The sequence below is a fragment of the Musa acuminata genome, chromosome BXJ1-8 (genome assembly GCF_036884655.1).
Source record: "Musa acuminata AAA Group cultivar baxijiao chromosome BXJ1-8, Cavendish_Baxijiao_AAA, whole genome shotgun sequence".
In the NCBI taxonomy this organism is placed as follows: Eukaryota; Viridiplantae; Streptophyta; class Magnoliopsida; order Zingiberales; family Musaceae; genus Musa; species Musa acuminata.
In genome coordinates, this window is record NC_088334.1 from 41690074 (window position 1) to 41970945 (window position 280872).

Here is a 280872-nt window from a genome sequence, read left to right on the forward strand (position 1 = left end):
ATACCAAACAAACTATCAACATGTGTACGACATGAGGAGTATGCACGTTAAAAGATCTATCTTGATCGTACAAGAGCTTCTTCCTTAAAATAAAAACTCATACGAAATCACGTAAGAAACGTTAATTGCTCTGAATGAAAAACTCTCCTCAAAGCAAAGGCTCCCTGATCAAATCATGTTAAGTGCTCACTGGCTGCAGGCAGTGGCACCTCTCCAGCTGGCGGTGGCACCTCCAGCTACCACGGGTTGCCAGCGGTTGCATCGCTCCAGCAAGAGGTGCAACCGCCCGCAACTCTGCCTTTTTAACCCACGCTAGGGCCGGCGGTGGAACCGACCCCAACTCACTCCCATTCCCTCCTCTACTCTTCCAAGTCTCCTCCATTCTCATTTCACTCCTCTAAGCTTCCCAAATACCTTCGATTTCGGAGCAAAACATCAAGAATCCTTCCCTCTCTTGAAGATTTCACTAAGGTACTCTCTAAGAAGCCCTTAAATTCTGTTTTGTTCTTCATTTACTCTTGCTCATCATCATCCCTCTAAAACAGCAGTAGTTATGGGATCTAGAAGATCCTCAAGGGACAAGGGAAAGAGGAGATTAGTAGAAGAGTTTGATTTCACCCTTTTTGATTCAAAAAACCATGCTGAAAAATTTCCCTCTTTCGAACTTAGAAGTATCAATAAGGGAAAATACATAGATCTGAATGAACTAAGAGACTTAGAGATAATCCAATGGTTTGCAAACCTAGATCTACTTCCAATATTGCAAATTAAAGAACCCATCTATCCAAGACTAGTTAGATTGTTTTACAACAACATACAAATAGATGATGAAGAAAGAATGTCCACCTATCTCTTAGGACAACCCATTTCAATCACTGATAGATTCATCTGTGATATAATAGGCATTCCCATGAAAAGCATAGGACTTTACTTTAGAGGATCATGGGATGATGAAACTATTGGAACATCCTATGTTGAAGCGTTAGAAACAATCTTTAACAATCCCAACTTAGCATTTGTTCCTAAAAGTTGTGAACATCTACTACCTTTAATCACTAAGATTCTTCATCATATCCTGACTAGCATAATTCTTCCTAAACAATACCATCATGATGAAGTGAGTCAATTAGAATTGGGAACTATGTATTTGATTATGAAGGGCAATGACATCTGTCATGGTTATCTTATCCAACAAAACATGCTAGAATTATCTAAGAAAGACATGATGCTCCCATATGGTGGTATAATCACTAGAATAATGAAAGCTTACGACATTCTAATACCACCAGAAGAAGAAGTAATGAAAGTAGATAGATTTAGCATAATAAACAAAAATCTACTTCACCGACTAAGATGTAATTATAGAAACGGTAACTGGGTTAGAATGCCAAGAAGAACTGATCCCCCTCAACCTGAACCAAAACCGGAAACACCAGTATTTAGGGGTACCCAATCTCCTCCAATCTGTCCCTTTAAGGAAATACATCCAGTTGAGCAAACTCATACATCATCCGTCGAAGATATTGGGATTCGGATGGACCAATTCGAACAGAGACAAGAACGGATTGAACAACGACAAGATCAAATCCTATCTGAGCTGCAGCAAATTCATAATCAATTTGACTCCTTGTTTAGGCACTTTAATTTTCCACCTCATGAATGAACTTGTATGAACGGTTGTTGTTGTAAACTCCTTATGTTACTCACCATAATGTGCTTTGTCATGATCTCTGATATGTTGTATAAATCTATCGTGGTAAACTTATGTTTTGTGCCCTGTGATTGAATGGTTATCTCGGATTTTTATGGTATCATTTTTTTATTTTTTTTGGGTAAGTGATATGGAATGTTGTGCTAAAAGTTTTGAACAATTTGATTTCATAAGAAGAGAATTAGGAATGTTGATGTGTCCGAATAAATAAATTAGTCAAAATTATTTTTCGGACTTTATTGAATGATCAACTCACTTGATTACCATTACATAACATGTGTTGAAATGTTTTGTCTTCATGATAATATCTTGTCCGAATGCATCTCATTATTCGAATGTTATAAATCAGATTTTCTCATACACTTTCATGAAAAATAAGTTTCTGAAATAGATTTGATGAAGTGATTCCTGTGTATGTATTCCATCTTGCAATATCTTTGCGTATACAATGGATTATAACAAAAAGGGGAAGAAGTATTCAAAGCATATCTATGTAAAATTTCTCTATAAGCTTGCTAATATTATTTTCCTGGTATCACAATTACCATGCTTTTTGTTGATGACAAAGGGGGAGAAATATATGAATTGATAAACACTGCCATGATTATGCCTATGTCATACTTCCATCACCGAGAAATACTTGCTATAGTTTGCATTGATTATGCCATCCTTGCATCACCAAGAGATATATGAACATGTGCTATAGTTTGCATTATGCCTTGAGTTGATATCTTACCATGTGAAGAAAATGCAAAACTTGCTAGAATATTTGAAGTGTGTGCATCATGTAATAATGCTTCACAACTTTATATGATAATGTTCAACTGCATGATGAATAGTTACAAACACAATCATACAAACTTGATGATGTATGTCAAGCCTTGACATCATCCTTGAAGAGATACATCATGATGGGAGTATTGATAAGTTTAACTGATCTAACTTAACAATACGTCACTTGAATTCTTAGGTCTTGAATTCAAGGTTGACTTATCTCAACTATGGCATATAGACAGGGGGAGTTAAGGATAACTCCATTATCAATTGATTGTCATCATCAAAAAGGGGGAGATTGTTGAATCTCGGATTTTGATGATGAAGTCAATTGTCATTTATTGTCTAATCTATGTGTTGAGATAAGTGTGCAGGATTAACTACGATGAAAGTTAGACAAGCAGTAGGAGTTGCGCCGGAGTCAAGTTTATGATCACGTTGGGAGTTCGAGAGTTCGACGGAAGTTCGGACGGTCGTCGGAGGTTCTGCGGGAACAGATCCAAGAAGTCCAGAAGCTTGCCAAGCGAAGCTCGTCGGAACTTGCCAAGTGGATCGTCGCAAGTCCAAGAGTTTGCCGGAAGTCCGCAGGAGCATCACCGAGGGTTCATCGGATGATCGACGGAAGTTCGCCGGAAACTCGCCGGAAGAAGCGAGTGACGCACCGAAGCAAAGCTGCAGAAATTGTCTTAGATTTAATCGTAGTTAGCACGTTGATTAAGTTGAAAATGGGAGGTGATCTCATTAGCTTAATCTTGGGGCAATTGGGCCCCTGAAAAACTGAAATTGGGCCGAATGGAGCTACCCATTCGAACCCTGATTGCACCAGGCGGTGCAACCGCCCCAGCCAGGAGGTGGCACCGCCTAAGCTCGGTCTTCAAGCTCTGGCAGAGAGGTGCAACCGCCTCAGTCAGGAGGTGGCACCGCCTGGGGCTCAGTCTCTGAGCCAGACTCAGGCGGTGCAACCGCCTGGGCTCAGTCTTCGAGCTCTGCCAAGCGGTGCAACCGCCTGATCCCGGAATTCCGGGATTTGATCGTTTTGAGCTCCAAATTTGAACTGGGTTGGGACCTATAAATACCCTACCCATTCAGCACTGAAAAGATACAGACCTACATAGATCTATACCGAAATCTTGATCTTTTCTGTGATTCTTGAGCTCAAAATTATTGTAAAAGCCCAAAAGTTCTCCTCCCTCTGTTCTTCAAGTTTTGAGTTGTAAAGAGAGGAGAGAAAGGTTCTGTAAGGGTTGTCTCCTGAGCCCATCAAAAGGAGTGAAACTGTAAAAAGGCAGTTGGCCTTCGCCTATTGAAGGAAGGCCTCTAGTTGACGTCGATGACCTCGTCGGTGGAGGAAGCCAAAAGTGGAGTAGGTCAGGACTGACCGAACCACTCTAAATCTCTGGTTTGCTTTTATTTTGAGCACTTTTTCATTACTGCAAACCTCTTACATAGCTACTGCTCTCTGCGCTTTTACGAACAAGTTTCTAAGTTCTGATCTTTCCGAATCTGCATTCAGACGTAAATCGGTGTCTTCGTACGATCTTTACATTGCAGTTTACGTTTACGTTTTGATTCTGTTTATAACTGCAAACTGTCTTCTGCGCTTTTGCGAACGAGTTTCTAAGTTCAGATCTTTTCGAAACTACGTTTTAGACGTAAACTGCGGAAACTGCGTTTTAGACGCAAACTGCGTCTAGACGCAAAACTGCGTTTAGACGTAAACTGTGCAAACTGTGTTTAGACGTAAAACTATGTTTTAGACGTAAACTATTTTTAAACGTAAAACTATGTTTAGACGTAAAACTGCGTTTAGACGCAAACTACGTTTAGACGTAAAACTACGTTTTAGACGTAAACTGAGTTTAGAAGAAACTACGTTTAGACGTAAAACTGCGTTTAGACGTAAAACTACGTTTAGACGCAAACTACATTTAGACGCAAATTACGTTTAGACGTAAACTGTGTTTAGACGTAAACTGCGCTCAATCTTAAGTAATATTAGAATCGGCTTTTACATCAAAATCGTTTTTATCGAACGAACGCAGCTTTCGTTTTTAATCGCTGAAAGATTTCCGCTGCACTAATTCACCCCCCCCCCCCCTCTTAGTGCTCTCGATCCTAACACTTATAATGTACCAACAATAAATATATATTCCCTCTGATAATTTTTTATTAACAACCTCATAAGAGTGGCCAACATAGCCTCTATAATGTTCGAAAGCAAGCAAGGCCATGTTGGGAACATAAAAAATATGCACTAAAAGTATAAAACATATTTAAATGTACTTTGATGGTTGATAAATTTTCTTCAAATCTTATTTAGTTTGGTTGTTGCATTGCAAATATCCAAATGCGAAATTTTTAAAATATCCTATGATATTCTCTAAAAACATTAGATTATCATTATATAATAGAAATCACAATCCTCAATTTCTCTCCCATTTTCTTGATTTCTATTGTCGCTAACACCTCTCACTTGTCTTATATAAGAAATATTATTTATATATTTTTTAAATATTTTATTTTTTGATTGTATTTTATATTTTTCATATACATGGATGAGACATAAAATTTTGTAATATTACATAAATAAATAAATTTTATTTATTTAAACAAAAATATGTATTTATTTTTAATACATATGAAAAATATTAGAAGGATAAATTTTATTACATAATATTTAATGAACATTTAAAATATAATATTACCAAATAATATTTATGACAATGTATATTTAAGATATAATTTTAATCTATTATTTATCAAATACTCAAGACATTCCAATTACTATATATTAAATATATATTTCCAAACATAATCACAACACAATCAAACATGCATATCATAAACGAACGTACAGTAAAGAAAAACGAGAGAAGGACTTCTCTTAGAGATGTGTTAATTGAGTGGGAGAAGAAGAAAGAGAGAGCAGAGAAGCGATAAAAGAGAAAAACAAAACGAAGAAAACCAGGCTTCCTCCAATCTTCTCCAACTCCTCTTCTTAGTTCCAGAGAGAGAGAGAGGAGGAGGAAAGCCTCTCACCATTAGAGATGTGGAGTAGTACGTGTACTTAGGACTCGTTGTCCTCCATAAGGGATGGGTTGGGGGTCTTTATAGGCTATTCATCTATAGCTTATAAGTCCATCCATTCGTCAAGCTCAATTATATGTGTAGACAATACCCAGAAGTCAAACTTCACATTACGTATCCTGTCCACGTTAGTCCAAAGCTAGTCTTTCCTTAGCTGGGAGTCTTAATATATATATTTTATTAAGTACATGGAGGAGGAAACCTATCAAACTGGGCCCTTATTTATTTTATTCATGATAACATCCAACTTTGAGTACATGGAGGAGGAGACGGAGGGAGGACGACGACAGTAACAGTTCATTTCAGTTCATTTATTATGGAGTCCAAGTAGCAGCAAGACTCATTTATTGAAGCAGCAGTATCAGTCCAAGAGGTCTAGTTCGGTGCTAGATAAAGTCCGATGGCATCAATCATGGCGCCCGCACGTCCAAAGAAGCCAACGATCTTACCCGAGGCTACAGGAATGGAGAAAGGTTTTCCGCCACTGGAGCCGAAAGGTCCAAAGCTTTCCTTGTTGGTCGTCAGCGTCAGGTTCCTCACCAGAGTGATTTCCCACATCGTATCCACAGACCCCTCGACGCCCACAAGATACTCGTCCTCTTGCAGAGAAATCTAAACAACGAGACTTTCTGTTATTTAGGTGCAACCAATCGATGATGTTAATTCGGAGGAAGATGACGAGGTGGACGAACCGGGTGGGGATCGCCAAGGATGCTACCGAAGAGTTTGGTCTCCTTCTGACCATTACGGGTGAAGGTGATCAGAATGCCGGCGATGACCTCACTGGCGAAAATATCTATCTTGATGATGCGGTCGGCAGCCCCCATGTCCCATTCAGACCCTCCGTTGCCACCCCACGGCCCCACCTTGATCTCTCCCGCCTGCACGCAAGGACGACACCATCACGTTATATACCACCATGCATCAAAACCTTGGACAGCAGGAAATGGATAAAGAGAAAGAACCATTTGCATGCAGATATGGAAGTGTCTGTGGACAAGAAGAAGAAGAAGATGACGATGATGATGCACGCCCTTCCTCTGGGACCTATATTACATGGGTGGGACCATAACCATCTTCCTCAAATAAAACGTTAAACGTGTAGTACCTACGTAAACGTGAAACTCGTGATCGTTACATACACAACTGCAACAACACAGTGCATGCAAATAAACGCCATTACGTTATAAACCATGCATCGAACCTTACACAGTGCAACAACACAGACACAACTTGCACAGCAAGAATGTATAAAGAGAACGAACGACGTCACGGAGGCAAAGCCTCATCTCTCACCATTTGTAGACTCCTTTCTTTTGCACAGGAAGAAACTTAGAGAAGACGGTGGATGCTGCACGTCCTCCCTCTGGGAAGAGGATGGGGGTATTTATAGCCCTCCAAGGTTAACATGTGCCTATATAAACGTGAATCTCGTGATCGACCCACATCAGGTTCTGCAAGCGATGAAGTCAAAAGAAACAATTACAAGGGTTGAATTGGAGATGATGATCCCTCTCCATCTCATCCTTCGTAACACTCGGGTGTCGGCCAAGGATGGAAGCTGAGGTACGTAAACGTGAATCTCATGGCTATGATTGGATGGCTTGGCAAGCATCTACATCGCATATGTCCTTCCATGGCGGAAATGCTAAGCTGCACATTCTGCATGCAGAACCTTAAAGACTTGTGAGCGTCCGAAAGCAATAATTGTGTCTTTTGGTGCATGGCTCCCAATCTTGACTCAAAGGGCCTGAACGTAGCATATAATGCATACTCCCTTGTGCTCGTTCGGTGGACGGTACAGTTTTTAAGTGGTTTATTGGATTGGATGTCAGAATATACCTTCATATTTATATTATCAAAAGAATGTAATTTTTTCATTTCCAATCGTAGTCATTTAATTGTTTTTCTTCCTTCTTTCTTTCTGATTAAGATTAATTAATCTATAATCCTACCTACTTTTCTGATGAGTAAAAAATCATAGGATCTCGAAAACATGCATAAATATAATTTTTTAATTTAAATCGACTCTCTTGATGTAAATATAAGGCACATCACATGGTAATATTTTATTTTTTCCTTCTTTTCTTTTTTCTTGTTGTTTTTTATTTCCCCTTATAACGCAACAACAACAACCCACTGTTTTCTTATTCTGTATGTTTTTTCTCCTAGTTGATGTCTTCCTTTGATTTTTCCCATACAATGGGTCACATATCCTCCTTAGATTTTTTTTTTTTTACTTCCATTCTTTTGTCTCACCGTTTTTTATTTATCCATATAACGCAGCAACAACAACCCACCTTTTTTTTTCCTTCTTTCTTTGCACTTTTTTTTTTTTCTTCTGGTTGGTGTCTTTCTTAGGTTTTCCCCCACATATTGGGTTGCATATCCATTTTAGATTTTAATTGTTTTTCTCTATCATTCTTTCATTTTTTTTTCGCTTCTCCTTATAATGTACCAACAATAAATATATATTCCCTCTGATAATTTTAGATTTTATATTATCTTCATATATTACTTACAAAATATACATGGCTTTATCCTCTCAAATATATATCTAAAATAATTATAGTTTTTATTCATTTTAAAAAGATGATCGAGAATATTTTTAAGTCTATTATTAAAATAGTTTAATTTGATAGAGTAGGTAAGTATTAAGCTATAACAATTTATCGCACATCATGTGTTATATAATATCTCAAGTCATTGTCGCACATACTTCAACTAGTTGGCTTTGTCGAATGAAAGCACTGATAGATAATCGAAACTAATCTCATTTTCCGACCCTAAGCTTTCATGTCATCAACATTTTGGTCAATAGCATTTCAAATTACAATCTACCACATTAACTATATACTCACCCCAATCCTATAATACCAATCATAATTTTTAAACTATTTCATAACAACCCCAAACCTTCAAAACTTAAAATATTTAATTTTTTTATGTTATCCCTAATTGTGTCCCTATACTTCACACAAGTTAACACCAAAATTTAGGTCATGCATCTTCATTACGTGTAAGTGAATCTTTCAAATTAAGCAAAACTAAGATAGATCCTTTGCTAGATACGAAACATGTCTAATGACGAAGGGTTTCACCAATGAGCATGTGTTAGATTTTACGAAAACCTTAAGTCCAATTATTAAACCGATGATAATTTGACTCATCATTATCATATAAGGATTGCATACACGCTAATTAAATGTTAACATTACTTTTTTACAAATGTATTTAAGGATTACTTTCTGACTTAATCCACTCTCAATATTTAAACCATATATGTGAACTATGGAAAGCTATTTATGGACTTTGTCCCGTTCCAAAAAAAGCTTGTTATACCGTACTTGGCTCACTTTTGCTCTCAGCCAACTTTATCAAATCCAAATCCAATAGTTTTTTATTCATACAATAATAAAAGAGAATATACTATATATCCACTAGTTTATGTAGATGATATTATCATCACAGATAATAATTCCATTGATATCAAGTAATTCCTTAAGTAATTGATAGATCAATTTTGCATCAAGCACTTAGGAATCTTTAGTTATTTTTTCAATGTGAAAGCAACATTCATATCTTCTGAATTCTTTTAATTAAAAATAAAATACATTTGACATCTAGTATCACCTGATTATTTCATTTTCACTGCATGCCGTTTAGAACTTTTGACTGCATCTAATGATCGAATGCTTGTGGCAAACATTTGGATATGTGGTTCTGAGAAAGGCAAAAAAAGGTTCCACTGGCTTTTACATGATCACTTTTGGGAGGAGAATTATTTTACACGAAATGATGCAATGGCAGACAGAAACCCAACTCCAGAATATTTTGTACACCATCTCATTCATCTATAGAATTCAAAAGACAACCAAAAGAACTGTCGGCAAGAGAATATTAATCTAAATGATTGGGTGAGATGTGTTTCACTTTATCTATGACTGTCATATATAAAAAGCAAAGAAAATCTCATGATGCAGAAACATGACCTTTCTTATTTGTTTGAGTAAAAGGCTGTTGTTTTGTGAATGCCACAAGTTGTATTATAAACTCAAAACCCAATACATTCAGAAGAAAATTATCCTAAAATCAGCTATTTTTGAAGTCCTAAATATTGTGGAAAGTTATGGAGTGGATGTCATTCATAATGTTGCTCTGATTATTTCTTCTCCTGTTGATACTTGACACCATGTTTTGAATAGAAATTTCTTCAAGAGATGTGCGTAAGCTTTGATGGTAATGCTGTATGAAGACTCCAAGAACCTTGAGAAGGTCATCATTGTTGTCAAATCACATAATTGAGTGATCCATGGAATAAGAAAGTGGATATGTTCCACCCAAAAATAATTTGGTCTAAGGAAAGGATAAATATGTGTGCACATAATAATGTGTGGTGAGGAAGATGACTTGTGATTTGGGCATGCGTTTTTAAGCCAACTTGACTGGATAAGAGCTGAAATTGATGGTTGCTTAAGAGAGATGGCCAATTGAATTCCGAAGCCAAGAATTGCTTTCCCATCAGTTCATCCATAACAGGCCAAACTAAGGATTGTTTGTGGTAGGCCACTTCAGCTCATGAAATAGTGAACACTGAAAGAGAAGGGACTGTTTGATTTGTCCTTCAGAAAGCTGAAAAACAAACTGCAGGATTCTTTCAATTATGGAGGCTTTTCACTCGTCCTCAGTAAAGGATTGGAGTTCAGAAACTTAGTCTTATCCATACATTCTTTAGATTGTGTTTGATCCAAAAACTTCTTTCATTTTTGAATTATAAGAAAACGCAACTCTGCAGGATTCAACCAATCAAAAGAGCACTGTGTTTTTTGGTTCACTTTGATTTTTTTCATCTAACCTCTGGTACAGATAGAAATCTGTGTATTCTCTGAAAGAATGCCGAAGAAAGTTGAAACACAAGTTGAAGAAGATGAATATAAAGAAAAGATGTCTACGTGATCAAAACTATGCTGATCTAGAAACTATGAAGGGCTGCTATTTCTGATTAATAGGTCATAATCAACTTGGGACAGTTATGGGGAAGTTTGACTCAAAGAAAACCTTGTATCTATCCATTTATAGTCAATTTGAATATCTCAATCTGCAAAAGAACTAGATCCTTCTTCTCTCTTCCTATCCTTTCATAGGATCACCTAGATTGATGGTTTAAGAGAAGAGTATTATAATCTCTCAATTAAGATGCATAACCTTTATTATGAGAGTTCCTCACATCAACGTTATCTCCTAAAGAATCATAATTTATGTGGAATTCTTTTCTATTGACCAATATATGTCATCAGAATCTAATTAGTTATATTATATATATCTTATTAAATTATAAAGGACTACAAAATCTAACATATGTCTGCATGATCAAAATTATGCCGTTCTAGAAACTACCAAGGGCTACTATTTCTGATTAATAGGTCATAGTCAACTTGGGACAACTAAGGGCAAGTTTGAGATGTCAATCTTGTCAACCAATGTTCTACCAAATTCTTGTTCTTTGCTCGCTGTTGATGGTAGCAGTAGCTTGACTCGAGCTATGAAATTAAGGCTTCCAACATGAATGACATCTAGTTTGCCAAAGCTAACGGATACTTGCATGAACAACCACCATATGAAGAACTCATTGACAGAGGCTTTTTGTATGTAACATGATTTTATATATTCTTTTTATTGCCATAAAATATCTAAATTTTGGTTGAGAATTTTATGAGAAAAATAAGTTTGATATTCAAGTCAGGACTTCAACCCATTTCTAGATGTATGAAGCAGGATAGTATGATTATGACTTCCACTAGCAAGACCATTCTTTCAACTAAAGAGGAATTTAATTGAAAGTAGACTTCCCTAATACATGGATTTTGGCAAAGATTTTGGCAAAATCTTACTTATGTCCTAAAGGGTTTATAAAAAAGTTGTTAGTAATCTAACAACTTGAAAGATTTTGGCAAAGGATTATCGTAGATACAATCTTACTTATGTCCTAAAGGGTTTATAAAAAAGTAAATTGATTTATTCAGAAAATAAATTACAAACAAGTTCGAACATCTGACAATTATAAGTAATTTAACATATATTTGATGTATAGGAGAGAAAAGAAAAAGAGGAAAAACAAGAACTTTAGAGGGCAAAACAATGGTTGTAAGTCTATAAATGACTGCTCGCTGGTGCGTTCATAAGTCCTATAAACTTTATATGCGAACTTGTGAATCTACTCTTATCTTCCACATGTATCTTTGTTAGTACGAAGAGTAAATTATCCTGTGTTAATAGTCCACCATAAGTTTTTCGATGCCAACAAGGTGTTCATTATAATGGTTGATGTCAAGGTTAATATGCAAAAGCAATCAAGCTTGGAGTATTATTTTTTTCTTAATAAAGTTATAATTATGATAAAATTAGAGTTCTAATCATAAAAAATATTATGATAATAATTTTTGATTAACAACCTCGTAAGAGTGGCCAACATAGCCTCTATAGTGTTCGAAAGCAAGCAAGGCCATGTTGGGAACATAAAAAATATGCACTAAAAGTATAAAACATATCTTAAATGTACTTTGATGGTTGATAAATTTTCTTCAAATCTTATTTAGTTTGGTTGTTGCATTGCAAATATCCAAATGCGAAATTTTTAAAATATCCTATGATATTCTCTAAAAACATTAGATTATCATTATATAATAGAAATCACAATCCTCATTTTCTCTCCCATTTTCTTGACTTCTATTGTCGCTAACACCTCTCACTTGTCTTATATAAGAAATATTATTTATATATTTTTTAAATATTTTATTTTTTGATTGTATTTTATATTTTTTATATACATGGATGAGACATAAAATTTTGTAATATTACATAAATAAATAAATTTTATTTATTTAAACAAAAATATGTATTTATTTTTTAATACATATGAAAAATATTAGAAGGATAAATTTTATTACATAATATTTAATGAACTTTTAAAATATAATATTACCAAATAATATTTATGACAATGTATATTTAAGATATAATTTTAATCTATTATTTATCAAATACTCAAGACATTCCAATTACTATATATTAAATATATTTCCAAACATAATCACAACACAATCAAACATACATATCATAAACGAACGTACAGTAAAGAAAAACGAGAGAAGGAGTTCTCTTAGAGAGGTGTTAATTGAGTGGGAGAAGAAGAAAGAGAGAGCAGAGAAGCGATAAAAGAGAAAAAAAAAACGAAGAAAACCAGGCTTCCTCCAATCTTCTCCAACTCCTCTTCTTAGTTCCAGAGAGAGAGAGAGGAGGAGGAAAGCCTCTCACCATTAGAGATGTGGAGTAGTACGTGTACTTAGGACTCGTTGTGTCCTCCATAAGGGATGGGTTGGGGGTCTTTATAGGCTATTCATCTATAGCTTATAAGTCCATCCATTCGTCAAGCTCAATTATATGTGTCGACAATACCCAGAAGTCAAACTTCACATTATGCATCCTGTCCACGTTAGTCCAAAGCTAGTCTTTCCTTAGCTGGGAGTCTTAATATATATATTTTATTAAGTACATGGAGGAGGAGACGGAGGAGGAAACCTATCAAACTGGGCCCTTATTTATTTTATTCATGATAACATCCAACTTTGAGTACATGGAGGAGGAGACGGAGGGAGGACGACGACAGTAACAGTTCATTTCAGTTCATTTATTATTGAGTCCAAGTAGCAGCAAGACTCATTTATTGAAGCAGCAGTATCAGTCCAAGAGGTCTAGTTCGGTGCTAGATAAAGTCCGTGGCATCAATCATGGCGCCCGCACGTCCAAAGAAGCCAACGATCTTACCCGAGGCTACAGGAATGGAGAAAGGTTTTCCGCCACCGGAGCCGAAAGGTCCAAAGCTTTCCTTGTTGGTCGTCAGCGTCATGTTCCTCACCAGAGTGGTAAAAATTACGGGTAAACTAGAGATAATCCACTATAAGAATAATGAATATACAAATCTCAATCTCTTGCCCAAAACCCTAGGAACAATCACAAGAGAATAACTGGGATACAATGATCACGTCACTGCCCACAATATCTAAAACCTCCCAAGTAATCACAGCAAGAGCCTACTGTAGATTTGATCTAACCTGAGATGAGAACACTGCTAGATGATTGTGAACAGTCTATCTGCGTTGTCCTTGTCTTCTTCCCTTTCTTTCTCTTCCTTTTCTGCCTTGTTCTCCTTCTTCTCTTTAGAATCTCGTGGCTATATAGATCACCACGTTGCTTCCCTTTTTATAGCCTTTTTCTGTCTCTAAAACGCAGCCACCACACCCCCCTAATCTTAATTAGGATTAGGTTAAGAGGGGGTGTGGGCTGTGGGCTGATAAAGCCCACATGGGCTGAATATGAGCTATCAGCCCAACAACCTCCCCCTTCAGCCCATAAGAGAGGCTGTCCCATGACTCCTCGATGTGAAGTCATGCCGACCAACTGTCGGCATATCTCCTGTCTTTCTTTTGGTAATGTCTTCGTCAATATGTCTGCTCCGTTGTCATCTGTATGAATTTTCTGAAGCTGCAACTGCTTCTCTTCAAATACATTTCGAATCCAGTGGTATCTGACATCTATATGCTTTGACTTGGAATGAAACATTGGGTTCTTACACAAATGGATGGCACTCTGGCTGTCACAATGCACCACATAATTTTCCTGTTTCAGCCCCAATTCTTGTAAGAATTCTTTCATCCATAACATTTCTTTGCATACCACTATAGCAGCAATATATTCTGCTTCTGTGGTAGAGAGAGCAATACACCTTTATAACCTGGATTGCCATGACACAGCTCCCCCTGCAAAAGTAAGTACATAACCTGAAGTAGACTTCCTCGTATCTATATCTCTTGCCATATCTGCATCTGTGTAACCTGTTAACACAGGTGGTCCACCTCCAAAGCTTAAACAAACCTTAGAGCTCCCTCTGAGATATCTAAAAATCCACTTCACTACTGCCCAGTGCTCTTTGCCTGGATTTGCAAGAAATCTGCTAGTAACACCCACTGCATATGTGATGCCTGGCCTCGTACATACCATTGCATACATTAAACTTCCAACTGCTAAAGCATAAGGAACCTTTTGCATTTTCTCCTTCTCCTCATCACTTGACGGACTCTGTTCTGAGCACAACTTGAAGTGACCTGCAAGAGGAGAACCAACTGGCTTAGCATTGCTCATACTGAATCTTTCCAATACCTTCTCGATGTATTTCTCCTGTGACAACCAAATCTTCTTGTTTTTCCTGTCACGAGAAATCTGCATGCCTAGTATTTGCTTTGCTGGCCCCATGTCCTTCATTGCAAAAGACTCACTCAGTTCCTTCTTCAACCTATCAATTTTAGACATATCTTTCCCAAGAATAAGCATGTCATCGACATAAAGTAAGAGAATAATAAAATCCTCACCAAACCATTTGATGTATACACAATGATCTGAAGCCGTTCTTTTGTATCCATTTTCTGTCATAAATGAATCAAAGTTTCTATACCACTGTCTTGGAGCTTGCTTTAGCCCATACAAGCTCTTCTTCAACTTGCAGACAAAATTATCTTTACCTTTGACTTTGAAGCCTTCTGGTTGCTCCATATAAATTTCCTCCTCCAAATCACCATGAAGGAAAGCTGTCTTCACATCTAACTGCTCAACTTCCAAGTCCTGGCTAGCAGCAATACCAAGAGCAACACGAATAGAAGACATTTTAACAACAGGAGAAAATATCTCTTCAAAGTCAATACCTTTCTTTTGACCAAAGCCTTTCACAACCAATCTAACTTTGTACTTTGGTTGAGAACAATATTCTTGGGTCTTCAACCTAAAAACCCACTTGTTCTTCAAGGCCTTCATTCCATTTGGTAGCAGCACCAAATCATAAGTGTGGTTCTTCTGAAGAGCATCCATCTCTTCCTGTATAGCAATTAACCACTTCTCTTTCTGCTCACTCTCAATTGCTTCCTGGTAACTCTCTGGTTCACCTGCATCAGTAAGCATCACATACTCATCTGTAGAGTATCTTCTGGAAGGTTGACGTTGTCTAGAAGATCTTCTCAATTGAGGTTCTGCAGGAACTTGCTCTCCTATTTCTTCTTGCTCAACATGTCCTGCAGGTAAATCAACATCAGGCTCTACACTATTTTCCTGCACATCTCCCCCATCACCCTGATATACTGGAGGAATAACTGGGTCACAATCTGCTAATCCTTCTACAGAAGTCTTGGCTGGTGCCTTCTTCTTCAAATCCTCAAAGGTTTGATCCTCAAAGAAGACAACATCTCTGCTCCTGAATACATTCTGCTTTTCTGGATCCCAAAGCCTGTAACCAAACTGATCATGTGAGTAACCAAGAAAAATACATTCTTTAGATTTACTATCCAGCTTGGACCTCTTATTCTCTGGAACATGTGCAAATGCACGACAACCAAACACTCTCAAATGCCTGTAGGAAACATCTTTCCCTGACCATACATGCTCTGCAACATCACCATCTAGGGCTGTACATGGTGATAAGTTGATCACATCAACTGCAGTCCTCAAAGCCTCATCCCGAAACCTTTTGGGTAGCTTGGCCTGTGAAAGCATACATCTGATCTTTTCCATGATGGTGCGGTTCATCCTCTCTGCAATTGTATTATGCTGAGGTGTACCAGGAACTGTCATCTCATGTTGGATCCCATGTGACTTGCAATAGTCATTAAACAATCCCGTATACTCACCACCATTATCTGATCTTATGCATTTCAATTTCCTTTATGTCTCCCTTTCAACCCTAGCATCAAACTCTTTGAAGACATTAATAACCTGATCTTTGGTCTTCAAAGCATAAGCCCAAACTTTCCTGGAAAAATCATCTATAAAAGTGACAAAATAAAGTGCACTACTTATACCAAGAACATCAACAGATCCACCAGGAGTTTTTGTCCTCAAAGGACCACATACATCTGTATAAACACGGTCTAAGGCATGCATTTTTCTAGACAAAGCAGCACTAGCAAATGAAACTCTATGTTGTTTACCAGCCAAACAATCAATACAAGGGTTCAGATGTATACCTCTGAGAACTGGTAATACCTCTCTCTTGGAAAGAGCTTGCAGCCCCTTCTCGCTCATGTGTCCCAATCGCCTATGCCACAACTCCATACTGAAGTCTTTCTCTGTAGCATTTAACTGCTCACCATAAGCTTTAGCCTACAACCTGTACAAAGTATGACATTTCCTTCCATTAGCTATAACAAGAGAACCCTTACTGAGCTTCCATTGCCCTCTGTGAAATCTGCTTTCATACTCTTCATCATCTAGTCTTCCAACTGAAATTAAATTCAGCCTCAAGTCAACCACATGCCTCACATCCTTAAGTACCAACTTGTAGCCAAGGTTGGTCTTTAAATGGATATCACCCATGCCAATGATGTCTGCTGTGCCATAGTTGCCCATCTTGACAACACCAAAGTTTCCAGACCTGTATGTAGCAAAAAACTCCCTCCGTGGTGTAGCATGATAAGAAGTACCTGTGTCAATCACCCACTCAAGATCCTGACACACACAAGTAAAAATATCATCAGAAGGAGACAAAATCAAATAATCACCACCCTGCATTGTAGCTGTAGTATTATCCTTTGACTCTGTAGACTCCACTTCTTTTCCCTTTTTCCTATTCTTCTTAGGTTGCTTACATTGGTTCTTATAATGTCCTTTCTCACCACAGTTATAACAAACAATATCTTTTCTTGATCTTGACTTGCTCCTACCCATACGTGAACTGCTTCTAGACTTTGACCTTCCTCTGTTCTCTGAGATAAGTGCCTGTGAATCATTCTGAGATGTTGCTGAACTCTTTCTTCTCAACTCCTCATTCAACAAACTGCTTGTTACTTGACTCATAGTGACAATACCATTTGGCGCAGAATTACTAAGGGAAACCACCAGTGTCTCCCAACTTACTGGTAATGAACTAAGAAGTAACAATGCCTGCAACTCATCATCAAGAGACATTCTCATAGATGATAACTGGTTAGTAATACTATACATTTCATTCAAATGCTCAGCAATAATAGCACCCTCTCTATATTTTAGGTTCACAAGTTTTCTGATCAAAAAAGCTTTATTGCTAGCTGTTTTTCTTTTATAGAGACTTTCCAATTTTTTCCAAAGAGAATATGCAGAAATTTCAGTAGAAACATGGTGAAAGACACTATCATCAAGCCATTATCTAATAAACCTAATTGTTTTTCGATCTAACCTCTTCCACTCATCATCTGTCATAGTTGTAGGTTTTGCACTATCCCCTTGCAAAGGTCCATACAAATCTTTGCAATAAAAGAGATCTTCCATTCTTGGTTTCCATATCATCCAATTGTTTCCATTCAAACTAATCATGCGAGAAATATTACTGACCTCCATGTTCAAATACAAAAATTAAATCACCAAAACCCCGCTCTGATACCAGTTGATGGGGATATAAAGAGGAATAACCTTTGTATATGAACAAATACTAGAAGACCAAAATACGCAGCGGAATAAAATGGAAACACAATCAAACAGAACACCAAGATATACGTGGAAAACCCCTTCAATGTGAAGGGTAAAAACCACGGGGCAAACTAGAGATAATCCACTATGAGAATAATGAATATACAAATCTCAATCTCTTGCCCAAAACCCTAGCAACAACCACAAGAGAATAACTGGGATACAAGGATCACGTCACTGCCCACAATATCTAAAACCTCCTAAGTAATCACAGCAAGAGCCTACTGTAGATTTGATCTAACCTGATATGAGAACACTGCTAGATGATTGTGAACAGTCTATCTACGTTGTCCTTGTCTTCTTCCCTTTCTTTCTCTTCCTTTTCTGCCTTGTTCTCCTTCTTCTCTTTGGAATCTCGTGGCTATATAGATCACCACGTTGCTGCCCTTTTTATAGCCTTTTTCTGCCTCTAAAACGCAGCCACCACACCCCCCTAATCTTAATTAGGGTTAGGTTAAGAGGGGGTGTAGGCTGTGGGCTGATAAAACCCACATGGGTTGAATATGAGCTATCAGCCCAACATGGGCCCATAACCATCTTCCTCAAATAACACGTTAAACGTGTAGTACCTACGTAAACGTGAAACTAGTGATCGTTACATACACAAGTGCAACAACACAGTGCATGCAAATAAACGCCATTACGTTATAAACCATGCATCGAACCTTACACAGTGCAACAACACAGACACAACTTGCACAGCAAGAATGTATAAAGAGAACGAACGACGTCACGGAGGCAGAGCCTCCTCTCTCACCATTTGCAGACTCCTTTCTTTTGCACAGGAAGAAACTTCGAGAAGACGGTGGATGCTGCACGTCCTCCCTCTGGGAAGAGGATGGGGTATTTATAGCCCTCCAAGGTTAACATGTGCCTACATAAACGTGAATCTCGTGATCGACCCACATCAGGTTCTGCAAGCGATGAAGTCAAAAGAAACACTTACAAGGGCTGAATTGGAGATGATGATCCCTCTCCATCTCATCCATCGTAGCACTTGGGTATCGGCCAAGGATGGAAGGTGAGGTACGTAAACGTGAATCTCATGGCCATCTTAGCCACCTCACCTTGGATGTGTTGGCAAGCATCTAAATCGCATATGTCCTTCCACGGCGGAAATGCTAAGCAACACATTCTGCATGGAGAACCTTATAGACTTGTGAGCGTACGAATGCAATAATTGTGTCTTTTGGTGTATGGCTGCCAATCTTGACTCAAGGGCCTGAACGTAGCATATAATTAATGCATACTCCCTAGTGCTCGTTCGGTGGACGGTATAGCTTTTAAGTGGTTTATTGGAATGGATGTGAGAATATAGCTTCATAGTTTACATCATCATTATTTATATTATCAAAAGAATGTAATTTTTTCATTTCCAATCGTAATCATTTATTTTTTTTTTCTTCCTTCTTTCTTTCTGATTAAGATTAATTAATCTATAATCCTACCTACTTTTCTGATGAGTAAAAAATCATAGGATCTCGAAAACATGCATAAATATAATTTTTTAATTTAAATCGACTCTCTTGATGTAAATATAAGGCACATCACATGGTAATTTTTTATTTTTTCCTTCTTTTGGTTTTTCTTGTTGTTTTTTATTTCTCCTTATAATGCACCAACAGCAATCAAACCCCCTTTTTTTATTTATTTATTTCTCCCAATTGGTGCCTTCTTTTGATTTGTTTTTTCTTCCATTCTTTTCTTTCACCGTTTTTTATTTATCCATATAACACAGCAACAACAACCCACCTTTTTATTTTCTTATTTCTTTGATAGAGTAGGTAAATATTAAGCTATAACAAATTATCGCACATCATGTGTTATATAATATCTCGAGTCATCGTCGCACATATCACAACTAGTTGGCTTTGTCAAACGAAAGCACTGATAGATAATCGAAACTGATCTCATTTTCCGACACTAAGCCTTCATGTCATCAACATTTTGGTCAATAGCATTTCAAATTACAATCTACCACATTAACTATATACGCACCCCAATCCTAAAATACCAATCATAATTTTTAAACTATTTCATAACAACCCCAAACCTTCAAAAACTTAAAATATTTAATTTTTTATGTTATCCTTAATTGTGCCCCTATACTTCACACAAGTTAACATCAATATTTAGGTCATGCATCTTCATCACGTGTAAGTGGATCTTTTAAATTAAGCAAAACTCAGATAGATTCATTGATAGATACAAAGCATGTCTAATGAAAAGGGTTTCACCAATGAGCATGTGTTAATTTTACGAAAACCTTCGGTCCAATTATTAAACCGATGATAATTTGACTCATCATTATCACTTAAGGATTGCATACACACTAATTAAATGTTAACATTACTTTCTTACAAATGTATTTAAGGATCACTTCCTGACTTAATCCACTCTCAATATTTAAACCATATATGTAAACTATGGAAAGTTATTTATGGACTTTGCCGAGTTCCAAAAACTTGTTATACCATACTTGGCTCACTTTTGCAATCAGCAACTTTATCAAATCCAAATCCAAGAGCTTTTTATTCATACAATAATAAAACGGAATATACTATATATACACTAGTTTATGTAGACGATATTATCATCACAGATAATAATTCCATTGATATCAAGTAATTCCTTAAGTAATTGACAGATCAATTTTGCATCAAGCACTTATGAATCTTTAGTTATTTTTTCAGTGTGAAAGCAACATTCATATCTTCTGAATTTTTTTAATTAAAAATAAAATACCTTTGACATCTAGTATCACTTGATTATTTCATTTTCATTGCATGCCGTTTAGAACTTTTGATTGCATCTAATGATCGAATGGTTGTGGCAAACATTTGGATATGTGGTTCTGAGAAAGGCAAAAATAAAAAATAAAAAAGGTTCCACTGGCTTTTACATGATCACTTTTGGGAGGAGAATTATTTTACACGAAATGATACAATGGCAGATGGAAACCCAACTCCAGAATATTTTGTACACCATCTCATTCATCTATAGAATTCAAAAGACAACCAAACGAACTGTCGGCAAGAGAATATTAATCTAAATGATTGGGTGAGATGTGTTTCACTTTATCTATGACTGTCATATATAAAAAACAAAGAAAATCTCATGATGCAGAAACATGACCTTTCTTATTTGTTTGAGTAAAAGGCTGTTGTTTTGTGCATGCCACAAGTTGTATTATAAACTCAAAACCCAATACATTCAGAAGAAAATTATCCTAAAATCAGCTATTTTTTAAGTCCTAAATATTGTGGAAAGTTATGGAGTGGATGTCATTCATAATGTTGCTCTGATTATTTCTTCTCCTGTTGATACTTGACACCATGTTTTGAATAGAAATTTCTTCAAGAGATGTGCGTAAGCTTTGATGGTCATGCTGTATGAAGATTCCAAGAACCTTGAGAAGGTCATCATTGTTGTCAAATCACATAATTGAGTGATCCATGGAATAAGAAAGTGGATATGTTCCACCCAAAAATAATTTGGTCTAAGGAGAGGATAAATATGTGTGCACATAATAATGTGTGGTGAGGAAGATGACTTGTGATTTGGGCATGCGTTTTTAAGCCAACTTGACTGGATAAGAGCTGAAATTGATGGTTGCTTAAGAGAGATGACCAATTGAATTCCGAAGCCAACAATTGCTTTCCCATCAGTTCATCCATAACAGGCCAAACTAAGGATTGTTTGTGGTAGGCCACTCCAGCGCATGAAATAGTGAACACTTAAAGAGAAGGGACAGTTTGATTTGTCCTTCAGAAAGCTGAAAACAAACTGCAGGATTCTTTCAATTATGGCCGCTTTTCACTCGTCCTCAGTAAAGGATTGGAGTTCAGAAACGTTGTCTTATCCTCACATTCACTAGATTGTGTTTGATCCAAAACTTCTTTCATTTTTGAATTATAAGAAAACGCAACTCTGCAGGATTCAACTATTCAAAAGAGCACTGTGTTTTTTGGTTCACTTTGATTTTTTTCATCTAACCTCTGGTACAGATAGAAATCTGTGTATTCTCTGAAAGAATGCCGAAGAAAGTTGAAACACAAGTTGAAGAAGATGAATATAAAGAAAAGATGTCTACGTGATCAAAACTATGCTGATCTAGAAACTATGAAGGGCTGCTATTTCTGATTAATAGGTCATAATCAACTTGGGACAGTTATGGGGAAGTTTGACTCAAAGAAAACCTTGTATCTGTCTATTTATAGTCAACTTGAATATCTCAATCTGCAAAAGAACTAGATCCTTCTTCTCTCTTCCTATCCTTTCATAAGATCACCTAGATTGATGGTTTAAGAGAAGAGTATTATAATTTCTCAATTAAGATACATAACCTTTATTATGAGAGTTCCTCACATCAACGCTATCTCCTAAAGAATCATAATTTACGTGGAATTCTTTTCTATTGACCAATATATGTCATCAGAATCTAATTAGTTATATTATATATATCTTATTAAATTATAAAAGACTACAAAATCTAACATATGTCTGCATGATCAAAATTATGCCGATCTAGAAACTACCAAGGGCTACTATTTCTGATTAAAAGGTCATAGTCAACTTGGGACAACTAAGGGCAAGTTTGAGATGTCAATCTTGTCAACCAATGTTCTACCAAATTCTTGTTCTTTGCTCGTTGTTGATGGCAGCAGTAGCTTGACTCGAGCTATGAAATGAAGGCTTCCAACATGAATGACATCTAGTTTGCCAAAGCTAACGGATACTTGCATGAACAACCACCATATGAAGAACTCATTGACAGAGGCTTTTTGTATGTAACATGATTTTATATATCCTTTTTATTGCCATAAAATATCTAAATTTTGGTTGAGAATTTTATGAGAAAAATAAGTTTGATATTCAAGTCAAGACTTCAACCCATTTCTAGATGTATGAAGCAGGACAGTATGATTCTGACTTCCACTAGCAAAACCATTCTTTCAACTAAAGAGGAATTTAATTGAAAGTAGACTTCCCTAATACATGGATACTAGTAATCTAACTTGAAAGATTTTGGCAAAGGATTAGCGTAGATACAATCTAACTTATGTCCTAAAGGGTTTATAAAAAAGTAAATTGATTCATTCAGAAAATAAATTACAAACAAGTTCGAACATCTGACAATTATAAGTAATTTAGCATATATTTGATGTATAGGAGAGAAAAGAAAAAGAGGAAAAACAAGAACTTTAGAGGGCAAAACAATGGTTGTAAGTCTATAAATGACTGCTCGCTGGTGCGTTCATAGGTCTTATAAACTTTATATGCGAACTTGTGAATCTACTCTTATCTTCCACATGTATCTTTGTTAGTACGAAGAGTAAATTATCCTGTGTTGATAGTCCACCATAAGTTTTTTGATGCCAACAATGTGTTTATTATAATGGTTATGTCAAGGTTAATATGCAAAAGCAATCAAGCTTGGAGTATTATTTTTTTCTTAATAAAGTTATAATTATGATAAAATTAGAGTTCTAATCATGAAAAATATTATGATAATAATTTTTGATTAACAACCTCGTAAGAGTGGCCAACATAGCCTCTATAGTGTTCGAAAGCAAGCAAGGCCATGTTGGGAACATAAAAAATATGCACTAAAAGTATAAAACATATCTTAAATGTACTTTGATGGATGATAAATTTTCTTCAAATCATATTTAGTTTGGTTGTTGCATTGCAAATATCCAAATGCGAAATTTTTAAAATATCCTATGATATTCTCTAAAAACATTAGATTATCATTATATAATAGAAATCACAATCCTCATTTTCTCTCCCATTTTCTTGATTTCTATTGTCGCTAACACTTCTCACTTGTCTTATATAAGAAATATTATTTATATATTTTTTAAATATTTTATTTTTTGATTGTATTTTATATTTTTTATATACATGGATGAGACATAAAATTTTGTAATATTACATAAATAAATAAATTTTATTTATTTAAATAAAAATATGTATTTATTTTTTAATACATATGAAAAATATTAGAAGGATAAATTTTATTACATAATATTTAATGAACTTTTAAAATATAATATTACCAAATAATATTTATGACAATGTATATTTAAGATATATTTTTAATCTATTATTTATCAAATACTCAAGACATTCCAATTACTATATATTAAATATATATTTCCAAACATAATCACAACACAATCAAACATGCATATCATAAACGAACGTACAGTAAAGAAAAACGAGAGAAGGACTTCTCTTAGAGATGTGTTAATTGAGTGGGAAAAGAAGAAAGAGAGAGCAGAGAAGCGATAAAAGAGAAAAACAAAACGAAGAAAACCAGGCTTCCTCCAATCTTCTCCAACTCCTCTTCTTAGTTCCAGAGAGAGAGAGAGGAGGAGGAAAGCCTCTCACCATTAGAGATGTGGAGTAGTACGTGTACTTAGGACTCGTTGTGTCCTCCATAAGGGATGGGTTGGGGGTCTTTATAGGCTATTCATCTATAGCTTATAAGTCCATCCATTCGTCAAGCTCAATTATATGTGTCGACAATACCCAGAAGTCAAACTTCACATTACGCATCCTGTCCACGTTAGTCCAAAGCTAGTCTTTCCTTAGCTGGGAGTCTTAATATATATATTTTATTAAGTACATGGAGGAGGAAACCTATCAAACTGGGCCCTTATTTATTTTATTCATGATAACATCCAACTTTGAGTACATGGAGGAGGAGACGGAGGGAGGACGACGACAGTAACAGTTCATTTCAGTTCATTTATTATTGAGTCCAAGTAGCAGCAAGACTCATTTATTGAAGCAGCAGTATCACTCCAAGAGGTCTAGTTCGGTGCTAGATAAAGTCCGATGGCATCAATCATGGCGCCCGCACGTCCAAAGAAGCCAACGATCTTACCCGAGGCTACAGGAATGGAGAAAGGTTTTCCGCCACTGGAGCCGAAAGGTCCAAAGCTTTCCTTGTTGGTCGTCAGCGTCAGGTTCCTCACCAGAGTGATTTCCCACATCGTATCCACAGACCCCTCGACGCCCACAAGATACTCGTCCTCTTGCAGAGAAATCTGAACAACGAGACTTTCTGTTATTTAGGTGCAACCAATCGATGATGTTAATTCGGAGGAAGATGACGAGGTGGACGAACCGGGTGGGGATCGCCAAGGATGCTACCGAAGAGTTTGGTCTCCTTCTGACCATTACGGGTGAAGGTGATCAGAATGCCGGCGATGACCTCACTGGCGAAAATATCTATCTTGATGATGCGGTCGGCAGCCCCCATGTCCCATTCAGACCCTCCGTTGCCACCCCACGGCCCCACCTTGATCTCTCCCGCCTGCACGCAAGGACGACACCATCACGTTATATACCACCATGCATCAAAACCTTGGACAGCAGGAAATGGATAAAGAGAAAGAACCATTTGCATGCAGATATGGAAGTGTGTGTGGACAAGAAGAAGAAGAAGATGACGATGATGATGCACGCCCTTCCTCTGGGACCTATATTACATGGGTGGGCCCATAACCATCTTCCTCAAATAAAACGTTAAACGTGTAGTACCTACGTAAACGTGAAACTAGTGATCGTTACATACACAACTGCAACAAACACAGTGCATGCAAATAAACGCCATTACGTTATAAACCATGCATCGAACCTTACACAGTGCAACAACACAGACACAACTTGCACAGCAAGAATGTATAAAGAGAACGAACGACGTCACGGAGGCAGAGCCTCCTCTCTCACCATTTGTAGACTCCTTTCTTTTGCACAGGAAGAAACTTCGAGAAGACGGTGGATGCTGCACGTCCTCCCTCTGGGAAGAGGATGGGGTATTTATAGCCCTCCAAGGTTAACATGTGCCTATATAAACGTGAATCTCGTGATCGACCCACATCAGGTTCTGCAAGCGATGAAGTCAAAAGAAACACTTACAAGGGCTGAATTGGAGATGATGATCCCTCTCCATCTCATCATCGTAGCACTTGGGTATCGGCCAAGGATGGAAGGTGAGGTACGTAAACGTGAATCTCATGGCTAAGATTGGATGGCTTGGCAAGCATCTACATCGCATATGTCCTTCCATGGCGGAAATGCTAAGCTGCACATTCTGCATGCAGAACCTTAAAGACTTGTGAGCGTCCGAAAGCAATAATTGTGTCTTTTGGTGCATGGCCCCCAATCTTGACTCAAAGGGCCTGAACGTAGCATATAATGCATACTCCCTTGTGCTCGTTCGGTGGACGGTACAGTTTTTAAGTGGTTTATTGGATTGGATGTCAGAATATACCTTCATATTTATATTATCAAAAGAATGTAATTTTTTCATTTCCAATCGTAGTCATTTAATTGTTTTTATTCCTTCTTTCTTTCTTATTAAGATTAATTAATCTATAATCCTACCTACTTTTCTGATGAGTAAAAAATCATAGGATCTCGAAAACATGCATAAATATAATTTTTTAATTTAAATCGACTCTCTTGATGTAAATATAAGGCACATCACATGGTAATTTTTTATTTTTTCCTTCTTTTCTTTTTTCTTGTTGTTTTTTATTTCCCCTTATAACGCAACAACAACAACCCACTGTTTTCTTATTCTGTATGTTTTTTCTCCTAGTTGATGTCTTCCTTTGATTTTTCCCATACAATGGGTCACGTATCCTCTTTAGATTCTTTGTCTCTCACCGTTTTTTATTTCTCCATATAATGCAGCAACAACAACCCACCTTTTTTTTTTTTTGCTTTCTTTCTTTGCACTATTTTTTTTCTTCTGGTTGGTGTCTTTTTTTCGTTTTTCCCCCACATATTGGGTTGCATATCCATTTTAGATTTTAATTGTTTTTCGCTTTCATTCTTTTTTTCTTTTTCTTTTTTTTCGCTTCTTATAACGTACCAACAATAACCCACCTTTTTTATTTTTTTGCATTTTTTTTAATATCCTGATTGTTGTCTTTCTTTAGTTTTCCACCGCATAATTGGTTGCATATCATCTTTAGATTTTGATTTTTTTTTTCTGCTTCCATTCTTTTCTCTTACTCTTTTTTATTTCTCCTTATAACGCACCAACAACAACCCACCTTTTTTTTTCTCTTTTCTTTACAATTTTTTGCTCCTCGCTGGTATCTTCCTTCGGTTTTTTCCCACACAATGGGTTGTATATCCTCTTTAGATTTTGATATTTTTATTCTCTTCCATTCTTTTCTCTCATTATTTTTTATTTCTCCTTATAACGCACCAACAAAAACCCACCATTTTTTCCCTTTTTTGTACTTTCTTTTTCTCCTTATTTGTGTCTTCCTTTCCCCACATAGTGATAAGTTGAATTGTAACGATAAAAGCACATATTAAAATGGTGGAATACAATGTCTTATTTATACATATGAAAAAAAAAGATTTTCCTTAACTATTCAGTGAGATTTCCTCATGTTGAGTAAATCTTCTCTGTTATCATGCCCCCATAAGATTGAGCTCCGATCAAAGATGTCAATCTTTGACCAATGCAACGAAAATAGTTTATGGGCGAGAGGCTTCGTGAGTGAGTCTGCTAGTTGATCAGTCATATATATGTGAGAAACATATAGTCGATATCTAACAACTTGATCCTGCACGAAGTAGAAGTCGATTGTAATGTGTTTAATGTGTGAGTGGAACATTAGATTGACACATTGGTAGGTAGCTCCAATATTATCAAAGTATATTATATGAGAAAAGGTAAAGTTGATGTTAAATTTCTTGACCGATTTATGACACAATTGTGTTTCGTAGCAGCAGTGGTGACGGCACGGTATTCAACTTCAATTATAGATCATACGATTATCTTTGCTTATTTGAACTCCAACTAATTGAATTAGCTCCAAGGAAAATAATATATCTTAACGTGGATATTCTATCATCAAAGTTTCCTGCCCAATCAGCATCAACAAAGGCATAGAGATTAAGCGAGACGTGTTTACGGAGAAAGATGCCATGATTGAGGTCCCCTTAAGATATCGCAAAATTCGTTTGACCACAGACCAATATGTAGTAGATGAATGATGCATGAATTATGATAATTTATTAATTATAAATAAGATATCTAGATGGGTAAGAGCTAAGTTTGGGTTCCGCTTAATTCAAAAGACTCATTTATACCCAATGATATTTTGCGTGTGATGAAATGGTACTAGAGTCATTATAGAGTTATGAAGGAAAGCATCATATTCTTCATACATAACTTTACACCAGAGGAGATCTTTGAGCTTAAGTAATTGTGGTGGGTTCAGTAGCCTCAGGAGATGAGTTCGTTATAGCATGTAGGTCAAGGACTTGACTTGGTTTTAAAATACCACTTTTGGAGCGTGTTGCCATTAGATGTCTAGGGGCTATAAAAGTGGTAGGTTGTGTTGTCGGTATAGCCGGTGGTGAGCTACTGACACTGGTTGAGCTACTCTGAGATACTTCAATATCACGAGGTCTAGAAGAAGATGAAACCAATGGCCATGTTGCCAAGGGTATTGCTTCATCAATAGGGGAAACCTATGAAGCAGGGAGTAGAGGAATATTGGAGAGAGCGAGGAACTGTTGAACTAGAGGAGTGTATTGATCATGAGGATAAGGACTGGACGGTGTTGTGGGAGGTTCGTAGGATAGGATCAGAGAGATACTTCACTGATGTATGTTTGTTGAAGTAGCTTGCATGGTAGGATACTCATGATTTTGAAAAGGAAAAAGAGACTCCACAAAAATAATGTAACGTGATATAAAGACTTTTTGAGTTTGAGGTTCGTAGTATCGAAAAGCGTTATGTTCAAGAGAGTATCCTATAAAAATGCAAAGCTTAGATCGTAGTGTTAGCTTATGTGAGGCATAAGGATGTAGCCATTGATAACAAAAGATTTTGAGTTTTTGAATGTTTAGAAGCTTGTGAAATAGTTTTTCAAATAGTGACCAGTATTGGAGGACTAAAGTGAGCAAACGAATAATGAGATAGACTATAGTTTGAAATACTACTGACAAAAAAGTTGGTGGCATGAATGCTTGATGTAAAAATGTGAGACTAATTTTAACTATATGCCAATGCTTACATTGGGTAGAACCAAACTAACTAATTGGGGAGTATGGGGGGTGATTTAAGGTGTTGTATACCACAAGCTATGAGATAGGATGTGAGGGCTTGATATTCACCTCTTAGAATAAACTATTTTAATGGAAGATTGAAATAAATTCTTGACTAACTTTCTAAAATTCGTAAAGATTGTTGAAGCTTTAGATTTATGGTGACAATGATATAACCATGTGTACTTAGTGAAATAGTCTATAAAAATAACATAAAATCTAAACTTGTCAAAAGAAAGGGTTGGGGCAAGGCCCCAAACATCGGTATAAATCAAAAAAGTATTCTATGACTTTTATTGCTACGATAAGCATCACTATGAGTTATAATGCTACTTGTATTAAAGGTAGGAAGAGAATAACGAGAGAACAATTTTTGATGCATAAAGGATTAGGGGTGAACAAGACATTGATGTCATACATTAATTGGAGCTATAACTGAAAAGTGAACAGTGGGCTGGGTTATTTATGAAGTTGACGGCCACTAATAAATGTTGTTGTTGTGGAACCAATATGAGTAATGGGAATTCATTTACCATTGCTAATGATGATATCTTTATTTTCGTCATAATTGTTTTGGATAGATAAGTTCTGAAGATGTGATGAGAGGCGCTAGAGTCCACAATCCAATTTGATTGGCTAGTAGTTGGAATAGTCATGAGATTCGCCTGAGGCCACCAGGATTGAGCAAGGAGTCGGGGTCAAGACTGATAGATTTTTGCAAAGTGTCCAACTTTATCATATAACTAGCAAACGACTCTTTGTTAACTTATGAGGACAAGACGCCAGGTCTCATAATAGTTGAAGTTACCACCTTGATAGTTGTAATGTTGATGATGTGGATGAGGCGAGGTTTGTTGAAGACCCATAGGGTCAAGAGACAACTTAGCCAGATCTTTGTTGACTTTTTTATTGTATTGGTTGCTCTTTCTCTTAGATTTTTGACTGAATTGAGTTATGATGGTTGGTTCGTGCAACTTATCCTCATACTTTAAAAATATCTCATAGTCAGTTAGCTTATCACAGAGTTCTTCGAATGATATTGGTGAGTCGTATGCCCGAATTAATACAGTCAGTTCCTTGTACTTGTCTCCTAGACCATTCATGGTATGAACTAGGACTTTTTTTATCACTGAACGAATGACCTATCAAAGCTAAGTTATCAATGATAACTCTAATATATTGTAAATAATCAGTAATAGTAATTTCCTCTTATTTCATTTTTATTAAATTGGATAAAAGACCGAACATGCGAGTACGCGAGCAATTTGCCAAGCTGGATTGCAATTTGTGTCAAGCTTCTGCAATAACAGTTGTACACAAAGATATCAATGGAGTGACGAACCCAGAGACGAAGATTAGGGTCTCTAGAGATGAGATGATCTCAGCATAGCTATAGTTTATGGGCTGGATTTGGTACCAGACTAGGGTCTCTGGAGATGTTGATCATTGCTGGTGGACAACTAAGAGCCATTGATGTAGCCTAGTAAATTATAGCAAAATAGGAGATTAGAAAATTATGCACGTCAAGATGCATAGTTACCTCTATAATAACTGATATGATGTCCTGCATTAACAATAACTGATAGATAATTAAGATATTTTGAACCATTTTGAGGATATATATATATATATATATATATATATATATATATATATATATATATATATATATATATATATATATATATATATATATATATATATAGGAGCATGAGAGTTGTCAGCTGTAAATAGAGAGTCAGCAATCAAGGAGGAAGAAGGCGCCGACGCAGATTAGCATCACCTGAGGTAGAAGCAGGTCTCTCCTGGAGTTACGACACCTTGATGTGCTTTGGTGTGGGTGGTCACTGCATGCGACGAGGTGGCTGCAGGAGGTGCCATCATTGGCGAATGAGGTATCTTCGTCTTTGACCCTTTAGGAGGTCTAAGATCCTTAGAGCCGATATCTTTATCGAAGGAGCAGGTTTTGTTGCGGCAGGTTTTGAAGGAACTTCGCATTCCACGTCCTGTCCACATCAGTCCAAACTGATCTTAATGTGAATATTAATGCAAGTTCTTAACTGGGAGTCTTATATATATATAATATCATCATTAAAAATGTCCTTGCCTTGACTAAGCGTCTTGGGGAACCATTTTGAATTTCGAGCTTGTACCTTCTCAGCATCCATAATTTTGCATCAATACATACGATGATACTTTTTTTGTTGTATCATTATTTACACATTTATATTTTATCTTATGTGATATGTTACAAAAAAATATAACTAATACACATCATAGAGACTCGTATATGAGTATTAAGCAAATATTTATGGGTGAAATGACTTAAAAAATAATGAAAATAATAATATATTGGTTAACTTATAATGTATCATGATAAATTTAAGTGTTTTTTGGTTGAATTGATCTTCAATCTCATGCATGTTAATCATCCTAACCAACTGAAAACATATTATCGGTTTAAAAATTATCAACCAAGGAACTATATGTCTTAATATATTTAAGTTGGATTGAATTATTGTCAAATCTAATTATAAATATTAATCAATTTGACTTAAATTGTATCATTATTCAATTTTCTAACTTAGTATCAGATAGTTATTCTAAATGAGTGAAAATTTTAAAAAAAATATATGCAGCTGAATAGATAATATATTATCTTTAATTCATAATTTAATAAACTTACATCTTTGGATTGAATTAATGTTCAATCTTATATATATTACCTGATTAATTTGACTCATCATTAGGTTTTTATATTATAAATCAAGAGACAACTCTTTACGAGCTTCTATCATTCACAAAAGCCTCATGAGTTTTATCTCCAATATTGTTCAAGAAAGGAAGTAATTAATTCTCATTTAATTAAAAAAAATAAATAATGTTGCAATGATGCATCACGTCCATCATTTTTCGTGTGAACTCACATGCCAATGGTCATGCAAAAGTTTCGGGCACACTTTATCTTGTGCAAGGTTCCTTTTGCCAAGTAGGAGTAGGCCTCGTGCCTATCGATACCTCGTCGGTGTCATCTTTATCAATTCCTTTGCATCCTCTTATCTTTTTAGTGTTCCTCCCCACCCTTCAAGATACCTTTGCTCGGACACAAGCAAACCATGCCGACTCCTCCGATCTTAGCCAACTCTTCTTAGTTCCAAAAAGAGAGAAAGAAAAGAGGAGAGGAAAGCCTATCACCATTAGAGATATGAAATAGTACATGTCCTAACGAATTGTGGCACGTCATCCTCAAGAAAAGGATTGGGATATTTATAAGCTATTCATCTATAGCCTACATGCGTTGAATGGGCCCATCCATTCGCCAAATTCAAGTCCTTAGCTAGGAGTGTTAAAAAAACTATATATATATATATATATATGATCATTCTAAACATTTCAAACTGGACCTTCATTTATTTTATTCATGATAACCTCCAACTTTGACTACAAGGAGGCGACGCAGGGAGGACGACGACAGTAACAGTTCATTTCAGTTCATTTATTATGGAGTCCAAGTAGCAGCAAGACTCATTTATTGAAGCAGCAGTATCACTCCAAGAGGTCTAGTTCGGTGCTAGATAAAGTCCGATGGCATCAATCATGGCGCCCGCACGTCCAAAGAAGCCAACGATCTTACCCGAGGCTACGGGAATGGAGAAAGGTTTTCCGCCACTGGAGCCGAAAGGTCCATAGCTTTCCTTGTTGGTCCTCAGCGTCAGGTTCCTCACCAGAGTGATTTCGGACATCGTATCCACAGACCCCTCGACGCCCACAAGATACTCGTCCTCTTGCAGAGGAATCTGAACAATGATACTTTCTGTCATTGAGGTACAAACAATCGATGATGTTAATTAGGACGAAGATGACGAGGTGGACGAACCTCGTAGGTAGTGCCAAGGGGGCCACCGAAGTACTTGGTCTCCGTCTGACCATTACGGGTGAAGGTGATCGCGATGGCGTCGATGACCTCTATGGCGCGAATCTCGATGTTGATGATGCGGTCGGCAGCCCCCATGTCCCATTCAGACCCTCCGTTGCCACCCCACGGCCCCACCTTGATCTCTCCCGCCTGCACGCAAGGACGACACTATCACGTTATATACCACCATGCATCAAAACCTTGGACAACAGGAAATGGATAAAGAGAAAGAACCATTTGCATGCAGATATGGAAGTGTGTGTGGACAAGAAGAAGAAGAAGATGACGATGATGATGCACGCCCTTCCTCTGGGACCTATATTACATGGGTGGGCCCATAACCATCTTCCTCAAATAACACGTTAAACGTGTAGTACCTACGTAAACGTGAAACTAGTGATCGTTACATACACAAGTGCAACAACACAGTGCATGCAAATAAACGCCATTACGTTATAAACCATGCATCGAACCTTACACAGTGCAACAACACAGACACAACTTGCACAGCAAGAATGTATAAAGAGAACGAACGACGTCACGGAGGCAGAGCCTCCTCTCTCACCATTTGCAGACTCCTTTCTTTTGCACAGGAAGAAACTTCGAGAAGACGGTGGATGCTGCACGTCCTCCCTCTGGGAAGAGGATGGGGTATTTATAGCCCTCCAAGGTTAACATGTGCCTACATAAACGTGAATCTCGTGATCGACCCACATCAGGTTCTGCAAGCGATGAAGTCAAAAGAAACACTTACAAGGGCTGAATTGGAGATGATGATCCCTCTCCATCTCATCCATCGTAGCACTTGGGTATCGGCCAAGGATGGAAGGTGAGGTACGTAAACGTGAATCTCATGGCCATCTTAGCCACCTCACCTTGGATGTGTTGGCAAGCATCTAAATCGCATATGTCCTTCCACGGCGGAAATGCTAAGCAACACATTCTGCATGCAGAACCTTATAGACTTGTGAGCGTACGAATGCAATAATTGTGTCTTTTGGTGTATGGCTGCCAATCTTGACTCAAGGGCCTGAACGTAGCATATAATTAATGCATACTCCCTAGTGCTCGTTCGGTGGACGGTATAGCTTTTAAGTGGTTTATTGGAATGGATGTGAGAATATAGCTTCATAGTTTACATCATCATTATTTATATTATCAAAAGAATGTAATTTTTTCATTTCCAATCGTAATCATTTATTTTTTTTTTCTTCCTTCTTTCTTTCTGATTAAGATTAATTAATCTATAATCCTACCTACTTTTCTGATGAGTAAAAAATCATAGGATCTCGAAAACATGCATAAATATAATTTTTTAATTTAAATCGACTCTATTGATGTAAATATAAGGCACATCACATGGTAATTTTTTATTTTTTTCCTTCTTTTGGTTTTTCTTGTTGTTTTTTATTTCTCCTTATAATGCACCAACAGCAATCAAACCCCCTTTTTTTATTTATTTATTTCTCCCAATTGGTGCCTTCTTTTGATTTGTTTTTTCTTCCATTCTTTTCTTTCACTGTTTTTTATTTATCCATATAACACAGCAACAACAACCCACCTTTTTATTTTCTTATTTCTTTGATAGAGTAGGTAAATATTAAGCTATAACAAATTATCGCACATCATGTGTTATATAATATCTCGAGTCATCGTCGCACATATCACAACTAGTTGGCTTTGTCAAACGAAAGCACTGATAGATAATCGAAACTGATCTCATTTTCCGACGCTAAGCCTTCATGTCATCAACATTTTGGTCAATAGCATTTCAAATTACAATCTACCACATTAACTATATACGAAATGATACAATGGCAGATGGAAACCCAACTCCAGAATATTTTGTACACCATCTCATTCATCTATAGAATTCAAAAGACAACCAAAAGAACTGTCGGCAAGAGAATATTAATCTAAATGATTGGGTGAGATGTGTTTCACTTTATCTATGACTGTCATATATAAAAAACAAAGAAAATCTCATGATGCAGAAACATGACCTTTCTTATTTGTTTGAGTAAACGGCTGTTGTTTTGTGCATGCCACAAGTTGTATTATAAACTCAAAACCCAATACATTCAGAAGAAAATTATCCTAAAATCAGCTATTTTTGAAGTCCTAAATATTGTGGAAAGTTATGGAGTGGATGTCATTCATAATGTTGCTCTGATTATTTCTTCTCCTGTTGATACTTGACACCATGTTTTGAATAGAAATTTCTTCAAGAGATGTGCGTAAGCTTTGATGGTAATGCTGTATGAAGATTCCAAGAACCTTGAGAAGGTCATCATTGTTGTCAAATCACATAATTGAGTGATCCATGGAATAAGAAAGTGGATATGTTCCACCCAAAAATAATTTGGTCTAAGGAGAGGATAAATATGTGTGCACATAATAATGTGTGGTGAGGAAGATGACTTGTGATTTGGGCATGCGTTTTTAAGCCAACTTGACTGGGTAAGAGCTGAAATTGATGGTTGCTTAAGAGAGATGGCCAATTGAATTCCGAAGCCAAGAATTGCTTTCCCATCAGTTCATCCATAACAGGCCAAACTAAGGATTGTTTGTGGTAGGCCACTCCAGCGCATGAAATAGTGAACACTGAAAGAGAAGGGACTGTTTGATTTGTCCTTCAGAAAGCTGAAAAACAAACTGCAGGATTCTTTCAATTATGGAGGCTTTTCACTCGTCCTCAGTAAAGGATTGGAGTTCAGAAACTTAGTCTTATCCTTACATTCATTAGATTGTGTTTGATCCAAAACTTCTTTCATTTTTGAATTATAAGAAAACGCAACTCTGCAGGATTCAACTATTCAAAAGAGCACTGTTTTTTTTGGTTCACTTTGATTTTTTTCATCTAACCTCTGGTACAGATAGAAATCTGTGTATTCTCTGAAAGAATGCCGAAGAAAGTTGAAACACAAGTTGAAGAAGATGAATATAAAGAAAAGAAGATGTCTACGTGATCAAAACTATGCTGATCTAGAAACTATGAAGGGCTGCTATTTCTGATTAATAGGTCATAGTCAACTTGGGACAGTTATGGGGAAGTTTGACTCGAAGAAAACCTTGTATCTGTCTATTTATAGTCAACTTGAATATCTCAATCTGTAAAAGAACTAGATCCTTCTTCTCTCTTCCTATCCTTTCATAAGATCACCTAGATTGATGGTTTAAGAGAAGAGTATTATAATCTCTCAATTAAGATGCATAACCTTTATTATGAGAGTTCCTCACATCAACGTTATCTCCTAAAGAATCATAATTTATGTGGAATTCTTTTCTATTAACCAATATATGTCATCAGAATCTAATTAGTTATATTATATATATCTTATTAAATTATAAAGGATTACAAAATCTAACATATGTCTGCATGATCAAAATTATGCCGATCTAGAAACTACCAAGGGCTACTATTTCTGATTAATAGGTCATAGTCAACTTGGGACAACTAAGGGCAAGTTTGAGATGTCAATCTTGTCAACCAATGTTCTACCAAATTCTTGTTCTTTGCTCGCTGTTGATGGTAGCAGTAGCTTGACTCGAGCTATGAAATGAAGGCTTCCAACATGAATGACATCTAGTTTGCCAAAGCTAACGGATACTTGCATGAACAACCACCATATGAAGAACTCATTGACAGAGGCTTTTTGTATGTAACATGATTTTATATATTCTTTTTATTGCCATAAAATATCTAAATTTTGGTTGAGAATTTTATGAGAAAAATAAGTTTGATATTCAAGTCAGGACTTCAACCCATTTCTAGATGTATGAAGCAGGATAGTATGATTCTGACTTCCACTAGCAAGACCATTCTTTCAACTAAAGAGGAATTTAATTGAAAGTAGACTTCCCTAATACATGGATACTAGTAATCTAACTTGAAAGATTTTGGCAAAGGATTAGCCTAGATACAATCTTACTTATGTCCTAAAGGGTTTATAAAAAAGTAAATTGATTCATTCAGAAAATAAATTACAAACAAGTTCGAACATCTGACAATTATAAGTAATTTAGCATATATTTGATGTATAGGAGAGAAAAGAAAAAGAGGAAAAACAAGAACTTTAGAGGGCAAAACAATGGTTGTAAGTCTATAAATGACTGCTCGCTGGTGCGTTCATAAGTCTTATAAACTTTATATGCGAACTTGTGAATCTACTCTTATCTTCCATATGTATCTTTGTTAGTACGAAGAGTAAATTATCCTATGTTGATAGTCCACCATAAGTTTTTCGATGCCAACAAGGTGTTCATTATAATGGTTGATGTCAAGGTTAATATACAAAAACAATCAAGCTTGGAGTATTATTTTTTTCTTAATAAAGTTATAATTATGATTAAATTAGAGTTCTAATCATGAAAAATATTATGATAATAATTTTTTATTAACAACCTCGTAAGAGTGGCCAACATAGCCTCTATAGTGTTCGAAAGCAAGTAAGGCCATGTTGGGAACATAAAAAATATGCACTAAAAGTATAAAACATATCTTAAATGTACTTTGATGGTTGATAAATTTTCTTCAAATCTTATTTAGTTTGGTTGTTGCATTGCAAATATCCAAATGCGAAATTTTTAAAATATCCTATGATATTCTCTAAAAACATTAGATTATCATTATATAATAGAAATCACAATCCTCATTTTCTCTCCCATTTTCTTGATTTCTATTGTCGCTAACACCTCTCACTTGTCTTATATAAGAAATATTATTTATATATTTTTTAAATATTTTATTTTTTGATTGTATTTTATATTTTTTATATACATGGATGAGACATAAAATTTTGTAATATTACATAAATAAATAAATTTTATTTATTTAAACAAAAATATGTATTTATTTTTTAATACATATGAAAAATATTAGAAGGATAAATTTTATTACATAATATTTAATGAACTTTTAAAATATAATATTACCAAATAATATTTATGACAATGTATATTTAAGATATATTTTTAATCTATTATTTATCAAATACTCAAGACATTCCAATTACTATATATTAAATATATATTTCCAAACATAATCACAACACAATCAAACATGCATATCATAAACGAACGTACAGTAAAGAAAAACGAGAGAAGGACTTCTCTTAGAGATGTGTTAATTGAGTGGGAAAAGAAGAAAGAGAGAGCAGAGAAGCGATAAAAGAGAAAAACAAAACGAAGAAAACCAGGCTTCCTCCAATCTTCTCCAACTCCTCTTCTTAGTTCCAGAGAGAGAGAGAGGAGGAGGAAAGCCTCTCACCATTAGAGATGTGGAGTAGTACGTGTACTTAGGACTCGTTGTGTCCTCCATAAGGGATGGGTTGGGGGTCTTTATAGGCTATTCATCTATAGCTTATAAGTCCATCCATTCGTCAAGCTCAATTATATGTGTCGACAATACCCAGAAGTCAAACTTCACATTACGCATCCTGTCCACGTTAGTCCAAAGCTAGTCTTTCCTTAGCTGGGAGTCTTAATATATATATTTTATTAAGTACATGGAGGAGGAAACCTATCAAACTGGGCCCTTATTTATTTTATTCATGATAACATCCAACTTTGAGTACATGGAGGAGGAGACGGAGGGAGGACGACGACAGTAACAGTTCATTTCAGTTCATTTATTATTGAGTCCAAGTAGCAGCAAGACTCATTTATTGAAGCAGCAGTATCACTCCAAGAGGTCTAGTTCGGTGCTAGATAAAGTCCGATGGCATCAATCATGGCGCCCGCACGTCCAAAGAAGCCAACGATCTTACCCGAGGCTACAGGAATGGAGAAAGGTTTTCCGCCACTGGAGCCGAAAGGTCCAAAGCTTTCCTTGTTGGTCGTCAGCGTCAGGTTCCTCACCAGAGTGATTTCCCACATCGTATCCACAGACCCCTCGACGCCCACAAGATACTCGTCCTCTTGCAGAGAAATCTGAACAACGAGACTTTCTGTTATTTAGGTGCAACCAATCGATGATGTTAATTCGGAGGAAGATGACGAGGTGGACGAACCGGGTGGGGATCGCCAAGGATGCTACCGAAGAGTTTGGTCTCCTTCTGACCATTACGGGTGAAGGTGATCAGAATGCCGGCGATGACCTCACTGGCGAAAATATCTATCTTGATGATGCGGTCGGCAGCCCCCATGTCCCATTCAGACCCTCCGTTGCCACCCCACGGCCCCACCTTGATCTCTCCCGCCTGCACGCAAGGACGACACCATCACGTTATATACCACCATGCATCAAAACCTTGGACAGCAGGAAATGGATAAAGAGAAAGAACCATTTGCATGCAGATATGGAAGTGTGTGTGGACAAGAAGAAGAAGAAGATGACGATGATGATGCACGCCCTTCCTCTGGGACCTATATTACATGGGTGGGCCCATAACCATCTTCCTCAAATAAAACGTTAAACGTGTAGTACCTACGTAAACGTGAAACTAGTGATCGTTACATACACAACTGCAACAAACACAGTGCATGCAAATAAACGCCATTACGTTATAAACCATGCATCGAACCTTACACAGTGCAACAACACAGACACAACTTGCACAGCAAGAATGTATAAAGAGAACGAACGACGTCACGGAGGCAGAGCCTCCTCTCTCACCATTTGTAGACTCCTTTCTTTTGCACAGGAAGAAACTTCGAGAAGACGGTGGATGCTGCACGTCCTCCCTCTGGGAAGAGGATGGGGTATTTATAGCCCTCCAAGGTTAACATGTGCCTATATAAACGTGAATCTCGTGATCGACCCACATCAGGTTCTGCAAGCGATGAAGTCAAAAGAAACACTTACAAGGGCTGAATTGGAGATGATGATCCCTCTCCATCTCATCATCGTAGCACTTGGGTATCGGCCAAGGATGGAAGGTGAGGTACGTAAACGTGAATCTCATGGCTAAGATTGGATGGCTTGGCAAGCATCTACATCGCATATGTCCTTCCATGGCGGAAATGCTAAGCTGCACATTCTGCATGCAGAACCTTAAAGACTTGTGAGCGTCCGAAAGCAATAATTGTGTCTTTTGGTGCATGGCCCCCAATCTTGACTCAAAGGGCCTGAACGTAGCATATAATGCATACTCCCTTGTGCTCGTTCGGTGGACGGTACAGTTTTTAAGTGGTTTATTGGATTGGATGTCAGAATATACCTTCATATTTATATTATCAAAAGAATGTAATTTTTTCATTTCCAATCGTAGTCATTTAATTGTTTTTATTCCTTCTTTCTTTCTTATTAAGATTAATTAATCTATAATCCTACCTACTTTTCTGATGAGTAAAAAATCATAGGATCTCGAAAACATGCATAAATATAATTTTTTAATTTAAATCGACTCTCTTGATGTAAATATAAGGCACATCACATGGTAATTTTTTATTTTTTCCTTCTTTTCTTTTTTCTTGTTGTTTTTTATTTCCCCTTATAACGCAACAACAACAACCCACTGTTTTCTTATTCTGTATGTTTTTTCTCCTAGTTGATGTCTTCCTTTGATTTTTCCCATACAATGGGTCACGTATCCTCTTTAGATTCTTTGTCTCTCACCGTTTTTTATTTCTCCATATAATGCAGCAACAACAACCCACCTTTTTTTTTTTTTGCTTTCTTTCTTTGCACTATTTTTTTTCTTCTGGTTGGTGTCTTTTTTTCGTTTTTCCCCCACATATTGGGTTGCATATCCATTTTAGATTTTAATTGTTTTTCGCTTTCATTCTTTTTTTCTTTTTCTTTTTTTTCGCTTCTTATAACGTACCAACAATAACCCACCTTTTTTATTTTTTTGCATTTTTTTTAATATCCTGATTGTTGTCTTTCTTTAGTTTTCCACCGCATAATTGGTTGCATATCATCTTTAGATTTTGATTTTTTTTTTCTGCTTCCATTCTTTTCTCTTACTCTTTTTTATTTCTCCTTATAACGCACCAACAACAACCCACCTTTTTTTTTCTCTTTTCTTTACAATTTTTTGCTCCTCGCTGGTATCTTCCTTCGGTTTTTTCCCACACAATGGGTTGTATATCCTCTTTAGATTTTGATATTTTTATTCTCTTCCATTCTTTTCTCTCATTATTTTTTATTTCTCCTTATAACGCACCAACAAAAACCCACCATTTTTTCCCTTTTTTGTACTTTCTTTTTCTCCTTATTTGTGTCTTCCTTTCCCCCACATAGTGATAAGTTGAATTGTAACGATAAAAGCACATATTAAAATGGTGGAATACAATGTCTTATTTATACATATGAAAAAAAAAGATTTTCCTTAACTATTCAGTGAGATTTCCTCATGTTGAGTAAATCTTCTCTGTTATCATGCCCCCATAAGATTGAGCTCCGATCAAAGATGTCAATCTTTGACCAATGCAACGAAAATAGTTTATGGGCGAGAGGCTTCGTGAGTGAGTCTGCTAGTTGATCAGTCATATATATGTGAGAAACATATAGTCGATATCTAACAACTTGATCCTGCACGAAGTAGAAGTCGATTGTAATGTGTTTAATGTGTGAGTGGAACATTAGATTGACACATTGGTAGGTAGCTCCAATATTATCAAAGTATATTATATGAGAAAAGGTAAAGTTGATGTTAAATTTCTTGACCGATTTATGACACAATTGTGTTTCGTAGCAGCAGTGGTGACGGCACGGTATTCAACTTCAATTATAGATCATACGATTATCTTTGCTTATTTGAACTCCAACTAATTGAATTAGCTCCAAGGAAAATAATATATCTTAACGTGGATATTCTATCATCAAAGTTTCCTGCCCAATCAGCATCAACAAAGGCATAGAGATTAAGCGAGACGTGTTTGCGGAGAAAGATGCCATGATTGAGGTCCCCTTAAGATATCGCAAAATTCGTTTGACCACAGACCAATATGTAGTAGATGAATGATGCATGAATTATGATAATTTATTAATTATAAATAAGATATCTAGATGGGTAAGAGCTAAGTTTGGGTTCCGCTTAATTCAAAAGACTCATTTATACCCAATGATATTTTGCGTGTGATGAAATGGTACTAGAGTCATTATAGAGTTATGAAGGAAAGCATCATATTCTTCATACATAACTTTACACCAGAGGAGATCTTTGAGCTTAAGTAATTGTGGTGGGTTCAGTAGCCTCAGGAGATGAGTTCGTTATAGCATGTAGGTCAAGGACTTGACTTGGTTTTAAAATACCACTTTTGGAGCGTGTTGCCATTAGATGTCTAGGGGCTATAAAAGTGGTAGGTTGTGTTGTCGGTATAGCCGGTGGTGAGCTACTGACACTGGTTGAGCTACTCTGAGATACTTCAATATCACGAGGTCTAGAAGAAGATGAAACCAATGGCCATGTTGCCAAGGGTATTGCTTCATCAATAGGGGAAACCTATGAAGCAGGGAGTAGAGGAATATTGGAGAGAGCGAGGAACTATTGAACTAGAGGAGTGTATTGATCATGAGGATAAGGACTGGACGGTGTTGTGGGAGGTTCGTAGGATAGGATCAGAGAGATACTTCACTGATGTATGTTTGTTGAAGTAGCTTGCATGGTAGGATACTCATGATTTTGAAAAGGAAAAAGAGACTCCACAAAAATAATGTAACGTGATATAAAGACTTTTTGAGTTTGAGGTTCGTAGTATCGAAAAGCGTTATGTTCAAGAGAGTATCCTATAAAAATGCAAAGCTTAGATCGTAGTGTTAGCTTATGTGAGGCATAAGGATGTAGCCATTGATAACAAAAGATTTTGAGTTTTTGAATGTTTAGAAGCTTGTGAAATAGTTTTTCAAATAGTGACCAGTATTGGAGGACTAGAGTGAGCAAACGAATAATGAGATAGACTATAGTTTGAAATACTACTGACAAAAAAGTTGGTGGCATGAATGCTTGATGTAAAAATGTGAGACTAATTTTAACTATATGCCAATGCTTACATTGGGTAGAACCAAACTAACTAATTGGGGAGTATGGGGGGTGATTTAAGGTGTTGTATACCACAAGCTATGAGATAGGATGTGAGGGCTTGATATTCACCTCTTAGAATAAACTATTTTAATGGAAGATTGAAATAAATTCTTGACTAACTTTCTAAAATTCGTAAAGATTGTTGAAGCTTTAGATTTATGGTGACAATGATATAACCATGTGTACTTAGTGAAATAGTCTATAAAAATAACATAAAATCTAAACTTGTCAAAAGAAAGGGTTGGGGCAAGGCCCCAAACATCGGTATAAATCAAAAAAGTATTCTATGACTTTTATTGCTACGATAAGCATCACTATGAGTTATAATGCTACTTGTATTAAAGGTAGGAAGAGAATAATGAGAGAACAATTTTTGATGCATAAAGGATGAGGGGTGAACAAGACATTGATGTCATACATTAATTGGAGCTATAACTGAAAAGTGAACAGTGGGCTGGGTTATTTATGAAGTTGACGGCCACTCATAAATGTTGTTGTTGTGGAACCAATATGAGTAATGGGAATTCATTTACCATCGCTAATGATGATATCTTTATTTTCGTCATAATTGTTTTGGATAGATAAGTTCTGAAGATGTGATGAGAGGCGCTAGAGTCCACAATCCAATTTGATTGGCTAGTAGTTGGAATAGTCATGAGATTCGCCTGAGGCCACCAGGATTGAGCAAGGAGTCGGGGTCAAGACTGATAGATTTTTGCAAAGTGTCCAACTTTATCATATAACTAGCAAACGACTCTTTGTTAACTTATGAGGACAAGACGCCAGGTCTCATAATAGTTGAAGTTACCACCTTGATAGTTGTAATGTTGATGATGTGGATGAGGCGAGGTTTGTTGAAGACCCATAGGGTCAAGAGACAACTTAGCCAGATCTTTGTTGACTTTTTTATTGTATTGGTTGCTCTTTCTCTTAGATTTTTGACTGAATTGAGTTATGATGGTTGGTTCGTGCAACTTATCCTCATACTTTAAAAATATCTCATAGTCAGTTAGCTTATCACAGAGTTCTTCGAATGATATTGGTGAGTCGTATGCCCGAATTAATACAGTCAGTTCCTTGTACTTGTCTCCTAGACCATTCATGGTATGAACTAGGACTTTTTTTATCACTGAACGAATGACCTATCAAAGCTAAGTTATCAATGATAACTCTAATATATTGTAAATAATCAGTAATAGTAATTTCCTCTTATTTCATTTTTATTAAATTGGATAAAAGACCGAACATGCGAGTACGCGAGCAATTTGCCAAGCTGGATTGCAATTTGTGTCAAGCTTCTGCAATAACAGTTGTACACAAAGATATCAATGGAGTGACGAACCCAGAGACGAAGATTAGGGTCTCTAGAGATGAGATGATCTCAGCATAGCTATAGTTTATGGGCTGGATTTGGTACCAGACTAGAGTCTCTGGAGATGTTGATCATTGCTGGTGGACAACTAAGAGCCATTGATGTAGCCTAGTAAATTATAGCAAAATAGGAGATTAGAAAATTATGCACGTCAAGATGCATAGTTACCTCTATAATAACTGATATGATGTCCTGCATTAACAATAACTGATAAATAATTAAGATATTTTGAACCATTTTGAGGATATATATATATATATATATATATATATATATAGGAGCATGAGAGTTGTCAGCTGTAAATAGAGAGTCAGCAATCAAGGAGGAAGAAGGCGCCGACGCAGATTAGCATCACCTGAGGTAGAAGCAGGTCTCTCCTGGAGTTACGACACCTTGATGTGCTTTGGTGTGGGTGGTCACTGCATGCGACGAGGTGGCTGCAGGAGGTGCCATCATTGGCGAATGAGGTATCTTCGTCTTTGACCCTTTAGGAGGTCTAAGATCCTTAGAGCCGATATCTTTATCGAAGGAGCAGGTTTTGTTGCGGCAGGTTTTGAAGGAACTTCGCATTCCACGTCCTGTCCACATCAGTCCAAACTGATCTTAATGTGAATATTAATGCAAGTTCTTAACTGGGAGTCTTATATATATATAATATCATCATTAAAAATGTCCTTGCCTTGACTAAGCGTCTTGGGGAACCATTTTGAATTTCGAGCTTGTACCTTCTCAGCATCCATAATTTTGCATCAATACATACGATGATACTTTTTTTGTTGTATCATTATTTACACATTTATATTTTATCTTATGTGATATGTTACAAAAAAATATAACTAATACACATCATAGAGACTCGTATATGAGTATTAAGCAAATATTTATGGGTGAAATGACTTAAAAAATAATGAAAATAATAATATATTGGTTAACTTATAATGTATCATGATAAATTTAAGTGTTTTTTGGTTGAATTGATCTTCAATCTCATGCATGTTAATCATCCTAACCAACTGAAAACATATTATCGGTTTAAAAATTATCAACCAAGGAACTATATGTCTTAATATATTTAAGTTGGATTGAATTATTGTCAAATCTAATTATAAATATTAATCAATTTGACTTAAATTGTATCATTATTCAATTTTCTAACTTAGTATCAGATAGTTATTCTAAATGAGTGAAAATTTTAAAAAAAATATATGCAGCTGAATAGATAATATATTATCTTTAATTCATAATTTAATAAACTTACATCTTTGGATTGAATTAATGTTCAATCTTATATATATTACCTGATTAATTTGACTCATCATTAGGTTTTTATATTATAAATCAAGAGACAACTCTTTACGAGCTTCTATCATTCACAAAAGCCTCATGAGTTTTATCTCCAATATTGTTCAAGAAAGGAAGTAATTAATTCTCATTTAATTAAAAAAAATAAATAATGTTGCAATGATGCATCACGTCCATCATTTTTCGTGTGAACTCACATGCCAATGGTCATGCAAAAGTTTCGGGCACACTTTATCTTGTGCAAGGTTCCTTTTGCCAAGTAGGAGTAGGCCTCGTGCCTATCGATACCTCGTCGGTGTCATCTTTATCAATTCCTTTGCATCCTCTTATCTTTTTAGTGTTCCTCCCCACCCTTCAAGATACCTTTGCTCGGACACAAGCAAACCATGCCGACTCCTCCGATCTTAGCCAACTCTTCTTAGTTCCAAAAAGAGAGAAAGAAAAGAGGAGAGGAAAGCCTATCACCATTAGAGATATGAAATAGTACATGTCCTAACGAATTGTGGCACGTCATCCTCAAGAAAAGGATTGGGATATTTATAAGCTATTCATCTATAGCCTACATGCGTTGAATGGGCCCATCCATTCGCCAAATTCAAGTCCTTAGCTAGGAGTGTTAAAAAAACTATATATATATATATATATATGATCATTCTAAACATTTCAAACTGGACCTTCATTTATTTTATTCATGATAACCTCCAACTTTGACTACAAGGAGGCGACGCAGGGAGGACGACGACAGTAACAGTTCATTTCAGTTCATTTATTATGGAGTCCAAGTAGCAGCAAGACTCATTTATTGAAGCAGCAGTATCACTCCAAGAGGTCTAGTTCGGTGCTAGATAAAGTCCGATGGCATCAATCATGGCGCCCGCACGTCCAAAGAAGCCAACGATCTTACCCGAGGCTACGGGAATGGAGAAAGGTTTTCCGCCACTGGAGCCGAAAGGTCCATAGCTTTCCTTGTTGGTCCTCAGCGTCAGGTTCCTCACCAGAGTGATTTCGGACATCGTATCCACAGACCCCTCGACGCCCACAAGATACTCGTCCTCTTGCAGAGGAATCTGAACAATGATACTTTCTGTCATTGAGGTACAAACAATCGATGATGTTAATTAGGACGAAGATGACGAGGTGGACGAACCTCGTAGGTAGTGCCAAGGGGGCCACCGAAGTACTTGGTCTCCGTCTGACCATTACGGGTGAAGGTGATCGCGATGGCGTCGATGACCTCTATGGCGCGAATCTCGATGTTGATGATGCGGTCGGCAGCCCCCATGTCCCATTCAGACCCTCCGTTGCCACCCCACGGCCCCACCTTGATCTCTCCCGCCTGCACGCAAGGACGACACTATCACGTTATATACCACCATGCATCAAAACCTTGGACAACAGGAAATGGATAAAGAGAAAGAACCATTTGCATGCAGATATGGAAGTGTGTGTGGACAAGAAGAAGAAGAAGATGACGATGATGATGCACGCCCTTCCTCTGGGACCTATATTACATGGGTGGGCCCATAACCATCTTCCTCAAATAACACGTTAAACGTGTAGTACCTACGTAAACGTGAAACTAGTGATCGTTACATACACAAGTGCAACAACACAGTGCATGCAAATAAACGCCATTACGTTATAAACCATGCATCGAACCTTACACAGTGCAACAACACAGACACAACTTGCACAGCAAGAATGTATAAAGAGAACGAACGACGTCACGGAGGCAGAGCCTCCTCTCTCACCATTTGCAGACTCCTTTCTTTTGCACAGGAAGAAACTTCGAGAAGACGGTGGATGCTGCACGTCCTCCCTCTGGGAAGAGGATGGGGTATTTATAGCCCTCCAAGGTTAACATGTGCCTACATAAACGTGAATCTCGTGATCGACCCACATCAGGTTCTGCAAGCGATGAAGTCAAAAGAAACACTTACAAGGGCTGAATTGGAGATGATGATCCCTCTCCATCTCATCCATCGTAGCACTTGGGTATCGGCCAAGGATGGAAGGTGAGGTACGTAAACGTGAATCTCATGGCCATCTTAGCCACCTCACCTTGGATGTGTTGGCAAGCATCTAAATCGCATATGTCCTTCCACGGCGGAAATGCTAAGCAACACATTCTGCATGCAGAACCTTATAGACTTGTGAGCGTACGAATGCAATAATTGTGTCTTTTGGTGTATGGCTGCCAATCTTGACTCAAGGGCCTGAACGTAGCATATAATTAATGCATACTCCCTAGTGCTCGTTCGGTGGACGGTATAGCTTTTAAGTGGTTTATTGGAATGGATGTGAGAATATAGCTTCATAGTTTACATCATCATTATTTATATTATCAAAAGAATGTAATTTTTTCATTTCCAATCGTAATCATTTATTTTTTTTTTCTTCCTTCTTTCTTTCTGATTAAGATTAATTAATCTATAATCCTACCTACTTTTCTGATGAGTAAAAAATCATAGGATCTCGAAAACATGCATAAATATAATTTTTTAATTTAAATCGACTCTCTTGATGTAAATATAAGGCACATCACATGGTAATTTTTTATTTTTTTCCTTCTTTTGGTTTTTCTTGTTGTTTTTTATTTCTCCTTATAATGCACCAACAGCAATCAAACCCCCTTTTTTTATTTATTTATTTCTCCCAATTGGTGCCTTCTTTTGATTTGTTTTTTCTTCCATTCTTTTCTTTCACTGTTTTTTATTTATCCATATAACACAGCAACAACAACCCACCTTTTTATTTTCTTATTTCTTTGATAGAGTAGGTAAATATTAAGCTATAACAAATTATCGCACATCATGTGTTATATAATATCTCGAGTCATCGTCGCACATATCACAACTAGTTGGCTTTGTCAAACGAAAGCACTGATAGATAATCGAAACTGATCTCATTTTCCGACGCTAAGCCTTCATGTCATCAACATTTTGGTCAATAGCATTTCAAATTACAATCTACCACATTAACTATATACGAAATGATACAATGGCAGATGGAAACCCAACTCCAGAATATTTTGTACACCATCTCATTCATCTATAGAATTCAAAAGACAACCAAAAGAACTGTCGGCAAGAGAATATTAATCTAAATGATTGGGTGAGATGTGTTTCACTTTATCTATGACTGTCATATATAAAAAACAAAGAAAATCTCATGATGCAGAAACATGACCTTTCTTATTTGTTTGAGTAAACGGCTGTTGTTTTGTGCATGCCACAAGTTGTATTATAAACTCAAAACCCAATACATTCAGAAGAAAATTATCCTAAAATCAGCTATTTTTGAAGTCCTAAATATTGTGGAAAGTTATGGAGTGGATGTCATTCATAATGTTGCTCTGATTATTTCTTCTCCTGTTGATACTTGACACCATGTTTTGAATAGAAATTTCTTCAAGAGATGTGCGTAAGCTTTGATGGTAATGCTGTATGAAGATTCCAAGAACCTTGAGAAGGTCATCATTGTTGTCAAATCACATAATTGAGTGATCCATGGAATAAGAAAGTGGATATGTTCCACCCAAAAATAATTTGGTCTAAGGAGAGGATAAATATGTGTGCACATAATAATGTGTGGTGAGGAAGATGACTTGTGATTTGGGCATGCGTTTTTAAGCCAACTTGACTGGGTAAGAGCTGAAATTGATGGTTGCTTAAGAGAGATGGCCAATTGAATTCCGAAGCCAAGAATTGCTTTCCCATCAGTTCATCCATAACAGGCCAAACTAAGGATTGTTTGTGGTAGGCCACTCCAGCGCATGAAATAGTGAACACTGAAAGAGAAGGGACTGTTTGATTTGTCCTTCAGAAAGCTGAAAAACAAACTGCAGGATTCTTTCAATTATGGAGGCTTTTCACTCGTCCTCAGTAAAGGATTGGAGTTCAGAAACTTAGTCTTATCCTTACATTCATTAGATTGTGTTTGATCCAAAACTTCTTTCATTTTTGAATTATAAGAAAACGCAACTCTGCAGGATTCAACTATTCAAAAGAGCACTGTTTTTTTTGGTTCACTTTGATTTTTTTCATCTAACCTCTGGTACAGATAGAAATCTGTGTATTCTCTGAAAGAATGCCGAAGAAAGTTGAAACACAAGTTGAAGAAGATGAATATAAAGAAAAGAAGATGTCTACGTGATCAAAACTATGCTGATCTAGAAACTATGAAGGGCTGCTATTTCTGATTAATAGGTCATAGTCAACTTGGGACAGTTATGGGGAAGTTTGACTCGAAGAAAACCTTGTATCTGTCTATTTATAGTCAACTTGAATATCTCAATCTGTAAAAGAACTAGATCCTTCTTCTCTCTTCCTATCCTTTCATAAGATCACCTAGATTGATGGTTTAAGAGAAGAGTATTATAATCTCTCAATTAAGATGCATAACCTTTATTATAAGAGTTCCTCACATCAACGTTATCTCCTAAAGAATCATAATTTATGTGGAATTCTTTTCTATTGACCAATATATGTCATCAGAATTTAATTAGTTATATTATATATATCTTATTAAATTATAAAGGATTACAAAATCTAACATATGTCTGCATGATCAAAATTATGCCGATCTAGAAACTACCAAGGGCTACTATTTCTGATTAATAGGTCATAGTCAACTTGGGACAACTAAGGGCAAGTTTGAGATGTCAATCTTGTCAACCAATGTTCTACCAAATTCTTGTTCTTTGCTCGCTGTTGATGGTAGCAGTAGCTTGACTCGAGCTATGAAATGAAGGCTTCCAACATGAATGACATCTAGTTTGCCAAAGCTAACGGATACTTGCATGAACAACCACCATATGAAGAACTCATTGACAGAGGCTTTTTGTATGTAACATGATTTTATATATTCTTTTTATTGCCATAAAATATCTAAATTTTGGTTGAGAATTTTATGAGAAAAATAAGTTTGATATTCAAGTCAGGACTTCAACCCATTTCTAGATGTATGAAGCAGGATAGTATGATTCTGACTTCCACTAGCAAGACCATTCTTTCAACTAAAGAGGAATTTAATTGAAAGTAGACTTCCCTAATACATGGATACTAGTAATCTAACTTGAAAGATTTTGGCAAAGGATTAGCCTAGATACAATCTTACTTATGTCCTAAAGGGTTTATAAAAAAGTAAATTGATTCATTCAGAAAATAAATTACAAACAAGTTCGAACATCTGACAATTATAAGTAATTTAGCATATATTTGATGTATAGGAGAGAAAAGAAAAAGAGGAAAAACAAGAACTTTAGAGGGCAAAACAATGGTTGTAAGTCTATAAATGACTGCTCGCTGGTGCGTTCATAAGTCTTATAAACTTTATATGCGAACTTGTGAATCTACTCTTATCTTCCATATGTATCTTTGTTAGTACGAAGAGTAAATTATCCTATGTTGATAGTCCACCATAAGTTTTTCGATGCCAACAAGGTGTTCATTATAATGGTTGATGTCAAGGTTAATATACAAAAACAATCAAGCTTGGAGTATTATTTTTTTCTTAATAAAGTTATAATTATGATTAAATTAGAGTTCTAATCATGAAAAATATTATGATAATAATTTTTTATTAACAACCTCGTAAGAGTGGCCAACATAGCCTCTATAGTGTTCGAAAGCAAGTAAGGCCATGTTGGGAACATAAAAAATATGCACTAAAAGTATAAAACATATCTTAAATGTACTTTGATGGTTGATAAATTTTCTTCAAATCTTATTTAGTTTGGTTGTTGCATTGCAAATATCCAAATGCGAAATTTTTAAAATATCCTATGATATTCTCTAAAAACATTAGATTATCATTATATAATAGAAATCACAATCCTCATTTTCTCTCCCATTTTCTTGATTTCTATTGTCGCTAACACCTCTCACTTGTCTTATATAAGAAATATTATTTATATATTTTTTAAATATTTTATTTTTTGATTGTATTTTATATTTTTTATATACATGGATGAGACATAAAATTTTGTAATATTACATAAATAAATAAATTTTATTTATTTAAACAAAAATATGTATTTATTTTTTAATACATATGAAAAATATTAGAAGGATAAATTTTATTACATAATATTTAATGAACTTTTAAAATATAATATTACCAAATAATATTTATGACAATGTATATTTAAGATATAATTTTAATCTATTATTTATCAAATACTCAAGACATTCCAATTACTATATATTAAATATATATTTCCAAACATAATCACAACACAATCAAACATGCATATCATAAACGAACGTACAGTAAAGAAAAACGAGAGAAGGACTTCTCTTAGAGATGTGTTAATTGAGTGGGAGAAGAAGAAAGAGAGAGCAGAGAAGCGATAAAAGAGAAAAACAAAACGAAGAAAACCAGGCTTCCTCCAATCTTCTCCAACTCCTCTTCTTAGTTCCAGAGAGAGAGAAAGGAGGAGGAAAGCCTCTCACCATTAGAGATGTGGAGTAGTACGTGTACTTAGGACTCGTTGTGTCCTCCATAAGGGATGGGTTGGGGGTCTTTATAGGCTATTCATCTATAGCTTATAAGTCCATCCATTCGTCAAGCTCAATTATATACTTTTTTTAGAAATCTAGTTTAGGAAGAGAATGCAGGATTATTAAATTAAACATTTTGATTAGATAAGTGATTGATTTAAAAAAATTAGCTAAGATAAAAAAAAATCTTATTTTAATTGAAGTCAATATTAATATTGAGTTCAACCTCTATGAATATATGACATTGAAAAGAAGAAGGGAGGTGAGATGAATAGAGGCTGAGAGATTTCAGAGTATCAAAGATTTTAAATGTATGATAATTTTTTTAGTTTTAAGTGTCTCTTTTATATATATATATATATATATATATATATATATATATATATATATATATATATATGTATGTATGTATAAAATCATTCTTATCTATGATTTTGTGATGTCCATCATCTTTATGAGATAATTTAGTAGAAGCATGAGAGGCCTTGTGGAAATGAAGCTTATCAAAGTACGACAACCATGCAAACAATTGCACATGATCGATCCTTCATTTACTTTGGCCGGGAGGATTTTTGATGGGAATTAACTACCATAAGAGAACACATGAAATGGAAAGCTAATATAAGCATATGATCAGTCGAAACGTATCAAACTGCATCTTTATTTGTTTTATTCATGATCACAGCCACCCTAACGACGACGACGACGACAACGACGACGACGGTAACAATTCATGACGTCCAAGTAGCTAACAGCAAACCTCGATCATTTATTGAAGCACCCCAACGTAGAGTAGCTGCAGCAGCAGCAGCAGCACTCGAAGAGGTCTATTTAGGTGCGAGGTAAACTCCTATGGCATCAATCATGGTGCCCGCACGTCCAAAGAAGCCAATGATCTTACCCGAGGCTACAGGAACGGAGAAAGGCTTTCCGCCACTGGTGCCGAAAGGTCCATAGCTTCTTTTGTTGGTCCTCAGCGTCAGGTTCCTCACCAGAGTGATTCTCCCCAGCGTATCCACAGACCCCTCGACGCCCACAAGATACTCGTCCTCTTGCAGTGGAATCTGAACAACGAGACTTTCTGTCATCGAGGATGGTGTTAATTAGGAGGAAGATGACGAGGAGGACGAACCTCGTGGGGTGTGCCCCCGGAGCCACCGAAGTGCTTGGTCTCGATCAGGCCATAACGGGTGAAGGTGATCACGATGGCATCGATGTTGTCTCCGGCGCGAATCTTGATGTTGGTGATGCGGTAGGCAGCCCCCATGTCCCATGCAGACCCTCCGTTGCCACCCCACGCCCCCACCTTGATCTCTCCCGCCTGCACGCATGCACGACACTATCACGTTATGTACCACCATGCATCGAAACCTTACGACACAACTTGCAAAGCAGGAAATGGATAAAGAGAAAGAACCATTTGCAGATATGGATGTGTGTGTGCACAAGAAGAAGAGGAAGAAGATGATGCACGCCCCTCCTCTGGGAAGGGATGGGGGGTATTTATAGCTACTTCTTCACCTACGCCCCCGGGAAATACGTGCCCACTAAGGATTGCATGGGTGGGCCCATAACCATGTTCCTCGAATAAAACGTTAAACATGTACATACGTAAACGTGAAACTCGTGGTCGTGATATATATATATATACTTCGGGTTATGGGATATAGGTGGAAGTGAGAAGAAGAAGAAGATGATGATGAAGGATATTTATGGACCACAAAACATGTTTCGACACTTAATCAAAGGTGAATTCACTAAACATTGACTTGATGGGATTCCGCATGTGAGGCTGTTAATATAAAGATGCTCAGCTTTGATCAGCTCAAGGAAAATATATATCAAGGATTCTTCACTGACAGCTGAACTCAACCAGTCATCTTAAATGGATATATAGGTCTTCGGCTCAGCACAGCTTGAGCTAATTCTAAACCTAGAAACATGCTAAGTCTCATCTCTGTCACTATCAAACTTTACGAGTCCAATATGCTAAAAAATCACTTGCAAAAACAGTTGATATGAAAAATATTTTCCCAATCACAGTTCGACAAATGGCAATGGATGACAGCTTGAGGTCAAAGACTATATGAACATCAGTATGCATAAGAGATCCACGTCCTCGTGTATTTAATCCGTTATCATCTCTATCAAAATACATACATTGTGTCGAACCCTCTAAGACCCCATCGGTGGCTTATCCGATATAACCCAGTAGATACTTAAGTTATCATAAGGAGCGATGTGTCAACTATGTGACAAAGCTTCTAAAGTCAGAATGCACAGAGAGCTTATGAACTCTTGTGTGTGATGGAACACCCTTGATGAGGCTTTTTTATAGTATATTTTTGGTAATATTATACTCATAGATTAATATTTAAATTAGGAATGATTATGTGCATCTCTCGATCTCGATGGAGTCTTGCTGCACCAAATTCACGATACATGGAACAATCAAAACACGTTTGGTAATGTTTGGATGATAATGATATACCAATCATATGAGATTAAATATATCAATCATATTGCATCAACATGTTGATCATATAACATTGAGATATCAATCATATGAGTTTACGGGAATATCATTATTTACCTATCAAATATGGTAAACTCAAGAAAATAAATGAAAGCAAAAGTAAAAAATTGACCGTACTTCAAATTTTTAAGACTCGCACTTGCATTAGTCAATTTAATTAGAAAAAGTTACATTATAATGAAAAGTACGATATTAAGGAAATCATTCCAAAAAAATATGAAGGATATTCATTGAGAACTAAAGAAGGTAACTCGAGCGAAAGTTCAAGTAATAATAATGATGATGACATAATATTCCTTACAAGAATATTTAAAAATTTTATGAAAAAAATAAGATTAATTCTACAAAACGAGAATCTAAGAATAAAAATAAATTTACAAAGGATACAATAATTTGTTATGAATATAAAAGCCAGGGAACTTAAAAATTGAGTGTCCACAATTGAAGGAGAAGTTGCCAAAGAAAAAGAAAGAATTCAAAGTAACATGGGATGGGATGAATTAAGTGCATCAAAAGACGAAGAGCAAACCAACAAAGATGAAGTAGCAAACTATATATTGAAAGCTTCCATGAAATATATGACTCACTTAAAATTTTATTTTCTTATGATGAATTATTTAATACATTTCATGATTTATATGATGAACCTAAAATAATTGGTAAAAAATTTAAATTACTAAAAAAAGATCATGCATCTATTTTTGATGAATTTGATAAATTAAAAAATAAGTATGACAATTGTATGTTAATATATTGCACTAAATGTTAAGAGTCAGACTCATTCAATATATATATATATATATATATATATATATATATGATTACAACAAACATTATAAAATTTTAAAATTAAAAATAAATCATTAAACATGATTCTTGTTAAGAAATGTTCTGTACATAAAAAAGAAGGAATCAACTTTGTGAGTAATAACACTCAACAAAAGCCAACAAAATTCATAATAAGACTCACACTATATGTTTCCCCAAAATTTAAATTTAATTTTTGTGAAAGATTTGGTCACTATGCTTATACATGCTCTTTTAAAAAATATAGCTCTCATAAATTAGTTTGAGTACTTAAGGAACTATAAATGATTTAATGTCAAATAACAAGAAAGGTAGATTTAACCATGAAGGACCTAAAGTTAAACGAGTACCTAAAGCAAACCCCTCTTTTTTGTAAGTATGTCTCCAAACAAAAGCTAAGAGCAAAAAATAGTATCTTGATAGTGGATGCTCAAGACACATGACTGGAAATCCAACATATTTCTCAAAACTCACTAGCCAAGGTGGAGGATGTCACCTTCAGAGACAACAATAAAGGAAAAATTATTAGCAAAGAAAATATCAATAACAAATGAAATCTTTTGAATAAAGATATTATGTAATAGATAGCTTAAAACATAACTTATTAAGCATTAGTCAATTGTATGATAAGGAATATAAAATTAAATTTGAATCTAATGCTTGTATCATATAGATACCACATAAAGATAAATCTATGATTACTTTAAGGAGCGATCATATTTATCCTATTGATCTTGATAATTTTTATGATAAAATATTTTTTTATTTTAAACGATGATGCATGGTTTTGGCATAGGAGATTAGGTCATACAAGTATGAAATTGATCTCATAAATTATAACTAAAGAACTTGTAAGAGAAATGCCCAGAATTAAATTTGTTAAAGATAAAATTTATGATGTATGCCAACTGAAAAAGTACATAAAAAGTAGTTTCAAACATAAAAATCAAGTGAGTACCTCTAGATCATTATAATTAATTCATATGAATTTATTTGGATCTATTGACGTCACAAGACTAAGAGATATTAAATATGCTTTTGTGATTGTTGACGATTATGGTAGATATACTTAGATATACTTCTTGAAACATAAAAGTGATTATTTTAAATATTTTACCAAGTTTTGCAAATAAGTTCAAACTAAAAGAAGTTTTTTGAATTTTTCTTTTTGTAGTGAGTGATCAAGGTGATGAATTTAAAAATTATGAATTTTAAGAATTTTGTGATTCGAATAGGTAGAAGCACAATTTCTCTATTCAAAGAAATCCATAACAAAAAGGAGTTGTTGAGAGAAAGAATAGGAGTTGTTAAAAACATATTATCGATTTAAAAATTATCAATAAAAGAATTATATATCTTAATAAATTTAAATTGGATTGAATTATTATCAAATATAATATATTAATATTAATTAATTTGACTCAGACTTATTGTTATTTAATTTTCTAACATAGTATCAGATATTTATTCTAAATGAGTGAATTTTTTTAAAAAAAGATATGCAGCTGAATAGATAATATATTATCTTTAATTCGTAATTTAATAAACTTACATCTTTGGATTGAATTAATGCTCAATCTTATGTATATTACCTAATTAATTTGACTTTTTTTTATCATAAATCAAGAGACAACTCTTTACTAGCTTCTATCATTCACAAAAGCTTTATGAGTTTTATCTTTGATAATATTCAATAAAGAAAGTAATTAATTTGTATTTAATTCAAAAATAATAATATTACAATGATGCATCATGTCTATCATTTTTCGTTCGAACACACATGCCCATGGTCATTCAAAAGTTTCGAGCACTCTTTGGCTCATTTGATCTTCTTTTTTCCAAAAAGTCGAACAAGATTCCTTTTCCTAAGTAGGGGTGGGTCTTGTGCTTGTCGATACTGCACCCATGTCCTTTTTATCAATCTCTTTGCATCCTCCTGTTCTCTTTTCTATTCCTTCTCACCCCTAAGGATACCTTCGCTCGAACGTTGGCCTTTTTGTATCCCACGCATCCCCTTTCACTTCCCAAACATAGCCTTTGGTTCTACCAACATGTAAATGTCGACAAGTGTGAGTCTAGTTAGCTTCACTAGTAGCAAGACTACACATCATCGAAAAAGCTATTTGATGTTTGCGTCAAGGCATCCCAAGAGCCGATTTTGTATGTCAAGGGTCTCGCAGGTTTGGATACATCTGGGATGTCGACTCATAGGTTTGTTTATTTTGCTCGAAGAATATAGACCTGGTGACCATGCTCTTCTTGTTTACTCGTCGATGATCAGACCTGGGCCGCTCCCAAGGGTTGGAAGCTAATAAAGGAGGTGAGGGTGGGTGTAACCCTAGCTCTCCGCTCATTGTACTGGCTCTCTTCTCTCTCTTTCCTCTCTCATGTTGGCCGCCCTCCTAGACTTGTGCCTCGATCATCTCATGGAGTCAAGTCATATAAATAGGGGCAAATGGATGTGGCTAGATCTCACTCTAAATTTTTCTTAAATCGATCATAATTTTACATTAATAATATTATACTTTGGAGTCCGGTTAAAATCTGATTTTTGTTTTACGAGAAATTATTTTGGACCAATTAAATCTTGAGACTTAATCCGCTCCTAAATCCAAAAGAGTTTCAACCACCAAAGCAATAGTGACTTCATAGTCATATTGATAGTTATATAAAGTATTTTTCACCTCCAGAGATTAAGTGAAGGCACATGGTGCCATATCATGCTTCTCAAACTTAATCTTCCTTGATTGAGAATCTAATCACATACTTTCTTTCCGACCTTATTATAAATGAAGTCGTATGGTTTCTTTTCTATAATGGTCTTTTCCGAATGTCATGATTACATTTATGTTACAATTCTTTTAGAATTTCATAAGTACAAACACTTTGTCAAATAATTTATAAAATAAATTTTATCTTTTATAATAAAACCTTCCTCCGAAGAGAGGGGGAAGTGCTCGGATGAAAAATGACTAAAAGGTTATATTGCCTTGGAGAGACTGCATCCCCTATCATCAAAATAACAAAATAATAATGACTGTTAAATAATTTCATTTAAAAAAAAGGATTCTATTTATGTTTTACAATTTTTAAACATAAGAAATTAAATAGTTGAAATCATATATCTATTGAATATAGGATATTGCATCAATGCTAAAGACTCTTCCTAATATATATTTTTTTTTAAATCTAGTTTAGTAAGAGAATGTTGAATTATTAAATTAAACATTACGATTAGATAGGAGATGATTTAAAAGTTTTAGCTAAGATAAAAAAAATCTTATTTTAATTGAAGTCAATATTAATATTGAGTTCAACCTTTATGAATATATGACATTGAAAAGAAGAAGGGAGGTGAGATGAATAGAGGCTGAGAGATTTCGGAGTATCAAAGATTTTAAATGTTTGATAAAATATTTGGTTTTAAGTGTATCTTTTATATATATATATATATATATATATATATATATATATATATATATATATATATATATATATATATATATATATATATATATATATATATATATATATATATAACATTCTTATCTATGATTTGGTGATGTCCATCATCTTGTTGAGATATTCTAGTAGAAGCATGAGAGGCCTTGTGGAAATGAAGCTTATCAAAGTACGACAACCATGCAAACAATTGCACATGATCGATCCTTCATTTACTTTGGCCGGGAGGATTTTTGATGAGAATTAACTACCATAAGAGAACACATGAAATGGAAAGCTAATATAAGCATATGATCAGTCGAAACGTATCAAACTGCATCTTTATTTGTTTTATTCATGATCACAGCCACCCTAACGACGACGACGACGACAACGACGACGACGGTAACAATTCATGACGTCCAAGTAGCTAACAGCAAGCCTCGATCATTTATTGAAGCACCCCAACGTAGAGTAGCTGCAGCAGCAGCAGCACTCGAAGAGGTCTATTTAGGTGCGAGGTAAACTCCGATGGCATCAATCATGGTGCCCGCACGTCCAAAGAAGCCAATGATCTTACCCGAGGCTACAGGAACGGAGAAAGGTTTTCCGCCACCGGTGCCGAAAGGTCCATAGCTTTTCTTGTTGGTCCTCAGCGTCAGGTTCCTCACCAGAGTGATTGTCCCCAGCGTATCCACAGACCCCTCGACGCCCACAAGATACTCGTCCTCTTGCAGTGGAATCTGAACAACGAGACTTTCTGTCATCGAGGATGGTGTTAATTAGGAGGAAGATGACGAGGAGGACGAACCTCGTGGGGTGTGCCCCCGGAGCCACCGAAGTGCTTGGTCTCGATCAGGCCATAACGGGTGAAGGTGATCACGATGGCATCGATGTTGTCTCCGGCGCGAATCTTGATGTTGGTGATGCGGTAGGCAGCCCCCATGTCCCATGCAGACCCTCCGTTGCCACCCCACGCCCCCACCTTGATCTCTCCCGCCTGCACGCATGCACGACACTATCACGTTATGTACCACCATGCATCGAAACCTTACGACACAACTTGCAAAGCAGGAAATGGATAAAGAGAAAGAACCATTTGCAGATATGGATGTGTGTGTGCACAAGAAGAAGAGGAAGAAGATGATGCACGCCCCTCCTCTGGGAAGGGATGGGGGGTATTTATAGCTACTTCTTCACCTACGCCCCCGGGAAATACGTGCCCACTAAGTATTGCATGGGTGGGCCCATAACCATGTTCCTCAAATAAAACGTTAAACATGTACATACGTAAACGTGAAACTCGTGAAACATGTACATATATATATTATTATATACTTCGGGTCATGGGATATAGGTGGAAGTGAGAAGAAGAAGAAGATGATGATGAAGGATATTTATGGACCACAAAACATGTTTCGACACTTAATCAAAGGTGAATTCACTAAACATTGACTTGATGGGATTCCGCATGTGAGGCTGTTAATATAAAGATGCTCAGCTTTGATCAGCTCAAGGAAAATATATATCAAGGATTCTTCACTGACAGCTGAACTCAACCAGTCATCTTAAATGGATATATAGGTCTTCGGCTCAGCACAGCTTGAGCTAATTCTAAACCTAGAAACATGCTAAGTCTCATCTCTGTCACTATCAAACTTTACGAGTCCAATATGCTAAAAAATCACTTGCAAAAACAGTTGATATGAAAAATATTTTCCCAATCACAGTTCGACAAATGGCAATGGATGACAGCTTGAGGTCAAAGACTATATGAACATCAGTATGCATAAGAGATCCACGTCCTCGTGTATTTAATCCGTTATCATCTCTATCAAAATACATACATTGTGTCGAACCCTCTAAGACCCCATCGGTGGCTTATCCGATATAACCCAGTAGATACTTAAGTTATCATAAGGAGCGATGTGTCAACTATGTGACAAAGCTTCTAAAGTCAGAATGCACAGAGAGCTTATGAACTCTTGTGTGTGATGGAACACCCTTGATGAGGCTTTTTTATAGTATATTTTTGGTAATATTATACTCATAGATTAATATTTAAATTAGGAATGATTATGTGCATCTCTCGATCTCGATGGAGTCTTGCTGCACCAAATTCACGATACATGGAACAATCAAAACACGTTTGGTAATGTTTGGATGATAATGATATACCAATCATATGAGATTAAATATATCAATCATATTGCATCAACATGTTGATCATATAACATTGAGATATCAATCATATGAGTTTACGGGAATATCATTATTTACCTATCAAATATGGTAAACTCAAGAAAATAAATGAAAGCAAAAGTAAAAAATTGACCGTACTTCAAATTTTTAAGACTCGCACTTGCATTAGTCAATTTAATTAGAAAAAGTTACATTATAATGAAAAGTACGATATTAAGGAAATCATTCCAAAAAAATATGAAGGATATTCATTGAGAACTAAAGAAGGTAACTCGAGCGAAAGTTCAAGTAATAATAATGATGATGACATAATATTCCTTACAAGAATATTTAAAAATTTTATGAAAAAAATAAGATTAATTCTACAAAACGAGAATCTAAGAATAAAAATAAATTTACAAAGGATACAATAATTTGTTATGAATATAAAAGCCAGGGAACTTAAAAATTGAGTGTCCACAATTGAAGGAGAAGTTGCCAAAGAAAAAGAAAGAATTCAAAGTAACATGGGATGGGATGAATTAAGTGCATCAAAAGACGAAGAGCAAACCAACAAAGATGAAGTAGCAAACTATATATTGAAAGCTTCCATGAAATATATGACTCACTTAAAATTTTATTTTCTTATGATGAATTATTTAATACATTTCATGATTTATATGATGAACCTAAAATAATTGGTAAAAAATTTAAATTACTAAAAAAAGATCATGCATCTATTTTTGATGAATTTGATAAATTAAAAAATAAGTATGACAATTGTATGTTAATATATTGCACTAAATGTTAAGAGTCAGACTCATTCAATATATATATATATATATATATATATATATATATATATATATATATATATATATATATATATATATATATATATATATATATATATATATATATATATGATTACAACAAACATTATAAAATTTTAAAATTAAAAATAAATCATTAAACATGATTCTTGTTAAGAAATGTTCTGTACATAAAAAAGAAGGAATCAACTTTGTGAGTAATAACACTCAACAAAAGCCAACAAAATTCATAATAAGACTCACACTATATGTTTCCCCAAAATTTAAATTTAATTTTTGTGAAAGATTTGGTCACTATGCTTATACATGCTCTTTTAAAAAATATAGCTCTCATAAATTAGTTTGAGTACTTAAGGAACTATAAATGATTTAATGTCAAATAACAAGAAAGGTAGATTTAACCATGAAGGACCTAAAGTTAAACGAGTACCTAAAGCAAATCCCTCTTTTTTGTAAGTATGTCTCCAAACAAAAGCTAAGAGCAAAAAATAGTATCTTGATAGTGGATGCTCAAGACACATGACTGGAAATCCAACATATTTCTCAAAACTCACTAGCCAAGGTGGAGGATGTCACCTTCAGAGACAACAATAAAGGAAAAATTATTAGCAAAGAAAATATCAATAACAAATGAAATCTTTTGAATAAAGATATTATGTAATAGATAGCTTAAAACATAACTTATTAAGCATTAGTCAATTGTATGATAAGGAATATAAAATTAAATTTGAATCTAATGCTTGTATCATATAGATACCACATAAAGATAAATCCATGATTACTTTAAGGAGCGATCATATTTATCCTATTGATCTTGATAATTTTTATGATAAAATATTTTTTTATTTTAAACGATGATGCATGGTTTTGGCATAGGAGATTAGGTCATACAAGTATGAAATTGATCTCATAAATTATAACTAAAGAACTTGTAAGAGAAATGCCCAGAATTAAATTTGTTAAAGATAAAATTTATGATGTATGCCAACTGAAAAAGTACATAAAAAGTAGCTTCAAACATAAAAATCAAGTGAGTACCTCTAGATCATTATAATTAATTCATATGAATTTATTTGGATCTATTGACGTCACAAGACTAAGAGATATTAAATATGCTTTTGTGATTGTTGACGATTATGGTAGATATACTTAGATATACTTCTTGAAACATAAAAGTGATTATTTTAAATATTTTACCAAGTTTTGCAAATAAGTTCAAACTAAAAGAAGTTTTTTGAATTTTTCTTTTTGTAGTGAGTGATCAAGGTGATGAATTTAAAAATTATGAATTTTAAGAATTTTGTGATTCGAATAGGTAGAAGCACAATTTCTCTATTCAAAGAAATCCATAACAAAAAGGAGTTGTTGAGAGAAAGAATAGGAGTTGTTAAAAACATATTATCGATTTAAAAATTATCAATAAAAGAATTATATATCTTAATAAATTTAAATTGGATTGAATTATTATCAAATATAATATATTAATATTAATTAATTTGACTCAGACTTATTGTTATTTAATTTTCTAACATAGTATCAGATATTTATTCTAAATGAGTGAATTTTTTTTAAAAAAGATATGCAGCTGAATAGATAATATATTGTCTTTAATTCGTAATTTAATAAACTTACATCTTTGGATTGAATTAATGCTCAATCTTATGTATATTACCTAATTAATTTGACTTTTTTTTTATCATAAATCAAGAGACAACTCTTTACTAGCTTCTATCATTCACAAAAGCTTTATGAGTTTTATCTTTGATAATATTCAATAAAGAAAGTAATTAATTTGTATTTAATTCAAAAATAATAATATTACAATGATGCATCATGTCTATCATTTTTCGTTCGAACACACATGCGCATGGTCGTTCAAAAGTTTCGAGCACTCTTTGGCTCATTTGATCTTCTTTTTTCCAAAAAGTCGAACAAGATTCCTTTTCCTAAGTAGGGGTGGGTCTTGTGCTTGTCGATACTGCACCCATGTCCTTTTTATCAATCTCTTTGCATCCTCCTGTTCTCTTTTCTATTCCTTCTCACCCCTAAGGATACCTTCGCTCGAACGTTGGCCTTTTTGTATCCCACGCATCCCCTTTCACTTCCCAAACATAGCCTTTGGTTCTACCAACATGTAAATGTCGACAAGTGTGAGTCTAGTTAGCTTCACTAGTAGCAAGACTACACATCATCGAAAAAGCTATTTGATGTTTGCGTCAAGGCATCCCAAGAGCCGGTTTTGTATGTCAAGGGTCTCGCAGGTTTGGATATATCTGGGATGTCGACTCATAGGTTTTTTTTATTTTGCTCGAAGAATATAGACCTGGTGACCATGCTCTTCTTGTTTACTCGTCGATGATCAGACCTGGGCCGCTCCCAAGGGTTGGAAGCTAATAAAGGAGGTGAGGGTGGGTGTAACCCTAGCTCTCCGCTCATTGTACTGGCTCTCTTCTCTCTCTTTCCTCTCTCATGTTGGCCGCCCTCCTAGACTTGTGCCTCGATCATCTCATGGAGTCAAGTCATATAAATAGGGGCAAATGGATGTGGCTAGATCTCACTCTAAATTTTTCTTAAATCGATCATAATTTTACATTAATAATATTATACTTTGGAGTCCGGTTAAAATCTGATTTTTGTTTTACGAGAAATTATTTTGGACCAATTAAATCTTGAGACTTAATCCGCTCCTAAATCCAAAAGAGTTTCAACCACCAAAGCAATAGTGACTTCATAGTCATATTGATAGTTATATAAAGTATTTTTCACCTCCAGAGATTAAGTGAAGGCACATGGTGCCATATCATGCTTCTCAAACTTAATCTTCCTTGATTGAGAATCTAATCACATACTTTCTTTCCGACCTTATTATAAATGAAGTCGTATGGTTTCTTTTCTATAATGGTCTTTTCCGAATGTCATGATTACATTTATGTTACAATTCTTTTAGAATTTCATAAGTACAAACACTTTGTCAAATAATTTATAAAATAAATTTTATCTTTTATAATAAAACCTTCCTCCGAAGAGAGGGGGAAGTGCTCGGATGAAAAATGACTAAAAGGTTATATTGCCTTGGAGAGACTGCATCCCCTATCATCAAAATAACAAAATAATAATGACTGTTAAATAATTTCATTTAAAAAAAAGGATTCTATTTATGTTTTACAATTTTTAAACATAAGAAATTAAATAGTTGAAATCATATATCTATTGAATATAGGATATTGCATCAATGCTAAAGACTCTTCCTAATATATATTTTTTTTTAAATCTAGTTTAGTAAGAGAATGTTGAATTATTAAATTAAACATTACGATTAGATAGGAGATGATTTAAAAGTTTTAGCTAAGATAAAAAAAATCTTATTTTAATTGAAGTCAATATTAATATTGAGTTCAACCTTTATGAATATATGACATTGAAAAGAAGAAGGGAGGTGAGATGAATAGAGGCTGAGAGATTTCGGAGTATCAAAGATTTTAAATGTTTGATAAAATATTTGGTTTTAAGTGTATCTTTTATATATATATATATATATATATATATATATATATATATATATATATATATATATATATATATATATATATATATATATATATATATATATATATATATATATATATATATATATATATATATATATAACATTCTTATCTATGATTTGGTGATGTCCATCATCTTGTTGAGATATTCTAGTAGAAGCATGAGAGGCCTTGTGGAAATGAAGCTTATCAAAGTACGACAACCATGCAAACAATTGCACATGATCGATCCTTCATTTACTTTGGCCGGGAGGATTTTTGATGAGAATTAACTACCATAAGAGAACACATGAAATGGAAAGCTAATATAAGCATATGATCAGTCGAAACGTATCAAACTGCATCTTTATTTGTTTTATTCATGATCACAGCCACCCTAACGACGACGACGACGACAACGACGACGACGGTAACAATTCATGACGTCCAAGTAGCTAACAGCAAGCCTCGATCATTTATTGAAGCACCCCAACGTAGAGTAGCTGCAGCAGCAGCAGCACTCGAAGAGGTCTATTTAGGTGCGAGGTAAACTCCGATGGCATCAATCATGGTGCCCGCACGTCCAAAGAAGCCAATGATCTTACCCGAGGCTACAGGAACGGAGAAAGGTTTTCCGCCACCGGTGCCGAAAGGTCCATAGCTTTTCTTGTTGGTCCTCAGCGTCAGGTTCCTCACCAGAGTGATTGTCCCCAGCGTATCCACAGACCCCTCGACGCCCACAAGATACTCGTCCTCTTGCAGTGGAATCTGAACAACGAGACTTTCTGTCATCGAGGATGGTGTTAATTAGGAGGAAGATGACGAGGAGGACGAACCTCGTGGGGTGTGCCCCCGGAGCCACCGAAGTGCTTGGTCTCGATCAGGCCATAACGGGTGAAGGTGATCACGATGGCATCGATGTTGTCTCCGGCGCGAATCTTGATGTTGGTGATGCGGTAGGCAGCCCCCATGTCCCATGCAGACCCTCCGTTGCCACCCCACGCCCCCACCTTGATCTCTCCCGCCTGCACGCATGCACGACACTATCACGTTATGTACCACCATGCATCGAAACCTTACGACACAACTTGCAAAGCAGGAAATGGATAAAGAGAAAGAACCATTTGCAGATATGGATGTGTGTGTGCACAAGAAGAAGAGGAAGAAGATGATGCACGCCCCTCCTCTGGGAAGGGATGGGGGGTATTTATAGCTACTTCTTCACCTACGCCCCCGGGAAATACGTGCCCACTAAGTATTGCATGGGTGGGCCCATAACCATGTTCCTCAAATAAAACGTTAAACATGTACATACGTAAACGTGAAACTCGTGAAACATGTACATATATATATTATTATATACTTCGGGTCATGGGATATAGGTGGAAGTGAGAAGAAGAAGAAGATGATGATGAAGGATATTTATGGACCACAAAACATGTTTCGACACTTAATCAAAGGTGAATTCACTAAACATTGACTTGATGGGATTCCGCATGTGAGGCTGTTAATATAAAGATGCTCAGCTTTGATCAGCTCAAGGAAAATATATATCAAGGATTCTTCACTGACAGCTGAACTCAACCAGTCATCTTAAATGGATATATAGGTCTTCGGCTCAGCACAGCTTGAGCTAATTCTAAACCTAGAAACATGCTAAGTCTCATCTCTGTCACTATCAAACTTTACGAGTCCAATATGCTAAAAAATCACTTGCAAAAACAGTTGATATGAAAAATATTTTCCCAATCACAGTTCGACAAATGGCAATGGATGACAGCTTCCGGTCAAACTGAAGTGGGACAATATATATAGTGCATGGACATCTTCCGTCTTTGGAAAGATGCCACTGTCATAGCGCAGCCCGGAGTCGCAGTCCCCGTCAGCCGAGCATGCCTCTCCCAGCTAACAACAGAATCGATTGATCATTGAAACGATAAAATTACTCACATAAAGATATATATATATATATATATATATATATATATATATATATATATATATATATATATATATATACATATACATATATATATATATATATAGAGAGAGAGAGAGAGAGAGAGAGAGAGAGAGAATACCTTAGCCACGGAGGAGAGAAGAGGCGAGGCGAGGAGGACGAGGAGGAGGAAAGCGTGAAGCGTGGATGCGAACTTGTTGCTCATTTCTAGCTTCTTGTTTGCTTCTACCACCTCTGCGATGGGAAGAGGTTTAAATTTCGACTCACCGGCCGCCAAAGATATTTATAGCATGAGGACGACAGGTGAGAATGAGTCAAGATGGGTGTGACCTTTAAGTTTGACACGATTGGGTTTGACTCGATTACAATTGAAGTCCATCTTGCAAAGAGGGTTCAACATCTAAATATCATCAAGTCTGAATTATCGACCATGAATAGAGATTTGGAAGACTGTTATCAAGTTAGATGAGGGTTCATACGAGGCACAGGTCCTGAATATTACAATACTATTGAATAATAAAAACTATTTTCCAAAGAGACAATTGAATCCACGTTTATTAGTTTATATTGGTGGAATGCTGAATTTTGTCATGGATTTTAAATTTATGATGGTCAAATTCAAGTTGGCCGAGTTGTTTAGGTATCTAATATATTCAATTATTTTTCATTCTGAGTGTGAGCTATGTATGCTAATGGATTTGATAAATTTGCACCAATACTTACGATGATACTTTTTTTGTTGTGTCATTATTTACACATTTATATTTTATCTTATGTGATATGTTACATAAAAATATAACTAATACACATCATAGAGACTCCTATAGGAGTATTAAGCAAATATTTATGGGTGAAATGATTTGAAAAATAATTAAAATAATAATATATTGGTTAGCTTATAATGAATCATGATAAATTTAAGTTTTTTTTGGTTGAATTGATCTTCAATCTCATGCATGTTAATCATCCTAACCAACTGAAAACACATTATCGGTTTAAAAATTATCAACAAAAGAACTATATGTCTTAATAAATTTAAGTTGGATTGAATTATTGTCAAATCTAATTATAAATATTAATCAATTTGACTTAAACGTATCATTATTCAATTTTCTAACTTAGTATCAGATATTTATTCTAAATGAGTGAATTTTTTTTTAAAAAAAATATGCAGCTGAATAGATAATATATTGTCTTTAATTCATAATTTAATAAACTTACATCTTTGGATTGAATTAATGTTCAATCTGAAATATATTACCTGATTAATTTGACTTATCGATACATCGCCCGTGTCATCTCTATCAATCCTTTTGCATCCTCTTGTTTTTTCACTGTTCCTCCTCATCCCTCGTGATATCGGATGCTAACGAACCGTGCCGCCTCCTCCTATCTTTGTCAATTCTTTTTAATTCCAAAGAGAGAGAAAAGAGGGGAGAAAAGCCTCTCCCCATTAGAGATGTGGAATAGTACGTATACTTAGGACTTGTGACACATAATCTCTAGAGAAAAGTTGGGGGTATTGATAGGCTATTCATCTAGAGCCTACATGGGCTCATCCATTCATCAATTCTCAATTATACGTGGCATCCTGACAATATCGAGAAGTCAAATTTCACATTCCGTAGTCCACGTTAGTCCAAAGCTGGTCTTAATGTGAATATTAACGTAAGTCCTTAGTTGGGAGTCTTAAAATAATTATATATATATATATATATATATATATATATATATATATATATATATATATATATATATATATATATATATATATATATATATATAATCATTCGAAACATATCAAACTGGACCCTTATTTATTTTATTTATGAGAGCATCCATCTTACAAGGAGGAGACGGACGGAGGACGACGATAGTAACAGTTCATTTATTATGGAGTCCAAGTAGCAGCAAGACTCATTGAAGCAGTAGTGTCACTCCAAGAGGTCTATTTAGGTGCGAGGTAAACTCCGATGGCATCAATCATGGAGCCCGCACGTCCAAAGAAGCCAATGATCTTACCCGAGGCTACAGGAACGGAGAAAGACTTTCCGCCACTGGTGCCGAAAGGTCCATAGCTTTTCTTGTTGGTCCTCAGCGTCAGGTTCCTCACCAGAGTGATTCCCCACATCGTATCCACAGACCCCTCGACGCCCACAAGATACTCGTCGTCTTGCAGAGGAATCTGAACAACGAGACTTTCTGTCATCGAGGTACAACCAATCGACGGTGTTAATTAGGAGGAAGATGACGAGGAGGACGAACCTCGTAGAGTTTGCCCCCGGTGCCACCGAAGCTCTCGGTGACCCGAAGACCATTACGGGTGAAGGTGATCACGATGCCGTCGATGACTTCTCCGGCGCGAATCTTGATGTTGGTGATGTGGTAGGCAGCCCCCATATCCCATGCAGACCCTCCGTTGCCACCCCACTGCCCCACCTTGATCTCTCCCGCCTGCACGCATGCACGACACCATCACGTTATATACCACCATGCATCAAAACCTTGCACAGCTGGAAATGGATAAAGAGAAAGAACCATTTGCAGATATGGATGTGTGTGTGCACAAGAAGAAGAAGAAGACGATGATGATGCACGCCCCTCCTCTGGGAAGGGATGGGGGTATTTATAGCGGCTTCGTGGCCTACACCCCGGGGTGTACGTGTCCACAATTATGCCCATAACCATGTTCCTCGCATCTCGTGATCGTGGTACGTCGGGCTTTCTATATCTTTGGAAGTGAGGACAAAAAGAATAAAATAAGACAAGGGTATTTATGCCCACAAAATATATTCCCACACGTATTCAAAATAAATCCATTAAAAATTGACTCGACGGGATTCCGCATGTGAGAAATTTATGGCCATTAAACATGTCCCCACACTTGGTCAAAAATAAATCCATTAAACATTGTCTTGATGGGATGTCGCATTTGAGGTTGTTAATGTGAATATGTCAGCTTTAATCAGCTCAAGGAAAATATTTACAATGTATAGGACGCATCATTGATACTTCTTTGCTGCTCTTTCAGCTGCAGCTTCATTGGAACGGAAAGTTTTTGCCTTGGTGAACCTCCTTAATTAACAGGGAACATCAATTTGTCCTTAATTAACAATGAAATCTCCATTGTTAGATGCTTACTGTCAGAAGATTTGTTGTCCTGAGTGTTTTATTTGTCTGGTTGTCTATTTGTCAAGATCAAGCAATGACCAGAGAATGAATAGCTAAACTCAGCTTATAATGATCGTATTTGTCAAGGATTCTTCACTAACAGCTGAACTGACCCAGTCAACTTAAATGAATAGATAGGTTTTCAGCTCAGGACAGCTTGAGCTCAATCTAAACCTTGAACCGTGCTAAGTCTTATCTCATTCACCTTCAAAATTTAGGAGTCCAAAATGTTGAATCCACTATAGCAAAAACAGTTGATAAGGAAAATATTTACCCGATCACTGCTTGAAATGTGGCAACAAAGTCAGAAATATCAGGTTTAGATCTTAGACTTGATTTGAAAATTTGAAGGAGAAAATGGTTCATTACATGGTTGTCACAGAGAGAGAGAGAGAGAGAGCAACTTGTGTTTAGCCCCACGATGAGTGTTCAACTTAAAAGCCTTAAGTTTCCGCAAATGCTTATCCTTAAGTTTTAAGATTCCCTCTAACTTCTCTTTTTTGGAATTTATATTTCATATCTCTGCTCAACTAAAGGAAAACATTTAAAATGTATGGGACACGTCAATGGCAGTTCTTTGCCTGTGTCTATTTGCTGCTCTTCAGCTGCAGCATCACTGGAATGGAACTTTTTACCTCGATGAACCTCCTTAATTAACTGGGCACATCAATACAAATGAACCTCCTTACCCGAAGGCAATTCCTGTGTCATTGAGATGTTTCTGATTGCACCATCAATTACATTAAAAGCTACACATAATTAGACCACTTAAAAAGATATAGAGGTGATGTCTCCACTGTTACATGCTCACTATCAGATGATTCTTGTCCTGAGTGTTTTATTGGCCTGTGTCTATTTGTCAAGATCAAGCAATGACCAAAGAGTGAATAGCTAAACTCAGCGTCTAATGATCAAGCACTGATAACATATATCAAGGATTCTTCACCAACAGCTAAACTCAACCGGTCATCTCAAATGGATGTATAGGTTTTCAGCTCAGGATATACAGCTTGAGCTCAATCTAAACCTAGAAACATGCTGAGTGTTATCTCAATCACCATCAAACTTTACGAGTCCAAGATGCTGAAATCACTGTTTCCAAAACAGTCTTAGCCCAGGCTGCTGTTGGTGTGTAATTAAAATTCTGAAAGTCTGAACCAGGAAAGCTGACATATCAACTAAATTCTGAAAGGCCACACCCACGTAAAGGCATATGGCAATACAATCATTACACAATTCTGGGGTGTGGTTGCTACCAAAATAAGCATAAAAGGTAACAACAAGGGCAGCAGGCACATCTTGGCAACAGCAAAAAGGAGGAGAAAAAGATAAAAATGCAAGGAGAAAAAAAAGGGAAGAAAACAAAATTAACGCAAAGAGACTGTTTTCAATCATCTAACAGTGTTTTAATCTCAGGTTAAATCAAATCATAGTAGATTTTTACTGTGATTACTTGGAGAGAATTTAGATATTGTGTACAATGACATGATCCTCGTATCTCAGTTATTCTTTTGTGATTGTTACTAGGGTTTTAGACAAGAGATTGAGATTTGTATATTCATTATTCTTATAGTGGATTATCTCTAGTTTGCCCTATGGTTTTTTACCCTTCATATTGAAGGGGTTTTCCACGTAAATCTTGGTATTCTATTTGATTATGATTCCATTTAATTCTGCTGCATATTATGCTCTTCTAGTACTTGTTCATATACAAAAGTTATTTCACTTTATATCCCATCAATTGGTATCAAAGTAAGGTTTTGGTTATTTAATTTTGTATTTGAACATATATGCCAGTAGTGTTTCTCGCATGATTAGTTTAAATGGAAACAATTAGATGATATGGAAACCAAGAATGGAAGATCTCTTGTATTGCAAAGATTTGTATGGACCTTTGTATGGGGATAGTACAAAATCCACAACTATGACAAACGATGAGTGGAAGATGTTAGATTGAAAAACGGTTGGGTTTATTCAATAGTGGCTTGATGATAGTGTCTTTTACCATGTTTCTACTGAAAGTTCTACATATTCTTTTTGGAAAAAATTGGAATGTCTCTATGAAAGAAAAACAACTGGCAACAAAGCTTTTATTATTAGAAAACTTATGAATCTAAAATATAGAGAGGGTGCTTCTATTGCTGAGCATTTGAATGAAATACAGAGTATCACTGACCAGTTATCCTCTATGAAAATGTCTCTTGATGATGAGTTGCAGGTATTGTTACTTCTTAGTTCATTACTAGAAAGTTGGGAGACATTGGTGATTTCCCTCAGTAATTATGCATCAGATGGTGTTGTGACTATGAGTCAAGTAACAAACAGTTTGTTGAATAAGGAGTTGAGAAGAAAGAATTCAGTAACATCTCAAAATGATTCATAATAACTTATCTCGAAGGTCAAAGTCTAGAAGCAGTTCACACATAGGTAGGAGCAAGTCAAGATCAAGAAAAGATATTGTTTGCTATAACTATGGTGAGAAAGGACATTATAAGAACCAATGTAAGCAACCTAAGAAGAGCAAAAAAAAGGGAAAAGAAGTGGAGTCTATAGAGTCAAAAGATAATATCACAACTATAGTGCAGGGTGGTGATTATTTGATTTTGTCTCCTTCCGATGATATTTTTTCTTATATATCAGGATCTTGAGTGGGTGATTGATAGATGTGTTTCTTATCATGCTACACCACGGAGGGAGTTTTTTGCTACCTACAGGTCTAGAAATTTTGGTGTTATTAAGATGGGCAACCATGGCACAGTAGACATCATTGGCATGGGTGATATTCATTTAAAGACCAACCTTGGTTGCAAGTTGGTGCTTAAGGATGTGAGGCATGTGATTGACTTGAGGCTGAATTTAATTTCAGTTATAAGACTATATGATGAGACTATGATAGCAAATTTTACAGAGGGCAATGGGAGCTCAATAAGGGTTATCTTATTGTGGCTAGTGGAAAGAAATGTCATACCTTATATAGGTTGTAGGCCAAAGCTTGTGGTGAGTAGTTAAATTCTACAAAAAAAAAACTTCATGGAGTTGTGGCATAGGCGACTGGGACACATGAGCGAGAATGAGCTACAAGCTCTTTCCAAGATAGAGGTATTGTCATACCTCAAAGGTATATATTTGAACCCTTATATTGATTATTTGGCTAGTAAACAATACAAAGTTTCATTTTCTAGTCTTGTTTTGTCTAGAAAAATGCATGTCTTAGATCGTGTTTATATAAATGTATGTGGTCCTTTGAAGACAAAAACTCATGGTGGATTTGTTGATGTTCCTAGTATAAGTGGTGTACTTTATTTTATCACTTTTATAGATGATTTTTCCAAAAAAGTTTGAGCCCATGCTTTGAAGACTAAAGATTAAGTTATTGATGTCTTCAAAGAGTTTTATGCCAGAGTTGAAAGGGAGACAGAAAGGCAATTGAAATGCATAAGATCAGATAATGGTGGTGAGTATACAGGATTATTTAATTATTATTGTAGGTCACATGGTATCCAACATGAGATGACAGTTCCTAGTATACCTCAGCATAATGCTATTGTAGAGAGGATGAATCGCACCATTATAGATATATCAGATATATGCTTTCATAGGCCAAGCTACCTAAAAGGTTTTGAGATGAGGCTTTGGGGACTCCAGTTGATGTGATCAACTTATCACCATGTACAATCCTAGATGGTGATGTTGTAGAGCATGTATGGTCAGGGAAAGATGTTTTCTACAGGCATTTGAGAGTGTTTGGTTGTCGTGCATTTGCACATGTTCCAAACAATGAGAGGTCTAAGTTGGATGGTAAGACTAAATAATGTATTTTTCTTGGTTACTCACATGATCAGTTTGGTTACATGCTTTGGGATCTAGAAAAGCAGAAAGTATTTAGAAGTAGAGGTGTAGTCTTCTTTGAGGATCAAACCTTTGAGGATTTGAAGAAGAATGCACCAGCCAAGACTTCTACAGAAGGCACCAGCCAAGACTTCTGCAGAAGGCACCAGCCAAGACTTCTGCAGATTGTGACCCTGTGACCCAGTTACTCCTCCAGTATAACAGGGTGATGGGGGAAATATGCAGGAAGATGGTGTAGAGCCTGATGTTGATAAACCTGTAGGACATATTGAGCAAAAAGAAGTTGGAGAGCAACTTCCCACAGAACCTCAGTTGAGAAGATCTTCTAGATAACGTCAACCTTCCATAAGATACTTTACAAATTAGTATATGATGCTTACTGATACAGGTGAACCAGAGAGTTATCAAAAAGTAATTGAAAGTGAGCAGAAAGAGAAGTGGTTAATTGCTATGCAGGAAGAGATGGATGTTCTTCAGAAAAACCATACTTATGATTTGGTACTATTACCAAATGGAATTAAGGCCTTGAAAAACAAGTGGGTTTTTAGGTTGAAGACTCAAGAATATTGTTCTCAACCAAAGTACAAAGTTAAATTGGTTGTGAAAGGCTTTGGTCAAAAGAAATATATTGACTTTGAAGAGATTTTTTCTCCTATTGTTAAAATATCTTCTATTCATATTGCTCTTGGTATTGCTACTAGCTATGACTTAGAGGTTGAGTAGTTAGATGTGAAGACAACTTTCCTTCATGGTGATTTGGAGGAGGAAATTTATATGGAGCAACCAGAAGGCTTCAAAGTCAAAGGTAAAAAAAACTTTGTCTGTAAGTTGAAGAAGAGCTTGTCTGGGCTAAAGCAAGCTCCAAGACAGTGGTACAGAAAGTTTAATTCATTTATGACAAAAAATGGATACAAAAGAACGACTTCAGATCATTGTGTATACATCAAAAGTTTAGTGAGAATTTTATTATTCTCTTACTTTATGTTGATGAAATGCTTATTCTTAGGAAAGATATGTTTAAAATTGATAGGTTGAAGAAGGAACTAAGTGAGTCTTTTGCAATGAAGGACATGGGGCTAGCAAAACAAATATTGGGCATGCAGATTTCTCGTGAAAGAAAAACTAAGAAGATTTGATTGTCATAGGAGAAATACATCGTGAAGGTATTGGAAATGTTTAGTATGAGCAATGCAAAGCTAGTTAGTTCTCCTCTTGTAGGTCACTTCAAGTTGTGCTGAGAACAGAGTCCATCAAGTAATGAGAAGAAGGAGAAAATGCAAAAGGTTCCTTATGCTTCAGCAGTTGGAAGTTTAATGTATGCAATGATATGTATGAGGCCGAACATCGCATATGCAGTTGGTGTTACTAGTAGATTTCTTGCAAATCCAGAAAAAGAGCATTGGGCAGTAGTGAGGTGGATTTTTAGATATCTCAGAGGGAGTTCTAAGGTTTGTTTAAGCTTTAGAGGTGGACCACCTGTGTTGATAAGTTATACGGATGCATATATGGCAAGAGATATAGATACGAGGAAGTCCACATCAGATTATGTATTTACTTTTGTAGGGGGAGCTATGTCATGGCAATCCAGATTGCAAAGGTGTATTACTCTCTCCACCATAGAGGCAGAATATATTGATGCTACAGAGGTATGCAAAGAAATGTTATGGATGAAAGAATTCTTACAAGAATTGGGGCTGAAATAGAAAAACTATGTGGTGCATTGTGACAATCAAAGTGTCATCCATTTGTATAAGAACTCAATGTTTCATTCCAAGTTAAAGCATATAGATGTTAGATACTACTGGATTCAAAATATATTTGAAGAGAAGTAGTTACAGCTTTAGAAAATTCACACAGATGACAACGGAGCAAACATGTTGACAAAGACCTTACCACAAGAAAGACAAGAGATATGCCAACAGCTGGTCAGCATTACTTCACATTGAGGAGTCTTGTGATAGCCTCCCTTATGGACTGAAGGGAGAGGTTGTTGGGCTGACAGCCCACATTCAGCCCAAGGTGGGCTTTATCAGCTCATAGCTCACCCTCTCTTAACCTAATCATAATTCATATTAACGGGAGGTGTGGTGGCTATGAAAATAAGCATAAAAGAGCAACAAAGAGGCCAGCAGAGCACATCTTGAGAATAGCAAAAAGGAAGAGAAAAAGATAGAAATCCAAGAAGAAAGAAAGGGAAAAAAAATAAGGACAACACAGAGAGACTGTTCTCAATCATCTAACAGTATTTTCATCTTAGGTTAGATTAGATTCTTACTGTGATTACTTAGGGAAAATTTAGATATTGTGCACAGTGACGTGATCCTTGTATCCTAATTATTCTCTTGTGATTGTTGTTAGGATTTTAGGTAAGAGATTAAAATTTATATATTTATTATTTTTATAGTGAATTATCTCTAGTTTATCCAGTGATTTTTTACTCTTTATAATTTTTTACATATATCTTGATATTCTATTCGATTATGATTTTATTTAATTCTGTTGTAGGAGCTTCTAATACTTGTTCATATACAAAAAAAAAAAAAATATTTCAGTTTATATCCTCACATGTGTCGAGCATATGTAATCCAATGTATTGTATCATGGAAAATGGTTTGCATGCAACACTTCTACTGCATCAAGAAAGATATTCATGTTTCAGCTTCCGGTAAAAGGCTTGCCTGGCAACGACTCTCCACTGGAAAATGAACTTTCATGTGACTGTCAGAGGGTGGTTTTTACTTTTTGACGCATTTCATCTATTGCAGACACTGCCATTTGTATCTCAGTGGCCAGGGCATTACCCATACAAATATAGAATCATTATTGACTCGTATGCCATATATGTAGAGCCCTTGAAGACTTTTTATCTCATGCATCCTCTTGCTCCTCATGGGAAGCTGGAGATCAGATCAGCCACCATTTTTACTAGCAGTAAACGAAACATGCAGCCACCAGCAAGGAGAAATGTACAGAGGAAAAGTACAGAATGAGAGAGAATGGTTGAAGATGATGCTGCTATTACTCGGTGGCCAGGGCTAAGGACATGTCACTGTTTCCGGGAGATGTTGCTTTTCTACAAGCTGGGATATATAAGATGCCAATCCCATCTCATCCCATCACATCTGGCCAGCCCATAGGGAGCCCCAGCAACCCCTTCCTTTGTTTGGGGAATTGGGAGCATCTCCTTCACTTTTCTTCCCCCTCCCTCGTCTTTCACTTCCACCTAAATGTTTGATTGAGGGCAGCTCCGGTGGCCACCGCTTGCAGTGCATTTTGAAGCAGTACTGCACAAAACAGTGACTGCATCCAAAATCATTCAATCCACCCATCTTTCCATTTTGAAGGAAAGATTCAATGCAGGAAACAAGAACAGGCGGGGTTTGCAGTACACGTTCTTGGACCTGCGAAAGGCACACAGCCATGCACAAACATAACCCATGAACAGTGTCTGAATCCCAAATAATTCAATCCAGTGCAAGCCAATCCATCCACCTCCCCATCCCCAGCAGCAACGCAAGTGATGGTGGAATCAAATCAAGGCAAGAACACAACAAGGAGAAGATGACATGCATGCACTTGAATACCCATCCTCCGACCGGCCCGGTCCGACCGGTTCCGACAGTCCATGCGTGTGGTCCGAAGACTTCGCAGTTCGTAGGTTCCCTGTCGGCCCCCCACCCTCGCTTGCCTCGCACGTGACCGATGGAATCTATCTCCCCTCACCGCCCCTATCGTCACCTCTCATCTCTTTATTCACCGACCTGTGGTTATCACTCCTCCGGATTAAGCTTCATGCTTAAAGCAAAATAAAGGAGACGGTGAGTGGAACCTTTGACAGCAACTACACGGGAGGGAGAAGGCTTGAAGAAAGCCCCAAGCAAGCTGAAGAAGACACCACCCTGCCCTCTCATCTCTTCTTGCTTGACTCTTTCATGTATATATAACCTAAAAGAGGAGCAGTGAGGGTGTCTGGAAAGGAAGGGTGGGTTTGGGAGATGCAGCAGCACCTCATGCAGATGCAGCAGCCCATGATGGCAGCCTATGCTTCCCCAAATCAAGTCACCACTGATATCATTCAGCAGGTGCGCCGTTGATCCCCTCTTCCTCAACCGAGTTTTCCTTTTCTCCCACTCCGTCAGTTTCTCTGCCCCGGTTCTGTGATACAGTGGTTGTTGATCTTGTTCTTGTTGCTTATGGTTAATGTGAGCTTTTGTCACAGTTGATATTGGTGAATGTTCTTTTCTTTCTGGTGGTGCATTTGGTACAGGCCGCTGGTTTTGTTTCTTCGAGCTTAGGGTTCCTCGACGGTTTAGTGGAAAATGGGTATCTAGTCTTATCGGTTGCTTGGTTGAGCTCTTGCATTGTGATGCTCTTTAAAGAGTGTTTATTCTTTAACCTGCATGCGTTAATGTTTCACTGAGAAAATGGCATGTGGTAGTCTCGGATGCTTGATCGAGAATGTCTGTTTTGGTGCATCTTTGATGGAGTTCTTGGTGTTTTGAGAACTTCTTGTGGTGAAATTATCTCTTCCTCTGCCCGATGATTTTCTCTCCTTCTTTGTTGCTCGGCTAAGCATTCTTGTTCTGATGCATCTCAATCTTGAAGCTATTTCTAGGCTAGTAAATGGTGTTCTAATAATCTTTCGGCAGAGGAGTTTCTTCTATTTCCTGTTCCGGCTTCTTGGCATAGAGTTTGGATGGGTTGCTTGTGCTTTTCGGGTGACTTCTATGCAGGGTCCGTTGATGATTCATTGGTTGGTGGATTTTATCAAATATTTTTGGTCATTTAGAATTTCTAGCTGGTTGTTGCTATTTGTGGACAATGATGGTGGTTTTTTTCGTTAAGAGAGGCCTTGGATTGCTCTGTTAGAGAAGAATAATGTACAAATTTGTGTTAGATCTTTGTAAGTTGGCTTTGTAGTAGTTCTTTAGTGGGCAAATGGGTTTCATTCTTTGGTCCTACAACATATATTCTTGAGTTTTGGTGCTCTTGCCTGGTTGCCTTTTAGTCCCCTTTCAAACTAGAGGAAAAAGGACGACAGCCAGATGGTGGATCAGCTTAAATATCAGTTGACTAGTTTAAAGAAGATCTCATAAATATTGTTGATTGTCTTTTAGATCACCACTCTCTGCTCTATAGAATAAGTTGAAGAAATTATTTTGCCAATGTACTGCCATATATCTTGTTCTGTTAGTTATATTTCTTTATGGTAAGGAATTTTATTAATAGGGATGAGCCAGATGATGGCAATTAAGATGTATATAACATCCCATAGAATAATTTGACTTGTTGCCACACCATTATCACAAAGTTTTATCTTCCATGATTTATAATGGATATCAATATCCATATGTTCATTTATCATGGTCAAATGAATCAACCTACCACCCATACACATTGTTGAAATGTAATGCATAAATGCATGTATTACAAAATGCATGTCTTGAGCTTTACATAGCCATCAGGCAACAAATTATGGTGTATAATTATAGTAAAATGTAAGTAATTATATCGTATCGGCATATCTATCATGGATGTGTATATATGATGCTTGAAAAGTATAATGTAAGGCTGCATAAATGGACTTTCCCCAGATGTATCTTATTACATTGTATGTACAAACACATGCTTGTATGCATATACACAATGTTTTCTATACAATTGTAAACGATTGTTTAATTATCTGCAATGCATATATGTCCCTACCATAATTTAATTTATCTAACTCAAGCAACTTTTCTTATTATCGATGCTTAACAAGCCATGCTTATGACAGCTTTTGATTCTGGGGAGCTATGCCCCATCCTCTGTTCATGGCTCTGCTTCTGAGGGCAATTGTCAAATTATATCATATTTTGGTTGACTTTTGCAATGTTTGTCTTGGGAGTTCTTTCACTGATTATTAGTCTTTTTCATCAAGTTTTTTCTTAGTTGACAATTGCCCTCATGATAGCTCAATGACAAAAGAAGGCCTAGGACTGTACAGTTTGCTGTTGAATTTGTGGTATGAAATGCCATCTAAATCTTGATTTTCTATTTGCCTCTTTGTTCTGCAGTATTTGGATGAGAATAAGCAGTTGATTTTGGCTATTCTGGACAATCAAAATGCAGGGAAAGCTGACGAATGTGCTGAGTAAGTCCAAAACCTTGGTAATATGCAACAGAGATGTTCACTGCGATACATGTAAAATACAATCATATGATTCAGATCAATACTTACATCCCTTGGGTATGACATGGACAGAGGTGTGAATGCCACCGAAAATTATGAAACAGTCTTATATGGTTCTTGTGATGTTCCTTTTTATGCTTAGTTACTTTCTTTTCATGATGAATTAAATACTTCTAAAGTTCTATTAATTTATGGTTCATTTGCAGTAGCTACAAACAAAGGTGCATTTTGCTATTATTTTTCTTATTATTAAGATTACAGTGTCATACATTTATACAACAACAACAACAAAAAAAAGCTATCAAGTAGTAGTCATAATATGGAGCTCAAGGAGTATTATAAGGTCTTTTTACAAATTTCATTTTTTTCTCAATCGATAGACACTTTCTAGTATATATTTCTGGTGATGTCTTCATTTTATATGGTTTAATTTATTGTACGTCGAATCTTGGTCCTCTGTACTGATCTCGAATTCTCAATCTCATTTATTTTCTGAATGGGTGATCCTAATCCTCTTTATAAACTTTCTTTGTATTCATTTTATATAAAACTTGTTAAATTTTCATAACGTAAATCTATTCCTTATAGATTTGAGAAAAAAATTATTATGTGCACATATGTAAATCATATTCTGAGAACTGTTGTACTCCTTATTCTGCTACAGGAATCAAGCTAAGCTTCAAAGAAATCTCATGTATCTTGCTGCCATTGCAGACAGCCAACAACAAGTTCCTACCCTTGCTCAAGTACGCATCATCACCAACATGTTATTCCTAAATTCTTCTTTCCAGCCTGTGTTTTCATGAAAATGTTTTCATGAAAATAAGAAACATGGTAATCTTTGATCAGATTGGTGGTTTTATGTGAATTGTTTGATGTGTTAGGATCATCTCTTGGTTTTCCACAAGCAAGAGTCATGATTCTCTAGTGTACATTTTCTCAATTCTTAATTAATCAATTTGTTTATCCACTAAACTTGAGAGATAAAAATCCAAAATAATCCACCTCTAGGATCTGATATTCTCGGATTCACTTTTGATCCTCATATATTTCTTTGAAATTGACCAACTCAGTTGATAGTTGCCATTCAGAACAACGGAGTTGGTTGAATTGAATTTTTTTGATCCTGATACTTTGCTATTTGAACTTACATAAGCTATGCACTGAGTATATGTCAGCATAGGTTCAGCAATAGCAAGTTCCACATGTGTACTTATATGGTCTTAGTGGGCGGTGGCATAAGCAACCCTTGCTTTGCCACACTCAGTTGAACCATATCAATGTTCTCTTTGTTTTACCATTCCCAGATGATTTTTGTTCCTGGCCTTTTTGGTTTAAACTACAAAACCACATAATAGCAATTAATGGCATCAATTTTGATTTTATTTATTTCGCAAAACTGTTATTTGTTTCTAGAATAAGCCGTGTTGTATACACTGTATAACTTTGATGAACTCTTTTCGGTGTAAAAATGCAATAAATAGAGATTTTGTCAAAGAGAGGCCATTAAACTTCGCCGGAAAATTGATCACTTCCCTATATTTTTTTTTTCATCCCTGTTGGAACAAACAATCATGCATCATAAGATGCATGGAAGCACCAACTGAAAGAAAAAGTTATTGCATTAAGGCTTTTTTTTTTCAAAAAATAATGGAAATTATCTTTTTTTTTTGTGTGTGTTCAGTATCATGCATCACCTTTCGGTTCATATTAGTATACACAAAACAAAGTTAATTTGTGATTTGCTATGTATCTGAATGTGCAAAGCAAAACATGGTGAGAGGCTGCGTGAGGGAAGTCAAATATCAACTTTCCCCAATTACAGAGAGTTGTTAAGACAAAATATTGATTGGGTCTTGAAATGATAGGGGGTACCATTTCAAACAAGCCACAGGATCACCAAAATCTTTTGTCATGTAATTACCTCCTCCAAGTCCTTTTACCTTGTTCTTCCCCTTCTTTTCTCTGACATTGCTGCAAAGCCAAACATCAAATTTCTTTGTGTGAAGAGAATCAGTTATGAACATTAACAGTTGAGTTGATGGAAAGATTACTTGCAAGACCAGTGAGACAAAACAAGCACTACTAGGATACCATCCAGACGACATTTATTCAAAAGGGGGAAAAATAATCTATAAAGTAAAATAAGTTAGCAGTGGTTTAAAATTGAAAGTTGAAGCTCTAGCCTTATTCTATGTAATGTCTCCTTCACAAAGGTGAAATTTTTGAAGTTTTGCATCCCCTTCTTGTTTTGAGCTGCATGTCATAGGATATCAGGTTAAGATGATTAGAACTTGATTAGAACCATTCCATGAAGTTCCTAAGTTAGTTACATACCTCACCATGTTTATTTTCTGTCAACAGTTTCCTCCCAATACTGTTATGCAATCAGGCCCTCGTTATGTTCAATACCAGCAAGCCCAGCAGATGACTCCTCCTCAGTCGCTTCTGGCAGCTCGATCCTCCATGCTTTACGCACAGTCACCAATGTCTTCTCTGCAGCACCAAGCAGCACTGCACAGTCAGCTCGGAGTGAGCTCCGGAGGGAACACCGGCTTCAACATGCTTCATGGCGAGGCCAGCGTCGGAGGCAATACGGCACTAGCAGCTGGAGTATACTCCGACTTTGGTGGCCGCAGTACCAATTCAGCGAAGCAGGAAGCAGGGAATGCAGCCTCCGCCGAAGCCCGTGGAGGCAACTCGGGACGGCAAAATGGAGATGGCACGGAGCCTCCTTACTTGAAGGGCTCATCAGAGGAGGAAGGGAACTAGGAATCAGCTTGTGCCGATGTCAGTCAGCATCTTAAGCTAGGTAGAAGGTTGAAGATGACTGAAAACTTTCATGTTGGAACTCTTTTTTTTTTTTTTATCGTGTGGATGATTGTACCAGCCGGCATTGACTATGATGAGGTGTAGTATATTGTATCAGATCTTCCTGTTAGTCTCGTTAGACATATAATTAGTATGGTATGGAAGCTTTGTAGTTGTATGGTTGAATAGTTTGTATTGATTCTACTGAAGTGTTTGTGCTGGCCATGTCAAACCTTCTTGCTTGGATGGTAATCTGCAGTAGTGTGATGAATACTAGACTCGAATGATCCAACTTGAGATAAATTGATGAGCTGTTTCATTTGCTGCAATCTGGAAGCAGCAGTTTTCTTCACTTGTGTGCAGTATCTATGTTGATTTCTGCCACAGCACAATTCATTTGAAGATTTTAATTGACAGTCCCTTTTCACTATTTATAATTTTATTTTATATTCTTAAGATATTTCTCTGTAAATTTTCAACTCCTTCTGTGTTTCTTATCTTTCTTTTTCATTTTTTTTGTTATGTTTTTTAATCATAAGTGACCGAAAAAAAATAGATAATCAAATGAGATGATCTAAATATGGAAGAGAAATAACTTTTTTAGATCGATTTAACCTTTTTATAATTTAAGACTAAGTTTGGAAGATGATATTAATAATCGAGAGATTATATCTAATAAAATTATATTTTATTATTAAGTAATTCTATGAAGTAACAATAACAATCTTTTATCTCTTTATTTGCCTACGACAAATATGATATAAAACTGCATGCAATGCAATGTTTTTAAGAAAATAAAAATATAATCACATAATAATATAAAATATTCAAGTAATATCCCAAAATATCGTAAGATTTATTTTTCTATTTAATCATCTTCATAATAAAAAAAGAATTAAATATTAATTGAAAATACCATTTATATGGAAGTGGAATACATTTTCCAAATTGTGTAATTGGTGAATCAAATGGATCGAGAATAATCCGTGTATGATATCAGAATCATCTTAGGATGGAAGGAAAAAGGATGAACAAAAGAGAAAATAAAATAAAATAATTAATTAATTAATTAATTAATAAGAAGTAGGAGGGCAGCACAGCAAATGCAGGTGGAGCCCTAACCAAATCGGGAGGGCAACCATGTAATATTGCTGCAAATATCGAGCCGGTGGCTCTCCATGTTGACCTAAATGCCCCCTTCGTTAGTCGGCCCCGCAGCCATCTCTTTCCATCGCCACCCCTCCTCGCCTCTGCCCTTTTGCGCTCTCCCCCACCCGTGCCCTCCCCTTCTTCCCTTCTTCGCCCTCTGCATCCCTCTGCCCTTCCTTCGAATCCCTCCCCTTCCCTCCCGATTCCCGCCCTCCTCCAACGTTCGCCTCTCGTTCCTCCCCGAAAGGAGCCACTCTTCCCTTCTGCCTTGTGAACGAAATCTCGAACCCTAGCTGTTCGTCGTCTTCTTGACTCGTCTACTGCGTCTCGTACCCTTAAAGCTCGGATCTTGGCGGCGCTCTCCTGAGGCAGGCACCGTGGTTGAGGTATTCTTATTGGTCTTGAATCTTTGGCTCTGTTGCGGGAAACAAAGATTGGATTTTTATTCTTTTTATGGCTCTGGTTTTGGTTTCGATTCGAGCGCTTGTGACTCGGCCATAGGTTGTGATATTTCTTTGGTTTCTTTCTTGTTGTTGCAAACGAATGTTTGGAGGATAATAATTGTTTCAGTTCTCATCTGTTATCTTTGATGTCTACTATGTTTCTTCCAGGTATTTGGATTTTTAGAAGCTGTTGACAGATTTGAGAAATTTCTTCTCTCTTTCGCCAGATTTGGACTAGATGGCCGACCAAGATTTGGTTCTTGGAAACCCTGGCTTAGCCCTCGGCCAGAGCCATGACCTAGTTATCAGCGAGGACCACGGTTTAGGCCTTGGGCAGAGGCATGGGCTCGTTCTTGGGCACCCTCATGACCATGACCTCGGTTTAGGCCAAGCTCACAGTCATGATCTCATGCTCGGGCATTCACATGAGAGCCAACTGGTTTTGGGGCACCACCACCATCATCATGACCACGGCCATGATGACGGCGAGGAGCTGGCTTTAGGGCATAGCCATGACCCCGACCAAGACGCCCTCGCTGCACAAAATCATGACTTGGGTCTCTCGGACAACCATGAATTGACTCTTGCTGATACCCATGATCTTGGTGTCGACCATAACCTGGACCAGCTTTCCGTTGACCAGGAGCAGGATCTCGCCCTTGGATTGACACAAGAGATGTTGCAGGGTCAGCTAGTAGTCCCTCAGGTATTGCAGGCTCGTGCAGTGATCGTGAATCCAGACCACCAGCTCTCTGTAGGCCAGGAGTTTGCCGATGTCAAGAGCTGCCGCCGGGCTATACGTGATGCAGCCATCGCATGCCACTTTGAGATCCAAACTGTGAAGTCAGATAAGACACGCTTTACAGCAAAGTGTTCTGCTGAGGGTTGCCCATGGCGCATTCATGCAGCGAAGCTCCCTGGGGTACCAAATTTCACTATCAGGACCATCCATGAGACTCATACATGCAATGGAATCAACCATCTTGGGCATCAGCAGGCATCAGTTGAGTGGGTCGCCAACTCTGTCGAGGAAAGGCTCCGAGAGAATCCACACTACAAACCTAAGGAGATACTGGAAGAAATCCACCGCATGCACGGAATAACTTTGTCTTACAAGCAGGCCTGGAGAGGAAAGGAACGAATCATGGCTGCAGTTCGTGGGTCCTTTGAAGAAGGTTATCGCCTCTTACCACAGTACTGTGAACAAATTAAGAGGACGAACCCAGGAAGCATTGCATCTGTCTACAGAAATTATGATGATAATTGTTTTCAACGACTTTTCATTTCGTTCTATGCCTCAATATATGGTTTTGTAAATGCATGCCGACCATTGATCGGTCTCGATAAGACAGTCCTAAAGAGTAAATATCTGGGAACCTTACTGTTGGCTACTGGGTTTGATGGAGATGGTGCTCTATTTCCTCTAGCTTTTGGGGTTGTTGATGAGGCAAGCGATGAGAATTGGATATGGTTTTTGTCTGAACTGCATGCTTTGCTTGAGGCCAATACCGAGAACATGCCTAGGCTCACAATCTTGTCAGATAGGCAGAAGGGCATCGTAGATGGAGTGGACTTTAACTTCCCCACTGCCTTCCATGGGTTCTGCATGCACCACCTTAGCGAGAGTTTTCGCAAAGAGTTCAGCAATTCTGTGCTTGTCAATCTCCTCTGGGGAGCTGCCCATGCTCTCACGGCAATTGATTTTGAGGCCAAGATTTTGGAAATTGAAGAAATATCACCTGAGGCTGCCTTTTGGATTCGACGAATTCCACCACGTCTTTATGCAACGTCCTACTTTGAGGGAACACGATTTGGACACCTTACAGCAAATATTGTTGAATCACTTAATAATTGGATACTTGAAGCTTCTGCGCTTCCAATAATCCAGATGATGGAGTACATTAGGCGGCAGTTGATGACTTGGTTCAATGAGCGACGTGAGGCTAGCATGCAGTGGACAACGATCCTTGTGCCATCAGCTGAACAACGTGTCTCGGATGCAATAGAACGGGCACGGGGCTATCAAGTTGGACGAGCAAACGAAGCAGAGTTTGAAGTTGTCTCCTCCCATGAAGGCAGCGTTATTGTGGATATTCGCAACCGGTGCTGCTATTGTCGTGGTTGGCAGCTCGATGGGTTGCCTTGTGCTCATGGTGTGGCTGCACTACTGTCATGCCGACAGAATGTTCATAGGTACACCGAGAGCTTCTTCACCGTGGCAAATTATAGGAAGACCTATTCACAAACCATTCATCCGATCCCGGATAAGAGTCTTTGGAAAGAATCATCAGAATCAAATCAAAATGGTGAGAATCAGATTGCGATAGTTGTAAATCCACCCAAATCGCTGAGGCCTCCAGGAAGACCAAGAAAGAAGAGAGTGCGGCCAGAAGATCATGGTCGAGTTAAACGGATTGTGCACTGTAGCCGATGCAATCAAACAGGTCACTTCAGAACAACATGTGCAGCACCTGTGTAACAGTGGGCAGTCTGGTGGTCAGGGTCCTGTCGAAAATTAAGTAAACTTGGAGTAGAGCTTATGAAGAGTTTATTCGGTTTGCTTTTTTCCTCTGATCTCTAGGAAATGCTCTTGGTTACATAATCTTAACTCGATGACATCAAGGGCAAAGCTGATGTACAGTGTAACGTAATCTTTGACCATGTTGGTTGACTGGTTATTTATTTTCTGAATATTTTCAGGCTACAATATCTTTTAAAATTCTCTTCAGTCTGCTGCTTGGATCAATTTATAAACATCTTGGCATTCACTGATCTATCAGCATGTTAACCGTGCCGCTCTTTTGTTAATATTGAAGATATAATCTGTAAGTTGTTTTATATTTTTCTGATAGATGTACAGCTATGATCACTTTCTTTGGATTGCCCCACTTGATATCATAGCCACATTACAGTAATGCATTCGGCAATTTTACTTCAAACGTAGCATATCATTTTGCCGTCTCTGTCATCATGGCTTGTTTCATTTGCACTAATTTGTTGGACCTAATTGATGTTAATGTCATGCAAGAATGTCTCGATTTGCTGATGGAGTTAAGAGCAATGAAGTCGTCAAATTGAAGCGAACAAAAAAAAAATTGATCATTAATAATCAGATGATGAGACTGGCAAACAAAAAAATCTTTTCTCAGTTTGTCTGCCAGCATTGTGGTTAAAAAGTATTTCTATGTTTCCTTGAAATTTGGGATATCATTCGTGCATTATTGCTGGTTTAAGATGAGAATCAAACAGTGAGATTAGGTCGGAAGAAAAGTTGGTTCTTTTGTTCAAGCCATTATTGCACATGAGATGCAACAATCAACAGGACAATTGATGCTACAAACGCTAAAAGATCAAAACGGTTGTTGAAGGTGTCTGTCGATTACAAACTCCATGATCAAGAAATGTTTTACATAGAATTCATGGTTTTCACATAACAAAGTCAAATAAAATCCTTTCAGTACCGAGCAACTGTGAGGTTGATCCACTCGTATACAAATAAGATACAGAATTTACAGCATCAAACATGGCACCGTCGATGTCCAAAGTCCTCAAAAGCCACAGTCAATCAATAAACAAAAACATCAGCTCAGATCGATAGTACGAGGTCATTTTTGTGAGGTGAGACGTGAGAGGTAAGCTTCCAAGAGCATGTAAAAGCACACCTCACATCCCCACTCCAGCAAGAGGCTTGGACTTGAGCCCTTCTTTGCCTTTCATATTCTTGGAGCTGTTCTGCAACTTGTTTGTGGCTTCCATGTTGGTGCCCAAGCTATGACAATGAAACCGACCGCATACTCCATTGCAGTTATCTCCTTCAGGTGTGGTGGCTTCGCCATGGCTCTTTCTTCGAGTGAGCTTGGGTGATTTAGGGCGTGTAGGAGGTACCTTTTTTGAAAGAAAATTACCTCAATTATATAGAATTCAGTGCAAAAGAGTAGTAATAAACATTATCAAGAAAGCAATCAGCTATAAAGGAGTAACGATTAGAGAAGAAAAACTGGATAAAGTTAGTATCAGTATAATATAATGATGCAACAACATGAAAGATGCTTTATGTAATTAATACCATGCTAACTGGTTATCCCTTTGGAAAAAACAATCAAGTATAATATAATATAATATAATATAATATAATATAATATAGAGCAATAACCAAATTCAACCACATCCTTGATTTCTCTCTTGAAATTAAAACTTGTACTTCCTTTTATCTCATGTTTATTCTTGTTTTCAAAGAATTATCTATCATATAAAATTATTAGTACTATGCAATAAGATTTGTCGTACCGCAACATACCGCTTGGTATGGGGGGATATGTATCGGTCCAATAGAAGATTGACAAGAACGGTATATTGGTATGTCCCCATGTATCATGTTTCGGTATGCTTGGTATGGCTCGGTACATATTGTACTGGCAACTGCTCGATACACCGTATAGACCGATAAAGCAAACTATGCTATCCAATTTATTAAAACCAAATAGAGTAAGGACCAATGTAAAATATAACAATGCACACATTAAAGAAACAACAACATGAAGCATTGTGTGAATCAAGGTTTGCCATACCGGATCATACCGCCCGGTACGGGCGGTACGTACCGGTCCGACAGGCGAGCGGTACGCGGACCGCTCGGTACCGGTCCGCACTGTAACAGTAGCACTGTAGTACTGTAGCACTGCTATAGTGCTCGGTACACCATACCGTATCGGTACCGAGCCCGAGTCAAAACGCCGGTATGGTACGGTACGGTAGACCCTGGTGTGAACTATCTAATTATTGTAAATTAGATAAATAGCTTGGATAATTTTTTTACCACAGTTAAATCTGCAAATGAAATTATGCTTAAATGTTAATTTTAACATGTCAAAGCATCCCACTTTCAGCGTTAATAGCTCAAGATGTAAAATGAAAAAGACTCCTTGGTTCTTTCTGTACAGCTAGAAAGTTATACTTAGTAAGTAATGAAACAAATCCAAGTTGATTGCCAAAATATTTGCAGAACTCCAGCCACCAGCAAAATGAAAAGTATTATTTGAAGATCTTAACATTTAAGTAATATATGTGCTTTTATCATTTTTTAATTACTAAAAATATTTAAATACAAGTGAGTCCAAGCTTAAAGAACATACCTTCTTTAGTTCCACCTTAGGAGGAGGGCCCTCATGGTAGAAGCTAGGCATTGGGTTTGCCTTAAAAGTCAACCTCTTCCTAAATTCTTTCAGAGCTGCCTCTTGCTCTTCCTGGAAAACTTAGGAGAATTAAAACTCAACAGTCTTCAAGTCATGCATTTTCCATAAAAGAATGTTTATTAAACTTGTTCAGTTTGGAATTTATTCATAAGCATGCCCTGATAGAGAATCATCTTAACTTTACAACATTATGAAGCATATTCTGGTTCTAAGTCAAGAATTTGATTGTATACAACATTTCAATTTGATTTTTTTTTTTCTCAAACTTAGAAGTGTTCCACAACATATTTCCTTCTTTTCTCTGGTCCATTAGACCCCCACTTTTGTGAGGCCTCTTCAAGATGACTTGCCAGCATGATCTTGTGTACAACTGTCGACTTCGTAACTCCCAATTATTTATCATGTTTGCAATATGTGAGTAATATCTAATGTCTAATAAGCATTTTACAATCACCAAAATGATGCTGGATACTAATTACACAATGTTGTGAAAAATCAGCTGGCTCTCCTGCATCCAAAGATTAGAGCAAATTTTTTGTGCAATGCTGGAAAGAACAATCAAAGGAGACATCATGCGGTACTTGTGCTCATCTTGGAATGAGCATGACTAATATGCAGTCAATGAAATAAGGAGATAGAAGACAGTTAAAAAAGAAACCATGGTACTTACTCACTGCAAAGGAGTATGAATTTTAAGTCCTTTTCAATGTAAACAGTTGAAAGTCTATACAACATGGTGGGCATCCAAATAACATCAGTCTCCTACACATGGTTACCCTAGTAATAGTGTTATATTAAATAAAATTCAGCTTTGGCGTTTACTAGTTATTATGATCTGTTTTCACATGTCTAAGTTTTATGAAGCTTCCCTTTATGTTTGCAAGGTAACTAGTGAGATCTTAAGTTCTAACACATCCTGTAATAAACATACTCCACAGTGGACATAAGATAACTTCTCATGCACCATTACTGAGGAGATAAATAGACGCAAAAAGCATACCCTTATTCTAGCTTCAGATTGGTTTTTCTCTGCTTCCAGAGCCTGGTGTTTCTGTTCCAACTTAGAATAGAACTAAACAAAAGAGAGGATAAAGGGAGCTTAGATTCAGTGGATTAAGATGATAAACAATCGAATTGCATTTAGCAGCTAGAGATAGTACCTCCTTCCGCCTTTCTGCACGCTCATTACATCTGAAAGTAGGGGCAGTTGCCACAGTTGTCCGGCCTCTCATAGTCCTTACAGACAGTGCAGTGCTATGAAATATTTAAGAAACTAATACAGGTCTTTAAAAGATAGACGTTGTCAGAAATGAAACTAGAAAAAGGATACGAAGCAACAGAGTAAGAGTCCTCATTGTCTGGATGAATTGTGTTGTCAGGTTGCAAAGGCTTGCTAGTCATGGGAGGTAAGTTACTCTGGAATACGTTGCAAACAGTCACGATTAATTTCATGATCGACCAATCTTCAGGTTCTCAAAACAATTTAAAGAGAAAATAAAATGTTTTCAAGCATGTCACCACTTGTAAAAGTGATCACCACTTGTGGCCCTTCCATAATTTTTTAAAGGTATGCACTGTGCACCATGAAAAGTTATTTTCTTAAATAAAATTGAAACCAAGTTTTTTGGCTTTGACAAGATTAGATATCACTACTTATGGTCCTTCCATAGTCATTTAAATAGTATGCAATTTGCAACATGAAGTTAGGATGTTTGCTGACTGCATATCATCAGGTTTGTCTCCATTGCCAGTTACCTCAGAAATAAAAGCTCTATTTCCACCTGAAGCACGCTTTTCAGTTGCAAGAGAGAATGGTCGAGGAACAGTGTGGTGAGATTGTATATTTCCAGCATTAGCAGGCCTTGATGCTGCTGGCTTCTTCTGAACTAATGACTTCTGGGTCCTATGCCTCTTTTCTGCTGTATTCTGACCCAAACTTAAATTTCTAAGATGAAGCACTTTTTGTTCCTGATGAGAGTTCTCATCACCCTTTGTGTTGTTTATAGCTCTACCTGACTCAACAATTGCAAAAAGTTTGCTAGAAAGATCATTAGCTTGATCACATTTACTGTTGGGAGCACAAACAACTAAATCTGATTTTCCACCCGTAGCCACTTTTATGATTTCCTTACCCATCAATCTGCAACAAAGTGACTTAATAGATCAAATTCCTGCAGAAGACGGCAACATAAGAAAGAAAGGAATTAGTATATGTGCTGCCAATAAGCAATCATAAATAACATAGTTATCAATGTTTTAGTCACCATAGACTAGCCTCATCTTGCACAAATTAACCAATGACAAAGCTGACATGAACTTAGTAAAATGCTACCTATTTAAGGATTTGGACATTTGATGTGCAGCTATCTTAGCTACCTAGTGAACAGGGACTCCTTTATGATATTAAACAACAATAACAAGATCGTAAGTTCCAACTATTTGAAATTGGCTACATAAATTATTTTACTGTTAATAAAATTTATAAAAAATCATATGTTTAGTTAAGCTCAAAATACTTAAATCTTTATTTATAATTTCTATTAAAGTCTTTCTAGATCTTCTTTTATTTCTCTCTATACCACTAGCATTAATCATTTCACCTCTTTTGACTATTACATCTGAAGGTCTTCTAAACACATGCTCATACCATTTTAAATGATTTTCATCATATTATCCTCTATTAAAGCGATACCTAGTTATTCACAAATAAAAATATTTCTTTTCCTATCCTTGGTAGTAACTCCGAACATCTATCTTGACATTTTCATCTCGACAAGACAAACTTTTTGTATATGTGGTTCCTTAACTACCCAACACTTAGATCCATAAAGCTTTGGCCTCACAACTATCTTATAAAATTTTTTTTTTAATCTCAAAAGTATCCAATGATTATACAAGACTCCTAATGCCTTTCATCATTTTAATCATCCTATTTTTACTCTATGAATAATATCTTAATCGATTTCTCCATTTTATTGAATAATTTATCCAAGATATCTAAAGCTTTTACTTAAAGGGACTTCTTACACATACAACCTAACTATATTCTCCTGTTTATTCATAGAATCATTAAAATTACATTTTATATATTTGATTTTAGTCCTACTTAATCTAAAACTCTTAGTTTCTAAGGCTTACCTTAATAGCTCAAGTTAATAATTAATTCCATTTAGGCTCTCATCAACTAAAACAATAACATCAGCAAACAACATATACCATGGAGGTCTATCATGTACTTAACTAGTAAATTCATCCATTATCAATGTGAAGTAGGAACTGAATGCGGATCCTTAATGTAATCCTATACTAATAGGAAACTCACTAGACATGCTCCTTATAATTCTAACACTAGTAGCTACATCATATCTTTAATAACATCAATATAATTAGTGGATGCACCTTTATTTTCTTAAGCCCATCATAGTAAATCTCTAGGAACCCTATCATAGGAATCTCTAGGAACCATAGGCCTTCTATAAGTCAATAAAAACCATATGTAAATCTTTTTTTTTCTCCTTATATTTTTTCATTAATTGTCTGAATAAATAAATAACTTCTATGGTTGATCTTCTAGGCATAAAACTAAATTGATTTTCAGATAAATTTGTTTCAAACCTTATTCTATTTTAGATAACTCTTTTCCAAAGTCTCATAGTACAGTTCATGATTTTAATTCCTCTATAATTTGAATGTCATTCTTATTTTTATAAATTGGTATTAAAAAACTCTTTCTTCATGTTACAAGCATCCTTTCGAATCTCCATTCATGAGGTATTAAAAAGTTCTTTATGATATTAAACAACTAAGTCAAAAAGAAACTAGAATTCTAGAAAGGTAGAACCTAACAGCTAAAATAAAGACTTTCATGGGGGTGAATGAACATGTTGTAGTTGCTTGTCTTAACCAATTTACTTCTTAGGACTTTGTTCGAAGGGGAAAAGCAAATCCATCTTCAATTCAAAAAAATAATATTTAGTGCACAAATTTTTGTTCAGTATTTTGGTTTCCTGTAATCTAAAACAAAATCAGAAATCATATTCTCTTCACCCCATACGTATAGGAGGGAAGAAAAATAGACCTGTAACAGCAAATGAATACTAATACATCATCCTATACCACAAAGAAACAAAAAATGGTTTCAAACTTTAGACTGCTTGTATATTTTGCTGTATACAACCAGAAAATACAAATACCAAAACAATTCATCGCTGTCTCCACCAATGAAAAATAACACTCTTCAGACAGAAATAATCAATAATCCAAGAGACTTTATCAGATTATGGAAGCAAGATGTTAGTTTACACCAACCTGCAAACGCCACAAAAGATAAGATGACAGTCTAGGTTCAAATTCTTTCCCTGACAATTATCAGGAAAAACTGATGCGGGCAAGTCGATCCCAGGAGCAAAAACTTGAACAAAGAATTAAAGTTTAGATACGGATTCTGTAGGACGCAAATTTTGTGTGACATTTAAAAGATCTCAGGTCTGAAGCATTCAATGGAAGAATACAGTTTTGTCACGGCAACAAGCTAATGTCACCTTAAGAAGACGCCTTTCCCAAATCTTTCTTTTCTTCCGTGTCACTTTCCTGCCCTGTACTTTAGAAAAAGAATAGGTATTTCTTTTTCTACATTGGTTCTTTCATGGAAAAAACCAGACCAATCAGAGAATATGACAATTTGACAATCAATCGAGGTACTTTTGATGTTCGCCACTGAACTTCTTAAAGAGAAAACTTGGCAGCTATCAACAAGCAACTAGCATCAGCAATGGTGAACAACATTATCGGAAGTACTGACTCGGAGGGCAATAAAGTTAACGCAAACCAATTCAAACCGAGAGGAAGAGAAAAACGAGAGAGGAATCAGACGAAAGAAAGACATCTGCACTTACCTGCTTAGACCTAAAAAATCAATTTTTAATGAAGGCAGGATCAATAGAATATTAAAGCCGGAGAAGTGGAAGGAAAAGAAAACATTATCTTCAACTATGTAGAACACGAAGTCAAAAGATTGCATCAAAACCATGCGGCACCAACATTCCCCAACAAATCCTTGCGCACATTCTCAAAATGCCGATTCAGGAGGGATCAGAAAAGCTCTGATCGAGAAGAAATTAGCAAAAGATTCGTACACAGAAGAGACGATCCCAAACGTAAACCGATCGTCCCCTCGAGATCAAGCAGGAACCGAGATTGAACCGCTCGAGCATTCGATTCGGAACAAGAAACGTGTCAAGTATCTAAACAGGATAGAACGAAAGGGAAGGGATCAATGCCTTGAAGTCTCGCCTTCGTTTATTCCTCCCGGGATCCTTCTCTTCCCTCCTCTACCTCCTCGTCCGCCGCCGTCGCCGCCCTCGTCTCCTCTCGGTGACGACACCGAGCTCTGTTAAGCTAATTTATACGGACTCAATTTCTTGACGCCGTCAACTAACGGCAGGCAATCCATCTCTTGCGAGGTGTGCGTTCGAGTTCTTCGCAGGTAATGCGGGGCCTTCGTGTCATATTAGGTGGCAATGATCACCGGTGACGGGACACCAGAATAACCCGACGAAGGAACTAATCCGCTTAATAATGCTTTCTGTCCTTCTTCATTCGAACCCCATCAGCCACCTCCCATACGATTTCGCCCCGCTGTTCGTCTCCAATCACGGAGGGCGTTCCCGAGCGGGTAAACTATGGGTACAAATAAAAAGCTGTTTCGTGAACTTCGATTAAATAACGAAAATGCCACCGATTATATAACGGGAACCCTTATCGGAAATAACGGATGTTACATTATATCTTCCGTTACATAGTAACTTTAATCTGCTAAATTATTATGCCACTTCTTTTTTTATTTTGTTATAGTAATAGGGGTAGGTTAGTATGGTGAATAAACAAGGAAAAATAACAAATATCCTGAGAATTGTACTTTTACTATTACAATAAAAGTTGTTGACTTTGAGTTCCCTCAATTTTGACTTTGTCTTCACATTCCTTTGACCTTCAGGCAAGTATGAAAAAGACATTATTTTTAGATACTGTTATGTACAATAAACAAGTACATAGATCATCTAGCAAACACCCAAAAGCTATTATAAACATTTTTTTGGTGACATGCAAACAAGTTTATAGTATATATGTGATGATGAATTCAAATGGAATTCAGCAACAGTAGAAGTAAATAGCAAAATAGGACAAGAAAGGCTCTACAACACATTATGTGACCTAATGATAAGGATTAGCAGTGAATGTAACTTTCAAATGAGACTTGATTACAAAGACAAGAAGAAGAGATTAAGAGTAAGAAAGAATAACCAAGGATACCCAGGGGTTCTCGACCCGAAAAGTGACGCCATCTTAAACCTCGATGCGATCCACAACCTTACCTCCGGGAGCTGCGGGACCCGTCGATTGGGTGGCTTCTGGTCCCATCCCTGGGTCCGTGTCAGCGTTCTCATGTCGTCGCTAAGAGACCACCAGGGGTCCGCCATCGTGGTGGGCCACCACCTCAGGCTCATCTGTCGGGTGCATCTGTGGGTTTGCTTTGCCGGTATGCGTAGTGAAAGAAGGGACAGCAGTCCATCATCAACCTTGACAATTGCTTGCTCCTTAATCCTGCTTTTGATAAGAGAGTCACAACATAATCCTCTCTCTCTCTCTCTCTCTGATTTGCTACTTTTAGATTGGAGAGAGGTGTCGGTAGGGTGCAAGAGAATTGTCATGTACATGAGTAGCTGAGTTTGATTGGATGATGTCTTGTTAGGGTGAAGGAGAATTATCAGAGTGCACAATTTGAGGACTAATGCAGCTGTAAGGTTGTCTCTCTAGATTGGCATTGCTTGCATAATTGAGAGTCTTCAAGTAGAAATCATCGACACTATGAGGTCAAATAGGCATGCTTAGATTTACTCACCTTCTCAATGCTAGTTTGTGCCTGTCATGATCTAATAAAAGTCTATAGCAACATTATAATTTTTTTGGCTATCACAACTCTAATTATGCTACTATTAGGAGCATTGGTTAGGGAGAGAGGGATTAAGCATCCACTTGTCTGAAGTCTCCGTAAGCAAAAGTATAAGATCTGTGATAAGAATCAAACTTAGTTTATTCACCCTCTTTCTTCCAGAAGCTGTGTTAATGGTTTGTAGTCAGAAGAAGGCCAACTTTTGTCTCATTCACTATGGCTACACTGAGAACTCTCTCTTTTTCCTGCCCTTTTTTGACAGATTAGAGAAAAAAGAGATTGTTTGATTCTTCCTTGGCCTGTTTGATCTCATTTAGAGACTCTCATGATTCTTTTCTTTTCTTTTCTTTTCTTTTCTTGGTGGATAGAGAGATGGGATAAGGATTTGACAATAATCCAGCATCCTGAAGAACCTTGAAGAAACAAATTTGTGAGATCAACATCAGAATTCACACAGGTTTAATCGACTTCTCTTGAGAAAGCTATTGGAGGCTGGAAGGTATCTATATGGTTAAACTCTTGATGTCAGATAAGAGTAGGAGGGGAATGGGAGTTGGCAGACGGTGGTGGGGGAATACTGTCAGCACACCACCAAGTTTACTTGTCTCATCACATTGGAAAGTTAGCTTTCAGATGGTTCATGGAATTATCCATCTATATTTGCATCTTCCTCTAAAGCATCCATCAAACATCACTTCCCAGATCAAACTAGGATTTCCATGGTCTCCATCGAACTGAGTTGGTGGTGGTGGAAAAGCTTGTGGATTCCTCTACCTGGAGTTCTAGGAGCACTTTTAGCTGTTTCCATGTCTCCATATAGCTTCCAGTTAGTGTACTGATGCAATGAGTCACTAAACTTGTGCTTCTGTAGGTGTTTCAACTTGAACAGTCAAAACAACTGTTGAAGAAACATAAAGAGGCCAGCCATCGTTAACTGAAATGTAAAATGAAAGGTGTTGGTCTTTACAAGTTTGTACAACAAACCAGCACAACTCAGAAGCAGCAAAGACTGCAAGAAGAATCCAAGGGAAGCACCAGACTTGTGGTACTGATAGAGAGATGTGATGGAAGACATGGCATCCGAGAAGACAACACTGAAAGAATGAGGTTCATGGAAGTTTCACCAGCGCAGAGAAGCATCTCACTACAGAGACATGGTGGTACCACTTTGCATCACAAGTACCAGCATGACCCTTATCTTTGGCCACAAGAGTGGCCTGGTGGACAACATGCAGGCAAGCACTGGCATGAATGAATAATCCACCAAGCAGACAGAGTGGAAGAAAAATGAACTTGAGAAACATGAATTCTCACTGCTACCTTCCAAGACTGAATCTCCTCCACATTTTTATCTTGGTAAGTTTGATTTTAATTAAACATATACAGGCTTTTCCAAGATAAGAACGATGAGACACATGAGGGAAATTGCTTCTAACCAACAGCTACCCATTTCCTGAGCACTGTTACAGTAGCATTTACAAATGGCAATTGGGGGAAATCCACTTGTAATTTCCCCCTCCCCCGACTTATAAAAAGATGCTGGACATTTGAGAAACTCATGCTCAACCACGTGAAGAGACGACACAATCACCCAAAAAGAAGGGTGGTGCGCAAGATGATAAGCGGGTGCGTTTGTTAATGATGAAATATTCTAAGACCTCTATGTCTGGGAAGAGTGGGTAAGCAACCTGGCATGGTTGTGCTCGCCTTCGTAAGTGACGATGAGCATTGAGGGGTCTTCCAAGCACCTTTCGACGTGTTTTCGTGCAGGGCAGCCTCTCATACTGCTACATTTGTAGTATCCCCTGCATTATTTTAAATGTATTTATCCCCTTTTAGATAAAAATTCATTTGCAAAAGACAACAAAATGAAAGATATAGTGGTTTCAGACACTATAACATAAGTCCAAATTTAACAAAGGATTCAAAGTGTATGTATGCTTCATGAAAGATACATTTTTTCGCTCTTGTAGGTCACTACTTCAAATGTTTGGTATGAGAAAAACCAGAGCCGAGGATACGCATAACAATCTGTTATTGCCCAAAGACTGGCAAAAGAACAATTTCGACAAGAATATTGTGTGCACGATTTGCATTATAAGCACAAATGTGCCTACTTCTTAACTTAATGGTTCTTCTTGCAACTGATAACTAATGAAAAACATAACCAGTAAATTGACTTTAAAGAGAATATTTGAGATAATTTAAGCTCAATTTATAAGTTCTACTAAGGTAAAGTTGACAATCGGTGAAAAAAATGATTGTCATTGCATATTGAGTCATCTTAAGATATGCTGCACGAAGCAAATAAATTAAAACAGACTAATATATAGAACCCAGAAACAACTAAGTGCACAGTCACATCTATCCAGAAATTTGCAGCAACTCAAAGGAAATCAACAAACCATGTACACGAGTATTGGCATGATACCTAGGATGAGGAGAGCCCTTGATTGGCTTTTGCCCATACTTCCTCCATGAGTACTCGTCAGGAGGGATATCAGCCAGTTTATTGCTGATGGCAGGCACCTTAATGGATCTCTTCACTCTCAGTTTCCTACAGGTAATACAAGTAACTATTATTCGATTCAATGCAAAGAACATCAATTCCAGCACCTGAGTGAAGATAACATCCACGACCTCACCTCCTCTTCGAGCAATGACACCGGCCAGTTGTTGCACATTTGCCATTTCCATCCTCCCCTCTGCATACGCACCTCCTCTTGGGAGGAGGGTGCAGGTTAATTGGATCAGATGATGCTGGTCCACCGATCAGATGGAATGGCTTTCCATCCAAGCTGGCCATGCTTCCATCCATGCTTAGCGACGACACGAAGGACCTAGTTGTCGATGCGGATGGTGTGTGGCTAGAGCTCTCAAATTTGAGATTTATGGCACTATGACTCCTCCGAAACATGTCAGCCTCAAGCTTCATCTGCTGATGAAGCTGAAACCTTGGATCATTCTGCTGCTGCTGCCGCGGAAGGAACTGGTACTGACTTGACGATGAAGCTTGCAGCCCAAATTGGTTCTCGAGAAAGCTCCTCCGGTTGATTGGGAGGGGGTTTCCAGAACTTGAATCCAAAATTTGTATCTTGTTCTTTAAAATATTTCTTGGGGGTAGTTGAGGTGGGTTGGGACAATGGTCCATCTTGGATCCCAGTTGACTGTCTGAGAAGAGCTTACTGTTGGAGGGGGATCGGACTTTACTGGCAATTCTAACTCTTCCATGGCCAGCACTGTTACTAAGCAAAGACACCACTCTCTTGAATCTTGAAACAGCATCCCCTGTCCCTGCCAACAGGTTTCCAGATTGGACTTGATCTTGAGACTGGGAGAGAAGGCTCAGAACTCTGTGGCAGCTGTCCACCGCAGCTCTATTAGCTTTCTCCACCTCCTCCATCTTAAAACCAGCGCTCTAAATCACCCTCAAAGATCCCATATTATTAGCACCAGGCGCATCTGACAAATCACAACCGCACTTCATCAGGAAGATCTAAAGATTAACATCAAAGAAACAAAAATTCGATTTTGATGAGGTTTCACACTGGTTGTCTCACTAGAGAGCACCAGATATGATCGAAATCGAAATTATTGGAGGTGTTGGGTATGAAATTGAAGAGAAGACATGTTGTTTCCCAGCAAGTTTAGACTCCGAACCTAGTTCAGCAGGCAGATCCTCCAAAAACCAGTCTACCAAAAGATTCATCAAGATCACATTTTTTCCATCAAACTGGGCTCAAAACATCAGAAAAGAGTATCGTTCACAATGATTACACGTATTCCGACAAAACAAAGAATCAAATATTTAGCCGAAGAAACCAAATCCACGGCGGCAAAGGAAAGAAGGGGATGAGAGGCGGGATCAAGGAACTGACCTTGAACTTGAGGAAAGAGGGGGGAAGGGGGAGGGGGAGGGAAGAACCTGAGAGTGCTGGTGGTGTTGGCCTCCCGATGACGTCCGTGGGATTGGAAGGTGTGAGGAAAACAACAACCGACGGGTTGGAATTCTTTTTCCTCTCCCCTCCACCTCTCCTCATTATTACTTTAATACCCGAAGCCAGAGAGAACAGTAAGCACCGAGGACGCAGGACTCTAATGTTAAATTGAATATTACAGGGGGTTTATCATAAAATTTAAGCAAAGCCATTTTTCTGTTTTAGTCCCTGGAATTCTCAGTATTCCTAAATTCTACACCATCCTGTATCATCATGGGAGCCGTCACCCACTTCTTTACCCGTGCAACGATTGGCTAGAGTGCGGTGGAGCTCAAAAGCAATGGTCCTGCTTTCTGGGTAAGTGATTGATCGTCACATGTAACTTTGTTTTGTTTTCATTCCATAATATATTTTATTTATTTTCACAAGTAATTAAAAATAATCAATCTCAATGGATAGCAATATTAGATTTGTTTGTTTTTGTGCAACTCATTAACCGTTCTAATGAAAATATAATCAGTAAAAGAAACACTAGAATTAAATTATTGTGTAATTTTGACTTTTTAAGTAAAGTTTGGTAACTTTAGATCTCACCAAGACAAATATGAAATATAAATATTGGGATGATTTTTATGATCAATGATATTTTATTTTTTCTATTATTTATGTAACGAAATTTAGTATACTATATCTAGAAACAAAAAAAATCACTAAATACAAAAATTATTATTTTAAAGATCATCTTTTATGAAAAATTACTTATTTTAATTTTAATTTTTTTATTGAATCATTTGTTTGTTTGGGTAACAATATATAAGAATTAAAATATCTTTATTACATTAATGCAAATTAAAATATGAAATTGACTTAAAATGCATCTGAATTTTTTTTTTTTTTTGAAAAAAGTTTGGATCAACCTTAGTTTGTTTGGGTAAAAATAGACAAGAATATAAAATATCTCTAATGTATTTAGCAGCATATTGAGTTTCACATGATATTAATGTAAATCCAAAACTTAAATTAACTTGAGATGACTAAAAGATTAATTATGGTTACACACATTATACTCAAATCAAGAGGAATGCTCACTAAAATCACTAATTTTAGAGGGATATATATATATGCAAAAATATTGACAAAATAAAAAAGCACAATTTGCATGCAAGGTTATTTAATACCTTAAGAAAATGGATCCATGAACCAATCAATGTCTCCATTATTTGTACATTCGGTCTATCTTTCTGTCTTATGTGGGTGAGTAAGAACCAATCAAATTAGAAAGGAAAACTTAGGTTTCTATTCAAAGCCAGATTGAGATTGGTGGATAAACAATGATGCACTCGATAACGACTACACAATTCAATGATGATACATTGGTGGGAGCTTGTCTAAGCATCAACTTTAATTGGGTTAAACAGCCTCTAAATCTTGGTTTCAACAAAAGACTCCCAAAATTATATTAAAAAATTAAAAAATGATAGTAATTTTCTTCTTTCTTAATGATTGAAAACTTAATTTTATGATGCCATCATATTCCATTGTTATCCAGTTATAAAATCATAAGAAATATATGAGGATTATGTAATACAATCTTAACAACATGGTAAATTTGGATGATGAAAAGAATAAAGAAAAAGAAGAGAGAGATGAGCAAACTATTAATGTAGTTTATTAATGTAGTATTCATTCATTGGCCTTTGATTTGATCCATGAAATCGACTATTGATTATTAATATCAAGAGATAAGTGGGTGGAAATACTATGACCCTTCCATAATAAGAATATCAAATGTTCTTTTTAAATTGCTTATATTTCATCACCTTTTTTAATCATTTTATATTTTTAATAATATTATTAAAATAAAATTGATGATTTATTGAATTTTTTTAAAGATTTTCTTGGACAATATCTCTCTTTTTTCATTTGGTATCTCATTTTTTCTCTAATATTAGTTACCAACGTCTCTTTCTTCGAAATAAAGGTAGCGGGGTGATGATAGCCTCGATGAGGTGAAAGCAATAATATTTTCTTAAAGAGAATGAGGCTATTATGACGGACCTCGTGACAGTAAGATAACTTCGAAATAATCAATTATGCTTACTCAAAGAAAGATGTGACGATGATAAGGAGTACAATCACCATAATCAGGGAAGAAAGAGATATTGATGGCAACCATGGACATTTATGATATTAGAAAAAAAAATAAAAATGGAAGGCATCATATGAGAAAATTAAAAAAAAAACTCTAGCAAAATTTTTCAGTGAAATTTTCTTTCTCACATTTGGACACATAGATTTTTTAGAGGTGCGAATACTTAAATCTCAATCCTCCAAAATTTGTTTGAATCACATAATGCTTTTGCATAAAGTTGAAGGAGGAGTTCTCGATGTGAAAAAATGAAAGAGAGAGAAAAGAAAAGGAAAAGATTCTCTCTACCGCTTTCACAAGATTATGGAGCTTTTGAGATCATCGTGTCGGACGCCAATTTAAGCGGCACTTCCACATGGGTTTGACTTCGATGATCCCTCTTCTCCAAACGACGCCGTTTGTTTGGGTTGGAGAGGTCTAACATGGGTCAACTACTTCGAGGTTGGTTCTTGTTCTCTGATTAGATCCAATAGATTTAATCTTATTTATACGAAGACTCAAAAAGAAATTATAGGACTTATATAAAACATAATGACATTTCATATTAAGAGTAGATTTTCGAGGAGGAGAAATATGAAATCTTATGAAAATAATATATATAATATTAGATCATCCGAAAATAAAAAAAGAAAATATGTGTTTCGAGTTCAAACTCATGTTCGAATCGATAAATACCGATCATATTTACTGTATATCATCTAGAGGATATCAGGTATTGTAATCTATTTTTATGGCTCAGTTTAGAAGCCATAAATGAGACGAGTCAAAATTGTGATGATGATTCCCATGATCTGATCGAAAGTCAAAATTGTGGCTCTTTCTCAGTCAAAAGCCAAACATTTCGAGTTCAAGATCAGAGTTGAAAGGGCAGTGTTGAATCCCAAAACACGCATGAGAGACTTCTTTTCTAGAATAGTGAGAGGGAATAAGGTGTATGATTCAAACAACAAATTATTTGTCTTTGAGGAAACCCAAAGATAGAGTGCAATTGTCTTGACAAACTTTAAATCTATCACTAAGACAATGCAGTGCTCCTACTCCACTTCAGCCAAAGAAGCATTCATGGCTCCCTCCACTTCATCTCCTACCACCTTCACCACGCAAACAAACCAATCAATGTCTGTTCGTGATGATTGGATTACACAACCTTCGAGAAATGTTCTACCTTCGTTTCAGTAGCCACTTCCACCGACAAAACCCGGCCGGAGAAGCTGGCGCTGATGGTGGTGGCCTTCACTCCCATCTGCTTCAGGCGATGCAGAGCGGAGAACACTGAATCGAACGACGACGAACGACTCTCGGGTTGCACTTTGATCGCCGTTTCTTCTGCTTCCATCACGTTCCCAGATATCATCACCTCGAGCTCCTTGTTGCGTCTCCGTAGCTTCTCCCTCGCTTGCTGCAGCTCCTTCAGGTGCTCCCAAGCTGCTCGAACAACGGAGATCTTGTCACCCTGCAACACGCATCCTCTGATGACAGGTCCAGAATTAGGTTTACTGTATCTGGAACAAGATTGAGACCTTTGATCCGTGAGATAGCATGAAGCGGAGGTCAGCGAACCCCTGGCTCAGCCTCTCCCTTCTCCGTCTCTCCTTCATCAGATGCCGAAGCTCGCGGCTGTTCCCTGCCGTCTTCTCCTTACAGCTCTCCATCCTGACGCCCATGACGACGGTCTGCCAAAACCGGATCATTCTCCGGTGGATATTTGAAGCGCCGCCACCCATACTACCAGAACCCACCGACATGGCCGCACCATCGCACGCTTTGTATCGGACGAAGGCGGACTGCGGCGGTGGCACGGCCGGCGTCGACAGCACGAGCGGGCTACGGAGGCATTCCAGGAGGTCGAGGGTGTCGGCCAGCGGCGAGAAGGCCCAGCTGTGGATGTCGTGATGGTCGTCCTCGTGGAAGGGGAAGGCGTCCATGGTAGCTTTCCCGGCCTTTCTTCTGCTTCTCTTCCCGCGTAATTTAAGTTGCAGTTGGTAGTCGTTCACGTGTGTCGCGTAAAGGACTTGAGAAGTCAACGGAAGATATGGTTTGACAAATGGGGTCAACGTGTTCCCATTCCCACATGTAGATTCTTCGACCGAGTCGATCTTCGTTAGAATAGTAGTACGCGATAGCACAATTGGCATTGTGCATAACATATTCTTGCCGACTGGTGTGGACATTGGACATCGTTGCCTTCTTGAAACACAAACTTGTCAAAAATTAATTATAAATTTTTTTTTCTCCTTTATAATAAAAAATATATAATTTTAAATTTTTTTCTTATTTATTATAAGAAAAATAATTTTAAACTTTTTTTTGATAAAAAAATAATCATAAACTCTCTTATCTTCATTTATGATTTGGAAGAACATTATAAATTTATATTTCTTTCTTCAATGCATAAAAAACGTATCCTAAACAATAAAATAAAAGAAACTCACTCCTTTTGAACTACTAGAATATATATTTAGGATCTCGAATTACTAATTTGAGCAATAGAAAATGGTGTCTCGAGAGCTCAACACCTTATATTAATCTCGGAGTCATCTCGAATTCACCTCGGAGCCACTTTAGAGTCATCTCAAATCTATCTCGGATTCATCTCGAAGTCACTTTAGAGTCATCTCAGTTCTACCTCGGATCCACCTTGAATTCACCTCAGAGTCATTTTGGATCCACCTCGAAAGCACGATATTTTTACCCCGAAGATATCTCGGATATACCTACGCACACAAGTTTAGACCAACGATATTTTTCACTAACATTTACGATGTTAGATTATGTGGCACTATTTAATTAGGTAAGATATATTATAGATATGATTGGATTCTGATTATGGTTATTAGTCAATACAAAAGAAGTTCATATTATAGTAGGATTCCTTAAAGGATGCCCTTGATGGGAGAAACTCTCATAATAACTTATCCTAAACACTCTGCTCTTGTGTATAAATAGACAGAACCTCTAAGGGTTATAGAGATACATCTCAACACAATTGAGAGATTAAAGTTTTTCTCTCAATCTCCCTAATCCATCAATCTAAGTGGTCTTGTGAAAGGATAGGAATAGAGGAGAAAGAATATCTAATTTCCTTACAGATTGATATCTCAGAAGATGATAGAGCGCTTGTAGATCAGATAAAGTTTATTCTTCTAAATAACAATAAAAGGTATGCATCGTAATATTGCTAGATCTAATTTTATTTTATTTCAATCCTAGTATAAAAGTTTTTTCACGCATAATTAAGATTTTATTCAATGATCATGGTGCAACAATGATCATCATCTATCTTGCTATGTATGGCCAGCGAATTTGCTAGCAGAAGAGGCTACATTGGGTTACGTGCACATTGCAACGCAATAAGCGACAACCGTACGCGGGCATCACTGCACCCATGTGGTGACCATACGCAGGCATCACCGCACCCATGTGGCGATCGCGCGCGGGTAGCATTGTGCCCATGCGACGGCCGCACATGGGCAGAACCCGCATCCATGCGGCGGCCACACGAGGGTAGGCTACATCCATGCGACGGCCATGGGCACGTAGGAGTCGTGTCTAAGCGGCAACCGTGCACGGGCACAAGCCACACCCAGGAGGTGGCCGTGCGTGAGCAGTAGCCGTGCATTGACGGTGGTCGCGCACGGGTAGGAACCGCGATAGTGGCTGCACGTGGACAAAGGCAGCGTCGTGGCAGCGATGGCCACACATGGGCAACGGCAGCGTTGCGACGACGATGGCCATGCGCGGGCAGAGGCTGCGCACGCGTAGGCGACGATGACATAGGTAGTAGGGTTTTTGACATATTTATAGTTTTACTCTTATGAAATTGAGAATTCTAATTTATATTCTTAATTATAAAATTGATAAATATGATTTATTATAATTGTGGTTGAATTTGATCATGATTATATTTTGGTTATTTGATTGGATTTAATTTTTGATTAAAAAAATTATAAATTATGGTTTACTTTTATAGTTTTCTCATATAACTTATTGATTATATTTTAATATGTGATAAATAAAATCTAATTATTATTCTTGGATATTCATTTGGTTATTCACATGTATATATTTGAAATTGTAAAATAATGTTTATCTTTCACATGAAGGCATGATTTATATATTATCATGATTATCATATGAGTTTTTTCTTTTATTGATTAATGCTGAATAATTATTATGGTTATTATTCTATTATTAAACTACTTCAACATAAATCAAGATAAATAAATTTATGAATATTATTTGTAATTTATCTTCATAAGTTTTTATTTGATTGATGGTTGTTAAATTAGCTTGGGATGGTAGATTTATGAGATGTGAATTACAATAAAGGTCTTATTATTTATAGAGTATTTTAAATTATATTTTATATTTTTATATTGGTCCTACAACCACTAAAGTGACCTGGACCAATAATCTATAAAATATATTATAAAATTAGTCTTAAATAATATTAAATAAAATAATATTCACAATGGCAACATGAATTAAGATAAAGAAATTTGATAAATATTATTTATAATTTATCTTCCTAACTTTTATCTAACCGGTAGCTACCAAATTAGTTTAGGATGATAGGTTTATGGAATATGGATTACAATAAAGTTCTTGTCATTGATGGGATATTTTAGATCGTATTTTATTTTTTTGTATTGGTCCTGCAGCCACCAAAGTAATCTAGACCAATAATATATAAAATAAATTATGGAATTAATTCTAAATGATATAAAATAAAATAAAATTCACAATAGCACATATAACTAGGAGATTTAGATAATCCCAAAAGAGAATATATTTCAAATAGTTATGTGATAGGATATGATGATACTATTTTGGATATCCTTGTAGTTTAGGATTGTATACCCAAAGGTATCAATACTATTCCACAAGGATAATATCAGTTCTCCATAAATGATCTTGAGTAAACACTAGATATGTCAATATAGATGATATCAATAGTTCATCATATTTTGAAAACTTAAATCATTAATGTTATATTATTATAGTGATACTTCCTTCTTTATATTTTTATAAATATCCTTATACTTTTTAAAATAAATGTTTGAGCATATATAAGTTTGAGTGAGTGAGACATTGATTATATTAATTAAATAGAACATAAACTTAATTACTGAAAGTTCTGTGAAATAAATAATTAAGATGACTTATCAGGAAATGAATGAAAGACTCAATTTTATGATATTTAGACTTCAATATAGTTTACAACTAGCGCTTGAGAATATCTAGGAATCAATTTAAATTTTTTAATAAGTCATTATCTGATACCTTAAATAATAGTATTTGAAGAATTCAAGATTATATCCTCAATATAAATGATAAAGCTATAAGCTAAAGACTCATAATATTTTGAGTATTACTCAGGAAGTTGGAAACACTAAAATAAGGATGAAGTGTAAGTCATCTGAGTTTATAATTACTATATAAACTTATAAAAAAATATCTTCACAATAAAGTGTTACTTATGTAGTAAAGAAAGTTATGTGAAGAAAAAAAGAAAACTATAAGATTTGATTTGAAATAAAAAGGCATAAATAAACCTTCGTACAGTTCAAATCAAATATTATAGAAATTATTTTTCTAATACTTGATGGATTAATTTGATACTTCAACATATGTTACCAATAATAGATATTTATTAAAATAAAAAAATAAAGAGAGATAAAATTAAAAGAGAATGAGATATTCATCATTATAAAAAATCATCTTAAAGTGAAAACAATATTAGTTTGTATTTATCACCTATATCTAAAGATGATTCATTTGATAAATCTTGAGGATCCATGCTGTGTTCTAATAATTCTACGAATTTGGGTTCTTTATCTAGAATTGTTAGAATATTATTTCCCTTTTGGTGGTTGTAAACTTACTATGATTCAATAAAAATTAACCTTTGAATTCTATATAATAGTCTATACAGAATTAATATGAATATTAAGTTTACAATGGTCCTATAATTAAATATTAAAATAAAATATAGTTTTATAAACTCTTTGAGATTATGCTTATATACGTGGGTCACTCTATGCTTTCGTCTCGTTAAAGAGAGATATTTTATCACCATATAAATAACCTATTGAGATATGATTATATATATCTAATTTATGTAAAGTGTATGACTGTTCACACTCTTGAAGCATACATAAATGAAATCGAGAGACAATTAGATAAAAAAATCAAGATCATCATATCTCACAAGGGTGATTAATTTTATAGTATTTATGATGAACCAAATTATAATTCTAATTCTTTTGCTAGATTCTTAGAAAAATAAAGTATATGTGTTTAATATGATTTACCAGATGTGTTACGGCAGAATATAATTGCTAAAAGATATATTCGTACCTTTATAGATATGGTTAGAAGCATTATAGGTATTCTTTTGTACATAAATCATTGTGAGAAGAAGCTCCAATGATAACTATGTATTTCTTGAATGGTGTTCTTGGTAAGTAAATTGCATAACTTCTTTTAAGTTATGAAATGATAGGAAACCTAATTTAAGATATTTAAGTATTTGAAATTGTGAGATAAGGATTTTTAACTCACATAAAAGAAAATTATATTTAATAACTATTTTTGAATATTTTATAATCTATTCAAAAAAGTTTAAAGGGGTATATATCTTATTGCTCTAATTATAGTATGAGGACAATTAAATCTGGTAATGTAAGATTCTTATAAAATAGCAAATCAGTGAGTGTGAAAATCTTGAAATTTAATTTTGATATAGAGGAGATATAAGTTAATACTCCTTTATTATTCAAAAAATTATTATTACTCAAATCATTAAATGATTTAATAAAAGTGAATAACAAAATAATATTACTAAACTCTCACATTATATTGATTTTATTGTTAATGGTCTTGTAAAATAATCATAATTGAACCTTGGGAATATCTCAAAGGGAAACGAATAATGTAATTTATAATAGGAAAGGAATTTTGTCACTTGTGATTACTATGTGACATATCTATAAGAATTATAGGAATCATAATAGATCCCTTATTGTTTTTACATGAAAAGTAATGATTCTGAAAAGTAATATGATGCAATAAAAGAAGAGTTAAAATCAATAATCAGAATAGTATATGATAAATTTATCGAATTATCCAATAATTATAAAAGATTATTATATAAATATAGCTCAAAGGACAATGCCGAACGATATAATGGTTAGACTTGTGGTTAAAAATTTTACTTATAAAGAATATATCGATCATAACGAGATATTTAGTTTTTAATAAACTTGTTAAGAATCGTCATGACATTAGTGACTCCTTGTGAGTTTAAGTTATATTATAATGATATAAAAACTTTTTTTTTTTAAGGATCTAGCTTTATATGAGTTACTCTAAATGATTTACAAAGAAAATGAAAGAAATATAAAATTTGATATGCAAATTTAGGAATTCGTTTATGACCTTAAACGGGCTTCAAGATAATGATATATAAAGGTTCTTGATATTATTTTTTTAATTTAAGGAAAATACTATTGATCATTATTTATATCAGTGCAAGCAAGTTTATTATATTGGTTTTATATATAGATAATATTTTATCATACCAATAGTAATCTTGGTTTATTATACTAAATTAAGAAATTTGTCATTATGAGTTTTAAGATGGTTGATATGAATGAGACATCTTATATTATTAATATTGAGTAATTTAATGATAGACTTTAATGATTGTGAAGATTGTCTTAGAAAGGATATATCAACCGAGTCTTGAAAATATTTAATATACAATTTTGTTTAGTAAATTATAAAAGCAAAATTTTAGTTAATATCAATTACCAAGTCGTTGATTTAATATCAATTAAAATAAGATTTAATATCAATTAGAGGGGTAATTTATTATTATTAATAATAGAAGTTGATTTTGTGGCATGCTTTGAGGTCATTGATCAAACTTTTTTACTATAAAATTTTATCTTAAGATTTGATATAGATAAACTCAATTGTCAAGTCGTTAAAGATATTTTGTGATATTGCAGTAGTTTTCTTCTGTAAAAATGACAATTATTGTTTCTTTATGCATTACGGTATAAAGTACTTGATGGTTAGAGAAGATGAGTCCAGAAATATCTAATATCAATTAATTACTTAAGTTCCACTGTATTGATTACTGATCTATTCACTTAGGACTTAAAGTCTAAAGTATTTTGAATGAACATATTCTTATAATTGGGTTTGTAAGCAACTAATAAAGGATATGGTGATGTATGTTTGAGTGGATACTATAATTGATATTATTGCTTATGTACTTAAAGTTATTTGTTTCTACTATCATATTCATAATTTTGTATGTATGGTTGAATGTGATGATAGGATTGTCTTAACAAAATAAATTATAGAAGTTATTTTGGACTATACTAGGAAATATTAACAGTGTTGTGGTACATAAAATGAAGTGTGACACTATTAACATACAACCACTATGACTCGTATTGTTAGTCAAACTTCATATAGTATTATTATATTTATTAGATTTATTAGTCTATTTTTAAAAATTTACGCGGGTGTATATAGTTTTTCTAAAATTTCATAATTCAATTGGGTTAAATTATTTTTAAATAAATTTTATTTATTTATTTATTTATTTTAGGTCTTTTTGTATTCACACTATTAACATACAACCACTATGACTCGTATTGTTAGTCAAACTTCATATAGTATTATTATATTTATTAGATTTATTAGTCTATTTTTAAAAATTTACGCGGGTGTATATAGTTTTTCTAAAATTTCATAATTCAATTGGGTTAAATTATTTTTAAATAAATTTTATTTATTTATTTATTTATTTTAGGTCTTTTTGTATTTTACCAATTAATGGGCAATGTAGGAGAATGTTAGATTATGTGACTTTATTTAATTAGGTAAGATGTATTATAGATATGATTGGATTATGATTATGATTATTGACTAATAGAAAAGAAGTTAATATGATTCCTTAAGGGATGCCCTTGATGGTAGGAATCCTCATAATAACTTATCCTAGATCTTTTACTGTTGCTTATAAATAAATAGAACCTCTAAGGGCTACAAAGACGCATCTCAACGTAGTTGATAGATTAAGGTTTTTCACTCAATCTCCCTAATTCATTAATCTAGGTGGTCTTACGAAAGGATAGAAAGAGAGAAGAATAAATGTCTAGTTTTTCTTGTAGATTGATATCTCAGATCCAACGATGGGGCGTATGTCGATCTGATAAGGTTTATTTTTCTGAATAATATATATATATATATATATATATATTATAATATTATTAGATCTAATTTTATTTGATTTAAATTCTGACATAAAAGTTTTTTTGCATTACAGATAGCATGATTAAAATTTTTGCTAACATACGAAACTTAAAAGGCCATGTTATCCATTCCATTCAATATTAATTCTCTTATTCACATTCCACATAATCCAAAGTTTTTGTTTGTTTTTATGGATTTTGTGCGTGTGAAATTAATATAAAAATAAAAAATATTTTTTTTAAAATAAAAATAATAATAATAATATAACTTTAAGATTTGCATGGGTTCATGTGAAATAGTTATGAAAAAATTGATAATTTTAGAAAGTAATTGGTATCATTTGTAAACTAATGCCTTCAAATGATGTTATAATTATGCATGTAAATAAAAATGAGATAAATTTGAGCAGAAACACACTAAAAGGTGAAGGATATAGCAAACTATAATTGGATATAAATAGTTGTCGTCATCTCCACTGGAATGATCTTTTTAATTAAAAACAACCTTAAATAAATCTAGTCATCATCCTATCATGATCCAAATGGAATAGTTGATCGATTAATCGAGCTTGAATTATTAGTCTAAAATTTGGAGGCTAAGTTACTCTAATGTGATTCATGTGAGGCATAGTAATTCTAAGTTGTGATGTCGAAATAATTATTTTATTAGATTGAATCTATTTATTAGGACTAATGCAATAATATAATAGACTTATTAATTTTATTGAATCTGAACAATACGTCCAAAATTCTTATACTCAAGAAGATTAAGTGCTCAAAGTTTTTCTCATTTTGTGAGACTTAAATTAATGTATTATATATATATATATATATATATATATATATATATATATATATAATATTGTGCGCTCGCAATAGCTCAAAAACCATAGTGATGATGGATTATTAGTCCAATATGATGTGTAATCTTAAATTACGGCCCACTAAGCCCATTTAGGCCCATTGGTTTGTGTACGCAAACTCTAAGCTGTCATCCCCGATGGGAATTAGGGGAAAGATTTCCCGACTCCCCCCCCCCCCTCTTCCACATAAAGAAACCCTAGAAGGATACTAATCTCCCAATCTGATCCCAAATTGTCCGTCGACCGCACCTTCTCCTCGATTCTGGGCTTCCCGGTGATCTAATTCGAGCTACGTCGGGAGATGGCTCACGGCGGCTACGCCCGGCGTCGGCTCGAGGAGCGGAGGCCCCTGGGACGGCGGTCCAAGGGGTTGGGGCTGGACAAGAGGCGAAAGAAGTCCAAGAGCGTCTCCGTCAAGAACCAGATTCGGTCCACCGAGCGCTTGCTTCGTAAGGTGAAGCTCTTACTTGTTACTGGAGCAAAAAATGATCTTGTTTTGCTCGTTGTTGTGGGGCAATTTGTTTTGGCGGTATGAGTTATTGTGCTGCTATCGTGAGATGAAGATTCTGAGACAAAGGAACCGAGTTTAGTTATTTTGGATGGGATAAGAGGATTATAGATTACACGTTGTGCCCCTGCTTTTCTTCTACTAGAGGCATTTGCAGTCTTTGATTACTGTGAACATCAAGCTAAGATGTTACAAATACTGTTGTGATGATTTTGGAAGGGTTCCAGATGTCCTTAGTAACCTATTGTATCATATATTACATCAAACAAGTGTATAAAAGGTTTTATGGCCATGATCGAGTTTGACTTCCAGTATTTCATGTGCCTTCTGAATTTTTTGTTGTCACGACTTGGAAACGTGGTTTGATTTGGAACAATTCTAGCAGCGATTTTGTCCTAGGACAGCAGTATTGGGAAATTTTGTTTTTATTATAACCCAGTATACATTTCACCATAATATTAAATATGTTATTCGTAACCCTCTCTTAATCCTACATGGGTAGGAGTCCACTGGGCAGTGGCAGCCCCTATACAATGGTTATTAGGGGATGCCCATTATACTCTTTTTAAGCCTTTAAACCATGGTGTTGCAGCCTTTTTTCAATGTTTGATCATAGCAGTATGTGTAATTTGGCCACCGTGTTATGATGATTTGGTTCTGTTTTTGTTCTCATTTGAAGCCGGTAGCCACTTTTTGATTGATATGCATAGCCTCATTACTTTGTTCACTAAATTATCACAGAGTTGATATTAAACTACTTTTGCAATAAACAATATACCATTGAATCAATGAAAGAAAGAGATGAAGCCTTAATTAGAATACAAGTTAAATATTATAGGGTTGGTTCTTCTTTTGCATTGTCAATCTTTAAATAATAAGCATTATGTGATGTAGATTATGATCATTATTTCCATATATATACCCATGATAATTTACATTCGTTTCAGGTAATTTTTCTTTACAATTTCAGATTGTGCTCTTGAGGTAGTTTATTTGAAATAAAAGCCACAGTGTCTAGTTGCTACTGCTCATGTAGAAGAAGGTCCTTTACATGTCTGTGATACATCCTTCATGTTCTCTTGGGTGATGCTTCTAACTCACCGACTGTTTCTAGGACCTGCCTAATGAAGTCAGGCGGGCTCAGGAGCAGAAGCTGAACGAACTTAAAAAGCAGCAGGAACTTCAAACGCGCCTGGCATTAGAACATAAGATACGTTTGAGGGACAGAAAGATCAAATTTTTTGGTATGTTAATCTCGTTACGTGATTTCCTGCTTGCTGACTGTGATGTTTCCTATCTTCTCTGTTTATCTGACTATGATATTTAAATTAGAGAGAAGAAAGATAGAAAGGATGATAAGGAGGCTTGAGAAGCAACAACGTGCATCATCTGATCATGTCTCAGATGAAAGAATTTTGGATCAACTTTCTAAATTAAAAGAAGATCTAAATTATGTCCGGGTAAGTTATGGCTTCTTTGTTGATGTAACTCACTGAACTTTCATGTACTTGTTTCTGTTTGCTAGCTAGTTGTGGTATCGAACGGATTTAGAACATTAGTTGATAGGGTACGAATATCATTTATCTGTCCTTGTGAAGTTATGTATTTGTATTGAACAGTGTTATGAAGAGTTGCTTTATTTATCTCTGAGCGGAAAACATCTTGACAGATGACATAATATTAATTGTCTTTTCTAATGCAGTTCTTTCCAAAGACTGAAAAATATGTCTCATTGTTTGCCGGTGGAGATAATCCAGATACTGTTGATAAGAGAAATAAATTACGTGATCAGATTAAAGCCAATCTCATAGCAGCTGCTGCCAATGGAAAAGATTTAGAAGGTTCTGGTATTCTTACTATGTGGTTATTTAGTAGTTACCCACTTAGGTTGCAAAGCTGCACTTCTAGTTTTTCCAGATGCAAAAACGTACTTTCAGTTTCTGTTATGATATTGTAGAAAAAAAATTCAGAATTTTGTTATGCATCCATCGCTTGATGTTCTGCACCTATTTCATGCCCAAATTTTTGGTCTTGTTGACATAGCAGAAACAGCAAGCGATGATGATGCTTTAGATGTGAGTGAAGATGATTTCTTTTTGAGTGGAAGCTCAAGCGATGAAGCAGAGGCAGATGATGAATGGACAGATAAAAGTACTAGGTATGTATTCTGTATATGGAATAAACAGTTTCAAATTTATGTTTCCTGGTCATTAATATAGGGTAGGTAGTTCTGATTCTTCCTTTAAGTGCTGGTTCATTTGTCAAATTTAATTCATAGTCTTGTGTGCGATGGGAACATACTGATTGTTCTTGTGAAAAAGGTTCTCTTCCAAGTGTTATCTTGTTTCATTCTGCTAGATTTAATTGTATATCTTGTGTTCAACTCTCTGCCTCGTTTGGCTTTAGGTTGACACCAATGATAAACACAGGGCAGACAAGTGAAAATTTCCCCGTATTTTATGATTGTTCGGTGAAAATCTGGTTTAAGTGGGTTAAATAGCTGCATTTTTTGACAATTATCTTTTTACCTGTATCATGACATATAAAAGTGCTGTAGTATGCTGCATATGCTTGCAATGTCATTCTTTCTACACTTGCAAGCATATGAAAGAAACATAAAGTAGCTTCTTTAATACTCACTTTGGAGTTTGTGTTGATAAAACTCCTCTTCTATCTCTTCCCAGCTTTGCACTTAAAACTTGCTGATTGCTAGAATTTTCTGATATATGCTATTTTTTAAAAAAAACCCACCAATAATGTAAAGGACATTGTTAATTTTGAACTGCTGAATCAATCTATGGTAAGACTAACGATAAGTTCCTTTGCTACAAACCTAAATATACTGTAATATAAACTAAGTTTTGATATATTCTAGAGTGCTTTTGTGGTTTCAAGCTTGTTGAACATGCAAATTGGGAAATTGATTCTGATAGATAGTACATCAGGCTACAAGGTTACTAACACATGACCTGAACCGTTGTGTTTTTACATTTTATCGTGTTATCAAACAGCATAGCAATTTTAGATATGTCAATTTGTACACTGGTTCTTATGCGGTAGTTCATGACGTACATAACCAACACTTGATGTGGTACCTAGAGAATTATTTTACTTCATAAAAATTAATTCCTTCTGTCTATTTTTAACATCCAAAATCAAGAACATCTTAAATGTTGACTGTCTTGTTACTGACATGGGAGAGTTTTCTGCCATATTTGCAGGGAACCAGCTTCAAGTGCTTCTGGCAAAGCAACATCTGGCATGTCTAGTGATGAAAGAAATCAGGTTGTCTTTGCTGCTAGTGCGCTACAATCAGCTTCTCGTCTTTTTCCCTTCAAATATTTTAACTTGACATGGTCTCTGCAATCCATCCTTACAGAGACAGATGTCTGCACGAGTTCTCATGCCACCACCTCGTTCATTGCCACCAAGAAGAAGCCGACCCGTTGAAAACGTTGAGATATCTACATCTAGCAACGCATCAAATAGTGGTAGTGGCCCTTCCTCCAGAAACACAAGATTTGTAAATGAAGCGAGAGGTCATCACAGCAACCTGAGCTCAAACTCAGATGCTCATAAACCACGTCGAAAAAGGAGGCCGAAGAAGAAAAAGCAGGTTGGCATTTAGTGTCTGTGGATGTTAAGTTTTTGTGTGATTCATTAACTAGGAGTTTAATATTTGAAGACATTGCTTCATCCTAATATGACCGTGAAACCTTTTATTAGATCCAGTTATTTGCTGAAATAGCAACATCACTTATTCCCTAATTTGTATCGATGAAGAACTAAATGCAATCACTGCAATATCGCCGCATAAAATATCACAAACTTATCTAACCATCTCTTGTTGTGCTTTGATCAGTTCATATGTCATTTGTATTAACTGAATTGGACTTCTCAAATCATATTTTATGGTCATTCTTTGTAGTGGATAGAGTAGGCCTTTGGTCTTTGAGATGAGAAAACCTTTAGCAAAGTGCAATAGGATAATAGAAAACATCTCATTTGGTATAAAGTTGTTTGTTGGGTTGATAAAAAAATCTTCCTTCTATGTCAAAGTGTATTTTATTCCTAAGGTTCTAAATGAATATCCATGTCTTACAAATGTCTTTCTGGTGAAAATATCCAAGCCATCAGATAAGTTCTTATCACATTTATGGAATGTATGTTTTAACTGTTCAAGTTTTTGAATGGATCTTTTAACATTCAAGAAAATATAACTCTGCACAGTCCTTAGCTTGAAAAGTTCAATTGTCTTGGAGGACAGAAGAAGAATTTTGCATATGTATTTTGAGCATCCGAATTAATTTCCTTCACCTCCAGCGAGTTGGGATCATGTGCTACGTTTTCTTGCTTGTTTTACGCATTGTTATAGCTGCTAGTCCATGAATCACTTTCTACCTTTTAACAAAATCCTTAATTTGGTCTTTTTCTTTTTCAGGCATGATGTTACTGTCGTGAACAGTGATGGGGCTGATGTTCATGAGCTACAAGCAGTATACTGGAATTTAGTGGATCTACCACTTGTCATCAGAAAGAACATTGTGTCTCTTCATACTGTCTTGGTTTGCTATTTTTAAGTTGTGTTATACTCTGCGTGCTCTGCGTGCCCATATTATTAGGAATTGTTCCTCACGATTCTCTGTCACAATTGTTGCTTTATGGAGATGGTAAGCTGTAATGCCATATGGCCAACCTTTTTCTTTTTTTCTTTTGCGGGTAAGCAGAGATGGAAGAAAGAATATTCCTGTAATGTTGAATTTTGATTAAGCGAGTGTCGTTGAAATGAACATGAACTGCAAGCTTATATGGTTCACGCTACTGCTTTGGAGCATGAAGCAAATTCTTCAGCTTTGAGATCATTATGTTTTTCTTCTGTCTAATGCAGTATAGGATGAGAAGGAACTGATTGGATCTTTTCAGAGACCTGTGAACTTGGTGTTTTGATTTGTGCACGCTGTCGAATGTGATCTTTGTTTCCATTCTGCAAGTTGATCAGTATACAGCGACCAGCATAGTAGAATTCGGCTTCATGAATCTTCATGACCCATCTGGTTTGCTGCTGACTCGAAGGGAAGGAGTGCTATCTTAGTTTGCATGAATAGCAAGATGGTAGTAGTGTTCAAGATCGGATGCGTATGGCACAATTTACCATTGAAGTGCATTATTATTATGTGTGGATTGCACAAATCTAAACGGTTTGTCGGATCTGAGGTTAAATCTCGATTTAGAAAAATAATAGTTGTTTCTCATTTACATGGCCAAAAAAGGAGCAGTAAAATCAAATACGTCAGCATAGCTGTTGACCCGTGAATCCGACAAAATTGTTTCTGACTCGAGTGATTAAGAAGGGGCGTTGATTGGTGGTGGCGGCCCGCAAGGTAGCAGACATGGTCCTCCTTATGTTCCCTGTCCTGGCTGTTCATGTGGCAGTGACAGGTCCCTTTCCAAGGACGCACACCGGTGTATCATATTGTGGAATCCAACCACTGTTGCCGATAAGGCGGATCGAGTCAATCCTCCCACCATCCTTGTTCTTCGCATTCATGTTCCTGATGCGAGTTGTCGGGCATTTCTCCCTTTTCCTTCCACCCTTACAACTTGGCCTTCTTTTCTGCATCTTGTCAGCCACCAAACCTTCATCTTCCTCTTCCACTTTCGCTAACATTCGAGGAGGGAAGACAAATAATGGCTGCGATCTCTTTGGTGTTGTTGCCCGCTTGATTTTTGTTGTTTTTTCTACCTTTCTTTTCCTGGATTTATGAGAATGTTTTCATACTTCCGATCAAACCATAAAATAACTTGTGAATCTCTTTATACATTTCCAAGAGAACACAGAAGCATAAATTTAATTTCCTTTGTACAACATACCGATCTCTCTCTCTCTCTCTCTCGCACACACACACAGAGACACACAAATATATACACCGCTTGATCCGTCTCATCTTGGCGTCTTCGCTTTTCCCTTCTTCCATCCTTGAGGAACTTGGCTGTTCTCGTCACTGACTCGATCCCAGGCCTCTAATGGCTTCAACTCCTCTTATTATCCTCAGCTTTTTGCAAGAGGATGTGAACATCCTATAATCACACAAACATCAATATTAACATCTACTTATACTCATGAATCTTGAGATGAACAAGAGACTTGGATGCTTACTCCCATGGCACATCTCCAACCAGCATCAAGTCCCCATCTTTGTCTTCATAGGTGATGGCGTACTCGGATCCTTTGCAACCTTCGAAGCACTTGAACATGTCCTCCAACGCCTCTCTGAGTTCCTTGTACCCCTTGTACACCTCGAGATCGATCTTCCTCAAGTAAGGAGCGCCATCCATGCTCACCTTCACGTACAGTCCGGCGGCCTCCGCCGTCGCCTTCATCGCCTGGAAGCTGTTCTTCCTGTACGACCGGATCGGCGGCCACCCGACGACTTGTGCCCTGTCATAACAGCACAACACTGTCAGTAAATGATCTCAACCTGGTAAACACCATGACCTCCTTCCTTCCAAGCTTACTTGGTCGCTCGTGTGGACGTGGCTCGGCCGCCCTCCGAAGTCTCACGCCGGGCTGCCCTGTCCTCGTCGAGCGAGCGTTTGGTAGGCCTCGCGGTCGTCGTCGTCGTCGGCAGCGGCTTCTCCGGTGGGTGGCTACCAGGGAGACCGAGCCTCAGCTCTGTCGCCTTGAGGGCGTCCATGTCTGCATAGCCCACTCCACCGTCCATTTCCTTCTTCCTCTCTCTTTACTCTGATAAGTCAGAAGATCTTCTCTGCTCGACCGAGGAAGACCTTGTTTGCTCGAGGAAGGTGGCCGAGGAATCTCCGGTGAGAGAAAAAGGTGTTTGCTGTGGAGGTGGGTGGGTTGCTTTATAGCCTAAATGGGATGGGAAAGCAACAATTTTGAGACCGGGGGTGAAGCCATCCCAAAGCTCTTCTAATCTCACCGCATGAGACTGGACACGAGGACCCATTGATGTGTATTGCTCAGTTAAACGTATGAATACATGTATGTATACATACATGCTAATCTCTCTCTACAGCCACTACCCAAATCCATAACTTCTACTCTCGCATTTGACTCCCACCAATTCAATCTGTTTGCTCGAGTATACATATCATCCCACCGCCGGGCTGTTCTACACTTTGATGCATGCTTTTATCTGCTCTATCTTCGTAACCTTTTCTTCTTTCTAATTCTATCCGCAGATTGGAAAGGTCCGATAGACGCAACATCACATCACGCATGCATGTTGATGACTGGTACAATGGAGCGATCAGCAGCGTGTGCATGTTTAAGATGATGTAGAGATGAATGGTCTGCATAGTTCCTACGAGTAAGCTTTCTGCCACAAAGCAGAAATGCAATACCGATGCGGACATGTACGATCATGCCCAACAGATGATCGACACAGAATACAATTTGTCGTCATCCACACGAAGCGTAACTCGACGCAATCAATCCAATCCAGCTCATTTGAAAGAGAGATACAATGAAGCAAATTGGCCTTTTCTCGAGGCGGTGAAAGAGCCACTCACCATCTCATTCAACGCTTCTTGTGTCACATTTCTTTACGCCATAACTGCAGTTGAATGCCTCTCGCTTTCTCTCGCCGAACGTGTCCTCCAGCTGCTGTGATCATTTCAGCTGAGGTTCCACCACTCTGAAACGAGATAGGGATCAGGATCATACCGTCTGTCCACAGTTATGACAGGCGAGGCTTCATCTCTATCTCAATAGCTTCGATGCTTTGGACATTTCTACCACCACTGTATCGTGTACTTTCTAAGCCAAGAAGCATCCAAGAAGGAGAGGAACGTGTCACCATGCAGGCCACGAGAAGCAGCAATGGCCAGATGTAGAAGATGAAGCGAGGCAAGACCAGATGTGTACGGGGGAATGGGCTCTCGGAGCCACAGGGAGGGACATGGAGCATCATGTCAACATACACGTGTGCTGTCCTTTGGAGTCTTCTCCGTGTGATTGGTGGGGCTGTTGGGGCACCACACGAAGCTGTGGCCAGCGTCCCAATCCTTGTTTGGAGTAGAAGGGAAGTCCACCTGAAGGGGACACGCGAAGTCTCTTGCAGGAATTCAGTTGCTGCTGTCCATGACTTGTTTGCCCGGTGCAATAAACAACTGCTTCTTCTTCTTCTTCTTCTTCTTCTTCTTCTTCTTCTTCTTCTTTGATGTTTTACTGTGAGACTAAGGATGAAGTCTCGGATCCTTCGCGCTGCTTTCCTGATCTTGTACTTGTTTATTTGCTTGCAGCATTAAATGAAGAAGGTGTTGTTTTCTGGTGCATACATGGATGTCTTTCGGCAGCTGTAGTTCAAGGTACTGTCTGCTAAAGCATGCATTGCCTAACCCTAACAAAGGAAAGAGAGAGACACACGACTCTCTTCTGCATCAAACCTTTAAGTAGATTCAAGAGAAGAAGAAGAAGAAGAAGCATCGGAGTTGCGGCTTTAAATAAGAGGATGTGGCAACGAGACTGACATGCTGAAGACCTAATGAACTTTTGTTACAGAGAACCTATCGATTCATTGGCCATTGTAGTCACCGATCCCACACACAACTTTATGTGGAACAGCACCCACATGACACTGTCTGTAAATAAACAACCCTCCTCATGCAATGTAGTGCATAATTCCACGAACAAATACCGCACCCCTCCTCTTCAACATCCTGAATGTTTCCATCCTTCATTTTCAATGCAATCAAGTCCACTCATATATATTTATATATATATATAATTTGTATTCTCGAATTAGCTCAATATTTCCTCAAAAGACAAGCAGATCGATGAAGGCAAAGTGTTGGTGTTTAGTTAATAGAGTTTGACCTGTCTGGGGTGAGACACGGTTCACATGGATGCGGGTTCGAGGCAACCCGAGGGGACACATGGAATCTCCCAGCACATGCGCCCGGGGCTGACCCACCGCCGGCGGTTTGGGCCCCACCCGCGTCCGCCTACCGGTGGCCTGGACGCCATCCTGGCTGTCCGTTTGACGGCGCCGAACTGTGCCAGCCGTCCGATGCAGGCCGAAATCCGTGTGGGGCCCTCTGTCCAGCTACGCAGGCACGATAACGAGAGCCTCTTGTCAGGGATGCTTCTCATACTCCGTGTTGTACTACCCGACAGAACACTATATTTTCTATTGCAGCAATCCGTGGGCCCGAAGTTGAGGAAGGTATGTGACCCGGGTTTGGCGTTAGTGCGTAGGACAGTGTATTACTTTTGCTTTTGGCTCCCGACAAAGCCTGTAATTGGTGTTCACGTGTCGTAATCCCAATGGGTCGGACGAAGCGACCATGTCCATGTATACGCACTTGTAGCGAACAGGATCCTCCCCCTCCATCCATCTCCTCTCTCTCTCTCTCTCTCTCTCCCTCTCTCAATATATTGTTCTCTTGGCGGTAAGCGAAGAAGACGAAGAAGAAGAAGAAGAAGGTGATAGTGCCAGAGATAGTTGGAACATGGCGAGTGGGTTGGGGTTGGAGGAGACCGAGCTGCGGCTGGGGTTACCAGGTGGCGGCGGAGGAGGAGACGCCGAGGCCGTGAAGAATTCCGGCAAAAGAGGGTTCGCAGAGACCGTCGACCTAAAGCTTCAGCTTCAGACTCCGGTGGACGTGAAGGAAGCGGTGGCGGAGGCCGCGTCGGAGAAAGTGAAACGGTCGGTGAGCCAGAAAAGCCTCGTTTCCTGTGGCAGTGACCCCGAGAAGCCATCTGCTCCCAAGTATACCTCTCGATTCCCTTCTCTCTGTTGCATCCTTCAGGCTTTGTTTTGGTAGAGTTAAATGGTTTCATGATATCCTTCTCTGTGTTCATCTTCTTAGACAGTGAGGAACAATACTACACAGAATTTGCTTTTTCTAGATAGAGAAAAATATTGGTGTAGCTATTCTTCTATGACATTTGATTTCTATAAACTAGAAGAAAAGTAACAAAGAGTTCCATCTTCAAGAATTTTCTTTTATGAAGCAAACCGATCATGCACCTCTATGATCTCTGTCTCTTTCTTGATATATTTCATTTTCATACAAACAAGCACATGCTAGTGGTGTGTATGACTGTATATAATCTTCTTCTTCTTCTTCTTCAAATATGAGTTGCTTTTGATGCTCTTAAAGCATCCAATCTACCTTGTAAAACAAGAAGATAATCCAAGTTTCAGTCTGATCAAACGAGCATCTCACACAGATCCTTACAGAATAATATTCTCGTTATTTTTTCTTCTAGACGAAAGAAATCTTTTCCTTGATTTTTCTACAAGAAAACGCCATTAAAGAACAGAGGAATGTTGTCATCTACTTTATCTAACAAAGTTGGAACAAAAGCAGTGGAAGCTGCGGTGAGAGAGTATATACCGTATGCATGCACATGCGATGGATTCCTTTAATTCTCAGCTTTTTCCTGGCAGATCTGCCATGACTGGTTATTATAATCCACTGCGTTCAACATCAGGGCGCAGGTTGTGGGCTGGCCACCGGTTAGATCATTCAGGAAGAACATTCTTTCTGTCAACTCCGAGAAAGGAAGCAAAGAGGAGGGCGAGAAGTCCAGCATCTCGGCCGCCTTCGTGAAGGTTAGCATGGATGGCGCCCCGTACCTGCGCAAGGTGGACCTGAAGATGTACAGAAGCTACCAAGAGCTCTTCATGGCCTTGCAGAAGATGTTCATCTCCTTCACTGGCGGTGAGTTGAGCGACAACTGTAGGTGATACCTAATCTACATGCATGCATGTATCCATGTCAGGGAAGCATGATGTGCCAGACACACCATGTGAATGGCAGTACATATCGCACCCCACCTGCAACTGTTAATGCCAGAACAGTATTCATGCAAGCCAACATGGCAACATGCATGAACTTACAGTTCATCTGAATATATTATTCTCTGTTCCAAGTCTAGATTCATCTCCACTTCAGTTTCAATCGTAGTGAGACATCAGCATGTGCCCACTAAGAACACAGAGTAAGATGTTACGTCCAAATAAAAGGAAATAGTTTATATTATGAGTTACATCGACTTTTATCTTCTGTATTTGCAAGATAGAGAGATAGAGTTGATGCCTGCTGTTCAATATCTAGGAAACTATGGCTCTCAGGGATTGAGTGGGAGGGACTTCATGAACGAGAGCAAGGTGATGGATCTTCTGAATGGATCCGAGTATGTGCCGACCTACGAAGACAAAGATGGTGACTGGATGCTTGTTGGGGATGTTCCATGGGAGTAAGCTTCTCTAGCTAGTTATGATTGATATTGTCCCTTCATACTCTTCAAGCTATGCAAGTAAACTCGCATCACCAACTCCATTTCCAAAACAAATCCAGGATGTTTGTGGACTCATGCAAGCGTCTGAGGATAATGAAGGGATCAGAAGCCATCGGACTCGGTCAGTATCCTTCACATGCATGCATTTCCTTCGTCGAGAAACCCTATCCCTAAATTAGCTGTTTCTTCCTCGTTATCAAGAGAAGCAGATGCTTTTTCTAATGCTTCTCTCCTAATTTTACAGCACCAAAAGCCATGGAGAAATGCAAGAACAGAAGCTGAAGATAATACCCCCACAGCAGACATCTCTCTGGTCATCTACATGTGTATTGTGCTGCTTCCATATATGTATGTATGTTAGCTATATACTTTTGTTTGTATAATTTCTTGCTGGTGTATGGACAGAAAGCAATGTTACTTTAAGATTTCCGTCTAATAGTGTGTTTGATTCACTCTACAATATACTACTATTGTATGCAACTCGTGAATTTGCTCCTCGAGTTAAAGTAGGGACTAATGATGAGATTCTCATGGTTTGGTTTCCTCCTCATTAAATCCACAGCCACGTCCATGTGCATATATAATGGTGGAACAGCTCTCTAAGCATTGTTTTCTGCAGGCTTTACTGTTCTTTTAGAGCTCATTTATTGAGTAGTTGTTGGTGCTCATCATTAAGGTAATTAAAGAACACAGGGCTTTCGCTGCATGGAAGCTTCTGAAAGCAATCAAAATAGTGTCTCCAACGATTCATTGCTGTGGATTATTAGATCATTCAACCCCAAAGCTCTTGTGGAAGAATTCTTTACCTTTGTACTCAAGAACTCTTTGCCATGATGAGTTCTCGTGCCACAAGGTTAAGTTGTAGCTTATTATTGATGCGAAACTGATCATTCTCACTTGTTAGACACTAATCAGCATCCACATCTTGATAGTTGCTGGTCAACTACTTGCATTGCTGCTTCATTACAGATTATCGAGTCGTTGCGACCGTCGAAAACGATTAATCATATACTGATTACTCAACTTAAACCAACAGCTTCGACATCAATGATGAAGTGGCCCCTTTTGCGCTGGTCACAAAGAGAGTCATGCATGTTGGGTTGACCCCAGTCAACTTCTTGAAGCCATCAACATTGGTAGTGATCAAGAATCACTTTGGCCCCAAATCTTAATTGTTTTGCTTAAATGTGTAGTGGTTAGTCCACTTGAGCTGCCTCACTCTTGAGAGGATATATAATTGTATTCATGAACCAGCAAAAAGACTCGATTTAGGTTTAGATTTCTCTCTGTGTGCCAAAGACATTCTGTATCTAAAAAGGTGCAGACGTGCAAGAATTTTCCCCTCACTCATATTAGTCTTAAAAAATAAATAGTAATTTTTCTTTTGAGGGTATCCAATCATATTGAACAAGAAGAAGGTGGAGTTTTGTGGGAGGGAGAAAAAGAATTAAAAAATTAAATAAAAAAAATCAAACATCGATTATAAGATCTTAAGTTATTCCCATTTAGGTATAAATCTTCTTGTACACCATGATGAAGAATAAAATAAAGTATGACATATTATTAGATTATCTTTCCAAAGAATCTCTTATCATCTCCCAACTCGAGTCTCTAAAAGTTTATATTAAATCTAATATTTGACAAATTTAGTTAATTTTTTTCCGCAACCCGATTTTGATAATCGTATCGTGGACATCAGTATATAACACAAAGATTTGGGAAAGAAAAGAAAAAAGAAAAAACAGTGTGATTGTGAAAACATAATGCAACCAAATGAGAGAATTGACGGATGTACACGTACTAAAGTTGAGTCGGTGTAATTGCTTATGTGATGTGTAATTATTTATACATCTATTATATATATATATATATATATATATATATATATATATATATATATATATATATATATATATATATATAAAGAGATAAAATCAAATAAACTCCTCTGTCCATAATATAACACAAAGATTGGCGAAAGAAAGATTGATTGTGAAAACTTAATGCAACCAAATGAGAAAGTTTGACGGATGTACGTATAAGAAAGACGAGCCGATGCTCGGGGACATCAACTTGACTTCACGACGCCACACACGACTGACATGGATGGAGCAGCGTATATAGCCAAGTCCTTATTTATTGGAGCAGCGTATATAGCCAAGTCCTTATTTATTGGAGCAGCACCAGGAGCTGCCGCCCTAATCGCCAAGCTGCAGGTAGACCCCAATCTCATTAATCCAAGGACCTGCTAATTAAGCCTCTCGCCATGGTGGAGTTGATTTGGCTGGCTGTACGTTCTTTCACCGAGGCGGATGATGAGAATAATGGAGGTGAGACGAGGCGTCTTTATAGAACAACGTGAGCACTTGTACTTGAATCAGCTAATGAAGTAGCTCACCAATTTAATGAAGATTATATATATATATATATATATATATATATATATATATATATATATATATATAATGTATGAACCTCATCAATCTTAAAAGACTTCCTCCTCTTTTGGATATTTTATAAATATTTAAAATATGCATTAAGAGTTCAATGTATATTTTATAAATTGACGCTTAATAAATATTTTAAGATTGCATTGATTGATTGCTATTTTGTAAATGCTCAAATATTAATATTGCTTCTAGTATTAACATTTGAAATGTTAATATTAAAATTTTAAAATACCATTTGATATCATCTAAAATCATAATATCGTCAACATGATTTAGCGAGAAATCAACAGGACATATATATTTTATAAGTTAAAATTTTATTTTATTTATTTTTTAAAATAATATATATAATTATATTGTTTATTTATTATATATCTAATCCATATGATTTTTTTGTAAGATTATATATATGTATATATAATATACTTATTAATATAAAAAATGTGCTATTATTTTTAAATAAATATTAAATTTATTAGAATCCATACAATTCCTCCCTCACGTTTGATAATGAACACTAAAAGTAGTATTTTTGGGTTAATTATTCTTTATGACCAGACATATAAATCTCATGTTTATATGGCATTATCACTGCATCCTACTTTGCTATGACATCAGATTTCTGATACTATTGTGTTAAACTAACTTAAATCATATTTTAATGTACTCATAATAAAAAAAAAGAAGAGACAACAATATAATCCAATCAAAGCTTCCAAATTGGTCGATCCAAAGTTCTACGAATCCGACACTTAACTAAATCCCCAATTTTAACACCGATCCTAAATAGGCATAAACATTCCCCCTACCATCTCTACGCACACCACGAATCTTAAAGCAGGCCCGCTCCTCCCATGCCCCAACTGCGCCAGCTTTGGCCGCTTGACCCAATGCAGGATTTAGCTTTCCCCATGCACGCAAAAGCTGCTTAGTTCACCCACGAGGAAGGCCCCACATGCGGTGTGAGCCATGAAGCGTGAATCCTGACTTTAAAGGCACAGCTGGTCGGGCCTTCCTCTAACTCCACCGTTCTCGATCGAGAGCCCTTTCTGTCTCCTCGCCTTCAAAAGCCGCCGTCGCCACGGGCTCGCACACATCCGAAGCGGGCGGTGATGGCTGTAGCTCCCAACATTTCCTTCTCCCTTCTCCCAGCGCGGGTGTCTCGCGGCGCCTCCCTCGTTCGCCCCTCCTGTAAACCCATATCTTTGCGCAAATCCTTCTCGCCCATGGCTTCTCTCAGCGTTGCGCCGGCCCCGGGCATCTCCGAGACCCTGTCCCGGTTGAAGGAGCAAGGAAAGGTAACCGCCGTGAACTCCACTCCCGTTCTTGTACCGGTTCTAGTTCTGAGGTCTCGCGCTCATTGTTTTCTTGATCACTCGTGTGTTTCTCGTGCCACATTAGGCGGGTTTCGTTCGTTTATATTCTGCTTCTCAGTTTTGTGAAGCAAAGATTGAATCTTGGTGAACTTTCTTTGATTTGTTTTTGTTGGGTGTTGCGGCGCAAATCTAATTAGGGTCAAGAAATATTATGATTTCGTTACCCGGTTCTTGTCCTGTAGCCTCGGGCTCTCTGTTTCTTGATCGCTCGTATGTTCCTAGTGCCACATTTGGTGGGTTTGGTTCGTTTATATGTTTTTTCTCAGTTTAGTGAATTAGAGATTGAATCTTGACCGACTTAGACGTGTATTATGCTCGGAGTTCGAATATCCCTGTTTCTTTTCCTTCTTTTGCTTTCGCTGAGTGTTGCAGCGGAAGTCGAATTAGGGTCAAGATATATTATATTTACTTTTTTGATCGGCAGAAACGAGAATCTCGGGGAAACTTGGCCTTCAATTTGGAAACTAGAGTAGTTGGTGTTGGAGTAAAAGAAAAAGGATTTTGGAAAGAATCGAAATGCCCTCGTATTTGTTATTATTCAATCTGATGTTTACATGCTGCTTCCTCCTCATATTTTCCTATTTTTATTTCTTCTTTTTCCTGATTAACATTCTTCTCTGTTGCCTCCGTTTATATTTTGAGTACTCTCTTATTGAAGTTTATTATCTAGATTGTGAAATGCTGAAAATCATGCCCCTTTAAGCAGATTATTAAACAAACCCTTTAAAACCAATTGCCAATTTAAAAATATTGATAACACTATGCACAATACATCTCCTTCGGTCAAATTTTCAGCTTAAATATCGAGGCGTCACTTATTTCTTGTGTTTGAGTCTCCATGTAGATGATTTTGGAGTTGAGTTTAATTTGTATTTTTAATGTTGATCTTTTTCAAATCTTGTTGATGATCAATCTGTCTTCATTTGTTCTTTTCGTTTTTATAAATTTATATCATTTATAATTATTTATAGTTATTCATTTAATTTAGACACTGGAATCACTAGTCACTTATGTAAAGAGGGGAAACATGTGCACACAAAGCAAAATTTAAATATATTACATAGAAAACGTATGAGATACAAATAATTATTCAGTGATAAGGAGGACTTTAAATACATTATCGTATGTCATGACCTACACATCAGGTTGGTGTTGCATGTGCCTATACCCTTGTGGCATGGTTTATTCACTCATGTCCCGGCACATATTGATCAATCCGTATGATTATTCTGTTCTATATTTATATATGGACCAGAATGGTTATCAACAAATATAAGTTGTTAAGGTTCCTAGTGCTCTATCTGCATTAGAAAAATGTATCTCCGGCTAGTAGAACTATTATTTGTTACAGCTAGTTCTATTATTCATAAAACTATCATACAAGACATCTCTACCCTCTTCATTTGTCTTTAATAATATTTTATGATTTGTGTTTTATAGTTTGGATTTGTATGCTATTTAAATATTGTAATATATTTTTCTATTTGTCAGATGATGGCTAACTGATCTTCATGGATTTAGGTTGCATTGATACCCTTTATTACTGCTGGAGATCCTGATCTATCCACAACATCAAAAGCGTTGAAAATTCTTGATTCTTCTGGGTCAGACTTGATTGAACTGGGTATACCCTATTCTGATCCTTTGGCAGATGGGCCTGTCATCCAGGTACTAGTACCAGTTCACTCTTCGTCTATCTGATAGTTGAATATGTTGTGCTTACTTAAATTTTATGTATACCAGGCTGCTGCTACGCGTGCTCTAGCAAAGGGTACAAACTTCAATGGAGTCATTTCGATGTTAAGGGAGGTATGATCATCGAAACATTAAAATATGGTTAAACACAATTCTTGTGCCTTTTCATGTATGAATGTGTTCATGGATTGTTAAGTCAATAGTTAGTATTCATTAGTTCAAAAAGGAAATTTTACAATGCATTTTACTTGGCCAGTTCCTTGTGGGATCATGATGTTTATATTCTGCAGCTCATGATTGATCCTGAGACATCTTAAATGCCAAAAGGTCCTTCAACAGATTGACAAATAGTTTCTCTGGAAAAATTTCTTTTTAATACTAGACAATGGCGCATGCATATCATCTTGACTGTCTTGTTTAAGAAGCAAGCAAGAGAAACTTTTTCAGTAATGCTAAATGACTTTATTTATTTTACCTTTTTCTAACATATTCTGTGAATTCAGTTGTAGTATTTCAATTGTTTTAAGCATCTTCGTGCACCTTTTGAAACTTTCCAACTTTATATAAATTAGACAATTAGTTCTCATGCTATGTAATGCTCTTTATATTGTGTGAGCAGGTAGTCCCTCAACTATCTTGTCCAATTGCTATCTTTACGTACTACAATCCAATCCTGAAGCGCGGAATTGATAAGTTCATGTCTACAATAGAAGAAGTTGGTGTACGTGGTAATTATTTAACTATCTGTACAATTTGCTGAGTCCCATCTTCTACTAAAAATGCATCATGGTTCTCTTGCACATACTATTCTCTAACTTCTATTTAGTGTTTCCTTATCTGCAAATTTTAGTTGAATATACCTTTGCTAAATTAGCTTGTAGGCCCCTCTAAATGTTCTGTAAATGTAATTACTGTAGCTAACTAGTTTTGCACATCATTAACAGTTGTCATTTCTGCAGGGCTTGTCGTACCTGATGTTCCTTTGGAGGAGACTGAAAGCTTAAGGAAAGAAGCTGCTAAGCATAATATTGAGTTAGTATGTCCCTTTTGTATCGTATCTTTTTGCTTTGCCTTATTTTCATGCATGAGACTTTTTATTACAGTTTTGGGGTCCAAAGTAATTGGTGATGTTTCTTAAATCTGACTGTATGTACATGTAGGTAAATAAAGAGGAAGATTCTGTCATTAACATCTTCTGTAGGTAATGGGGAGTATTCTGCTACTAAGGAAAAAAGAAAGAGAAAATTAGTCTTTAGAACTGGAATCTGACAGACCAAAGAATCATGAAAAACAACCGTTGGTTACTGTTAGTCGTTAGACTGTTGAACACTATGTAACTTTGGCGCTAATGTTTACCTCACATCACAATCTACTGTTGCGCTTTGGATTGCAGATTTTCTGCTTTGCTATTGATTGAAGCCCATTAAATAAAATATTAGAACAGTTTATATTGGAGCTAAAATTTTTTTCGTTTTTGCTAAAAGGAGATTCTAGAATGGTGGTCTTCTAGACAAGAAACTGAATCTGAGAAACTTCAACTGCAAATCACGTGGTTGAATGTAGACCTCGACATCTGAGCTCTTTTTCTCTTTGCTTCTTTTATCTTCGAATAGCAATTTACATGTCTTCTTTGGTTAATCATTGTATACTTTCAATGTTGCGATAGGCAGCATTCTGAATGCTGCTGACCGAACCTATATTGGGGCCAGAGGTCTTGCATCATATGGTCTTTAAGGTGGGATCTGAGCTCATTGAAAATGAATTGTAGTCAAAAGATTGCAGATTGTGCATGTTTGAAGTATCTTTTTTTCCAAAAGGAAGAATTCTTATCGATTCTATCATGACCTCAAATTTGACTATTTATGTTTAGATTCTTTTAGCTGGCAGTGAAGCTTATAAGCCAATCGCCAAGGTCTTGCATAAATTTCTGCCATTGCATAATTGTGTAACTTAAAGAATGTTACATGCTTCTGTTGTTGCACAAACTTTTTGTAAACATCTTACTAGTTATTTCCCAAACTCCATTGTCCATTGACATTGCCAATTTTTATATGGATTCAATTCAACTGTTTGTACTGATTGATGATGTAGGAAATATTTGTTTTCCTTGTTCAATTTGCCAATTAGTGTAGGTAACATTTGATACTGATGATGTAAGGAACCTTTGTCTTGTTTAAGATTTCATAATGCTTTTCATTTTCAATTTGTTCTACTTTCTTATTTCACTATAGGTGCTGCTTACAACACCTACTACACCAACAGAAAGAATGAAAGAAATTGTTGAAGCTTCAGAAGGATTTGTATACCTGGTAAGCCTTTTGACTTACTTCAAGCTCTTCATGTCATCTGCAATATTGTCAAGGATATCAGGTTTCAGATTTACATAAACAAACCTAGCCAGTACTGCTACCACCATTAGCTAACTCCTCCATATGCTGTCTTCTAGTGCTCTGTTTTAGGTTTTTCCACTACCTACTTATATTCCCTGGATCTGTGAGATTATATTCTATGAATTCTATTATCTTCCTATTTTATTCCACATATCCTTGAGAATAATAAGAATGTTTTTCTAATAAATCTTTTGTTTCTATGTTTTTTATCTACAAACATCCTCTTCTATCTTCTGATTGTTCAGGTGCATCACTTGACTGTTTCTGAGCCCATACAAAGGAAGATTTACAGATTATCTTCATTTCTTAGCTTGTTTTAGTAGAAAGACACTATAACCACAATTGTTTCACTTTTATGTTTGGAAAAAAGTTAATAACTTCAGGTTACCAATCACAATACTTGTAAGGTTTATGCACTTAAAAACTTCAGGTCCCTATATACATTTTTGAGATTTCATATCTAAATTTACCTGAAATGGCCTGTCATCCATCCACATCACCACTGCCCCTCCATTGATGCTGCAGTTTAATCTTGGATAGACAGTGGAGTGATACTTCTAGGATTACTAAAGATGAACCTCTCTAGCTGCGTTCAACTGATTGGGATGACCCTTGGCAATGATCTTAAAGAGGACAAGGACTGTGCATGGTCATAGTTAAAGTGCTTGGCCTGGAACTTGAGAGATTAGTATTGACAACTAAGTCAGCTTTTTATCTTTTGTTCTATTCGTACATTGACCCTCCCCATACCTCGCATTGGCGGGAGCCTTGTGCAATGAGTGCACTAGTTTTTTCTATTTTTTATTTTGTTTCTTTTAGGTGCTAGAGATGTGTGGTTCTGATTTTCATTGAAGACAATTTCCACTAAGTTCAGATGCCTTGAGGTTGTGGTGCGGCTTCTTAATTTAGTAGGATTGGGCAAAGGCCGGGAGGACAAAGACATCATAGGAAGGAGACGAAGTAGGATGAGAGAAAGCTTTGATATAGAGTAAATCAGCCAAATAAATTTATGAGGCTAGTGACAGTTGGGGCTCTGGCTTCCTGTCTAGAAATACTTTGTTAAACTTTGTTAAATCAGCCAAATAAATTTATGAGGCTAGTAATAGTTGGGGTTCTGGCTTCCTGTCTGGAAATACTTTGTTAAACCTGTTCCTCTTGCACCTAATTCCTTTTTCATTTTCTCTTTTCCTTCGCTAAAACAAAAGATAATAATATTAATTTGATCTTTGAGTAATATAGGAAGAGTGAGACATGCATGCATGAAAGATGAGGTAGGATTAATACTTAATAGGTTGCCCAAACTTTTATTCTCTTATTTTCTTGCACCAAAGAAATGACAATTGGAAGTTTACAGTCAAATGATATTGATTATTTGTTAATTGGATGGCATATCCAGATAAATTTCTCTCATGATATATGTTGGCCTTGTGAACTCTTCATATTTTTTAAGCAGAATTTTGATCATTTCTGGCAATTGTTTAGGTAAATTTGTTTTTTTTTTTTTTTGTGTAACTGAACCGTCTAGTCGCGTTACATTGAAGTGCTTAAATGTTTACAACCTAGGAGCCTTTGTTGTCTATAAATTTGCTCAATTGCTTTGAGAACATTGTCAATGTTTAAAATTTTTTCTTTTATGAGACAAACCATAAGAAGAGAACTATATTGGTTCAGCTATTTTTATCTTTTTTTGTGTAATCTTGAGTTATGTGAACTGCAATCTTCGATATTTTAAGATTGTTGTTTGTTTGATCCATAATACTGTTACTACTGTTTGGTACCTGTGCATATCAGAATTAATTTTTCCTGAAAGAAATGTATGTTTTTGTACTTTAAGCTCTAGAATCTTTGTGTGATTTCATGTAGTTGTTTTCCTTAATCTAGATTTTATTTATTAATGTTTGTTTGAATCTTTCATGTAGGTGAGTTCTATTGGAGTTACTGGTGCCCGTGCATCCGTTAGTTCACGTGTGCGATCTCTCCTGCAAGAGATTAAAGATGTCTGCTGCCTTGCTTCTTGTCCTTTACTGCTGAATGCAATTAATCGAAATCATCATACAAGCTGTTATTCTTTTTTCTTCTCCTATTCATATGTGTCAAGTATCTCATCTTGGAATTTGGAGTCTACAAATTTGAGTAGCTAACTCAAAATATAGAAAAAGGAAGGGTTGAAAAGAACAGTAACTTTCCCTTGTTTGCAACTGAACTCAGTAGACTCAAACCATACTTAAAACCTCGTCAAATGCTTTGCAAGCATAAATTGGCATAAGTTGCGTATGGATAATAAATTTCAGATGTGCAAATATAACTTGGCATAAACTGCCACTGGATAATAGATAGACATGACCATGACAGAATATCAGTTGAGAACAACTGACAGCCGATAAAAATATCAACTGACAGCCAATGAATAATAGATAGACATAACCATGACAGCAATAGCAGTTGAGGACAACTAACAGCTGATAAAAATATGATAAAATTGGGTTCATAATCTATGGAGAGGAACACAGAGAAACTTAAGTGATGCAATTAAGGAGAGTTCTGTATTAACTGACCACCTAACGTGTATGTTGTTTTTTTTTGGACTTCATAGGGGGATGACTGCTAGATGTTGAGCTAATTTACTTGTGGTTCTTTCCCTTTTTTAAATTTCTTTGTTGAGAATAGTGGAGTAAGTGATCCACTGCCCAAAGAATTATATGGTTCCAATTCTTGAGTACCAAACTCTACAAGGATGCCAACCAAGAACCTCCCCAAGGTGAAGAGGGGTAACAACCACTATGCGAAGCCCTCTTGGTTTCTGTGATTGGGAGCTACATAAATTAATTTTGATGTTCAACAAGCTTATTAGGTGATTGCTTACATTTTGGTTCTACAAGTATATATTTTGTTCTATGATCTGACTAGGAATTTTGTTCCTAACTAAAAGTTTGTGAATCAAATTGCAACCGGAAAATATTACTAGGTTCTATTTTATCAAGCAAAAGCAGTTCACAGATCTTAATGGTTTAGTAACTGATGATGTTTGAATGTGTGTTTGGAAGAGTCCTGATCATGTTGAACTTTTAAAAATCAGTTAGACCTAAATGTACTGGCCATTATTTATCGGTTTGACCAAGTACCTGTATTGAAATGTATAGCTCGATACAGGTGTATATATCATTCATTTTCAAATTTTGTTTTATTCAATAACATAGGTACTAGGTAGTACAGGTCATTGGCACATAGCCTGGTATACTGATACTACCAATTAAAGGGCTACCAAAACTGGGATCAGAGTAGTATTGGTAATCTTGATCATGTTAACTATCATAATTTCTCAACATCACATGCTTAAACTTCCCTTTTGCATATTCACTTTGTAAAGCCATGGGTAATTTATGAGTGTTTGATGAGCAAGTAATTTTCCTGATAGCTATTCTATTGTCTGGAATGCTATGTATTTTGCACTTGCATCATTATGAACCATGTATTTTGCCTGATTGCTCCATAATGAATTGTTTACTAGTTAAAAAATAAACACATTCCTTTTTCTTTTGCTATTGTTTTGTGAAGGCTGTTTAGTTCAGGACCTTCAAATCAATATCATTTGTGTCACTTTAGTATTCATGTGTTCATGTTTGAGATATCTATGCTCTATGCTGAGAACATTTGCATCAGAACACAGCCTATAGATTAGAGTCCTTGTGTTGGCAAACCTATACACCTTGCTTTGCAGTAATTTTGTTATTAATTTTAGCTCTAATGTCTCTTCTTATTCAGTAGGCAGATCAAATATGGACATTGTCTTATTCTTCTGATATTTGTTCAAAGACGATCATGTGATCACCCAAACTTTTGGTCCAGCATCTTGGGCTGTGGTGCAGTCCAACCTATACATTTTAGGGAATTTGATAGAACAAAATAGTGGTTTGTTAAATACATGGATGTCTATTGAATTTTTCAACTGTGTATCCATTTTTCAAAATAAACAAAGTTGATTTAAGTATACTTGAGATCATTATATTTTAACTCTGTAGATTTCATCTTGAAATAAGTTGATGGTTTTCTTACGTAGAATAGTTTGATATCATAGTCCTAATATTGTCGTAATTACTTGACAATTTCTTTAGCCAACCTGCTACAACTTACTGCATTGTGGCTTATTTAGATGACAATGCTTCTGCATATTTGCAGTCTACGACTAAACCAGTTGCAGTTGGCTTTGGTATATCCCAACCAGAGCATGTGAAGCAGGTCAGTCGGTGGACAATGCTGTCATTCAATTCCTAACCATTTGGTGCTTGGATCACTCTTAAGCCTTGCTAGTTTGGTAATCTTATAGGTAGCTGGATGGGGAGCAGATGGTGTAATTGTTGGTAGTGCAATAGTTAAACTTTTAGGTGGTGCAAAATCCCCCGAGGAAGGACTGAACAAGTTGGAAGCATTCACTAGGTCTTTGAAGAGTGCACTCCTTTGAGAAATAACTAGGTCAACGCAAGGACAATGAACATGTTAAGTTCCTCTAGTCATATTTTCTTATTTTATTTGAGGACTTTTATCATGTAAAATTGGGCTGAATCAACTTGCTGAGAAGACGAATTAAATGGAAGTATTTCATAAGAAGTTGCCTTTTGCTTGGTATCTCCAAACTTTGTGTTTATAGAGAAGAATAAATTGGTGGCCAAGGCCATCCTGTAAGATGTTTAATATACCCTTGTATAAGATTTATCGAGTTTCCTTTGTTCTTGTTGGCTGTGTGGGGACAACTTTTGGTTTCTCTTTATTTGCCCCCCCATAAATATTTCTCAGAATGACAGTTTTCTTTGAGCATAGTTTGCATCTCGGAGTGGACACTTGTTGGTTTCTTTGCCATGGTGACCATATTTTTCAGCTCATAAGAGTATCTTATGAGAGAAGAAACATTGGCAAGTGCATCTTAAGAGTATCTATTTGTCTTTTTTGGATGAAGTTCTCTCTCTCTCTCTCTCTCTCTCTCTCTCTCTCTATATATATATATATATATATATATATATATATATACATATATATATATATATACATATATATATATATATATATATATATATATATACATATATATATATATATATATATATCTGATTTGTTGGGAGTTTATGCTATTGATAATCTGTGATTTACTTGGAGGAGATTGAAGATAAAAGAGAGGTGAAATCTGGCTGGGGCACATTTGTTTTTGCTTTTCTTTGGAGCATTAGGCTTGAAAGGAACAGCATAATATTTTTTTGAGGGTTTTGATTGTAGATATTGGTATGTGAAAGACAGCAGTGATGGCCACACCCCACCATGAGTACATGAAGCCATTTTCCAGGAAGTGCAATAGTAGGAGCAATATGCAGCTTTAGGGTGGAAACCAGGTGAAGCTTTCTTTGTTTCACTGTATTACTCACTGTCTCCATTGCAGGATTCTTTTCTTTGCCTCCTCAACGAGTCTTGTATTGATGAGGGCTTCAACAAAGAGGGTGCAGAAACCATAATGACCTCAACAGCTGTGCGGAAGACCAGAAGAATCGCAGAGTTTGGTAGGCTGTTGTTTTCCCGAAAGCTGTGTATTAACTTCCGCTATTATTACGACAGTTCTCTCTCTCTCTCTCTCTCTCTCCTCCTAGATTTACTTATGGTAAAAGCCTTCATCAACCAATCATGCTCCGTTCTTTTTCTTTTCTTGTTGATCTCGAGTTTGTAAATGTGTTGTGGTAAAGAACTGCAGCAATCACGCTCTCTCTCTCTCTCTCTCTCTCTCTCTCTCTTTGAAGACCTCAGTATTTATACTTGCATCAGTGTTTCTTAGTCCACGAATAGCAACCATCCAAGGTGTGCACATTATGCCTTTGATCTTTATATGGAGACTTGCAGATGAGGTTGATGTTAACACTAAACTAAGCGGAGATGTTCTCATGGCAAAGACTTCAACAATGATGCTCTTTTTTCTTGTGCTAATGCCGTTGTTTCTTTACCTCAAAGACATTAGACAGGTGATAAAGAGGACTCCGCACACAATATTAGTACATCACAAATGGAAGACACAGGAAGCGTAGCCATCGTGTGCAGGTAATGAAGAGTCTGCGTCTCCTGTCACAACGATCATCGAATCGAGACGGCACGAGGCTTCCATCGTTGAATCATTCATTTTGTGCCTTCCTTTATCATTGTTTCCCCTCGAGAGACCGCCACTGCCACCCAAGAACACATCGCCGAGTCCTGCTGAGAATGCCTCGATCCGTGCAATAAACTCTCGGCATTCATCGGGAACAATGAGTGCCAGGTTGCACGCTTCCCTGCATCTTTTGTCTTCCGCGGCAGAAATCTGCGAGAAGAAAGCAAAACGATGACCACCCTAACAAGTCTAGATCATGAGACATCATCCCATGGTGGATTCCACTTGGAAGATTAGTACTCTACAGAAGCAGCGTTCTCTTCTCAGCTCAAAACTTTAAGAGCAATAAAAATCCAATCTTGCCACAAAGAAAGGAAGGACTGATTCTCCTTCCATACTGTTAGAGGACCAGAGCAAGGCCGGTGACGACCTTAACCCCTGCGTGCGGCCTCGCAGGCGGCGGCCGCCATGGTGAGATGACCCCCTTGGTCCTGTCGTCTGCCACCTCTCCGGCGCCGCAATCCTCGGACACGCCAGAGAAGTTGACGGACGAGATCAAACAGGGGATGACCTCCCCTCCGCTCGCCGACTCCTCCTTGGCTTCCCTGTCGGCCGTCCGCCGGTAGGGGGAGAGCCACTTGGCCTTCATGTACTCGGGTCGCCTCCATGGCGGCACGTGAAGACCTTTCTTCTTCAGGCTCTGACGTGCCGCCTCCGAGGCGAAGGCGACGATCTGCTGCAGCCGGTCGGAGCGCCCGACGAACACCTGCGGCAGGTGCTGGAGGACCGCGCGGAATGACTTGGTGGGTCGCGCGACCTCGAATTCCGACCTGTAGTCCACGTCCACCAGGAATCGGTCGCCGCCGTCCATTACCACGTCGATGTACTCGTATTCCCCTGCACGCGCCAATAGTCCATACGTCAACGACGTTGGTCGATGAGAGACAGAGGTGAAGAAGGTCGACAATTGCGGAGATGTGCGAGGATACCGGCCGGAAAGGAGGGATCTTTATCCCACCGAGACTTGCAAATGGCGGCGTCATAGCCCAGGGATCGAAGCCCATCGGATACCATCCTTCGACACTCGCCCTTGTTCTTCGAGTTCTTCGCCTTCTCGAGGATCTTCGACGCATCTGCCAAGAGATTTCTCTCCACCACGCTCGCGCAGAGCACCAAACTCTGCTCAAACCGCGATATGCTTTTGAGTTTGAGCCCACAACGCCAAAAGATCGAGTTTCCAGGAGGAATAGTTAGCCCACCTTGACCGCCTCGGCCACGTCGCTGGGGGCAGCGGCGCAGCCCGGAGCATCGCCGTCGCGGGCATCGAAGTCGTCGTCGGAGCTGTAGTCGAAGTTGGCGTTGAAGCAGTTGCATCGACCCCGCGGCTGCTTCTCGTGGTATCCCCCCTCGATGAAACCGATGACCATCCTGTCCAAGCACACCGAACTGGGCTCGATGTCGCCTCCGTCCTCCCTCTCCTTTTCCCTCCTTTCCCCGAATCCGGCAGTCTTCTCCGCCGAGGAGCTCCTCAGGACACTCGGGAACTGCCGCTCAATGAGCCGCTTCAGCCGCGACTTGGCCGCAGGCTTCACCGGGTCGCTCCGCGGCAGGAAAGCCACCGCTCCGCTCGCGTGCACCGGTTGGATCTTCATCTGGAACGGCATTGCTTACGCGATCCCGATCAAAACCCCGCCTTTCCTCCTCGCACCGCTCGCTACCACTCCATTTCCTACGACCACCAAAACCCCAGCAGTAAACCGCAACACGGAACCCACAATCTACACAATAATACCCAAACTCGAGATCAACACAAATCAAGAAGCCCCCAAAAAACCAGTTTTTGCGCACGAAAACAGGGAACTCACCCAACATTCAACAGCACTCTGCAATATCTCCTCTCGTCGCCAAAGGATTCACGGATCGGAATACAGAAATGCTCATCCTTGACATCACCAGAGCAACAAGAACAGTCTCTCGAGGGCGATTCCGTCGATGGCCGGCTCCAGAGCGGCGCTTTCCTCTATTTATCCCGGCGAACGTGGTGGGAGGTGTCGGTGCGGGGAGGAGCGGGGCGGCCGGGTGATTTAAAAGGAGAGGATAAACCCCCTTTAGTTTGGTCGGCTACGTGGCAGGTTCCACGGAGCGGCCTTCGATGTCGTACTGAATGCTGACACGTGTACGACATGTCCGCACCCGCGCGTCGCGCAAGGTTGTCCTCATTCTCTTAAATATCCGATCTACCCCCCATTCTGCAATTAATCTACACATTTGCCTCCGAAGTATTTTTGACGGGTGAGGGGCATAAAGGGAAGAAAGAAATCTAGCGAGTGCTACGTTCTCTTCCCTCCGAGTTATTAGAAGATAACGCAAGCGTTATAAACCTCTATGACGATTAAAACGAACCGTTACACTTTCGTGACTCCGCGAGTCGTAAGCTCTTGTTTCGCTTTCAACGTCGAGAAATCATGAATGGTTTAGTGATAAGTTAAGGCTCGGTTTTTTCGTATCCTACAACAGATTTGGTGCAGCAAAAGAAGGAAGAAGGCAAGCGGGCATTAATTATTGTTGTCTTCTAACCATGGAAGTTTCATGTCATTTTCTAGCTTGAGAAGGTGACAATGAATCCATAGTTATGTCTGAGATGGAATTGTTTGGGTAGAACTCATTAATTGGATTTGTTAGCAAGCTTGTGGATTTACTCCTTTTTGTTGGCTCATCATTCATCCTTTGGCCAGTCTTTATCAAGGAATTAAATGTCATGTAGGATGATTGGCTTTGATGAGATGATCAATTTGTAATCCTTGTGGTTCAGTTTAAAAGCTTCAATTTATCGGTTGGGTAGGGCTCATAAATTGGATTTCATAAACAATTTGCTGATTTACTTTGGTTTGTTTGTCATCTTCAAGATATCGAATGATCTTTTCCGAGCATCAAAACTTGAAGGATTCTGTTCGTGTCCAGTCTGCTGTAAACAAAATAAATCACTTGTGCAGGCTATCAGATTGGCATCTCTCGAGGAGACAGACCTTAATCATCTCCCACAATGGTATTATTGTGAGCTTGACATCTCACTGAGAATTCTCCGTTCCTTGAGGCCCCCATGGAACACAGCAGAGTGCAGTGATCCCAGTTCCAAAGAGAACATGAGATGATGATGCTGGACCGACCCATCATAAAGTGGATGTGCATCACTGACATAACATTAAACAGTGGCTTACATCAAAACTGTTATATTTGCATGAAGAAACATGATAAGGATCTAATCATCCTGACTTAATCATCTGGATTCTATTAATCTTACATAACATTAATGATCTGAGATTAACTGAAAGGTGCAGCTCAAATATCTTAAAATCTGGGGAACATGTTTGCAGATAGATAGTTGTCGACATTTCTATTTAGTATTGTTTAACTTAAGATCCAGTTGTTCTGAAGCAGCTACAGAATTCAAGTATTTTTAGTTTCCCTGTGTCCATCAGTTTTAAGATAAAAAGGACTGCAGTGGAATTGACTTTATACTGGGTGAGTACTGCAACTTTAGGCCACTATGCTTTCTGTTCATTTAGCTTTCTGAAATTGCTTGATGCATCAGATTTTTGTCTAAGCTAGATTGGAGAAATAAGACCACTTGTTGTGAAAGTTGTGTTCTTGTTGATCCACCAAAACCCTGTTTCTGCACAAGGCCTGGCCCTCTGAGAAAAGAGCCTTGTTTCCTACAAGTTGCTATACCAACTTTCTTTTGCTCCTGTCACCTATATATCTCATAGCTCAAGGAAGATGACAAGCTAAGCCACCAGTTATAATTCTATTTTATTTTATCAAAGGGTTAGATAAAATAAAATATCAAATGATGAAAGAAAGATGGTAGGATAAGAAGTGAGCTGAGATGATTTGTCTGCTACTGGTGTAGTGTGATTTAAATATGCCTGCCTAAGACAGATATGTCCTTGTCTCATGATGTCAGAATTAGCAATTTTACATTGAGAGAGTTGTCCACTTCATCTCAGGTCCATGTCCTTAGTAGACAGAGTGCAGCAACTCAAGTTCTTGGACTCAACCCACACATTGACATGTAGAAGTTGCAAGGAGAATTAGTGGAATAACACCATCCGCAAAGGCTGGGAGATGATATTGGTTTCTGATGTGTGATATCTATCATCTGCAAGTTGAGCTATTGAGCTACCAAGTGGTTGCCTTGTGCCTTTTTGCACACCATAGTATTACTAAAGGTGTGATTGGCATGCATTAATCAAGAAGAATAAATAGTTCTTCCCTCAAAAAAAAAAAAAAAACAGATTAGCTTACATTGTATTTATATTGACAGGAGAAATATAAAAGATGCAGAATAAACAAGTAGGCTTCCTAAAATAATGATGTTCTACTGGAAATATACTTGGAATTCTTGTGGACAAGCAAATCCAAAGACAACATCATTAATATTGTAAGTTAGGATTTAATTTGACAGATTCAGGGAACTCTTGCTGGGTGTCATAATATGTTGGTAACCATATAAGTATGTCATAGGTTTCATGAACCAGAACACTTGATCTTGAGATAAATTGTGATAGTTCAAACCAAGAAACAATAATCAGGAACAAGTAGGCTGCAGAAAGATGATATTGTACTGTTCCAAGAAGATCTTGCTCAGTAGAACTAAAAATTTGTCAGATAGTTGAATAGAATCTGCAACTCATCAAAACATTGTGTTTACATGCCACACATTCATGTATGAAGACCTAAATCAGTATTAGATTTAGTCTTTGCTGGACCATGGTTAACATTGTTGATGCTTTAAGGTAATATTCTACCCAGGTTGAGTTACATAAAGTGTAGGTTTATGTCTCTTATTATTTGAGTAAATTTAGCAATGATATTTGCCAGCATAAAGTCTAATTTTAGTGATGAAACTGGTCAACCTTAAAACAGTTCATATTGTTATTACCTCTACCCTTAGCACATCCACCAAAAGATTTGTGTTTGTTGTTATAGATAACATGTACCTTAATGTTCCTTTCTTGAACTATCCCCATCTCCCTCTGTCATCAATTTCTTTAATGTTTTTAGGGTGACCCAAGAGATTATGAAAATCTATTAAATATGAAACATATATATATAATTCAATTAAGATTATGGATTATTGGAGCTTTAGATGTTAAGAAACAGAGACTACTATTCTTTTAATTTTATCTTCTAAATTGTGGACAAAACAGCTTTTCTGTGGAGCAAATAGCACCCTGTTTTCCCAGAATACGCCGCCCCGGCCCAAATCTAAGCGTCGCATTCCGTTCCCAACTGTCTTCGGTCAGCTTCGGATCGGTCTCTTTGATTTTGGTCGATCGATTTCGGGGTTTGGGCATACGGGAATGTGCCAAAGTTTCGATCTTTTTGCCTCCCTTGCTGGGATTCGAGCTGTCCCCCCTTGTTTCCTCGCCCGAAATCTTGGATTGAAGGTTGGTCCAGCGGAAAGTTGATGTTTTTATTTGATTTCGCGTGTTCTTGATCAAGAAAGTTGGTTCTTTTTTTGTGTTTACCCAGTTAAAGATCTCTTCTTGGATAACATATAGGCTTTGGTTGCATCCTTTTTTCGGTTTTGATGGACTTGTATTGGTTTATTGTGGTAGTTAGCATGCTAGCTCACACCCTCCTCGTTTTCTCATCCGTTTATTGTAGAGGTCTTGGTGAATGGTCTTTGGTCTCTTCAACTATTAGCTTCTTGTTGTGTCATTTTGTCATCTTGTTTGTTATTTCCTGCTCCTTCCAGGTTCATGGTTTCTGTTATTTGTGTTCAATGTATGTTACATCTTGCCAATAGGTTTCCTTTGTTTCAGAGGAATAATTTCTTACAAGATTTGGACTAATATACATTTGGTAGTCAGATCTGTTGCTTGTACAGTTTGATGTTGATACGGTTGTGAAAAAGGGACGAGCTGATACGTTATTTGGCGCTTCTTTTCAGGACTAAAGAGACTTCTGTGTCAGATCATCAGTGAGCATTGCATATCTTGCCTATTCTGCATCTGGAGATCTTTTTGGTGCTAAGGAGTTTGAGAGAACAATTGATTTTGTTGGTTTGCCACCATTTTATCGATCAGGCTGGGCCAAGCAGGGTTGAGTATATTGTATATCATCATGAAGTTCAAAGAAGGTGATAGAGTAGAGGTCTTGAGAAGAAAAGAGGAGCAGTATGATTCTTGGTTCCCTGCTAAAATTTCATTTGTGCACAGTTCAACATATACTGTTAGATACGAGCTATTCATGACTTCCGATAAGAAGTCTGTGGTGGAAATAGTACATGAGGTAGATGTTAGGCCTTGCCCATCGCTACCGAGTGGCAAAAAGTGGTGGACTGCTGGTGACATCACGGAGGTCCTTGATCTTTGCTCTTGGAGAGCTGGGAAGGTTGTGAAAGTCCTAAAAAATGACCGAGTTGTGATCAAACTCTTTGGCTCCATCCAGCTTAAAGAACACCCTGTGTCTGATCTAAGAGTTCCACAGGCGTGGCAAAACAACCGATGGATTATGATTGATCAGGTAAAAGATTGATGCATCAAGGATATCTTGTGTTTCTTTTCTACTCTCTTTTGTCCTAGTTTTCAGTTGATCTGTCATTTCTATAACGTTGGTCCCTTTGGTCTAACTTTGTTACTAGATATAATTTTACTATAATGTCTATAAAATACTAATGTTCAAATTACTGAAAGCTTCTTGATTCATCTGTTAATTGCTCTTTTGGTGTAAGCACATAATTAGAGCTCTAATCTGTGATCATGAGAAATTTATAGAATGTGTTACTGCTTGTTCTTTCTGTTTGAGCATCGTTCAAATAAATGATCTTCATCACAAGCTTAGCTAACTTGAGTTTTTCCATTCCTGATCATATTTCTAGTTTTCTGTTCCTATTCCCTCTCTCTCTCACACATATACATGATTTTGTCTTGCTTGCAATACTAATTCATAACATATTTCATTTTGTCAAAAAGGAAAAAAGTGTTTCTAGTACTGTCTATATCAATATTTCCATAAATTCAGCAGAGTGTTTGTCAAAGATCGTTACTTGAGAAATTTATGTTTCTGTTTCTTGCTTGTTCATTTTCACAACAATTTTACTTCAGCACTATATTTATACTTTCAACGTTTTTGACATCTTAGTATCCAGTGTATCAAATAAGTTCATAACGATGTGTAGAATATAAAGCACTCATTTGCTTTTCTTAACAGTTCTACATTAGTTACTCATGCTTGTACGGCAATAAGAAGGTAATAATGACACCATGCTTAATGGCTTTTTGCTGGAAGAAGTTTGATCAACACAAGACTGCCAAGTGTTCCTCAAGGGATCCATCTAGCATGAGCATTCTTGTTAACATTCATTGTTACATTCGGTTGCCTTATTAGTCCGTATTGGTGTACCGATCAACTATTGGTATTGTACATACCGAGTTGTACCGAGCCATACCGACACATGATACATGGGGGCATATCGAAGTACCACCCATACTGGTTCTCTATCGGACCAGTACATACCGACCATACTGGTCCTCTGTCGGACCTGTATATACCACCTATACTGGGCTGTATGCTATGATACGGCGAACCTTGATTGAAAGCTTGTCTATGGTATTAAAGGACTGTTGATTCACAAGCAACTCTGGCTTGCATAAGGGTTCCCTGATTCTATACAGACCATTATATTAAATAAGGGTTTACCCCTGCAAACAGATAAATTACCACTCCGGCTTCAATCATGGTCATACTAATCATTAGATGCCTCTATTTAATATTTTGTTCTAGTTAATACTTAAATCAATCTGTTGTTTTCTGTTGAGCATGGTGAGTGTGTTGCTGTGCTCTTTTACACAGTCTCATATAAATTGCATCACCTAAGTGAATTTAACAATTTCAATTGCTGCAATGTATTTGTGAAAAATGGTTTTAAAAAAGAATGAACTGGGAATACCTAGTCGTTTGTTTAGATCTTTCTTATTTTTTCAGATGATTTGCTCTTGGCATTATCTTATTATCTCATACTTCTCTGATTAATATTTCTATCTCATTCAGGGAAGTGGAGGGAAGCACTCTAGCTTCAATAATGCAAGAAAATTGGATTATGCAACAAGTCAAGGTATTGGGAAGCAAACTTCAATTGGATGTACATCAAAGCAAAAGCATGTTGTCTGCAGTTCTCCTATTAAAACTATGAAGCCAAAACTCAGATCCTACTGTGGCTTTTCGCCAGTTGATTTGGTTAAAGGAATGGACAGGAAAGGAAAATTCATCCAAAACAGATCTCATAAGTTAGCTAGAGAAGCACTACCTCGAAGGATGGACACTATTTCTTTTTCAAAAGATTTGGACAGTCAGAATTTCCTGCATAAGTCCAGTAAAGAAAGAGTAGGTGGGTCTCCTTGGATAAATGCTGATAAGTGGCATACAAATAATCATGTCCTGATTCCATCTTCAACACCTTTGCCAGTCTCTGAAGATAACAATGATTGCTCTGTTGCTAGTTGCAGTGGTAATGCTTATCCAGGGTATACATATCAAAGTCTCAGAAAACACTCCAAGGATACTGCATTTAATAGTTTGGTTGATGAGTGTCAAAGCAAAACTGGAGATGAATTGGCTGCTAATGTCCATGAATTAGAGCTACATGCATACCATTCTACTGTGGAAGCGTTTCATGCCTCTGGTCCTTTAAGTTGGGAGCAGGAGTCACTTCTAACAAATCTCCGTCTCTCTCTTAATATTTCTAATGAAGAGCATTTACATCACTTGAGGCATCTGTTATCTGCTTAAATTCTTTGTTCAGCATCATATAGTTGTTTGGCATATGTCTAACTCTCTTTGGGGATCATCTACAGAATGGGGTTTAGAAAAATTCAGTTTGCTGTTACGAGTGGAATGATTAAATTGGCGGATAAGCATGCTTAGAAGTTTCTGGAAAGTATTTCTGCTAGTTGCTTGTAACTACATGTATATATTTTGAAAGCATTAAGGGTTGCTTCTTGCAATAACTCTGAACTTTCTGATTCTAAATGGAATCGATACTGTCATAACTGTGAATCAAGAGCAATTTTTGTTTCTCATTCATTTTGTTTTTCCTCTGAAGTATATTTGGTTGAACCTGCTGATAGAATTCAAAGATGAATGGTAAAAAAAAAATGCCATAACTGGGTGAATCAATTGCATTTTGGAAACTATGGTTAATTGAAAAAAATATTTAATTTATAAGAATTAAATGCATGGATGCTCTTTTTCATCTCATATTCTGGAAGCACGTTTCATCAATTTATTTTTCTTCCTACAGTGACATGTTAATATGTGCGCATGCACATGTGTGCACGATGCGCATGCATATATGGCAAAGGATAAGACATGTTTCAGTTGATAGAATATGATGAATTTTAAGTTTCTGCTAGAACCATCACACTTTAGAAGAGTGTTTTCTCTACTAATCTGGCATGTTTGATACAAGCGGATGATTTGCAGAGTATGCTATGGCTGCCTAAGTAATTTTTTATGAAGTACTAAATTCTTACTTGATTGTTATACATGTTAGAGGGTGTACTTCCCTTTCCAATAAATTCAGTGCTAGAGGGAGTGTTATGAAACATTCATTTTGTTTCAACATAAAGACAGCTGTCATGTATCGGTCAGTTGATTAAAGTTATGCTAAAGTTAAGCCTTGGCACTAAGGATAGTTACTCCAATGCAACTCGGGGGTGTTGAGGGTTTGAATCACAAAAAATGTCTTTCTTCATGCAATTTCATGCAAGGGTAAGGTTGTGGTGGATACCATGGAATTATCATGATCTAGTCATCTAATTCTACTCAAGAAAACCCCTTTATTATTGTATTCATTTGGGCATTTTGTCCTGTGACAGAGTTGTCTGCTGGCCCAGAATTAATACAAAGAACGTTTCATCTGTATTTGAGCAAAAATTGACACTAAAAGGAAACTATATGGTCGATGAAGTGCCTAATAGGAAAAAAAAAGACAGTTTGGTGCATTATATTTATGAATCTAACAGTGAAATAATCAACTGGAGGTCCAATGTGTTATGTAGCTTCATTTATGAATTACCATGATTTCTGCTACAACTACCATGATTTCTCACAATTTCAAGAGAACCTCAGCTTGGGTGTGCAAAGAAAGACTGACACTACAACTGATGCTGATGCCTCCTGATCATCTGTAAGATCCATCCTGAAGTTTTCTTTTATCTTATAGATCAACTTTTATAAATAGCATACTGCCTTCTTTTTACACTTTTTAATTTAGCATTAAAGCATCAGTTTTTGTCTTCACAATTTTTTTCTTCTGCATTTTATTCATGCTGTTATTTTTCATTTAGGGACCTAAAGTCTGGCTATAAATTGTGAGTGGAAGCTGGGATTATAAAACTCTTGATTTATATACTTTATTTCAGATACTATTATTTAGAATCATATTTTTTTGGTGAAAATAAGTGCTTATTAACCCCTTAATTTTTGTTTTTTTGTGGAGAGTATAACCTCAAGAAATTGGAAAGTTGTGTTTGGCCTCCCAAAGTATCAAATTATTTAAATACCAATCAAAAACTAGATCCTTGAGAAGAGTCTTTCTGTTGTGACTACATTATTTGTAATTATAGTTTTCAAATACCTTAGCTCTTATGTAACAGTGAATGTTAGATCAAAGGGGAAGGAGCTACTAAATTAACTATTACCTCTGTGCAATATTATTTTATTACAATTTGCATAAGTTTAGTGATGACAATGGCTAACTATCATGATGAAGAATTCGATAGACGAATACATTTGGAAGGATGTTAACTCAATAGGATTTTCTGATATTTGATTGGCAACAAAGCATTTCTGACACCATTAAATCTAATTTTAACAATATGAAAAAATTATAATAATGAATCTAAATTTTAGGGAGTGTTAGAACAGTTTGGCATCTTGAGAGGAAAATTATTGGTTTTTTATGCAATTAAAAACCTCCAATGAAACCCTTTCACAATCTTGTCAAAAACAAAGCAAAAGTTGAACATTCCAGTACAATATTTCTCTCCAATCATTTAGCAGCTTCCCCTTATTGAAACCACAAACATCTCACAATCTTATTGCAACTCTTCCAGTTAATAGAATTTGGAAAAAGAAAAAAGCAAATAACCTTTATAGGCAAAACTATGTTGTAAAATAGAGCTCTTAATTTGTGCCTGTTGTGCAACACATGAAGTTGCTGAAGAAGGAAGATCTGTGCTTCTGCTTCCCTTTTCCCCTGGTTGGTGTAGCGATGAATTCCTCCGCTGAAGACTTCCACACCTCATACTTGTTCTTGTTTAAACTGAGGTCTTCCTTCTTTTCCAGTGGCTCCATAACATGTGCTTCTTTCATAAGGCTGTGAAGTGGTGTTTGCAGTTTCAGGGAATTACTTCTTTCCATTGCAGAAGGGTCATTGTCCTTTAGTCTTCCTTGTGATTGCAGTGGACTCTTATCAAATACATTGTTGTTGGATTGTAGCATCACATCTGCAGTTTCTGCAATATGTTGGCATCTTTCTGTGTTTTCATCGCAGTCATATTCTTGGGCTTTTCTACTGGATGAATTCATGTGATCTTTTACATCTTCTGTTGAAGGGAATACTGAAGCTTCCTTCAAATCTTGTTGCTTCAACAAAAAAGTTCCATCACTGGATTTTTCAAGTTTTTCACTTACATCATTGGCAGTCCATACATCAAACTTGTCTTGATTTGGTTCAAGGGTTAGTGCTGTCTTGCTTTGGAATTCTTCAACATCTGTGTCTGTATCAGATCCAGGTGCATGGAGACTGCATTCTTTTCCTACAGTCTTAGACTCTATCAAAGAAGCCATAATTTTCTCACCATCCTCTACTTTCAGCATCGCTTGAATTTGCATCTTGGTCACTGATGCATTTATCTCATCTTGATTTGGTTCAAGGGTGAATTCTCTATTGGTTTGACATGATTCAAGATTTGTGTCTGTATAAAATACAGATCCATGGAGATGACATTGTGGTTCTGCAGTCTTAGAATCAGAATCCAAAATCTTCTCATCCAGCATTGCTTGAGTTTCCATATTGCTCACTGATGCAGTTTGGAATGTTTTAAGGTCTCTGTCTGTATCTGATCCAGGTGCGAGACTGCATTCTTCTTCTTCAGTCTTTACTACGGAATCCAAAATCTTCCCATCATCTTCAACTTTTGGCACTGCTTGAGTTTTGATCTTGCTCACCAATACATTTAACTCAGTTTGGGAACTTTTCTTCATATCTAATTCAAAATTTTGCTCATAATTTTTATCTGCAATATCTGAGAGATCTGGATAGATATCAAGGCAATCACTCAGATCTTCTTGATTCAGTATTTCATATTCTTCTGCAGCTTTTTTCGGTTCAAACTCTTCAAAAAATTCAAACAACCTGTGATCTGGCTGAATAACATTAAATTTCAGATTAGATTGTTCTGACAGAAGTGAAGGTAGTGTTTCTCTAATATTTGGGAGCACTGAATTAATGTCAAGACATTCACCAAAATGAGAACTGGAACTAAGATCTTTTTGATTCATCATTTCAGATTCCTCTGCAACTTCTTTCTGCTTGAACTCTTCTGAGCATTCAGGTAACCTGTGATCTGGCTGAATAACATTGAATTTCAGATTGGATGGTTCTGCCAGAGGTGAATATTGTACCTTAGTTTCCACTAAATTTATCTCACATATGTCTGCCTTCTCATACATAGTTGCATTAAACACTTCTTCAATTTGATGGCAAATTTTTTCTTCTGTAGTTCCTTTTCCTGTGTTGCTTTCTTCCTTTTGCATCATATCTCCACTCACCTCATCAATCAGATTAGTTAGTTTTGAGTGAAGCCTTTCCCCAATGGTGTTATCATGGTCTTCCAAAGGATTGGTTTCACTGCTCAAGCCTTCACTAGAACTTGTCATCTCATTTATTTTTTTACTTGTTATAAATTTCTCATTTGTTTCCTTCACTATGTCTTTGCTCATTGTTGCAACAGGATCTAATAACAATGAAGGGTCAAATGGTCTTTTCCCAATGACTTCATTGTCCCTGACTAGTTTGTTTTCCTTGTTTTGCTCTTCATTTACATATTCCACATGTTGTTCTTGCTTTTTATCTAAGACTGGAGTTTCCATCAATTCTTTTCCCTTCACTATCTCCTCTTGCTCTGTGCATTTATCACAGTCCCTAGTGATCAAACTTGAATTGTTTTCCTGTTGGTTTTCCTCCACAGTCACAGTCATTTTTGCTTGGCTTGTGTGGATAGGTTCTTCAAAATATAAATCATATAAGCCAATTTTCTCTGTTTCATGTTTTCTTTGACTATGATTATTGGTCTTTGCTTGAGTATGAAAATTGCTGATCTGAATGTTGTCTGTCTTTACATCTTCTAGTATTCCTACTTCGCAGTCATTACTAATCACATTTAGGATTGTGTGGCATTCATGAGGTTCTGTTCTAGATAGTTCTTTGATTTCTTTTTGATCATTCTCTGTAAGCAAGCTTTTAATTTCAGTACCAACAGCATCCAGAAAAACAATATCGATTGATTCAGTTGACAAACTCTTATTCGATTGCAACACACATTCATGTATGTCACATGCAACAGAAATTTTCTTTCCAATCTCTTTCTCATTTTCATCAAATGCCTTATCACTGCCCATCAGAAAACTCTCTTCACTAGATTTATTATTCTCTAATGTTTGGTTGGTAGCTGATATTTCCATTTTATAATCTTTTTCATATGATCCTGAAGCATCCAGATTGCTAGCCATTTTTCCAATGATGCCTCTGGATAACTCATCACATTTTACACTTGATTGTTTCTCTTCACCATCATACTTTATCTCTACTGATGGAATTAAGTATGCTTCTTCATTTTTAGGCAATGTGTCTAAAACTGGTATCTTCTTCTCATCTTCCACTGTTAAGCAAATTCCAGCATTTAATATAACATTGATCTACTACTAGTCAATTAAATGCATGACATCAAGTTAGAATTGCAATCAGGTCGAAACAAAATTTCTAAAGTTATTTGCCTATTTGTGTTTCCATATAGAATATTATTAGCCTTGATTATCTTATATGCAACATCATCTATCTATTAGCTGATATGTTTTTGTCATGTAGGTAGTGGTATTTGTAGTTGATCATATAAGAAAGCACAAGATTTTAGTAGTTGAACAAGAAACAGATACTGACCATCTAATGTCTTCTGATGTAGATTGTCATCTGCTGGTGGTGGCTCGACATAAGCTGACCCTGTGTTATCATATGATATCTCAGATTCAGCTGACAAGATTTTTCTGTTCACATCATTTTGATGTTCTGCATCATTTGACACATTCAAAGCTGTGGAGAGTTTGTCGATAGTTGTATTCTCTTCTCTGTGCTGTTCAAAAACTGCTAAAAGACATCATAGCAAAACCTGAATTAGCTCATGTCAGAAAACAACCTGAGTGAACACCAGCGAGTATTGGATATCGAAGTTCAAAGAACTACTTTGAATGCAACCAAATCTCACTTTGCTTGTCATGATCAAGGGAACCATGTATGACATTCGATGTAGCAGGAGAATTTGAAGAATGGGTCATCATGTTGGCAGCATCTTCATCTTCATGTTCTGATGGCAAACACTAACTCATCAGGAGGAACAGAGAAGCAGACAGAAGTTGATACAATCAATAGAGGAAGCAAGGAGGGACCTCGAGCAGCAGTGACGATTTGGTTCCCCATCTCATTGCCCATTGTGACTACCAATTCAAATTCTGCAATTTCAAGAAGACTTGTGGTCAGAAGTACAATGTCTGGCACTGCCAAAGAGATCATGAGACTATAAGTAGAAAGACAGAAAAGACACTATACCATGATGATTCTGAGTCCTGCAGTGCACCGATGGGGATTTCCTGATGTTGAACCCAATCCATTGCTTAAACTACAAGTTCCTTATGGATCATCAACTTGCTTGCAATTGAATGATGGCACACATATATGGTGACTGATCTGCTCATAGCTGCAACAACTGTACATGTCCTTTTTCTTTTCAAAAAGAAAAAGCTTCTATCACATCAGATGTTGGCATTGCAAGGAGAAATAATTGGAATAGTCTGCTCACTGGACCCAGCTTGGTTAGATTTTCTTTGCCAGTCTGAAACTCGTTAGCATGCAATCAGACAGCAGCTAATTCTGGATCAACTTTCGGCTTCGGCAGATAATACGATCCCGAGAGACTGCATAATCAAGACTTATATATATGTTTGTCAAGTTGGCTTGGTGATGAAGTCACAGCCAGGTGCATTGGATTCTCTTAAGAGTCATTTCTTTCTTATTTTCAACCTAATTATTGTTGTTTCCTTTGGTGGAGCTCAACATGTTATAATGCAATAAAAAGACTCAGGTTGGGCCCCTTCTGTTCTCCCTTTCTCTTTCTCTCCCCTATACAAAGGGTTGCAGTGGTTTCCACCACTTCCACTTTGCCTAAAACACTAGATGCTGGAATGATTGCTACCACCTGTGCATCATTGAGTCATGCCTTGCTCAACTATAATGCCTATTTATTATGCTACAAGCAACAGGATGTCATGATTTCAAGTTGAACTCTGCATTGTTATTCTGCAAGAGTTGCAGATATTTTAGGTTCTACTGGACATGAATCACTTAGGAAGGTGGAGATGACACCTGTGGTTGACTACTTGTCCCTAGGCTTTGAACTTGGTTCTAGAAAAATTGATTGCAAACTGTAAGTTTCATATGTAGGCATTAGAAGATTACATGTTTTCACTGCCTCAAAGAATGATTGAACAATTGTTCATGGGATGCATGTGGCACTTGCAAATCAAGGTTCATTTGACCTGAAGCTTGCTCGAATTTATTAGCCGAATTCAGCACAAATCTAGATGTGTTTGCGACACTTCTTCGGCTCGAAAGATTGTGTGAAAACATACTGCAAAATTCATTCTTTTGTGTCATTTCTCTTCTCCATTATTTGTCTTCTGTGTTAATCTACTTGTGTTATGTTCTGTATTGTTCTAAATGCGTTTATGCTGATGCTTCTGGAGTGATAAGATTTCAGAGAACGAAACTTATCTGTGGAAGCAGTTTTCTGGAGGACAGAATCATTGTCATTACTTTAGTGGATGAAACATGCTTTTCCACCCCTCAATCACTGCTTTGTCTTCCCTCTGAAACATCATATCTTTGGATGAGAAAACAAAGGAGAGACTTTGTCAAAGCATGCTTTTTTTTCTTGTGGCAGTGACTGATGATAATTGATAGCAGCTTCCCATCGGCAAGTCCGGGAAGAAGAAAGGACTCTGAGCGAACTCTGGAACAGAAATGTCCCACTATAGAGACATGGATGTAGGAAGCAGTAGCCTCAATTAACAGCATTGCTGATGATGACACGGAGAGAGAGAGAGAGTGCAGATTGTGATGTGCATGAGGGAGACCAGCAACCACCAAACAACTGCTGGTCTATCGAACTTCTCGAAGTGAACAGAAGCTGTTGATGGCCGAGTTTGAGGCAGAACTCGCTTGAAGGAACATGATCTGGATTCATATGGTGAAGTCAGCAAAATTAGAACTTTGTGCAGCAAAAAAATCCTACTTCAGTCTTTATATGATGTCAGATTTTGATCCTGCAGACACATGCAAGTTTGAATGCGGGTAGATAATTTCGATCGAAGAAGAGACTCCATGTCTGTTTGGTGTGATACTCGTCTGTTTGAGCCAGATTTAGAATCCCACTTACCAATCGATCGATCAACATATTATAACAAGAGCTGTTTATCAAGACAAGAAATCCAATTTGGATGGAAGCCACCTTTCTAAATCATGTATTATGACATTACTGTTTCTGAGGTGACAAACTATGATCTCAGTCCACGCAACTGTTGATATTTTAGGGTTCGTGTACTTACTTTGTTCTACCTACCAACACTGTTTTCTACGGCTCAACTCACAGTCGCAGCAATCCGAGGATCACTTGTGATCGAGAGACATGGAAGCAGAAACACAAGCTCCAGAGGTGCCCAGGGTGAAGCTGGGATCCCAGGGATTAGAGGTCGGTCCCATTTCAACTCTACAGATTTGTTGATTTTGTTCTTGTGTTGTTTTGGTGTCGAATTGCTTGAAGTCAGCTTTATCGAATTTTCCGGTCTTGTCGACCATGTTTCGCTCGCTTCTAGGTGTCGAGATTGGGTCTCGGGTGCTTCCAGCTCACTGGACTCATCAACGCTCCGCTGAGCGACGAAGAAGCCATCGCCTTCATCAAGCAAGCCTTCGATCGCGGCATCACCTTCTTCGACACCGCCGACCGCTTCGGGCAGCACAAAAATGAGATCTTGATCGGAAAGGTTCGATCTTTCTCGCTGATTCTCCCTCTGATGAGGAACTTGGGTCTCAGAGGTGGAAAGTCTGGTCTTTTTGGAGGCATTGAAGCAATTGCCCAGAGAGGAGGTCCAAGGGGCGAGCAAATTTGGCATTGTGAAGCTCGAAGGTGGCGTTCTCAAGACCAATGGGAAGTGCGTGCTGCGAAGCGAGCCTCGATCGCCTGGTCGTGGAGTACAAAGATCTCTGCTATCAACACCGAGTGGATTTGACTGTCCGCATTGAGGACACCGTAAGAACAGACCTCTGCATAATATGCTTTCGTTTCTGTAGGTCTCAGGTATGTTGAACCTTGATCGACTCCTTGTTTCTGTGGCATGCAAGATGGGGGAGCTGAAGAAGTTAGTGGAGGAGGGGAAGGTGAAGTACATCGGGCCGTCGGAGGCCAGCCTCGACACGATCAGGCGTGCGCATGCTGTGCATCCCATCCCATCACTGCTCTGCAGATACGGTGGTGGTCTTTCTGGATCCGCGACATCAAAGACGAGATAGTACCACTTTGCAGGTGATTTCAAACGACGTTCTTTTCTCTTGCTCTTCAATTCGATGAGAATGACAAGAGGTTTGTAAGTGTTGATGTTTTCGTTCGCGAAAACGATAATTCCATGTTCGCACAATTGTATGATTCTATCCTTCATTCATGTGTGTTTTAATCTCTCTTACAACCCAAACTTTCAACCAAAAAAAGCTTTGATACATAGCCATGGCAAGCACTAGAGTTCTTTGTGCATGTAATTCTTCTCTTTTAGGATTATTTAGCCCTTCACGACTTAAGTTTGATTTAGTTTGAGAAAAGGAGCTCAACAATTATGCAGTTTCATTTTCGGTAACGTAGAATCAGGCAGATTTGGGCCTCTAAACAGGCCTATGTGTGTATAAGTTATTTCATGAAGAACACAACGCTAACTACAAGAAGCTTTACAGAACATTGTAGTTGTTACTAAGGATTATAATTTTGGTCCGTACTAATATATTGAGTCTTGCTCGATATGGTACATACCGAGACGTATCAATGGTACGTCGAGGTGTATCGATGGCATACCCAAAATCATTAAAAAAAACCTCCAAAAATATCTAAAAATAGAAAAAAGTTAAATTAGGATTTTTAAGTTCGAAATAAATATAAATTTAGTATAATTTTACAAAAAATAATATAAATTAGGAAAGAATAGTATCACATATCTTTTCGAACTTTGAGGAGTAGCTTTGTGGTACATTCCAGATCGTCCTCTCATTAATATTGAACTATCTATAAAAAATTATTTAAATTATTAGATTATTTTTTATATAATTTAAACTTTAAGATTCAAACGAATTAAGTAATCAATCGATTGATATGCTTGGTTTTACCACAAAAAAGAATGACAAGACGCAGCGGATCGGGGTCCTTGATCTTATATATTTGTATATTAATATGATATATTTGTCAGACTCACTCCTAAAATTGATTCCACGACATAGTATACTAATACACTATTATTCATTGGTGCATCAACATAGTGATGGTTGTAGTCTGATCATTATGAACCACATGTGTCCAAGACAGCTCCTGAGGCAATGATAAATCTGAGATATATAAGTGCGGAGCATAAAGAATGCCAGAACTTCTATCTTCATTATTGATCTGCTATTCTCTATCGTAAGATTGATTATCGTACTATTGCTTAGAAAAGTATGACCAACTATTATTGTGCTGTTGTTGGCAATAAGATTCTCCATAATATGATGGTTATGAATATGATGAGTTTCGCTCTATGTCGACGTTGTGTAAACTCTGTCGTATATGCTTAAAATCATAAACTAGCTTCCCCTTCCCCTTCCATGCATAACTTGACCAGTATCTCATTAAGCTCAATGATTTGAATGTTAGGTGACATGTGTAAAATATTACTTATCGGTTTATGCACGACCTTCAAATTGTGTAGATGGGACCATCGACTCCTCGGCGTCATCGTTATCATCGATCGAGGCACTACTGTCCACATCACTGCCATGACTTTGGACCAAGTGGGTTGTTGAATGCGATTGTGAAGTTGCCTCATTACCTGACTCAATTATTAAAGACATTGAATTGACCCAATATCAATCAAATTTTGATTAAATCATCATTAAAATCACTAATCATAGTATTAGAAAATGTAATTGAAATCTAATTAAACCTATTATACTATCACAAACATATGATCCAATCCTTAATATACATGAAATATAAATATTTGACCTATTAAGTGTTTAATTTTAAAAATTAATATTAAACATACTAATCACAATATTAAATATCTTAATTACTTCCTAATTAACACTATTTTATCATAAAAAATATATCAAATAATATATTAGACATTAAGTCATACATCACATAGAATAGGCTTAATCATCTTACAAATCAATAAAAATCTAGAAAGAGAATATATACCTCTTGATTAGAGTGTTTTTTCTCTTAATCCGTTCAAATTAGTTTCCTAAATTTGATCCAATCGATAAATAATAGTTTTGTTGAGTTTAGGAAAGTGAAAATATGATAATAAGATAGAGATGTGAGTGAAAAAAAGATTGAGAAAGTGAAATGAGTTGAAAGAGGGGGTAGGAAAGAGTTTAAAAACCCTTTTCTAAGTCTTAAATGGTCAGATTGACCGTTTGAAAAATGGCAATCTCAGCCCTTAATCAGTAATGGCCAAAATTCGATAGTTACCGACAGGTTGATAATGGTCAGATTTTGATCGTTATCACCCGATACAAATCCTGTATTGCCCAATACGGGATCAAGTGATTGATACCGTCTATTAGAGGGTGCTCCACATACTGATATCTTGTCGGACCGGTATGAATCGCCCGCACCGGGTGATACGTATCGGTACAGCAAATCCTGATTGTTACCCTCAAGGTGCCGGAGTCCAATCTCATTAACGGATTAGTGAACGGCATAATCCAAACAAAACAATTAATTATAGGGATCAATTAATTGATTCTCCTGACATTATGATCATTGTATATCAAATGGATTGTAGAGTGCCCAATCTAATGCAAATGATGCCTTTGACTGGCAGGGATCTTGGCATTGGAATAGTTGCATTTAGTCCTCTTGGTATGGGCTTTTTTGCTGGAAAGACTTATTATGCAGAAAGTTCTGCTAACAGTGTACTGGGATGATCTTATGTCTTTATATCAAACAATCTCTTTTGTCAAGAATGTCAACATATGTGGGTTTTCCTTTTTTTTTTTCAACTATGGTCAAGTTACTTTTTAATGTTTAAAATCAGATCATTCCAGTTTAGAGATGACATATATTTCTTGGCTCATTTGATGCTTGTTTTTCAGTCATTTCACCCTATAGGTTCTCCGAAGATAATTCGGAGAACACGATTCTGCATGTCCAAGGAGCAAATTTGGCTGCAAAGCATGGATGTAACCCTGCTCAGCCGGCACTAGCTTGGCTCCTCCACCAAGGGAATGATGTGTTTCCTATCCCAGGTACCCGAAAATTTTCGTTCTCCTAATGTGCCTTTCAGGAAATGCTATTTGCAACATTACAGAACCAATTATTCTTTTTACCCTCAAGAATTAATTCTCCATGAATGTTACAGCTGATAATTTTCTAGCACTTACATTGTTGTTGACAATTGCAGCGCCAGATACAGGACCTGCAAATGGTAGCCTTTCTACTAGTTTGGGAATCACCTTTTTTCCTTTATAATGCCAAACAATAAAGCCATTTCAAACAGTTCCAGTTCAAGTATGAGAATTTTACTCGCAAGAGAGAGTAGAATATTTGTTACTCATTCAGTAAGATTTCTGAAACATTTGCTTTTAATACAAGTTTGAACAAAATATGAAGAATACCCTTCCAAGGTTGAATAACCATATATTCCCAAGATTTCTAATTTGCTATTATGACACTTATGTAAGATCAAATCAATTGGTGAAGGATCAGGACAACATGTTTATTAGTACTTCTTCATCTATCAACTTTCACCTAGAAAAGATTTTATGACCCTCTACTGTCTGGAAACATTAACCATAAACAAGACATTTTTGCGAGGTTTTGCAGCTGCACTATATGTTCCTATTCTGCTTAATTCCTTCAATTGTGCTTCTCAAAGTAAGTCGTCTGCGCTCTTGCTTATTCATTACTTTTCGTGTTAAATTTGATTTTTGTTAAGGAGATATATTGAATCTACTTGTGCCATCATGTCACGACCTTAGCTGGTTTTGCCTAAGGCATGCGGCACCCTCGCGTGTCCGTCCGTAAAGGTCAGCCTCCCCGAAGCCTCCCATTGTCCCTTAGGACCAACAAAAGAGAGAACGGGTTAAAGAGAACGCCTCAATCGGGATCCACAAGCAAACATGTCCGAAAAACACTTCATAGACAATGCAAATTACAAACAGACTTTACAAGCTCTGAACAGTGGCACAACAATGGGTAAAATGGTCCATTACAGACCGAAAAGCTCTCACACGTGTCCACATGACACAACCTTTATTTACAAGCCTAAAGAGGCCACCAACCCAACTAACATGGGACTATTTAGCCTTCGGCCGCCCCTTTACCTGCTGTACAAGGCATGAACATGCCAAAAGACAACGGACAGACATAAGCATTACATCCAACATCTTGTTTAGAAGTTTGTCCGTTACATTCTCCCCCACTTATCCCTTCGACGTCCTCGTCGAAGCCTTTGTGAACACTGCAACTCTTCGCCTTTGCTGAGTCTTCAATCTTCCACTCTAGCTGCAATGCGCCTCCTGGCTCCTAGCTGCTCTCCGCTGCTGTTTTTGAGTAGTCGAACCTTTGATCTGCCATGCTGCTTCAACTCACCAATGACTCTGACTCTGGTGTGGGGTTGGCTGAGTTGTGTTGATCCTTGTTGATTCCTGTGGATCCACCAAATAAAGGAAAAGACCATCTTTACTGCGCTAGTCTCTCAAAATTTCCACATGCTGCTTGAACTGGGTGGATGCTTGTTGGAGCTTTAACGAGCATCGCCTCGCAAACTTCCGAAGTTTTTGGTCCTTCCTCCATAAAATCTGCTCATTGACTCTTCTTTCAGTTAGTTGTCCCATCCAAGTATGTTCGCATCACTTCCGCTTTCGATTGGCATTTCGTTGGGAAATGAGGCGGACAATCTACTCTCAGTAGCACTGATCACCGTTGGTGAGGATTTGACAACTATTGTCTTCCATTATCTTCGAAGGGTCTTTGAACTTGTGCAGCGCTCCTCTGCTGGATAGATAAGAGAATTGGGGTACTCAGTTTCGCCCATTCTCTTAAGAGTTGAGAAGGCAAAAGTTACTTGACTTCGCCCGCCTCCTCGAGGTTGTACTTCATGCATCGAGCTGGTTACTAGCCTTCGCCTGCTCTTTGCTCACACTTCTGAAGCACTTGAAGTGTTTGCACTCCTTGCGTTGAGTTAGTTACTGTGATTCACCTTCTCAATGCCATTGAACTTCTAGAATGCAGGAAGTTTTCACCCCAACTTGGAGTAATTCTCTGATAGATGAGGTCGCCTCTGGGATTGTACCGTCTTCTCCATCAACCCTGCCGCCTACTCCACTGAGTAGCAAAGGTACAGCACCGCGTACTGCCTGCTTCGTTCCTTGGTCGTGCACTCTTGCATGACCCGAAGTCCTTCACTTACGGCTATCTTGATGAGAAACTTGTTGACACCGGTCTTACGAAGTTTCTTGGCCTCTGCCCTTCAGCCTTGTCTCGGTACTTGGAGATTGCCTCTGCATGCTCCACCTCCTCGGCCCCTTTCACGACCAAGCGCTCTCCCTCCGTGAGAGCAAGGGATCAATGACTTGCACGGAAGTCCCGCCTCTGCGGTACCATGGCGCTGCCATGCCCATGGCCCTACTATCCGTCGCCTCGCCTCTGTATCCCTTTCCTTCACAATCAGTAGAGATGTCTCCATGGCACTCCTCTGAGTCCACCTCCATTCTAACTGATGCTTGATTTTGGGTAGCTAAGTCCCTCTGGACTCGTCGTCGCTTCCTCGCCCCTTTCGACCCCCTGCTTCAACACCATTGTGTTCTCCAAGCAGTCCGTTTGGTCGATGGAAAGACAGACTGCAACTCCCATGCATGGCCTCTGCCATCACGTTGTAGTGTTTGCACCGATTCTGTTCTCCTTAGCTTCCTTGGTAGTAACGTTCGCTTACTCGACCTTGTCCTCTGACTTGTCGGGCTCCCTTAAGCGAATATAAGCTCTGGAGAAGTCCAACTCTCCAGCTGCTTCGATCATACCTCTGCATGATCAAGTCCCTCCCATGGAACTCACTGGTACTTGCATTCGAACTTTTCCCTTGGTGGAACCCAGCCCCCATATGCTGATGACCAAGGTTTTCATCCGATGCAAAATTCGGTGCACGCCTGGAAGACCCGCCTCTGCGGTACCATGACCTTCACTCCTTGAATCCATAGCCCTTCCTGTCGTCGTGTTGTTCACCAAAGCGGAGCTCCCAGTAGCTCCCGATCATACCTCTATATGATCTCATCCCTCACGGGACAATGTCGTGTGTGTCGCATTGCCACGAACTGTTCCACCACGATCCGCTGCACCATGTCGCCTCCTGGTGACATCTCCATTGCATTTTGATCTTTGTGGAATAAACTCGAATTGTGAACCCTCCATGTGTGGCCTCTGCCAATACATCGCAGGGTCCCTTCCACTTTCGATTTTGTTCTCTCCTCTGGCAATCGACCTTCATCCACCCACTCCCGGGTCACACTTAGATGAAGCACCGCTCTAGGACAGTCCGTCGCCTAGTAGCTCTCGAAGTCCACCGACTTCATTGTAATCTGTGCACCATTGTCTGGATCCTGGGCCTCTACCCCTACCAGCACAATCTCCGCTACGCACTGCTTCCTTCATAGCAACTCAAATGGCAACACTGTGGCATATTCTTCAAGAGTATCCGCCTCTGCGTCCTCTCGCCCCGTGCTAAGGCCTTCTGAACCCAACTTTGCCTCCGCAAATTGAGTCACCTTAGTTTCTCCATCAAATGCTTCTCCGAGATAAGGTGCATGTGCCCGGAAGCTCCCTTCGTCTTTGGCACCATGCAAGATGAGTCCGCTCCGTCAGAATGAAGGACCCATGGAACAACATGATCCTACTCTTGCCTCTGCAAGAGTTCATGTCCTTGACCTCTGTCTAAGAAAAGCACTGTGCCTCTGCTCCATGTTCCAACTTCTATGCTGGCTCCCTTCATGCGGCTTGGGTACTTCGCCAAGTTACACCCAAGTTGCTCCGTTCCTCGTTTTTGCATTGAGTCGATGGTGGCCCTCGCGCCCACCATTCCACGGGTCAGCCCTCCCTTGAGTCCGATCTCCACATCGACTCCAAGTGTACCTTCATAAGTTGCTTTGGGTCGCTCCCCCACTTGATCTCGCAATGCATCCACCAATGCATTCTCTCGAGCAAGATCATGCGACAACTCCTCGTCGCTTGCTCAGTCCATCGAGCTTTGTGAAGTTGTTGTTTGTGAGGTACTCCTCCTCAACATGTGAAGTCCGTCTCACATGATTCTCCCTCTGGAGTGCCGAGACTTATCCCTCCTAGATAACTATCCCGTTGGAGCAACATCTCTCTTCGTTTCGGAGACCACCATCCCCTTGGACTACTCCGATCTGCTGAACAAACTGTGCATTGTTCTGCCTCTTGCAAACGCACTTGCTAGATTGCGCCTCCACGTCAATACAGCCACCGCCGCACCCCTCAAGGCCTAGCAACATGCTAAACTCGTTGCACACTTCAGCCTCCTCCGGACGTATCCTTTGCATGCCGAAGAGAAAGTTTCAATGCTCCATGGCGCCGAGTCTCGACCGCCTTGGGATGGCCACGAACATTCCATCGTCCGTATACAAGCCCATGCATGAGTACCAAATTCTTCGAGTTAGCAATTCCCCTCACCTCTGTGAGCTTTTACATAACTCTTTTGGTCGTTGAGCAACTCATTCCACCTTGGACGGTCTCATTCTTGCCAAGCGCCTCGCTTGCCTAGAGCACCATCAAGTATAGTTGTCAACGTTGAGCCGTAGCTCAAACTCAGCCATCCCAACCTTTGTGCGCTCCAAATTCTTCCAAGCTTGCCTGTTCTCGTGGTGCCTCTTGCGCGAAGGGTTGGCCATTCCTCTGAATGCCAATCTCAGATGCTCGCTCCTCTGAGCGACTCTTTTCCCTACATCTCCATGCCCGTTTTCCCTCAAACGGTCGCGTGTGTGCTGACTGCCCTCAACGCAGCCCCGCTAGGTCCCCCACGTTTGCATGTCAAGTGTTTCTATGAGTACTTGTCCCGCTCTGATACCATAATGTCACGACCTTAGCTGGTTTTGCCTAAGGCGTGCGGCACCCTCGCGCGTCAGTCCGCAAAGGTCAGCCTCCCCGAAGCCTCCCATTGTCCCTTAGGACCAACAAAAGAGAGAACGGGTTAAAGAGAACGCCTCAATCGGGATCCACAAGCAAACATGTCCGAAAAACACTTCATAGACAATGCAAATTACAAACAGACTTTACAAGCTCTGAACAGTGGCACAACAAAGGGTAAAATGGTCCATTACAGACTGAAAAGCTCTCGCACGTGTCCACATGACACAACCTTTATTTACAAGCCTAAAGAGGTCACCAACCCAACTAACATGAGACTATTTAGCCTTCGGCCGCCCCTCTACCTGCTGTACAAGGCATGAACATGCCAAAAGACAACGGACAGACATAAGCATTACATCCAACATCTTGTTTAGAAGTTTGTCCGTTACAATCAGTCGAAAAAGTATGAGAAATATTTTCTATATTCCCTTTTTTTTTTCGATAGTGGTTAGCTAATTCTACTAGTCTTAATCATAAACAGGACCACCAAGACAAAACAATTTGGAAGATAATATTGGCTGGCTAAAGGTGAAGCTTACAGAAGATGACAGATCGTCGCGGATGCACCTCCGAAACGCAACTAATCATCTTCTTATGTTCTAGTAATATGGCATTCATTGCCATCATCTTCTACCTCTTTATGACTTGAAAGAGAAACTTGTTTTGCTTACAGTAAGAACTTCAAAGATGTCTCTGTAAATTGTCATGTACCTCATGATTTAATATACATGCCAAAGATCTAGTGCATCATAGATTTGCTTTACATTTTTCTTTGCCTTTTTCTGTTTTTGTGTCTGAAGAATTATTCCATCAAGATTTACTAGATTAACATGTTCTCTGAATATAAAGATTTTGATTAAATGGCTTAGCTTTCATATTTGTAATATTTTGCTACTCTCATAAGTATTTTACAGTGAGACAAAAGAGTTATCAGAATTTATAAGAAAATGGTGTGATTGTAAGATGAAAGAGAAAGTCTATCAATCAAGCAGTAAAAACTTACTGGGTTTATAAGCTGCAGAGACTGCAGGCATCCTTCTCTCATAAGCAGTAAAAACTTACTGGGTTTATAAGCTGCAGAGACTGCAGGCATCCTTCTCTCATATTGTCCTTTCATAGTTTTCAATGTTGATCGACTTCTTCCTCAAATCTACTGTTTGACATGTGCAGAGTCAGAAATAGTTTTACTGCAGCCATGCAGCTGCTCAGCTGATCTTGAGATGCATCAAAGGAGTAGAGTGAATTCAAGACATATTCCATGGTTGAACACATCATGCATCTCCACAACCATACTTTGACTGAAACCTTCAGTATGTTGCATGCCTTGCTCATACACTGATACATCCATGAGCTACTGGTACTCTCTCTCTCTCTCTCTTTCTCTCTCTCGCTCGCTCGCTCTTACACAAGAGGTCCACCCTTGAGGTATTCAGTGAAAGCCAGTGCCACCAAGCCGAGCATGGCGAAGCGGCCGTTCCAGAGCTCTGCATCGGCTGTCATCACGCCACTAGACTTGGACTGCACGCTCACGCCCTTGAACAGGGGCACCAAGGAGGCAGCAGAAAGCAAGGCGGCGGTGCCCGCGAACCACGGCAGCCCGCCATTCGCGAGCTGAGCCACCAGGTCGTCGCCCCTCGTGAGCTCCACCGCGATGGCTGACACGAACCCGATCATCGCCAATCTTCCGTTGATCCTCTCCGGTGCCGGCCCACTGAACGCTAGGATATCCGAGAAGCTCGTGCTTTCCTGTATCATGAAATTGCTGGTGAAGAAACTGATGTCGAATTCTCTCAACTCTAATATGATTGCGTTCAGTATTCACCTTGCGCTTGGGTGTCGGTGGAGTAGTCTGCACTGGCTGCGGCGGCGGAGGCGAGACAGCTGCCGGGGGTTCCTGCGGGCGCTCCTGCTCATATCTCAAAATGTGAGCTTTGGTGTGAAGGAAGCTTATTGGTAATCTCCCACGCCCGTATGCTTACCTCAGATTGACACCTGACGCGAAAGACGCGGCCGACTTGCCTAGACGGCAGCAAGGCACGGGAAGGAAGACCGGTGCGAGTCGCAAAGTCAGCTATGTTGGAGTGCAGTGTGGCTGATGCGGCCATGGCTGGTATTTGCGAGCTTGGAGAGCGCAATGGAACTCTGCAAGACGTACGCTCGGAGATCTATGTCGACAGGTTTCATGGAAGGAGGTATATATAGGGCGAGGGAGTACTGAACCGAAGGGGTGGACGGAGAGAAGCCACGCGAGCTGCAAGAACTGGGCCATGGGGCGGGCGTAACGTGGAGCGCAGAACCTTCACATGTCCCAGGGCGGCGACGTGGACGGGGAGACCACCAGGGGAAGGTGGCGAAGCCTCCAGAGAGATGGAGACGAAGCGTTCGAGGTTTCGTCAGACGGAAGCAATGTCTGCTCGTGGGTGGTGGTGGTCGGTAGTGGGCACGATGCAGTAGGTGTGCTTTTGGCAGCGAGGCGAAGGGGACGTCGACGTGGGCTTTCTTCTTCCCATGAATCCGGAGAGAGCTTGTGACACCGACGCAAAGCAGAGTATGTGGAACTCGTTTTGACGGGTGTAATGATATGTTACATGTTACTTATTGTAACTCTCAGACAGCAGATAGGATCGATTTGATTATAATCACACCATCTCAGCACATAAAGGACATGAGGAATACTTTCGCTCTCCTTCAATGGTGGAGTTCAGCATAAACATGGTAGAATGAATTGATACACTGCCAAACAATTAGATGACATGTATAAGACATCCAGGAAGAACTTGGGTAGCCATGCACCATTGATGATCTTTACAGTTTCTATGATGGATCCCTATCAGACAGCAATCGGGAAACCAGTTCTTGTCATAGGACAAAATGATCATCCAAACATGAAATAGATGATGCCACTTCAACATACAGGAGTCGTGATCTTTAGCCAAAGACAGCGAGCTTGGATCACTGGATTCCAGTGACAAGAGGATGGTGGGGAAAATGTATTGCAAGAACTGTTCAAAATTTTGCCTACAAGCACAAGAAAGGAGAGTGCAAAAGTTCGAGGAATGCATGAAGTGCCAGCTAAAACAGGAGTAGAATGATAATAGCAAAACTTGTCGAACACCTTTCCAGGATATACCTTAAGCTGACAACTAAGGTTGATCTTCAATCACATAATCAGCTGAACAATGGAAATCTATAGGAGAATAACAGTACGCTGATCAAGTAGATCATAGACGCCAAAAATTCTTGTTAATAAATGGACAATCAGTAGTTCACAGATGTGAAACAAGCCCAGCTGATAGGTAACCATATCAATATAAACGAGGAAAAAGGAACCATCAGTTTCCAGTTAGCAGTGGTTAACTCAATCAAATACAAAAGGTCTAGATAAATACTGGTTTAACAAACTATTTAGGGCTGGTAGAAGTAAGAAAGCCTAGTTGATCAGCCAAGACATTTACATCTTCAGTATCTACCCCCTCGATACCGAAAGTACCTTTCTCATCACCAAGTCCTTCGTTTAACAACTCCTCCCAAAAGTTGTCATTCAGCTCCCCATCTGTGTTGTTTTCATGAGGCGCCAAGTGCTCCTCGCTATGGGACTGTCCTGCTAAGTTATCCGAGCTCAAAACTTCCTCGACATAGAAGTCCTGTATACCTTGAGCTTCAATTTTGACAGGCAAATATGTTTCCTGGTATCCGCTCGTTCCCACATCATCAGGCTCAGGAGCTGTGTCGATGGGTCTTCTTCTTTTCTTAGAAATGGCCTCTTCAAGCTCCTTCATTCTCTCCTTCTGGTCAAGCAACTGTTGTAATAAGCTGGGGTTCTGCATCAGCCGAGCTAGGAAAGCCATTGTCTGTTGTTGCCTCTGCTCTGTCAGTTGTAGCCTCTCTTCCATAGCTTTGAGATGGGCTCTTGTGTTCTGTTGCTCCTGCCTTAGTTTTACAACTTCCTGCATCAACAAATGTCTATCACGCTTTAACCGGTCTACTTTTCTTTCCAGGCCAAATTCCCCAACCTCGATGTATGCACTAAGAGACTGTTGTAATGGAGGATGATTGTGTGGCCTTCTCCTTTTTATGGTCTTAAGCAGATGTTTCTGCCCCCTGAGGAATCCCTCGTTAGCAAATTCCCATCTATCAGGATCCACCTTTCTAAAACCCTGCACAGATCCCCAACATTGGCAACAAAAACGTGACAAAAAAAAGAGCCCATTATTAAAAAATAAGCTAAAGCCAGCTGGATTAGGCTTTATAAACACAATGCTGACAATTATGAATTATTCCTATAACTGAACAGGCCAAGTACATGTATCTTTTCCACATATCAACTGATAAATGAAGATTAAAGAAAAACTGCTGAATGCAATAAAAATTCAGAAACAGATCAACCAAGTGAGAGGAGTAGAATATTCCAGCCTTTACCTCAAGCTGATTCACATATGAAGTAATTACAGTTGCAACAGCCATATCTTTCTTCTCTTTTCTTCTTTCATGTTCTTTCATCATCCTCTTCTATACTTTTTGATAAGACAAATAGAAAACAAATTATTCATTTACACTTATGGTTACCAACTAGAAATTTTTGGAAAGAAGGGTTAAAACTAATAATTAAAATTTCCTTCTACAAAGAAAAGAAAAAACGACGAAATATATGCATCTTTTTACCTCTCAATGTGATTGATACATCAAAGTCATATCAGTTGTGGAACCCCATATCTTTCCTTTGTTATCATCTTCTTGCTTCATCGACTTCTAAAGTTTTTGAACAAACAAATAGCAAACAAATTATTCCTTTCTGTTACTTTTTAACAAATCCTATCACATAAAGCTTCAGAAAAGAGGTCTCAATACCAACAAAATTTTGGTTGCTACCCTAGGATTCTATGCCTGATCATTTAAAATGTGTAAGCCTTCTGTGGATTTTGAATGGACAAAACATATAAAGATTATCATTACTCGCACATGTTTTCTGAACTTCATATGAACCAGTGACCTATCAAAGGAGAACTAGAATAGACCAACAATCAAAATTAGGGAAATTAACAATTATAAAAGAAAGTTTTTAAGTTCAATCAGTTCAAGCCATGTATTCTGATGTGTTATGACTACCCCAACCCCGCAGGGAGATATAAACAGCTCAAGCTCATGCCACTGAAAATTTAAGTACGGAAATTTTAGTCTGTCCAAACAGAATTAGCATTGGGAATTTTAGGTATTATACACATCATTCTAACATAAAGAACCTCGGGTGGCTGAGATGAAGGCAACCAGTAAGAGAAGAAATGACCAAAGAAACATGTATTTGTGATGAGAATGCCACAATTATCACAAGTCTGAACCTAATACAATCAGCTAGGCAAAACATATCAATCAAGCAAATCATATGCATAAAGAGATACAGACACGTGATGCAGCTCTTGTCGATCACCTATAAGAGCTGAGATTGTTGGTTTTGCATAAAACACACATCTCTTATGACCACTGGTTGCTATTAGTGTTAAATATGATTCTTGTTGCATTGAAGTCAGATGAGGTTCTGTTGCTGATAAAAAGAATTTGAAACTTAAATTTGCCTTTAATTTGCAAAGTTTTGTCATGAAGTTAATGATTTCCCGTTGATATTATCCTAATACAAGGGTAAAATGGTGCATGCTTTCTTTGAAAAGCAAAAGGTGATTTAAAATCTAAACACCTGAAGTTTAGATGATGCACTTCGAACGTAGATGCACTGATTCATTCCTTCAATTAAGGATTCCCTATTGGTGCTTAGTTCAGTTATCATGTTTAGTAAACTCCTCAGAAAATGATAACCAAATTTTAGTAGTAGCACTACCAATAGCCTTTAGGATAAATGACAACAACAATATACTTTCACATGTATTAAAATGGCAATGACAAAAGAAGCAAGAAAACTTATCTTGACGTCATCTAGTTTTGTTTGCAAGTTGATTTTTTTCTATTCATCTAAAAGAAAATTTTTAATTTTCTCTTTTACATTTTTGTTCTTCTCTTTCCTCTAAGCATATTTGTTCTGCTGTGCATACAATACCAGAGTTTTTTTTCCTTTTAACTTCTGAAAAAAAGGTGGCAAGGCCCCAACTGAACTTTACGAATGAGCATGCACTGTCTCTCTCTATTATTAACATACAATGCTTAATCACAGAAGAAGGAGAAAAGGCATTCCATTTAATCAACTTGTTCAACTACAATAACTTCCCTGTTTCAGTTAATCTTCATTTCAACGAAAATCTACTCTCTTTTCAACTCAATCAATAACAATGGAACAAAACAATAACTACTATGGAGGAAAAGATACATACTTGATGAAAAATCATCTATTCTTGCTGAATTAGCAACAGAAGTGACAGAGTACACAACATCAGAAGCATCCACTAACCCTTTCCAAGAAGGCTTAGGAAAAGGGTAACTGCATTGCAAGTACTTACATAGGTATTTAGCTGCCTGACGAAGCTGGAGAAGTTGTTGTGCTTGAAGTATTTGGGCAGCAACGTCATGGCGAAGGCATGCGGGTCCCAGACCACGAAGCTGTTGTTCGTCTGACTCCACGAGACCACCTGGTTCGTGCTCGGGTCATCCACCATGTCGTATGTCTTGGTTAGAAAAGGCGGTGGCCCGGCTTCATGGAGCCCCTCCAATGGTCTCGGAGGATCGACCACGATCTCATTGGAGCCAGAGGATGCCTCCGAGTAATCCTGGTATTCCTCTTTCACCGGATTCATGACGAAATTTGAGGCAAATAAAGTCAAACTTCCTACTCAAGATAAGGATTTCAATAGAACTCTCGAATTAGACAGGAAATCAACAGTTCTTAACCGACCCTCGGTGATAGAAAACAAAGTTGCAATTTTGATCTACGAAAAGGAGGAAGATTGAAGGATAAAGCGAGCGGAAACCAACACAAATATGTACAGAGGAAGATATTTTACATAAGACAGGACTACGCTCCACTAAATTAACGGAACCCTAATACTGAACAAAGGAACAACATCGACAACTATTACTACTTGAAAAGGGGATTACAAGAGAAATCCGAGGTCTCGATGCGAGGAGAGAGGAAAATAGTAGAACAATCAGATGGATAGCAACAGCAGTTGGTATTGACGGATGGAGCAGCAAAGATGCGATTTCTAGAGGATAAAAAGATGCGCTACTGATCAAACAACAGTCCGGTCTCTTCCGGGAACATCAACAACACAGGATTTCAAAGGCTTAGATCGCGAAAGCAAACAAAAGAAAGCATCTTTTGGAGCACAAAAACGAACCGATAGATGATACGATCGAAGCGAGAGAGAACTGCGAGGAAGAAAGAGTTAGAATCCAGGATGAACTGCTCTTTACTAGCGGATCCAAAATCCAGAAGGGCGAGATGTCTGTGGCGTCGGAGATGCTTGGAAACCGCGGAGGAGGAAGGCACGCAGCGAAGAGGGGGAAATCTAAAGCCGATGGTTTTGCCATGGAAGTTTCTAGATCGAGGGCGATGGCTTTGCGTCTCCTGAGTGAGTTTGGAAGGTTCTGAAAGGAAGTAATAGTAAAAGGAAAATAGATAATTAAATAAATAATGGATCATTTGTAATGAATAATTGTAGAACTTCCTTCTTTTTTCTTTTCTTTTTTTTTTTACTTTTTTTATGGGAAAGAGCCATTATTATTATTATTATTATTATTATTATTATTATTATTCCAAATTGCACTCACATTTTAGGGTAAAAGCCCTAATTACAATCACTTACACATATACTTGAGATTAGAAAAGCTTAGATACCTTCAAAAAAAAAAAAGATGAGATATACTGAAGTTCAAATTTATAAGAAAATTTAAGATTTAGTATAAAATTTTTAAGATTATAATAAGGTAAGATTTATATATATGTCAATGAATTTTATATTTATCCCTTTAATTTACACACATAGAATTTTTAAAGTTACATATATGTTAATAAGTTTAATCTTTATTAGTGATATGATCATTATTTTTTTATCAATCAATATAAAAAAAATTAATTAATATTTATTGGATATGATGATGAAGAAGAGCTTATTGGACATATGACACAAGTAGAATATTTAAACGATATATTCTCACGATAAATCAATTATTATAAAAATGATATTATATAAGGTATATTCTTATTTAAAACTAATGAGTATTTATGATCGTTTTATATTTATTGATGCGTACTAATTTGATCGTCAAAAGGCTTCATAATATAATTTCTTGACGTAATCCTTACCTTTTATGGGACAAGAGATATAAAAAATTTGACTCTCACATGAATAATTTAAAGAAATTAATATATATTTATAAAAAGTTTGACCAAGTGGACTCAAGAAACAAACCCCTTATAGTCATTAGATTCAAAGAGGTATATATTTTCTTTTATTTTTATTTATTCAATCTAAATATCTTTGATAAATGACCTTATAATTCACCTACAATGCTTTCATTTGCTGAACTTTTCGACTATTTTATAAGAAAATACTTAAGAATGATACTCTCACCTTCCTCTTACCACAATTATATGTTTCAGATAAATAATAAAAAAATTTAAGTTTTATAATTAATAAAAAGAATTCAGACTCTCTACAGCTTCAACGATTGATGCCCTAAGTCTTCAATGACATTATTGAATCCAACTCGGCCCAGGTTTGGGTCCGACCAATCCGGTTCGATTAGCTAATCCGGTTCGATTAACCATTCCGGTTCGGGTCGATTAGCGCCAGATCTGTGCAGATCATATGTTGGTTACGTCTACTTCGCCTCCATTCTCCTTTCTTGCGACAGAGGAAAAGAGGGGAAGACGACCCTAAGAAGCGGAAGCGGAAGCGAAGGCGAAGGAAGAGAGAGAGAGCAATTGAGAGAGAAGGATGGATGTGGTGAAAGCGCAGCAGATGGCCGGGCGGGCGGTGGAGAAGGTGATAGTGCACCCGCTGGTGCTATTGAGCATCGTGGACAACTACAACCGCGTCGCCCGCGACACCCGCAAGCGGGTCATCGGCGTCCTCCTCGGATCCTCCGCCAAGGGCACCGTCGACGTCACCAACTCCTACGCAGGTTAGCCCTAATCCTCATATTTTTATCCTGATCTAGGTTATATGTATGCGTAGCTTTATGTTCCTTAATCGCCCCTGGAAGAAGGTTATGGAATGCCAATTGGTCGCAAAAGGGAAGTATGGAAGATGCGCGTGGGGCCTTTCTGGAAATCAAGATCTTGTTACCCTTTTCTTATTCTTCACGATTTTTCAAGAATCACTGTGAATGGGAGGGTTTTGTGTATGTTGCAAGTTCCATTTTCTTTTAATTGCGGAAGAGAAGTATGAAGGATGGTTTTAAAGTCTAGTGGAAATCAAAATGGGGTTTTTCTTGTTATCTTCTGCTCATGTTTGAAGGGCCGTTAAGTGAGTTTAGGGCTGCTTTACAACTTTAATAAAATGTTCAAATTTATGAAGCTGATTAAGATTCAACGGGTACTTCAAGCCTGATATCCTTAATTTTAAACCCCTCTTATTTACGGGGGTTTGAAATACCAGGATTTTTTTTGGAAAAATTAGGTAGATATCCAAATTCCAAGTTTGGGAATTCTTCCAAACTCCAAGTAATAATTAAATTTTGTGTTTGGTTGAGGGGTTACAAGCTTGGGTTATATGCGTGGAGATTTATATGATCTAGGATCAGGAAATTTTTTGGGTACACTTGGAATATGGATCTTAGTTTTTGAGTTGCAGAATTTGGAAGTTGGGATTATAGAAAGTGGAATTTCGAGGGTGTCTATTTGCAATCCGTACAAAATTTATGTATCAAATGAGCTGTGAAATGTGAATGATGATGGGATTTGGGGGATAAAGTTTGGATAATTATATTTCTATAGTAGGTCTTGAGGGTGGAAGCTTTGATTGGAAATTCAAGGGCGCTGGCTACAATCCAATCCCAGGGTTTTTAGTGGGAAACTCATGGATGTCCATGTCAAATTGGACACATCATTCAAGCTGCATATTTTTAAGTTGCTATTACGTGGTCATGTTTCTTCTTTTGTGCTTCTTGTAGCTAATTGGGCTTCTTGGCCAATTTTTTCATCTTTACGCTTTTGTACTTGACATAACATGTTGTTTCTCAATCAGATTGTTCATTGTTCTGTTTTCAGTAGAAGTGTTCTTGAGTATTATTTATGCTACATATAAAATGAATGCTGGTCTACCAGTCACACTTGTTGTGATAGTTTTTCTACATATTGTGCTCACACCTTAATGCTGTTTGCAGTGCCTTTTGAAGAAGATGAAAAGGACCCAAGCATTTGGTTTTTGGATCATAATTACCATGAATCAATGTTCTCCATGTTTAAAAGAATAAATGGTACTGCTCGGTTCAAACTTTAAACCTCTATGTGTCTGTAAGGAGTTCAAATATTTTTATTCCATGTTTGAACCAAACATGTCATTTTGCAGCCAAGGAGCATGTTGTGGGTTGGTACAGCACAGGTCCAAAGCTACGGGAAAATGATTTGGACATTCATGCTTTGTTTAATGAGTAAGATTATTAGATGATTTTTTTTAACTTTTGAACGATGAGATTTTCTGGCATTTTATAGAAATGTTGTTGGTAATTCTCTGTGTATCTTACTAAATGGAGTTTCTATTTGTTTAATTGTAATTCTTACTTTTATATAATAGACTAATAGTAGCTACTTGCAACATCCCATATGCTATGTCAACATGAATTTGATATATTTTGTTCAATATTTTTTGGTTTATCCTGTCGAACAGGGTCCGTATGACATACAAGGCATTGTTATCAATTCTTTACATATTTGTGACTTTTGAGATAACCATCAGTGGGTATCACTTATGTGGTTTCAGCAAGAGGAAGCCGTGATCCAACTATTTGGGTTTGGCTGCATGACTCTTCTTCCCATTATCAGCAATATGGTTTTTCGTTGTTTTTGGAATACAATAATAGGTCTGTCAAAGTGACTGGGTTTGCCGTTTCTAGATTTTACTTTCACCTTCTTTTGGGTGTTTCACTCCTTTATCTGTTGTGGTTTAATAATATACTGAACTTTGTTGCAAAAGTTCAATTTTCTTTTTCTAGTGGTTGAGAAATTATGGTTACTTGGCCAACCATAATATGCTGCTATATAGTTTTGAGTACCTTGTGTTTCTTACTGCAGTTATGTTCCTAATCCTGTGTTGGTGATTATTGACGTCCAACCTAAGGAGCTTGGTATACCTACCAAAGCCTACTATGCTGTTGAAGAGGTCAAAGAGGTAAGGGAGACTGATCTAGTGAGTTTTCTAGTATGTATTTGTCCTTTTTATGCAGTGTATTGGTTACACAAGCTCTAGTTTGTTAATGTGCATTTGATTGCAGAATGCTACACAGAAAAGTCAGAAGGTGTTTGTGCATGTACCTTCAGAAATTGCTGCTCATGAAGTTGAGGAAATTGGTATGCAAGTACTAAGCTATTCTATTGAAAACTGCCTGATCCTTTTAGATACTTTTATTCTTTGACTAGTTGTTGAATAGCCTTTGAGTTGGCTGCTTCTTTTTCATGGTAAAGATGACCTAGCAATGTTTTCACCTTAAATACAATTACTACCGGAAACACCAATTCACTTAAGTGCTTCTATGTATGTAGGAGTGGAACACTTGCTGAGGGATGTCAAGGATACAACAATCAGCACTCTTGCAACAGAGGTTTTTGGCTTCTCTGTTCTGATTATCTTTTAGAGGATTGTACATTAGATGCAAGACTTGAAAGATTTGATATGATTTGTCATATACATGATTTCCAGATGATGGTTACAACTAGCTAGTTATGTTGTTTCATGTGCAGGTTACTGGCAAACTTGCAGCTTTGAAAGGGCTAGATGCAAGGTTACGTGAGATACGTGGTTATCTAGACCTTGTAATTGATGGGAAGTTACCCCTGAATCATGAGATTTTGTACCATTTGCAGGTACATATTTTTGCTATGATCTCTATTTTTTCTTTATGTTAATTTTTGTATGTTGCATATGTGTATATACAAATCTGTCTTTTTTGTGGCAGCATCAAATCAAGGACATATCCAGGATATTCTTCACCTTTGTTTAGTTAAATGTTTGTTTATTTCCACTATTATTTATTCCGTGTGAAATAATGGAATTGATCCTGCACCATTAGCAGCTGTTGTAACCAGATCTTTTTATCGGTTTAGGAGTTCCTTGGACTTTCTTGCATGGTAGGTCTTTTGTTGGTGGTTGGTGAAACAATAGCTACTGATAGCGACTTTCACTTAAAAATGATCCCCATGAGGTTATAGATAAATTAAAGTGAAAGAATTAACCCTATTAGTAGATGATTGAATTCAGCATAGTTTGGGTTTTTTTTTTTTTTAATTCCGACAAGATGCATATATTTGTTGCAAAGCTTCTAGTCTAGGCTTTCTGTAGCCAAGCCCGTGGGATGTTCTTAATGATAAACTTTGCTTTGGTAGTTTAGATTTGCTGGTCCAAATTAATCAGTCTAATCATTTTCTAATTTATCTTGGTCAAATTTAAGGACTGCAACTTCATATTAGAATATCTACATTTATCAAGTATGTTAAATGCTGTCTAAAATGTTGGGTCTTGTCAAGCATATTCTCTCTTGCATATATACATTCTGACTCTTGTTCGTAATTAGCTCCAACATCACCTGGGCATGTTGCTGTAGATTTTGGTAGGACTTTTTGTTGTATTGCTTTAGCTAAATTTGTCATGAGCAATATAAGACTTTCTACTGCATAGGACTTTTGAGTGTATCTATTTCTATTGGAGTATTTTGTCAGACTGATAGTCTACAAGGCTACAACCGCAGATTACATAACTATGGAAGCTACAAGCAGTGTGTATTTCATCATGATAACATAATTTATTATTTTCTATTTTGATTCTTGTGCATTTTTCCATTTTTGTTCCGATTTTATGTCAACAGATCGAAGCGTATCCTCGGTAGAAAAGTTTGGCATAGATTTATGAATTTTCTTGTATAACGATGTAGTGAATCTTAAATGAATTTATTTTGCAGGACATATTTAATCTACTTCCGAACCTTAACGTGAATGAATTGATCAAGGCTTTTGCAGGTAATGCTATTACTTGTTGCTTGCTGCCCGCCCCCCAGGTTTGAAACAAATCGTATGCAATTCACTGATTCTTTTTTGTCCCCTGCAGTGAAAACAAATGACATGATGCTAGTTATATATCTTTCTTCCCTCATCCGGAGTGTTATTGCACTTCACAACTTGATAAATAACAAAGTGAGTCAAGTTTTGCTTTTTTATGTGTATTCAATATATTATACTGATTATGAGCTTCTGGCTTGGATTTTGTATTATGTATTATATATACTAGAATATCAGAGTTTTTATTCTGGGATGATGTGATGGACGTCTTGATTGTTTAGTGTTTATGATTCTTTATTTGTACATAATCCATGGTTTGACAGATCGGTCTATTTGACCAATTCCTAACTTTGTCTCTTGCTGCAAATACATGTTTGTTAAGATGGATCGATGAGCTTCCTCGTATCTAATACATTTTACATTTTAGTTTTTGTACATGAAAAACATCCCATTTAACACATTTTGATGATGCTAGATGCTCAACAAGGAACATGAAAAAGCTGAAGATTCCAACTCCACGGCGATACCCAATGCAGCAGGAAGCTAAGGATCATATGTTCAAGGATATCGCTTTGGAAATAGAGCCAATGATCTTTATTTCACATGGTCCTATCGTGCAGAATTTCACGGCACATGCGTTTGGATGTATTTCCGTACTGAACTACAAAGAACTGACTGAAGATGCATATCAAAGTTTTCTCTTGTAATTTTTAATTTTCCGAGTTGGCTACGCTGAAAACAGGCTCAGTTTGGATTTAGAGGCCTCTTTAAGAACTTTCAATTTGTATCATTAGTTCATTACTTCAGCAACCCTTCCTTACCTGCTTAGGACTGGGAAGAGAGTACTCACAAGTTGGCTGTATCAATGAATTTGGATTTAGTTTTGCACCTTTCCCCTGAGATTGAATCATGCTGACAGATCTGACGATTGCCAGTGTCAAAAGTTGCACACTGCTCTTAGGTTACATTATTTATCAAACTGTTTTCAAGTACTCGCAAAAAAGAATTCAGAGCTAAAAACAAGGCAGTTGGTAAATCTGTACTGCTCCCGATCTCAATTGGGTTTCAACATCAAGTCTTGAATGGGATCAACTTGGTCCTGTTTATGCCTTGTACAATTTATCTAATATTTCATAGAATATGTAGGTCGACAGAAGAGTGACACCAACAAATACCCGCACAATTTATGACTTGCAAGTCTAGATCGTTTGCCCGAACAAAATGGAAGATTCTCCGAAAGACAACGTTACTTTACCTTGGATATTATATATATATATATATATATATATATATATATATATATATATAATAATAATAATAATAATAATAATAATAATAATAATAATAATAAATAATAATAATAATACTGCCTAACCCTCATATGCATAAAATAATTTTTAATAATAAAATACAAAAAATGGATAACGCACGAGATTGAGTTCCATGGTCACACAGTGTGATCCTCGTCAGCACCTACTCGTCACCTATCATCCCCGCAGTGTCGTGAACGACGAGATGGTCGGTGAGCCCGCGGAAATACGTACCGCAGATTCGCCTCAATCACCGCATCGTGGAGTTTGGACCGTCAGATTGTACCTCGAGGAATCGAGTCCGTTCAGAAGCCGCTTAATTATCGGCGTTCGAGGCAGTTTCGGACTCCGATCATCCCTTGTGGGTCCCGTGTGCGGCCTCCGCCTCTCGTCCATTCATCACTCGGGTCGGTGGGCGGCTTTCGCGGAAGCAGGTAACCTAAACCAAGTGTTTTCTTTTTCGAATACGTACATATTTATATGTGATTTCAATATATTTATCATCTAAATTTTAGTTGATGTATCAGGATTTAATTGGCATAATAATATGAAAGATGCAGTTTAATGCGTACGCATCAGTGACTTCTTTGTTGACGCCAAACACGAAGTCCTTCTACTCTTCCAACATTAAAAAAATATTTATATTTTTTGAGATTAAAGTGCGTGATGAATACTTTTTTAAAAGCCAAGAATATTGTCAACTCGCTGTAGTCATGAAACAGGAAACATCAAATTTAGCCTCTAGTGATTCGTCAGCTCCTCATAGGTTAACGCTAGCAACCATTCGAAGGGCGTTATACGATGTTGTGTGTTCTGGCAGCGGTTATCTGATGCATAGTTGCCCGCCCACTTAATCATGTCGACCAATGGACGTCTATTGGTGGTGTTCTTAAGAGACGATTTCGCCGCCTCGTTTACTTCTCCTTTCGAATTCGATTGACCCCTCTCTCTCTCTCTCTCTCTCTCTCGCGTTTGAATCAGAGTCCTCAGACCCTAGCACCAAAGATCGAGTGTTTTCTCGATCCCTCGTCGAAGCCCCAAGCTAGTTCGATCTTGCAGCGGGATCCGACAGGATGTGGCCGAAGTACGCCAAGGGCGTGGACTTGGAGTCCGGCGGACCGAGTGCGCTGTATCCGGGCATGATCGAGAGCCCGGATCTCCGTTGGGCGTTCATCAGGAAGATCTACATGATCCTCACCGTCCAGTTGGCGCTGACGGCGGCCGTGGCCGCCGTCGTCGTCTCTGTCAAATCCATCTCCCACTTCTTCGTCTCCTCCAGTGCCGGATTGGGCCTCTACATCTTTCTCATCATCCTGCCATTCATCCGTATCTTTATCTCCCCTTCCTTCGTTTCTATTCGTTGCTTGATTAGGCTTTGATTCTTTTCCGTTGTGTTTTCTTGTTCTTGGAATTTATGGTTCTATTTTTGGTTGGAAACTCTGCAGTTCTGTGTCCTTTGTACATCTACCGAGAGCGGCATCCTGTGAATCTTCTTCTCCTTGGATTGTTTACGTTGTCGATAAGCTTCGCCGTCGGGATGAGTTGCGCATTCACGAGTGGTAATATTCGAACTCTTAGTCTTCCTCTACTGGTGCAAGAAATCCCTAAACCTAGTTTAAATTATCAAAAGGCCCTTTTTGAAATCATTTTTACTTGATATTGGAGTAAAAGTTTTAGTTTGCTTTTACATTAGTGTTGAAAACTTTTTGAACTAAGTTACTCTATTGATGATCCTGATTAATAAAATTTTGGGAATTTGGAGTAATTATATTTTGATTCGTACTTGTAATTTTAATTCTTATGTTCTAAGTTGAAAATAGCTTTTCATGTCATTTTAGGTTTTCTGGTTGTCGATACCCTTCTATTTTACAAGGATATTTCTTGGGCAATATCGGTTTGGGTTTGTTATTAGATGGTTGAAAGATAATGTCATCAACCTTGAGATTATATTGGAAGTTTTAAGTTCTGAGGTTCCTGTTGTCCTATACCCTTGAGATAAGGATAAAAAATGCCGAATAGATTTGGAAGAATTGTTCTTTCTTATGTGGTAAGAATTATCTTGACTTTTCACTGTAGTGATATCTATATCAGCATTGGTTGGCGGAGAAATTAAGGAGAATTATCTTGCAAGTTGTACTCTTGTGGAACATTTTTCTAGAATCCAAATCACAGTTTAGGTATAAAATATTCCAATAGTGTCAACTATGATTTTCCAGTGGTGAGTTATTCTTGCTTTAAGAACAGTTCAAAGATGTTGTTCTCCGATAATGCTTTGTTTATAAGCCAAGCTTTGGAGGGACATACATACAACTTTTAAGTAGGAAGTGGCCACACTGGACTTAGTTGGAAAGAGACCCATTCTTTATAAATGATTCCGTTGTACTTATGCTTTCTTCTCTCCTAAGAATTTGAAGTCTTATTATTCATATATATATATTTGTGGCAAGGTTCGAAGTCTAGATCTGCTCTCTGTTTCAACAATTGGTTTGACCAATACAATATTGGCTTACCAAGTAGTATTCTAACCTACAATGCCCAGCTTTACCCCCCCAAAAAAAAATAATAATAATTAAATGTCTGGCAGTATTGATCTATATGATCTGGTACGTGTGCTTACTATTTAATATTCGTTCATACATATTAATCTGACCAATATTTAAAACCTTGGTTTGTGGAACCTTGTTTTTGATGGCGTTTCCTAGAAGCATCGATGGCCTATCAAGACATGCCACATCAATGTGCTTTGAGTTAAAAGCAATTGCTAATTTACAAAGAACATTAACAAGGATTTAATGATGTGTAAGCAAACATGAAAGGATGAGATTTAAGTCAGGAAGCCTCTGTCAAAAGAGGGTAGTGATTGTGATCCATCATGACATATGAGACACGCTTTAAAAAGAAAAGGTCATAAAACGAATGTACACCCTGACACCACCTTTGAAAATGGTCTGCATTTATATGATCGTGGGGGAAGTAATGATATTTATAACCAACAGATTCTTCCTGTTTGGTTCTTGTTTGGTCATTTTTATTTTCGTAGCTGCCCTATCTCTTTTTCTGTCGCCTGTCCAATTTCACTATTGATATTTCTAATTATCTAGTCTAGTCTTTCGCTCCTTATATGACACTTGAAACCTCATCAAGAACATGAAAGGATGACTTGATTTAGAGACTGAGATTCCTCAACTGCAAACAGGAAAAGTCATTTTGGAAGCCGCTATCCTCACTACGGTGGTGGTGGTCAGTCTCACTCTGTACACGTTCTGGGCTGCCCGGAGGGGCCATGACTTCAACTTCCTTGGCCCCTTCCTTTTTGCTGCTGTCTTGGTATTGCTGGTTTTTGGTCTCATACAGGTAATGGTTGCCATTCTATTCAGTTGCTTTTGCATTTTGTTAGAGTTCTCATTCTTCCACAACTCATCTGTGCACATCTTCATCTTGCAGATTCTATTTCCGCTTGGAAAAATTTCAGTCATGATATACGGTGGGCTAGGAGCAATAATCTTCTCTGGCTACATCATATACGACACTGACAACCTCATCAAGCGCTTTACCTACGATCAGTATGTCTGGGCAGCTGTTTCTCTTTACCTCGACGTCATCAATCTGTTCCTTTCATTGCTTACTTTGCTCAGGGCTGCTGATAGTTGAGAAACCACATGCTCCACCATTCAACAAAGTAAAATGTATCTGTTTGGCACATATCAATGAGCTTAGCGTACATATTATGTAAGGCACATGATGCACCATACTGTATGTTAATCGGCAACATGTGTTACTACTGCTTTTTCTTTGTTAGATCCAGCAGAACTAAGATAATGTGTCGTTAGAAAAAGTTATTTATACTTGTTGATGTGAGGTTTCTAAGAACATTTATTGGCACCTCAAAGTGATTGCTTCCGGAATCTGATTCCAGATTGTTTATGCTTATATGATCTGATTGAGAAGGCTGCTTGTGATTCTAAACCAAATTTCCAGAACATCCAGGATTCTATGCTTTTTTTTTTCCCTGAATGGTCTCTTGTCAGATTAACTTTATATCGTTAGATGAAAATATAAAATGAAGAGATTGTGTACATTAATCCATTTTCCCAAATACAATAAGAAAAAGTGTATCATTTTGTATTCTAATGCAATGAAGATCAAAATTTAGGGCAAAACTTTGGATTATGGCCACTGCATGATTTCGTAAGTTGGTACTAATCCTACAGTCTGTGCTTTGGAGGAGGTGTCAACTCGAAACATCTTTTCGTTTAAGATTAACAATTTAAATTTTTCTAAATATTTAATTTATGATTTTATTAATATTACCCATTTGACAAATACAAATAATTATTTGCAGCAAAATTCCGGTCAACGGACCGGGGTGGCGGTGAATACAGTACGTTCGTATCCCCTAAATCCATGCAGGAAGCCAACGCCTCTCATCCTCGCCACCTTCCGTTAACCTCCTCTTTTTCTGTCACTCTCCTTCTCTTTCTCTCTTCGCCTGCCTCTTGTCGCCTTCCTTCCTTCCTCCTCTCGGTCCAAACAATAGAATCGGCGAGATGAAGGATTGGAGGGGATGGGACGTCGAGGCAGGGGGCGCTGCCGCCGGCGGTGGGGCGTCGCTGTACCCCAACATGATGGAGAGCCCGCAGCTGCGGTGGGCGTTCATCCGCAAGGTCTACACCATCGTCGCCCTCCAGATCGTGATCACCATCGGCGTCGCGGCGGCCATCAACTTAATCGCTCCGGTCCGCGACTTCCTCCTCGACCGCTCGACCGCCTCGTTCGCGGCCGGCGTCGCCATTATGATCTTGCCGTTCTTGGGTACGTACGTCAAGTTTCAAGATCGATTGGATTCCTTCTCCTCCCCCATTCCGTGTTCGATGACGGCGCTTCTTCCTATTGCTCCTCTCTTGAAATGGAACAGTAATGCTTCCGATGATGTACTTCAGCGAGCGCCACCCCATCAACTTTGTCCTCCTCGTCCTCTTCACCGTCTGCATCGGCTTCGCTGTTGGATTGGCATGCACGACTCGAGGAGGTAATCAGCATCATCTTCCTCTATTGCCTACGTATACGTATACGAGAAGCCGTCATGCTCTTCTGATGTCAAATCATTGGTCTTCCAGCATGTTGGATTTTGGATATTGGCTATAATTTGGAAGACAAAATCTATGGTTTTCGATTATTCATTCAGTGCGAATGAAGCCATAAGAAAATATAATACAATTACAGAGAATTTATTGATCTACCTAAAGGTCCTAATAGCAACGACGTTGTTGTTCTTCATGCTGCTTCCGCTTGATATGCTTGTAACTCATGCACAGGCACGGCTATACTGGAAGCTGCAACCCTAACAGCTGCGGTGGTTGGGGGTCTCACTCTCTACACATTCTGGGCGGCCAAGAGAGGCCACGACTTCAGCTTCCTCGGTCCGTTCTTGTTTGCGGCTCTCCTTGCACTGACCATCTTCTCGCTCATCCAGGTTAGGAGTAGCGCAGTTCTCCATGTCGCCGACTTATTCTCGTTTCTCTATGTATACGGCTTGAGCCTACCTGAGCAGGTGTTGTTTCCGATGGGAACGATCACGACGAGGGTGTTCGGGTGCATTTCGGCGGTGGTCTTCGCCGGCTTCATCATCTACGACACCGACAACCTGATCAAGCGACACAGCTACGACCAGTACGTGTGTGCCGCCATCTCGCTCTACCTAGACATCATCAATCTCTTCTTGGCGTTGCTCAGCACCATGGAAGACTGATGCGAGTTTGTATCGGCCCACCCACCATCGGCGGACTTCGATTTGTGTGTTGGAGACAATAAGGTTGAACCCACCCTCGGATTGAGATGCCACCAGACCAGGCCGAGGAGTCGGTCGCCTGTGGTTAATTGAGGTCTTCAACTGTGTGTCTTCCTTGTTCTTGGACGTTTGTCTACATAGATAACGATATATATTTGGAGTAAGGATTAGTCTAACGTTGCTAAGAAATACAACAAAATTTGGACTACACGATCGAAAACCATTCAACTATAGATTATGATAGCCCTAATTAGTATAACCTTATTCTTACATTCCTCCTGCAGTTCTTGATGTGACTACGAATCTTGCATGCAGCAGCAACACAGATTAAATGCACCAAACCATTATAGGCATCAATCAAAATGCATCATAAGTTACTGGTTAGGTTTCTCGACTACTTGTACAACCTGAGTGTGAAGTATTGGTCTAAGAGGGATTTGAGCCTTTTTCCGTGTTCTTTAAATGTTTAGAGTATCATACGCTATCAAACCGATCGACAGGTTCGAAACTTCATCCAACAACTAATTTAGCCAACCAGTAAAGATTTTTTGTTATTGGCAACAAAATCTTACGAGAAGTTGAAGATCATAAATGACATACTCGTATAATCACCAGAAAGATCACATTGAAAACAACATGATCCTACTTGGAAATACTTGATCACAGCACAATAAAAAAAGGCAGAGAGCCAATGGAATTTAGAAATGAAGCCCATCTCTCAGAAATGATTCTCAACTCCACAAAAATAAGGTAATGTGTAACATTAAGAATCTCAAGTCATCTTGAACCAGTATCATAAACAGTACAAGCAGCATTCTAGAGAAGCTACGACGAAGACCTCATCTAATCTGTTAATGTTTCCTGCTGGTGGTAAAAAGGAAGTTTGCCGGTTGTTTACGATGTCATATAATTCAACCTCACATGATTGGTGGAACGCAGTAGTATCTTTTAGTGCTCTTCTATCTTTTTCAAATCTTTCATGTTTGTTGTGTCCACCCTACAAGCACACAAAATAAAAGGCAATACAGATTAATAATCTAAAATGGTTGGCATAGATCCCTAGATATACATGACTTAAATATACACATACAGTGTATGCATAGGCACATAGCTCACCTTTTATATATATGACAACAATGAGGATGGTTTTCTCTTCCCAGGATAACTAAGCAACAAAGATACATGTACCATTCGATAAGTATTCCTTGTTTCTAAAGGACCACTCTTCGTCCTTGCAACCTGAGATCACTATGAATAAAACAGTTTTGACAGGGTGTCCCATCTAATAGTTTGTATGACGTCACTAAGATAACGTCAACTAGATTTGACACTTAGACCATGTGAGTTAAACCCATTTGCTGGGTGTTTCAGATGATACAATCCACTAAATATGACGAAGAACCTCTAGGTTGGTCTTAAGATGATGTTTCAGGTACTGCTTGTGCAACCATCAAGTCTTGAACGAAGAATGATGCAAGAAATTAGTGATTTAAAAACGCTAGGTGTCAAAAGACGTCAAGGTCCAAAAATGCCAAGGCACTAGGCACTCAGCACTTTGTCCGAGCGAAACAAGATACTAAAATATAAAAATATATAATATAATTAATAAATATAATTATTTAAATTAAAAATATGATATTAAATTAAGAAAATCTTGCAAAATCACAATATTACATTAACAAAAAGTCTCAAAATTCAAAACAATAACAATAATTTCAAACAAATAAATATTAACAGTACTAAAATCAAAATAATATATTATTAATCTAATAAATAAAAATACTATTACTAGTATATAGTTAGCAATATACTGTTAATATACTATTAACAGTATATTATCAAACTGAGAAGAGTGTGAGTAAGAGGAAGATCGAGGCTACTAATTGAGAGCAACGATAGCAAGAGCGAGAGCAGTGAGCGACGACAGTGGCAGCGGTAGCAGCAGTGAGAGCAGCAACAATGGCAGTGATAGCAGCGACATCGGCGAGCGGCAACAGTGGCAACGACAATGGTAGTAGCGAGCAGCGACAGCAAAAGCGGTGACCGACGACAGTGGTAGCGACAGTAGTAGCAGTGAGCAGTGAGAGCGGCAAGCAGGGTTAGGGTTGGGAAGTCGTGAGAGGAAGGCTAATATCGGTGCTTTAGTTGGTTCGATTGAACCAACTAAAGCATCGAAGACCGAACCAAACCTAAAACGCAGGTTCGATCGCCTTGTTTAACCCGAGTGCTCATCTGAAGCGCCCGACACTTGGGCTCGGGCGAGCGTCCGGGTGGCACCTCTTTGAAGCGCGTCGCCTGGAAATGAAGCGAGATGCTCGGGCCTCACCTCGCCTCGCCTCACCCGAGCGCCTAAGCGAGCACTCGAGCACCTATTGAAGTCACTGCAAAAAATCTCGAAACATGTAAACCAATTAGTAACAAAATTATATAATTTTAACCTATTACTGAAAAACTAGATGGATTAATTAGTGGTGTCTATTCTTGTCAGTGGAAGTTTGCAGACAAACTGGAATGGTTATATCAATTTTAAGGGTGTGAATTTTTTGGAACACTAGAAGTATATATGGTCTACTAACAAGATTTGCACCAACTTTATTTTATATTTTTATTTTTGCAAAGGCTAAGAGGTGCAGACGGGATTAGGTCCTATGGAGCCTATGATGATTTGACAAAGTCTGGTAGCTAGCTAGCACCTTCCTGGATTTGCACCAAACTTGATAGAGCATATACATGCATATACATAAACCATGTACAACGCATGGGATGTTTATGTTTGGTATGGTTACTTTTATCTGTAATTAACAAAGTAACTAGGCCTCCTTGAGCTCTCCAGTTACCCCACGACATGGGTGCCCCATGGTTTTTGGGGTTTGCGCCGCTTTGGCACTAGATCCTATTCTTTATTTGGCCTCTAAGTGCTCTAGGAAACAATGGTGACCTTGAATAGTCAATATACACTCAGGTTTGCTGATTCAACCACAAAGCTCACTGAATATAGAATGAACACTCTGATAGCAAGAGATGAATTGAATCATATATACAACCTCTAAATGTAAGCCATGTGTTAGTGATGACTTGTTTAGTCATTCTTTCAATTTTGTTGTGGTACGACAGAGAATAACCCCATTTCGATAACACTGGGAATAGTTTCGATTTTAGTCTTTTAGATTGTTAAGAAAAATATTTACCGTGTGTGAAATTAAAAGATTAACTAAGGTACGTAATTACCTAACTACAACAGTTATGAATTCCTTATTGTTTATTGGTATGAGTCCTATTGCAGGTTCACAACATTATAAGTCAGATCATTTACTTATACAGGGCTGCTCGTAACAAAGTAAGATGTTACCTTGACCTTCTGTTCCAGATGTGACCTGGTTGCCAAAATGTTGACCTAGACTTTTATGGAGGATGATGGACAGGGCACCATTAGTGGTTTAATGATGCATGGTCAGAAGCAATATGTAAGTTATTTATTTTACGCCAATATTTCTACAGTATTGAGTAATTAGACATCTAAAAGAAGACCAAAATTAAGCCATCACAGGAAAGAATATTGTGCAAATTATGTATGTACTTACGTTGTTCCAAACAGAGCAATCTTCTGAACTTTTGTGACATCACCATCAGCTTGATTGTCCTCGATAAAAATCGTTAAGCTGGTAAAATATAACTTAAATGAGACAAGACAAGCATGTGCTTGTTTCTGCATCTACAGAAAATGTTATCAGCTAAAAGATATGCAAATAGCCTCAAAATATGTTTACCTGCGAACATTTTGAAACTTGACATACTTCAACGTAACAGGCACCTCCTGGAAATGAAACAAAGCAATAGCATAAATTATTTACCAACAAAATCATATCAGATTTACACATAAGAATAAATAAGGTAGAGAAAAAAGGATTTCAAGGACAAAACAGATGAACTATACCTTAAGATTATCAGGTGATAGATTAAGGGAGTCACTAGGTGGATAGTCATTAACATTACTGCAATTTACCAAAGCATCAAACGAACAGTGCAACTTAGAAATAATGGAACTTGCAATGTTGAAGGCATGGATATTTCTGAAGCTATATAGCATACCTGAAGCCCATGTGCTCTTTGTTTGCAAAGAGTTTTACTGTCTTGGGACCTGATAATACAAACTGGAGCTTCAGCAATTGACATTTTATTTTTTAATAATTAACGCAACAGAAGATACAAGAAACACAGATTCAAGAAGGAATTGGCACTTATGTGAGCCCATCCATTTGAGATCCTTGAGGAACTGAAATTCACTCTCTCGTGCCTCGTGTAATGTAGCACATGGATGTCACACAGGCATGGATGACATCTTTTACACATTTCTTTGAAATAAAATGAAGGAAGTACATTAATATGAAAACAGGAACATGTATAACTAGGAAACAATCATCATAATGTTTCCCTCTTGAGATGAACTTGTCCTAGAGAACATATGTAACATACCGGATCTTATACATCTCCTGAAAACTATGTCTTATACATCTCCTGAAAACTATGTCATTTAACTTACAGCTTAATTTGTAATGGAGTTCAATTAGCAGATGAAACACAAGTAGTAAGTGACACTCAGAACATATATTAGGATACCTCATGCTGGCTTAATTACAACTATCTCAAATTAAATTGAATGGTACGGGTCAGGCACAAAAATATTTCAGGGGCTCTCTTAGGGTGTAAACATCTACTAGTTTTGCACCCAAATCATATTCAGAAGAGTTCGGCTGCTCAGGGACCCTGAACAATGCAGCAGACCTTTGGGAATGTGGCAAAAAGCCCTCAACAAACCCAAGCTGAACAAGGCTCACATGGAACTTTTATGTTTGTGGCACTATATAAAATGGGACAAAGCAAGGTACCATTGGACTGATAAAATTTCAGATGAATATCTGAAGAGACAAAACGCTGAGCATGGATTAAAAGGCAGATCGATATGGTACCTGGTGCCTACAGTGTATTGAGTGTTAAACCACTACACACACACACACACACACACATGGAGGTGGAGAGGGACAAGGATATAATCGTGATTCTGTTACATAGGTTAGGGTGTATCCTAGGGTTGGCAAGTAGCAACATCAAGCAACTGAAGCCACATATATCAAAGTGCATCTTAACATCCAAAAGGAACAATTGTTCATCATCATAGCAAATAAGATGAAAAAATAGTGCAACATATCAAAACATATAATCAAGGTAGTGCTATATTCTGATAGAAATTACCAAAGAAACAATTAATAAAAGTTTATATTAGAATTTGGAAGAGGAAAAACTAAAAATGTCTCCTTTTACTTATAAAATGACACACGTCATTGATTTAATCTAATATTGAATATTTTAAAATATATTAGCCGTCGTTTATTTATTTAACAATCGATAGTATTTTACAACCGCTCGAACCATTTTTTATGGCCGTTTTATTGTGTATCCCAAAAATAGATACAGAATAAGATGGTAGATATGTTGAAGCTCATAATTTTGGAAACGAGGAATGAAAAATTTTGAACCATTTCTCAATCCATTTTATATTGATTTTGTTTATGACTTTTGCTACTTGGAACTGAAAGATACTTCATCAAATCTCTCCACGAACAGTTCAATCACCATCATTAATTACTAATTACTCTTCCTATCCATAAAATTATTGTATAGTTTCTACCCTATTGAAAAACAACAGACTAATTCTGCAAGACCAAAACAGACAAATCAAGACCACCTTCCTCCTCCGGGCCCGTGATTACAGCCGAGTGCAGCTTGATCACTTGGGTGAAAGGAACATAAATCAAAAGCTGCTCATCCGCATCGCTCTCCAGATGCAGACCATCATCATCCCTGTAACCCTAAGATGGACAGAGAAGCAAGACAATCAGAAAAGAAGATCCCATAGGAACCATAGAAACGGTATAGGACTCGAGTAGGAAGAGAGCTGCCACATATCGATGGATCACCTGCTTCAAGGCATTGGCGAGCGGGTGGCTCGTTGTCTGGTTGAGGCACTCGACGCCGCTCCAATCCACGAAATCGACGAGATCCACCTTGAGACAAAGAAAGGAAGAGGAAGCAGAAGAAGACGGATTTAGGGTGGCGATCGGGAGAGGAAACTAGGGCTCTTGATCGGGAGAGTTACCTGGCCTCTTGGGATCACGGAGGAGACGACCGAAGCCATTGCCAAGAACGCAGAGGAAGGTACCTCTCGGAGGCGAGAAAAAGAGAGACAGAGGGGGGTAGGTGATGCTCGAACGGCTTTAAAGGGTGTCGAAACAAGACAAATTAACGGGTCTAATACCCGAAACCCGATTAGCTACGAACCCTTTTTGAATTGTGGAAGGGGAATAACTCCCCGCCCTGTCTTAAATCTCATTCCTCTCTCTCTCTCTCTCTCTCTCTCTCATCCTATCGCCGAATAAGGGGGAAGAATTCACGGGCTCTTCATAATTAAAATAATTAAATTATTATAAAAATAATTAATAATATTAAATTTTATAAATGATAATAATAAATATTGATAAAGTTTAAGCGTCATAATAATATTTAAATATAAATATAGTCAAGTATAAACAAAATCAAATATATCCAAATATAATTATAACTAAATAAATATAAAATAATAATAAAAATAATTTTCTCTATTATAAATATATTTAAATATATCTATCTAAATAAATTTATAAATTGATAATTTTCTTCATTAATCCTATCTTTTCAATTTCTATGCTCACAATTGATTAATAATATTATTAACAATTAATTCACAGTCCATTCAACCAAATATATTTATATTTATGTTTTTATTATTAAATATATAATATAACATAATAATATAAACTAGACGGTGATGGATAGATCATGATTCCTCCGTCCCCATCAAATACTCGTATGGATAATAATAAATTATAATTGACACCTCTTAATATTGGATGATACAAGTCCTACGTCTTGGATCTCAAATTGTGGGCAACAGAAGCTTTACGGGTTTCATGTGGATTCCACATATCGAGAGTAAGCATCAATTGCATCATCGCCACTTCCTCCTCCAATCACTTGCTTCCTCACCCGATCTTCCACCATCGTCTGCCGCTGCCGCTGCCGCCTCACTGATGTAGCAGAAGGGAAACACAAGAAGATGGATTGTAATGTGCCCCAGTCCATAGCTTCACTGTGGGAATTCTGCATGGTTGTTTGGTGCGCTTGGCTATTAATGCTGTTTCGCTTTTGTCTCTTCGAATTCCTATTGATTTGATACAGTGGATGCACAGGTGGAATTGTCTGTCCACCTACAATGCCTACAGGTGATGAAGTTTAAGCAAAACCCTCCTGTTGAGTTTTGAGCATCTTTGGGCTTGAATTTGGAGTTAACTGAGCTCCCTATTGTGTTGCTCATCTCAAGCATGGACAGAGGGGTTGCAAGCACTGGTTTGGTTAGCATGTATGGGATGTTGCTGCAACAGGAGTTCATCATTTCTGGCCATGCCAAGTATGTCCTGTAGCTGCTGTTGATGTATCTGCATGTGAGAATTTTTGAAGCAGCTCTTAGGCCAAGGTACCTGAGCAAGCTTTTGTTCCTAAGATGTAAAGGATTTGAATTCCATGTAGGCTTTTGAGTGACTTGATTCCTCTTCTAAGTATCTCCAATTACTTTTTACCTTGTGCTCTCTCTCTCTCTCTCTCTCTCTCTCTCTCTCTCTCTCTCTCTCAAGTGTTTATATGATGAAGTCTGGTAATTCCTGGAAAGATCTTTAGTTTTACCCCAATAGTTCATGAGATAAGCCTAGACTTTGTCATGCTGTGTTCTCTCTGATGGATTCATTAGTAATATGAAGGCATTGCGGCCTTTCTGGGTGTGTTTTGACACAAAACAGATTAAAAAAATGGACCTTTAGTATGATTTACTACATGATATAGAATGTTTTAGTGTGCCAAAATATTTTTATATTCATTAGGGATTTGAATGGGACCAGATTGGATTAGATCTTGAATTGACTGTAATTTTTGACAAGATTACTTGTATAGTAGAGAAATCTCTTGCATTAATCTACCCCAGTCAACCCCATATTTTATCATGGGTATCATAGCAGATTGTGGATTCAACATTTCATTCATTGTTCAAGTCCCCTCTGTGCAAGAACCAATGTGTGATATATCCATCCTAAAGTGGTAACAAGTTGTAATCAAAGTCAATATTCTATCAGAAGATGCTTCACAAGACAGCAGAGTAACAGGAGTTGGAAATTTATAGTTGAGTTAAGCTTGAAACAATATGGGGGCAGGTGAAGATGACCAAAGAAAACAAGTGATGACTTATCTCATGTTCAATGTACCAACCTTGGTAGTTTGGATCTTGGATCCCAACACACCACCAACTCATTCATTGGTCAAGATTCTCTCAATTCTTAAGTGTGGCACTTTGTTAATGTCTAAACTGATAGTTAAGCTATTGCCCTCCTGCAATCTCTTGCTTTGGCATTTTTAATTCTCAAAGAAAAAAAAGCTGGAGAACTAATTTTAATGTTTCTCAAATGTATATAAAACCAAGTCGTTTAGTAAGACTCTTCATCAGTCTTTCTTCCCATTGGTAAGAAAGAGAATTATAATCTTAAACTTTATTATCTCCTTTCCTCTCCTTTGAGGTACAAAAATATATTCTAAAAAAAAAAAAAAAAAGGACTCTCTCCTTTCTTAAACTACTCGCACACATTTAGAGACATCAAATTATTAATTTGAGTATCGAAAGGATCGAGTTAGGAAACATCTCCTAACCTTGGTCCTCGTGCAAGTGTTACATTGGGAGTGCAATACTGAGAGCATAATACTTCTATCTGGAGAGCTTGACACCTCGACCTTGGAGCCACCTTAGAGCTATCTCGGAGCCACATTGGATTTATCTCGTATTCACCTTTAAGCCACCTTAGATCCATCTCGGAGTCACCTCGAATCTACCTTAGAGCTACCTCAGATATACTTTGGATAATTCTATACACATGGGTCTAGATCATGTTAGGTTGACTAAGACATCAACGATATTTTCCTCTAATAGTTTAGCATTAGAAGGTGGGCCTGATGTCAACAAACGTTTGCTCAAGGGGGGCAATTGTCATCCTTCCCATATATGGATACACTCACCTTAGCACAAATATCGATGAGGTATTAGTATTTGTTTAATGACTTAGGCCCCTCACCCCTAGGGATGAACTTGAGCCACTTGCTCGTTCCCGTCGTGGTGTTCCTGAACCTTGCTTAGTAGGTACAAACGCTGATAAACATGATGCAAGCTATTATTCTACTATTGCCCCAACTAACCCAATAAGAGACTCCAACAAGATCAAAATGGATAGTGAAGTGATACCATGCCCCAGTTTGTGGGTAAGTTATCTTTATTTGACTGGCAAGCCGCCCCGATGGTTGGCCAAGGACATTGGCGATGACGGCTTGCTCGACCACCATAGCTCCCAAGACTCCGAAGGTGACAGTGGTAGCCAGTCCATCACTCTTAGCCAGCTCTTCATCTCATAGCCCCCAAGCAAATGCCAACCAAGACTTTGGAGGTGATGGTGGTGGCAAGTCTATCACCCTCGACTAGCTCACAACCCCCAAGCTAATACCAACCAGGACTCCAGAGGCAACAACGACGGCAAGTCAATCACCCTCGTCTAGCTCTTCATCCTATAGCCTCCAAGCTAACACTAAATAAGACTTCGGAGGTGATGGCAGTGGCAAGTCCATCACCCTTGGCCAACTCTTCAAGCATGTCAATGACACTCATAGTGGTGACATCGTCGAGAGCGATGGCTATGCCTTTCTAAAGCACCACATCCTCGAGTTCGATGACTTTGCCCTTGGAGGTGACGCTGACGACCACTTGGCCTTTTGCCTACTTCTCCTTCATTCGTATCTCTACTAATATCTCGTACAGTGTGAAGAAGCACCATAAGCTATCACTCTTATGCAAAAATAGCCTTGCCATCGAACCCGCTATCGGTCTCGAGGTACTAGAGGCGATCTTTAGGATCGAGACACTGTTGAATTCTTTAGCAAGGTGGGGGAAGGGGAGATCTTCATGATGCTTAGGATGAACGGCTCTGGCAAGCCCACCCTAATCGATGCCCTCATGAATTGCATCATGCGGGAGAGCCTATAGGGTCCCATCACCCTCAATGGTGAGAAGTTCGATGGTCAGTTCCTCCAGGTGATCTTTGTTTACATCATGTAGGACAACCTTCTATATCCTATGCTCACTATGGAAGAGACTTTGATGTTTTCCATAGAATTTCAACTATCGCAGTTGCTATCTGTCTCGAAGAAGAAGAGCTAGGTACAAGCACTCATTGATCAACTTAACCTCTGATTTGCCACCAAGACCATCATTGGCGATAAGATCCATCGCGACATCTCTTGTGGAGAGCACCATTATGTGTCAATCAAAATTGATATCATCCATAGTGGGGGGAGGACCCAAAATCCACTATGGCGGAGGGAGAACTTAAAGCCTACCATGATTGGAGGACTTGAAAACTACTATGATGGTAAGAAAATTTGAAGCCCGCCATGGCAAGAAGACCCAAGATCTACTATGGCAAAGAAGGGACATGAATTTGCCATGGTAAAAGGAAGATTTGAAGCCTACCATGGCGGGAAGTGTCACGCCCCCCCCCCTGAATTATCACATTCAAGAAGTGTGATCCTGTCTAAAATCAATAATATTATAATTCATCATCAATTCAATCCAGGATCCAATCTAACAATTTGAGGATACTAAGAATCATTCAAAATTCAATATTCACAATTCATAAACATGTACGTTACATAAATCATAATCCACTTCACTCAGAGATTCACAAAATCCAAAGACAACTCAACTAAACATCAACCACAACACAAATCCATAAACATAGAAGTATATACAATCACAAAAAGATAATTATTTACCATGAGTTCTTATCCTTATACAACTTAAACTTATCATTCCATACACATGAGCGGTCCTTTAAACTTTTACAACACATAAGTATCAACAGATCCTTAACATTACATCAGAAGTAAAGTTTACTATACAACAAAAACCATCATCCAACAAAATTAGCTCAAAAATCTTTTAGCCTTTCACTGCTTTAACCCATGACAAGCTACCCTGAAAAAATTTATATAGCAACGGGGTGAGCATAAAGAGCTCAGCAAGCGTCTAACATATCCATGGCGATAGGAGAAGTTCAAGCAGGCTTAGTATCAAGTTACAAAAGTTGAAATACAAGTGTTTATTTGAAGTCATCTCATTTGATATAAAATCATAAAGGTTTACCTCGTTCAAAAACAGGCATTAGACATAATAATAGGAGAAAGGAAATTGGAGCATTTCATTGGCAAAAGAAGCATTTAGGCATGTATCAAATGGCACATGAAGCATTTAGGCGCATATCAAAGGCATAAGAGTGTTTGGGGGCATAATAATGACAAACGAAACACTTCAAAGTATAATAAGTGAACCGAATAATAAACACAAGCTGTATGTCATTTTTGATATAGCATGCATTCCATTTTTATCCAAAGCATAATATGAACTCATAAACAAAGCTTTGGATATCATATCAATAAACATAGAGGGCGCTGTGGGCCATATACATAATGTGATTCATCCATTTCTGTATAATCACCAAGCATAAGTCTCCCACGTCTGGGAGCTCCATCCACCCACGTCTGAGTGAAGTCAATGGGGCCGACAGAGCAATCGCGGGCTCTAACCATAACTCCCTTTACCATTTCTGGCAAAGGTTCACAATATCCCACAAGACACCAGAGTACAAAAGGGTAGTATGAACAATAACATTGACACATATCAGAAGCACATGCGGAACAACGAAGATATGCATGTGCCTTTATCAAACAAGGAAATGCAAACAAAGCATTACATAATAAATTTCAGTTATACAATAATTTCAGGATGAACAATACAAGAACTTCAAAGGACTAATATAAAGCTCAATTGAAGAAGAATTTAGCAGAAATCATATTTCCAATAAGATGAAAATTGAATAGGCAAAACCCAACAAAGTTTTCAATTCTGATAGAATTTGAATGGTACATTTCCTGAATTGTTTGAGTGGCCAAGCATGCTCAAAATCACTAAAAATAGATGTCATTGGAAAGCTGCATCAATCTATTTTTGGATGAACTCAGATTTATAATTTTTTGAGTTCTTAACAGGAAGTTACAACAAATAGAGTAAAGGAAGGTCAGAATTGATCATCTCTGTTTTGCAAAATTGATAGAGTCAATTTAAACAGATGTTTCAGAAGGCAAATGTACTTAAAAATTACTAAATTATATGTCAAAAGAAAGATATGCGAATCTAGTTTCAAAAGAACAAGTTTTGTATAATTCAGAATTTTCTCTAGAGAGTTATGAGCAATTTAGTAATAAAAGGTCAGATATTTCAGTTCCTATTTTGCAGAATCTTTAGGGTTAATTGAAACAGAAGTCTTAGTAGGCATTTAAACTCCAAATCATTCAATCTTAGTGTCAAAATAAAGATATTTGAGTCTACTTTCAAATGGATTAGGTTTGCCTAAATCAGAGTTTAGTGCTAAAAGTTAGATCCAAAACAATGTATAGAAGTAAGATTACCGAAAAAATTTCAGATTCATGGCTTTGTATCAAAAGGAAAGAACGGTTTGGTACTAAGCTGAAATCTTTTGAATTATGAAGAATTAAAAGGAAAACAGAGATTAGGAATTATGTAGGAAGAGGTTAGGACACTTGCCTTAAACAAATTTGATTCCCAAATGGGAGGAGTTGATGCAAAACCTCAATCAAATCTTCTTCTTCAATTCCTCTTCTTCTTCTTCTTCCCTTCTCTTCTCTTCTTAAACTCACGTTGGATGCAGCATCTGAAGGTTACATTTAGTTTCTTCTTTAATCTCTTATTTAATTACTTTTGGTTAATACAAGAGTTGCAAAGTTTCAAGGTGGCAAGCATGCATGAAAAGTGCTAGATGTCATCCTTAGAGCAAACTTAGATGGCACCATTAGGTTAGCTAATGACACATGTCCACTAATTTTTTTTTTAACTTAAATCTGAAACTTTTATAAATCATATTAAACTTCTATTATAATATTATTTAATATAAAAAAAATTATTAAATAATCCTCATATTTACAAATAAGCATTTACTAAATTTTCAAAAATGGGGGATATTACAGGAAGACCTGAGATCTTTTATGACAGAAAAGGTATATGAAATCCACTATGACGGAAAGAAGATTTAAAGCCCACAATAGTGGGAAGACCTGATATCCGCTATAGCAAAGAAGGGATATGAAATCCATCATAACGAAAAGAAGATTTGAAGCCCGCCATAGTAGAAATATATGAGATCAACTATGATAGAGAAGGGACATGAAATCTGCTATGGCGGAAAGAAAATTTGAAGCTCATCATAGTGGTATGATTCAAGATCCACTATAATGGAGAAAGGACATGAAATATGCTATGGCGGAAAGAAGATTTGAAGCCCGCCATAGTAGGAAGACTTGAGATCCGCTATGACAACGAAGGGATATGAAATCTGCCATAGCAAAAATAAGATTTGAAACCTATCATGGTAGGAAAATCTGAGATTCGCTACGACGGAGAACGAATTTGAAGAAAGAAGATTTGTAGCTTGCCATAGCTAGAAGATTTGAGATCTACTATAGCGGAGAAGGGACTTGAAATCTACTATGTTGAAATCTACTATGACAGAGAGAAGATTCGAAGCTAGCCATGACAAAAAAAAATTTGAAATATAATATGGTGGAGAAGAGAATTGAAATCTACCATAGTAGGGAGAAGATTTAAAGCCTACCATAGTGAGAATATTAGAGATCTACTATGGTGAATGTGCAAGGCCAAATGCACCCAAGATGTAGGAGTTAGAAAAACTCAACCTGCATTAAAATAAATTTGCTATGGTGGAAAGTAAGGCTAAATGAACCCAAGACATGTATTAAGAAAACCCTGTTGGGAAATCTTGGAGAATATCATATGCCCAATAAAAAATAAAAATAAAAACTAATTTATCAAAATAATCTTATTGAATCATCATGTGAAGATCGAAAATGTAAAACTCAAAACCGAAAATTGCATGAAAGATGTGAGATATTTTCACCTAAGAAAACTCATATATCCCATAAGATCACATATCCTAGTCTACGGATAAATGAGCTCTCGTAAACTCCTCTCTAATTGTGATCCACATGATGAGCGCAACAATAGAGGTCTAGCTGATAACCATTTTAATCCCAACTTCTATCTATAAAGAGCCTCATTTAACTAACACTAATGGATTATTCTTAGTGGATATTGGATCTCTATCCAATTACTCATGGCTTAATGCATATTAGATCCCCATCTAATAACCATTCTAAGCTCTATTGAGTCTCTCCTAAGGATCAATTAAAATAGGGATTTACTAGATATCCCATATCCAATTCTTTATTCGTCGCATTGTCCACTATATGTGTATGACTCTCTAGACCCAATACCGAGTTGGTCGTGAGTTACACTTGTCAGAACTCCTTTTGACTCTATGAATTATTATTTTCATAATAATTTACTCAACTTATTAACTATGAACATATTATGCCACCATGCCATAGCCCCTAAATGATACAATGAGATCTAATCCATTAGATATATCTACCATCAGTTACCATATATCTAGTCTCTCATCTATCTAATATCTTAAAAATCATATATCGGATATGGTGCTGTTAAGCCCATACAGAATCTATCTGAGTCTCACTCTAATTGGATTCTCCTAGAGAACTCCTCTCTCAATCTGAATCTCATAGTTATCGAATTCATCACGATCCGATTGACCTTGGTAAGGGATTTACCTGAGTGATCCTCTATTGACACCCAATTACATTCGTAAGGTTGGCTACTATTTTCAATGATCGTTTGTACTAAATCTGAAACTTCCAAACCTATAAGTCTAATATCAAAGAATGAAGTACTCAAACAAGGTATTATTAGTGTCTCAAGTCTAAGGACTAGATACATAACTGAGACTACAGAATCACTATCTAATGATGAGGTATTATTAACCATCTAGCATTCCATAAGTGGATCATTCGGTGACAGCTATCTCCATCATATAGACGGATATATAGCACATCGATTTGTCCAGTTATCTTGATGTTCTTCTCAAGTAATTTATGACTATGAATATTTAAGGTTTATATTTAAAGGTGAATTGATATCATTATAATGATTTTATCATGATCTAATTTCTATTGCACAGATCCAAGGACATCATAATATATATTTATCATATAATATAAAGTAAAATATATATAATAATAATAATAACCAAAAGAAATTGTGCAACGTATCACACATGCCATCCTTGACGTTAGTGGTTTGCACGGCACTTGTAACTAGCAAACTCAACCCTTCTCTCTCTTTTGATAAGGAAGATGATTCTAAACTCCCTTCTCCCTTTATGACAAGGAACTTCTCTCCCCTTATGATAAGAAAGATGATTCTAAACTTCATTCTCTTCTTTTATGATAAGGAAGAACATTACAAGCTTCCTTCCCCTCCATATAAAAATATAAAAATAAGAAGGATTCTCTCATTTCTTGAATTACTCAAGCCCATATTTAAAAACCTCATATTATTAACTTAAGTGTTGGAGGGATCGGGTCGGGAAATCTCCTTCAACCCTAGTTTTCGTGCAAGTGCCACCTTAGGAGCATCATAGTTCCATCTCAGGAGCATAATATTTTCACCTTGGGGAGCATAATACTTTCATCTCGAGAGCTTGACACCTCCACCTCGAAGTCACCTCGGAGATACTTCAAATAATCATACTCATATGAGTTTGGATTAGGTTGAGTTGACCAAGATAACAATAATAATTTTTCCCTAATAATTACTTTTTCTTGCTAATCATGCCCAAGCCACGTCAATGTTATTAGTTAGTATTGCAACTATTGAGCACTTCAGCATATAGATAAGAAAAAAGTCTTGATATGTTTTGAACCACAACTGGGATCATCTGCATCTGATTATGGATTTAAATCTCTGATATATGCTCTGATAACAAATTCGACTGGTAGATCAATCTGCATTATCTGGCATTATTAAAAAAAATAAGAAAAATGTATATAGAACTTCATTTGTATAGCTCTCCAAAATTAGTACTTGTCATATTCATCCTTATAAACTTAAAATTCGAAAACTTGTAAACATACCACTGTAGTCGATTTCCGTCATTTAACCATTAGCATGATGATAACATTGAACTCGAGAGGAAAGATGAAGAACCTATTTATTACATTTAGCACAGGTTAGTGCAAAAGCCAAACATAAAAACGTAGTCTACAACCTGAACCACTAAATCACTTCCTGTTCATCAAAGAATTACTGTCGTATTGCCTTCTGCAGTCTGCCATTATTGGGCAAATTGTGTTTCAGTAGCTCACCAGATCTTATAAGATTCATTTGTCATGCCTAGTTTTGATCTCAGAGGGTAGAACGCATCATTAGGCCAGTAGAGAAATCAGAAACCAGGCAATGCCAACAATCTAGTTTACTGGAGTCTGTGGGTTTTGCCTCCATCTGATCTAGTCATGAAATGAGAGCTTAGCTTCCTGACCTTTTAGACCAACTTTCACTTTTGAGATTATGCTTGATCATGATCATCCAGCAAGAGATTTTTCGGTGAATGATCGAACACGATCACCGAAGAGTATCGCATTCGGACCAATGCCTTGATCTTGAGAAGTTCTTGTTTGCTGATCACATGTCCATCAGAATTGAACCTGATGAGACAGCTGACAATTAGCAAGTTGGACCTTGAATCAGGCACCAATGAAACGAAGCTTTGAGGAGTTGAGGATTCCAAAGAAACAAGGAGAAGATGATCATAGAATAAAGTGATGCTTCTTTTTTGCTTTTGCTAAAGAGATGAGACCATGAAGCCTGATGTAATAGTGAAGACATAGATTGAAAATGACACTAGGCCTAAGGTAGACAGAGACTGTGAAAAGCCAACAGAAGGTTGAACCTAAAGGAAGAGTAAGCTCAAAGGACTGTGGCAAAAGGATTGCTTACAAACCCCCAAGTCTTTGGCCTTAATTGTCCCTTAGAGAGCAAGAAATTAAAACCTGAATGGCTCACTCACACCATCACATACCATCTTAAGCTTAGACGAAGGCAATAACCCACCGACCAAGCAAGGAAAGGGATCGACCACCAAATAGTATCAATCTTACAACAAGCGTACCAAACAAGATGACATGACAACAATACATGATCAAACAACACAATTATGTTGATCCAAGAAAGATTAGACTCTGGCTTATGATTTACTCTACTGGCTCTCAGCAGTGAAGATCCTGGTTATTGATGTGACAAATGAGCTTAGTTTTCTGTGCTCGATATTGTAAAACATCATTTATGGTGATGTAAAGAAGCTTTAGGATCCTACTTCCAAAATTTTGAATGAGTTCAGAGACTGCAACATCAACCAGTAAGATTTGTTTGGTGATCATAATTGATCGAAGCTTTCATGCATTGATAAAACAGCAGAGGACGTAATTAGATGGAGATCAAATTGAATGGCATCTGGAAGTGTGGATGATTCAACTTGAGACAGAGAATGGGTTCTCTTCAGCTGTCAAGAAGGTGTCTAAAGAACTATTATTTGGCACAAGTAATTTTCCTTGAAGATGAACCACATGCTTGATGAAGCTGAAGTTGCATATGGTGCTTGTCAAAATCATGAGCCAAACTATGCCTAAACTCGATAATGCCGGTGGCCTTTCTGAGGAGCAGCACCGAAAGGCAAGTATCAGTTCAGAAGATGTGAAATGTATTATTCAGGAATAAGTATTAGCAGTTCTTCTCGTTCAGTTTGTCGTAGGAAGTGACTAAGAAGATCATGAACAAGCAAAAGTTCCTCAAGTTAGAAGGCAATTCTGAATCGAGAGCATTAAAAGTTCTGCAAGAACAACAAGATGACAGTACCAACAACAGAATGGGTTGCAGCAAGTAGAATGCTGATCTTTGGTTAGCTCGCCGAAAAGTTGAGAGGTCTGGTTGCTTAATGCCATTAAAGAGCAAGATAACGTAGGATAATGGAATGCTCTACAATACCTTTGAAGAGATCAAAGGAATTTGCGGTAGTTGTTGATGAATGTAACATGTTTATCCTTGTTTGTTGTTGTAGGTCATATCACATTCTCTTTAAGCATTTGGCCAACTTTCTTCAGTATTTCAAGCTCAAACCAACATCGATGTGGATGCTTCCAATGGATCGCTCCCTCGTGAAGATTTTAAGAGAAAACCAGAGCATCAAATTGATCGCTGTCATGCCAACAGTCAAGACAACTGTAGTTTTGTTCATTGAGATGCCTCAGATAGATCATCAGTAATCCGAGCTCGGTAGACAGCTGAAGAATAGGCGAGAAGATAATATCGAGCTGCAAACATTGCTGTAGATCTTCGCTCAGTCCTGCAGATGGATTTTCCAAAATAATTCTTGCTAGAAGAACCAGGGTTGCACGAAGCACATAAGAGAAACTAGGATTGTGGGATTCAATAACAAGACAGCTTGTGAGAAAACCTTGGTTAGATCCACAAACAGAGTGCTTGCATTTGGCTCTTTAAGGCGTACATGGATTCAGCTCACATGTCGAAGGCTTCATCTCAATGCTTGCACTCATTGGCAACGGATACAAATCAACGGAATGGATTCTTCGACTCCTCTCCGATCATTGGAACAGGACTCGTTGCTCTTTGAAATTTTAGCAGATTCCAGCAGAGCCTATACTGACTGATATCGTCCACTATACATCACATTGCCCAAAGTCTTGAAAGTTTCACCACACTTATATGCATCCAATGTATTATTACTCTTAAGCTGTCTTCAAGCTTAGATAGGAACCAAGGCGTGTGTATTTGGTGAGAGCCACAAGTCGAGAACATCTAGCAGAGTAGAATTAGTCAGCAAACACAACATTGAATTGTAGCAATTTGAGTAACACCCACAATTCAATCTTCCCTTTCCTCTTCCACTTTGTTTTCCCACAGAAGCTGGACTTGGAAATCTTTCATTCCATGCCTGTAGGCAGTGTGCTGCGTCCTCACAAGAATGAACAAAGGCAAACTTTCTCTCACCAGAAGGGACCACTCCTCCAACATTGTACTCCCATCAATGGGACCAAACCCAAAAGAAAAGGATGGTCAATCTGCAAGTACTGTATCAGTGTATATATATCCACACCCCAACACACGCTGCAAGACATAGTCTCAACGCAAGCATCACAACTCGCAGAGAACATGGCCACCAGTACAAGCCTCCACAAGGCCTTGGTGTGCATCCTTCTACTCCTCTTCCTCCCCTTCCTCTCTCTATCAGAATACTATTTGCCCATCAACCCGAGGCTGGAGAAGGCCTACGTCGCCCTGCAAGCATGGAAGCAGGCCATCACCGCCGACCCCAAGAACCTGACTCTCGACTGGTGCGGCCCGCATGTGTGCAACTACACCGGCGTGTTCTGCGCGCCGGCCCCCGAAGACCGGCACGAGCTCACCGTCGCCGGCGTCGACCTTAACCACGGCAGGATCGCCGGCACGCTCCCCGAGGACCTCGGCCTCCTCTCCGACCTCGCGCTCCTCCACCTCAACTCCAATCGCTTCCACGGCGGCCTCCCGGAGGCGTTCGAGCGCCTCCAGCTCCTCTACGAGCTCGACGTGAGCAACAACCGGTTCCAGGGGCCGTTCCCCGCCGTGGTGCTCCACCTGCCGTCGCTCAAGTACCTCGACATCCGCTTCAACAGGTTCCGCGGCGAGGTCCCCCGCCGGGTCTTCGACCTCAGGCTCGACGCGCTGTTCCTCAACGACAACCAGTTCGCGTTCTCGCTGCCGGACAGCATCGGCAACTCCTCCCTCTCGGTGCTCGTGGTGGCCAACAACCGGATCAGTGGCTGCTTCCCGAGGAGCATCACCGACTTGGCCGACACCCTAAACGAGTTGATACTGCTGAACGCGAGCATCACGTCGTGCATCCCGGAGGACGTCGGGAAGCTGAAGAATCTGACGGTGTTCGACGTGAGCTTCAACAACCTCGTGGGGCCGCTGCCGGACAGCATCGGGGAGATGAGGAAGCTGGAGCAGCTGAACGTGGCGCACAACAACCTCTCCGGCGACATACCGGAGAGCATATGCGAGCTGCCGAGGCTGAAGAACTTCACGTACTCCTACAACTACTTCTGCGGGGAGCCGGAGCGGTGCTTGAAGGTCCGGAGTAGGGACGACCGGGAGAACTGCATACCAGAGCGGCCGCACCAGAGGTCGGAGGAGGAGTGCATCGCGTTCTCGTCCAAGCCGGTACACTGTGACGCCAACGGCTGCATGGCGCCACCTCCACCTCCACCGCCGGTGCATTATTAGAGTGGAATGGTGCATGAGATTGTGTTTACGATCGAGTTGTATTGGCATTGTCGTTGGCGTTGGTGGATAGATCGAAATAAGGGTGTCGGTACTGTTGCGGCTTCACGTTAGTCATCATCTTCTTCTTATTTCTGCTGCTTGCGGATTTACGAAGCTGTGGGTTGACTGTAATTTCTTGTGATTTCTGGCAAGAATAGTCTTGTACGACTTATTAACACATGCTTCCGAGTGTGATGATCACATAGACACAGTGATACAGAAGTAGAAAGATATGTGATTGAGATACAGAAAATGTCGAAGAGCATCATCCTGTTACAGAATTATACATGAGGGACGAAACTATCCGGCATTAACAGTACAAGCAATAAAACATTTTAACTTTACACCGTATCTTTTCCGAGACAGACTGCTGGAGTTTGCCAAGGTGTTTATTGACCGCATCGATCTCATGCATAGGCAGATATCATGGCAGGCAGTCAGCCCTTCAGAGTCACAATGACTGTAGATTCACGGATGCTTTAGATACGAAGTAGAAAACAGGAGTAAATAATGTGTTCGATATAATACCTCCACACATCAAATGACGGTAGATGAACCGAAAGAGCTGTTGGAATAGTTCACTGGATGTTCAGTTGATACATCGCTACCGAGTGGTGGGAAGGAGGGGATGGATCTCAGTATCAGTTTCCTGCAACCTTTACGGCTTGGCGGCGACAACCCAACTCCACCGTGTGGCGGTGAAACCCTCTTCTGGTTAGGGGAAGCAATCCTAATGCCCGTCGTGGTGGGTGATACAGTGGGTCTTAGAATAGCTGGAGTGTCATCCTCCACCACTGTGCTCACATTATTTTCCAACTTAGGTGAAGGGAGAACCATTTCGCACTTCCGAAGCATGTGAGAGCCATATAATGCAGGAGAACGTCCGATGGAGAGCTTAGTACTTGTTGTGCTGCTTGCAATTGAAGAAAATGGCAGTTCGACTGATAACCTGAAAAAGGAAAATAAATTTTCGCTAGCTATTTGTGTGGAGAACAAGATTGAAGTCTAAGCTATCAGAACAAGGACAGAATGTTTCACCTGCAGCTCTGGTAAGGTGTAATGGGTAAAATGTGTCCTGAAGAATGATGTTCGTCGATCTGGATGCTGGTGTTCTGTTGATCATCACCCAGACTTTCATTTTCCTTCTCACAAGCATTGGCTTCTTTCTCCGCTTGTTCAAGTTCTTCAAATCGTGGCAGAAAACCTGTCAAAGAACTTTCAGGCCAGAACAAACCAAACAAAACAATGAATTGCGCTTGAGAATACTTCAAATTTCGATTTAAATCTATTCACAGAATATCAAATGCACTGTTATATCATCATATATATATATAGGAACTGGCGAAGGAAGATAACTATAACAAAATATACAACAAAATCATAAAAGTTTTCTCCTAAACAACCTTGGCTCTCTGATGTGGAACCAAACGTGAGCAGGATAGGATACCCTGTTTCCTTTCTATGTTTGTAGGCCATGATATTCAAAATAATTAGAAATTTCACCTATTTATCAAAGAAGCAAACGAGTGGTCTTTCCTCTATGTAACTGCTATGTTGTTCATTTAGAAAAAAGGCAAATACCAATACTCACCATCTTTTCTTCCAAATAAATTTTTGCATCCTTCACATCTGCAGCCGATGGAGCATCCAACACCACCCTAAAAGAGAAAAAAAACCACAAGTATGTCCAAATCAGACAACATACTATTGTAGAAGCAACTGGTTGCTCGAGCCACAAAACCTGATAGCATTCACAGTATTTCTTCAGGCAATTTGATTTTTTGCAATTGCACCCTCTTTTATGACGTGCCGAAGCAGGAGTCTTTTTGTCATCATCCTAGAGGTGTTAAAGGGATGATCTTATGTAAACCAATAGTGGGAGACATGAAAAAGAAAAACAAAGGAAAAGTATCAGATTGGATTGTTACCCCCATTTCCAGACCAGATTCAGATGTTCGAATTACTTTTGGGGCAAACGCAAGTGGATTACGAGATTCTATCTGCCTGCGAGTAGCTAGGACTGTTTCCTCGTGGATGGGTTTGTTAAAACATCCTTGACAAGAACAGGGCTCAGAACAGTAAACTCCAGCAGCAAAACACTCGCAATAGCTACATAAGATGCCAACATTCAATTCAATGCTAGAACTTAGTATTACTCAGACTGCATATGCTTTGTAAGTGACAAGAAAAAATAACAGATTCAATTGGAAAATGGAAAACATAAAACTACAATAGATAGTCTTAATTTTGTGCTTGGAATAGAAGGCATATCAGATATTTTATCTTTCTTATAAAAGTAACAAATAATTTGGAAATACTTGTACAGTATATGAAAGCAAGATGAAAAATATAAAAGAACAAATCTTAACTGAAGTTCTTAATAATTTCATATCTATAACAAATTCAGATGAAATAAAAGAGCCTCACAGTTTCAAGCATTTCGACTTCTTACAGTTGCAACGCTTGCATCCGTCACTTTCGCCTCCATTTCCTGACTTGCGTCTAGAAATGAGGTTCCATTGTTATTGATAAAGTGAAAAAATAAAAGAGCGATAGCCAGGATCACATACAGCAGCATACCTTTTCTTCTTTGGACTGCCTTGACTTAATTCCTCACAGATATTAGGTGTGGCATCCTTTGGAGCATCATCGGAAACAATCTGAAGGTCAACTTCACTCCCACTGGGACAGAGATCCTTTTCGACAGCTGAGGACTTCCTCAGACTGTTCCTCCCAGCTGTTGTTGATGTCAAGGAACCAACAGAGCAAGGAATGCTGATTATTTGTTTCTCAGAAGCCAGAGTCTCCATATTAACCATTCTATCCTTTGATGTTGTTGCAAGGGCATTCAAATGTAATCCAATACCAGGCAAAGCATACAGTGATTCTCTAATCTCAGGTTTCAAATTCTTGGTGTCACAAACGCTCTTGCCTTTGAATGACAAAGAAGTCAATGGGTTGAGCTTGGAGTCACTATACAGATTCCTTTTAGAAACACTAGCCACTTCAAAAACCAAACAACGTCTGCGCATGCCACGTTGTTGGTGGCTGTCGACCTAACAAGAGAAATGGCAACAGTTACTGCACCTGCATATTGACGAAAACATACTCGATGCACTCAAGATAACCAAGTTCCATAATGAAGGCACAATGATCAGCTTCATACAGTGTGGTGTGGGGATGGGCAGGTCTTCAGCAGACTATGATACCCAAGCTTGGCTATAATCTAAACTCCTTTAGTTTAACTAACGCCTACCAGCATCCAGAGACCATCTCCCCTGCCTTTGCTGTAGGAGAGTGACATGTGTGTGTAGTATTTAATAGAATGACCCATTACCCTTTGAAAAAACATGAAGAAATCCACTCTAAATCCCCTCAACGACAATAGTGAGCAGGTCAACTAAATACAGAAATTTCAATTGTAAGTTCTTTTATTTTTCATTTACATGAAATGATGATTCAAAACTCCAAACAAACTAACAGGTGCAATGCATCTTAAAAGTCTTCTGCAGAGATATTAGATGACAACATGATACATATATTAACTTAAGAAAATCACACAATTTTAGTAGAGTTCAAATATACCTAAAGTGCTTTAGGCTCTTGCAATCAGTCAGAACCCCCATGAGAAGGAAAAAGAAACTACTTGGTGCTTAACCATTCAACAGGTTACTCCTCTAACAATAAAAGGGTAAAAAAAGTGTCTTAAAGGTTTATAGCCCATGACAACATAAGATCCACAAAAGCATGTAAACTTCAGTCCACGGTCCATGTAGGAAGAATGCATAAACAACAAGAAGAAAAGGGATGTGAAGATAAACTGAGATACAAAGAAGCAAGAGGAAATCAAACAAATAACAATGATAAAGAACTACCATGTTGCCAATCGGATGCAGTAACAAGTACATCACTCATTTTCTGAATTGGATAACTCAATATTACCTGATCATCGCACATATCTGACAACATTTTTGTAGCATGATCTGTTTCATCTTCCTTCTCAAAAACTTTGCTACAGTTCTGAGAAGGATCTTGGTTGACATTATGGACACAAGGGCCATGAGAGATATCAGGTTTTGTTTTCTGTAGATGATCAGCATTCTCTGTGCAGTTTGACAACAGAGAAACAATGGAATGCCCATCATTGTCCACAGCTTTCTCACTCACTCCTTTGTGGGCCTCTGATTCTGTGGATGAATCAAATATCAACAGACTTTGACCATCATCAGGGATTAAACTTTCCCAGACACACCCAACTCCTTTGTCTTTGTTCAGCTCAAGTGGAAGATTTTCTTGAACCCCATCCTCCATAGCAAACAAAACTTTTCGCCTTTCTACCCCATTTTGAACAAAGTGAAACTCCACTGGTGTATGTCCTACATCGAGCTTAAGATCCATTTTAATACCAAGGCATGGTTCCACATTATGGTCAGGACTACCTGAATAATATTGTGTAGACTGAGGAAAGGTACTAGGGAGGGCTGGGCATTCATCAGGAGGATCAACAGTAGCCTCATTAAGTGAACATGTCATAGTGCAATTTTCCTGTGAGCTGGAAGTGAATCCGGATGGCCTACCAGCATCAGAAACCTCTGGGCATAGGCTACTTTCACCAACATTGTCTGAAAAATTTTCTTGTTTGAAATAGTCTGTGAAAGGATGCCTGAGAACAGGGAAAAAAATCATCACGAAATGGGAATCAAATTGAAATAATAACCTTAAAATATAAGAAAAATGTTTATCACCTTGTCAAAAACCTAGTTTCCCTTGGAGGATTGTCATGTGGTGAACTAAATATGGAAGAAAGAGAAGCAAAGTTCAATGGTTGATGTGTATGTGCAATAGGTACTGAATCTATCGACTTGACAGGCTGGATAGGAGACAAATTATTGATGAAGTTATAGATTGGTGAATCCTGCAATACAAAATGAAATCACTAAGCAAAATAATGTGTCAAACCCACAACATGTCATAGATCATTGAAAATGCAGCATGAGAATATTGATGATACTTGCTAAACAAATTACAAGACACACTGAGTAAATAATGTGCAAAACCAACAACATGTCATAAATGCAGCATGAGAATGTCGATGGTACTTACCAATCAAATTACAAGATGCATACCTTACCAAGAAAAAGAAATAATAATATTGGTAACAAGACCAACCAGTATAAATGAACTTCAATCATCATACCTTACTACTAATCTGAGCAAATTGCTGGTCATGCAATGAAACATATTGGGCACCATGCAAGCAACAAGCTGGCACAGCCGCGTCTATAGAGAAAACAAATTCACCTATCTATATATCAAATGTGCAAATGTTTCGGCATCGACATGTTACATACATGACAGTAGTATATTCCGTGTCATTGACCTACAAGCACACTGATGTCATACAGCATCTGAGCTAGCAACAAGTTACACAGGTTGTTCTACCAGTCAGAGGCTACCAAGGATAAAATATTAAATCTTAGGTGGAACAATAAGTCAGAAAATTGCTTTTGAAAGGTGAATGGCATCGCAAAACTTAGGATTTTGCAGAAATCTAGTAAGATATTGGAAGTAATTCTTGGATTACATGGTGGAATCCTCAAAATTCTTTTAAAGTGTGATAAATGCACAATGAAGACAGCAAATCAGCATGATCACAAAAACATGTAAATCTTGTCACTTCAATCAGAGATTAATCTTTAGATGGAAAATTGACCATACGAAGACAGCAAAAACCAGAACACCGAACAAAATAAATTTAGTGGTGAGAAATAGAAAGAATCAATATATTCCTTCTATGGCACGCACCCAAAATAAATCAATTTTTTGAAAACTATGAACACAGATATTACTGTAATAAAATCAGATTTAGTAAAAATGTCACCAAGAAGAGAGATCCCAATCAAATTGTGATAATAAAAACATATAACAAATTTAAGAAATTTTTTTTATCAAAAACAATTAAGAAAACCTTACACTCGTAATGTGTCCAAACTACATGCGGATCAATTAAAACCAGCATTATCAGAAACACTCAACGTTATGATGACATCCAAGCAACAGTCAGTAAAAAATGTCACTGTGCATACAGAGATACCATCTTTAACAAAAAACCACTTGAAACGCATTTTTTCAAACAAATCACCTTAATCAAAAGACTAAACTTATAAAGCATCCAAAATACACTCAGAACATTGACCGGTCATTATCGTTCAAATCAGAGGAAGAACACAAAAGTTGATATAAACCAGCATTTTCTGTGAAGAACTCAAGAATCCAAGGCAGAACACAAGGAAAACATAACTAAAGCCAAACCTCCACTTGCATCAAAGCCACTCAAAATGAATCTTCCTTCAAAAATACAAGAAAAAAATTAGAGATAACCACCAAGTGGCAATTCAGTCAAAATGTCACCACATGAACCCGAGAACCCAAGCAAACTGTAGCAAGAAACTACCATGTCAAACACCTTCTTTTACTTGGATTATATCCAACGGAAGGCGCAGATCATCGAGCAACCCGAACTCTGTCCGGCGTCAACATTAGAGAAAAAGGACAACCATGACCGAAAGCCCACACTCTTTTCCGTCAAGAAACCAAGATTCGCAGGCGGACCAAACCGCAAAATTAACGAAGATCCATTCTTGCATCAGAGACACTCAACTCAATCCCGCTTCGGATCACAAGAAGCTACTAAGACTGACATAAGGGCGGTATTATGCCAGTTACAAGCCAAGATCCCAAGCAAATTTTGGAAAAATTAAGCGCATTTTTCAAGAAAGGATGTGAAAACAGTGGAAACCCACTGAGTGAAAGCGCATTTGGCAAAAATGCAGTCAAGAACCACTAAACCCCATCTCGTATCAAAGACACTCGACACGATCCTCCTTCTGGATCACGAGAAAACAGTGGAAAACACCAGAATCGCATTTCAGTCAAAATATCACCACGAAATCAAAGATCCCAAGCAAATTGTAGCCAAATTGACCATTTTTAACGCTTTTCTTACAAGAAAGAACACGGCAACGAAGAAATCAACAAGCAACCGTGCGGCCCGTGCCGTAAAATTAAAGGAAGAGCAGAAAGAGAAACCAAACAGACGACTTTTTCCCGTCGAGAACCAAGAATCGAAATCAGAACGCGAACGTAACCGAGAAAACCTCCATTCTTGCATCAAAGGCATTCCAACCCAATCCTCCCTCAGAACACAAGCAAAACAACCCTTATGCGTTCCAAGCAAAGAGATCCCAAGAAACAGAACAACATGGATCGATCAAAGTCGCGTCAGACACGAATCACCTCGAACTTGGAGAGCGGCGTCCCCGCGATCTTAGCCCGCTCGGGCGTGTCCATCTCGTCGCGACGCGCCTCAGCTCTGGTAGCTCACCCCAACATCTCCCTTTCTTCGTCTACCCCGCCTTACTCGGCTTTCTCTCCCATCAGTGCGCTCTAAGATTTCAAGAAGGGCCAATGGGCGGGAACCCCATTTTTCTCTTCTTTTGGGCCCTCCTCCTCCGTCTCCTCCTCCTCCTCCTCGATCCAATCTAAATGTATCCTCCTCTTCCACTCTCCCTCTCTCTCTCTCTCTCTCTCTCTCTCTCTCTCTCTACCAAATCGGCCGTCCCCACCATCACCACCACCACCACCCGCCCTATGTCGCCATCTACCTCCTCCTCGTAGACTTTTGGGGTGAAAAGGATATGGCCAATGGCCTCCACGTCGCGAGCGAGATAAGAAAAGGACGGCGACTCGCGGAGTTAATAGTGAGACAGAGTCGGTGGAGACCGCCACCTTTGTTTTTGGCGCTCTCCCTTGGGCTTCGGGGTTTACCGACACCCGCTTCAAGAAACCGACGGTAACTTCACCTCGGTCTTTCTTTAATCTCATTACATGTTAATATTCAGAGCATGGGATGTGCTTAGCCGAATCCGGTGTTCCGCGGTGAGCATACAATGGGGCCGGAGAGAGAATGGCGGGGGTTTCCGTTACGCTCTTCGTCGGGCGCGGACGCCGTTTTCCGTAGTGACGTGAAACCGTTCCCTGAAAACGGACCCGGCGACCGATATGGAGGTATCTTGTGGGACCCTGGCGATGGAGTTCGTTGTTAACGCAGAGGCCTCTTAGCGGGGACTTCAAGGAAGGTGTGATTTGATGGACTAAGCGGTGGTTACGGTACTTGTCAGTGATATACGGACACGAATCTTGGAGCATGCGGTTGGCAGCCTCCTTTTACAAGGAAAAAGAAAAGGTAAAGTCTGTGCACTTAGGGATTGGATGCTTAGTGACGAACACAAAACAGTCAATTAGATCAACCCTGCAAATGACAACTGGAACCCGTTGATAATAGGTCCAACAAAGAACTAAACTAGCATGATTAATAATTCATCATCAAAGTGATCACAGATGCATAAAGTTCACCGATATTTTATAATATTTAAAATGTAATTTGCACTAATTAATGTTTTAAACTAAAAATCTCCTCTTATCACGTGTAACTCACATGACAGATATCGGATCGCTGGACACCGCGCGCTTCTCCACATCACCGCTCCAAGTGGATCATTTGTCACTTACCTATACGCTACCTGCCTCATGATTTGATTTGGATTAACGACAACTTTAAACTGCGTCGTGTAGTTGGGCCCCACAGAATCTCCAATAGTAAGACAGGTAGGCGTCAGGGTACTCGTTTGGTATTTCATTGGAGAGTCACTGTGGGGTTTGATGGCAGTCCAACTGGGAACGGGGTAACAGAATAGGTACGTTAAAAGTTGTACGAAAAATATTGCTGTTTCCCTATTAAGATTGGAACAAATGGGGAAGGCGATGGCGGCGTCCCTCACTCCCCTCCTCTCCTTCCCCACTCCCCTCTTCTGCCTCCGTCTCACCCTTTCTGTGTTATAGAGATGCGATGGGGTTTGGGGGCGGCGACCCGGAGGCGCTGATGAGGGACTTCCTCCGCGAGCACGGAGGCTGCGCGGTGATCGACGGCGGGCTCGCGACGGAGCTCGAGGCCAACGGCGCGGATCTCAATGACCCTCTCTGGAGCGCCAAATGCCTCATTAGCTCCCCCCACCTCATCCGCAAGGTTACCAGTGGCCTTCCTTCTTCCCTCCCATTGCTTCGAGTAATGTAGTGTAGTAACCTTTCTGGGTATCGGTTTCTCTTGTTTTCATTCCACAGCTAAAATGAGAGCTTCCTTATGCAGTTGAATCAATCAAGTGGATAACTCTCTAGGTTAAATTAGATACTATGCTATAGCCGTGTGTTGTGAAGATATTAGAAGGAAAGAAAAAAGCCAAAAAACAGGTTTTTGATTGTTTTCATTGATGAATAATTATGTCATGCAGTTAAACTAGTGACTAGGTTGTGATCATCAGAAACTTCACCTATTCCAGTGTTGTGATAGCCAAGGAAAAGTTTGAATGAAGTTTAATTGGAGAATAAAAATCCTTGTCGAGTGAAGTAAAACAAAAATGGTTCTTTAGATGATGATATGTAAAATTACTTGCATACGATTATTAATAGTAAATGGGTACTAATGTTTGAGTAACGTGATGAGTTTACAGGATTCTTAATTCACATACATCCGTAAAACAAGTGGATTTGAGAAGCCTCAACCTGAGATAATAGGAACTTATAATTGGTTTATGTTAGGTATGAACACTCAGCCACGAGCTTAGTTGGTCCTTGGGGTTGCCAAACAACGTAGCATAATGAAGCTCTTTATCTGTTGACTGTGGCCATATTGTAAACATCAAGTAATTGTGATGTAGTGATCAAAGATACAAAACAAGTTAGTGGTCAAAGGCACATCAAATTTAGTTATCTGAAGAGAAACATTGAGTTTAATTTAAATTTAATAAGACTTTTAGTCTAGCTAATTTGATCCTGAAATGTTAGCTTCTGATTTTATGAGTATATCATGAAATATACCACAAATGGTGATAATGAAGGATTTCAATTTCACCTGCCTTGCCCCAACAATGTTAACAGATCATTAGATTCTTTATCCATGATCTGTATAGAGTTTGAGTTCGACGATCCGTCAACTTGATATCGCCTTTTGGATGAAAGATTTGGCAAATGAGAGAATTATCGCATAAAAACCAAGCATAACATCGAAAGAAAACAACCTCTATTTTTTGTAAAGTTAAAGTCATAATATGAGATTTGAAACAATGGAAAGAGAAGCATAAAAGAAAGTTTATGGGTGTTGAAAATGCAGGTTGTTTTTGGATAGCACGTCGGTGCTCTTGGCAGGTTGCGGTCATTGTCGCTCTTCGGTATCCTCTTCTCTTTTTTGTCAAAACCTCCTCCTGAGGTTTGGGCAACAGGCAGTAGGCGTTGAGGACTTCTCACAGCAGTTAAACGAAGCTTTGAGCTACTGGAACGTGAGGACAAAAGCTGTGGTTGGAAGAAGTTGGTTACTGCAGAAGTTGGTTGTAGTGGTGCAGAATTCTTCCCTCTCTTCTCCTCACCGCTCTAAGGATGCAAAACTAGGGATGACTGGCTCTTTGCTGAAGGCTTTTCTTGATCCCCTTTAGATGGGGGCACACCCCTTGTTTTTATAGGGAGAGGGGTGCCTCAAGTCCTTAAGGTTTAAGGAATTTCCTTGTGGATCGTAGCAACTAGGATTTCTCTTGTAGGGCTTTCCTTGTAGGGTGCACATAGCTATTACTTTTCTTGTAGGGCTGTTGCACCCCCATTGCTTGGTGGTTACCCCTACGTAGAAGAGGGCTGCCCTAATCCGAGTCTTATTTGGACTTAGATTGAGGTGAGAAAATTGTTGTTTCTTGGGCTTTGCTTGATCGAATAATGCTCAATAGTGTTGAGATCGTCCCTGATCACTGCTCCTCAACTGGGCGATTCACATCCCATTGAATCTTGCTTTGAAGTTGAAGAAATTTGGCTTTAGCAACTTTTTCGAATAACTATCTTGCTACACTTGGTTTCTGCCCTTTGTATCCAATTCGGAAGACAACTTTAATGCCTTGTCGAGTGGTAATGTACTTCTTAACAGCAGTGTCCTCTTCAAGGGGCTTCTCTTGGTCGGTCACCAAGTCTTCGACATGTGGCAAAGTCTTGCTTGGCTCATCGTCTAGCATTGAAGGCTTGAATGGCTTCAAGTTCTCAACGTTCACAACTGAGTATATCTCCATGTAGGGGCGGCAACTCGAATCGGCATGCATTGTCTCCAATCCACTTCAAGACTTTGAATAGTTTATATCGAATGGGCTTTAGTTTCTTTCCTTCTCCTTTGAGTTGTTCTTTCCTAGGGTGTACCCATACAAGGTCTCCTTCAAGGCATCGTCCTTTGACACGATGTCAATCACGTTATTCTTTTTATTTATATTGGCTTCGTTGAAGTTGCTTCTCAACCTCTTCATGAACCTTGTCGATATTCTCCAAAAATTTCTGGGCTTGTTGAGTTCCATTACTTTTGTCGAGGGTAACTGATTCCGAATTGATTATGAATTGCAAATCAGGACTTTAAAGTAAATAACCCAGGCATACCTTAAATGATGATTTGCTACTAGAACTATGCATTGCCCGATTGAAAGCAAATTGAAGGAACGGAAGACATTCGTTCCATGTATTCAGGTGTCGAAAGTTGTATCATCGAAGGAGATAAACCATGATGCGATTCATTACTTTGGTTTGGCCATCGATTTGTGGATGGAAGGTTGTGCTCTTATTCAATTTGGTGTCCATCATGTTCCAAAGTAAACTCCAAAAGCTGCTCAAGAAACTCCCGTCATAGTCAGACACAATGGAACTCGGAAGGCTAAAGTGTGTCCACATGTGTTGGAAGAATAATCAGGCTACTTTAGTGATTGTCTTCTTGCAAGGCATAATCACCAACATCTTTAAGAACCTATTGACCACCACAAATAGATAGTTGTGTCCCCGTCTCATTATAGGTAGACCTCCTAAGAAGTCTATAGATATGCTCTCTAGAAAGGTCATGATGAAATAGGCAACAGAGTGTACAAATCCAATTTTCGGTTTGCTGGTTTTAAAGTGCTATAAAGGACACATCCTTGCATGAACCGAGCCACGTCTTATTGCATCTAGGGCCAGTAAACATGCCGTTGTAGGTTTATCAAAGTCTTGTTCACATCGAAGTGTCCTATGACTTTCGACAAGTCTGCTTCTCGCATCTAATTCTTGCGACCAGCTTTCTTCGGTACATAAGGTTGAGCACCTTTGTAGAGCAGTCCTTCTTGGAGTGTTAATTATATGTTAGTTCTTGCTTTGACTTTCTCCATGATGTCTTTGAATTATGGATCTTCCATGTACATGTTTGCATAATCCTCATGAAAACTTGGTATGACCTACATATGCATAGACAAGCAAACACTTGTGATCGAGGGTCATGATAACATATCAGCTAGCTTGTTTTCTACTCTCTTTTTATTCTTGATCAACATGTTGAATTTTTGCATATATGACATCCACTTCATGCGTCGTGCTTGCTAAAATTTGGATTAAGTTTGAAGGTATTGAAGTGGTCGATGGTCGGTGTAGATGATCGTCTCCTTCCCTAGCAGATATATGCACCAATATTTAATCGCTTGATGTAGCACAAGCAATTCTTTACCATAAGTGTGATAATTCTTTTGAGATCCTTAGAACATCTAATAGTAGTACATCACGGGTCGGCCATCTTGCATCAAAATAGCCCTCATCTCGTATCCCGATGTGTCTGCTTCCAACTCGAATGGTTGCTGCAGATTTGGCACGGTTGGCACGGGCGCCGCATTGAGTTTTTAGGTATCTTCTTCTCGGATTCGAACTTGATGACATCCTAATTAAAGATCCAGCTCTGAGAAGACCATGACAGGTTGTAGTTAGTCTAGCAAGTTATTGATCCATGGCAACGGGTATCGGTTCTCCACAGTGATCTTGTTCAAGGCATGATAGTTGATGCACAAGGACCAACCTCCATCTTTCTTTGGCACCATCACTACTGGTGAGTTGCAAGGGGAACTACTTGGCTGAATGATGCCGCTCTTGATAAGCTCAGCAACTTATCTTTGGATTTCTTAGCTTTCCACGATTGAACTCTTGTACATGCTAAGATTTGGTAAAGGGGCATCGAAGATAAACTGGTTTTGTGCTCCACTACATGCCGTGGGGGAAGCTTGTTGCGTTCTTCAAGGAGCTTCGGGTACTTGCTGATGAGTTGCTGTAGAACTTCGTCTTCTATGGTTTTGTGAGCCGATGCCAGGGCTAATGTTTGTGTTGCTAGTATAATCGATCAAATGATTAATAGCACAAACTTTAAGCACATGTTCACTATCCTCGTTGCTTGGGCGACCATCATAAGGTTAATTGACTGTCCACTTCAATCCCTCTTAATGATGAACTTATTTTCCTCTTTCAAGAACATGTATTGTTGAGGCCGACAATAGAAGATAACTTCTTGATCCCATAAGTATGGACTCCTGAAGATGACTTGACATATGTCGAAGGGCACCATCTCGCATGTCACCTCATCAATGTACTTATTGGTGATTGCAAATTTGAATATGCACCAACGAATTATCATCATCTCAACGTCCTTGTGGATCCATCCCAGTGGATATAGCTTTGGATGAGGAGTGGTCTCGAGTCCAAGTCTTTGCACTAAGCTTGTCGAGATGAGATTCTTTTGGCTTATGGTGTCTATGATTGCATCGATGACCTTTTGTTTCATTTGGATCTTGAGAATGAATAATTCTTCTCGAACTTATAGGTTGGAGGTTGGATTCGAGTTTATAACCTTCGATTTAGCCATCAAGGATAAACTCAAATCCGGGTGTGAAATCGATGCTAATTCTGTTTTATCATCTCCTACGCTAGTGGTCGTCATACGCCGATTTTGATTGTTCTTCCATTTCTTCGGGAAGAGTTCGTGGTGAACCTTCTAGAACTTCTCCCGTGTATGACCTGCAATTTTACAGTTATCGCAAAACAAATTGTTTGTTTTGGAAGATGTGGTTTTACCACTCCTGGGGTTTTTTTTGGCTTTCGAGTGTTTCCCTTTTGCCTTCTTTTTATTCTTCTCAGTGCGGGTTTGATTCTTTTTCTCGATCGTCGATACCTTCATGCTCGTTATTATGATGTTGTTACTACCATCATGCTTACGGTTATAATGCCGTGAGTTTTGAAGAGGCTTAGTTCTATATTTATCTGGGCATGGAAGCCAACAATGTATTTCATCACCGTCGATTGGTTGTCAAGGGAAATTCCGAGTACCACCGCTTTTTGTCAGAACTCGATGGTGTATTCTTGCATAGAGTGGTCTCTTCCTTGGCATAGGTAGTGCCACTTCCTTCATCTTTCCTTGAGATACCTCATAGGGTAGAATTCTTCTCGTGTGAGCCTTTTGAATCATGTCGATGATATGTCTTCATTGTTGTTAGTTTGAAGAGAGGCTTTCCACCATGCAAGCATATGTCCGGTCAAGTTGAGTCATGCAAGTATCACCCTATCCTCACTGTTGTTGTCATATAGATCAAAATAAGTATCAAGTTGATCTATCCATAAGTCTAATACCTCAGCATTGATCGAGCTGTTGTAGGAGGGTCTGTCGATGCGAGCCTTGACCCGAAAGGGTCAAGTCCTTGCTGCGAAGTTTCACTCAAAAGCATCTTCTTTGCGGTTGCATGTCTCAGATGGAGACGATGCTCTCTCCTTTGCTGTGACGCTCTTTGCTCGGTCATCCTACACTGTAAGGTTGCTTTGGGCTTGCATCTAGTCCATGACAATCTACATCTACTAAGCTAATACTGTCATATGGGCAGTAAGGTCAGCCAAGGTTGTTAGGTTATCAGTCGCCATCTCATCGATGTTTCTTCCTCTGGGTGATCGTGGCGTGAACTTCAACTCCTGTAGTTCTTCGCGCAACACTTCATATTCATGTCTCGTGGTCACCATCCACAAGAACGTTGCTTTGATACCACTTGATCTGTTGGGGGTTCGGGTTTGACATTCTGTTGACTCGATATGACCTTTTATATGAAACTTTTGGTGGAAAAGAGAATTATCACAAAAAAACCAAGTGTGAAATCGAAAGCAAACAGCCTTTATTGTTTATAAAGTCAAAGTCCTAACTACAAGACTTGAAACAATAGAAATAGAAACGTGAAAGAAAGCTTATGGGCGCGTGAAAACACAAGTTGTTTTTGGACAACACGTCGGTGCTCTCAATAGGTTGCAATTGTTGCCGATCTTTAATCTCCTCCTCTCTTTGTTGCTGGAACCTCCTCTTGAAGTTTGGACAGCATGCAGTAGGCGTTGAGGATTTTTCATAGTAGCTAAATGAAGCTTTGGGCTACTGGAACGTGAGGAAAAAGGTTGTGGTTGGAAGAAGTTGGCTGCAGTAGTGCAGAATTCTTCCCTCTCTTCTCCTCACTGCTCTAAGGCTGCAAAACTAGGGCTAACTAGTTCTTTGTTAAAGGCTTTTCTTGATTTCCTTTAGATGGAGGCACACGCCTTGTTTTTATAGAGAGAGGGGTGCACTAAATCCTTAAGGTCTAAGGAAAATCCTTGTGGGGCACAACAACTAGGATTTCCCTTGTAGAGCTTTCCTTGTAGGGCGTGCACAGCTACAACTTTCCTTGTATGGCTGTCGCATCCCACTTGCTTGGTGGCTGTCCTTATTTGGATGAGGGCCGCCCTAATCAGGAGTTCTATTAGGACTTGGATTAAGGTGAGAGGGCTACTGTTTCTTGGGCTTAGGCTTTGCTTGACCGAACAAGGTAGAATAGTACTGAGATCGTCCCTGATCAATCCAACTATAGTTTGGTGGTAGCAATAAGAATGTGTATTATATGAGTTTATTATGGGAGTCGATGTGCTTGTGTCCACCTCTCACATCCAGAAATAAAGGCTTATCTTTTTGGTTTAGTGTATGAGAAAATTATAAAATTTCTTGTAGGTCGTCATTCATCATTATATGGGAACTAATCAATTCCTTTGGAAATTACTCCCTCCACATGTTGCTTCATCATTTTTCCTTTTTCTGAAGAAGCTAGAGTTCACTGCATCTGCACCCTGAAGCACCTTTTTCTTTTACCTTATTGGACAGGTCCATCTGGACTATCTTGAAGCTGGTGCAAATATTATAATCACTTCATCCTATCAGGTAACTTGCTTTTTGTTTTCTGATGATTCATCTTTTGGTGAACTCTTATCTATGCTGACTTCTGTTAGAGCAGGCTACCATTCAGGGTTTCGAATCAAGAGGCTTCTCTGCAGAAGAAAGTGAAGCCTTATTGCAGAAAAGTGCTGAAATTGCATGTGAAGCACGTGATATATTTTATAAAGGGTGCTCAAAAGGATTTGAAAATCATAATGAGACTAAGAAGCACACTGTCTTGGTGGCAGCTTCTATAGGAAGCTACGGAGCATATCTAGCAGATGGTTCTGAGTATAGGTTGGCCATCTGAGGACTTCATTACTAAATATTTTCCACTTATTGCTTCTTACTGATGAGTGATTGATATTGCTAGTGGGGAATATAGCAAAGAAATGACCCTGGAAAAGTTGAAGAATTTTCACAGGAGAAGAGTTGAAGTCCTTGCAGAATCTGGTGCTGATTTAATTGCTTTTGAAACAATTCCTAATAAATTGGAAGCTCAGGTGGTTCTATTTGATATGATTGCAATTGTTAAACTTGCAATCTCTTTCAGCAAGTTCATTGAAGAGTTATTTTTGCATTAGCTATGCACTTTGATTTGTTTATTTAACGTGTTTGTATAATTGTTGTTGTACCTTAAAACCCCAACATAAGTACTTTTCACATAGACCCCACCTGGGGGAAGTAGCTCATACAGAGGACGAAAGTACTAGTGGCACACAAGGCACTGTGGTGAGTCCGAGTACACAAACCACCAGGGTAGCTGGTTGGTGTATTTGAATTTATTTACTGCAAGAGAACCTTCTATCAATAATCCTTCGATCAATAATCCTTCACCAAAATCTCTCACTGAAATAAGATTGTACCTTTGATGATTATTCCCTTCGACCTGTTCTGCCCTGAGGCCTCTCTAGAGGTCTAACCCTAACTCCAGCAACTTTAGAATCACAGTTGAGCTATTCCCAGATCAGGTGTTGATCCACTTATGATCCCTCTACTCCTTTTGGAGAATTATATTTTTCCCAATCCATTCAAGTGCTTCATCCATCTTCATTTGATCCATTTGTTTCTGATGGATGGAAAAGAAGGTTTGTGTTGTGCAGAAGTGTCTGCGATTTGGCTAGTATTACCATGAATAATTTGGATAGGATGTTCTGCGGTGTTGAGTATGGTGTTAGAAATTTCTTGAATCACTTTATCTTTTTTGAATTGCCGAAATTTCCATTAGTTCAAACTGATAAGTTGATGTAAAATCTCGACAACATTATCATTTGAAGCACTATCTTTTACCACCGAAGCTATGAGGTCTGCAAGTATTTGGACATCTAGAGACCACTCCTGCCTAGATTGGTGCTTTTGCTTAAAGAAAATACCTTATTTTTGTTGTAAGTGAATAAGTATAAGTGTGGCTTTTAGCTCATCCTGGAATATCATCTGAAGCTTTTAGACTTGTCCAATATGTAATATTATGCCCTGATATGAATTTGATCATCCTCAATTTTTAACGGAGGATAAATGCCAGTTCAGTGTGCAGTTCAGTAAGCTTTTATGTGTCTGTCAGACTGAATGCCCACATTATAGAACCCATGAAAGTATGTCCAATTCTGGTGGCCCCAAGCTGTTTTTAAATAATATGCCTGTCATTAATAGAGAAATGATTTCACGGCAGAGCAATTAGTGGCAACTTCATCAACCGCTGCATTTGGTTGATGTATTTAAATTCCATCATATCTTCCTATCTGTAATTTAACAGGCATATGCTGAACTTCTTGAGGAAAATAATACAAGGACTCCAGCTTGGTTTTCTTTTAATTCAAAAGACGGCGTTAATGTGGTCAGCGGAGATTCATTGATTGAATGTGCCTCTATTGCTGATTCATGCAAGAAGGTTGTTGCCATTGGAATAAACTGCACCCCCCCAAGATTCATCCAGGGATTAATTCTCTCAATTAGGAAGGTACTACTGTATACTTGCCACTTAGAGAAAGCAAATGTATATATCTGGATTCCACTTTTTTATTATGAATAGTCATTCATAAATTATATTTGTTTCATATTCTTATTGCAAGCACCAAATTATGAAAACTGCTAGTGGCTTAACAACTAGGAACACCCTGAACCTCAAATCTTAGTGGCTTAACAACTTTTGTATACAAGATGATTTGTCCCAGTAGCAACTCAATTGAAGTCTCAGGTGCAACTTGTCCTTTCTTGGTAGGATTATTAGGTAGACTAAGTTATCATTGCCATGAAGCTGATGCTGTCAATTATTAATTACCAATCTCCATTCTGCTTTCTTTGCTTTGAACTGTATTGATAATTTTGGGGAAATCGCTCTCTTAATCTTTATTATAGTCCTAGCTTGCTAAGTGGCAGGTGACCATTCTAATCTTGTTGCTGTCATGTCATATTATCCTGTTCTATTTATTGTGCACAAAACGAGTACATATGTTCCACTTGTCACTGATAACCTCACATCTGCTAACTCAATTCTTGGAGGTTCCTGCTTGTGTAAACTATATTTTCAACCTCAATCCTGAAGCCTCTAGATTTAAAAGGATGCATCATAAAATAGTATTGGCCCTTTCCAGCTAATATGCTCTAATTATGTTGGGCGACAAATCTTTGTTTCTTGTACCATAAACACAAACAATGACAGAAAATTCTCAACTATATTTTGTAATCACCTCAATTTCCCCAGCAAAGTTGCATTCATCCAATTCTTTGGTGTTTGATTGCGGCCATGATATCTTTTGGATGGAATTTCTGCACAATGTGTGATGTGCATTTAACTTTGTAATAGTGTTGAATTATCATCGAATTTGCAGGTGACGAAGAAACCAATTCTGATATATCCAAACAGTGGAGAGAGATATGATGCTGAAAAGAAGGAATGGGTGGTAAGTTGACAATTAAAAACTTGATGCCAGCATTCTGATGTCTCATAAGAAGCAATTTTATAGATGGAAATATAATTTAGTGTTTTGCTAACTTCTTTGTTGCTTTTTAATTTTTTTTGTGGTGTCTATGTATCACTTGGACTAGGAATAATTTTTTTAGTTTATGATCATTTGGTGAATCATGACTATGCATTTCTTACCTATGTAAAGAGAAATCTATACTTTCAACGGAAATTCATTTGCTATTATAGACATATCTTGAATGTTTTTACTTCTCTTTATATACTCTGTTTTTAAGTTGAAAGATGTCAGGACTGAATCATGCTTTATTTGAAATGTATTCCAATGTTAATAGAGCATAGCGAAGACTAGCAGAAACTTAAGGTTTTGTACACTGAACTACTGGAGTGGCAGTCGGGGAAATTTCCATGGCCTAACGATCAGTTTCTCAAAATCTCATCTTTCAATGAATATCATGTTACTAATAGCCTATCCAAGTGATTATAGTTTGTCACTGTAATAGCATCCAAGTATTGGTAGGTACCTCAAGTGGTAGCATATGGCAATACCATGTCCTTATTCTTTTCAGTTTTGTTAAAGAAAGAACATGTGCTGGTGAAGATTGAGTCTGCTAATTGTGATCCTTAATCTATTGCAGACATCCACCGGTGTCACGGATGAGGACTTTGTCTCTTATGTAAGGGTATGGTGTGAAGCTGGAGCCTGCCTCATTGGCGGCTGTTGCAGGACTACTCCAAATACTATAAGAGGCATTTCAAAGGTTCTTCAGAAGTAATTCGTTTCTAGTGAGTCAAAACCATAAGACTTTTGTAGAACTCTATGGCAACGCATGTAAGATCTATCTATCCAATAGTGAGTGGTCTAATGCTGAGCTCTGCCTATAATCCTTTATTGATGTTAAAAGTTTTCTGATCGTGGATTTCTATCTGCATTTTGAAGAATTTTGTTGAACACTGGTTTGTGGGTGTTTTATATTGTTACAGTTATGATTTTTAGGTATTTTTCTGCGGTGAATCTGAATGAATTGCATAAATATTTGTGGGAGCTGAAACAGATGAATCGGAGGAAGACAGGATTTTCTTTGTAGAACGTTTGTCGTTCCCGTCAATCTGGCGGTAACAAGTGATGTCATTCTCAGCAAGGTGGATTGTGTTGGAGTTTCATATATAAGGTAAAAGTGGAGGGAATGGTGTAGTTTGGAAATTGGAATAAGGGATTTTTTTCTATAATCAAATTCAAGAATTATTTTCAGTTGCTTGAATTCTAGTGGATGATTGTATGAGTTCCTAAATGACTACTAAAGGATCTTTTTAGCTTTAATTTTTTTCTTTGGTATTTTTTTTCCACCCAGACCCACTTATGGAAAATCTACAGGAGCCTCGTGCGTCCGCATGGGACGGAGTCGGTGGGGCCAAAGCAAAAGGTGAAGATAATCACGGTGAGATGAAAAATGGTCACGATGGGGTGGAGATGATAGTTGACAATGGCCACGCTAAGAAGGTGATGGCAATGACGACAAGCATTTAGTGTATTAGAGAAAAATGGGACATCAAATACTCAAATAAAAAAAGCATTTAGTGTATTTAAAAAAAATCTTTAAAAAGGTTTTTTTATAGAAAAATCATCCCATTTTCTTTGTTTGAACCTTTAAATTTCATCCTAAACCAAGTGAGATCATATGCAGTCTAAACAGCATTTAACATGTCAGGGCCAAAATGTCAATTTCAGCCAAAGTCACTCAAAGTTGGCTTTTTATTATCTATACCTCATTTTTGAGTGACAATCCGTTTTTGAAACTTATTGCAGCTACTTGAAATTCATAAAGTAATTCTCTATATTTTTTCGTCCAAACTTGGGATTAGCTTCGATAGTATTTTCGTTGTGTTTGAACTGTCGGTATGAAATATTTAATCTCAAATGAACGATAATATCATTAAACTCCAATGATCCAAAATATTTAATTCTAAATTAGTGGTCCCAAATTAAGGAGTAATATATTAGAATTTTAAAGGTCACACATATATAATTAAATATGTTAAGCTATTATTTTGATTAGTTAAAATTAAAGTGATCCAATTAAAGTAAAGTTATTTAGCTAAGTGACATAATTATTATTATGAAAATTAATTGTGTGGATACCATCAGTCATATTTCTAACTTAATGACGAGATAAGTTAGGAATATGAAACTCTTGAGGCATAATTACATATTCATCAATTATGAATATAATCATAATTATAGATTCATCAATTATGACTATAAATAAGGTTATAGTCCCCGGTTGCAGTATTGAATGAAGCTTCTCTTCACCCGTCAAGGAGAAATCTAAAGTTATTAAAGGATACTTACAATTGAAAGATCAAATCATCAATAAATTTAGAAAATACTCTAATGGATTCATAAATTTAGAAAATACTTACAATTGAAAGTACACTTCTGTGTTAATATGTTTCTTAATTGTTGTAGGATTTTATGCATATTATAATGGATTTAATAAGTTTTATAGAAACATTCTTAATCCATTGTTTTGGATCTATTAAGTTTGTTTTTGGACCAAAATTTGGTTTTGATTCTATAAAACAATTGTTTGATCCATATTTGATATGTTAAAAACCCAATAGTGGTATCAGAGCCATCCTACAATGATTGATGAACATTTAAATTTATTTTTCATGTATTTTAATGATGTTTTTATTAATATTTTAAAGTGATTTGGTTCTATCATCGTCGGGAAAGATGATAGTTTTATGTAATCATGTTATTTTGAAGTGATTTGGTTCTATCATCATTGGAAAAGATAAAGGTTTTATGTAATCATATTATAGCATGCTTCACATTCTTTATGGTGTTATATCACTTTAATTTTGAAATGTCTTTTTCTCTTAGTGTCTTTTCCTATTCGTCAATATGTAAATTTATTTTTTTATACTACAAGACATAAATTTTCTAAATTCTTTTTGAATTTTATCTAATTAATATAAATTTAATTAATTAGATATTATTGAAATATTATGTTGGTTTAATTATATTGTTACAATATTATGTTGATTTAATAATATTGTTATAATATTATGTTGGTTTAAACATAATATTGGTTCTATAAAGTTGTTTGTTGATATAAATTGAATGATTTACATGCTTTAAATATTTGAAGCCAGTAAATTAAGATCAAGCTAATTTGACTAATATAGTTCAAATTTAATTAGTGATTGTTTAATATTAGATTGAGTAATTTAATATATGAAGTCGTGAAAGTGACCTCTCATATATAATATTTCTTATGAAAATATTAAATGTAGTGTGTATTTATATCTATGTGGTAATTACTCGGTCCAACTGACAGGATTTTTATAATATCTGTAATGGTAAACACGTGACAATTATAAAGTTATACATATAAATGATAAATCAATCCAAAGATAGGTTTCTCATTTAACATGTCTTATTATCAGTGTTTGATCGTTACAACAAGACTACCACTAGCAATTAATATTAAAGTCCAAAGACAAGATATTAATGTTGCACTTGGTATCTTGAGATGGATTAAATCATTATTTGAATTTACTTAAGTTTATGATAATAAATATGAGCATAATTTCTGGTTGTATGTTGTTCTCTTATTTATATTCTCTTGTAAAAATATCTGCTAACCTCAACTTAGTACCGGTTCTAAATGAAATCAACTTTAAGGGCAAGAAAAGAAAATACAAATATGGAAAGAACGAGGCTGATAAGGGTCCAATATAGAAGAAACAAAATAAGGATGATAATTATTTCTTCTGCAAGAAATCTAGGCATTTAAAGAAGGACTGTGCTAAATATCATGCTTGGTATGCTAAAAAGGGAACATTTCTTACTTTGGTTTGTTCAGAAGTCAATTTAACTTCAGTACCTAGAAACACTTGGTGGTTAGACTTTGGTGCAACAACTAACATCAGTGTATCGATGCAAGGTTGCTTAAGCTACCGAAGGCCTAATAATGTTGAAAGAAGCATTTATGCGGGGGATGGAAAATTGGTAGATGTGAAAGCTATAGGTACATTTAGATTGTTATTGTGTATTGAATATTATTTGGATTTGAAAGACACTTTTGTTGTACCGTCATTTAGACGAAACTTAATTTCTGTTTCTTATTTGGACAAATCTGGTTATTCTTGTTCATTTGGAAACAATCAGTTTACTTTGTCTTTAAATTCAAATATGATTGGAACTGGTTCACTTATGACATGTGACATTCTATATTTATTTGATACTATAGCATCCTATCATGAATCCTTGAATGCGAAATTACGATGTACTAAATATAAAATTAAAAATTCTAGTGTATTATGGCATAAACATTTGGGTCACATATCTAGAAATAGAGTTGAAAGACTTGTGTCAAAAGGGATTCTTGATCCCATTGACTTATTAGGTTTAGATGTTTGTGTTGAATGCATTAAAGGTAAACAAACCAAACCTAAGAGATCAGGTATATATAGAGCTACGAATATCTTAGAATTGATATATACAGATATTTGTGGACCATTTCCTACACCTTCATGGAATGGCCAACAATACTTCATATCATTCATAAATGATTACTCTAGATATGGATACCTATATGTAATACATGAAAAATCTCAATTTTTGGATGTGTTCAAAGTATTTAAAGCTGAAGTTGAAAATCAACTCAGCAAAAGGATAAAAAGCGTCAGATCTGACCGTGGAGGGGAATATTACGACAGAAATGATGGCTCAGGTGAACAACGTCCAGGACCATTTGCTTTATACCTAGAGGAGTGTGGAATTGTCCCTCAATATACAATGCCTGGGTCACCTAGCATGAATGGTGTAGCTGAAAGATGAAACCGCACACTTAAGGACACGGTAAGAAGTATGATTCCTCAATCAACTTTGCTAGAGTCACTCTGGGGAGAAGCAATAAAAACTGCAGCCTACATTCTTAATAGAGTACCAACTAAAGCAACTACAAAAACACCTTATGAGCTTTGGACTAGGAGAAAGCCTAGTCTAAGACACTTTTGTGTATGAGGTTATCCAGTTGAGGCAAGGCCTTACAGGCCTAATGAAAATAAATTGAAACCCCGAACAGTGAGTAATTACTTTATTGGTTGTTCTGAGCGATCTAAGAGGTATAAATTTTATGATCCCAAATCAAAAAATATTTTGAGATAGGTATTGCTACATTCTTTGAGGATATTGAGTTTGGGGGGAGAAATAAGATTAAAGACTTTACCTTTGAGAAAGAATTGATTCAGTCTGATCCGATTCACATAATTACAACTAATATGGTAAAATCTATACCTTAAAAGGATATAGTTATTTCAACTCCCATACAGTATGAGGAAATTATTCATGAGGAACAAACTCAACATCCCTAAGAATCTATGCTGCAAGAGCCAACACCTTTGCGACGATCCACTAGGGAAAGGAGAAGTGCCATTTCGGATGATTATATGGTATTTCTCCAGAAACATGAAGAAAGTAGTGGTATAATGAAAGATGATCCAATCAACTTCTGTCAGCCAGGGAGGATTCTAATTCGGATAAGTGGATTGAAGCAATGAATCAAGAGTATAAGTCCATGCAAGACAATAAAATTTGGGAACTTGTCCCATTACCAGATGTTGTGAAACCCATTGGTTGTAAATGAATTTTTAAAACCAAAAGGGATTAAGGTAATGTGGAGAGGTATAAAGCACGTCTTATGGCAAAAGGCTATACTTAAAAGGAAGGGATTGACTTTAAAGAGACATTCTCTCCGGTTTCAACAAAGGACTCTTTTAGGATAATTATGGCTCTAGCCATACATTTTGATTTAGAGCTTCATCAGATGGATGTTAAAACAACATTTCTCAATGGAAACATTGATGAAATAATTTATATGGTATAACTATAAAATTGTGTTAGGAGACCCAAAGAAAATGGTTTGTAAATTGATAAAATCTATTTATGGACTAAAACAAGCATCCCGTCGATGGTATCACAAATTTCATCAAGTAATTATCTCATTTGGTTTTGAGATGAACGGTGTTGATGATTGCATGTATCACAAATTCAGCAGGAGCAAATTCATTTTCCTGATATTGTATGTGAATGATATTCTGCTTGCCACAAATGATATAGGCTTATTGCATGAAACCAAAAGATTTCTATCTAGAAATTTTGAGATGAAAGATCTTGGTGACGCCTCTTTTGTATTAGGAATCTAGATACAACGAGATAGATCTCGGGGCATTCTAGGATTATCACAAAGGAGCTATATCGATAAAGTACTCAAAAGGTTTGACATGCAGGATTGCAAATCAAGAGATACCCCTGTCGCAAAGGGAGACAAGTTCAGTCTCAATCAGTGCCCTAAAGGATTTTATGCATATTATAATGGATTTAATAAGTTTTATGAAAATATTCTTAATCTATTGTTTTGGATCGATTAAGTTTATTTTTGGATCAAAATTCAGTTTTGATTCTATAAAACAATTGTTTTATCCATATGTTAAAGAACCCAACACTGTAGTCATCGGTAATCGCTGCAATCGTCTGTCTATTGAGAGCAATCTTTCAACATGACGATCACAAGACGGAAATAGCTTTCGTAAACCACCCATTTGCTTTCCTGCTCGTGTTTAGAAACCCAACTGCATGGACCCTACAAGGGTCTATGGCAGTAAAAGTTGATCATTAACGAGTAGCCCACGAGAAGCGTCGATTTAGTTTCGAGGGTCCTTGGCAGCGATAGAACTAGGTGGCCTACGACTCGGTGGCCGACGACCAAATCATACGCTCCACGTGAGCTCCCTTTCTTCCACGCCGAGCCATGCACATTGCACGCGGCCGAGCGTCCTGAGGCGAACCCGCTTCGTTCTCTCTCTCTCTCTCTCTCTCTCTCTCTCAACTCTATAAATATCCGCTTAGCCATTCACATTGCATCACACATCTCCCTCAAAGACCAGAAGCCAAAGCGAAATGGCCACCAGAAGAGTCGAAGCCTTCCTCTTCCCACTTCTCCTCCTGCTCCTCTCCTCCAGCTGCCTCTTGGCTTCATCCTCCAGATCTGATCCAGAGAAAAAGCGTTGCGCCATGGAGTGCAGAGGCATTCCGGAGCAGCAGCAGAGGAAGCTATGCGTGCACCGGTGCTTAGATGATTCCAGAGAGCAAGAATCTGGAAGAGAGCACAACCCTTACTACTTCGGCCGGCGGAGCTACCAGCAGTGGAGCAGAACGGAGCACGGCCGTTTGGAGGTGCTGGAGAGGTTTGCTCGGAGATCCGACCACTTGCTGGGCGTCGACAACTACCGCCTGGCGGTGTTGGAGGCGGAGCCGCAGACTTTTATCATGCCCTGCCATTGGGACGCCGAACAGGTGGTTTACGTAATGCAAGGTATACCAGTCGATGCATGCAAGTTTTGATCTAAGCCTAATGGTCTCTACGTACGTAATGTCATGGCCGTCACGTGCAGGGCGTGGGACGATAACACTGCTGCACGAGGAGAGGCGAGAGTCACACGATATCAAGAGAGGAGACATCATGAGGGTTCCGGCGGGGGTGATCGTGTATGCCATCAACAAAGCCAGTAATGAGAGGCTCCGAGTCGCCATGCTCCTCCACCCCATCTCGACTCCCGGGCAGATTGAGGTAGATAGGAATTAGTATACTCCTTTGGATTAGGTCCTCGGCGCAATGTGAAGGACTCATGGTTTCTTTGACGTAGGAGTACCATGGTGCAGCCGGGAGGAATCCACAGACCTTCTACACCAGTTTTAGCAACGAAGTACTGGAAGCTGCCTTCAATGTCGGTTCCGATCTGCTTCCATCTCCATTTTCTCAGCGACTCTTCCCCCTTTAGGACTTTAACCGTACTGTGTTTGATCTGTAGACTCCGTGGGATAAACTAGAGAGGGTGTTTAGGAGCCAGAGGAAGGGGGAATTCATAAAGATAACCGAGGATCAGATCAGAGCATTGAATGAATCCAAAACCGAGAGTTGGCCTTTTGGACTCTCAAATGAGCCATACAATCTGCTGGAGAACAGCCCTTCTCATTCGAATGAGCACGGTCAACTACACGAGGCCACAGGTAACGAGTGCGAGATGCTCCAGGATCTGAACGTGGACGTATCCATTGCTAACATCAGCGAGGTGATCTCACTCCTCTCTTTTTTTGCACTGTTATATGCACACTGTAAGAGTCGTTCTCATCATTCATCCTCTGCGGTTGTTATGTGTAGCGATCAATGATGGCTCCAAACTACGACACCCGGTCGACCAAGTTGGCCATGGTGGTGGAAGGAAGAGGCTACATCGAGATGGCTTGTCCCCACCGCTCCGCCGAGGGACGCACAACCCAGGAGGAGACGGGATCCCAAGGAGAGCAGCGCGTCCGCTATCGGACCGTGAGATCGCGAGTCTCCCGTGGGTCGGTGTTCGTGATCCCCGCAGGGCACCCGGCGGCAGTCGTGGCCGCTGCTAACGAAAACCTTCAGGTCCTCTGCTTCGGGACACGGTCGGAGAACAACCGGAGGTACTACCTCGCGGGGAGGAACAACGTGCTGAACAGACTCGACAGGGCGGCGAAGGCGATGGCCTTCGGCGTCCCGGCGGAGGAAGTGGAAGAGGTGCTCAATGCGCAGCCGGAGAGCGTGTTCATGCCCGGTCCGGAGCGCCGGCGGGAAGAAGAAGAGAAGTGGCGGCAGCTTATCTTCAAATATGCCGGGTTGTGAGTGAGCTGTTGAGCTTGTGGGTAGGGAATCCTGTTTAGGTGAACGAGGATTAGTGCGAAAAGGATAAATTGGGGCACGGACAAGTGCTTCTACAGTTCGAATAAAGAAGTCACATACTTTGCGTGCTCCAACATGTGTTTCTACATGTTGTTTTGGTGATCAAATCCGCTTCTACAGTTTCCGCTGCTCTTCCCACTTCAGCTACATGTGGTTTTCACTGGTTGCGAACTGATCGTGTGTTCACGTTTGACGTCCCTTGGAATGCCAAAGTTTGAAGATTTGATCATCAGCGGCCAGTGGCATCTTTCAAGAAGAGTATGAATGTTGCTAGAATATGATAAATTCTTGTCGAAGACACACTAAACAGCAGTATAATAAACAAAAATGATATAAATTTCAAACCATATTAAGTATAACGTATCAAAAAAATATAAGCGAAAGTTTTAAAATAATTATGTGTGTGTGAAAAATTTATCACAAAATTTTTTTTTATAAACAACCACCCCTCACCTATACAACCTTGTGCCACCTTACATCACTCCGCATTGCCCTTGCTTTGTGAGAAAGGAGGGGGCATGTGGGCTACCGTCTCATGCAACTCTTGCATGAGGAAGGAGGGGGTGTAAGAGTTGTCATTGCCCCTACAAACCTCATTGGCCTGCCCCTGCACGCTTTGTCTACAGCCCTCGCATGAGGGAAGAGTAGGTGCAAGGGTTGTTACCACCTCTGCAAACTCCAATAGTCCTCGTCGGATCCATCGCCCATAGCTCGTGTGAGGAAGGAGGAGGTGCGAGGATCACCATCATCTCCGCGAACCCCACCAACCCCTCCTATTTGCGTCTTGCCTATAGCTCTCATGCTAAGAAGGAGGTGATATGAGGGTTGATACAAGGGCTACGACATGATGGATCCAAGAGGAAGAAGCAATGATGCAAGGTGAAGCCAATGGTTTGTTCGATGAAGATAGGGATAAGATGGTCTTTTCATATAAGAACGGGTGCTTTATAGAAAATTTTCAAGACTAAGAGATTTTTTAAAAAAAATCACTCTAGTTTAATAAAAAATTATAAACAAGTATTTGTTTAGAAAATATATAAATTAAACTATAGAATACTAAAAAGAATATAAGCGGTAAGCAACATAATATAAAGAATATTACAAGCATACACAAATTTAAATAACATAAGTACCAAATAATAGAAAAAAAAATAAATTGACGAATGAGTCGGCTTGGTCTTGACCCGAAGGCATAGGGATGTCTATGGATCTCTCTAGACAGCCCCAAAATGGCTAAGGTGGCTCTAAGGTCATCTTCGTATAGTTTTGAGGTGTCTGAGGTGGGGGTTTGATTTCTCAAGGGGGTCCCTACACAAAAACCAATGTCGAGAGGAGTTTTTTGACCCGATATCTCTGACACTTAAGTAAGTCCTGAGGTTTATATAAGATGTGAAAGGTCCTTTGAAAAGGATCTAACCCCTAGGGCCACTTCTATAATGAGCCGAGGGACACTTCTATAATGACCTCAACATCTCCCATTGACGTTTTGTCTATGGGGGCGACAAAAGAGAGACAAGCCCGAACAACCTCTTGTGGACTCTTGTCCGTGGAGATCGACAAGCTATAACCACCACCATGTTAACGATAGGGGAGGGACAATTGACCCTTTTCTTCCACATCGGCATTAGTTGGCAAGTGGAGATTTGTTATTAAAATATTCTCTATTAATTATCCCCTTTGAAAGCATGCTCTAGGGTTCCGATCTAAGAGGTTTGAAGTGTGGCACTAAACTCATTTTCCTTTCCTCTATATGAGTTGAGCCTTCTCAATCCTCGTGTCTTAGGCACATTTGGGCCAGGGTCTCCATTATTGTGAGCCTAGTGATGTGGATCGAGCTTTCCCAACTCACATGCCTCGGGCACATTTGGCTCGAGGTCTTCGCCGTGGCAAATCTAATAGCTGCTAGTCATAGGTGCCCAACAAGTCAATCACGTGAGTGATGACATGTGTGACTTGACACGAAATCTTTTTGCTTATTATATTTTGACATTTATCACTTTATATTAACTATTGCATATATGCATGTATATATTATATCGTCTTTAGATTTGTACAATGAGAATCGGATCGTGATGAGATCACGATAATGAGATCGATTCACCTTTAAACACAGATCCTAAATAATCTCGATCATAGGTTACTCAAGAGGGACATCGTGATAACCGGACAAACTGATGTGTTGTATACCCGTCCATATGATAGATGCAGCTGGTCTCATAGCTACTCGTGTAGGGACACTAAGGATACAGTCTCATTGGAGAATGAGTTCACTAATCGATTCGCTTACAGAATGTTGGATGGTTGATGATGCCTTATTGTTAGACAGCGATTCCGTAGTTCTAGTGGTGTATCTGGTCCTTAGACTTAAGACACCAAGGATGTCCTGTATGAGTGCTCCACTCTTTGATACTAGATTTATAGGTTTTGATGTCCCAGATCTAGTACAGTTGGTCATTGGGAGTGACAATCGACCTTACGAGGGCTATTGAGTATCGATAGAGGATCATCCACTCTCGGCATAATGAAAGGAATATCCCATGTGTTCTTACTTAGACAAATCCTTGGCCAGGATCATTCGGATTGAGAGAAAAAGAGTTCTCCGAGAGAATCCGATTAGAGCGAGACTCGAGAAGAAACCGTATGGTTTTGACAGCACTATGCCCGATATATGGTCTCTGGGATATTAGATGGATGAGAGACTATAGGTATACGGTAACTGAGGACAGACAAGTCCAATGGATTGAATTCCCCTATATCGTTTGGGGACTACGGTGTAGTGGCCTAGTACGTCCGTAGTCGATGAGTCAAGTGGATTATTATAGAGATAATAACTTACTAAGTTAGAAGGAGTTTTGACAGGTATAACTCACGATTGGCTCGATATTAGGCCTAGAGGGTCACACACATATGGTAGGTATTGCGATGAGTAGAAATTCGGATATGAGATATCCGCCGGAGCCCCTATCTTATTGGATATCCAATAAGCCCATGAAATATTGGATATCCAATTATTGGATCCCATGAACGAGATCCAATAAGAGCCTATGAGAGATTATTAGATAGAGATCCACTAATCTAAAAGGCTTGGGTAATTGGATGCAGATCTAATACCCATCAGGGGAGGATCCATTAGGGTTTGACAAGGGAACTCTATAAATATGAGGGATTCAGTGGTTCATAGGCTAGAGCCTTTGCTTGCCTCTTCTATTCTCCTCTCCTTCTCTACCTCAAAGCAGGCCTAGAGATATGGATTGAGCTTTCTCGACTCATATGCCTCAACCACATTTAGCTCGAAGGCTTCGATATGACAAATCTAATAGCGTGGGTTGGGCTTTATGAACTTACATATCTTGGACACACTTGGCCCAAAGTCTCCATCGTGGTGGACATTGCTGGCGTGGGTCAGCTTTTCTTGAGTCACATGTCTCGAGCACGTTCTGTTGGGAAATCTGGAGTGATAATACATATATGGTAGGAACATAGAAAATCAAAATTTTAGAATTTTTTGCAGAAAGAAGGTTTCATCGTTATGCGAAGATTAGTATGTAAAACCTGTGAAACTGAAAAAAATCACGCATGTTAAGGGATGTGTGTTACCTAGAGAGATTGTATATCCCTGAAATCCTATAGATCTATGGAGGAGGTTGAAAGAGGTAAACTATCCTCCTCTTTAATTGTGATTCACATGGTAGGGGCTATGAAGATACCCATCAAATTGTAGCATAGATCTCCTCTTCGGATGCACCACGCAATCAAGAAGGGGTTAGCCCTTCTTGCTGTCCGCATGCCTCAAGTAAGGGCTACTAGCTAAGGAGGAGAAGGGGTGAGGAGATTAGGAGGTGGCAGCAAAAAAGAGGTCTAGCTTATGGCCCTTTGTTTCCTTTATAGAGGCCCCTTGTCAACTTAACCCTAATGGATCCTGCCTTATTGGGTACTAGATCTTCATCCAACTATCCAAGCCTTTTAGATTAGTGAGTCTCTACCCAATAATCTATCATTAGCTCTTATTAGGTCTCATCCATAAGATCTAATAATTTAGGGGCTTATTGGATATTCATTAAGATATGGACTCTAACAGATATCTCATATTCGAACATTTACTTGTTGCAACAACTATCATATGTTTATGACTCTCTAGGCCTAATATCAAGTTGGTCATGAGTCATACCTATCAAAACTCCTTCTGGCTTAGTGAATTATTGCCCCTATAATAATTCACTTGACTTAATGACTACAGATATACTAGGTCACTACGCCGTTGTCCCTAGATGATACAGGGGAATCCAATCTATTAGACCTATTTATTCTCAGTTACTCTATACCTACAATCCCTCATCTATCTAATATCCCAGAGACTATATTCCGGGCATCGTGCTATCTGGCCCATATGATTTCTACTTAAGCTTCACTCTAATCGGATTCTCTCGGAGAACTATTTTTCTTTTAATCTGAATGACCATAACCAGGGATTTATTTGAGCAAGAACATATAGGATATTTCTCTTATAATACTAAGAGTGGATGATCCTCTATCGATACTCAATAGCCCTCATAAGGTTGGCTGCCACTCGCAATGATTGACTATGCTAGATCTGGAACTTCCAAGTCTATAAGTCCAGTATCAACGAGTTGAGTACTCATATAGGACATCTTGGTGTCTCAAGTATAAGGACTAGATACACCATTGGGACAACGAAATTATTGTCTAATAATGAGGTATCATCAACCATCCAGTATTCTGTGAGTGGATCAATCAGTGAATTCATTCTCCAATGAGCACCTGCATTGTATCCTTAGTATCCCCACACGAGCAACTATGAGACCAGCCACCTCTATCATATGGATGGGTATATAATACACTAGTCTATCTGGTTAACTCGATATCCCTCTCGAGTAACCTATGATCAAGATTATTTAGGATTTGTGTTTAAAGGTGAACCAGTCTCATTATCATGATCTCATCATGATTTGATTCCCATTACATAGATCCATAGACATCACAATACATATAATAAGTAATATAAAGTGAGAAATATGCCAAATAATTAATAAATAAAAAGAATGTGTATCTTATCACATGTGTCATTACTTACGTGATTAGCTTATAAGGCACCTATGAGTAGCAATCTCCCACTTGATCTAAAGCCATTCACATGTGTCTGATCCCCATCAGACCCCTATGATGCTCAAAAATAATATGAGATAATGACTTCGTTAGTGGATTTGCAATGTTATCTTCATATGGAACTCTTTCCACTACTACATCTCCTCGGGCCACGATCTCTCTGATTAGGTAGAATCTCCTTAAAATATGCTTAGACTTCTGATGAGGCCTATGTTCCATCGCTTTAGCAATCACCCCTTTGTCATTGCAATATAAGGGAATCGACTCCTCACTACCTAGCATGATTCTCAAATCTATGATAAACTTCTTCATCCAGACTCCTTCCTTTGCTATCTCTGCTATAGTGATGTACTCCGTCTCTATGGTCGAGTCAGTAGTAGTATCTTACTTGGAACTCTTTCAGCATACTGCTCCTTCATTCAGGGTGAACATATACCCTGAATTAGACTTGCTATTATCGACATTGGACTGGAAACTCGAGTTTGTGTAGCTCTCAACTGAGGCTACTTTCTCCATATATCAGTAAACGATTCTTAGTCCTCAAGTACTTAAAGATATACTTTACTGCCTTCTAATGTTTTAAACTTGGATATGCTTGATATTTGCTCGTAACACTTATAATATGCCCTATATTATTAAGCTTGGTACATAGCATAGTATATATGATAGATCCACTGAGGCTAGAGTATCCTATCTATGTCTACCCTTTCTTCAAGAGTATTTGGGGACATACTCCTAGAAAGTGATATCCTATGTCTTATCAGTATGAGACATCTCTTAAAATTTTCTATACTAAACCTTTTGACATTGGTGTCTATGTACCTAGACTAGGATAAGCCAATCATCATCTTGAATTTATCTCTAGATATCCGAATTCTCAAGATATAGGATGCTTCCCCTAATTCCTTCATAGAGAAATATCTAGATAGCAAAGTCTTTATTATGGAGAGCATTTCTACATCATTCCCAATGATTAGGATGTCTTCCACATATAGCAACAAAAAGGTGATAGCGCTCTTACTTACTTTCTTATACACACAAGGCTTATCTTCATTCTTAACAAAGTCATAAGATCTTATTGCCTTATCAAATATTATGTTCTAACTTAGTGAAGTTTGCTTTAGTCCATAAATGGACTTAAGCAACCTACACACATTATCTGGACTTTCTTTGGACATGAATCTCTTATGCTATATCATATACATCTCCTCCTTAAGGTTATCATTGAGGAACAAAATTTTTACGTCTATCTGCCAGATCTCATAATCATAGTGTATTGCAATAGCCAATATAATTCGAATAAATTTTAGTATAGTTATAAGTGAGAAGGTTTCGTCATGGTCAACTCCTTGCCTTTCACGATACTCCTTAGCCACGAGCCTTGCTTTATAGTTCTCCTCCTTTCCATCTATTTCAATCTTCTTCGTGAAGATCCACTTACAACCAATGGGTATAAGACCCTCGAGGCATCAACTAGGTTACAAACTTTGTTAGAGTATATGGAATCTATTTTAAAATTCATGGCTTCTTGCCACTTCCCAGATTCTATACCCATAATAGTCTCATCGTAGGTTTGAGGATCAATATTCTCAATATCCTCTCTTCTAATATGTCCCACATATCTTTTAGGAGGATGAGATACTCTACTGAATCTACGTAAAGTTAGAACTTGTGTGCTAGGTATATGAATAGACTCTAGTTGCAGAATGATGCTTGAGCTATATTCTCTAACCTCACTCAACTCTATCATGCTCCCACTATCTCCACCAAGAATGTGTTCCTTCTCAAGAAACACTGCCCTCTTGACTACAAAGACCTTTTGGTTCTAGGGGTGATAGAAATAATACTCACATATTTCCTTCGGGTATCCCACGAACTTGCACTGCTCCATCCTGGATTCTAACTTGTCGAGGTTATGTCTCTTGATATGGGCAGGGCAGCTCCAAATCTTAACAACATTAAGATCGGGCTTCTTCTCTTTTCATATCTCATATAGTGTATACACTACCGACTTAGTTGGAACCCTATTCAAAAGGTAAGCTGCAGACTCTATGGCCTATCCTCAAAATGAGATAGGTAGGTTAGCAAAACTCATTATGAATCATACCATATCTAATAGTGTGTGATTCCTCCTTTCAGACATACCATTTAGCTAAGGTGTATAAAGAGATGTCCACTAAGATATAATGTCATGGTCCTTGAGGAATTGGGTGAACTCTATACTCAAGTACTCATCTCCTCAATATGATCGAAGAGTCTTGATACTCTTTCAAATCTGGTTCTCTATCTTATTCTTATATTCCCTGAATTTCTCGAATGCCTCAGACTTGTATTTTATCAAGTACATATGTCCATATCTAGAGAAATCGTTAGTGAAAGTAATGAAGTAGGAGTAACCACCTATGACCTGAGTTGATATGGGACTACATACATCACTATGTATTAGTTCCAATAACCTAGTGGCTCTCTCTCCAATTTCACTAAATGGAGAGCTGGTCAGTTTTCCACGAAGATAAGGTTCGTAAGTTGCATATGACTTATAATAAAATGGATCTAAGTATCCATCATTCAGTAGCTTTTGAATCATTCCCTCATAGATATAACATAGCCTACAATGTCATAGGTATACATTATTTACTTCATCTCATTTCCTTTTAGACACACTTACAATCATGATATGTGGAGTAGTGTCTAGTATAAATAAACCATTATGCAATGTTCCTTTAGTGATAATCTTATCATCCAAAATTATTGAACAACCACTGTTTTAAAAAACTAATTTACATCCACTAACCGTCAAATATGAAATAAAAATAATATTTTTGATAATAGAAGGAACAAAGTAACATACATCCAATGCAATAATAGCTCTACCAAGCAGATGTAGAGTGACTTCACCAACTACCACTATAACAACTTTGGCTCCATTGCCTACTTTGAGGTCCATCTCACCTCACGCCAATTTCCTAGGTTTGCTAGAACCTACAATGAATTACAGATATAATAAGTACTACTGGTATTCAATACCCATGTGTTATCATAAGAGTTTGACAAATGAAGACTGATCATGAATGTACCTAAAGCTTTTCTAAGCTTTTGTTTCTTCTTATCTACAAGGTACTCTTTATAGTTCCTCTTCTAATTCTCATCTTACCCATCATGGAAGCACTAATCTTTGTCTTTTGTTGGGTCCTTTTTAATAATTTTTTGCTTTACTCGATTTGCCCTTGCCCTTGCCCTTACTCTTCTTATCAGACTTCTCTACCTTCCTTTTCTTTGTGGTCTCACCAGCATAGAGAACTAGTTTCTCTTTCTTGATAGTGCCATTGAACTTCTAGAATGCAAGAAGTTTTCACTCCAACTTAGAGCAAGTCTTTAATAGTTTTGGTTGCCTTTAGGATTATATCATTTTCTCTATCATCTTTGTTGCCTACTCCTTTAAGTCACAAAGGTACAACACCGTGTACTACCTACTTTATTCCTTAGTCGAACACTCTTGTATTGATCCAAAGTCCTCTACTTTCGGCTATCTTGATGAGAAGCTCGTTGACACTAGTCTTATGAAGTTTTCTAGCTTCTGCTCTTCGATCTTGTCTCGGTACTTGGAGTTTGCTTCTGCATTCTCTATCTCCTTAGCTTTTTTCATGACCAAGCACTCATTGAGGGATCGATGACTTCATGGAAGTCCCACATCTGTGGTACTATAGCATTGCCATGCTCATGACCCTACTATTTGTCACCTCCCATCTACATCCTTTTCTTCGCGATTGGTAGATCTGCCTCTATGGCATTATGGCACTCTTCCGAGTCCACCTCCATTCTAACCGATGCTTGGTTTTGGGTAGCTAAGTCCCTCTAGACTTGTCATCGCTTCCTTGCCCCTTTCGACCCCTTACTTCAACATCTCTGTGTTCTCCAAGTATTTCCCCTTAGTCGATAGAAAAATAAACTATAGCTCTCATGCATGGCCTCTTCCATCATGTTGTAGGGTTCATATCGATTATGTTCTCCTTAGCTTCCTTAGTAGCAACGTTTGCTTATTCAATATTGTCCTCTGACTTATCGAGCTCCCTTAAGCGAATATGAGCTCTGGAGTAGTCCAACTCTCCGGCCGCTCTGATTATATCTTTACATAATCAAGTCCCCCCTCATAAGAGTCACTAGTACTTGGATTCAAAATTCTCCTTCTATGGTACACAACCCCAATATGCTGATGATCAATGCTTTTATCCGATACAAAATTTGATGTACGCATCGAAGACCCACCTCTACGATACCATGGCATTCACTCCTTGAATCCATAGTCTTTCTTATCGCTGTATTGTTCATCGAAGTGGAGCTCCCGATCATACCTCCATATGATCTAGTCCCGCAGGGGACTAGTTTCGTGTGTATCACATTGTCACGAACTGTTCCACCATAATCCACTATACCATGTCATCTCATAGTGACATCTCCATTGTAATATGATCATTATGGGATGAACTCATATTGTGATCCCTCTATGTGTAGCCTCTACCAACACATCATAAGGCCTCTACCAACACATCATAAGGCCTCTTCCACCTTTGATTATGTTTGCTCCTTTGGTAATCAACCTTGTCTATTCTCTCTCGAGTCACACCCATATGAAGCATAGTTCTAGGATAGTCCATCGCTTAGTAGCTCTCGAAGTCCACTAACTTTAATGAAATTGGTGCACTATTATTTGGATCCTGGGCCTTTGCTCCCACTAGTGCAATCTCCGTTATGCACTACTTCCTTCATGGCAACTTGAATGGTAGCATTGTGGTAGGTTTTACATGAGTGCCCCTTTCAATTAAGACTCTCTTAGCTAGAGTCTTAACAGATCCACCCTCTTCAAATCAGCTTTATTATCGAGGCTAACGATCTATGAATTCTGGGATTTTGATCTTTAAGTCGTCATATTTCTCCCAAGTGGCATCTTCTGCTGGTAGGTTCACCCATTGTATTAGCACTTCAGTAGTAGGTCGTCGTCGTCGAGTCACGATCTATCGATCAGTAATGGCACTTGGCTGAGTCTGTAATTCTCCTTGGGTAGTCATATTTGGTAGATGGCTTTGGGCTATCTCATTTTGTCCTAAGTTGAGCTTTAAACACGACATATGGAAGACTGAATGGATTATGGAGTTGGCGGGTAAGTCTAATCTGTATGCTACCACTCTGATGCGCTCCAAAATTTGATAGGGTCTATAGAACCGAGGTGAAAGCTTCATAGATGTTCTGGTTTGGATTAACGTTTGCTTGTATGGCAGGAGCCATAGGAAGACCCAATCTCCTATTAAAAATTCACTTTCGTCTTTGTGTTGATCATATTATTGTTTCATCCTTGCTTGAGTTGTAGTGAGATTATCTTTTAGCAACTTCAGCATTTTGTCTCTGTCCTATAGTTCCCTATCTATATTCTATTTTAGAGGTGCCAAACATATATTTTGGGATCATAGGGGGAGGTCGGCCGTACATAGTCTCATAGGGAGTATATTTTGTGGATGAATGATAAGTTGTATTATACAACTACTTGACCCAGGGAAATCACTTTGTCCACTCTTTTGGTTAGTCACTAGTGAAGCATCTGAGATATGTCTCCAAGCACTTGTTCACCACTTCAGTGTAGCCGTTGATTTGTGGGTGATACATCATATTTATTTTCAATTTAGTGCCCTACATCTGAAATAACTCTGTCCAAAATCTACTCGTGAAGACCCTATCGCAATTACTTACAATAGATCTCAGCATCTCATGTAATTTTATAATATTCTCCATAAAGATTCGATCAGTACTAGAAGCAGTGTAGGGATTACGAACAGCGCAAAAGTGAGCATACTTTGTAAGGCAATCCACCACGACGAAAATTGTACCTTTTCCTTGTGATGAGGGAAGCCCTTCGATGAAGTCCATTAATATATCAGTCCATATTGAGTCCGGGATGGGTAAAGGTTGTAGCTTTCCGGGACTTGCCACTATCTCGCCTTTACGTCGCTGGCATGCATCACATCATGTCACAAATTTAGCAATAATATTTTTCATCCCTACCCAATAAAAATTTTGCTTAATTTTTGTATAGGTTCTAAAGAACTCGGAGTGCCCGGTTGTAGTTGTGGAATGCATCTCTTGAAGGATGGTCTTTATGCAAATAGAATTTAACAAAAGCACAATGCATCCCTTATAACGTAATTCTTTTGAGTCCCAACTATAATAAGCCAAGGAGCTTGGTGTTTCCTCTAATTTTTTTATAATCTTACTAGTCTCTGGATCTTCCTATCATTCCCTCTTAATATCCTTAAGGAAGTCATGGTTGGAAGTGAAACGATCGAAAATTCAGCTTGCTCAGGTAATCGCGAAAGCACATCTGCAACAACATTTTCTTTCCCTTTTTTTTGTAAGTTATTTCATAATCATATCCAAAAAGCTTTTTTACCCATTTTCGTTACTCGGGGGAAGATATCTTCTGCTCTAAGAAATATTTTAGGCTTTTATGGTCCTACAGCAACAGTTTCACCCACGGGCACCTATGATCACACTTCAAAATTCATCCGTCGGTGACCTTAACGTCAAACCTGCTATAATTCTCAATAGATAAGGCTATCAGGATAGCAACCTTGCTGTTCATAAAATTATTAGTACTCCTGGTGTCAATAGGAATGGTGATAGGTTGTTGCTTCAAAAGTCCTCCCACTTTTATCGTTTGTGGGTTCGTGTAACCGACAAGGGCATATATCGTAATATCAACCGGCTACTGTTCTTCATCCATGACCTCTTCCTCATGCTCTTAGACCTCCTCCTCCATCTCTTCAAGAGGTTCAATCAGTAGGAGGCAGCCCCTTTTGCAGCAATGATCACGGTTCCACGACTCGTCGCAATGCCAACAAAGACCCTTTGCTGATCGATCACGTAGTTCTTCTCTTATCAATTTTTTTGGCAGCGAAGGATGACTGCGATTAGAACAAGGTTTATATGCCACGAGCCTAGGAGAGGTTCTCATCCTCTGAGCATCTTGGTTGAGCCATTCTTCTTGTATTTGGGCGAAAGAAATCGTAGCTGTCACGGTACGAGGCTGTTGCGCCTTAACCTCCTTTTTTATCTCTGGCTTGAGTCCTTCGATGAATATTCTTAACAATTAACGGTCAGTCCAATCACAAGCAAGGTAGGAGAGATTCTCAAACTTGGTTTGGTACTCTTAAATCATAGAGGTTTATCGAATCTTTGTGAGTTGGTCATCGATATTTTCATACTCCGTAGGTCCGAAATGATTCAGTAGTGCGTTCTTAAATTGATTCCATGTCGGAGCCCCATGATTGTATTTCAGCCAATTATACCATTGAATAGTATCTCCTTCAAGGTTGATGACTGCAAATTTCACCATAGCATCATCCGACGTTCAGTAGTAGTGAAAGTAACATTCGACGCGTGAAATCCACCCCGTCGGGTCTCCTTCTTCCCATCACAGGAAGTCCACCCTCATGCATGGCTAAAGCATGTTCGAGGACTGTCCCTCCTTCTATGGAGGTCTCTTTGAACTCTCTCCTCACTAAAATTTGGTTGGACTAGGCGGTTGTCCAATTCTAAATTCTGCAAACAAAGCACATAGTTTGTCCTCCAAGCGCGATTCAAGCCACGATTCAATACGAGATTCCAATGCTTTAAATTTGACATTAATTAGATCTTGAGAAGCCATAGCATATTCCTGTAGATCAAATATTCCCTATCTTTTTTCTGTTGATGGGTTATTGGCATGGGGTGTTGGAAGTTTTGGAAAAATTGAGGATCACGAAAAGCTACTGTAGTAGGTTTTTACGTCTAAAGTATAGCAGTTTGGACATAAAAGGTCAGTAATTTATATTGAGAATTTTTTAACAAAACTAAAGGAAAATCTACTGTTGGGAAATGTCAAAGCTGTCGTAAAAATTTCGTAAAGATTTGGATAGAAAAAATACAGTAGCAAGATTAAACAAACTGTGCTATGCGGTTGGAATTGTGTAGTGTATCTTTCGTTGTAGAAATAAAAACTTTGCAACAAAAAGTTTATGTAGCAATATAGGAAAATTTTGTTTGGATTTTTGAATAAGGATAACTAGATTGCAGCAGCAATAAGGTAGAAAACTAGAATTAATTCACGAGGAGATCAAAGGATGATCCAAGGTGGTGGAGATGATGGCAGAATTCAGTGACGAACTTTTAAGCAATTGTGGGAATTGCTTTGGGCGACTATGGAGGGCTGATGGATGGGTGTGGAAGGGTAGCGAGATGCCAATTACGTTGCTCTAAGACCAAGTGATATAACCCTTACGGATTCTAAGCTTAGGGTTGATCTCTTTAGGGGATCGACCTCCTTGGAACTCCATAGTGGTTCCTTCCTCCAAGTTGCTACTCAAAGGTTACTAAAAAGATTCATCTATTTCTTATTAAAAGAGGATGAATACATGACTATTTATAGGGCTTCTAAACCCTAACTCTTAATATGACTCCTACTCAAGACTCCTACTTCTAACCAACTCCTAATGCTTATCTAAAAAGCAACCTCCAAACTAATCCTATCCTTAGCCGGCCTCTTCACCTCTTTAATAGGGGTTGGCTAGGTAGGTTTTACATGAGTGCCCCTTTCAATTAGGACTCTCTTAGTTGGAGTCCTAATAGGGTACTGGACCTCGGTAATGAACCCTACTCCTAGCAACCTATCAATTTCATCACTAATCGCCTGCTAGCAATCGAGAGTAAACCTACAAGGCCTTTGCTTTATAAGCCTCGAGGGCGATATTCGAGTAGTGTTAGGCTATGTTCATATCTATGCCTAGCATGTCTCTTAGTGACTAAGTGAACACATTGACTTTTTTTCCGAGGAAGTTGATGAGCTACACCCGTTTATCCTTAGGGAGTGCTACTTTGACCATAACGATCCAATTGGGATGGGTCTTATCCAATGGTGCTTCAATCAGCTTCTCTATCAGCTCCAAATGTGGGAGGCATTTGACAAAGTCTTGGGGATCGAACACCGACACCTTAGACTTAGCTTTCTTTGGCAATAAGATTGCTATGAAATAGAACTATCGGGACTCCCTCCAATTGCTCCTTAGTTCCCCAACATTGGTCCTCGTTGAGAATTTCATCACCATGTGATAGGTAGATATCACAGCCTTCAATCGGTTGAGAGTGGGATGTCAATCACTATGAACTTGGTCATCACTGTCTTGGAGCAAGGTTCCTCGCCAAATATGATGTGCAGGCTCGTGATCCCGAGCAAGCAAATTGAATCACTCATGAATCCTATCAATGAAGGTACCATAGGAGAGATGTCATTAGCCAATAGCCCAAGTTTTTGAAAAACATCGAAATAAAGTATGTTGGTAGAACTATCTATATCGATCATGACTCTTTTTACTTGGGCATTGATCATCTTTATGGAGACCATGAAGGCGTTGTGGTTTGGGTTAAGACACTTCATCTCTTCTTTTTTGAAAGTTATTTTGATGCCTTTTCCCAATCTCAAGTGTTTTTTGATGGTGGCTTAGGCATAGGCCTTGTGCTTAGAGGAGCTATCCACTCTCGATACGGGTCCACCAATGATCATATCAATTTTTCTTTCCATCAGACCTTATGGCAGGGTGAAAGTTCTTGGGGTTTTCAGATAAACCTCCAAAAGTGCCCCTAATGAATGAGTTCTTGAATCTGCTCCTTCAAATCATGAGACTCCTCCATGTTATGACCATAATCTATGTGGAAGCAATAATACTTTGACTTGTCCTCATGGGTTGTAGGTCTTTTCTCTTTTATTTGTAAGCATATCTTGGTTCTTGTCATGTATAGGGGCATTAACCTGGACCTCAGGTGAGATATTTCAAGTAGGCAATGTTTCCTCCACCGAGGTGAGCTCAAGGTCGGCATTAAAGATGGTTCTTGGTGTAGCGTTTTGTGCATTTCTTTGCTCTTACTTGAGATTATTGCTTCCATAACTATGTACTGGTTAGCTCTTTGGAGGACCTCGGGCACCGTCATCGATGGCCTCTCTACCGACAATTGGAAAAAGTGAGTGGGCCTGAGGCCTATTATAAAAGCTTAAATCATGAGGGATGGGTTGGCCTCCTACATGCCTCAGATTTCACTAATGAACCATGTGATGAAATCGGAGAGGGTTTCTTCCTCCTATTTAAGCCTGAGCAACATCGGTGTAAATGACCTCGGGCATATGTTCTCGAGGAAATGAAGCTTGAATTCTTTTGTGAGCTAAATAAAGGAACTAACTGAAAGTGGCATTAGGCAGTTGTGCCACTCTCACATCGAGCCCCTTAGCATCGTTAGGAATGCACTACACATCAAAGGATCCGAGGTGCCGTACAAAGACATATGAGCGTGAAAAGCAATAATGTGCTCTACTGAGTTGGAATTGCTATCAAAAGCTTCTAGTGAGTGAAGGCAAAAATTTATTAGGATTAGTTCCTCCTAGATGTTCTGAGTGAATGGGGAGTGGCCTGAGATGGAGTCATCCGAACTTTCCCTTTTGAATTGGTGGAACTCCCGATGTATCTCGTCTAGGTGTTGGTTTATTTATCATAGCTAGGCCCTCAAGGAGTCGTCTATTGAATCTGCCAATTGGATCTCTAATTTGAGTAGGGCTAGGCCCTGATATGGCTACATGCTGAACTGCACGATCAAGGAGCGGGGTGCTCCTTCCTACTGGTCATAGGTGCCCTACAAGCCAATCACGTAAGTGATGGCACGTGTGACATGCTAAGTAGTCTTTATTTCTTATTATTATTATTAATATTTTCTCACTATATGCTGCTTATTGCATATATTATAATGTCCTTGGATCTATGCAATGAGAATTAGATCAAGATTATGATAATGATACTAATTCGTCTATAAATATAGACCTTAAATATTTTTTATCATAGATTACTTAAAAGGAATATCGAGATAACTAGACAAATCAGTGTGCTATATACTCATCTATGTGATGGAGGTGATTGGTCTCATAGCTGCTCGTGTGAAGACAGCAGGGATATAATATAGTTGCTCATTGGAGAATGAGTTTACTAAATGATTCGCTCACGGAATGCTGGATGATTGATGATACCTCATTGTTAGACAATAGTTTCGTAGTCTTAATTGTGTGTCTGATCCTTAGACTTGAGACACCAAAGATGTCCTGTATGAGTATTCCACTCTTTGATACTAGGCTTATAGGTCTCGAAGTTTCAGATCTAGCATAGCCATACATTGGGAATGGTAGCCAAACTCACAAGGGATGCCAGGTGTTGATAGATGATCATCCACACTCAATGTCATCAGAGGAATATCCCATATATTCTTGGTCAGGTAAATCTTTAGCTAAGGTCATACGGATTGAGAGAGAAATGCATTCTTCGAAAGAATCCAATTAAAGCAAGACACAAGTAGATTATGTATGGCCTAATAGTACTATGCCCGATATACGATATATAGGACATTAGATAGATAATGGACTATAGATAAACGGTAATTGAGAATTGATATATCCAATAGATTAGATCCCCCTGTATTTTCTGGAGACTATTGTGTAGTGGCCTAGTACGTCTATAGTTGACGAGTCAAATGAATTATTATGGATCAGAAGGATTTCTGATAGGAGCAACTCACAACCAACTCAGTATTGGACCTAGAGGGTCATATATATATGGTAGGTCTTAAGATGAGTAGAGGTTTGAGATATCCATTGAGCCTCTATCTTATTGAATATCTATTAAGCCCATATATTATTGGATCTTTTAAGTGAGACCCAATAAGCATAATTAATGATTATTGGATAGGGGTTTATTAATCCAAGAGGCTAGGGTAGTTAGATATAAATTCAATACCCAATAGGGTAGGAACATCTATAAATAAGAGGGAACCAAATAGGCCAAAGGCTAGACTCCTTTTGACTGTCACCTCCTACTCTGCTCCCTCCCTCTCCTCCTCAACCGATAGCTCTATTTGGGGTGTATGGACAACAAGAAGGGTTGACCCATTCTTGATCTTGGTGGAGTCATATGGTGTGCAAAGGAGAGGAAGATCACATAGCAAAAGGTGGAGCGTCATCACACGACCTATTATGTGGATCATTGTTAGAGAGAAGAACATATTATCTCATTTATCTATATATTTGGATATCCTGGGTATATCATCTCACATATGTTAAGCAATTTTCAATTTTATGATTTTTCACACACCAATTTTCTCACAACGATCTGATATTGAAACTATGGGAACATATTTTGTTTTTTATTTTTTCGCTATGCGTGTGATACTCTATTAATGTTTTCTAACACTTTTGTTGGTAGCTCAACGGGCTGGGGATGGTCCTAAGCTGCCAGCACTAGATCGGGGTGGGGAATCCTAACGGGCGTGAGTGCCACCAGTGGTTAAGACGTCATTTTTGGTTAAGACAATAGCATGGTCTATTGAGCTAGCTAGGACAAGAGTGAGGCAATTACTTATATCATACCCATAAGCATATGTACTTAATGGGTGAGGTTCAAGAACACTTTAATGAGAACAATCAAGTGTCTCATATTCATCCCCGAAGGTGAAAGTTTGGGGTCATTGAGTAGATATCAGTAATGCCCCAATGTATGAGCGGAAGTGAACGTATCCGCTTAGGGAAAGGAGGGTAGTTGCCTACCTTGTGTAAATATGCTATAGGTTGGGGGTAGAGTCTCTTCATTAGAGCGCTCGTTGAGAGGGTTAGTGGGTAAAGTTTCATCTAGTGCATTATTCAGAAATCTCCTTCTAGTGCCAAAATATTGAGGGAAAATTCCATCGACGAATAAGTCAACCCGACTTGGTCTTGACCTGAAGGCATAAGGACCTCCACGGATCTCTTTAGGCAGCCCCAAATGGCTAATGGCTCTGAGGTGGTCTTCATGTAGCTCTGAAGTGTTAGAGGTGGAGTTTACTTCTCGAGGAGGCCCGCAAGAAAAAATCAATGTCAAGAAAAGGTTTTTTTTTTTTTGACACTTAGAGTCAGTGCTAATGTTTATATGAAATATGAAAAGTCAGTCATTTAGAAAGGATCTGACCCATGGCACTAGCGCCAAGCGTCGACTTTTATACCCTTAATGAAATATTTCTTTAAAGCATGTGCTTTCTTTTCGACATAAACATAACTGCAAATGTGCATGAGAAACATGAATACAATTAACCAGTTAAATAAAGCAAGCTCCAACCACGAAATAAGTTGAACTCGGATGACTCTTTTAAGAGAACCCGATAAAAGGTGATATTAAATTAATCTTAAGGACTAATATTGATGACTGTATCCTTGTCAGTGGAAAAGAAAACCTTTATAATAAATTAGCTGCTATCAATGAGGCTATGCTTCATGCCAAACAGGAAGGGATGAAGACGCTACATGTTGAGCTTGATGCAGAGGTGACTGTTTTTATTCTACAAAAGGAGGTTGATCCTCCATGGATTGTGGCTTGTATGATTTTGGATTTTAGTGAGTCAAGACCATAAAACTTTTGTTGAACTCTGTGGCAATGTAAGCAAGATATATCTATCCAATAGTGGGTGGTCTAGTGCTGAGCTCCGCATATAATCAATCCTTTATTGATATTAAAAGTTTTCTGATAGTGGGTTTCTATCCGCATTTTGAAGAATTTTGTTGAACACTGGTTCGTCACTGTTTTATATTGTTACAGTTATGATTTTTAGGTATTTTTCTGTGGTGAATCTGAATGAATTGCATAAATATTTGTGGGAGCTGAAACAGATGAATTGGAGGAAGACAGGATTTTATTTGTAGAACGTTTGTGGTTCCTGAATGACCACCAAATGATACGAAAAAAGTTGTAGAGGCCTCCTGAGAAACCAAAAAGTGAAGGTGGCGAGACTGAATACGACTACAACAAGATTGAAGGTGACTACAGTGGAACGGAGTTGATAGTTAATAATGCCCACCGTGGTGGTGATGAGAAACATTTAGTATATTAGAGAAGAAAAGAATACCAAATGAAAAAATTAAAAATTATGGATATATTTTAAGAATTTTTAAAAAGAGGTTTTTTTAATAAAAATAACCTAATTTTCTTTGTTCGAAACTTGAAATTTCATCATCTGAGAGCAAGTGAGGTCACAAGAGAGCCTCACTTGTCAATTGCAAGCAAGATTATTCCTGTTATATGTAGTCTAAACAGCATTGAGCATGTCAAAGTGGAAATGTCAATTTCAGCCAAAGGTACTCTAAGTTGGCTTTTTATTAACTTTACCTCATTTTTGAGTGACAATCCGTTTTCAATTGGAAATTACACAATTTTATTGCAGCAATACGAACTGCTCCATCGGTATTGGTAGTATTATAATTTGGGATTAAACTGAACTATTATCATGTCGTCTAGAGAGGTACTTTTTTTCTATTTGAATATCTAATGCTACGTTATAATAAGATTTGGTTATATGGATTTTTTTTAATGCTATTGAGATTTATAAAGAATTATATCAATAGGTCGCTTTCCGACAATCTCCTATTCATTATGTTATCAGTGATGTAAAGTAATTCTCTATATTTTTTCGTCCAAGCTTGGGATTAGCTTCGATAGTATTTTCGTTGTGTTTGAACTGTTGGTATGAAATATTTAATCTCAAATGAGCGATAATATCATTAAACTCCAATGATCCAAAATATTTAATTCTAAATTAACGGTCCCAAATTAAGGAGTAACGATAGTTCTGTAGTCATCTGCTGGTCATCGTTGCAATCGTCAGTCCATTGAGAGCAATCTTTCACCATGACGAGCACAAGACGGAAATAGCTTTCGTAAACCACCCATTTGCTTTCCTGCTCGTGTTTAGAAACCCAACTGCACGGACCCTACAAGGGTCTATGGTAATAAAAGTTGATCATCAACGAGTAGCCCACGAGAAGCGTCGATTTAGTTTCAAGCGTCCTTGGCATCGATAGAACCAGGTGGCCTACGACTCGGTGACCGACGACCAAATCATACGCTCCACGTGAACTCCCTTCATTCCAGGCCGAGCCATGCACATTGCACGCGGCCGAGCGTCCGGAGGCGAACCCGCTTCGATCTCCTCTCTCTCTCTCTCTCTCTCTCTCTCTCTCTCTCTCTCTCTTTCTCAACTCTATAAATATCCGCTTCGCCATTCACATTGCATCACACATCCATCTCCCGCAAAGACCAGAAGCCAAAGCGAAATGGCCACCAGAAGAGTCGAAGCCTTCCTCTTCCCACTTCTCCTCCTGCTCCTCTCCTCCAGCTGCCTCTTGGCTTCATCCTCCAAATCTGATCCAGAGAAGAAGCGTTGCGTCATGGAGTGCAGAGGCATTCCGGAGCAGCAGCAGAGGAAGCTATGCGTGCACCGGTGCTTAGACCATTCCGGCGAGCAAGAATCTGGAAGAGAGCACAACCCTTACTACTTCGGCCGGCGGAGCTACCAGCAGTGGAGCAGAACGGAGCACGGCCGTTTGGAGGTGCTGGAGAGGTTTGCTCGGAGATCCGACCACTTGCTGGGCGTCGACAACTACCGCCTGGCGGTGTTGGAGGCGGAGCCACAGACTTTTATCATGCCCTGCCATTGGGACGCCGAACAGGTGGTTTACGTAATGCAAGGTATACCAGTCGATGCATGCAAGCTTTGATCAAAGCCCACTGGTCTCTACGTACGTAATGTCATGGCCGTCACGTGCAGGGCGTGGGACGATAACACTGCTGCACGAGGAGAGGCGAGAGTCACACGATATCAAGAGAGGAGACATCATGAGGGTTCCGGCGGGGGTGATCGTGTATGCCATCAACAAAGCCAGTAATGAGAGGCTCCGAGTCGCCATGCTCCTCCACCCCATCTCGACTCCCGGGCAGATTGAGGTAGATTGGATTCAGTGTACTCCTTTGGATTAGGTCCTCGGCGCAATGGCAATGTGAAGGACTCATGGTTTCTTTGACGTAGGAGTACCATGGTGCAGCCGGGAGGAATCCACAGACCTTCTACACCAGTTTTAGCAACGAAGTACTGGAAGCTGCCTTCAATGTCGGTTCCGATCTGCTTCCATCTCCATTTTCTCAGCGACTCTTCCCCCTTTAGGACTTTAACCGTACTGTGTTTGATCTGTAGACTCCGTGGGATAAACTAGGGAGGGTATTTAGGAGCCAGAGGAAGGGGGAAATCATAAAGATAACCGAGGATCAGATCAGAGCATTGAATGAATCCAAAACCGAGAGTTGGCCTTTTGGACTCTCAAATGAGCCATACAATCTGCTGGAGAACAGCCCTTCTCATTCGAATGAGCATGGTCAACTACACGAGGCCACAGGTAACGACTGCGAGATGCTCCAGGATCTGAATGTGGACGTATCCATTGCTAACATCAGCGAGGTGATCTCACTCCTCTCTTTGTTTGCACTGTTATATGCACACTGTAAGAGTCGTTCTCATCATTCATCCTCTGCGGTTGTTATGTGTAGCGATCAATGATGGCTCCAAACTACGACACCCGGTCGACCAAGTTGGCCATGGTGGTGGAAGGAAGAGGCTACATCGAGATGGCTTGTCCCCACCGCTCCGCCGAGCGACGCAGAACCCAGGAGGAGACGGGATCCCAAGGAGAGCAGCGCGTCCGCTATCGGACCGTGAGATCGCGAGTCTCCCGTGGGTCGGTGTTCGTGATCCCCGCAGGGCACCCGGCGGCAGTCGTGGCCGCTGCTAACGAAAACCTTCAGGTGCTCTGCTTCGGGATACGGTCGGAGAACAACCGGAGGTACTACCTCGCGGGGAGGAACAACGTGCTGAACAGACTCGAGAGGGCGGCGAAGGCGATGGCCTTCGGCGTCCCGGCGGAGGAAGTGGAAGAGGTGCTCAATGCGCAGCCGGAGAGCGTGTTCATGCCCGGTCCGGAGCGCCGGCGGGAAGAAGAAGAGAAGTGACGGCAGCTTATCTTCAAATATGCCGGGTTGTGAGTGAGCTGTTGAGCTTGTGGGTAGGGAATCCTGTTTAGGTGAACGAGGATTAGTGCGAAAAGGATAAATTGGGGCACGGACAAGTGCTTCTACAGTTCGAATAAAGAAGTCACATACTTTGCGTGCTCCAACATGTGTTTCTACATGTTGTTTTGGTGATCAAATCCGCTTCTACAGTTTCCGCTGCTCTTCCCACTTCAGCTACATGTGGTTTTCACTGGTTGCGAACTGATCGTGTGTTCACGTTTGACGTCCCTTGGAATGCCAAAGTTTGAAGATTTGATCATCAGCGGCCAGTGGCATCTTTCAAGAAGAGTATGAATGTTGCTAGAATATGATAAATTCTTGTCGAAGACACACTAAACAGCAGTATAATAAACAAAAATGATATAAATTTCAAACCATATTAAGTATAACGTATCAAAAAAATATAAGCGAAAGTTTTAAAATAATTATGTGTGTGTGAAAAATTTATCACAAAATTTTTTTTTATAAACAACCACCCCTCACCTATACAACCTTGTGCCACCTTACATCACTCCGCATTGCCCTTGCTTTGTGAGAAAGGAGGGGGCATGTGGGCTACCGTCTCATGCAACTCTTGCATGAGGAAGGAGGGGGTGTAAGAGTTGTCATTGCCCCTACAAACCTCATTGGCCTGCCCCTGCACGCTTTGTCTACAGCCCTCGCATGAGGGAAGAGTAGGTGCAAGGGTTGTTACCACCTCTGCAAACTCCAGTAGTCCTCGTCGGATCCATCGCCCATAGCTCGTGTGAGGAAGGAGGAGGTGCGAGGATCACCATCATCTCCGCGAACCCCACCAACCCCTCCTATTTGCGTCTTGCCTATAGCTCTCATGCTAAGAAGGAGGTGATATGAGGGTTGATACAAGGGCTACGACATGATGGATCCAAGAGGAAGAAGCAATGATGCAAGGTGAAGCCAATGGTTTATTCGATGAAGATAGGGATAAGATGGTCTTTTCATATAAGAATGGGTGCTTTATAGAAAATTTTCAAGACTAAGAGATTTTTTTAAAAAAATCACTCTAGTTTAATAAAAAATTATAAACAAGTATTAGTTTAGAAAATATATAAATTAAACTATAAAATACTAAAAAGAATATAAGCGGTAAGCAACATAATATAAAGAATATTACAAGCATACACAAATTTAAATAACATAAGTACCAAATAATAGAAAAAAAAATAAATTGACGAATGAGTCGGCTTGGTCTTGACCCGAAGGCATAGGGATGTCTATGGATCTCTCTAGACAGCCCCAAAATGGCTAAGGTGGCTCTAAGGTCATCTTCGTATAGTTTTGAGGTGTCTGAGGTGGGGGTTTGATTTCTCAAGGGGGTCCCTACACAAAAACCAATGTCGAGAGGAGTTTTTTGACCCGATATCTCTGACACTTAAGTAAGTCCTGAGGTTTATATAAGATGTGAAAGGTCCTTTGAAAAGGATCTAACCCCTAGGGCCACTTCTATAATGAGCCGAGGGACACTTCTATAATGACCTCAACATCTCCCATTGACGTTTTGTCTATGGGGGCGACAAAAGAGAGACAAGCCCGAACAACCTCTTGTGGACTCTTGTCCGTGGAGGTCGACAAGGTATAACCACCACCATGTTAACGATAGGGGAGGGACAATTGACCCTTTTCTTCCACATCGGCATTAGTTGGCAAGTGGAGATTTGTTATTAAAATATTCTCTATTAATTATCCCCTTTGAAAGCATGCTCTAGGGTTCCGATCTAAGAGGTTTGAAGTGTGGCACTAAACTCATTTTCCTTTCCTCTATATGAGTTGAGCCTTCTCAATCCTCGTGTCTTAGGCACATTTGGGCCAGGGTCTCCATTATTGTGAGCCTAGTGATGTGGATCGAGCTTTCCCAACTCATATGCCTCGGGCACATTTGGCTCGAGGTCTTCGCCGTGGCAAATCTAATAGCTGCTAGTCATAGGTGCCCAACAAGTCAATCACGTGAGTGATGACATGTGTGACTTGACACGAAATCTTTTTGCTTATTATATTTTGACATTTATCACTTTATATTAACTATTGCATATATGCATGTATATATTATATCGTCTTTAGATTTGTACAATGAGAATCGGATCGTGATGAGATCACGATAATGAGATCGATTCACCTTTAAACACAGATCCTAAATAATCTCGATCATAGGTTACTCAAGAGGGACATCGTGATAACCGGACAAACTGATGTGCTGTATACCCGTCCATATGATAGATGCAGCTGGTCTCATAGCTACTCGTGTAGGGACACTAAGGATACAGTCTCATTGGAGAATGAGTTCACTAATCGATTCGCTTACAGAATGTTGGATGGTTGATGATGCCTTATTGTTAGACAGCGATTCCGTAGTTCTAGTGGTGTATCTGGTCCTTAGACTTAAGACACCAAGGATGTCCTGTATGAGTGCTCCACTCTTTGATACTAGATTTATAGGTTTGGATGTCCCAGATCTAGTACAGTTGGTCATTGGGAGTGACAATCGACCTTACGAGGGCTATTGAGTATCGATAGAGGATCATCCACTCTCGACATAATGAAAGGAATATCCCATGTGTTCTTACTTAGACAAATCCTTGGCCAGGATCATTCGGATTGAGAGAAAAAGAGTTCTCCGAGAGAATCCGATTAGAGCGAGACTCGAGAAGAAACCGTATGGTTTTGACAGCACCATGCCCGATATATGGTCTCTGGGATATTAGATGGATGAGAGACTATAGGTATACGGTAACTGAGGACAGACAAGTCCAATGGATTGAATTCCCCTATATCGTTTGGGGACTACGGTGTAGTGGCCTAGTACGTCCGTAGTCGATGAGTCAAGTGGATTATTATAGAGATAATAACTTACTAAGTTAGAAGGAGTTTTGACAGGTATAACTCACGATTGGCTCGATATTAGGCCTAGAGGGTCACACACATATGGTAGGTATTGCGATGAGTAGAAATTCGGATATGAGATATCCGCCGGAGCCCCTATCTTATTGGATATCCAATAAGCCCATGAAATATTGGATATCCAATTATTGGATCCCATGAACGAGATCCAATAAGAGCCTATGAGAGATTATTAGATAGAGATCCACTAATCTAAAAGGCTTGGGTAATTGGATGCAGATCCAATACCCATCAGGGGAGGATCCATTAGGGTTTGACAAGGGAACTCTATAAATATGAGGGATTCAGTGGTTCATAGGCTAGAGCCTTTGCTTGCCTCTTCTATTCTCCTCTCCTTCTCTACCTCAAAGCAGGCCTAGAGATATGGATTGAGCTTTCTCGACTCATATGCCTCAACCACATTTAGCTCGAAGGCTTCGATATGACAAATCTAATAGCGTGGGTTGGGCTTTATGAACTTACATATCTTGGACACACTTGGCCCAAAGTCTCCATCGTGGTGGACATTGCTGGCGTGGGTCAGCTTTTCTTGAGTCACATGTCTCGAGCACGTTCTGTTGGGAAATCTGGAGTGATAATACATATATGGTAGGAACATAGAAAATCAAAATTTTAGAATTTTTTGCAGAAAGAAGGTTTCATCGTTATGCGAAGATTAGTATGTAAAACCTGTGAAACTGAAAAAAATCATGCATGTTAAGGGATGTGTGTTACCTAGAGAGATTGTATATCCCTGAAATCCTATAGATCTATGGAGGAGGTTGAAAGAGGTAAACTATCCTCCTCTTTAATTGTGATTCACATGGTAGGGGCTATGAAGATACCCATCAAATTGTAGCATAGATCTCCTCTTCGCATGCATCACGCAATCAAGAAGGGGTTAGCCCTTCTTGCTGTCCGCATGCCTCAAGTAAGGGCTACTAGCTAAGGAGGAGAAGGGGTGAGGAGATTAGGAGGTGGCAGCAAAAAAGAGGTCTAGCTTATGGCCCTTTGTTTCCTTTATAGAGGCCCCTTGTCAACTTAACCCTAATGGATCCTGCCTTATTGGGTACTAGATCTTCATCCAACTATCCAAGCCTTTTAGATTAGTGAGTCTCTACCCAATAATCTATCATTAGCTCTTATTAGGTCTCATCCATAAGATCTAATAATTTAGGGGCTTATTGGATATTCATTAAGATATGGACTCTAACAGATATCTCATATTCGAACATTTACTTGTTGCAACAACTATCATATGTTTATGACTCTCTAGGTCTAATATCAAGTTGGTCATGAGTCATACCTATCAAAACTCCTTCTGGCTTAGTGAATTATTGCCCCTATAATAATTCACTCGACTTAATGACTACAGATATACTAGGTCACTACGCCGTTGTCCCTAGATGATACAGGGGAATCCAATCTATTAGACCTATTTATTCTCAGTTACTCTATACCTACAATCCCTCATCTATCTAATATCCCAGAGACTATATTCCGGGCATCGTGCTATCTGGCCCATATGATTTCTACTTAAGCTTCACTCTAATCGGATTCTCTCGGAGAACTATTTTTCTTTTAATCTGAATGACCCTAACCAGGGATTTGTTTGAGCAAGAACATATAGGATATTTCTCTTATAATACTAAGAGTGGATGATCCTCTATCGATACTCAATAGCCCTCATAAGGTTGGCTGCCACTCGCAATGATTGACTATGCTAGATCTGGAACTTCCAAGTCTATAAGTCCAGTATCAACGAGTTGAGTACTCATATAGGACATCTTGGTGTCTCAAGTATAAGGACTAGATACACCATTGGGACAACGAAATTATTGTCTAATAATGAGGTATCATCAACCATCCAGTATTCTGTGAGTGGATCAATCAGTGAATTCATTCTCCAATGAGCACCTGCATTGTATCCTTAGTATCCCCACACGAGCAACTATGAGACCAGTCGCCTCTATCATATGAATGGGTATATAATACACTAGTCTATCTGGTTAACTCGATATCCCTCTCGAGTAACCTATGATCAAGATTATTTAGGATTTGTGTTTAAAGGTGAATCAGTCTCATTATCATGATCTCATCATGATTTGATTCCCATTACATAGATCCATAGACATCACAATACATATAATAAGTAATATAAAGTGAGAAATATGCCAAATAATTAATAAATAAAAAGAATGTGTATCTTATCACATGTGCCATCACTTTCGTGATTAGCTTATAAGGCACCTATGAGTAGCAATCTCCCACTTGATCTAAAGCCATTCACATGTGTCTGATCCCCATCAGACCCCTATGATGCTCAAAGATAATATGAGATAATGACTTCGTTAGTGGATTTGCAATGTTATCTTCATATGGAACTCTTTCCACTACTACATCTCCTCGGGCCACGATCTCTCTGATTAGGTAGAATCTCCTTAAAATATGCTTAGACTTCTAATGAGGCCTAAGTTCCATCGCTTTAGCAATCACCCCTTTGTCATTGCAATATAAGGGAATCAACTCCTCGCTACCTAGCATGACTCTCAAATCTATGATAAACTTCTTCATCCAGACTCCTTCCTTTGCTATCTCTGCTATAGTGATGTACTCCGTCTCTATGGTCGAGTCAGTAGTAGTATCTTACTTGGAACTCTTTCAGCATACTGCTCCTTCATTCAGGGTGAACATATACCCTGAATTAGACTTGCTATTATCGACATTGGACTGGAAACTCGAGTTTGTGTAGCTCTCAACTGAGGCTACTTTCTCCATATATCAGTAAACGATTCTTAGTCCTCAAGTACTTAAAGATATACTTTACTGCCTTCTAATGTTTTAAACTTGGATATGCTTGATATTTGCTCGTAACACTTATAGTATGCCCTATATTATTCAGCTTGGTACATAGCATAGTATATATGATAGATCCATTGAGGCTAGAGTATCCTATCTATGTCTGCCCTTTCTTCAAGAGTATTTGGGGATATACTCCTAGAAAGTGATATCCTATGTCTTATCAGTATGAGACATCTCTTAAAATTTTCTATACTAAACCTTTTGACATTGGTGTCTATGTACCTAGACTAGGATAAGCCAATCATCATCTTGAATTTATCTCTAGATATCCGAATTCTCAAGATATAGGATGCTTCCCCTAATTCCTTCATAGAGAAATATCTAGATAGCAAAGTCTTTATTATGGAGAGCATTTCTACATCATTCCCAATGATTAGGATGTCTTCCACATATAGCAACAAAAAGGTGATAGCGCTCTCACTTACTTTCTTATACACACAAGGCTTATCTTCATTCTTAACAAAGTCATAAGATCTTATTGCCTTATCAAATATTATGTTCTAACTTAGTGAAGTTTGCTTTAGTCCATAAATGGACTTAAGCAACCTACACACATTATCTGGACTTTCTTTGGACATGAATCTCTTATGCTATATCATATACATCTCCTCCTTAAGGTTATCATTGAGGAACAAAATTTTTACGTCTATCTGCTAGATCTCATAATCATAGTGTATTGCAATAGCCAATATAATTCGAATAAATTTTAGTATAGTTATAAGTGAGAAGGTTTCGTCATGGTCAACTCCTTGCCTTTCACGATACTCCTTAGCCACGAGCCTTGCTTTATAGTTCTCCTCCTTTCCATCTACTTCAATCTTCTTCGTGAAGATCCACTTACAACCAATGGGTATAAGACCCTCGAGGCATCAACTAGGTTACAAACTTTGTTAGAGTATATGGAATCTATTTTAAAATTCATGGCTTCTTGCCACTTCCCAGATTCTATACCCATAATAGTCTCATCGTAGGTTTGAGGATCAATATTCTCAATATCCTCTCTTCTAATATGTCCCACATATCTTTTAGGAGGATGAGATACTCTACTGAATCTACGTAAAGTTAGAACTTGTGTGCTAGGTATATGAATAGACTCTAGTTGCGGAATGATGCTTGAGCTATATTCTCTAACCTCACTCAACTCTATCATGCTCCCACTATCTCCACCAAGAATGTGTTCCTTCTCAAGAAACACTGCCCTCTTGACTACAAAGACCTTTTGGTTCTAGGGGTGATAGAAATAATACTCACATATTTCCTTCGGGTATCCCACGAACTTGCACTGCTCCATCCTGGATTCTAACTTGTCGAGGTTATGTCTCTTGATATGGGCAGGGCAGCTCCAAATCTTAACAACCTTAAGATCGGGCTTCTTCCCTTTTCATATCTCATATAGTGTATACACTACCGACTTAGTTGGAACCCTATTCAAAAGGTAAGCTGCAGACTCTATGGCCTATCCTCAAAATGAGATAGGTAGGTTAGCAAAACTCATTATGAATCATACCATATCTAATAGTGTGTGATTCCTCCTTTCAGACATACCATTTAGCTAAGGTGTATAAAGAGATGTCCACTAAGATATAATGTCATGGTCCTTGAGGAATTGGGTGAACTCTATACTCAAGTACTCATCTCCTCAATATGATCGAAGAGTCTTGATACTCTTTCAAATCTGGTTCTCTATCTTATTCTTATATTCCCTGAATTTCTCGAATGCCTCAGACTTATATTTTATCAAGTACATATGTCCATATCTAGAGAAATCGTTAGTGAAAGTAATGAAGTAGGAGTAACCACCTATGACCTGAGTTGATATGGGACTACATACATCACTATGTATTAGTTCCAATAACCTAGTGGCTCTCTCTCCAATTTCACTAAATGGAGAGCTGGTCAGTTTTCCACGAAGATAAGGTTCGTAAGTTGCATATAACTTATAATAAAATGGATCTAAGTATCCATCATTCAGTAGCTTTTGAATCATTCCCTCATAGATATAACCTAGCCTACAATGTCATAGGTATACATTATTTACTTCATCTCATTTCCTTTTAGACACACTTACAATCATGATATGTGGAGTAGTGTCTAGTATAAATAAACCATTATGCAATGTTCCTTTAGTGATAATCTTATCATCCAAAATTATTGAACAACCACTGTTTTAAAAAACTAATTTACATCCACTAACCGTCAAATATGAAATAAAAATAATATTTTTGATAATAGAAGGAACAAAGTAACATACATCCAATGCAATAATAGCTCTACCAAGCATATGTAGAGTGACTTCACCAACTACCACTATAACAACTTTGGCTCCATTGCCTACTTTGAGGTCCATCTCACCTCTCGCCAATTTCCTAGGTTTGCTAGAACCTACAATGAATTACAGATATAATAAGTACTACTGGTATTCAATACCCATGTGTTATCATAAGAGTTTGACAAATGAAGACTGATCATGAATGTACCTAAAGCTTTTCTAAGCTTTTGTTTCTCCTTATCTACAAGGTACTCTTTATAGTTCATCTTCTAATTCTCATCTTACCCATCATGGAAGCACTAATCTTTGTCTTTTGTTGGGTCCTTTTTAATAATTTTTTGCTTTACTCGATTTGCCCTTGCCCTTGCCCTTACTCTTCTTATCAGACTTCTCTACCTTCCTTTTCTTTGTGGTCTCACCAGCATAGAGAACTAGTTTCTCTTTCTTGATAGTGCCATTGAACTTCTAGAATGCAAGAAGTTTTCACTCCAACTTAGAGCAAGTCTTTAATAGTTTTGGTTGCCTTTAGGATTATATCATTTTCTCTATCATCTTTGTTGCCTACTCCTTTAAGTCACAAAGGTACAACACCGTGTACTACCTACTTTATTCCTTAGTCGAACACTCTTGTATTGATCCAAAGTCCTCTACTTTCGGCTATCTTGATGAGAAGCTCGTTGACACTAGTCTTATGAAGTTTTCTAGCTTCTGCTCTTCGATCTTGTCTCGGTACTTGGAGTTTGCTTCTGCATTCTCTATCTCCTTAGCTTTTTTCATGACCAAGCACTCATTAAGGGATCGATGACTTCATGGAAGTCCCACATCTGTGGTACTATAGCACTGCCATGCCCATGACCCTACTATTTGTCACCTCCCATCTACATCCTTTTCTTCGCGATTGGTAGATCTGCCTCTATGGCATTATGGCACTCTTCCGAGTCCACCTCCATTCTAACCGATGCTTGGTTTTGGGTAGCTAAGTCCCTCTAGACTTGTCATCGCTTCCTTGCCCCTTTCGACCCCTTACTTCAACATCTCTATGTTCTCCAAGTATTTCCCCTTAGTCGATAGAAAAATAAACTATAGCTCTTATGCATGGCCTCTTCCATCATGTTGTAGGGTTCATATCGATTATGTTCTCCTTAGCTTCCTTAGTAGCAACGTTTGCTTATTCAATATTGTCCTCTGACTTATCGAGCTCCCTTAAGCGAATATGAGCTCTGGAGCAGTCCAACTCTCCGGCCGCTCTGATTATATCTTTACATAATCAAGTCCCCCCTCATAAGAGTCACTAGTACTTGCATTCAAAATTCTCCTTCTATGGTACACAACCCCAATATGCTGATGATCAAGGCTTTTATCCGATACAAAATTTGATGTACGCATCGAAGACCCACCTCTACGATACCATGGCATTCACTCCTTGAATCCATAGTCTTTCTTATCGCCGTATTGTTCATCGAAGTGGAGCTCCCGATCATACCTCCATATGATCTAGTCCCGCAGGGGACTAGTTTCGTGTGTATCACATTGTCACGAACTGTTCCACCATAATCCACTATACCATGTCATCTCATAGTGACATCTCCATTATAATATGATCATTATGGGATGAACTCATATTGTGATCCCTCTATGTGTAGCCTCTACCAACACATTATAAGGCCTCTACCAACACATCATAAGGCCTCTTCCACCTTTGATTATGTTTGCTCCTTTGGTAATCAACCTTGTCTATTCTCTCTCGAGTCACACCCATATGAAGCATAGTTCTAGGATAGTCCATCGCTTAGTAGCTCTCGAAGTCCACTGACTTTAATGAAATTGGTGCACTATTATTTGGATCCTGGGCCTTTGCTCCCACTAGTGCAATCTCCGTTATGCACTACTTCCTTCATGGCAACTTGAATGGTAGCATTATGGTAGGTTTTACATGAGTGCCCCTTTCAATTAAGACTCTCTTAGCTAGAGTCTTAACAGATCCACCCTATTCAAATCAGCCTTATCATCGAGGCTAACGATATATGAATTCTCGGATTTTGATCTTTAAGTCGTCATATTTCTCCCAAGTGGCATCTTTTGCTAGTAGGTTCACCCATTGTATTAGCACTTCAGTAGTAGGTCGTCGTCGTCGAGTCACGATCTATCGATCAGTAATGGCACTTGGCTGAGTCTGGAATTCTCCTTGGGTAGTCATATTTGGTAGATGGCTTTGGGCTGTCTCATTTTGTCCTAAGTTGAGCTTTAAACACGACATATGGAAGACTGGATGGATTATGGAGTTGGCGGGTAAGTCTAATCTGTATGCTACCACTCTGATGCGCTCCAAAATTTGATAGGGTCTATAGAACCAAGGTGAAAGCTTCATAGATGTTCTGGTTTGGATTAATGTTTGCTTGTATGGCAGGAGCCATAGGAAGACCCAATCTCCTATTAAAAATTCACTTTCGTCTTTGTGTTGATCATATTATTGTTTCATCCTTGCTTGAGTTGTAGTGAGATTATCTTTTAGCAACTTCAGCATTTTGTCTCTGTCCTATAGTTCCCTATCTATATTCTATTTTAGAGGTGCCAAACATATATTTTGGGATCATAGGGGGAGGTCGGCCGTACATAGCCTCATAGGGAGTATATTTTGTGGATGAATGATAAGTTGTATTATACAACTACTTGACCCAGGGAAACCACTTTGTCCACTCTTTTGGTTAGTCACTAGTGAAGCATCTGAGATATGTCTCCAAGCACTTGTTCACCACTTCAGTGTAGCCGTTGATTTGTGGGTGATACATCATATTTATTTTCAATTTAGTGCCCTACATCTGAAATAACTCTGTCCAAAATCTACTCGTGAAGACCCTATCGCAATTACTTACAATAGATCTCAGCATCTCATGTAATTTTATAATATTCTCCATAAAGATTCGATCAGTACTAGAAGCATTGTAGGGATTACGAACAGCGCAAAAGTGAGCATACTTTGTAAGGCAATCCACCACGACGAAAATTGTACCTTTTCCTTGTGATGAGGGAAGCCCTTCGATGAAGTCCATTAATATATCAGTCCATATTGAGTCCGGGATGGGTAAAGGTTGTAGCTTTTCGGGACTTGCCACTATCTCGCCTTTACGTCGCTGGCATGCATCACATCATGTCACAAATTTAGCAATAATATTTTTCATCCCTACCCAATAAAAATTTTGCTTAATTTTTGTATAGGTTCTAAAGAACTCGGAGTGCCCGGTTGTAGTTGTGGAATGCATCTCTTGAAGGATGGTCTTTATGCAAATAGAATTTAACAAAAGCACAATGCATCCCTTATAACGTAATTCTTTTGAGTCCCAACTATAATAAGCCAAGGAGTTTGGTGTTTCCTCTAATTTTTTTATAATCTTACTAGTCTCTGGATCTTCCTATCATTCCCTCTTAATATCCTTAAGGAAGTCATGGTTGGAAGTGAAACGATCGAAAATTCAGCTTGCTCAGGTAATCGCGAAAGCACATCTGCAACAACATTCTCTTTCCCTTTTTTTGTAAGTTATTTCATAATCATATCCAAAAAGTTTTTTTACCCATTTTCGTTACTCGGGGGAAGATATCTTCTGCTCTAAGAAATATTTTAGGCTTTTATGGTCCTACAGCAACAGTTTCACCCACGGGCACCTATGATCACACTTCAAAATTCATCCGTCGGTGACCTTAACGTCAAACCTGCTATAATTCTCAATAGATAAGGCTATCAGGATAGCAACCTTGCTGTTCATAAAATTATTAGTACTCCTGGTGTCAATAGGAATGGTGATAGGTTGTTGCTTCAAAAGTCCTCCCACTTTTATCGTTTGTGGGTTCGTGTAACCGACAAGGGCATATATCGTAATATCAACCGGCTACTGTTCTTCATCCATGACCTCTTCCTCATGCTCTTGGACCTCCTCCTCCATGTCTTCAAGAGGTTCAATCAGTAGGAGGCAGCCCCTTTTGCAGCAATGATCACGGTTCCACGACTCGTCGCAATGCCAACAAAGACCCTTTGCTGATCGGTCACGTAGTTCTTCTCTTATCAATTTTTTTGGCAGCGAAGGATGACTGCGATTAGAACAAGGTTTATATGCCACGAGCCTAGGAGAGGTTCTCATCCTCTGAGCATCTTGGTTGAGCCATTCTTCTTGTATTTGGGCGAAAGAAATCGTAGCTGTCACGGTACGAGGCTGTTGCGCCTTAACCTCCTTTTTTATCTCTGGCTTGAGTCCTTCAATGAATATTCTTAACAATTAACGGTCAGTCCAATCACAAGCAAGGTAGGAGAGATTCTCAAACTTAGTTTGGTACTCTTAAATCATAGAGGTTTATCGAATCTTTGCGAGTTGGTCATCGATATTTTCATACTCCGTAGGTCCGAAATGATTCAGCAGTGCGTTCTTAAATTGATTCCATGTCGGAGCCCCATGATTGTATTTCAGCCAATTATACCATTGAATAGTATCTCCTTCAAGGTTGATGACTGCAAATTTCACCATAGCATCATCCGACGTTCAGTAGTAGTGAAAGTAACATTCGACGCGTGAAATCCACCCCGTCGGGTCTCCTTCTTCCCATCACAGGAAGTCCACCCTCATGCATGGCTAAAGCATGTTCGAGGACTGTCCCTCCTTCTATGGAGGTCTCTTTGAACTCTCTCCTCACTAAAATTTGGTTGGACTAGGCGGTTGTCCAATTCTAAATTCTGCAAACAAAGCACATAGTTTGTCCTCCAAGCGCGATTCAAGCCACGATTCAATACGAGATTCCAATGCTTTAAATTTGACATTAATTAGATCTTGAGAAGCCATAGCATATTCCTGTAGATCAAATATTCCCTATCTTTTTTCTGTTGATGGGTTATTGGCATGGGGTGGTGGAAGTTTTGGAAAAATTGAGGATCACGAAAAGCTACTGTAGTAGGTTTTTACGTCTAAAGTATAGCAGTTTGGACATAAAAGGTCAGTAATTTATATTGAGAATTTTTTAACAAAACTAAAGGAAAATCTACTGTTGGGAAATGTCAAAGCTGTCGTAAAAATTTCGTAAAGATTTGGATAGAAAAAATACAGTAGCAAGATTAAACAAACTGTGCTATGCGGTTGGAATTGTGTAGTGTATCTTTCGTTGTAGAAATAAAAACTTTGCAACAAAAAGTTTATGTAGCAATATAGGAAAATTTTGTTTGGATTTTTGAATAAGGATAACTAGATTGCAGCAGCAGTAAGGTAGAAAACTAGAATTAATTCACGAGGAGATCAAAGGATGATCCAAGGTGGTGGAGATAATGGCAGAATTCAGTGACGAACTTTTAAGCAATTGTGGGAATTGCTTTGGGCGACTATGGAGGGCTGATGGATGGGTGTGGAAGGGTAGCGAGATGCTAATTACGTTGCTCTAAGACCAAGTGATAGAACCCTTACGGATTCTAGGCTTAGGGTTGATCTCTTTAGGGGATCGACCTCCTTGGAACTCCATAGTGGTTCCTTCCTCCAAGTTGCTACTCAAAGGTTACTAAAAAGATTCATCTATTTCTTATTAAAAGAGGATGAATACATGACTATTTATAGGGCTTCTAAACCCTAACTCTTAATATGACTCCTACTCAAGACTCCTACTTCTAACCAACTCCTAATGCTTATCTAAAAAGCAACCTCCAAACTAATCCTATCCTTAGCCGGCCTCTTCACATCTTTAATAGGGGTTGGCTAGGTAGGTTTTACATGAGTGCCCCTTTCAATTAGGACTCTCTTAGTTGGAGTCCTAATAGGGTACTGGACCTCGGTAATGAACCCTACTCCTAGCAACCTATCAATTTCATCACTAATCGCCTGCTAGCAATCGAGAGTAAACCTACAAGGCCTTTGCTTTATAAGCCTCGAGGGCGATATTCGAGTAGTGTTAGGCTATGTTCATATCTATGCCTAGCATGTCTCTTAGTGACTAAGTGAACACATTGACTTTTTTTCCGAGGAAGTTGATGAGCTACACCCATTTATCCTTAGGGAGTGCTACTTTGACCATAACGATCCAATTGGGATGGGTCTTATCCAATGGTGCTTCAATCAGCTTCTCTATCAGCTCCAAATGTGGGAGGCATTTGACAAAGTCTTGGGGATCGAACACCGACACCTTAGACTTAGCTTTCTTTGGCAATAAGATTGCTATGAAATAGAACTATCGGGACTCCCTCCAATTGCTCCTTAGTTCCCCAACATTGGTCCTCGTTGAGAATTTCATCACCATGTGATAGGTAGATATCACAGCCTTCAATCAGTTGAGAGTGGGATGTCAATCACTATGAACTTGGTCATCACTGTCTTGGAGCAAGGTTCCTCGCCAAATATGATGTGCAGGCTCGTGATCCCGAGCAAGCAAATTGAATCACTCATGAATCCTATCAATGAAGGTACCATAGGAGAGATGTCATTAGCCAATAGCCCAAGTTTTTGAAAAACATCGAAATAAAGTATGTTGGTAGAACTATCTATATCGATCATGACTCTTTTTACTTGGGCATTGATCATCTTTATGGAGACCATGAAGGCGTTGTGGTTTGGGTTAAGATACTCCATCTCTTCTTTTTTGAAAGTTATTTTGATGCCTTTTCCCAATCTCAAGTGTTTTTTGATGGTGGCTTAGGCATAGGCCTTGTGCTTAGAGGAGCTATCCACTCTCGATACGGGTCCACCAATGATCATATCAATTTTTCTTTCCATCAGACCTTATGGCAGGGTGAAAGTTCTTGGGGTTTTCAGATAAACCTCCAAAAGTGCCCCTAATGAATGAGTTCTTGAATCTGCTCCTTCAAATCATGAGACTCCTCCATGTTATGACCATAATCTATGTGGAAGCAATAATACTTTGACTTGTCCTCATGGGTTGTAGGTCTTTTCTCTTTTATTTGTAAGCATATCTTGGTTCTTGTCATGTATAGGGGCATTAACCTGGACCTCAGGTGAGATATTTCAAGTAGGCAATGTTTCCTCCACCGAGGTGAGCTCAAGGTCGGCATTAAAGATGGTTCTTGGTGTAGCGTTTTGTGCATTTCTTTGCTCTTACTTGAGATTATTGCTTCCATAACTATGTACTGGTTAGCTCTTTGGAGGACCTCGGGCACCGTCATCGATGGCCTCTCTACCGACAATTGGAAAAAGTGAGTGGGCCTGAGGCCTATTATAAAAGCTTAAATCATGAGGGATGGGTTGGCCTCCTACATGCCTCAGATTTCACTAATGAACCATGTGATGAAATCGGAGAGGGTTTCTTCCTCCTATTTGAGCCTGAGCAACATCGGTGTAAATGACCTCGGGCATATGTTCACGAGGAAATGAAGCTTGAATTCTTTTGTGAGCTAAATAAAGGAACTAACTGAAAGTGGCATTAGGCAGTTGTGCCACTCTCACATCGAGCCCCTTAGCATCGTTAGGAATGCACTACACATCAAAGGATCCGAGGTGCCGTACAAAGACATATGAGCGCGAAAAGCAATAATGTGCTCTACTGAGTTGGAATTGCTATCAAAAGCTTCTAGTGAGTGAAGGCAAAAATTTGTTAGGATTAGTTCCTCCTAGATGTTCTGAGTGAATGGGGAGTGGCCTGAGATGGAGTCATCCGAACTTTCCCTTTTGAATTGGTGGAACTCCCGATGTATCTCGTCTAGGTGTTGGTTTATTTATCATAGCTAGGCCCTCAAGGAGTCGTCTATTGAATCTGCCAATTGGATCTCTAATTTGAGTAGGGCTAGGCCCTGATATGGCTACATGCTGAACTGCACGATCAAGGAGCGGGGTGCTCCTTCCTACTGGTCATAGGTGCCCTGCAAGCCAATCACGTAAGTGATGGCACGTGTGACATGCTAAGTAGTCTTTTTTTCTTATTATTATTATTAATATTTTCTCACTATATGCTGCTTATTGCATATATTATAATGTCCTTGGATCTATGCAATGAGAATTAGATCAAGATTATGATAATGATACTAATTCGTCTATAAATATAGACCTTAAATATTTTTTATCATAGATTACTTAAAAGGAATATCGAGATAACTAGACAAATCAGTGTGCTATATACTCATCTATGTGATGGAGGTGATTGGTCTCATAGTTGCTCGTGTGAAGACAGCAGGGATATAATATAGTTGCTCATTGGAGAATGAGTTTACTAAATGATTCGCTCACGGAATGCTGGATGATTGATGATACCTCATTGTTAGATAATAGTTTCGTAGTCTTAATTGTGTGTCTGATCCTTAGACTTGAGACACCAAAGATGTCTTGTATGAGTATTCCACTCTTTGATACTAGGCTTATAGGTCTCGAAGTTTCAGATCTAGCATAGCCATACATTGGGAATGGTAGCCAAACTCACAAGGGATGCCAGGTGTTGATAGATGATCATCCACACTCAATGTCATCAGAGGAATATCCCATATATTCTTGGTCAGGTAAATCTTTAGCTAAGGTCATACGGATTGAGAGAGAAATGCATTCTTCGAAAGAATCCAATTAAAGCAAGACACGAGTAGATTATGTATGGCCTAATAGCACTATGCCCGATATACGATATATAGGACATTAGATAGATAATGGACTATAGATAAACGGTAATTGAGAATTGATATATCCAATAGATTAGATCCCCCTGTATTATCTGGAGACTATTGTGTAGTGGCCTAGTACGTCTATAGTTGACGAGTCAAATGAATTATTATGGATAAGAAGGATTTCTGATAGGAGCAACTCACAACCAACTCAGTATTGGACCTAGAGGGTCATATATATATGGTAGGTCTTAAGATGAGTAGAGGTTTGAGATATCCATTGAGCCTCTATCTTATTGAATATCTATTAAGCCCATATATTATTGGATCTTTTAAGTGAGACCCAATAAGCATAATTAATGATTATTGGATAGGGGTTTATTAATCCAAAAGGCTAGGGTAGTTAGATATAAATTCAATACCCAATAGGGTAGGAACATCTATAAATAAGAGGGAACCAAATAGGCCAAAGGCTAGACTCCTTTTGACTGTCACCTCCTACTCTGCTCCCTCCCTCTCCTCCTCAACCGATAGCTCTATTTGGGGTGTATGGACAACAAGAAGGGTTGACCCATTCTTGATCTTGGTGGAGTCATATGGTGTGCAAAGGAGAGGAAGATCACATAGCAAAAGGTGGAGCGTCATCACACGACCTATTATGTGGATCATTGTTAGAGAGAAGAACATATTATCTCATTTATCTATATATTTGGATATCCTGGGTATATCATCTCACATATGTTAAGCAATTTTCAATTTTATGATTTTTCACACACCAATTTTCTCACAACGATATGATATTGAAACTATGGGAACATATTTTGTTTTTTATTTTTTCGCTATGCGTATGATACTCTATTAATGTTTTCTAACACTTTTGTTGGTAGCTCAACGGGTTGGGGATGGTCCTAAGCTGCCAGCACTAGATCGGGGTGGGGAATCCTAACGGGCGTGAGTGCCACCAGTGGTTAAGACGTCATTTGTGGTTAAGACAATAGCATGGTCTATTGAGCTAGCTAGGACAAGAGTGAGGCAATTACTTATATCATACCCATAAGCATATGTACTTAATGGGTGAGGTTCAAGAACACTTTAGTGAGAACAATCAAGTGTCTCATATTCATCCCCGAAGGTGAAAGTTTGGGGTCATTGAGTAGATATCAGTAATGCCCCAATGTATGAGCGGAAGTGAACGTATCCGCTTAGGGAAAGGAGGGTAGTTGCCTACCTTGTGTAAATATGCTATAGGTTGGGGGTAGAGTCTCTTCATTAGAGCGCTCGTTGAGAGGGTTAGTGGGTAAAGTTTCATCTAGTGCATTATTCAGAAATCTCCTTCTAGTGCCAAAATATTGAGGGAAAATTCCATCGACGAATAAGTCAACCCGACTTGGTCTTGACCTGAAGGCATAAGGACCTCCACGGATCTCTTTAGGCAGCCCCAAATGGCTAATGGCTCTGAGGTGGTCTTCATGTAGCTCTGAAGTGTTAGAGGTGGAGTTTACTTCTCGAGGAGGCCCGCAAGAAAAAATCAATGTCAAGAAAAGATTTTTTTTTTTTTGACACTTAGAGTCAGTGCTAATGTTTATATGAAATATGAAAAGTCAGTCATTTAGAAAGGATATGACCCATGGCACTAGCGCCAAGCGTCGACTTTTATACCCTTAATGAAATATTTCTTTAAAGCATGTGCTTTCTTTTCGACATAAACATAACTGCAAATGTGCATGAGAAACATGAATACAATTAACCAGTTAAATAAAGCAAGCTCCAACCACGAAATAAGTTGAACTCGGATGACTCTTTTAAGAGAACCCGATAAAAGGTGATATTAAATTAATCTTAAGGACTAATATTGATGACTGTATCCTTGTCAGTGGAAAAGAAAACCTTTATAATAAATTAGCTGCTATCAATGAGGCTATGCTTCATGCCAAACAGGAAGGGATGAAGACGCTACATGTTGAGCTTGATGCAGAGGTGACTGTTTTTATTCTACAAAAGGAGGTTGATCCTCCATGGATTGTGGCTTGTATGATTTTGGATTTTAGTGAGTCAAGACCATAAAACTTTTGTTGAACTCTGTGGCAATGTAAGCAAGATATATCTATCCAATAGTGGGTGGTCTAGTGCTGAGCTCTGCATATAATCAATCCTTTATTGATATTAAAAGTTTTCTGATAGTGGGTTTCTATCCGCATTTTGAAGAATTTTGTTGAACACTGGTTCGTCACTGTTTTATATTGTTACAGTTATGATTTTTAGGTATTTTTCTGTGGTGAATCTGAATGAATTGCATAAATATTTGTGGGAGCTGAAACAGATGAATTGGAGGAAGACAGGATTTTATTTGTAGAACGTTTGTGGTTCCTGAATGACCACCAAATGATACGAAAAAAGTTGTAGAGGCCTCCTGAGAAACCAAAAAGTGAAGGTGGCGAGACTGAATACGACTACAACAAGATTGAAGGTGACTACAGTGGAACGGAGTTGATAGTTAATAATGCCCACCGTGGTGGTGATGAGAAACATTTAGTATATTAGAGAAGAAAAGAATACCAAATGAAAAAATTAAAAATTATGGATATATTTTAAGAATTTTTTAAAAGAGGTTTTTTTAATAAAAATAACCTAATTTTCTTTGTTCGAAACTTGAAATTTCATCATCTGAGAGCAAGTGAGGTCACAAGAGAGCCTCACTTGTCAATTGCAAGCAAGATTATTCCTGTTATATGTAGTCTAAACAGCATTGAGCATGTCAAAGTGGAAATGTCAATTTCAGCCAAAGGTACTCTAAGTTGGCTTTTTATTAACTTTACCTCATTTTTGAGTGACAATCCGTTTTCAATTGGAAATTACACAATTTTATTGCAGCAATACGAACTGCTCCATCGGTATTGGTAGTATTATAATTTGGGATTAAACTGAACTATTATCATGTCGTCTAGAGAGGTACTTTTTTTCTATTTGAATATCTAATGCTACGTTATAATAAGATTTGGTTATATGGATTTTTTTTAATGCTATTGAGATTTATAAAGAATTATATCAATAGGTCGCTTTCCGACAATCTCCTATTCATTATGTTATCAGTGATGTAAAGTAATTCTCTATATTTTTTCGTCCAAGCTTGGGATTAGCTTCGATAGTATTTTCGTTGTGTTTGAACTGTTGGTATGAAATATTTAATCTCAAATGAGCGATAATATCATTAAACTCCAATGATCCAAAATATTTAATTCTAAATTAACGGTCCCAAATTAAGGAGTAACGATAGTTCTGTAGTCATCTGCTGGTCATCGTTGCAATCGTCAGTCCATTGAGAGCAATCTTTCACCATGACGAGCACAAGACGGAAATAGCTTTCGTAAACCACCCATTTGCTTTCCTGCTCGTGTTTAGAAACCCAACTGCACGGACCCTACAAGGGTCTATGGTAATAAAAGTTGATCATCAACGAGTAGCCCACGAGAAGCGTCGATTTAGTTTCAAGCGTCCTTGGCATCGATAGAACCAGGTGGCCTACGACTCGGTGACCGACGACCAAATCATACGCTCCACGTGAACTCCCTTCATTCCAGGCCGAGCCATGCACATTGCACGCGGCCGAGCGTCCGGAGGCGAACCCGCTTCGATCTCCTCTCTCTCTCTCTCTCTCTCTCTTTCTCAACTCTATAAATATCCGCTTCGCCATTCACATTGCATCACACATCCATCTCCCGCAAAGACCAGAAGCCAAAGCGAAATGGCCACCAGAAGAGTCGAAGCCTTCCTCTTCCCACTTCTCCTCCTGCTCCTCTCCTCCAGCTGCCTCTTGGCTTCATCCTCCAAATCTGATCCAGAGAAGAAGCGTTGCGTCATGGAGTGCAGAGGCATTCCGGAGCAGCAGCAGAGGAAGCTATGCGTGCACCGGTGCTTAGACCATTCCGGCGAGCAAGAATCTGGAAGAGAGCACAACCCTTACTACTTCGGCCGGCGGAGCTACCAGCAGTGGAGCAGAACGGAGCACGGCCGTTTGGAGGTGCTGGAGAGGTTTGCTCGGAGATCCGACCACTTGCTGGGCGTCGACAACTACCGCCTGGCGGTGTTGGAGGCGGAGCCACAGACTTTTATCATGCCCTGCCATTGGGACGCCGAACAGGTGGTTTACGTAATGCAAGGTATACCAGTCGATGCATGCAAGCTTTGATCAAAGCCCACTGGTCTCTACGTACGTAATGTCATGGCCGTCACGTGCAGGGCGTGGGACGATAACACTGCTGCACGAGGAGAGGCGAGAGTCACACGATATCAAGAGAGGAGACATCATGAGGGTTCCGGCGGGGGTGATCGTGTATGCCATCAACAAAGCCAGTAATGAGAGGCTCCGAGTCGCCATGCTCCTCCACCCCATCTCGACTCCCGGGCAGATTGAGGTAGATTGGATTCAGTGTACTCCTTTGGATTAGGTCCTCGGCGCAATGGCAATGTGAAGGACTCATGGTTTCTTTGACGTAGGAGTACCATGGTGCAGCCGGGAGGAATCCACAGACCTTCTACACCAGTTTTAGCAACGAAGTACTGGAAGCTGCCTTCAATGTCGGTTCCGATCTGCTTCCATCTCCATTTTCTCATCGACTCTTCCCCCTTTAGGAATTTAACCGTACTGCGTTTGATCTGTAGACTCCGTGGGATAAACTAGGGAGGGTATTTAGGAGCCAGAGGAAGGGGGAAATCATAAAGATAACCGAGGATCAAATCAGAGCATTGAATGAATCCAAAACCGAGAGTTGGCCTTTTGGACTCTCAAATGAGCCATACAATCTGCTGGAGAACAGCCCTTCTCATTCGAATGAGCATGGTCAACTACACGAGGCCACAGGTAACGAGTGCGAGATTCTCCAGGATCTGAATGTGGACGTATCCATTGCTAACATCAGCGAGGTGATCTCACTCTCTTTTTTTGCACTGTTATATGCACACTGTAAGAGTCGTTCCCATCATTCAGCCTCTGCGGTTGTTATGTGTAGAGATCAATGATGGCTCCAAACTACGACACCCGGTCGACCAAGTTGGCCATGGTGGTGGAAGGAAGAGGCTACATCGAGATGGCTTGTCCCCACCGCTCCGCCGAGCGACGCAGAACCCAGGAGGAGACGGGATCCCAAGGAGAGCAGCGCGTCCGCTATCGGACCGTGAGATCGCGAGTCTCCCGTGGGTCGGTGTTCGTGATCCCCGCAGGGCACCCGGCTGCAGTCGTGGCCGCTGCGAACGAAAACCTTCAGGTCCTCTGCTTCGGGACACGGTCGGAGAACAACCGGAGGTACTACCTCGCGGGGAGGAACAACGTGCTGAACAGACTCGACAGGGCGGCGAAGGCGATGGCCTTCGGCGTCCCGGCGGAGGAAGTGGAAGAGGTGCTCAATGCGCAGCCGGAGAGCGTGTTCATGCCCGGTCCGGAGCGCCGGCGGGAAGAAGAAGAGAAGCGGCGGCAGCTTGTCTTCAAATATGCCGGGTTTTGAGTGAGTTGTTGAGCTTGTGGGTAGGGAATCCTGTTTGGGTGAACGACGATGAGTGCGAGAAGGATAAATTGGGGCACCGACAAGTGCTTCTGCAGTTCGAATAAAGAAGGCACTTACTTTGCGTGCTCCAACATGTGTTTCAACATGTTGTTTAGGTGATCAAATCCGCTTCTACAGTTTCCGCTGCTCTTCCCACTTCAGCTACATGTGGTTTTCACTGGTTGCGAACTGATCGTGTGTTCACGTTTGACGTCCCTTGGAATGCCAAAGTTTGAAGATTTGATCATCTGCGGCCAGTGGCATCTTCCAAGAAGAGTATGAATGTTGCTAGAATATGATAAATTCTTGTCGAAGTCATACTAAACAATAGTATAATAAACACAAACGATATAAATTTCAAACTATATTAAGTATAACGTATCAAAAAAATATAAGAGAAAGTTTTATTGAAAAATTTATCACAAAACGTTCTTTTTTTATAAATAACCATTTTTCCTTTAGTCTCTCTAGACCTGGCGCTACCTCCACTTGTATCGCCCTTGTGTTTGCCCTCGTCATGCTCACCTACAACCTTTTGCCACCCTGCATCGCCTCGCATCACCCTTATCTTATGAGGAAGGAGGGGGTGTGAGGGTTGTTGTCCCCACTAAACCCATTAGCCTATCCCTACGTGCTTCGTCTACAGCCTTCGAATGAGGAAAGAGTCGGTGCAAGGGTCATCACCACCTCTGCAAACTCCAGTGATCCTCATCGGACCCATCATCATAGCTCTTATGTGAGGATGGGGAGGAGGTGCGAGGGTCGCCATCATCTCCATGAACCCCACCAACCCTCCCCTATGCATCTCGCCCATAGGCCTCGTGCTAGAAAGGAGGTGACAGGAGAGCCGCTACTTCCTGCTAATCATTGTTAAACTCATTATCACCTTCATGCTCCCTCCTTGTGTAAGGGCCATGATGAACGAGGGCTGCAGCATGACAGATTTGAGAGGAAGGAGCGATAATGCAGGGCGAAGCCAATGGTTTGTCCGATGAAGATAGGGATAAGATGGTCTTTTCATATAAGAAGGGGTACTTTGAAGAAAATTTTCATGACTAAGAGTTTTTTTAAAAAAAATTCACACCAGTGTACTAAAAAATTATAAATAAGTATAAGTTTAGAAAATATATAAATTAAACGATATGAAATACTAAAAATATATAAGTTGTAAGCAACATAATATAAAGAATATTGCAAGCATACACAAATTTAAATAACATAAGTACCAAAAGATATAAAAGATAATGTTGAGGGAAAGTGCCATCGATGAATAAGTCAACTCAGCTTGGTCTTGACTCGAAGGCATAAGGATGTCCGTGGATCTCTTTAGATGGCCCGAAATGATTGAGGTGGCTCTGAGGTGGTCTTCATGTAGCTCTGAGGTATCCAAGGTGGCTCCGAGATGGTTTTTGTATAGCTTTGAGGTGTTTGTGATGGAGTCTGACTTCTCAAGGGGGTCCCTACGCAGAGACCAATATCAGAAGGAGTTTTCTGATCCAATCCCTCCGACATTCAAGTCAATCCTGAGGTTTATATAAGATGTGAAAGGTCCTTTAGAAAGGGTCTAACCCTAGGGGTCAACACTGAGTATCAGTTTTTATACTTAATTGGCCGAGGGGGTCTTTTGTAATGACCTCAACATCCCCCCTTGATGTTTTGTCTATGGGGGGCAACAAAGGGGAGACAAACTCGAACTACCTGCTGTGGACTCTTGTCCATGGAGGTCGACAAGCTATAACTATCCCCACATCAGCGATAGGGAAAGGATGATCGAGCCCCTTTCTAGTCAAGCCTTCTCAATCCTCCTATCTTGGGCACATTTGGTCTAGGGTCTCCACTGCTGCGAGCCTAGAGATGTGGATTGAGCTTTCCCGACTTATATGCCTCAAGCACATTTAGCCCGAGAGCTTCGCTATGACAAATCTGATAGCATGGGTTGGGCTTTCTAAACTTACACATCTTGGGCACACTTGGCCCAAAGTCTCCGTCGTGGTAGATATTGCTGGCATGAGTCAGGTTTTCTCAACTCACATGTCTCGATCACATTCGACCCAAAGTATCCACCATAGTGGATATTAGTTGCATAGGTCGGGTTTTCCTAACTCACACATCTCAAGCACATTTTATTGGGAAATCTGGGGTGACAACATATGCGCAGTAGAAGAACAGAAAATAAAAATTTTAGAATTTTTCACAGAAAGAATGTTTCATCGTTATGCGAAGATTAGTGTGTAAAACCTACGAAACTGAAAAAACCCTGCATGTTAAGGGATGTGTGTTACTTAGAGAGATTGTATATCCTTGAAATCCTATAGATCTATGAGAGAGGATGAAGGAGGTCAATTGTCCTTCTCTCTAGTGATGATTCATATGGTAGGGGCTGCGAAGACGCTCCTCAATCATAGCATAAATCTCCTCTTCATGCACACCACGCAATCAAGAAGGGCCTGGCTCTTCTTACTGTCCACACACCCCAAGTAAGGGCTACTAGCTAAGGAGGAGAAGGGGAGTGGAGTATAGGAGGTGACAGCTAAAAAAGTGTCTAGCCTATATCCCTTTGTTTCCCTCCGATTTATAGAGACCCCTTGTTAACTTAATATTAATAGATATTACCATATTGGGTATTGGATCTCCATCTAACTATCCAAGCTTTTGAGATTAGTGAGTCTCGACTAAATAATCTCTTATTAGCTCTTATAAGATTGCATCCACAGGATCCAATAATTCAGGGACTTATTGGATATCCAATAAGATAGGGACTCTAACGGATATCTCATATTCGAACATCTACTCGTCGTAACACCTACCATATACATGTGACCCTCTAGGCCCAATATCAAGTTGGTCATGAGTCATACCTGTCAGAACTCTTTATAGCTTAATGAATTATTATCTCTATAATAATTCACTCGACTCAATGACTATAGACGTACTAGGCCACTACGCAATAGTCCCTATATGATACAATG

General features: G+C 38.3%; 32 protein-coding genes, 2 long non-coding RNA genes and 1 pseudogene across 54 annotated transcripts; 17 read left to right on the plus strand and 18 right to left on the minus strand.

Annotated features, from left to right (window-relative positions):
- Positions 1-5768: 5768 nt before the first annotated feature.
- LOC135587875 (mannose/glucose-specific lectin-like) lies at positions 5769-6927 on the minus strand. Of its 2 annotated transcripts, XM_065079709.1 has the most exons (4): positions 6869-6911; positions 6538-6680; positions 6265-6453; positions 5769-6184 (listed from the first exon to the last, which is right to left on the minus strand). In XM_065079709.1, the coding sequence occupies exons 2-4, from the start codon at positions 6544-6546 to the stop codon at positions 5948-5950; spliced, it is 435 nt and encodes a 144-aa protein (XP_064935781.1). In that variant the 5' UTR covers positions 6547-6680; positions 6869-6911; the 3' UTR covers positions 5769-5947. The 2 variants fall into 2 exon arrangements, with proteins under 2 accessions (XP_064935781.1, XP_064935782.1); XM_065079710.1 differs by lacking the exon at positions 6538-6680 and having other exon boundaries at positions 6869-6927.
- Positions 6928-24764: 17837 nt separating this feature from the next.
- LOC135587876 (mannose/glucose-specific lectin-like) lies at positions 24765-25917 on the minus strand. Its single transcript, XM_065079711.1, has 3 exons — positions 25859-25917; positions 25254-25442; positions 24765-25173 (listed from the first exon to the last, which is right to left on the minus strand). Exons 1-3 carry the CDS (start codon positions 25859-25861, stop codon positions 24937-24939), a joined length of 429 nt encoding a protein of 142 aa, XP_064935783.1. The 5' UTR covers positions 25862-25917; the 3' UTR covers positions 24765-24936.
- A 6773-nt stretch (positions 25918-32690) lies between these two features.
- Positions 32691-33763, minus strand: LOC135589112 (jacalin-related lectin 19-like). The gene is made up of 3 exons (XM_065081413.1): positions 33691-33763; positions 33087-33275; positions 32691-33006 (listed from the first exon to the last, which is right to left on the minus strand). The coding sequence occupies exons 1-3, from the start codon at positions 33691-33693 to the stop codon at positions 32770-32772; spliced, it is 429 nt and encodes a 142-aa protein (XP_064937485.1). The 5' UTR covers positions 33694-33763; the 3' UTR covers positions 32691-32769.
- Positions 33764-38647: 4884 nt separating this feature from the next.
- LOC135589114 (mannose/glucose-specific lectin-like) lies at positions 38648-39800 on the minus strand. The gene is made up of 3 exons (XM_065081415.1): positions 39742-39800; positions 39137-39325; positions 38648-39056 (listed from the first exon to the last, which is right to left on the minus strand). The coding sequence occupies exons 1-3, from the start codon at positions 39742-39744 to the stop codon at positions 38820-38822; spliced, it is 429 nt and encodes a 142-aa protein (XP_064937487.1). The 5' UTR covers positions 39745-39800; the 3' UTR covers positions 38648-38819.
- A 6718-nt stretch (positions 39801-46518) lies between these two features.
- LOC135589115 (jacalin-related lectin 19-like) lies at positions 46519-47591 on the minus strand. Its single transcript, XM_065081416.1, has 3 exons — positions 47519-47591; positions 46915-47103; positions 46519-46834 (listed from the first exon to the last, which is right to left on the minus strand). Exons 1-3 carry the CDS (start codon positions 47519-47521, stop codon positions 46598-46600), a joined length of 429 nt encoding a protein of 142 aa, XP_064937488.1. The 5' UTR covers positions 47522-47591; the 3' UTR covers positions 46519-46597.
- A 5188-nt stretch (positions 47592-52779) lies between these two features.
- Positions 52780-53736, minus strand: LOC135587025 (protein GOS9-like). Its single transcript, XM_065081417.1, has 3 exons — positions 53688-53736; positions 53403-53591; positions 52780-53334 (listed from the first exon to the last, which is right to left on the minus strand). The coding sequence occupies exons 1-3, from the start codon at positions 53688-53690 to the stop codon at positions 53098-53100; spliced, it is 429 nt and encodes a 142-aa protein (XP_064937489.1). The 5' UTR covers positions 53691-53736; the 3' UTR covers positions 52780-53097.
- Positions 53737-59408: 5672 nt separating this feature from the next.
- On the minus strand, positions 59409-66771 carry LOC103974331 (jacalin-related lectin 3-like). Its single transcript, XM_065194226.1, has 6 exons — positions 66714-66771; positions 66429-66617; positions 66127-66360; positions 60151-60315; positions 59866-60054; positions 59409-59797 (listed from the first exon to the last, which is right to left on the minus strand). Exons 1-6 carry the CDS (start codon positions 66714-66716, stop codon positions 59561-59563), a joined length of 1017 nt encoding a protein of 338 aa, XP_065050298.1. The 5' UTR covers positions 66717-66771; the 3' UTR covers positions 59409-59560.
- A 2579-nt stretch (positions 66772-69350) lies between these two features.
- Positions 69351-70216, minus strand: LOC135589117 (jacalin-related lectin 19-like). Its single transcript, XM_065081418.1, has 3 exons — positions 70091-70216; positions 69818-70006; positions 69351-69737 (listed from the first exon to the last, which is right to left on the minus strand). Exons 1-3 carry the CDS (start codon positions 70091-70093, stop codon positions 69501-69503), a joined length of 429 nt encoding a protein of 142 aa, XP_064937490.1. The 5' UTR covers positions 70094-70216; the 3' UTR covers positions 69351-69500.
- Positions 70217-78394: 8178 nt separating this feature from the next.
- LOC103995128 (GRF-interacting factor 1) lies at positions 78395-83780 on the plus strand. The gene is made up of 4 exons (XM_009415659.3): positions 78395-78654; positions 80629-80705; positions 81409-81490; positions 83109-83780. The coding sequence occupies exons 1-4, from the start codon at positions 78568-78570 to the stop codon at positions 83514-83516; spliced, it is 654 nt and encodes a 217-aa protein (XP_009413934.2). The 5' UTR covers positions 78395-78567; the 3' UTR covers positions 83517-83780.
- A 1013-nt stretch (positions 83781-84793) lies between these two features.
- On the plus strand, positions 84794-87875 carry LOC103995127 (uncharacterized). Of its 2 annotated transcripts, none has more exons than XM_009415657.3 (2): positions 84794-85090; positions 85316-87875. In XM_009415657.3, the coding sequence occupies exon 2, from the start codon at positions 85386-85388 to the stop codon at positions 87624-87626; it is 2241 nt and encodes a 746-aa protein (XP_009413932.2). In that variant the 5' UTR covers positions 84794-85090; positions 85316-85385; the 3' UTR covers positions 87627-87875. The 2 variants fall into 2 exon arrangements, with proteins under 2 accessions (XP_009413932.2, XP_009413933.2); XM_009415658.3 differs by having other exon boundaries at positions 85375-87875.
- A 651-nt stretch (positions 87876-88526) lies between these two features.
- On the minus strand, positions 88527-95746 carry LOC103995126 (protein WVD2-like 3). 6 transcript variants are annotated; one of them, XM_009415655.3, is made up of 8 exons: positions 95619-95739; positions 92472-92510; positions 92095-92351; positions 91670-91755; positions 91500-91593; positions 91340-91411; positions 90280-90390; positions 88527-89032 (listed from the first exon to the last, which is right to left on the minus strand). In XM_009415655.3, exons 2-8 carry the CDS (start codon positions 92473-92475, stop codon positions 88811-88813), a joined length of 846 nt encoding a protein of 281 aa, XP_009413930.2. In that variant the 5' UTR covers positions 92476-92510; positions 95619-95739; the 3' UTR covers positions 88527-88810. The 6 variants fall into 6 exon arrangements, with proteins under 6 accessions (XP_009413930.2, XP_009413931.2, XP_009413929.2 ...); XM_009415656.3 differs by having other exon boundaries at positions 95632-95726; XM_009415654.3 differs by lacking the exon at positions 95619-95739 and adding an exon at positions 94648-95553.
- A 2871-nt stretch (positions 95747-98617) lies between these two features.
- Positions 98618-101315, minus strand: LOC103995124 (probable WRKY transcription factor 21). Of its 3 annotated transcripts, XM_009415647.3 has the most exons (5): positions 101217-101286; positions 100952-101024; positions 99937-100753; positions 99723-99848; positions 98618-99096 (listed from the first exon to the last, which is right to left on the minus strand). In XM_009415647.3, exons 3-5 carry the CDS (start codon positions 100692-100694, stop codon positions 98952-98954), a joined length of 1029 nt encoding a protein of 342 aa, XP_009413922.2. In that variant the 5' UTR covers positions 100695-100753; positions 100952-101024; positions 101217-101286; the 3' UTR covers positions 98618-98951. The 3 variants fall into 3 exon arrangements, with proteins under 3 accessions (XP_009413922.2, XP_009413919.2, XP_009413923.2); XM_009415644.3 differs by lacking the exon at positions 100952-101024 and having other exon boundaries at positions 101217-101315; XM_009415648.3 differs by lacking the exon at positions 100952-101024 and having other exon boundaries at positions 101170-101280.
- Positions 101316-104392: 3077 nt separating this feature from the next.
- LOC135589119 (transcription factor BHLH148-like) lies at positions 104393-105307 on the minus strand. Its single transcript, XM_065081419.1, has 2 exons — positions 104899-105307; positions 104393-104831 (listed from the first exon to the last, which is right to left on the minus strand). The coding sequence occupies exons 1-2, from the start codon at positions 105301-105303 to the stop codon at positions 104517-104519; spliced, it is 720 nt and encodes a 239-aa protein (XP_064937491.1). The 5' UTR covers positions 105304-105307; the 3' UTR covers positions 104393-104516.
- Positions 105308-113674: 8367 nt separating this feature from the next.
- On the plus strand, positions 113675-118842 carry LOC135587877 (rRNA-processing protein EFG1-like). The gene is made up of 8 exons (XM_065079713.1): positions 113675-113967; positions 115136-115265; positions 115354-115481; positions 115724-115862; positions 116068-116179; positions 117243-117306; positions 117401-117637; positions 118463-118842. The coding sequence occupies exons 1-8, from the start codon at positions 113815-113817 to the stop codon at positions 118466-118468; spliced, it is 969 nt and encodes a 322-aa protein (XP_064935785.1). The 5' UTR covers positions 113675-113814; the 3' UTR covers positions 118469-118842.
- A 972-nt stretch (positions 118843-119814) lies between these two features.
- On the minus strand, positions 119815-120898 carry LOC103995122 (auxin-induced protein 22D). The gene is made up of 3 exons (XM_009415642.3): positions 120538-120898; positions 120179-120460; positions 119815-120099 (listed from the first exon to the last, which is right to left on the minus strand). Exons 1-3 carry the CDS (start codon positions 120741-120743, stop codon positions 120021-120023), a joined length of 567 nt encoding a protein of 188 aa, XP_009413917.2. The 5' UTR covers positions 120744-120898; the 3' UTR covers positions 119815-120020.
- A 2510-nt stretch (positions 120899-123408) lies between these two features.
- Positions 123409-125773, plus strand: LOC103995121 (auxin-responsive protein IAA30). The gene is made up of 5 exons (XM_009415641.3): positions 123409-123755; positions 124484-124713; positions 125110-125251; positions 125353-125414; positions 125538-125773. The coding sequence occupies exons 1-5, from the start codon at positions 123496-123498 to the stop codon at positions 125573-125575; spliced, it is 732 nt and encodes a 243-aa protein (XP_009413916.2). The 5' UTR covers positions 123409-123495; the 3' UTR covers positions 125576-125773.
- Positions 125774-128762: 2989 nt separating this feature from the next.
- On the plus strand, positions 128763-137932 carry LOC103995120 (tryptophan synthase alpha chain). Of its 2 annotated transcripts, XM_009415640.3 has the most exons (9): positions 128764-129041; positions 130641-130787; positions 130863-130928; positions 131434-131542; positions 131774-131850; positions 133046-133123; positions 135124-135201; positions 137381-137440; positions 137529-137932. In XM_009415640.3, the coding sequence occupies exons 1-9, from the start codon at positions 128856-128858 to the stop codon at positions 137661-137663; spliced, it is 936 nt and encodes a 311-aa protein (XP_009413915.2). In that variant the 5' UTR covers positions 128764-128855; the 3' UTR covers positions 137664-137932. The 2 variants fall into 2 exon arrangements, with proteins under 2 accessions (XP_018685231.2, XP_009413915.2); XM_018829686.2 differs by lacking the exon at positions 135124-135201 and having other exon boundaries at positions 128763-129041.
- Positions 137933-139572: 1640 nt separating this feature from the next.
- Positions 139573-141396, minus strand: LOC135587878 (uncharacterized). 2 transcript variants are annotated; one of them, XM_065079716.1, is made up of 4 exons: positions 141188-141396; positions 140582-141100; positions 140312-140501; positions 139573-140219 (listed from the first exon to the last, which is right to left on the minus strand). In XM_065079716.1, exons 2-4 carry the CDS (start codon positions 140984-140986, stop codon positions 139723-139725), a joined length of 1092 nt encoding a protein of 363 aa, XP_064935788.1. In that variant the 5' UTR covers positions 140987-141100; positions 141188-141396; the 3' UTR covers positions 139573-139722. The 2 variants fall into 2 exon arrangements, with proteins under 2 accessions (XP_064935788.1, XP_064935787.1); XM_065079715.1 differs by having other exon boundaries at positions 140582-141396.
- Positions 141397-144493: 3097 nt separating this feature from the next.
- On the plus strand, positions 144494-154756 carry LOC103995118 (uncharacterized). 2 transcript variants are annotated; one of them, XM_065079720.1, is made up of 5 exons: positions 144494-144772; positions 145279-145853; positions 147381-149099; positions 149207-149517; positions 153575-154756. In XM_065079720.1, exons 2-3 carry the CDS (start codon positions 145452-145454, stop codon positions 148116-148118), a joined length of 1140 nt encoding a protein of 379 aa, XP_064935792.1. In that variant the 5' UTR covers positions 144494-144772; positions 145279-145451; the 3' UTR covers positions 148119-149099; positions 149207-149517; positions 153575-154756. The 2 variants fall into 2 exon arrangements, with proteins under 2 accessions (XP_064935792.1, XP_009413910.2); XM_009415635.3 differs by having other exon boundaries at positions 147381-149517.
- On the minus strand, positions 150312-154354 carry LOC135584578 (uncharacterized). 3 transcript variants are annotated; one of them, XM_065079719.1, is made up of 5 exons: positions 154216-154354; positions 154056-154118; positions 153875-153973; positions 153553-153756; positions 150312-153274 (listed from the first exon to the last, which is right to left on the minus strand). In XM_065079719.1, exons 2-5 carry the CDS (start codon positions 154096-154098, stop codon positions 150516-150518), a joined length of 3105 nt encoding a protein of 1034 aa, XP_064935791.1. In that variant the 5' UTR covers positions 154099-154118; positions 154216-154354; the 3' UTR covers positions 150312-150515. The 3 variants fall into 3 exon arrangements, with proteins under 3 accessions (XP_064935791.1, XP_064935790.1, XP_064935789.1); XM_065079718.1 differs by lacking the exon at positions 154216-154354 and having other exon boundaries at positions 153553-153753; positions 154056-154188; XM_065079717.1 differs by lacking the exon at positions 154216-154354 and having other exon boundaries at positions 154056-154188.
- Positions 154757-154908: 152 nt separating the features above from the next.
- Positions 154909-157434, plus strand: LOC103995148 (probable aldo-keto reductase 1; annotated as a pseudogene).
- Positions 157435-160215: 2781 nt separating this feature from the next.
- On the plus strand, positions 160216-166924 carry LOC135587881 (uncharacterized). The gene is made up of 2 exons (XR_010475986.1): positions 160216-165775; positions 166274-166924. It is a non-coding gene; the product is annotated as an uncharacterized LOC135587881 (long non-coding RNA).
- On the minus strand, positions 166338-167285 carry LOC103995115 (early light-induced protein 1, chloroplastic). The gene is made up of 3 exons (XM_065079721.1): positions 167083-167285; positions 166926-167009; positions 166338-166849 (listed from the first exon to the last, which is right to left on the minus strand). The coding sequence occupies exons 1-3, from the start codon at positions 167206-167208 to the stop codon at positions 166505-166507; spliced, it is 555 nt and encodes a 184-aa protein (XP_064935793.1). The 5' UTR covers positions 167209-167285; the 3' UTR covers positions 166338-166504.
- A 1093-nt stretch (positions 167286-168378) lies between these two features.
- LOC135587882 (heat stress transcription factor A-2b-like) lies at positions 168379-172610 on the minus strand. Of its 4 annotated transcripts, none has more exons than XR_010475987.1 (3): positions 171547-171687; positions 169766-169852; positions 168379-169612 (listed from the first exon to the last, which is right to left on the minus strand). XR_010475987.1 is itself a non-coding variant. In XM_065079722.1 (3 exons), the coding sequence occupies exons 1-3, from the start codon at positions 171838-171840 to the stop codon at positions 168505-168507; spliced, it is 1140 nt and encodes a 379-aa protein (XP_064935794.1). In that variant the 5' UTR covers positions 171841-172610; the 3' UTR covers positions 168379-168504. The 4 variants fall into 4 exon arrangements, 2 of the variants coding, with proteins under 2 accessions (XP_064935794.1, XP_064935795.1); XR_010475988.1 differs by having other exon boundaries at positions 168379-169617; XM_065079722.1 differs by lacking the exon at positions 169766-169852 and having other exon boundaries at positions 168379-169260; positions 169523-169612; positions 171547-172610.
- A 1271-nt stretch (positions 172611-173881) lies between these two features.
- On the plus strand, positions 173882-179159 carry LOC103995113 (26S proteasome non-ATPase regulatory subunit 7 homolog A). Its single transcript, XM_018830226.2, has 10 exons — positions 173882-174172; positions 175376-175468; positions 175561-175642; positions 176283-176379; positions 176483-176558; positions 176751-176809; positions 176949-177071; positions 178163-178220; positions 178309-178394; positions 178735-179159. Exons 1-10 carry the CDS (start codon positions 173986-173988, stop codon positions 178804-178806), a joined length of 933 nt encoding a protein of 310 aa, XP_018685771.2. The 5' UTR covers positions 173882-173985; the 3' UTR covers positions 178807-179159.
- Positions 179160-180464: 1305 nt separating this feature from the next.
- On the plus strand, positions 180465-183499 carry LOC135587883 (protein LIFEGUARD 2-like). The gene is made up of 4 exons (XM_065079724.1): positions 180465-180895; positions 181015-181128; positions 182766-182923; positions 183014-183499. Exons 1-4 carry the CDS (start codon positions 180643-180645, stop codon positions 183218-183220), a joined length of 732 nt encoding a protein of 243 aa, XP_064935796.1. The 5' UTR covers positions 180465-180642; the 3' UTR covers positions 183221-183499.
- A 425-nt stretch (positions 183500-183924) lies between these two features.
- On the plus strand, positions 183925-185478 carry LOC135587884 (protein LIFEGUARD 4-like). 2 transcript variants are annotated; one of them, XM_065079726.1, is made up of 4 exons: positions 183930-184381; positions 184485-184598; positions 184885-185042; positions 185121-185478. In XM_065079726.1, exons 1-4 carry the CDS (start codon positions 184117-184119, stop codon positions 185316-185318), a joined length of 735 nt encoding a protein of 244 aa, XP_064935798.1. In that variant the 5' UTR covers positions 183930-184116; the 3' UTR covers positions 185319-185478. The 2 variants fall into 2 exon arrangements, with proteins under 2 accessions (XP_064935797.1, XP_064935798.1); XM_065079725.1 differs by having other exon boundaries at positions 183925-184381; positions 184885-185478.
- Positions 185479-186028: 550 nt separating this feature from the next.
- Positions 186029-191613, minus strand: LOC103995110 (PITH domain-containing protein At3g04780). Of its 2 annotated transcripts, none has more exons than XM_009415623.3 (8): positions 191512-191613; positions 191333-191419; positions 191101-191224; positions 189447-189495; positions 189292-189349; positions 189125-189171; positions 188939-189016; positions 186029-186354 (listed from the first exon to the last, which is right to left on the minus strand). In XM_009415623.3, the coding sequence occupies exons 1-8, from the start codon at positions 191548-191550 to the stop codon at positions 186306-186308; spliced, it is 531 nt and encodes a 176-aa protein (XP_009413898.2). In that variant the 5' UTR covers positions 191551-191613; the 3' UTR covers positions 186029-186305. The 2 variants fall into 2 exon arrangements, with proteins under 2 accessions (XP_009413898.2, XP_064935799.1); XM_065079727.1 differs by having other exon boundaries at positions 191098-191224.
- Positions 191614-192368: 755 nt separating this feature from the next.
- LOC135589120 (uncharacterized) lies at positions 192369-193026 on the plus strand. The gene is made up of 2 exons (XR_010476605.1): positions 192369-192566; positions 192641-193026. It is a non-coding gene; the product is annotated as an uncharacterized LOC135589120 (long non-coding RNA).
- Positions 193027-204680: 11654 nt separating this feature from the next.
- LOC135587886 (leucine-rich repeat extensin-like protein 6) lies at positions 204681-205921 on the plus strand. Its single transcript, XM_065079730.1, has one exon. It carries the CDS (start codon positions 204706-204708, stop codon positions 205816-205818), a length of 1113 nt encoding a protein of 370 aa, XP_064935802.1. The 5' UTR covers positions 204681-204705; the 3' UTR covers positions 205819-205921.
- A 151-nt stretch (positions 205922-206072) lies between these two features.
- LOC135587885 (protein tesmin/TSO1-like CXC 2) lies at positions 206073-213480 on the minus strand. Of its 2 annotated transcripts, XM_065079729.1 has the most exons (11): positions 213154-213480; positions 210603-210772; positions 209800-210520; positions 208438-208913; positions 208285-208359; positions 207786-207966; positions 207599-207694; positions 207449-207515; positions 206896-207061; positions 206386-206806; positions 206073-206317 (listed from the first exon to the last, which is right to left on the minus strand). In XM_065079729.1, the coding sequence occupies exons 1-10, from the start codon at positions 213205-213207 to the stop codon at positions 206395-206397; spliced, it is 2418 nt and encodes an 805-aa protein (XP_064935801.1). In that variant the 5' UTR covers positions 213208-213480; the 3' UTR covers positions 206073-206317; positions 206386-206394. The 2 variants fall into 2 exon arrangements, with proteins under 2 accessions (XP_064935801.1, XP_064935800.1); XM_065079728.1 differs by having other exon boundaries at positions 206073-206806.
- Positions 213481-214665: 1185 nt separating this feature from the next.
- LOC135587887 (homocysteine S-methyltransferase 2-like) lies at positions 214666-225857 on the plus strand. The gene is made up of 7 exons (XM_065079731.1): positions 214666-214942; positions 221933-221989; positions 222063-222280; positions 222357-222486; positions 223737-223940; positions 224812-224883; positions 225542-225857. The coding sequence occupies exons 1-7, from the start codon at positions 214766-214768 to the stop codon at positions 225677-225679; spliced, it is 996 nt and encodes a 331-aa protein (XP_064935803.1). The 5' UTR covers positions 214666-214765; the 3' UTR covers positions 225680-225857.
- A 5992-nt stretch (positions 225858-231849) lies between these two features.
- Positions 231850-233626, plus strand: LOC135680346 (vicilin Cor a 11.0101-like). The gene is made up of 5 exons (XM_065194227.1): positions 231850-232288; positions 232368-232543; positions 232620-232700; positions 232785-233045; positions 233135-233626. Exons 1-5 carry the CDS (start codon positions 231874-231876, stop codon positions 233624-233626), a joined length of 1425 nt encoding a protein of 474 aa, XP_065050299.1. The 5' UTR covers positions 231850-231873.
- A 20345-nt stretch (positions 233627-253971) lies between these two features.
- On the plus strand, positions 253972-255738 carry LOC135589121 (vicilin Jug r 6.0101-like). Its single transcript, XM_065081420.1, has 5 exons — positions 253972-254412; positions 254492-254667; positions 254750-254830; positions 254915-255175; positions 255265-255738. Exons 1-5 carry the CDS (start codon positions 253998-254000, stop codon positions 255721-255723), a joined length of 1392 nt encoding a protein of 463 aa, XP_064937492.1. The 5' UTR covers positions 253972-253997; the 3' UTR covers positions 255724-255738.
- Positions 255739-276082: 20344 nt separating this feature from the next.
- Positions 276083-278064, plus strand: LOC103995146 (vicilin Cor a 11.0101-like). The gene is made up of 5 exons (XM_065081421.1): positions 276083-276523; positions 276603-276778; positions 276861-276941; positions 277026-277286; positions 277373-278064. The coding sequence occupies exons 1-5, from the start codon at positions 276109-276111 to the stop codon at positions 277862-277864; spliced, it is 1425 nt and encodes a 474-aa protein (XP_064937493.1). The 5' UTR covers positions 276083-276108; the 3' UTR covers positions 277865-278064.
- The last annotated feature ends 2808 nt before the right edge of the window (positions 278065-280872 follow it).

What these genes read in the sequence shown, in the direction of transcription:
- LOC135587875 (XM_065079709.1), bottom strand. An exon ending in TCCTTGGCGATCCCCACCCG is followed by an intron (nt 6,185 to 6,264) that starts GTTCGTCCACCT and finishes CTCGTTGTTTAG; the next exon opens with ATTTCTCTGCAAGAGGACGA.
- LOC135587876 (XM_065079711.1), bottom strand. An exon ending in TCCTTGGCGATCCCCACCCG is followed by an intron (nt 25,174 to 25,253) that starts GTTCGTCCACCT and finishes CTCGTTGTTCAG; the next exon opens with ATTTCTCTGCAAGAGGACGA.
- LOC135589112 (XM_065081413.1), bottom strand. An exon ending in CCCTTGGCACTACCTACGAG is followed by an intron (nt 33,007 to 33,086) that starts GTTCGTCCACCT and finishes ATCATTGTTCAG; the next exon opens with ATTCCTCTGCAAGAGGACGA.
- LOC135589114 (XM_065081415.1), bottom strand. An exon ending in TCCTTGGCGATCCCCACCCG is followed by an intron (nt 39,057 to 39,136) that starts GTTCGTCCACCT and finishes CTCGTTGTTCAG; the next exon opens with ATTTCTCTGCAAGAGGACGA.
- LOC135589115 (XM_065081416.1), bottom strand. An exon ending in CCCTTGGCACTACCTACGAG is followed by an intron (nt 46,835 to 46,914) that starts GTTCGTCCACCT and finishes ATCATTGTTCAG; the next exon opens with ATTCCTCTGCAAGAGGACGA.
- LOC135587025 (XM_065081417.1), bottom strand. An exon ending in CCGGGGGCACACCCCACGAG is followed by an intron (nt 53,335 to 53,402) that starts GTTCGTCCTCCT and finishes CTCGTTGTTCAG; the next exon opens with ATTCCACTGCAAGAGGACGA.
- LOC103974331 (XM_065194226.1), bottom strand. An exon ending in GAGTTTACCTCGCACCTAAA is followed by an intron (nt 60,316 to 66,126) that starts TAGACCTCTTCG and finishes GTTTTATTTGAG; the next exon opens with GAACATGGTTATGGGCCCAC. An exon ending in CACATCCATATCTGCAAATG is followed by an intron (nt 60,055 to 60,150) that starts GTTCTTTCTCTT and finishes GCATGCGTGCAG; the next exon opens with GCGGGAGAGATCAAGGTGGG.
- LOC135589117 (XM_065081418.1), bottom strand. An exon ending in CCGGGGGCAAACTCTACGAG is followed by an intron (nt 69,738 to 69,817) that starts GTTCGTCCTCCT and finishes CTCGTTGTTCAG; the next exon opens with ATTCCTCTGCAAGACGACGA.
- LOC103995128 (XM_009415659.3), top strand. Translation starts at nt 78,568, where the DNA reads ATGCAGCAGCACCTCATGCAGATGCAGCAGCCCATGATGGCAGCCTAT. An exon ending in AAAGCTGACGAATGTGCTGA is followed by an intron (nt 80,706 to 81,408) that starts GTAAGTCCAAAA and finishes ATTCTGCTACAG; the next exon opens with GAATCAAGCTAAGCTTCAAA. An exon ending in AAGTTCCTACCCTTGCTCAA is followed by an intron (nt 81,491 to 83,108) that starts GTACGCATCATC and finishes TTCTGTCAACAG; the next exon opens with TTTCCTCCCAATACTGTTAT.
- LOC103995127 (XM_009415657.3), top strand. Translation starts at nt 85,386, where the DNA reads ATGGCCGACCAAGATTTGGTTCTTGGAAACCCTGGCTTAGCCCTCGGC.
- LOC103995126 (XM_009415651.3), bottom strand. Translation starts at nt 92,475, where the DNA reads ATGGGTAAGGAAATCATAAAAGTGGCTACGGGTGGAAAATCAGATTTA. An exon ending in AATCTGAAGCTAGAATAAGG is followed by an intron (nt 90,391 to 91,339) that starts GTATGCTTTTTG and finishes TAAGTTTTCCAG; the next exon opens with GAAGAGCAAGAGGCAGCTCT. An exon ending in CTAAGGTGGAACTAAAGAAG is followed by an intron (nt 89,033 to 90,279) that starts GTATGTTCTTTA and finishes CTTTCAAAAAAG; the next exon opens with GTACCTCCTACACGCCCTAA.
- LOC103995124 (XM_009415644.3), bottom strand. Translation starts at nt 100,694, where the DNA reads ATGGAGGAGGTGGAGAAAGCTAATAGAGCTGCGGTGGACAGCTGCCAC. An exon ending in TGTCATTGCTCGAAGAGGAG is followed by an intron (nt 99,849 to 99,936) that starts GTGAGGTCGTGG and finishes TATTACCTGTAG; the next exon opens with GAAACTGAGAGTGAAGAGAT. An exon ending in AAGGGCTCTCCTCATCCTAG is followed by an intron (nt 99,097 to 99,722) that starts GTATCATGCCAA and finishes AAAATAATGCAG; the next exon opens with GGGATACTACAAATGTAGCA.
- LOC135589119 (XM_065081419.1), bottom strand. Translation starts at nt 105,303, where the DNA reads ATGGACGCCTTCCCCTTCCACGAGGACGACCATCACGACATCCACAGC. An exon ending in TGCTATCTCACGGATCAAAG is followed by an intron (nt 104,832 to 104,898) that starts GTCTCAATCTTG and finishes TGCGTGTTGCAG; the next exon opens with GGTGACAAGATCTCCGTTGT.
- LOC135587877 (XM_065079713.1), top strand. Translation starts at nt 113,815, where the DNA reads ATGGCTCACGGCGGCTACGCCCGGCGTCGGCTCGAGGAGCGGAGGCCC. An exon ending in AAGATCTAAATTATGTCCGG is followed by an intron (nt 115,482 to 115,723) that starts GTAAGTTATGGC and finishes TTTCTAATGCAG; the next exon opens with TTCTTTCCAAAGACTGAAAA. An exon ending in CAATGGAAAAGATTTAGAAG is followed by an intron (nt 115,863 to 116,067) that starts GTTCTGGTATTC and finishes TTGACATAGCAG; the next exon opens with AAACAGCAAGCGATGATGAT.
- LOC103995122 (XM_009415642.3), bottom strand. Translation starts at nt 120,743, where the DNA reads ATGGACGGTGGAGTGGGCTATGCAGACATGGACGCCCTCAAGGCGACA. An exon ending in ACGTCCACACGAGCGACCAA is followed by an intron (nt 120,461 to 120,537) that starts GTAAGCTTGGAA and finishes CTGTTATGACAG; the next exon opens with GGCACAAGTCGTCGGGTGGC. An exon ending in GTTGGAGATGTGCCATGGGA is followed by an intron (nt 120,100 to 120,178) that starts GTAAGCATCCAA and finishes GTGTGATTATAG; the next exon opens with GATGTTCACATCCTCTTGCA.
- LOC103995121 (XM_009415641.3), top strand. Translation starts at nt 123,496, where the DNA reads ATGGCGAGTGGGTTGGGGTTGGAGGAGACCGAGCTGCGGCTGGGGTTA. An exon ending in GAGAAGCCATCTGCTCCCAA is followed by an intron (nt 123,756 to 124,483) that starts GTATACCTCTCG and finishes GTTCAACATCAG; the next exon opens with GGCGCAGGTTGTGGGCTGGC. An exon ending in GTTCATCTCCTTCACTGGCG is followed by an intron (nt 124,714 to 125,109) that starts GTGAGTTGAGCG and finishes TTCAATATCTAG; the next exon opens with GAAACTATGGCTCTCAGGGA.
- LOC103995120 (XM_009415640.3), top strand. Translation starts at nt 128,856, where the DNA reads ATGGCTGTAGCTCCCAACATTTCCTTCTCCCTTCTCCCAGCGCGGGTG. An exon ending in AGAAGAAGTTGGTGTACGTG is followed by an intron (nt 131,543 to 131,773) that starts GTAATTATTTAA and finishes TCATTTCTGCAG; the next exon opens with GGCTTGTCGTACCTGATGTT. An exon ending in AACCAGAGCATGTGAAGCAG is followed by an intron (nt 137,441 to 137,528) that starts GTCAGTCGGTGG and finishes GTAATCTTATAG; the next exon opens with GTAGCTGGATGGGGAGCAGA.
- LOC135587878 (XM_065079716.1), bottom strand. Translation starts at nt 140,986, where the DNA reads ATGCCGTTCCAGATGAAGATCCAACCGGTGCACGCGAGCGGAGCGGTG. An exon ending in ACGTGGCCGAGGCGGTCAAG is followed by an intron (nt 140,502 to 140,581) that starts GTGGGCTAACTA and finishes CGGTTTGAGCAG; the next exon opens with AGTTTGGTGCTCTGCGCGAG. An exon ending in AGATCCCTCCTTTCCGGCCG is followed by an intron (nt 140,220 to 140,311) that starts GTATCCTCGCAC and finishes TGGCGCGTGCAG; the next exon opens with GGGAATACGAGTACATCGAC.
- LOC103995118 (XM_009415635.3), top strand. Translation starts at nt 145,452, where the DNA reads ATGAAGTTCAAAGAAGGTGATAGAGTAGAGGTCTTGAGAAGAAAAGAG. An exon ending in GATGGATTATGATTGATCAG is followed by an intron (nt 145,854 to 147,380) that starts GTAAAAGATTGA and finishes TATCTCATTCAG; the next exon opens with GGAAGTGGAGGGAAGCACTC.
- LOC135584578 (XM_065079717.1), bottom strand. Translation starts at nt 154,179, where the DNA reads ATGATCTCTTTGGCAGTGCCAGACATTGTACTTCTGACCACAAGTCTT. An exon ending in AATCGTCACTGCTGCTCGAG is followed by an intron (nt 153,974 to 154,055) that starts GTCCCTCCTTGC and finishes GTTTGCCATCAG; the next exon opens with AACATGAAGATGAAGATGCT. An exon ending in ACATCAGAAGACATTAGATG is followed by an intron (nt 153,275 to 153,552) that starts GTCAGTATCTGT and finishes TTTGCTTAACAG; the next exon opens with TGGAAGATGAGAAGAAGATA.
- LOC103995115 (XM_065079721.1), bottom strand. Translation starts at nt 167,208, where the DNA reads ATGGCCGCATCAGCCACACTGCACTCCAACATAGCTGACTTTGCGACT. An exon ending in GCGTCAGGTGTCAATCTGAG is followed by an intron (nt 167,010 to 167,082) that starts GTAAGCATACGG and finishes AGATATGAGCAG; the next exon opens with GAGCGCCCGCAGGAACCCCC. An exon ending in CACCGACACCCAAGCGCAAG is followed by an intron (nt 166,850 to 166,925) that starts GTGAATACTGAA and finishes TTCATGATACAG; the next exon opens with GAAAGCACGAGCTTCTCGGA.
- LOC135587882 (XM_065079722.1), bottom strand. Translation starts at nt 171,840, where the DNA reads ATGAATCCGGTGAAAGAGGAATACCAGGATTACTCGGAGGCATCCTCT. An exon ending in TCAGGCAGCTAAATACCTAT is followed by an intron (nt 169,613 to 171,546) that starts GTAAGTACTTGC and finishes CAAAAAGTATAG; the next exon opens with AAGAGGATGATGAAAGAACA. An exon ending in CATATGTGAATCAGCTTGAG is followed by an intron (nt 169,261 to 169,522) that starts GTAAAGGCTGGA and finishes GGATCTGTGCAG; the next exon opens with GGTTTTAGAAAGGTGGATCC.
- LOC103995113 (XM_018830226.2), top strand. Translation starts at nt 173,986, where the DNA reads ATGGATGTGGTGAAAGCGCAGCAGATGGCCGGGCGGGCGGTGGAGAAG. An exon ending in CATGTTTAAAAGAATAAATG is followed by an intron (nt 175,469 to 175,560) that starts GTACTGCTCGGT and finishes GTCATTTTGCAG; the next exon opens with CCAAGGAGCATGTTGTGGGT. An exon ending in ATTCATGCTTTGTTTAATGA is followed by an intron (nt 175,643 to 176,282) that starts GTAAGATTATTA and finishes TTCTTACTGCAG; the next exon opens with TTATGTTCCTAATCCTGTGT.
- LOC135587883 (XM_065079724.1), top strand. Translation starts at nt 180,643, where the DNA reads ATGTGGCCGAAGTACGCCAAGGGCGTGGACTTGGAGTCCGGCGGACCG. An exon ending in CATCATCCTGCCATTCATCC is followed by an intron (nt 180,896 to 181,014) that starts GTATCTTTATCT and finishes GAAACTCTGCAG; the next exon opens with TTCTGTGTCCTTTGTACATC. An exon ending in GAGTTGCGCATTCACGAGTG is followed by an intron (nt 181,129 to 182,765) that starts GTAATATTCGAA and finishes AACTGCAAACAG; the next exon opens with GAAAAGTCATTTTGGAAGCC.
- LOC135587884 (XM_065079725.1), top strand. Translation starts at nt 184,117, where the DNA reads ATGAAGGATTGGAGGGGATGGGACGTCGAGGCAGGGGGCGCTGCCGCC. An exon ending in TATGATCTTGCCGTTCTTGG is followed by an intron (nt 184,382 to 184,484) that starts GTACGTACGTCA and finishes GAAATGGAACAG; the next exon opens with TAATGCTTCCGATGATGTAC. An exon ending in GGCATGCACGACTCGAGGAG is followed by an intron (nt 184,599 to 184,884) that starts GTAATCAGCATC and finishes ACTCATGCACAG; the next exon opens with GCACGGCTATACTGGAAGCT.
- LOC103995110 (XM_065079727.1), bottom strand. Translation starts at nt 191,550, where the DNA reads ATGGCTTCGGTCGTCTCCTCCGTGATCCCAAGAGGCCAG. An exon ending in CCGTGATCCCAAGAGGCCAG is followed by an intron (nt 191,420 to 191,511) that starts GTAACTCTCCCG and finishes CTTTGTCTCAAG; the next exon opens with GTGGATCTCGTCGATTTCGT. An exon ending in ATTGCTCTGTTTGGAACAAC is followed by an intron (nt 186,355 to 188,938) that starts GTAAGTACATAC and finishes GTGTGCTTGTAG; the next exon opens with GGTGGACACAACAAACATGA.
- LOC135587886 (XM_065079730.1), top strand. Translation starts at nt 204,706, where the DNA reads ATGGCCACCAGTACAAGCCTCCACAAGGCCTTGGTGTGCATCCTTCTA.
- LOC135587885 (XM_065079729.1), bottom strand. Translation starts at nt 213,207, where the DNA reads ATGGACACGCCCGAGCGGGCTAAGATCGCGGGGACGCCGCTCTCCAAG. An exon ending in CAGATATGTGCGATGATCAG is followed by an intron (nt 208,914 to 209,799) that starts GTAATATTGAGT and finishes TTCTCTTGTTAG; the next exon opens with GTCGACAGCCACCAACAACG. An exon ending in AATCTGGTCTGGAAATGGGG is followed by an intron (nt 207,695 to 207,785) that starts GTAACAATCCAA and finishes TAACACCTCTAG; the next exon opens with GATGATGACAAAAAGACTCC.
- LOC135587887 (XM_065079731.1), top strand. Translation starts at nt 214,766, where the DNA reads ATGGGGTTTGGGGGCGGCGACCCGGAGGCGCTGATGAGGGACTTCCTC. An exon ending in CCCCCCACCTCATCCGCAAG is followed by an intron (nt 214,943 to 221,932) that starts GTTACCAGTGGC and finishes CTTATTGGACAG; the next exon opens with GTCCATCTGGACTATCTTGA. An exon ending in GCAGATGGTTCTGAGTATAG is followed by an intron (nt 222,281 to 222,356) that starts GTTGGCCATCTG and finishes TGATATTGCTAG; the next exon opens with TGGGGAATATAGCAAAGAAA.
- LOC135680346 (XM_065194227.1), top strand. Translation starts at nt 231,874, where the DNA reads ATGGCCACCAGAAGAGTCGAAGCCTTCCTCTTCCCACTTCTCCTCCTG. An exon ending in CGACTCCCGGGCAGATTGAG is followed by an intron (nt 232,544 to 232,619) that starts GTAGATAGGAAT and finishes TCTTTGACGTAG; the next exon opens with GAGTACCATGGTGCAGCCGG. An exon ending in CCATTGCTAACATCAGCGAG is followed by an intron (nt 233,046 to 233,134) that starts GTGATCTCACTC and finishes TGTTATGTGTAG; the next exon opens with CGATCAATGATGGCTCCAAA.
- LOC135589121 (XM_065081420.1), top strand. Translation starts at nt 253,998, where the DNA reads ATGGCCACCAGAAGAGTCGAAGCCTTCCTCTTCCCACTTCTCCTCCTG. An exon ending in GGTGGTTTACGTAATGCAAG is followed by an intron (nt 254,413 to 254,491) that starts GTATACCAGTCG and finishes CGTCACGTGCAG; the next exon opens with GGCGTGGGACGATAACACTG. An exon ending in CCATTGCTAACATCAGCGAG is followed by an intron (nt 255,176 to 255,264) that starts GTGATCTCACTC and finishes TGTTATGTGTAG; the next exon opens with CGATCAATGATGGCTCCAAA.
- LOC103995146 (XM_065081421.1), top strand. Translation starts at nt 276,109, where the DNA reads ATGGCCACCAGAAGAGTCGAAGCCTTCCTCTTCCCACTTCTCCTCCTG. An exon ending in GGTGGTTTACGTAATGCAAG is followed by an intron (nt 276,524 to 276,602) that starts GTATACCAGTCG and finishes CGTCACGTGCAG; the next exon opens with GGCGTGGGACGATAACACTG. An exon ending in TACTGGAAGCTGCCTTCAAT is followed by an intron (nt 276,942 to 277,025) that starts GTCGGTTCCGAT and finishes TTTGATCTGTAG; the next exon opens with ACTCCGTGGGATAAACTAGG.